Source organism: Haliotis asinina, chromosome 7 (genome assembly GCF_037392515.1).
Source record: "Haliotis asinina isolate JCU_RB_2024 chromosome 7, JCU_Hal_asi_v2, whole genome shotgun sequence".
NCBI lineage: Eukaryota > Metazoa > Mollusca > Gastropoda > Lepetellida > Haliotidae > Haliotis > Haliotis asinina.
In genome coordinates this window covers 49,353,028-49,641,385 of record NC_090286.1, presented here as the reverse complement: position 1 = coordinate 49,641,385, position 288,358 = coordinate 49,353,028, and the positions used below count along the sequence as shown (strand labels likewise).

Below are 288,358 nucleotides of genomic sequence, written 5' to 3'. Positions count from 1 at the left end.
ATCTGTGGTGTATGTCTTGACAAGTGAAACATCCAGCTGGTAATCTGTAAGAATGCGTCCTCCAGGTTTGGCGTGGCTCGCACTATCTACAGAAAACAGTTAAGTAGAATCACAGTGTATGATACTGATCAGAAGCAAGATGAGTCTACAAAGAGCTGGTTTGTTCTGGATTGTAGGGACTTTCGTTATCTGCGAGTGCGCGGTGAAACCTCACATTGTGTTTATCGTAGCTGATGACCTTGGCTGGAATGATGTCGGATTCCGGAATCCTCAAATGATCACCCCCAACCTGGACAGACTGGCCAAAGCTGGTGTCATCCTCAACTCATCGTACGTCCAGCCTCTATGTTCGCCCTCCCGAAGTTGTTTCATGTCGGGATATTACCCGTATCACACTGGGCTACAAGATAGCGTTGTTAAAGTAAACGCAGCAAAATTCCTACCGGCTAACTTAACCATAATCCCACAGAAACTGAAACAACTCGGGTATGATGCCCACATGGTCGGGAAGTGGCACACTGGCTTCTGTAACTGGAAGTATACACCCACGGAGAGAGGCTTTGACTCCTTCCTTGGATACTACGCTGGAATGGAGGACTATTTCACTCACATTAGAAAGGATGACGAAGGTAACGTGGGACTAGATTTCCGCTTCAACAAAACTGCCTATATAGACGCCAATGGAACGTATTCTACAAATATATTTGCCAACCAGGCTATTGAAATAATTGAAAACCACGATACCAGTAAGCCACTTTATTTATATCTTCCGTTCCAAGCTGTACATTCACCTCTTCAAGTTCCACCTAAATATGAAAACATGTACAGGAACATTGAAAACCAAAACAGAAGGATCTATTGTGGAATGGTGAGTGCGTTGGACGAAGCTGTTGGAAACATCACAAAGGCATTAGAAGAAAAAGGTCTCATGGATAATTTATTGTTGGTCTTTACAACGGACAATGGTGGTCCTACATTTGTTGCTGCTAATAACTTGCCTTTACGAGGAGCTAAAAATACTCTCTGGGAAGGTGGAACGAAAGGAACTGGATTCATCTACAGTAAAACCCTTCTCAAGAAGACAGGCTACCTCAACACTGGAATGATGCATGCTGTGGATTGGTACCCGACATTGGTGGAGCTGGCTGGTGGAGAGAACACAGATCCCAACATGGACGGAGTCAGTCAGTACGACATGCTCATCAACGATGGAGCAAGCAAACGGAATGAGTTCGTCTACAACATATATGACGAGAGGGAAGCAGCTGCAATCAGATACGGGGATCTCAAACTCATGCAAGGGAGTCCGGGAACTCACAACGGTTGGACTCCTTTGCCACATCTGGGAATCGATGAACACGTCTATGAAGCTGATAACCAAACGTTCCCTCCTTTCATGCTCTACAACATTACTGCAGATCCAACCGAACACTTCGACCTTTCAGACAAGTTTCCTGATCTACTGGACATGATGAAGAAGAGGCTGGAAAACTGGAAGAAGTCTCGTGTTCCAGCCCAGAACAATTCACCTGATCCCGCATCCTACCCCAAGAACTTCGGTGGCATATGGAGTCCTGGGTGGTGTTGATCTCTAATTCAAACCGACACTTCCTGTTGCACAAATAGTCTAATCCTCCAGGTGTGATGAGAATGACTGTTAATTGATTTTAAACGAGAACACTTACTTACCATAAGTCACCTTACATGATTAGAATTAAACAAAAGGTTTGTAAAATCGATAAACACGTAGAAACACACTCGTATTTTCGCCTATTACACCCAGGGTAAGAATGAGTTTGAGTTTAAAGTATTCTGAAATGCGCCAGCAGGACCGAAGATAGCGATTTATTGCCAGAAAGCTGAGCACTAATGTCCAAATTGTGTACGTAACGGTCATTTATTGCCCGAGTTGCGTGCCGGGATTCGAACCACGAACCTTCTGATCGGAAGTTGGACGTTGTGCACATGACCAAAGAGATTACTCCCGTCAGCTAGGTCACATGGAAAGGATGTATTCTGCCACGTCCTGCTACATGTATTTCCATGTAATGTCAATATTATGTCCATCTAGAGTGAGTGAGTTGAGTTTTACGCCGAACGCAGCAATATTCCAGCTATATGGCGGTGGTCTGTAAATAATCGAGTCTGGACCAAACAATCAAGTGATCAACAGTATGAGCATCGATCTGCGCAATTGGGAACCAATGACATGTGTCAACCCCGGACTTTCACGGGTCTTTCCATCTTGAAGCCTGTGAAATGTAGATCGTTTAGTAGGTAGGATATTGCTCGTATTGAAAGGTAGCTGATAACTGACATCAACCAGCATGTCACAGACATTATCATGGTTTTGAATTTTGAAAAGGAATTGCATGTAATCCGTTTTCTCACTGAGAGTTGGGAAAGTCTCCGCACATTAATCATAATATAATGTTCATTCAAAAACCTTTTGAACAAGAGCGTGCTTACTTAGACCTTACAAGTTGTGACATGTAAACACGGAATCCTGGGGCTGTTGGAATATTGCCCGACGTGAATGGGAAGTTCTACTATTGGTGGAAAGTTGACATTATCTCTTTCGGCAGTCTGAATCGGAATCTTTTTGCCATGTTTATTCATAGATAAATACGAAACGCAGTGTCTCCTTTAGTTAAGGTGGTACATTTCTGTCTGGACGTATTTGTATGGACCTTAGGATAAATTATATATCCCCAGTTTTTGGAGTCAAGCCAAAAGTTGGTAGTGGCGATAACGGTTATGGCAGATTTCTCATCACACTGGCCTTACATTTGGCATTATTTGATATGGCGCTCATAATAAGCTCTTTGACGAAGAAATTAATGTAGTGATCTGTAGTGAGTCTGTATATATCAAGCGTTATATAGATCAATTTTAGATGGTACATTTGCAGACCCTGTAGCAATATGAATTATTTCCATTTGAACGAATTTGGAATTGATACTCTTCAGATTTTAGAGTCAAGAGAGAAAAGAGAAAAGTTGTTAGTGCCTATGAACGGCTTCGGCAGAACCCGTCACTAGTTATGTCAAATATGACATTGTTTGATATGGCATTTATAACAATTTCTTCGATCAAAGAATTATTGCAATGATTATCACATATGATGCAATGGTTTTGCTTTTTGGGGTCTTGTCAGTGGGAACATTGCTGTTAAGATAGGACAGACATCCAAGTTTGGCACACACTAATCAGTCATTTGCATTTATCAATCAGTTAAAGTTTTAAATATTTACCACAGTATTACAGTTTAATATATTTCTGATATTCATCACACAATAAACGCGACCATATTGATGTTCGTGCATTATATGTAGAGAAGAACTGCAGTGGTTTTGATTCATTAGCAGTTATCTCCTTTAATCGGCCTTGAGTTTGGTGTAGCTTTAATGGTGACGAGAGCTGACATGAAGAGGGCCCCATATCACCCAACATGCGACTCTCGCAAAGCTTGATCACATTATGGTCTTGCTAGTGTAAAAGTCAGAAGGACCAAACATTCATCCCAGTTGTGTCTAAATGTAATAAGTTAATCAATGAATGTAAGATTACCACAAATGCTCAGGTATAATACCCACCAAACATACATTCACCACTATTGCTTCTGAAAGCTTAACACCATGAGGACAAAATACAGAAAATGATGTACGTTTCCCCAGAGAAAGAGCAGCTATCTCAAACACCGTTCAGATTTTTGTATTTAACTTATTGACCGTAATTTGATCAACTTGCATGCTATCTATCTTTCTCATGTAGATAGGTTATATCACACATTATAAAAACCCTCATTCCGAGAAACAAAAAGACATATCTGAAGAACTTCCTCATATGTATCCAGCTTCAGCATTGCATACTATCTGGTTTTAAACACTTGTTAAAGTCATCTTCTCCGCACAAACTGAAACATACAATGAGAAGAATGCACAACAATGTGACAGGTATTTTAACAAAAGTTCATACAACATTTCATGCTATGTTACCACGAGCAGGTATAATGAATTTAGTTATGTTGACAACATTTGCACGGATTCCTACTTAGAGAAAAACAGTGTGCCACACTGATCAGAAGAAAAATGAGCCTGATTATATGTGTATGTATTCTCTTGACTTTTGAGATCTGTGAGTGTGCGGAAAAACCTCACATTGTTTTTATAGTTGCTGATGACCTCGTATGGAATGATGTAGGATTCCCAAACCAAACTGGAACCTTGCTAACCTCCTCAAAAGAAACAGCCTTACTAACCAACTTCTGCACTTCAGCATCCTCACTTTGTGCACTAATAAGCTGCTCTCTGGAAAGAATGTGTTCACCAAACTGACTTTTCGAGAAGTCCTGAAGAGCTTCTACTCTTTAAAGATAAGTCATCTGTCTCCACCTCACACAAAGAATGATCCATGAAAGTACCTGACAAATCATAAATGGTATCATTCTTGGAAAAAATGCCTTTCGAACGAGTCACTGCACAAGAAGGAAACATACCTGGAAATTCATCCTCCAACTTTTCAGTACTAACACAACTCTCCGGGGAAACAGTGACAATAGGATCAGCGCCAACTTTACTTTAGCCCCCATAAGATCATTGCTGATCAACAAATCGACACCCGAAATTGGGAGAGAGTCAAGAACACCAACTTTCAGCTAACCTGAAATCAGATCTGAGGTCAAATTCACAAAATGGAGCAGAGAAGAAGAATTGCCACCTATACACTGAGGCAAAACATCTGAGTTAGCTGAAGACTCATAAGAAAAAGGCAAAATATCCTTCAAAATCAGAGATTGAAGAGCTCCAGTATCCCTCAAGATAATAACGGGCCGTGGGGTAGAATTATCCATAAGTGACACAGAACCCTTATACACAAAGCGCAAAAACTCCTTCCGAACTACAGAATCTGGAGACTTACTCTCACAAAGAAAACCCTCCTCAGAACCACCTGGAAAGAAAGGCTTAGGTGCGATGGACACAAAAGCATTTAGGGAACCTGTAGCCTGATTTCTAAACTGGAGTTTGTAACATACAGAAATCAAATAACCTGGCTTCTTACAATACGCACAAACAGGATCAGAACCATTGGTAGTCTTAGGCTTAGACTGAAAAGTATGTGACTGCTTGCCACTAGAATTTGAACCTGTTCTAACCCCACTGTAACCTGCATGTCCTGAAGTCTTAACCGGGGAAAAGCCCTTTTGGCCAGAAAATTTTGTATTACCCGGAGACCTAAAAGAATTCTTGTGAGTCAAACAATAATCATCTGCCAACATTGCTGCCTTATGTAAGTCATCAACGTTTTGTTCATCCAAATAAGTCTTAAGGTCAGCATGAACACTCTTGAAATCTTCCATCAACACTAACTGTCTAAAACCATCAAAATCTGTGACCTCCTTAGACCCACACCACCTATCAAACAATGTTTCCTTTTCTCTAGCAAACTCTACAAAAGTCTCATTGTCCCTTTTGTGAGCATTTCTGACTTTCTGACGATAAGCCTCAGGCACTAACTCATAAGCTTTCAAAAGTGTACTCTTGACAAGATCATAATCTGAGCTTTGTTGTACTGATAAGGCTGAATAAGCATCCTGAGCTTTACCCTTCAAAACAGTTTCTCAAAATGTAGAAAATATTTGTCTACTTCTTTCTCATTAAAATGGGGTAAAAGTCTAGCATGCCTTGCAATATATATCAAATGAGGAAGAATCTGAGGTCTGAGAAGGGTTTTCAAGGTTTTTCACAGCAATTTCTCTATCAACTTGCAATTTCTTCAGTTGTATTTCTTTCTCCATCTCAACCTTTTTCATTTCCATCTCTTTTTCCAACCTTTTCAGTTCTAATTTTTTCATTTCCAACTGGTCTGAACATTCCTCTGGCACCATTTCCAATACGTCATCTTCAAAAATTCCCTCATCAATATAATGATTCAACACAACTTTCAAAAATTTCCTCATAGCAGGTTTGGCATCAAGTTTGAGATGTGAAGAAATTTGCAATAAATCTGATTTCCTCAACTGACTAATTGTGTCAGAGTCAGGGGACAATACAAACTTCTCAAGTTCAAACACCATTCTGCTGGTTCCACAATTAACTTGTTGCAAAATTGCAGAAATTTGAAATGAATTTCACAAATGGTCTCAAATGTCAAATGAATTCTATTCCGGACGAGCCCGCAATTTTGTTACGGTTAATAATGTACCGTGACAACAATTTAAGAAATCCCCTGTAAACCAGCAAAACAGAACAAAGACATGTCGTTTACGTTCAAATTCTGTATTATTATGCAACGAGAGCAAGGTATACAAAGTCACTAGTCAATATAACAATGCTGATTACAAATACAATTCAAGAGAGACAAAATCTAAGTCAACGGGTCACAAAATATAATATATCAAACTCACCAAAGTCTCAGTACGAGAGGTAATCAACTATGCAGAATGTCAACACAGCGATCGTTGTGACAGCAGATAATGTAGGGCAGGCGTTGACGGGTTTTGATGATAAAGCGTGACAGTGATGTAACTCCAGCAAATATGAATGATTTAACCGTAACACTTGACTAGAAAATGGAAAACTAGAAAATGGAAAGCCGAAAGCGTTTACCAGTTGGTTCACATAGGGATAACTGCTGCTTCTCATAAAGTCATATGAACAAACTTGACAAATCTATAGATCGCAAAGTATATTTCCAGTAGTTTCTAGAACATGGTGGATTTGTCAACAATACACTAATAATGCAAGGCGAAGCAATTAATATTGAATTAAAACATTCATATTTGGATGGTAAAAAGGTACGTATACATTCACCAAATCCACATACACAAAACAGACATAGAGACATACAGACATTTAAAAACATTTACATTCCTCTCCCAGGCTGCTGGACGACAATACGAGATACAGAAGTTTTTAATATCTCTTTATTACTCATCGCAATTGTTAGTTACTGATACAAGCTCAGTGGAGGTTATAGCTCATAATTAGTTGTCTCATCCAATTGGTTTGTGTTTCTTTGTTTGTCTAGATCTGTTTACCAACATCAGCGCTATCATTAGTCTGGCCTACAAACCCTGAAACAAATATACCCAAAACAATCCATGAAAATCAACGTAATATTTGACATGTCTAGATTACTTTCATGAAATGTCGCGTGGTTCATTTGAATATATTTTTATCAAGACAAGTTGGGAACTGGATTTTTCATGCAAAATATGTTCACTTCTGAGACAAAGTGATAGTCTATCCTTATCATGGGCACCATACGTTTAACTTGTCATATGGCAACTGTGTCTGGTATGCAAACAATGTCTTGTTGTTTCACCACACATGTCAGATTTAGATACGGGTAGGGAACATCATATGAAGAGATTTTAGCCTCAGAGCTCATGAATATTAAGTCATATTGATTACTGTGTGCATTGGTGTGTATGAGAGGAAAAAAGGAAGATCCGTGAGTGTTCTTTTTGAGGACAACGAGAGAGGAACGTGCCATAAAAGTGGGATGAGGAAATGACTCAGTAATGCAATGTCAGGTGTGAGCACAATTTGCGTCGAAACAAGTGTGACAATCACATGATTGCAAACAGTTTGAGGGATGTTCTTCCAAAATAAATGTCAACCAAATGTCAATAAATGTCAGCTAGCTGAACCGACTGGTCCTGGTGCTGACACTGATTCATATATGTTCACATGAAAGAACGACAAGAAGTGACGAGACGACCATGGTAGTATAACAACTTATACTGCCTCCGTGAGTCTGTTACAACATGTGTAATGGCTGATGGGTAATAATCCTATATTAATGTGGCGTTACGTACTCAAAACATGATCTTGGTACTATGTGCCATTCACATTGCAATTAATGAAGAAAAGTTCAACCTAAAATGTGACAAGCTTGAGGAAACCTTTTATCGTTTCCAGAGGCACCAGCAGCCTGCATGACCACCAGAGCTGTCCAGATAAAAACATCTGTGACCACGGTCTTGTCTTCTGAAACTCAACCTAGGCGCGTCTGACGGTAACGGTAAAACAAACACTGGATATCGCAACACACAGGATGGTTGGACGGCAAAGTAAGAAGTATAGTCATACCAGATATGTCCAGATAATAAGTAGCTAGCATGTGTTTACACCGAACATGGCGCACAATTTTGTGAATTTGTCTTCCAAAGGTTTGTCAACATCTGACGACCTCACTCACTCACTCACTCACTCACTCACTCACTCACTCACTCACTTGTGCACGGAGAACATTTAGTAAATCCCAACACGAGTAGCAGTTAATGTTATCTATAAGATGACCTTGGTCACTCAAATCCCAATTTATCATCATCACATTCTTCAACAAGTTCGACATATTTCTGCACAGGTAAGTCTGCACTGGAAGTCACCGATATTTTTCATGCTTGTTTTCCCCGATGTTATAAACCTTGTTACCAAAACGTTAAAATGTAATACGTCTGCTATGATTTAAAGCATTTGCTATGACACATATGCTTTCAAAATATAGAGATGCCTGCCTTGACAAATGAAACATACAGCTGGTAATCTGAAAGAATGCGTCCTCTAGGCTTGTCGTGACATGCATTATCTATGGAAAACCTTTAAATAGAAGCACAATTTTAGTATGCTGAAAAGAAGCATAATGAGCCTGCAAAGAGCTGTTTTGTTCTGGGTGTTTGCGGTTTTTGTTATATGCGAATGTGCGGAGAAACCTCACATTGTGTTTATCGTAGCTGATGACCTCGGATGGAACGATGTTGGATTTCGGAATCCTCAAATGATCACCCCCAACCTGGACAGACTGGCCAAAGCTGGTGTCATACTCAACTCATCGTACGTCCAGCCCCTGTGTTCGCCCTCCCGAAGTTGTTTCATGTCGGGATATTTCCCGTATCACACTGGACTACAAGATGGTGTCATTGCAGTAGACGCAGCAAAATTCCTACCGGCGAACCTAACAACGATGCCACAGAAACTGAAACAACTTGGTTATGACGCTCACATGGTTGGAAAGTGGCATCTAGGCTTTTGTAACTGGAGGTATACACCCACAGAGAGAGGCTTTGACTCCTACCTTGGATATTACTCTGGTGATGAGGACTATTTTACTCGCATGGCACATAATAAGAATGGTACAGAGGGATTTGACTTCCACTTCAACGAGACTGTCTGTAGAGAAGATAATGGGATCTACTCTGCAAATGTATTTGCGAAAAGAGCTGTTGACATAATTGAAAAACACGACAATAATAAGCCTCTATACTTGTATCTTCCATTCCAGTCAGTGCATGAACCTCTTGAAGTCCCGCCTAAATATGAAAACATGTACAAAAACATAGAGGCCATGAATAGAAGAATCTATTGTGGAATGGTCAGTGCGTTAGACGAGGCTGTTGGAAATATCACAAAGGCATTAGAAGAAAAAGGTCTCATGGACAATCTATTGTTGGTGTTTACAACCGATAACGGTGGTCCTACATTTGTTGCTGCCAATAACTTGCCTTTACGGGGAGCCAAAAATACTCTCTGGGAAGGGGGAACGAAAGGAACTGGATTCATTTACAGTAAAACCCTTCTCAAGAAGACAGGCTACCTCAACACTGGAATGATGCATGCTGTGGATTGGTACCCGACATTGGTGGAGCTGGCTGGTGGAGAGAACACAGATCCAAACATGGACGGAGTCAGTCAATACGACATGCTCATCAATGGTCGACCGAGTAAGCGGAATGAGTTTGTCTACAACATCTATGACGAGAGGGAAGCAGCTGCAATCAGATACGGAGATCTCAAACTCATGCAAGGGAGCCCGGGAAGTCACAACGGTTGGGCTCCTTTGCCACATCTGGGATTTGATGAACGTGTCTTTGAAGCTGATAACCAAACGTTCCCTCTCTTCATGCTCTACAACATTACTGCAGATCCAACCGAACACTTCGACCTTTCAGCCAAGCATCCGGAACTTGTGGACATGATGAAGAAGAGGCTGGAGAACTGGAAGAAATCTCGTGTTCCGGCACAGGATAATTCGCCTGATCCTGCAGCAAACCCCAAATACTTCGGTGGCATATGGAGTCCTGGCTGGTGTTGATATTCAAAACAGAAACTACCGCACAAACGGAAATGGGGCTGTAAGAGGAGAAAGCTGATTATACTTCTAACATTGCCTTACTTAAAATATGTATAAACCGAATTAGAAAATATGATAACAGACAGAGCCAAGAAAAATGTTTGTTAAATTGTTAAATAGGCTTGTTAAATCATTGTTGCCTCAAGTTGGTATATTACTGTAGTTTAGGGTGTCTCGGGAACAAGACAAACATGACAAGAGAGACAGTTCATCTTGACAAGACAATCAGTGAAGACTGATTCATATAACAAACCATATCAAAATAAGAATATATTCAAATTGAATGGGCCAGAATGAAATAAAGTTATCATTAACGTTGTTGTGACAGTATTTAGGTATACCACATGCTGCATTTTGGATTATACCTTCTCAGTAACGTACAGATTTTGGTACTTTGTTTGGTTGAGTGCCAGCCGTGATTCGAACCCACACTCTAATCTCTGGTCTGGCATCTAGTCCCCAGCACACAACCGTCAATCCCACTCAGCCAACAGGGCTTCCACAAAAACTGAATTCGGACAACTGGGTTATCTAGACCATGGGCTTTGTGTGGACCTCTGTTTAGTGTAAATTGGCACGACTCCCACGACGCAAAGCTATGAATACACAATGTCATTTTAACAAATGTCAAATGTAACACATGATATATTTAGGATTACATTTCCTAAGTGAAAAACAAGACGTGCCAATTTTGAGTTACACTTAAACTTTGCACTAACCTGCATTGACACATGATCTATACACCGTCAACAAAGGAGGATAACCAGTCTCGATTATACACAGAAACATATTGCCCTGGGTTTAAAAGACAAAATAGGAGAAGGAACTGTTTCGGTGTTCCGCTTAAAATCTTTAAACGTTTTCTTGTAGTCGGCTTGTAGTTCCCAACAGGTAGCACACAACACTCACACGATTGTTAGGAAAAAGGTAAATGCATTTATCTATTAACGCCTCACCGCACTAATCTTGCCTCGCGGCGGGGTGCCAAGCATCTAGACACTCAAGTGAAGACGTTCTTTGACATAAATGGTGAATAAACGCCAATGTCAACAGTTCCTCCTGAACACACACAACTAGATGGTAAAACTTTAAATAGGGAATTACATAACTTCTCACAGTTGGTACTTTAATATCATTAATATTTATGATTTGGGTACCTTCTTTCCACCACGTTGTTCCAAAAGTACACACGCTGGAGTTTCAGCAGAGAATGTGATAACGATATAATCTATCAACTAGGTCATTTTTGTGTCAATATATATGCCATCACTTTTTCATAACATGGGCGCAGATCTTTAATAAATTGCTGGAAAAAGTAAATGTGCATTATTTGAAGTTATGTCATTTTTTATACAAAAGCTAATTAAATGATTTGTGAGGTTTAATGCAGTAGCGCGTGTGTCCAACATTGGTGTAGAAGTAGACATGATGCATAGTCATTCAGCTAATGACAATGCCGATTCTGGCTTCACGTAAACATCACTCCATTTCATCTCAATCGCGATCGATATGGGACATGTCCGGAGAAAAGAACTGGCCAGGAGAGTACCGGATTGTACTTTTGTCTCAGGTAGTCGGTCACAAGACGGGCGACACGTGGATGGGCATTATCTTGCTGAAGCGTGGCGTTACGTCTCTATCCTTGAATAAACTCATGACTGCAATTGAGCCCCAGTGATCTCATCCCTGTATTGCAGATTGTCAGATTGTATGTGAGATTGCCATTGACACTAACAAGTTGTGTCCGACCATGAGATGAGATCGCTACCCTTGTCATAACGAATGTGCCACCTAACTGTCGACGTTGGACAACGCACGCGTCAGCATACCGTACACCTCGCCATCTGCTACACATACAGTACATCCTTGAACTATAATCGGAGAGGTCCAAATGAAAACCAACCTCGTCTGTGAATAAAACAAATATATCTTGTTATCAATATGTTGTCAACGTTTCCAAAGAGATGAGATCTTGTTGTGATTAAGATAACAAGTAAATTAAGATAACAATTTAATCACATTCATATTAATGAACAGTGCCTTGAGCAGGAAACTGGCTATCTAAGAAACTGGCTTCCATCTTGATAAAACTGTTAAATTAAATTAAATGGGTTGAGTTGTGGGTTGCGTTTAAAAATTAAGATAAAAGTCACAGCTTAATTACATCCATCTTGATAGGATTGTTTTGACTAACATAACAATGTGTTCGCCGTTGTACCAGGAGGTACAAACAGTCTGCAAAAGTTCCATACACCATACGTAGAACCAGTACCGACCTGATCGTCCCAGAGGAACCTTGCAGAAAGAACATTTCCTAATGTATGACATTGGTGCTGAGCAAGATCGTCTGTTATTTGTTTTTTCACTGCAAGAAATCTATACCTCCTCGAAACGCCATCTACACGGTTAAGTGATGGTACATTACAGGTAGGTCCAGAACTTTTTTTATCAACTTTACACTATACACGCTTTGCCCAAATGACCGTGTTCTTCCCTGTGTGTAACAAGCGACAATCAACATATGAGCAGTGTCTCACGCTGCTATCATCCCTAAATCTAGATTAGAAACAGAGTATTTGATTGTCGACTTCGTAAAAGCAGCCATGAATGCAATTCAGCTACTACAATGCATGCCACTGATGTTTGTTTTGGACCTTTACTTCACAAACACTAAAACACAGAGCATTTTGCCCAACAAGTGCACATCCTAACACGACGTCCAGTGGAAAAGGTTCGGGCATGCAAAAAAAGGTTTGTTAACAAAGAAATGTAATACAACTAATCGTACGAATATACAGACTAGTAGTGTATTTTTTTTCATTGTGGCAATTCCACTGATTTCATCAAGCCATGTAAGCTGCTGTATTATGGCTGCTATGATACACAGGTTCTGTGAATACACCTTGTTCCTAACATGCACATAGAGTCCTTTGTGTACGTATTGACAGGTGAAATATACAGCTGGTAATCTGGAAGAATGTGCCGTCCAGGCATGTCATGGTGCGTTATCTTATAAAAACCTTTAAATAGAAGCACACTGTACCACTTTGAGCAGAAACACAATGAGTCTCCTAAGCGCTGTATTTATTGCTTTTGCTTTTGTGATCTGTGAGTGTGCAGAGAAACCTCACATAGTGTTTATCGTAGCTGATGACCTCGGATGGAACGATGTCGGATTCCGGAATCCTCAAATGATCACCCCTAACCTGGACAGACTGGCCAAAGCTGGAGTCGTCCTCAACTCTTCTTATGTCCAGCCTTTATGTACGCCCTCCCGAAGCTGCTTCATGTCGGGATATTTCCCTTATCACACTGGACTACAGGATAGCGGTATTCCGATAGACGCAGCAAAGTTTCTTCCTTCCAATTTGACAACAATCCCGCAGAAACTGAAACAACTTGGTTATGATGCCCATATGATTGGAAAGTGGCATCTTGGCTTTTGTAACTGGAAGTATACACCAACAGAGAGAGGCTTTGACTCCTATCTTGGATATTACTCTGGTGATGAGGAATATTATAGTCACATGGCTCAGGATCGCAACGGTACAGAGGGATTTGATTTTCACTTCAACAAGACTGCCTTTCGGGACGACAATGGAATCTACTCTGCAAATGAATTCACTAACAGGGCTTTACAAATCATTGAGGGCCATAACAACAGTAAACCACTTTATCTCTACCTCCCATTTCAGTCTGTGCATATACCTCTTGAAGTTCCAGCCAAATATGAAAACATGTACAAGAACATTGAAAACCCAAACAGAAGAATATATTGTGGAATGGTGACTGCGTTAGATGAAGCTGTTGGAAACATCACAAAGGCATTAGAAGAAAAAGGTCTCATGGACAATCTTTTGTTGGTGTTTACAACCGATAACGGTGGTCCTACATTTGTTGCTGCCAATAACTTGCCTTTACGGGGAGCCAAAAATACTCTCTGGGAAGGGGGAACGAAAGGAACTGGATTCATTTACAGTAAAACCCTTCTCAAGAAGACAGGCTACCTCAACACTGGAATGATGCATGCTGTGGATTGGTACCCGACATTGGTGGAGCTGGCTGGTGGAGAGAACACAGATCCAAACATGGACGGAGTCAGTCAATACGACATGCTCATCAATGGTCGACCGAGTAAGCGGAATGAGTTTGTCTACAACATCTATGACGAGAGGGAAGCAGCTGCAATCAGATACGGAGATCTCAAACTCATGCAAGGGAGCCCGGGAAGTCACAACGGTTGGGCTCCTTTGCCACATCTGGGATTTGATGAACGTGTCTATGAAGCTGATAACCAAACGTTCCCTCCCTTCATGCTCTACAACATTACTGCAGATCCAACCGAACACTTCGACCTCTCAGCCAAGTACCCTGATCTACTGGACATGATGAAGAAGAGGCTGGAAAACTGGAAGAGGTCTCGCGTTCCGCCACAAAACACTACTGCTGTGCCTGCAGCGAACCCAAAATACTTTGGTGGTATATGGAGTCCTGGGTGGTGTTGACTGTTCACAAAAAGTTTCAATGCATACATGTATATGAAATAGCAAAGGTCAAGTTGTCAAATTCAGTTTTAACTACCTCGAATAAAGACCGATAAATACTTTAGAAACATTTAAGTGAACATAGAAAGATTACTAGAATGAATCAAACAAAATAACGTTACCGGGATGTTTCCCATCACCACAAATGAGTGAGTGACGATGGTCTTACGTCTCTGTGTGCAATATTCCAGCAGTACCATGGGGGAGGGCATCACAAATGGACGTGACACACTGCACTAGTCTGGGATATCGAACCCGGGTCTTCAGCTTGACGAGCGAACGCTTTAACCACGAGGCTACCCCAATACCCCTACCAGAAATGAACCTTTGGTCACAGAAATATAGTTATCTTTTTCATAAATATGCATTCACAATATATTGTCCATACACGTCTGAATGGAGCCCTAACAATAAGAGATGTGTTATATATCGTTGAAGGCTTAGGGTGGTCTCATTAATTTTCGAGGCTTGCATAACAGACAACTAGCAAGTGTAAGACTGCGTAACCGTGTCACAGCGAATGTGTTGCCATCAATGTAAACGGAGACGAACGTAACGGATTTCATCGAACACTTACAACTAAAAAAGAATACACGTTAAAGACTCAAGACAATGCATGATATCTAAAAATATATCTGTTTCTGTATCTGAAATTGAGAAAAGTTTTGTTCATACATATAAAATGTATATGGCTGGTGGAGAGAACACAGATCCCACACCCGTGTCCACACTGCCAGAGCAGCCTTTGACTTCCTAAGGCAACATGTTATCCAAACTCTACAACTGCCTGATCTCAGTTAGGATTTAAGTCTAATACAACACCTTTCGGACGAGATTCAAAGAAAGATGAATGATCTCCAACCAAGGCTGACAACTGCGGCTGGACTCGATCAGGCACTTCGTAGAATATGGGCCCAATGTACAGATGATGCAACGCTTTCATCTGTGCCCATCGTGTGCCACACGCAATGCTGACTTTAGGGTATCCTACTGATACCATTTTTGTGCTTTTGTTTGTGTAAATGCTAAGTGTGATTCCCGAAAATGTGTAAACTATAATTGTCAAGTTTGAACACAATCCTCCGTTTGTTACTGAGAGTCAATTAAAGTGGGTGCTTCTACAAACTGCCATCAGCGGTTTCAGTATATGTACTGCCCCAAGCCACACAGCATTAATGCAATGTGCATCTACTACATCATAAGCATATATACCAAGCAGTATTAAAAAACGTCAAAAAGTAAGCTTGTCACAAACAGGGACGTATTTCCCGTAATCACTCGTACTTCGTGGGTTATTCTATTTGCTACCTATTCTGTAATTTAACTGAGAAACCAGTACCTCTGAACCCCATGTCGCATCTTGCAATTAATGCGTTTACAACGTAATCAGCTTATTTGTATTAACGGGTGGATGAAACCAAACTGCATACGAGCCACAATATCGTACTGTAGAAAACGGTTTGAAAAGCAACACATTTCATAAGTTTCCAAATTCGTTTGGTGGCGATTTATTAACCACACCACATTGTAAAGATTGAGTTTAATTTTAACGAATACAATCATGGCATGTTTAACATTTAGTCATAGAGCGCATATGAGCAGCCCTGATCTACTTGTGTCAAGAAGTGGATGACTGTGGTGGGATATAAAAGAGCAAAAACCTGTCAGTTTTCTGGAACGTTAACTTTTGCAGCAGTGAACATCTTCAAGGGAACAATAAAACGCAGGAAAGGTGAGAGCCTGTTTCTAAGACGGTTCGCAATTATCAACATTTTGCGGAAACGCACTGTGACCTAGTTTTGGCTCGCGTAAGTGTCCTTGTCAGGAACGATAACTCTGCAGTAGCTTAGTCCCAGTCCCAGTCCCAGTCCCAGTCCGAGTCATGCAAACATGCAAATTAGGCCATATTGGTGCAGGTGGATGTCTGAAAGAAGAATCATTTGAAATAGTGAAGTTGAAAACTCCACCGTAAATTGGACCAGAAACGAGCGTATGAACAGCATGGATATCATGGGAAACTGAATTCATTTGGGACTGATGGGGACTGATTTGGGACATGACTGACGGGGACTGATTTGGGACATGACTGATGGGGACTGATTTGGGACATGACTGACGGGGACTGATTCGACTGAGGCTTCGGTGGATTATTTAGACAGGGGAGATACAGGCCTGTGTCACTTGGAGTGGAATTGCAGTTGGAAGACAGAGGTCTTTTGATGTTTTGGTATCGTTTTTCATTCATTGTGGAGTAACTGTTGATCGATTGAACATTTTTGTGTTCCGACACTTGCATGATCTGGTGAGCTGGAACACCTTTGTCAGACAAAGTTTGAATCATACGTTTCCTGGCGCTATTGTTTGTCAACCGTTTGTCATTAGAAAGCCCTGCCTTACTTGCCATTGTTTTCGTGAGTGATCCCAATTTCAGCAATTTCTGCCAACCGCTTGATGTTTAAACCAAGTATTCTCGGTTCGTACCCCAAACTGGGTGGTTGTAGCCAAATATAGTGGATGGTCATCGCTTGAGAAGTTTAGTGGTCTGAAGTCACGGTACGACTTGTAAACAGCGACAGGACAACACGGATCCCCGGCTTGTGCCCATACTTTAGGAGCAAGATCGCGAATCTGGTCACCTTGAAGGGTTTTTGACTGCCGTTCAATATACTGGAGATATCCACAGTTCTCTGAATCAACTTTTAGTGTTACACCACCCCATTGCATACGCCTGCGCGGGATCGCACATCTCAAGCCAAAATAAACCGTGTTGTTCCACCATAATGTGTTCCAAATGGAATCTGGTGTGCTAGTGCCTAGTTGGCCTAATTTATGGAGTTTCTGTAATTCAGTGTCGGATACAGGATCAGCACGGAATGGTAGGTTTCCTTTACATTGTTTTTAAATGACTTGAGTTTTGATTTCAAAACCTCTTAGTTTCATGAAATGTCCTGATTCAGCTGACGCATGCGAGTACACTTGACGCTTCAAATAGCGTTCAACGCTACCCGAAGAGAAGACGGTTCATACTCCGAACCATCCGATTTACTTGCCGATATGATAAATTTGCATACGTGTTCAATTCATAGGGGGCAATGTCTTTAAGCTGTCTTGGATCATTCAGACTCTCGCAGAGAAATCTATACTACCGACAGAAAATAAGGGAACCAAGAAATTGAATGTAGATGACTTTGACTGGAAGTTCCGTTATCGTGGCGTATCTCCCAAACGCAAAATCCAATGACAATGGAATTTCGCACATTGCATGCCCAGCACGTGCTGCACGTGCATACAGAAGTTAACTCCTGTAAATGTACTGGAGAAGTCGCAATCACTAATGCAATAGAGATTGACACTTACTGACAGAAATGCCTCCGAGGCAGTATCTCGGTGAAGCAACAAAATGGAGAATTGTGGAGATGACAGAGAGGGGACATCATTATATGAAGTTGCCCGGCAGATGGGTAAATCAAAAAGTGTAATTTCACGTCTGTGGGATAAGTACCGTCAAACGGGTGGGGTTGCAACGAGACCTGGGCGTGCACGTGGTAGACCAAAATCAACGACACCACGACAGGATCGTCTCATTACGTTAATTGCTCTACGCGATAGGTTTAAATCGGCCCCTGCCATCAATAGAGAATTCCGCACACTCACTGGAGGACGCATTTCAACTTCAACCGTTAAAAACCGACTCTATCAAGCTCGTCTGAAAACAAGACGGCCTTTTAAGGGTGTCACCCTTTCAGCTCACCATAAGCGCCAAAGAGTGGCATGGGCTAGGCAGCATCATGGACGAGCTATGCGCCACTGGCGTTACACCATGTTCTCTGATGAGTCAAGGTTTTGCCTACGATTCACAGAGGGCAGAAAACGTCGTTGGCGTCGGAGCGGGGAGCGATATGCCAGAGCAGCAATTCTTGACCATGATCGATATGCAGGTGTTAGTGTCATGGTGTGGGGTGGGATTGCACATGACAGACGATCAGATTTGGTCATCATTAACGGAGCCATGACTGGTCAGCGATACGTTGACCAAATATTGCGTCCTGTTGTGGCTCCATTGGCTAGAGTTATCGGCCGAAATTTTGTATTCCAAGATGATAATGCCAGACCACATCGGGCCCGAATTGTCTCCGCTTATCTCCGACAAGAAGGTATCCAGACATTGGACTGGCCCTCTATGTCCCCAGACCTGTCCCCAATTGAACATCTCTGGGACGTTCTTGGTCGAAGGGTGTACGCCAGGGACCCAGGACCCGCCAACCTGGCCCAGCTTGGTGCAGCTCTCCAAGAGGAATGGCGGGCAGTACCACGGGCAACCATCCGGAAATTGATTAACAGAATGCCATCAAGGTGCCGTGAATGTGTTGCCCAACATGGTGGACATACCAGATATTGAACTTGACGACTAAAATTGATTTAGTGGATATTTAAAGCAGTTTCAAATTCGCTATTATTTCATTAGTTCCCTTATTTCTTGTCGGTAGTATATATAAACAAGATTCATGTCCAATTTTGTCTTTTTCATTGTGTTTTCGTTTTCGTTAGCAGCCAAGACGTTATCAATGTCATGATCAGAAACAGGAACAAACCTGTAAAAACCTTTGTTTTCGATTGGGGGGTCAAAAATAATCATTTTACAGTAAGTCATTTATGACACTCTGAGGCAGGTGGGGGCTTTGATGAGAAGCCGACTCGCTCGAGATTGTTCCCGCCAACACTTCAGGTCTGTACCTTGCATTTCCGCATATTCGGTGTTTATAAAGCACACATGCAAGAAATATAGTGATTGTGTTATTCTTATTACATGTCCAGTGATGTCTCCGTCCACACTGACCAGGTCATTGACCTTGATTGGCGTTAACTGGGTAGCCATGTTTGTTTACAAGAGGCGATGGAAGCGAAGTTATTATAAACATATTTGTTTTAACAAATGATATGTTATGTGAATGAAATATTATGAATCAACGTAGTAGTGTGAAAGTAGTTCCGTCATCCAATGAACAAAATTACGACTGACCAATCAACGCCGAGAATCACAAGATTACACACTGTGCAAATATCAAAAAGATATTACACGGGATCTCCTCGCCCGTATGGGTAATAAAATTAATTAGAGCCACAATACAAATAAGAATGGTGCTACATTCAAACAGTACGTTCCCCAGTGCAACAATACACTAGAGATGAAGACGGATTTTTGTCACTATATCGTTTATTTCCATATATTTCATATAACTCAAAATTGTACGATTTAGACTGTTCCATTTTATGCTTGATAAAATCTCTGAAAGGTCTTGATGTAAACATTCCTTCTCAAGATAAGATTTGAAACAGAAAAAAGTAAAAGGTTAGTCACGTGATGTGTTGTCTTTGAAACAACCCTTATAAACGATTACATTTTACAGCGTATGTTAGACACAACATGCATTTGTCATCAGCTGTAAGCTTCCTTTTGGCTACAGTTCTCTGTGACTGTGCAGAGAAACCTCATATTGTGTTCATTGTTGCTGATGATCTGGGGTGGAACGATGTCGGATTTCGAAACCCTCAAATGATCACCCCTAACCTGGACAGACTGGCCAAAGCTGGAGTCATCCTCAACTCTTCTTACGTCCAGCCTCTGTGTTCGCCCTCCAGGAACTGCTTCATGTCGGGTTATTATCCCTATCACACTGGTCTACAGGATAGTGTTATTGGGATAGATCAAGCAAAGTTCCTTCCTGCCAATCTAACAACAATCCCACAGAAATTGAAACTGATTGGCTATGATACTCACATGGTTGGGAAGTGGCATCTTGGTTTCTGCAACTGGAAGTATACACCAACAGAGAGAGGTTTTGACACTTACCTTGGATATTACTCAGGTGCTGAGGACTATTGTACTCACATGAAAGCGCCATCCAAAGATGAAGAGGGACTAGATTTTCGCTTCAACAAGACTGCCTACAGAGACGCTAATGGAACGTATTCTGCAAATGTATTTGCGGACAGAGCTGTTACAATCATTCAAAGCCACGACAACAGTAAACCACTTTATTTGTACCTCCCATTCCAGTCCGTACATGAACCTCTTCAAGTTCCTCGTAAATATGAAAACATGTACAATAATATTGAAAACCAACATAAAAGGATGTATTGTGGAATGGTGAGTGCTTTAGACGAAGCTGTTGGTAATATCACGAGAGCATTAGAAGAAAAAGGTCTTATGGATAATCTATTGTTGGTCTTTACAACCGATAACGGTGGTCCTACATATGACGCTGCTAATAACTTGCCTTTACGAGGAGCCAAAGATACCCTCTGGGAAGGTGGAACGAAAGGAACTGGATTCATCTTCAGTAAAACCCTTCTCAAGCAAACTGGCCACCTCAACACTGGAATGATGCATGCTGTGGACTGGTACCCGACATTGGTGGAGCTGGCTGGTGGAGAGAACACAGATCCCAACATGGACGGAGTCAGTCAATACGACATGCTCATCAATGGTGGACCGAGTAAGAGGAACGAGTTCGTCTACAACATATATGATGATAGGGAAGCAGCTGCAATCAGGTACGGAGATCTCAAACTCATGCAAGGGAGTCCGGGAGACCACAACGGTTGGGCTCCTTTGCCACATATGGGAATCGATGAACGTGTCTATGAAGCTGATAACCAAACGTTCCCTCCCTTCATGCTCTACAACATCACTGCAGATCCAACCGAACACTTCGACCTCTCAGTCAAGTACCCTGAGCTTGTGGACATGATGAGGGAGAGGCTGGTGAATTGGAAGAAGTCTCGTGTTCCAGCCCAGAGCACTTCCCATGTTGCAAAAGCTAACCCGAAATACTACGGGGGTGTATGGAGTCCTGGGTGGTGTTGACACACTGAAAGTAGAAGGCATAGTTATGAAATATCCAAAATATACCCTGTCGCATTTGATTTTCTGCTGGACTCGTATTTACTCAGGTATGTTGTTGATTCCTTGAACAAAAATAAAATAATTAGAGAAGTTAAACATGCGTTTCGTCAAGAAAATACCAGTTGTCGGGTGTAAGAGATGACTAAAGTAGTCAGACGGTCAACCTTCCTACTTTCGTTGATGGCTATGTTTCAGTTACCGATCCACCGCTGTCACGGAGAATATGGTGGTTAGTTCTGCTGACTTGGTTGATGCTCAAGATATGAATAACTCGATTGTCAAGACTCTTATGATTTCTTATGAATGTGGAAAGGATTTCTTGGCCTCTATTTACAGCTGTATGGTATTGTTCGGAAACAAATCGCGTCTGGATGACCGCAGTCACATTGCTGAAATATTGCTGAACATCCAATGGGACGGGTCACAATTCGCTGTCTTCAACAACCCTCTGACCAACCACTCACAAATTCGTTCACACGCTCACTAACTTCTGTATTTCACGAAGCAACCTTTACTAACATTAACTCCTACGATCACCTTAGTGTTTTGTCAAAGTTGGGTCGGGTCTCTTGATGTCAAACTCGATGAAAGCAGACTGTAACATACACAGGTGCACTAATTAAGGTGCACTAAACCCAACTGTTATGACATACATGTAATTCAAAAAAAGCGATCATACCCCGGGATACTAGAATGCACATGTAACTCTATATCTCTACAGCTGTGGATCCTATGTTCACGTGTTGCGAAGCTGCATAACTGCAGTATGTGCACTTGAGTGTTCTGAAATGATTTAGAATAACTTTTCTTCACAAAGCAAGACGTAGACTTTCAGAAAATACACGACGGCGATGGTATGCATAATGTACGGATGCACGGTCTTATCATCCTGTATTGTCAGTGCTTACTTGAACAGAAAACGTGGCCGTTAGTCCGCTTGTGAGGATGCACATGGACATCACTGAAGCAAAGGATCGTCCATAAGTGAGTGAGTATTGTTTGACGCCGTTTTCATCAATTTGTCAGACACCAGAAACGATTATGACTCCACAATTAATAAGGAACCTCAGCCCATGTTGCTTTCTATTATGGAAATATTCAAACTCATTTACAGTAAACACCCTGAAGGTCCCGGGGTAGAATAGGCCTTCAGCAACCCATGCTTGCCATGAAAGGCGACTAACGTGATCGGGTGGTCAGGCTCGCTGACTTGGTTGACACTTGTCATCGGTTCCCAATTGCGCAGATCGATGCTCATGTTGTAGATCACTGGATTGCCTGGTCCAGACTCGATTATTTAGAGATCGCCGCCATATAGCTGGAATATTGCTGCATGCGGCGTAAAACTCAAATCACTCACTCATTTACAGTAAACAAACAATATTTAACATATAAATCTGAAACTGAGAAAACCTATCTATACAAAGTGTGCCTCAAAACGTTAGTTAATATTTTCCTATCTAGTACATGATATATCTGTTTCCGTTTAGAGTTGAAAAGACATTGATCAGGCATCAAATTTATGGCACTCGTACTCCATGAAGTCCCGATGCATCGTTAAAAAAATTGAACGACCAAAATTCTGCTCTCTGTCAGCTTCCACGCCAGGCTGATCTATATTTGTACATTTTGAAAAAAACTTGGCTACAATCCAGTCTCAAATGATGAAAATGTCACAAATGCACAAAGCAGCACTGCCACTGTTTCGTCGCACGCTGGGGTGGAGGCACGTGCGTGAAATCATGACTCACACTGGCTGGTCATAAAATCAACAGTCTTTGACGAGTTACTGGTCGTAGGTCGATCAGGGAAGGATCTATGCTTAGATTCTGCAGGTTTCATATTCGACAGTCAGTCAAGTATGTTCCACTATCACTGGTGATCAAGTAATTTCAACCTTTCGCAGAATGTAAACACTGTCTAGTCCAACATTTCAAACTGTCGCGTAACTGTCAACACCTACTTCCAAGCAAATCAGCAGGTCAGACTATTCCATTGTAGTGTGACCAGGGTGATACAATAACACGGCACAGAGAGCAAAAGACTTGTTTCAGTCGTGTGGATTTGGGATTGTAAAAGTAATCATTTGAAAACCTTACGCTACCCGTTCAGCTTCAAATAAAATTCAGTTCAGGTGAGAATTCAGTTCAGTCCAACATTCATTTAACTTCAAAACACTGTACGTGTATCTCCTAATAATTACCTTGACATGTTTCAAATGGAGAGTATTACATTTGTTGAGTCCCAAAACCATGCCAATATCACTTGAAAAGGATTCAAGAAAACCCGTTCTTTCAAATTAGTATCTCCTTTGGCAAGGAGTTCAATGTCATGAGATGAATAAGAGGTTTTGAGGATCTGTGCTGAGGGTGGTAACCCTAACTTTATTGAGCAGAAGGTTAACAGAAACGAAGGACTAAAGAAGTCTCCTTGGAATATTCCCCTTCTCTTTGGAATAGATCCTTAAGTCTGCACCTGCCCTGGCGTGCGCTTCTCAAATTTAGTCGACCAGCAACTCGTTAAAAAGACTTGAGTAAATCAAGAAGTCGCTCAGGGAGGTCAATACAACAGAGATTTCAGAATCCATTCTTGAAGGACGGGGCCGTCCGTATGTGTTTTGTTTCTTTCTTTCTTTCTCTACAGTCACTCCAGGGCATGGACAGGTTGCGGTGATATGTTTTACACTGTTCCAATATCAGTTTCTGCACGAGAATTTGATCCTTGCACCCCCAACATCCCTGTCTTGCTCCCTTCTGCTCTCTATAACTCTCGATATCATTAGAAGAGCAGTATATGACACGAGATTTGTCAAACACCCTGTGAAGAGTTTATACCGTGTATTTGAAAACGTTATGGGACGGACGTTTTTAGGACGAGTCAAGCCTCCTGTCTTGGGAAGGAGTAATGTGCGATGTTTGCAGAATTCTGGAGGAACCACCTGTGTCCATAAGAGAAATGAAATAGTACAGTACACAAGGGAGCAGTCTCCAATCCCATTTTCGAATGCCATCAGATCCTTGGGTTACAGTCGCGAGGTGCAGACCACTAATGTTTCCAGAACCGTTTTCAGATATCAATGAGAGGTCGTTTATCATGTTCACTATTACTTTGTGTTTTGAGTTGCCTGTAAAAGTGGTTTTCACAGTTTCAAAATAGTGTATTTTGTGTTGTAAATGTGTTTTTGTTTTCCCATTTTTCTGAAAGTTTGCCATAAGGGAAGTGACTTGTAGGAAAACTGACTTTTCTTTAAACTGAACGCAGACGTCCATGAAAAGTTTTGGGTTTCCTGCCACTTGGCCATTCGGCTCTTGTACAGGTTCCTGATAGGCAACATTTGTGGGTTCAACTGGCTCACTGCTGAGTTGGTCTCAGAGATTTTGCTCCGACAGAAGGGAATTGCATTCTGTCAGTGCAGCTCCAGCAACTTACGTGACGTCACTCCTGTTTCCATTATGTTGCAAAAGTCTCCAGACAGATGAGATCGTGGTCCGATAGACACCTAAATGTCTGGTCACTTCAGCTTTGACTATTTGTGTCTCCAGCATATCCAAAGCCCGGAGACGTTGATTTTCTGTAAGCCGTTAAATGGCATACGCGCAGTTAGTCTGAACTTAGCCTGTTTTCTACAAACATTAAGAGACTGACGAATAATCAGCTTCAATCTTTAAAAAGCATGCAAAAAGCGAGTAAATTCATTGTCATCAAAGTGCAAAAGGTGAAATCAATTTCAGGGAAGTTCTTTGCTACATTTTTAGGGTTATTTCTAGTCTCCAATAACTGTTTCATACAGTTGTGTATTATGTACGGTTACTCTTTTTCCTTTAGTGCTGCATTATCAAATGGAAATAGAAACCATGGATGCCATGTTGACAACAAGCCCTATTCGGTGCAACGCAAGACCAGATTGTGCATAATCGCAAACCGGACACTGGGAAGAATGATCAGAAGTTTGAAGCTTACTACACTAAGGGGTTGATGCACTACATCCCAATTTCAACTTTTCAAGATTAGACTCACAGTGACGAAAAATATTACATACGATGGGATTCACATTAAGTATTCAAGAAATAGCATACAATATATACATATGGAAATTAATTAAGCAACACCAAATTCAAAGACACATAAAAACTTAACAAAGTTTAACGAAGTAATTTTGATGATTGATTATTCAATTTTGATGTATTGACATACAGCATGAGCTTTTCATGGGTTGATATGACGCGCGTGAAGCTTGCACAGCGCACGTGCATTGCTTTAACCTCAACTTTCGAAAAATGCACTTTTTCCCTGGGGTGTTTACAAGCGCAGGTTGTCGATTGCATTCGGTTTTTCATTCATTTCAATGTCATGGCACGTAGGAAATTATCAGAGGCCACTCGTTGGCAAATAATCGGCATGAGGAATGCTGGTATGTCTCTAAGACAAATCGGGACTCAAATCGGACGACATCATTCCATAATTTCAAAACTTTTGAAAAAATACCGGGCCACTAATGAAGTTAAAGACCTGCCTAGACCAGGAAGACCCAGGAAGACCACAGTCCGGGAGGACAGAGCTTTACTGAGACTTGTACGGCGCAGGTCCTTCGACTCGAGCTCTCGGTTGAGACAGGAGTGGCTTCCAGGGAGACCCATCTCGAACAGGACTGTTCGGAATCGTCTGAAAGCTGCAGGATACCGGGCAAGGAGGCCAATCAAGCGACCCAGACTGTCTCCAGCCCATAAGGCAGCCCGACTGGCCTGGTGTAATGACCGTTTGCACTGGAACATTGCCTCTTGGAGGAAGGTCCATTTCTCAGATGAGAGCCGGTTCTTGCTGCACATGGTGGACGGTCGTACTCGGGTCTGGAGGCAGAGGAACACAGCAATGGCTCCACGGAACATCCAGGAGACTGTGGCCTTTGGGGGAGGTTCCGTTATGGTATGGGGGTGCATTTCCATGAACTGCAAGTTGGATATCATTACCATCCGTGGCAACCTTAACGGTGTTCGTTACCAACAGGAGGTTCTTGACAGGGCTGTGGTACCTCATTTTGAGAACCATCCTCTGGCAACGAGACCCATATTTATGGACGACAATGCTAGACCTCACAGGGCGCATGCTGTAAATGATTTTTTGCGGCAAAATGCAATTGACAGAATTCCATGGCCTGCCATGAGCCCTGACCTCAACCCCATTGAACATTTGTGGGACTTTATTGGCCGTCGTGTGAGGCAGAGAGACCCACCAGTCCATAATCTCAACGAATTGACGGCTGCCCTGCATGAGGAGTGGAACAGGATCCCCCAGAATCAGATCCGGAGACTCATCCAAGGAATGAGGAGGCGTCTGGAATCGGTGGTGCGTGCGCAGGGAGGACACACTAGATATTGATGAAAGTCGGTGTGCAGACTCTCAGATGACTGTTCTTTCTTTCCATGTGACATTTGTGTTAATACACCTGACAACAACGTCTGTGGATGAATAGTAAATTGTGTCCATTTTTTCATGAATTTAAGACAGTTTTAAGAATTTGGATTTCGTTGCAATAAAGCAAAGTCTTGATACTTTTTCCCTTTAAGTTGTTTGTCAGAGATCGTCTGTTGAATAAAAAAGTGTCAAACTATATCAACCCGGCATATTTTGATTGTCAGAACACTTCAAAGTTGCTCCAATAGAAAAAATTGGGGTGTTGCTTGATTAATTTCCAGGTGTATATTTTGCATTTTCTTTCTGCAAATGATATTGGACTAGACTGCAACTTTGTTTGAAAATGTATGAACGTAATAAATCGCGTAATGATACATGCTTTTGAGTCATGATAATACCTGTTGTTTTTTCATGGCGTGCACATTCTCGTTTGACGTAAGAGGCGACCAGAGGCATTGGATTCCAGAGCGTCCCTAACGTAATACAACGTCCTACAGGACATGTTATGTTTACGTGTATACCGACATCAATGCTAAAAGTGATGATGAGCAAGAAGAGGCTGGAGAACTGGAAAAAATCCCGTGTTCCAGCCCAGGACCCTTCTCATGTTCCAAGAGCGAACCCAAAATACTACGTTTGTCTATAGAGTCCTAGGTGGTGTTGATCCAAATTGTGAATGGTTACATATCATATATTATAGGGTTTTTTTTCTCACATTTGATTTTCTGTAAACAGATATTGGAAAAGATGCAAATTGGTATAGGACTTCAAAGGTTATGCTCAAACATGTTGAACGATCCTTCAAGGATGAATAAAATGACTACTCAATGAACAGATATATTTTATTGAGTCAGCGTATTACGTGCTCTCTTTAGATCTTCACCCTGAAGACATGGGCTAGAGTCAGTCTTCAACAATCAATATCTGTTGCAAAAGGCGAAATGAAGGAGAGGTATGCATTCCAATACAGAATGTGAGGGTGGACTCGGGGCACACACCAGACTGTCTAGTCCAGACGTGATTCTTTCTTGAATATTTCTGGGAGTTAAATGAAGAAAGTGCTCGAACATCCTAGGAGACTTCGGGGTCTGCCATGTGAGGGTTGATGAATATTTTTCTGTCTGCATGAATGATCACAGTTGTAGTTGTCATAAAATACACTGATGTACAAAAAAAGAACACATCTGGTCTTTGAGTCACAAACATTGTGCAAGTGGAGCCAAACCAGCATATATATTTATCCAGTGCTCTGTAATATTAACTGAATGGAATGAGTGCACTTACCACCAGTTGCTTCACAGGTACTTTATAAACCAACCAGCAAACAAACAATTTTTGTGCAAAGACAAGGGAAATAGTTATAACAAATATGACGGGTGATATCTTTGACAGATTATTGACAAGTCTATATTTCAAAGTCAACATTCATTGGATTTGGAAATAATTATGTTGTTGCTCTTGACTACATTGTGGGTTTGGTTTATAATATATGTCACCCAGCTGGAAACGTCATTGGGCGTAAATGCGGATCCTTAGTATTGAAAATAGCAATTGCGTCAGTGTATTTCATACTGAAGGTGTAAAACTTCTTATCACATCCTTCTACAGCAATGACAATACAAACGTAACACTCGGGTTTCAAGCCACAGTGGTATTCAATCTAGACTGTTCTTTTTAATGCGTGGTGTGGAATGTGTCTATGTAAGAATTCCTTCTGATGATAAGAATACAGGCTGACACAAATACAGTTATTCGCACGTCACGTTATCTTTTGAAGAAACCTTAAATACGACACTATTCTGTCGCGCACAGCACATCAACATGAATTACAAATCATTTCTGTGCCTTATCTTGACTTCAGTTCTCTGTGAGTGTGCAGAGAAACCTCACATTATATTTATTGTTGCCGATGACCTCGGATGGAATGATGTTGGCTATCGGAATCCTCAAATGATCACCCCTAACCTGGACAGACTGGCCAAAGCTGGAGTCATCCTCAACTCTTCTTATGTCCAGCCTCTGTGTTCACCTTCAAGAAATTGCTTCATGTCAGGATATTTCCCCTATCACACAGGACTTCAAGATGACGTTATTGCCGTGAACGAAGCAAAACATCTACCGGCCAATCTAACAACAATCCCTCAGAAACTAAAACAACTTGGTTATGATGCTCACATGGTTGGAAAGTGGCATCTTGGTTTCTGTAACTGGAAGTATACACCCACAGAGAGAGGCTTTGACTCTTATCTTGGATATTACTCCGGTGCTGAGGAGTATTTTACTCACATCCATCAGAGATCAAATGAAGTGGGGCTGGATTTTCGCTATAACAAGACGGTCTATAGAGACGCCAATGGAACTTATTCTGCACATGTGTTCGCAGACAGAGCCATTGAAATCATTCGGAACCATGACAACAGTAAACCACTTTATTTGTACCTTCCATTCCAGTCTGTACATGCACCTCTTGAAGTTCCACCTAAATATGAAAACATGTACAAGAACATTGAAACCGTAAGCAGAAGGATCTATTGTGGAATGGTGAGTGTGTTGGATGAAGCTGTTGGTAATATCACGAGGGCATTAGAAGAAAAAGGTCTCATGGACAATCTATTGTTGATCTTTACAACAGATAATGGTGGTCCTACGTTTAGAGCTGCTAATAACCTGCCTTTACGTGGAGCTAAAGATACTCTCTGGGAAGGTGGAACGAAAGGAACCGGATTCATATACAGTAAGACCATTTTCAAGAAGACAGGCTACCTCAACACTGGAATGATGCATGCTGTGGACTGGTACCCGACATTGGTGGAGCTGGCTGGTGGAGAGCACACCGATCCCAACATGGACGGAGTCAGTCAGTACGACATGCTCATCAATGGTGGAACGAGTTCGTCTACAACATCTATGATGATAGGGAAGCAGCTGCAATCAGGTACGGAGATCTCAAACTCATGCAAGGGAGCCCGGGAGGCCACAACGGTTGGGCTCCTTTGCCACATATGGGAATCGATGAACGTGTCTATGAAGCTGATAACCAAACGTTCCCCCCCTTTATGCTCTACAACATCACTGCAGATCCAACCGAACACTTCGACCTCTCAGCCAAGTACCCTGAACTTGTGGACATGATGAAGAAGAGGCTGGAGAACTGGAAGAAATCACGTGTTCCAGCCCAGGACCCTTCTCATGTTCCAAGAGCGAACCCGAAATATTATGGTGGTGTATGGAGTCCTGGGTGGTGTTGATCCAAACTGTGAATGGTTACGTATCACACGTAGTACAGTTTTGTCTTATATTTAATTTTCTATAAAAAGGTATTGGAAGAGATGCAAATTGGTATAGGACTTCTATGGTTATGCGCGAACATGTCGAATGATCCTTGAAGGATGAATAAAAATAACTACTTAATGTACAGGTGCATTTTACTGAGTCAGCGTATTACATGCACCCTTGATTAAGAGCTTCATTGGCACCCGTGGCGAGCCACCTCCTCGTGGTGCTCGCCAAGCCCCGCCCCCCTCCCACCGTGTGGATACGGGGGCATATTTGGTCCACCATCCCGTTTGCCGTGGGTTGCAGCCCTGTGTCGGTGGAGGAGGGGATCCTGGTGGTTGAGGGCAACAGGGGCCTGGAACCGTGTTCCTGTTGCTCAACACACCACTTTGACCCTGACTTCACCTAGACGGGTGGTAGAACTGGCACGGTTCTATCAAGCGGCTGGTCACGCCAAGCCCTGTGCATGGTGATTATTTTGTGCACATTTCTGTTACTGGGTCTTGGACATTTCGATTTTCCATGCAAAATTATATGTATAATAACTTGCCAAGAGTCCTATGCCAGAAGACGGTGGCTCATGGGCCAATCTGGCAATCTTGACCTCCGGGTTCTGTTTGTCTTCAGGGATCTGTCTATGGCAGAACCAGCCTGACTTATACCTTGTTTGGCAACAATAGCTACCCGTGTCCATTTTGCTGGAGTATAACATCCCTGTAACCCTGGTGTCTGTAGTTGGCTTCCACTACAACACCGTCCGCGTTGACACCCATGGTGGGTAGGGAGAAGGACTGTTGAATATATTTCCTTCATTATGGCTACCCCACAACCAACTGGTTCTCGGTCAAAAACTAAGAGAAGACACGTTGATGCAGATATTGCTAATTCGGATGAGGAATCTGTACACAATTCTGATTACTGGCCACGATTTTTAGTCGCAGCAGGTGTTGAGGGTGAACCCTTGAAAATCAATCCTTTTGTAATTTCGAAGTCAATTGAGGGCATATGTGGCAACGTAAAGAATGTTACCCGTCTCCGCTCTGGTTCATTACTTGTGGAATGTACTCGGAGACAACAGTCTGTGAATCTCCTCAAAGCCCATCATTTTGCAAATACTGAGATTGTTGTCTCAGTACACAGAACTTTAAATTCTTGTAGAGGTATTATCCGCGACCGTGGGAAGTGTCTCTCAGACATGTCAGAGGATGAGATTACAGCAGAGCTGCAGATTCAAGGCGTTACGCATGTGAGACGGTTCACTAGGAAAGATGGTGAGAGAGGTATCAAAACCAACACTTACCTTTTCACGTTTGCACTATCAAAAATACCTTCATCAATCAAGGCCGGGTATTTCAACATTGGAGTTGATGTATATATCCCAAATCCTCTCCGGTGTTTCAGATGTCAACAGTTTGGACATGGTGCAAAATCTCTCAAGTTTGCTCCCGCTGCAGTGGGAAACATGACAGTACAGACTGCACAGATGTAATCAAGTATGCAAACTGCAGTGGCGACCACATGTCCTTCTCAAAATCATGCCATGCTGCGTGCAGCAAAACAAAATTCTCACCATAAAATATTCTAAAGATGTTTCTTTCTCTGAGGCAAAAAAATAGTAGAAAAGGAGTCCTCTTCCTCCACTTCTGCAGTGTCTTACTCTGCTGTAGTTTCTTCCTCACTTCCAAAGGATGATCAAGGATGTCAAACGTCAATTACCTGGATATCGGATGTACAAACGGTTCTTTATGAACAAGATGCTGAAGTCACACCTTCCCGTTCCACATCATCCTCACAAACGAATGTGTCTGCTGAAACAATACCAGAGCCTGAACCTGTAACTGAGATAAAACGAACTCCTTTGCTTACAACGAAGGAAAAACAAAAGCTTAAGAAAAAAGAATCAAAGGGCCTCAAACATATTGAGGTGCCTTTACCACTGACTGTTCCTCTGGAGCTTCATAATATCTTCGAATCTCTAGATATGGAGGTCTCTCCATCGCTGCCATTGCAGCATAAAGGTCCTCCTTATGCACGATCTCCTATTATGCCCCCATGAACTACCCTGACAGTTTATTGCAGTGGAATTGTAGAGGTCTTCGTAACAATTTATCTGATCTTCAGCTATTGATCCAAGCTTTAAAACCTTGTGCTCTTTGTTTACAAGAGACATTCCTCAAACACACAGATAAAATTGATTTCAGACAGTCTGACTCATGTCATCACTTTTCTCCCCCGGACGATAAATCAACTGGAGGATCATCTGTTTTGGTGAGGCAGGGTGTCATTCATAGTCCTGTCCCTCTTCATACCCCTCTCCAAGCTGTTGCAGTTCGTGTGACATTGAATGTCGTGTTCACTCTATGTTCTTTATACATCCCACCGTCATATTGTCTTCAACAATATGATCTTCAGACACTTTATGACCAACTCCCGAAACCCTCTATAATCATTGGAGATTTAAATGGCCATAGCCCACTTTGGGGTAGCAATGACAGCAATCCGAAAGGTAAAGTTTTGGAGGATTTTTTCATAAACAATGACTTATGCATATTCAATGATGGTTCTTCTACATATTTGCATCCAGGAACTGGAACGTATTCGTGTCTTGATTTAGCTGTTGTTGATTCTCAACTGCTAAGTGAGTTCGAATGGTCAGTTCACGATGACCTCTGTGGAAGTGATCATTTTCCCACTTTATTAAAATCTGTGACACCATCGGATGTCTCTCCATCATCACGATGGAACTTTGCTAAAGCTAACTGGGCTTGGTATGAAATTCTTTGTTCTAATAAACATGTGTTTCTTGACGTTCCTGCTCCTATAAATTCTTTCTCTTCATAAAATAGCTGATGAATGTGTTCCGAAGTCCTCTTCAAATCCACTCATACATACAGCATGGTTTACTGATGACTGCACACAAGCTAGGAAGGCACGGAAGAAAGCAGAACAGTATTTCCGTCGCCATCCAATGGTCCATAATTTAAATAAATTTAAAATTATATACAGTAAAGCGTGGCGTACCTTTAAAATGAATAAACGTCAATCTTGGAAAAATTATGTATCCAAAGTAAATTCTCGAACGCCAATGTCTAAAGTGTGGAACATGGTACAGAAAATTAAAGGTAAGGGTACAAAATCTAGTGTCCATCATCTTAAGCATGGTGATCAATTACTTACTGATAAAGCAGATATTGCAAATAAACGGGGTGTCACGCTTGCTAAACATTCTTCTTCTTCTAACTATATGCCAAAAATTCCAACAATATCAAAGACAACAAGAAAAGAAACCTATTAAATTCCATTCTTGAGCTTCATAGTGCTCTTGATCAAGCTCACGATACTGCTACAGGACCTGATAACATACATTACCAACTCCTGAAGCACTTAACAGAATCCTGCGTGGAAACTCTTTTAACTATTTTTGATGATATATGGACATCAGGTAAATTTCCTCCCTCATGGCGTGACGCTATAGTAGTATCCATACCTAAACCTGGACGTGATCATACCGATCCGTCCAATTATAGACCCATTTCACTAACTAGCTGTGTTTGCAAGACCATGGAACGCATGATAAATAATCGACTTGTTTGGTACATGGAAACAAATAACCTTAAAACAGATATACAATGTGGTTTCCGTAAAAACAGAAGTACTCTTGATCACTTAGTGCGTTTAGAATCATTTGTCAAAAACGCTCTAATTAATAAACAACACGCTGTGTCTATCTTTTCTGATCTTGAGAAAGCATATGACACAACCTGGAAATATGGCATTTTAAAAGATTTACATGATTTCGACTTGCAAGGTCATTTGCCTGAATTCATAGCCAATTTTTTAAACAACAGACAATTTCAAGTCCACGTGGGTTCTACCCTGTCTCATCATTACCATCAGGATCAGGATGTTCCACAAGGCAGTATTTTGTCAAGATCAACAGTTTATCAAAAGTTTTAAACGGTTCAATAGATGGTTCGCTATTTGTGGATGATTTTAATATTTCTTGTCGTGGGAAAAATATGCACACTATTGAACGGCAACTGCAACTGAGTTTAAACAAAATAGATAAATGGTGTCTTGAAAATGGCTTCAAATTTTCTAAATCAAAAACCAATTGTATACACTTCTGCCGTAAATATAAACCCCATAAAGACCCAGAATTATTTTTAAGTGGCACCCCTGTCAAAGTTGTTAAGGAGGCTAAGTTCTTGGGACTTATTTTTGATTCACATTTGGGCTTTTTCCCCATATTAAATCCCTAAAAGCCAAATACTTGAAGGCTCTCGATTTATTAAAGGTTATGTCTAATTCAAAATGGGGAGGGGATCAGACTACCATCCTTCACTTACATAGATCACTCGTGCGATCAAAACTTGATTATGGTTCCATCGTATATGGTGGAACCTGTCAAAGCTACCTTAAAATACTTGATTCTGTCCATCACCAAGGCCTAAGACTTTGTCTTGGTTCTTTTAGAACCTCTCCTATCGCCAGTCTTTATGTCGAAGCTGATGAACCTTCTCTCAACAAACGCCGTATAAAACTATCTTTACAGTACACCACAAAATTAGCTTCCAATGAGTCTAATCCCGCATTTAATTGTGTCTTTAATCCTCTTTATGAGGACTTGTATAACAAAAAGTATTCCCTTGTTCCGCCTCTTGGACTCAGAATTAAGCCATTTCTTGCTTCTTCCGGCATTGAGTTGGAAAATATAGCTCCTTTCCGACTTCTTTCTTCTCCTCCTTGGCAGTTGGTTAGGCCACAAGTTGACCTAACATTAACTACATTTAAAAACTCAGCAACGAATGAATTGCAGTATAAACAAGAATATAATCAATTGAAACATAAATATAACAATTATAAATCCTTATTTACAGATGGGTCCAAGGGCGGTGGCGCAGTGGCTTGTGCCACTGTCATTGGATCCAGAACAATATCCTCTAGATTACCAGACAACAGTTCTATTTTCACAGCAGAAGCTAACGCCATATTGACAGCTCTTAAATATATTCAAAGGCACCCTAAACATAAACAGTATATAATCTATTCAGACTCTCTTTCTTGCCTTAAGGCTATTAAAATATTTCTTGTGGGCATCCACTTGTGGACATCGTCTTCTGTTTGTTACCAAGCCATGTGGGCATTTCTGGTAACACAATGGCTGATCTTGCTGCCAAGGCAGCACTCAACAAATCTGTGACATCACTTCTTATTCCATACTCTGATTACAAAGCTAACATTAGAACTTACATCCGTGATCTGATGCAGAAGAAGTGGGACACACAAGTAGGTATAAATAAATTACATAAAATAAAACCATATATTGGTTACACCTACTTGGGCTGTCCGTCCAGATTTGAAGAGGTTATTTTAAGACGATGTTGTATTGGCCATACTAGATATACTCATGCACACCTGCTAAAAGGTGAGGATCCTCAATTTTGTATCCCTTGTGAGAAGAGAGACAAGGACACGCATATTTTGCTTGACTGTGTTGAATTCTTCATCGCAAGGGATAAGTATTTTACAGTTAAAACAATTAAGGATCTTTTTACCAGCATTAATTCTCATATAATTATTTTTTTTTAAGAAATTGCTTTTTTGGTTGAATTTTGAGTATTATGTTGTGTAAATAGATGGATTTTAATGATTGGTACTTTGGATTAGTAACTTGAATTGTTGGTGGCTGTACCCTCAAAGAAGGTTGAAGTATTGTAAAATTATTGTCCTCCTGAGAGGGTACGTAAGTCCAAAAACATTCACAGTAAATTTAAGTCTACCAGGTTTTTAATCGTAGTATTCTTGTTGTTTTAATTTTGGCTAGCATTTTGTACACTCGCCAGCGACTGAAGGGATGATGTAAATCAAACTAGGGTCCATGCAGGTAGAAAAGGTACTGTAAGTCCCCATGGTCCCTGGTATGGGGATCTACCTTCAGTTGCTGGCGATCTATAGTCTGTTTTTATGCTGTATTGTCCTTTATAGTTCAACTGTTTTAATCTCATTACTAGTTTTATATTCTCTGTGATCTTCTAGTTGGTTTTACTGTCCTTCATTGACAGATTTTTATAACGTGCCATTAATTAATATGTAGTTTTGTAACTAATCGCTCTCGTCACGATATGGCTGGGATATTGCCGATGTGACGTGAAATATTAACTCACTCACTAAGAGCTTCATCCTATTATAGTCTTCAACAATCAATGCATGTTGCACGAGGCGAAAACACAGGACCATGTGGTGAGGTAGAGGCATGCCTTCCTATCAGGAATGTGTGGGTGAATTCTGGCGATGGCAGACACTAGATTGTCTGATCCAGGCGTGAATATTTATCGCTATCATGAATATTTCTGGGAGTTAAATGAAGAAAATGCTCAAACATCCTAGGTGAAGTTTGGGTCTGCCATTTCCGGGTTGCTGAATCTTTTGAAAGTGTGTATGAATGATCCCAGCTTCCACATATTTACGCGATATTGGTTGAAAACTTCTTGCAGCGAAGCAAATCAATGAATGTCCTGATTCACTGAACCATCAGCTGTGGAAAAACAGCTAAACCAATCACCAACTGCCACATATTTTAACAGCTTTGAATTTTTGTTTAGAGTAATTATTATTTCAGAAGACAAAGTGGTTGCAGCTACGTAGAAGAGCAGAGAAGAAATGAAATTCCAGTTTGTATCGTGTCTGTAAGGGATTATGTTTGACCAATTAATGCAGTTTGCTTCCTTTGGCCGTGTGGGGTCGCATTTCTGAGTGGTCTAGAAAACTCAAAATCATTATCCTCGGTACTTTGTGTACACAATCCCCGTGTTTCCCAAAGTGGTAAACGACTCAGTCATGCTTTATTCAGGACTCTGCTCTCTCTCTCATAGCTAAAACGACGTGAAACAACTGAAACAATGTTCACACGACCTGACTCAATATCTCTGAAACACCAATAAAAGTTTTATAAACGTATGGAAATACCTGCTCCTGTGAATTGTATGCTTGTGGCAGATGTTATATTCGGTTGAGTTCAAGTCGCTTACAACATATACAAGTTTGTTTTTTCTTTCCTCGAGCAGGCTTGTCCCTCATAACATTAACATTGTAACGATCGTATACACTGTGCCTATGTACCTCTAAAGTAATCTTTTTTTCACTGTATTGATCTCTTATTGCTCTTTATTTTTCATAATTTCTTGGATTGTACGCATGTGTACATGTGTGAGTGAGTTTACTTTTACGCCGCACTCAGCATGATTCCAGCTATATGGCGGCGGTCTGTAAATGATCGAGTCTGGACCAGACAATCCAGTGATCAACAACATGAGCATCGATCTGCGCAATCGGGAACTGATGACATGTGTCAACCAAGTCAGCGAGTCTGACCACCCGATCCCGTTAGTCGCCTCTTACGACCAGCATATTCGCCCTTTATGACAAGCATGGGTTGCTGAAGGCCTATTCTACCCCGGGATCTTCACGGGTCCTGTAAGCATGTGCAAGCAGTATCTAGGGGAATGGAATCTAAATAAAGTAGCTTAAGTTCACTCAAGAAAACAATTAAAAGAAACTGACAATACATGTGCTTTTCATAAAATACACTGACGTACAAAAGAAAGTTCACACTTGGTGTAAGGGGATTGTAAGTCACAAACATTGTGCACGTAGAGAACACATATTTATCTAATACTCTGTCATATTAACTGATGAGAATGTGTATATTTAACCTTGATCAAGACCAATTGCTTCACAAACACTTTATAAACCAATCTTCATTTCAATTTTATTTATTTGACCAACATATTGTTTTCTGTGCAAAGACGTAGGAAATAGTTATAGAAAATATCTTTACAAGCTATCGACAAGTCTTTAACTCAAAGTCAATATGCAATTTCTGTGTAAATGATACTCTGAAGTGTATCGGTATGTCATTCTATTATTTTTATGACTAACGAACGAAAGACCGAAGGATGAATGAGAGGGACGTCCTATCTTTATTCTCGGGGTGGCTTGAAATGTGATTGACTGCAATAAAAAACATAACTTAGATTCACATATAGCAATAACGTGAACTGTTTACGATAGTACGTAACCCAATTCATAACGTGTTACGGACTGCATAGTTTTCATTTATTACAGTTTCATTCTTACAATAACTTATGTAATTACCTTATCGTTATATTACAAACATATCAATCCACGGTGTATTCTTACTGCTTTCTACGTTCTCCTAGAAACGAACAACTGGCTTGTCTGCTGACCATCTCGCCACGAGACCTTCGAAAAACATGTGACGAGGCACCTGAATTATCTGCCCTTTTATCACGTATGTGATTACCTGCCCTTTCATCACTTAAAATAATCACCTTATCCTTACAATTATTTCATCTTTGGTCATTTTCCAGTGACATCTGTATGATTAATGTCTTTGACACAATGATACCTCTAAATATATGCCACAAACCCTCCACATTCGTTGAGAAAAAGTATCAGGAATGCCTGGCCAAAGGTTTTGATTACTACAGTAGCATGCGTAGAATCAATACGGAAATTAACCCAGGTGCTCATAAAACATTCCTGGTCGTATCCTGAGGCACAAAGAAGTGCACAAGTTTAAATACACCTTAACTTGCTGGACAGGGCAATATATTTATCTCTGTTTGGATGTTAAGAGAGTTTTGAGGTCCTATACAAAAGAGAAAAATACTGATTCATTGTTTTGGTGGCTGTATCTTCCTCAGCTCACATGCTTACCTTTAAAATCACGTCTCCGTATCATTTCAGCAAATTCAAATCAAACTCATCATTTATTGGAGTTTGAGACAAAAAGCCCGTCTTGAAAAACTGGTGGGTGATTAGGTCGTTTTTCTTGACTGCGTTGCGCTTGTAGTCTTTAACATATGGAACCCTGCTGGAAAAGTCATTTAGGTAAAACAGTTGTGTCAATGGGTTTCATGGTGAAGATGTGAAACCTGATATCATATCCTTCTGAACCAATGACAATTCAAAATTAACACCGGGGTTTCAAGTCACGAGTGTCAGTTTCAGAGACTAAATCAGGATATAGTAGTTATAATCATGCAAAATTAATATTGCGTTCTTAGCGTCCACATTTATCATCTTCATTGTTTTTTTATGCGTGATATAATCAGTCTGGAATGTGTCGATGTAAGCATTTTTTTCCGATGAGAAGAATTCAAGCTGGCAATAATAAGGTAAGGCTCGTGTCACGTTATCTATGAAGGATCTCTTATATACGACTGCATTTCACTGCCTACAACAGATGCAACATGTATTTCACGTCTGCTGTGTGCCTTCTTTTGACTACAGTTCTCTGTGAGTGTGCAGAGAAACCTCACATCATATTCATAGTTGCTGATGACCTCGGATGGAACGATGTTGGATTTCGAAACCCTCAAATGATCACCCCTAACCTGGACAGACTGGCCACAGCGGGAGTCATCCTCAACTCTTCATATGTCCAGCCTCTGTGTTCGCCCTCCAGGAACTGCTTCATGTCGGGATATTTCCCCTATCACACGGGACTACAAGATGGTGTTGTTGGGATTAATGAAACAAAACATCTACCGGCAAACCTAACAACAATCCCACAGAAATTGAAACAACTTGGTTATGATGCTCACATGGTTGGAAAGTGGCATCTTGGTTTTTGTAACTGGAAATATACACCCACAGAGAGAGGCTTTGACTCCTTCCTTGGATATTACATCGGTGCTGAGGACTATTTTAACCACTCGAAAATGTTAACCAAAGGTGACGTAGGACTCGATTTTCGCTATAACAAGACGGTCTATAGAGACGCCAATGGAACTTACTCTGCTCACGTGTTTGCGGACAGAGCTGTTGAAATCATTCGGAACCACGACAACAATAAGCCACTTTATTTGTACCTTCCATTCCAGTCTGTGCATGCACCTCTGGAAGTTCCTCCTGAATACGAAAACATGTACAAGAACATAGAGACCATAAGCAGAAGGATCTATTGTGGAATGGTGAGTGCTTTAGACGAAGCTGTTGGTAATATCACGAGGGCATTAGAAGAAAAAGGTCTCATGGACAATCTATTGTTGGTCTTTACAACAGATAATGGTGGTCCAACGTTTTGGGCTGCTAATAACCTGCCTTTACGGGGAGCTAAAGATACTCTCTGGGAAGGGGGAACGAAAGGAACTGGATTCATATACAGTAAAACCCTTCTGAAGAAGACAGGCTACCTCAACACTGGAATGATGCATGCTGTGGACTGGTACCCGACATTGGTGGAGCTGGCTGGTGGAGAGAACACCGATCCCAACATGGATGGAGTCAGTCAGTACGACATGCTCATCAATGGTGGACCGAGTAAGAGGAACGAGTTCGTCTACAACATTTATGATGAGAGGGAAGCAGCTGCAATCAGATACGGAGATCTCAAACTCATGCAAGGGAGTCCAGGAACTCACAATGGTTGGGCTCCTTTGCCACATATGGGAATCGATGAACGTGTCTATGAAGCTGATAACCAAACGTTCCCTCCCTTCATGCTCTACAACATTACTGCAGATCCAACAGAACACTTTGACCTCTCAGCCAAGTACCCTGATCTTCTGGACATGATGAAGAAGAGGCTGGAGAACTGGAAGAAGTCCCGTGTTCCGGCCCAGGATCCGTCTCCTGTTCCAAGAGCGAACCCAAAATATTATAATGGTGTATGGAGCCCCGGGTGGTGTTGACACAAGCTACGATGGGATTCACATTAAGTATTCAAGAAATAGCACACAGTATATTTTGCATTTTCTTTCTCCAAATGATACAGGAATAGGCTGAAAGTTTGTTTGAAAATGTTTGAACGTAATAAATCGTGTAATGATACATGCTTTTGAGTCATGATATTACCTGTTGTTTTTTCATGGCGTGCACATTCTCGTTTGACGTAAGAGGCGACCAGAGGCACTGGATTCCAGAGCGTCACTAACGTAATACAACGTCCTACAGGACATGTTATGTTTACGTGTATACCGACATCAATGCTAAACGTGGCTCAAAAGCAAGCACTTTGACCACTAGACTACCTCATCGCCTCTTGATACTTTGTTAAATGTCTGATGAGAATGTGAGATGACATCCCTTTTTAACAGGCATTTTGCAAGTGTAATGGTGCATCCCATTAACTTAACTCATGCACAGTTGTGGTCATCAGACGCGCTTCCATCTGTGTAAGTTTCTCATTGGCCATGAAAAGTGCCTTAGTCTGGGATGGACTTTACTGTCCCATGAAACTGACATGCCGTGAAATCTTCAATATCTTTCAAAGCAGAGGTGGTTAGATCAACCCACTCAAAACACGCTCACATCCAAAAGAAATAGGAATGAATTCATTGTAACGTTGACAGAGCTCAATGGAGGTGTGCATGGCAACTACTCTTCGCACTGCTGTACGAGTGTTCAGTCGTTTACAACATGTACAAGATATCAAGGACACAACTCTTCAACTGATGACATTAACGCAGTTCTTGCTGAAGGTATCACTTTGAAGCAGCCATAAAATATGAAACTGTTCCTAGCTACGCAACAACTAGTGTGCATGTCGAGTTTAAACGTCGGTTTATGAATTCCAGTCTTAAACCTATATCAAAGATTATTTGAAGTTTCAGACATATTTCATAGAATCTGAAGACAAACTCTCGACTAGAAACTATATCTTATTGTAGAGATGGAGGTGTTTACAAATGTTGTGAGAATGTTAATATCTTACGACTATAAACTGAAGTTCTTTTGACTTAACACGTTAGGAAATTATGACATTGAGGACTAGAAGAATGTGATTCTGCATCACATTCACTGTTACTTATGATGCCATCATCGCTTCGCGTCGGCAGAAAATTATATCATTGTCGGGCACACGAACGCCAGCACAAAAGTCCTTGGTTCTGCAGTAGAAATAAAACATTTGTGAGTGCACCTTACTAGACCTTCCTCTTAAAATTAAGTTTTTAAAACATAAAGCTTCCAATCCAGGAAAAACTTCAGCTACCGGAGTACCGGGTCCAGTTTATCATAAATAAATAAATGCGTGAATCTCTAGCCCAAAGCTGGAGAGTTGACAGGTATGAACATATATCACAAACACGTTGAAGACATTGCTGAGGGTCATGAAAAGTTGTAACTGACATATTTAATTATCCACTACTGCTTGACAACTTTAGATGAGCCATGGCCTGACTAATGACCCCAATTTACATATATCGAAACACCTGCTAGAAAATTCCATTTGAAACAAGAGGGAAACACGTTGTCGTCTAAATATTGAAAAGTTCAATTTCCTCGTGCGATTCGTGTCGTGATGGTGTCTTGCTGAACTAAATCGTTCTACGAGACACGTGGTACTGATTTCACGAAATGGTCAGCATGTATTGCACGTGCTTAATCGCCAATCTACCTGAAGCAACCAAGTGTATTCGCCCAGATTACTTGCCCCTCCCAATTGTCACAAACGCGTTCACTGCGTTGGTTCATCTAATACTTGTCAAGCAGTAGTCAAAAACTGAAAATGAATATTAAATGGCTGTACACATGTTGTCATTGCTTCATGTATTAATATGCCATTATATGCTTTTGCCTGATGTATTAGTATGTCTTTATTTAATCAATAACTGCTCCACAACCATTTTTCAGTGACATTTTCATCACCGTAGTCAGTCAAGACAACAACACATCGAGGTGATAACCCCTTCTAAAATCAAATGAAATCTCTGCTCAAAACTGAGTCCATTGTACCGATTGTCACTATGTTCTAACTAAAGCTTAAGGATATCGATGTTCCAGAGAGAGAAATGTACCGGCTGTAAATCCGGCATTCTTCATCTTGAAGGTGGAGACCAATTATTAGCAAGTAGAGCCGCTATTGCAAAACCACTTTGTGAAACTTTGGCAAAACCATCAAAGGTGGTTGAAGTACCGTAAAATAATAGTCCTCCGAGAAGGAACGTGAGTCCAATTTTATTCCAAATACTTTTTTATTCTTCTGTGTTTTTGGTTCTTTGTTAATTTTAACTCTTTGGCTAAACGTTCTGACATACATCCAGCTTGGGCGACTGTGCAGTTAGCAGAAGTACCGTGGTCCCTGGTGTGGTAACCCAACTTTGGTTGCTGGTAATCTATGACCAATGTTATTTTGAATTATATATTGTTATCTGTTAATGTTCTAATGATTGTATACAAATTTCAATCTTCATCTGTGATTTGTAGTTCCTTTACTGTCATTCGTTAACAGAGTTTTAGTCATATATACTACCCATCGAAAGTTTAGACTCACTATTATGCGTGTGTGCGTGTATGTGTGTGTGTGCGTATGTGTGTGTGTGGCTACATCGAAGATGAATTTCTCCACTAACTTCGGGGCACATAACCCAACGTATCATCATACCTGATTCAGAGTGAGACATCATAAGACATAGAACTGACTGGTTGAAATCAAATTCAATCTCGTAAAAAAATACATATTCACAGTAACTGGGTTGACACTTTTTTAGACAAAAATTTGCAATATAAACCCGTGCGCTCTACTTGTTTACATGAACTCCAATACAGCGATTGTGTCAATAGTTTTCATTCTTAAAGACTAAATTTTAACATCGAGTTATTGGATCGGTATGACAATACAAAATTAGACTGACTTATTTACCGCGTTATATAATCATATTTTGGAATGTGCTTGGATACCTGCTAATGATAAGAAAGCAAGCTTGTAAAGGTTGGGCTAGTCACGAGTTACCTTATCTTTTACAGACGTCTCATATTCGACTACCTTGAGATGCACATGCTTCCACCAGGTAGACTCCAACCTTGTTGTAGATTATCCTTGCTTTCATACAGCAATTTTGTCCAGGTAGACTCCAACCTTGTTGTAGATTATTCCTGCTTTCATACAGCAATTACGTCACTAGTGTTTATACATTTCATTGGTTCCACAAAACAGGCCTTGCATATACAATGAAGAAGCTTTAGTTGACCTAATCAGTCTGGAATGTGTCCACGAAGGCATTTCTTCCAATGTCAAGAATTCGAGCTGATAAAACTAGGATTAGTCATGAGTTATTATCTTTGTAGTGTATACAGTTGTGTGCCTTTGTTTGATTGTAGTTCTCTGTGAGTGTGCAGAGAAACCTCACATTATTTTTATAGTTGCTGATGATCTTGGATGGAATGATGTTGAATTTCGAAATCCTCTAATGATCACATCTAACCTGGACAGACTAGCCACAACGGGAGTGATCCTCAACTCTTCTTATGTCAAGCCTGTGTGTTCGCCCTCCAGAAACTGCTTCATATCAGGGTATTTCCCCTATCACACTGAATTACAAGATGACAGTATTGATGTAAATGAAGCAAAACACTTTGATGCTCATCAATGGTGGACCGAGTAACAGGAACGAGTTCTTCTACAACACCTCCGTTGATAGGGAAGCAGCAGCAATCAGGTTCGCAGATTTCAAACTCATTCAAGGGAGTCCAGGAAATCACAACGGTTGGGCTCCTTACCACATCTGGAAATTGATGAACGTGTCTATGAAGCTGATAACCAAACGTTCCCTCCCTTTATGCTCTACAACATTACTGCAGATCCAACCGAGCATTTCGACCTCTCAGCCAAGTACCCTGATCTTCTGGACATGATGAAGAAGAGGCTGGAGAACTGGAAGAAATCACGTGTTCCAGCCCAGGACCCTTCTCATGTTCCAAGAGCGAACCCAAAATACTACGGTTGTGTATAGAGTCCTGGGTGGTGTTGATCCAAATTGTGAATGGTTACATATCACATATTATAGGGTTTTTTCTCACATTTAATTTTCTGTAAAAAGATATTGGAAGAGTTGCAAATTGGTATAGGACGTCAATGGTTATGCTCAAACATGTCGAACGATCCTTCAAGGATGAATAAAGATGAATAAAAATGACTACTCAATGAACAGATATATTTTATTGAGTCACCTTATTACGTGCTCTCTTAAGAGCTTCACCCTGAAGATATGGGCTAGAGTCAGTCTTCAACAATCAATATTTGTTGCAAAAGGCGAAAAACGGTACCATGTAATGAAGGAGAGGTATGCATTCCAATACAGAATGTGAGGGTGGAATCAGGCAATGTCAAACACCAGACTGTCTAGTCCAGACGTGATTCTTTCTTGAATATTTCTGGGAGTTAAATGAAGAAAATGCTCGAACATCCTAGGAGACTTCGGGGTCTGCCATTTGAGGGTTAATGAATCTTTTTCTGTCTGCATGAATGATCTCAGTTTCGACATGATTATATTTATGCGACATTGGTTGAGAACTTCTTAGAGTGAAACAAAATAATGAAGGCACTGCGTCACTCCGCCATCAACTCTTGAAAATAACTAAACCAATCACTAACTGCCACTGATTTCAACAGCTGCACGCATGTGCAAACACTAATTAGGGGAATGGAATCTAAATATAGTAGCTAAAATTCTGTCAAGAAGACACTGAAAAAACACTGACGATACGTGTAGTTGTCATAAAAAACACTGACATACAAAAAAGAACACATCTGGTCTTTGGGGATTTTGACTCACAAACATTGTGCAGGTAGAGCCAAAAAAACATATATATTTATCTAGTGCTCTGTAATATTAACTGAATGGAATGAGTGCACTTACCACCAGTTGCTTCACAGGTACTTTTTAAACCAACCAAGAAACAAACAATTTTGACTATTGACAAGTGTATATTTCAAAGTCAACTTTCGATTTCCGAGCAAATGATACTATGAAGTGTATCGGTATGTTATTCTATTATTTCATCGAATGTTTGGTTCTTTGGTCATCTTCCCACTGACATCTATATAATTAATATTTTTGCCACAATGGTGCCTTTAAGTATACCCCACAAACACTTCTAAAAGCGTTGAATCCTTTCGATGTTCAGAGAGTAGTGAGGTCCAATACAAAAGAGAAAAAGCACTGATTCATTGTTTGGATGGTGATATCTTCCTCAGTTCACATATGGGCATTAAAAATCATGTAACCGTATTGTTTGTCAACATTTATTGGAGTTGGAAGCAAATAGCTCGTCTTGAGAATCTGGTATGTAATTATGTCGTTGTTCTTGACTGCATTGTGGTTTTGGTTTATAATATGTGTGACCCAGCTGGAAACGTCATTGGGAGTAAATGCGGATCCTTAGCATTGAAAACAGCGATTGCATCAATGTATTTCATACTGAAGGTGTAAACATTGTTATCACATCCTTCTACAGCAAGGACAATACAAAAAACACTCGGGTTTCAAGCCACAGTGGTTTAGCAGTCAATCTAGACTGCTCTTTTTAATGCGAGGTGTGGAATGTGTCTACGTAAGCATTCCTTCTGATGATAAGAATACAGGCTGACACAAATACAGTTATTCGCATGTCACGTTATCTTTTGAAGAACCCTTAAATACGACACTATTCTGTCGCGCACAGCACATCAACATGAATTACAAAATTAATCATTTCTGTGCCTTATCTTGACTTCAGCTTAAATTCACTCAAGAAAACACTTAAAAGAAACTGACAATACATGTGCTTTTCATAAAATACACTGACGTACAAAAGAAAGTTCACACTTGGTGTAAGGGGATTGTAAGTCACAAACATTGTGCACGTAGAGCACATATATTTATCTAAGTCTCTGTAATATTAACTGATGAGAATGTGTATATTTAACCTTGATCAAGACTCATTGCTTCACAAACACTTTATAAACCAATCTTCATTTCAGTTTTATTTATTTGGCCAACAAATTGTTTTCCGTGCAAAGACGTAGGAAATAGTTATAGAAAATATGATGGTCGATATCTTTACCAGCTATCGACAAGTCTTTAATTCAGGTGAGGTGAAGACCTGAAGGAGAGACTAGAATCTGTCTCGAAACGTTGTGGCCTTGTATATAAAAAGACGTTGAACCATAAAGCACTTTTAGTTTGATTCCTCCCACTTCTAAATGCCTTTGAAAAAACTGATACTCTGAAGTGTATCGGTATGTCATTCTATTATTATTATGACTAACGAACGAACGATGAATGAGATCGAAGTCATATCTTTATTCTGGGGGTGACTTGACATGTGATTGACTGCAATAATAAACATAACTTAGATTCACATATAGCAATAACGTTAACTGTTTACGATAGTACGTAACCCAATTCATAACGTGCTACGGAAAGCATAGTTTTCATTTATTACATTTTCATTCTTACAATAACTTATGTAATTACCTTATCGTTATATTACAAACATATCAATCCACGATGTATTCTTACTGCTTTATACATTCTCCTAGAAACGAACGACTGGCTTGTCTGCTGACCCTCTCGCCACGAGACCTTCGAAAAACATGTGACGAGGCACCTGAATTATCTGCCCTTTTATCACGTATGTGATTACCTGCCCTTTCATCACTTAAAATAATCACCTTATCCTTACAATTATTTCATCTTTGGTCATCTTCCAGTGACATCTGTATGATTAATGTCTTTGACACAATGGTACCTATAAATATATGCCACAAACCCTCCACATTCGTTGAGAAAAAGTATCAGGAACACCGGGCCAAACATTTTGATTATTACAGTAGCATGTGTAGAATCAATACGGAAATTATCCCAGGTGCTCATTAAATATTCCTGGCCGTATCCTGAGGCATAAAGCAGTGCACAAGTTTAAATACACCTTAACTTGCTGGGCAGGGCAATATATTTATCTCTGTTTGGATGTTAAGATAGTTTTGATGTTAAGAGAAAAAGTACTGATTCATTGTTTTGGTGGCTGTATCTTCCTCAGCTCACATACTTACCTTCAAAAACACGTCTCCGTATCATTTCATCAAATTCAAATCAAACTCAACATTTAAAGCAGCCCGTCTTGTGAAACTGGTGGGTGATTACGTCGTTTTTCTTGACTGTGTTGTGCTTGTAGTCTTTAACATATGGAACCCGGCTGGAAAAGTCATTTAGGTAAAACAGTTGTATCAATGGATTTCATGGTGAAGGTGTCAAACCTGATATCATATCCTTCTAAAGCAATGACAATACAAAATTAACACCGGGGTTTCAAGTCACGAGTGTCATTTTCAGTGACTAAATCAGGATATAGTAGTTATAATCATGCAAAATTAATATTGCGTTCTTAGCGTCCACATGTACCATCTTCATTGTTTTTTTTAATGGATGATATAATCAGTCTGGAATGTGTCGATGAAAGCATTTTTCCCGATGAGAAGAATTCAAGCTGGCAATAATAAGGTAAGACTCGTGTCACGTTATCTATGAAAGATCTCTTATACACGACTGCATTTCACTGCCTACAACAGATGCAACATGTATTTCACGTCTGCTGTGTGCCTTCTTTTGACTACAGTTCTCTGTGAGTGTGCAGAGAAACCTCACATCATATTCATAGTTGCTGATGACCTCGGATGGAACGATGTTGGATTTCGAAACCCTCAAATGATCACCCCTAACCTGGACAGACTGGCCAAAGCTGGAGTCATCCTCAACTCTTCTTACGTCCAGCCTCTTTGTTCGCCCTCCAGGAACTGCTTCATGTCAGGGTATTTCCCCTATCACACAGGACTACAAGATGGTGTTGTTGCGAATACTGCAGCAAAACATCTACCGGTAAACCTAACAACAATTCCACAGAAACTGAAACAACTTGGTTATGATGCTCACATGGTTGGAAAGTGGCATCTTGGTTTCTGTAACTGGAAATATACACCCACAGAGAGAGGCTTTGACTCCTTCCTTGGATATTACATCGGTTATGAGGACTATTTTAACCACTCGAAAATGTTAACCAAAGATGACGTAGGACTCGATTTTCGCTATAACAAGACGGTCTATAGAGACGCCAATGGAACGTACTCTGCACACGTGTTTGCGGACAGAGCTGTTGAAATCATTCGGAACCACGACAACAATAAGCCACTTTATTTGTACCTTCCATTCCAGTCTGTACATGCACCTCTAGAAGTTCCTCTTAAATATGAAAACATGTACAAGAACATAGAGACCATAAGCAGAAGGATCTATTGTGGAATGGTGAGTGCTTTAGACGAAGCTGTTGGTAATATCACGAGGGCATTAGAAGAAAAAGGTCTCATGGACAATCTGTTGTTGGTCTTTACAACAGATAATGGTGGTCCAACGTTTAGAGCTGCTAATAACCTGCCTTTACGTGGAGCTAAAGATACTCTCTGGGAAGGGGGAACGAAAGGAACTGGATTCATATACAGTAAGACCATTCTCAAGAAGACAGGCTACCTCAACACTGGAATGATGCATGCTGTGGACTGGTACCCGACATTGGTGGAGCTGGCTGGTGGAGAGAACACCGATCCCAACATGGACGGAGTCAGTCAGTACGACATGCTCATCAATGGTGGACCGAGTAAGAGGAACGAGTTCGTCTACAACATCTATGATGATAGGGAAGCAGCTGCAATCAGGTACGGAGATCTCAAACTCATGCAAGGGAGTCCAGGAGATCACAACGGTTGGGCTCCTTTGCCACATATGGGAATCGATGAACGTGTCTATGAAGATGATAACCAAACGTTCCCTCCCTTCATGCTCTACAACATTACTGCAGATCCAACCGAACACTTCGACCTCTCAGCCAAGTACCCTGATCTTCTGGACATGATGAAGAAGAGGCTGGAGAACTGGAAGAAGTCCCGTGTTCCGGCCCAGGATCCGTCTCCTGTTCCAAGAGCGAACCCAAAATATTATGGTGGTGTATGGAGCCCCGGGTGGTGTTGACACAAGCTACGATGGGATTCACATTAAGTATTCAAGAAATAGCATACAGTATATTTTGCATTTTCTTTCTGCAAATGATATTGGAATAGACTGAAAGTTTGTTTGAAAATGTTTGAACGTAATAAATCGTGTAATGATACATGCTTTTGAGTCATGATATTACCTGTTGTTTTGTCATGGCGTGCACATTCTCGTTTGACGTAAGAGGCGACCAGAGGCACTAGATTTCAGAGCGTCACTAACGTAATACAATATCCTACAGGACATGTTATGTTTACGTGTATACCGACATCAATGCTAAACGTGGCTCAAAAGCAAGCACTTTGACCACTAGACTACCTCATCGCCTCTTGATACTTTGTTAAATGTTTGATGAGAATGTGAGATGACATCCCTTTCAACAGGCATTTTGCAAGTGTAATGGTGCATCCCATTAACTTAAGTCATGCACAGTTGTGGTCATCAGACGCGCTTCCATCTGTGTAAGTTTCTCATTGGCCATGAAAAGTGCCTTTGGTAGATTAGTCAGGGATGGACTTTACTGTCCCATGAAACTGACATAAAGTGAAATATCTTCAATATCTTTCAAAGCAGAGGTGGTTAGATCAACCCACTCAAAACACGCTCACATCCAAAAGAAATAGGAAATTCAATGAATTCATTGTAACGTTGACAGAGCTCAATGGCGGTGTGCATGGCAACTACTCTTCGCACTGCTGCACGTGTGTTCAGTCGTTTACAACATGTACAAGATATCAAGGACACAACTCTTCAACTGATGACATTAACGCAGTTCTAGCTGAAGGTATCACTTTGAAGCAGCCATAAAATATGAAACTGTTCCTAGCCACGCAACAACTAGTGTGCATGTCGAGTTTAAACGTCGGTTTATGAATTCCAGTCTTAAACGTATATCAAAGATTATTTGAAGTTTCAGACATATTTCATAGAATCTGAAGACAAACTCTCGACTAGAAACTATATCTTATTGTAGAGATGGAGGTGTTTACAAATGTTGTGAGAATCTTAAGATCTTACGACTATAAACTGAAGTTCTTTTGACTTAACGCGTTAGGAAATTATGACATTGATGACTAGAAGCATGTGATTCTGCATCACATTCACTGTTACTTATGATGCCAACATCGCTTCGCGTCGACAGAAAATTATATCATTGTCGGACACACGAACGCCAGCACAAAAACCCTTGGTTCTGCAGTAGAAATAAAACATTTGTAAGTGCACCTTACTAGACCTTCCTCTTAAAATTAAGTTTTTAAAATATAAAGCTTCCAATCCAGGAAAAACTTCAGCTACCGGAGTACCGGGTCCAGTTTATCATAAATAAATAAATGCGTGAATCTCTAGCCCAAAGCTGGAGTGAGTGAGTGAGTGAGTTTAGTTTTACGTCGCACTTAGCAATATTCCAGCTATATGGCGACGGTCTGTAAATAATCGAGTCTGGACCAGACAATCCAGTGATCAACAACATGAGCATCGATCTGCGCAATTGGGAACCGATGACATGTGCCAACCAAGTCAGCTGCCTGACCACCCGATCCCGTTAGTCACCTCTTACGACAAGCATAGTCACCTTTTATGGCAAGCATGGGTTGCTGAAGGCCTATTCTACCCCGGGACCTTCACGGGTCCCCAAAGCTGGAGAGTTGACAGGTATGAACATATATCACAAACACGTTGAAGACATTGCTGAGGGTCATGAAAAGTTGTAACTGACATATTTAATTATCCACTACTGCTTGACAACTTTAGATGAGCCATGGTCTGACTAATGACCCCAATTTACATATATCGAAACACCTGCTAGAAAATTCCATTTGAAACAAGAGGGAAACACGTTGTCGTCTAAATATTGAAAAGTTCAATTTCCTCTTGCGATTCGTGTCGTGATGGTGTCTTGCTGAACTAAATCGTTCTATGAGACACGTGTTAAACAGTAGTGGTACTGATTTCATGCCACGGTCAGCATGTATTGCACGTGCTTAATCGCCAATCTACCTGAAGCAACCAAGTGTATTCGCCCAGATTACTTGCCCCTCCCAATTGTCACAAACGCGTTCACTGCGTTGGTTCATCTAATACTTGTCAAGCAGTAGTCAAAAACTAAATGTCAATATTAAATGGCTGTACACATGTTGTCATTGCTTCATGTATGAATATGCCATTATATGCTTTTGCCTGATGTATTAGTATGTCTTTATTTAATCAATAACTGCTCCACAACCATTTTTCAGTGACATTTTCATCACCGTAGTCAGTCAAGACGACAACACATCGAGCTGATAACTCCTTCTAAAATCAAATGAAATCTCTGCTCAAAACTGAGTCCATTGTACCGATTGTCACTATGTTGTAACTAAAGCTTAAGGATATCGATGTTCCAGAGAGAGAAATGTAACGGCTGTAAATCCGGCATTCTTCATCATGAAGGTGGACACCAATTATTAGCAAGTAGAGCCGCTATTGCAAAACCACTTTGTGAAACTTTGGCAAAACCTTCAAAGGTGGTTGAGGTACCGTAAAATAATAGTCCTCCGAGAAGGAACGTGAGTCCAATTTTATTCCAAATAATTTGTTTATTCTTCTGTGTTCTTGGTCGCAGTATTTTGTTAATTTTAACTCTTTGGCTAAACGTTCTGACGTACATCCAGCTTGGGCGACTGTGCAGTTAGCAGAAGTACCGTGGTCCCTGGTGTGGTAGCCCAACTTTGGTTGTTGGTAATCTATGACCAATGCTATTTTGTATTCTTATCAGTGTTAATGTTCTAATAATTCTACACAAATTTCAATCTTCATCTGTGATTTGTAGTTCTTGTACTGTCATTCGTTAACAGAGTTTTAGTCATATATACTACCCATCGAAAGTTTAGACTCACTGTTATACGTGTGTGCGTGTATGTGTGTGTGTGTGTGCGTTTCCGTGCGCGCGTATGTGTGTGTGTGGCTACATCGAAGATGAATTTATCCACTAACGTCTGGGCACATAACCCAACGCATCATCATACCTAATTAAGAGTGAGACATCATAAGACATAGAACTGACAGGTTGAAATCAAATTCAATCTCGTAAAAATAATACATATTCACAGTAACTGGGTTGACACTTTTTTAGACAAAAGATTGCAATATAAACCCGTGCGCTGGTTGAAATGTTTACATGAACTCCAATACAGCGATTGTGTCAATAGTTTTCATTCTTAAAGACTAAATTTTAACATCGAGTTATTGGATCGGTATGACAATACAAAATTAGACTGACTTATTTACCGCGTTATATAATCATATTTTGGAATGTGCTTGGATAGCTGCTAATGATAAGAAAGCAAGCTTGTAAAGGTTGGGCTAGTCACGAGTTACCTTATCTTTTACAGTCGTCTCATATTCGACTACCTTGAGATGCACATGCTTCCACCAGGTAGACTCCAACCTTGTTGTAGATTATCCCTGCTTCCATACAGCAATTTTCTCCAGGTAGACTCCAACCTTGTTGTAGATTATTCCTGCTTTCATACAACAGTTATGTCACTAGTATTTATACATTTCATTGGTTCCACAAAATAGGCCTTGCATATACAATCAAGAAGCTTTAGCTGACCTAATCAGTCTGGAATGTGTCCACGAAGGCATTTCTTCCAATGTCAAGAATTCGAGCTGATAAAACTAGGATTAGTCATGAATTATTATCTTTGTAGTGTATACGGCCACCTACACAAGCCACAATATGAATTTCACATCAGTTGTGTGCCTTTGTTTGATTATAGTTCTCTGTGAGTGTGCAGAGAAACCTCACATTAATGATCTAATGATCACATCTAACCTGGACAGACTAGCCACAGCGGGAGTGATCCTCAACTCTTCTTATGTCAAGCCTGTGTGTTCGCCCTCCAGAAACTGCTTCATATCAGGGTATTTCCCCTATCACACTGAATTACAAGATGACAGTATTGATGTAAATGAAGCAAAACACTTTGATGCTCATCAATGGTGGACCGAGTAACAGGAACGAGTTCTTCTACAACACCTCTGTTGATAGGGAAGCAGCAGCAATCAGGTTCGCAGATTTCAAACTCATTCAAGGGAGTCCAGGAAATCACAGCGGTTGGGCTCCTTACCACATCTGGAAATTGATGAACGTGTCTATGAAGCTGATAACCAAACGTTCCCTCCCTTTATGCTCTACAACATTACTGCAGATCCAACCGAGCATTTCGACCTCTCAGCCAAGTACCCTGATCTTCTGGACATGATGAAGAAGAGGCTGGAGAACTGGAAGAAATCACGTGTTCCAGCCCAGGACCCTTCTCATGTTCCAAGAGCGAACCCAAAATACTACGGTTGTGTATAGAGTCCTGGGTGGTGTTGATCCAAATTGTGAATGGTTGCATATCACATATTATAGGGTTTTTTCTCACATTTAATTTTCTGTAAAAAGATATTTGAAGAGATGCAAATTGGTATAGGACGTCAATGGTTATGCTCAAACATGTCGAACGATCCTTCAAGGATGAATAAGGATGAATAAAAATGACTACTCAATGAACAGATATATTTTATTGAGTCAGCGTATTACGTGCTCTCTTAAGAGCTTCACCCTGAAGATATGGGCTAGAGTCAGTCTTCAACAATCAATATTTGTTGCAAAAGGCGAAAAACGGTACCATGTAATGAAGGAGATGTATGCATTCCAATACAGAATGTGAGGGTGGAATCAGGCAATGTCAAACACCAGACTGTCTAGTCCAGACGTGATTCTTTCTTGAATATTTCTGGGGGTTAAATGAAGAAAATGCCCGAACATCCTAGGAGACTTCGGGGTCTGCCATTTGAGGGTTGATGAATCTTTTTCTGTCTGCATGAATGATCTCAGTTTCGACATGATTATATTTATGCGACATTGGTTGAAAACTTCTTAGAGTGAAACAAAATAATGAAGGCACTGCGTCACTCCGCCATCAACTCTTGAAAATAACTAAACCAATCACTAACTGCCATTGATTTCAACAGCTGCACGCATGTGCAAACACTATTTAGGGGAATGGAATCTAAATATAGTAGCTAAAATTCTGTCAAGAAGACACTGAAAAAACACTGACGATACGTGTAGTTGTCATAAAAAACACTGACATACAAAAAAGAACACATCTGGTCTTTGGGGATTTTGACTCACAAACATTGTGCAGGTAGAGCCAAAAAAACATATATATTTATCTAGTGCTCTGTAATATTAACTGAATGGAATGAGTGCACCTACCACCAGTTGCTTCACAGGTACTTTTTAAACCAACCAAGAAACAAACAATTTTGACTATTGACAAGTGTATATTTCAAAGTCAACTTTCGATTTCCGAGCAAATGATACTATGAAGTGTATCGGTATGTTATTCTATTATTTCATCGAATGTTTGGTTCTTTGGTCATCTTCCCACTGACATCTATATAATTAATATTTTTGCCACAATGGTGCCTTTAAGTATACCCCACAAACCCTTCTAAAAGCGTTGAATCCTTTCGATGTTCAGAGAGCAGTGAGGTCCAAAACAAAAAAGAAAAAGCACTGATTCATTGTTTGGATGGTGATATCTTCCTCAGTTCACATATGGGCATTAACAGTCATGTAACCGTATTGTTTGTCAACTTTTATTGGAGTTGGAAGTAAATAGCTCGTCTTGAGAATCTGGTATGTAATTATGTCGTTGTTCTTGACTGCATTGTGGTTTTGGTTTATAATATGTGTGACCCAGCTGGAAACGTCATTGGGAGTAAATGCGGATCCTTAGCATTGAAAACAGCGATTGCATCAATGTATTTCATACTGAAGGTGTAAAAATTGTTATCACATCCTTCTAGAGCAAGGACAATACAAAAACACTCGGGTTTCAAGCCACAGTGGTTTAGCAGTCAATCTAGACTGCTCTTCTTAATGCGTGGTGTGGAATGTGTCTACGTAAGAATTCCTTCTGATGATAAGAATACAGGCTGACACAAATACAGTTATTCGCATGTCACGTTATCTTTTGAAGAACCCTTAAATACGACACTATTCTGTCGCGCACAGCACATCAACATGAATTACAAAATTAATCATTTCTGTGCCTTATCTTGACTTCAGCTTAAGTTCACTCAAGAAAACACTTAAAAGAAACTGACAATACATGTGCTTTTCATAAAATACACTGACGTACAAAAGAAAGTTCACTCTTGGTGTAAGGGGATTGTAAGTCACAAACATTGTGCACGTAGAGCACATATATTTATCTAAGTCTCTGTAATATTAACTGATGAGAATGTGTATATTTAACCTTGATCAAGACCAATTGCTTCACAAACACTTTATAAACCAATCTTCATTTCAGTTTTATTTATTTGGCCAACAAATTGTTTTCCGTGCAAAGATGTAGGAAATAGTTATAGAAAATATGATGGTCGATATCTTTACCAGCTATCGACAAGTCTTTAATTCAGGTGAGGTGAAGACCTGAAGGAGAGACTAGAATCTGTCTCGAAACGTTGTGGCCTTGTATATAAAAAGAAGTTGAACCATAAAGCACTTTTAGTTTGATTCCTCCAACTTCTAAATGCCTTTGAAAAAACTGATACTCTGAAGTGTATTGGTATGTCATTCTATTATTATTATGACCAACGAACGAACGATGAATGAGATCGAAGTCATATCTTTATTCTGGGGGTGACTTGACATGTGATTGACTGCAATAATAAACGTAAGTTAGATTCACATATAGCAATAACGTTAACTGTTTACGATAGTACGTAACCCAATTCATAACATGTTGCGGACTGCATAGTTTTCATTTATTACATTTTCATTCTTACAATAACTTATGTAATTACCTTATCGTTATATTACAAACATATCAATCCACGATGTATTCTTACTACTTTATACACTCTCCTAGAAACGAACGACTGGCTTGTCTGCTGACCCTCTCGCCACGAGACCTTCGAAAAACATGTGACGAGGCACCTGAATTATCTGCCCTTTTATCACGTATGTGATTACCTGCCCTTTCATCACTTAAAATAATCACCTTATCCTTACAATTATTTCATCTTTGGTCATCTTCCAGTGACATCTGTATGATTAATGTCTTTGACACAATGGTACCTATAAATATATGCCACAAACCCTCCACATTCGTTGGGAAAAAGTATCAGGAACACCGGGCCAAAGGTTTTGATTACTACAGTAGCATGTGTAGAATCAATACGGAAATTATCCCAGGTGCTCATTAAACATTCCTGGCCGTATCCTGAGGCATAAAGCAGTGCACAAGTTTAAATACACCTTAACTTGCTGGGCAGGGCAATATATTTATCTCTATTTGCATGTTCAGAGAGTTTTGAGGTCCTATACAGAAGAGAAAAATACTGATTCATTGTTTTGGTGGTTGTATTTTCCTCAACTCACATACTAGCCTTTCAAAAACACGTCTCCGTATCGTTTCAGCAAATTCAAATCAAACTCACCATTTATTGGAGTTAGAGACAAAAAAAACCCGTCTTGAGAAACTGGTGGGTGATTACGTCGTTTTTCTTGACTGTGTTGTGCTTGTAGTCTTTAACATATGGAATCCACCTGGAAAGATCATTGGTAAAGCAGTTCTATCACTGGATTTCATGGTGAAGGTGTGAAACCTGATATCATATCCTTCTAAAGCAATGACAATACAAAATTAACACCGGGGTTTCAAGTCACGAGTGTCATTTTCAGTGACTAAATCAGGATCTAGTAGTTATAATCATGCAAAATTAATATTGCGCTTTTAGCGTCCACATGTACCATCTTCATTGCTTTTTTTAATGGGTCATATAATCAGTCTGGAATGTGTCGATGTAAGCATATTTTCCGATGAGAAGAATTCAAGCTGGCAATAATAAGGTAAGACTCGTGTCACGTTATCTATGAAAGATCTCTTATATACGACTGCATTTCACTGCCTACAACAGATGCAACATGTATTTCACGTCTGCTGTGTGCCTTCTTTTGGCTACAGTTCTCTGTGAGTGTGCAGAGAAACCTCACATCATATTCATAGTTGCTGATGACCTTGGATGGAACGATGTTGGATTTCGAAACCCTCAAATGATCACCCCTAACCTGGACAGACTGGCCAAAGCGGGAGTCATCCTCAACTCTTCTTACGTCCAACCTCTGTGTTCGCCCTCCAGAAACTGCTTCATGTCAGGATATTTCCCTTATCACACAGGACTACAAGATGGTGTTGTTGGGGTTAACGCAGCAAAACATCTACCGGCAAACCTAACAATAATTCCACAGAAACTGAAACAACTTGGTTATGATGCTCACATGGTTGGAAAGTGGCATCTTGGTTTCTGCAACTGGAAATATACACCCACAGAGAGAGGTTTTGACTCCTACCTTGGATATTACAGCGGTGCTGAGGACTATTTTAACCACTCGAGACAGGGAGGTCCTGGTGAGGTAGGACTGGATTTTCGTTATAACAAGACTGTCTATAGAGACGCCAATGGAACGTACTCTGCACACGTGTTTGCGGACAGAGCTGTTCAAATCATTCGGAACCACGACAACAATAAGCCACTTTATTTGTACCTTCCATTCCAGTCTGTACATGCACCTCTTGAAGTTCCACCTGAATATGAAAACATGTACAAGAACATAGAGACCATAAGCAGAAGGATCTATTGTGGAATGGTGAGTGCTTTAGACGAAGCTGTTGGTAATATCACGAGGGCATTAGAAGAAAAAGGTCTCATGGACAATCTATTCTTAGTCTTTACAACTGATAATGGTGGTCCAACGTACAGGGCTGCTAATAACCTGCCTTTGCGAGGAGCTAAAAATACTCTCTGGGAAGGGGGAACGAAAGGAACTGGATTCATCTACAGTAAGACCATTCTCAAGAAGACAGGCTACCTCAACACTGGAATGATCCATGCTGTGGACTGGTACCCGACATTGGTGGAGCTGGCTGGTGGAGAGAGCACCGATCCCAACATGGACGGAGTCAGTCAGTACGACATGCTCATCAATGGTGGACCGAGTAAGAGGAACGAGTTCGTCTACAACATCTATGATGATAGGGAAGCCGCTGCAATCAGGTACGGAGATCTCAAACTCATGCAAGGGAGTCCAGGAGATCACAACGGTTGGGCTCCTTTGCCACATATGGGAATCGATGAACGTGTCTATGAAGATGATAACCAAACGTTCCCTCCCTTCATGCTCTACAACATTACTGCAGATCCAACCGAACACTTCGACCTCTCAGCCAAGTACCCTGATCTTCTGGACATGATGAAGAAGAGGCTGGAGAACTGGAAGAAATCCCGTGTTCCAGCCCAGGATCCGTCTCATGTTCCAAGAGCGAACCCAAAATATTATGGTGGTGTGTGGAGCCCCGGGTGGTGTTGACACAAGCTACGATGGGATTCACATTAAGTATTCAAGAAATAGCATACAGTATATTTTGCATTTTCTTTCTGCAAATGATATTGGAATAGACTGAAAGTTTGTTTGAAAATGTATGAACGTAATAAATCGTGTAATGATACATGCTTTTGAGTCATGATATTACCTGTCGTAAGAGGCGACCAGAGGCATTGGATTCCAGAGCGTCACTAACGTAATACAACGTCCTACAGGACATGTTATGTTTACGTGTATACCGACATCAATGCTAAACGTGGCTCAAAAGCAAGCAATTTGACCACTAGACTACCTCATCGCCTCTTGATACTTTGTTAAATGTCTGATGTGAATTTGAGATGAAATCCCTTTTTAACAAACATTTTGCCAGTGTAATGGTGGATCGCATTAACTTAAGTCATGCACAGTTGTGGTCATCAGACGCGTTTCCATCTGTGTAAGTTTCTCATTGGACATGAAAAGTGCCTTTGGTAGTTTAGTCTGTGATGGACTTTACTGTCCCATGAAACTGACATGCTGTGAAATATCTTCAATATCTTTCAAAGCAGAGGTGGTTAGATCAACCCACTCAAAACACGCTCACATCCAAAAGAAATAGGAAATTCAATGAATTCATTGTAACGTTGACAGAGCTCAATGGCGGTGTGCATGGCAACTACTCTTCGCACTGCTGTACGAGTGTTCAGTCGTTTACAACATGTACAAGATATCAAGGACACAACTCTTCAACTGATGACATTAACGCAGTTCTAGCTGAAGGTATCACTTTGAAGCAGCCATAAAATATGAAACTGTTCCTAGCCACGCAACAACTAGTGTGCATGTCGAGTTTAAACGTCGGTTTATGAATTCCAGTCTTAAACGTATATCAAAGATTATTTGAAGTTTCAGACATATTTCATAGAATCTGAAGACAAACTCTCCACTAAAAACTATATCTTATTATAGAGATGGAGGTCTTTACAAATGTTGTGAGAATGTTAATATCTCACGACTATAAACTGAAGTTCTTAGCAAATTATGACATTGATGACTAGAAGCATGTGATTCTGCATCACATTCACTGTTACGTATGATGCCAACATCGCTTCGCGTCGGCAGAAAATTATATCATTGTCGGGCACACCAACACCAGCACAAAAGCCCTTGGTTCTGCAGTAGAAATAAAACATTTGTAAGTGCACCTTACTAGACCTTCCTCTTAAAATTAAGTTTTTAAAATATAAAGCTTCCATTCCAGGAAAAACTTCAGCTACCGGAGTACCGGGTCCATTTTATCATAAATAAATAAATGCGTGAATCTCTAGCCCAAAACTGGAGATTTGACAGGTATGAACATATATTACAAACACGTTGAAGACATTGCTGAGGGTCATGAAAAGTTGTAACTGACATATTTAATTATCCACTACTGCTTGACAAGTATTAGATGAGCCATGGCCTGACTAATGACTCCAATTTACATATATCGAAACACCTGCTAGAAAATTCCATTTGAAACAAGAGGGAAACACGTTGTCGTCTACATATTGAAAAGTTCAATTTCCTCGTGCGATTCGTGTCGTGATGATGTCTTGCTGAACTAAATCGTTCTACGAGACACGTGTTAAACAGTAGTGGTACTGATTTCACGCCACGGTCAGCATGTATTGCACGTACTTAATCGCCAATCTACCTGAAGCAGCCAAGTGTATTCGTCCAGATTACTTGCCCCTCCCAATTGTCACAAACGCGTTGGTTCATCTAATACTTGTCAAGCAGTAGTCAAAAACTGAAAGTCAATATTAAATGGCTGTACACATGTTGTCATTGCTTCATGTATGAATATGCCATTATATGATTTTGCCTGATGTATTAGTATGTCTTTATTTAATCAATCACTGCTCCACAACCATTTTTCAGTGACATTTTCATCACCGTAGTCAGTCAAGACAACAACACATCAGAGGTGATAACCCCTTCTAAAATCAAATGAAATCTCTGCTCAAAACTGAGTCCATTGTACCGATTGTCACTATGTTCTAACTAAAGCTTAAGGATATCGATGTTCCAGAGAGAGAAATGTAACGGCTGTAAATCCGGCATTCTTCATCTTGAAGGTGGAGACCAATTATTAGCAAGTATAGCCGCTATTGCAAAACCACTAAAATGTGAAACTTTGGCAAAACCTTCAAAGGTGGTTGAAGTACCGTAAAATAATAGTCCTCCGAGAAGGAACGTGAGTTCAACTTTATTCCAAATAATTTTTTTATTCTTCTGTGTTCTTGGTCGCAGTATTTTGTTAATTTTAACTCTTTGACTAAACTTTCTGACGTACATCCAACTTGGGCGACTGTGCAGTTAGCAGAAGTACCGTGGTCCCTGGTGTGGTAACCCAACTTTGGTTGCTGGTAATCTATGACCAATGTTATTTTGTATTATATATTGTTATCTGTTAATGTTCTAATGATTGTATACAAATTTCAATCTTCATCTGTGATTTGTAGTTCCTTTACTGTCATTCGTTTACAGAGTTTTAGTCATATATACTACCCATCGAAAGTTTAGACTCACTATTATGCGTGCGTGCGTATGTGTGTGCGCGCGTATGTGTGTGTGTGGCTACATCGAAGATGAATTTCTCCACTAACTTCGGGGCACATAACCCAACGTATCATCATACCTGATTCAGAGTGAGACATCATAAGACATAGTCATAAGACATTCAGTCTCGTAAAAATAATACATATTCACAGTAACTGGGTTGACACTTTTTTAGACAAAAGATTGCAATATAAACCCGTGCGCTGGTTGAAATGTTTACATGAACTCCAATACAGCGATTGTGTCAATAGTTTTCATTCTTAAAGACTAAATTTTAACATCGAGTTATTGGATCGGTATGACAATACAAAATTAGACTGACTTATTTACCGCGTTATATAATCATATTTTGGAATGTGCTTGGATAGCTGCTAATGATAAGAAAGCAAGCTTGTAAAGGTTGGGCTAGTCACGAGTTACCTTATCTTTTACAGACGTCTCATATTCGACTACCTTGAGATGCACATGCTTCCACCAGGTAGACTCCAACCTTGTTGTAGATTATTCCTGCTTTCATACAGCAATTATGTCACTAGTGTTTATACATTTCATTGGTTCCACAAAATAGGCCTTGCATATACAATCAAGAAACTTTAGTTGACCTAATCAGTCTGGAATGTGTCCACGAAGGCATTTCTTCCAATGTCAAGAATTCGAGCTGATAAAACTAGGATTAGTCATGAATTATTATCTTTGTAGTGTATACGGCCGCCTACACAAGCCACAATATGAATTTCACATCAGTTGTGTGCCTTTGTTTGATTATAGTTCTCTATGAGTGTGCAGAGAAACCTCACATTGTTTTTATAGTTGCTGATGATCTTGGATGGAATGATGTTGAATTTCGAAATCCTCTAATGATCACACCTAACCTGGACAGACTAGCCACAGCGGGAGTGATCCTCAACTCTTCTTATGTTCAGCCTCTGTGTTCGCCCTCCAGAAACTGCTTCATGCCAGGGTATTTCATGTATCACACTGAATTACAAGATGACATTATTGATGCAAATGAAGCAAAACACCTTCTGGGCAACCTAATAATAATCCCGCAGAAACTGAAACACCTTGGCTTATGATACCCACCTGGTTGGAAAGTGGCATCTTGGCTTCTGTAACTGGAAATATGCAGCAACAGAGTGAGGCTTTGACTCCTTCCTTGGATACTTACACTGGAGCTGAAGGCTATTTTAAGCACTCGAGACGGCGAGGTCGTCATGAAGTAGGACTGGATTTTCGGTATAATGAGACTGTGAACTTGAAGTTCCACCAAAATATGAAAACATGGTCAAGAACATAGAATCAGTAAGAAGAAGAATCTATTGTGGAATGGAGAGCATGTTAGACGACGCTGTTGGTAATATTACCCACGCATTAAAAGAAAAAGGCCTCATGGACAGTCTATTCTTGGTCATTACAACGGATAGTGGTGGTCCTACATATACAGCATATAATAACTTGCCTTTGCGAGGAGCCAATGCTACACTATGGCAATTTGGAACGAAGGGACATGCTCATCAATGGTGGACCGAGTAAGAGGAATGAGTTCGTCTACAACGTTTATGATGATAGGGAAGCAGCTGCAATTAGGTTCGGAGATCTCAAACTCATTCAAGGGAGTCCAGGACATTACAAAGGTTGGGCTCCTTTGCCACATATGGGAATCGATGAACGTGTCTATGAAGATGATAACCAAACGTTCCCTCCCTTCATGCTCTACAACATTACTGCAGATCCAACCGAACACTTCGACCTCTCAGCCAAGTACCCTGATCTTCTGGACATGATGAAGAAGAGGCTGGAGAACTGGAAGAAATCCCGTGTTCCAGCCCAGGACCCTTCTCCTGTTCCAAGAGCGAACCCAAAACACTACGGTTGTGTATAGAGTCCTGGGTGGTGTTGATCCAAATTGTGAATGGTTACATATCATATATTATAGGTTTTTTTCTCACATTTAATTTTCTGTAAAAAGATATTGGAAGAGATGCAAATTGGTATAGGACTTCAATGGTTGTGCTCAAACATGTCGAACGATCCTTCAAGGATGAATAAGGATGAATAAAAATGACTACTCAATGAACAGATATATTTTATTGAGTCAGAGTATTACGTGCTCTCTTAAGAGCATCACCCTGAAGATATGGGCTAGAGTCAGTCTTCAACAATCAATATTTGTTGCAAAAGGCGAAAAACGGTACCATGTAATGAAGGAGAGGTGTGCATTCCAATACAGAATGTGAGGGTGGACTCAGGCAATGTCAAACACCAGACTGTCTAGTCCAGACGTGATTCTTTCTTGAATATTTCTGGCAGCTAAATGAAGAAAATGCTCGAACATCCTAGGAAACTTCGGGGTCTGCCATTTGAAGGTTGACAAATCTTTTTCTGTTTGCATGAATGATCTCAGTTTCGACATGATTATATTTATGCGACATTGGTTGAAAACTTCTTAGAGTGAAACAAAATAATGAATGCACTGCGTCACTGCGTCACTGCGTCACTACTTGAACAATGTGTGTGAGTCCAAATCCCCAAAGACCAGATGTGTTCTTTTTTGTACGCCAGTGTATTTTATGACAACTACACGTATTGTCAGTGTTTTGTCAGTGTCTTCTTGACAGAATTTTAGCTACTATATTTAGATTCCATTTCCCTAAATAGTGTTTGCACATGCATGCAGCTGTTGAAATCAGTGGCAGTAAGTGATTGGTTTAGTTATTTTCAAGAGTTGATGGCGGAGTGACGCAGTGCATTCATTATTCTGTTTCACTCTAAGAAGTTTTCAAGCAAGTTTTTATGTCGTTGTTCTTGACTGCATTGTGGTTTTGGTTTATAACATATGGCACCCAGCTGGAAACGTCACTGGGAGTAAGTGCGGATCTTTAGCATTGAAAACAGCGATTGCGTCAATGTGTTTCATACTGAAGGTGTAAAACTTGTTATCACATCCTTCTACAGCAATGACAATACAAACTTAACACTCGGGTTTCAAGCCACAGTGGTATTCAATCTAGACTGCTGTTTTTAATGCGTGGTGTGGAATGTGTCTATGTAAGCATTCCTTCTGATGATAAGAATACAGGCTGACACAAATACAGTTATTCGCATGTCACGTTATCTTTTGAAGAACCCTTAAATACGACACTATTCCGTCGCGCACAGCACATCAACATGAAGTACAAAATTAAGCATTTCTGTGCCTTTTCTTGATTTCAGCTTAAGTTCACTCAAGAAAACACTTAAAAGAAACTGACAATACATGTGCTTTTCATAAAATACACTGACGTACAAAAGAAAGTTCACACTTGGTGTAAGGGGATTGTAAGTCACAAACATTGTGCACGTAGAGAACACATATTTATCTAATACTCTGTCATATTAACTGAAGAGAATGTGTATATTTAACCTTGATCAAGACCAATTGCTTCACAAACACTTTATAAACCAATCTTCATTTCAGTTTTATTTATTTGGCCAACAAATTGTTTTCTGTGCGAAGACGTAGGAAATAGTTATAGAAAATATCTTTACAAGCTATCGACAAGTCATTAATTCAAAGTCAATATGCAATTTCTGTGTAAATGATACTCTGAAGTGCATCGGTATGTCATTCTATTATTATTATGACTAACGACCGAAGGATGAATGAGATCGACGTCATATCTTTATTCTGGGGGTGGCTTGAAATGTGATTGACTGCAATAATAAACATAAGTTAGATTCACATATAGCAATAACGTTAACAGTTTACGATAGTACGTAACCCAATTATTCATAACATGTTACGGACTGCATAGTTTTCATTTATTACATTTTCATTCTTACAATAACTTATGTAATTACCTTATCGTTATATTACAAACATGTCAATCCACGATGTATTCTTACTGCTTTACACGCTCTCCTAGAAACGAACGACTGGCTTGTCTGCTGACCATCTCGCCACGAGACCTTCGAAAAACATGTGACGAGGCACCTGAATTATCTGCCCTTTTATCACGTATGTGATTACCTGCCCTTTCATCACTTAAAATAATCACCTTATCCTTACAATTATTTCATCTTTGGTCATCTTCCAGTGACATCTGTATGATTAATGTCTTTGACACAATGGTACCTATAAATATATGCCACAAACCTCCACATTCGATGAGAAAAAGTATCAGGAATACCGGGCCAAACATTTTGATTACTACAGTAGCATGTGTAGAATCGATACGGAAATTATCCCAGGTGCTCATTAAACATTCCTGGCCGTATCCTGAGGCACAAAGCAGTGCAGTTTAAATACACCTTAACTTGCTGAACAGGGCAATATATTTATCTCTGTTTGGATGTTCAGAGAGTTTTGAGGTCCTATACAAAAGAGAAAAAAACACTGATTCATTGTTTTTGTGGTTGTATCTTCCTCAGCTCACATACTTACCTTCAAAAACACGTCTCCGTATCGTTTCAGCAAATTCAAATCAAACTCAACATTTAAAGGAGCCCGTCCTGTGAAACGTCGTTTTTCTTGACTATGTTGTGCTTGTAGTCTTTAACATATGGAATCCATCTGGAAAGATCATTGGTAAAGTAGTTCTATCAATGGATTTCATGGTGAAGATGTGAAACCTGATATCATATCCTTCTAAACCAATCACAATACAAAATTAACACCGGGGTTTCAAGTCACGAGTGTCATTTTCAGTGACTAAATCAGGATATAGTAGCTATAATCGTGCAAAATTAATATTGCGCTCTTAGCGTCCACATGTACCATCTTCATTATTTTTAAATGCGTAATATAATCAGTCTGGAATGTGTCGATGTAAGTATTTTCTTCCGATGAGAAGAATTCAAGCTGGCAATAATATGGTAAGGCTCGTGTCACGTTATCTATGAAAGATCTCTTATATACGACTGCATTTCACTGCCTACACCAGATGCAACATGTATTTCACGTCTGCTGTGTGCCTTCTTTTGGCTACAGTTCTCTGTGAGTGTGCAGAGAAACCTCACATCATATTCATAGTTGCTGATGACCTCGGATGGAACGATGTTGGATTTCGAAACCCTCAAATGATCACCCCTAACCTGGACAGACTGGCCAAAGCTGGAGTCATCCTCAACTCTTCTTACGTCCAACCTCTGTGTTCGCCCTCCAGAAACTGCTTCATGTCAGGATATTTCCCTTATCACACAGGACTACAAGATGGTGTTGTTGGAGTTAACGAACCAAAACATCTACCGGCAAACCTAACAACAATCCCAAAGAAACTGAAACAACTTGGTTATGATGCTCACATGGTTGGAAAGTGGCATCTTGGTTTCTGTAACTGGAAATATACACCCACAGAGAGAGGTTTTGACTCCTACCTTGGATATTACTCTGGTGCTGAGGGCTATTTTAACCACTCGAGAGGGGGAGGTCCTGGTGAAGTAGGACTGGATTTTCGTTATAACAAGACTGTCTATAGAGACGCCAATGGAACCTACTCTGCACACGTGTTTGCGGACAGAGCTGTTCAAATCATTCGGAACCACGACAACAATAAGCCACTTTATTTGTACCTTCCATTCCAATCTGTACATGAACCTCTAGAAGTTCCCCCTAAATACGAAAACATGTACAAGAACATAGAGACCATAAGCAGAAGGATCTATTGTGGAATGGTGAGTGCTTTAGACGAAGCTGTTGGTAATATCACGAGGGCATTAGAAGAAAAAGGTCTCATGGACAATCTATTCTTAGTCTTTACAACAGATAATGGTGGTCCTACATATACAGCATCTAATAACTTGCCTTTACGGGGAGCCAAAAATACTCTCTGGGAAGGAGGAACGAAAGGAACGGGATTCATCTACAGTAAAACCCTTCTCAAGAAGACAGGCTGCCTCAACACTGGAATGATGCATGCTGTGGACTGGTACCCAGTCAGTACGACATGGTCATCAATGGTGGACCAAGCAAGCGGAATGAGTTCGTCTACAACATCTATGACGAGAGGGAAGCAGCTGCAATCAGGTTCGGAGATCTCAAACTCATGCAAGGGAGTCCAGGAAGTCACAATGGTTGGGCTCCTTTGCCACATTTGGGAATCGATGAACGTGTCTATGAAGCTGATAACCAGAAGTTCCCTCCCTTCATGCTCTACAACATTACTGCAGATCCAACCGAACACTTCGACCTCTCAGCCAAGTACCCTGAACTTGTGGACATGATGAAGAAAAGGCTGGAGAACTGGAAGAAGTCGCGTATTCCTGCACAAGACCCTTCTCCTGTTCCAAGAGCGAACCCAAAATACTATGGAGGAGTATGGAGTCCAGGGTGGTGCTAATATGTAGTATGTTTGGGTACATGGTCAGGTGGAAATGCAGGTTTTTTTATATTACCCTGCAGCTTCTGTGTATATAAGCAAATACTTTGACGATGCCACGTAAGATGAGTACGATGTGAAACCGCCCATGTATCACTCACAGCAAATAAAAAATACTAGTCTGGATGTAAAATTGTTTGCACATGATATATCCAAATTTCAACTTCATTTTTATTATATTTCTTGGCCCGTGAAGGTCCGTGGTAGAATAGGCCTTCGGGAACCCATGCTTACCATAAAAGGTGACTATGCTTGTTGTGAGAGACGATTAACGGGATCGGGTGGTTAGGCTCGCTGACTTGGTTGACACATGTTATCGGTTCCAAATCGCACAGATCGATGCTCATGTTGTTGATCACATTGCCGCCATATAGCTGAAATATTGCCAATTGTGGCGTAAAACGCAACTCACTCAGTCACTCATTATATTTCTTGGTTGTGTCGGCCATCCACAGCCGATAGTAAGTGCCACCAAAGCAGTCAACGCCTAACACCTTCATTAGTTCCCGTCACGATGACGCACCAGAGAATAGCTGAAATAATTTACTCAAAGACGGTTTCAAACCCAACTCCCTAGCCCATGGCAAACATCTTTGACGTGAGTTTTATGTATATTGTAACAGAAGCAGTGTAATGTCAACTGAAGACATAATTTGGATGATGTGTATTCGTAATTTCTTGTTTGAAAAGCGTTTTGGTAAATTGTTGAAAACGAGTAACAGGTCAGTTATTACACTTAATATTAATTTATCCCAACTGACCTTAAGCGATGATGGATCCATATACGTAATTATGGATCCAGATACGTAGTTATTGGTCTACCGTAACACAAAAAAGGATCCATCAATGCGTATCTGGATACATCGGTATGGAAGAATTCCATTCATTTCACAGCGTATATATGCACGAATATAAAGTGACAACGAACTTAAATACCAGACTGTAAATCAGCTTGTCATTCATCTTTCCATTTCAAGCTAACCTTTAGCGTTCTCCAACACCTCGAACGAATACAACAGATTGTATAACAAACTTGAGTTTTATGACAAAATATTTATGTAGATTAATGCCATACTTGACACATTGTCACACAGGATGTAATCATGGTGTTATCATTGTCCGTACACATGTATCAGGTATAGTAGGGCACGGTTACTTGTTGTTTCCATGGTTACTGACGATGGCATGCAAGCAAGCGCAGGCACAAAGCATAACCAGATGTCGTGTATATTAGCAGGAAAGACTAAGAGGATGGGTGCGGCTTTGTATTAACCACTCCTTACCTCTCCAGAGTTGATCAGTCATACGTAACTGAAGTCGGAATTGGAAGCATTTGGGAACCGTTGAACATCGCTTACACAAATACGCACAGAGAGAGTGGTGGTGGTAGACAAACAGAAAGACAGGCGGAAAGACATGCAGGCAGACGGGCAGATAATCGCATTAAACATAACATTGATAACATTTCATTTGTGATGTACTAGTAATGATTGAGTATGGTTTTACGTCGCTCAGCAATATACTAGCTGAGTGAAACTCTGTTGGTAATCAAGGCTGGACAAGACAATCCAGAGAATACCAAAAGAAGGTATTCTAAGTAACTGATGTGTGATGACATGCACTGACCAAGGAAGTGAGTCTGACCACCCGATTCCGTAAGTGTCTGGAGTGAAGCTGATAACCAAACGTTCCCTGCCTTCATGCTCTACAACATTACTGCAGATCCAACCGAACACTTTGACCACTAAACCAAGCACCCTGAATTTGTGGACATGATGAAGAAGAGGCTGGAGAACTGGAAGAAATCCCGTGTAATGATACATGCTTTTGAGTCATGATATTACCTGTTGTTTTGTCATGGCGTGCACATTCTCGTTTGACGTAAGAGGCGACCAGAGGCACTAGATTCCAGAGCGTCACTAACGTAATACAACGTCCTACAGGGCATGTTATGTTTACGTGTATACCGACATCAATGCTAAAAGTGGCTTAAAAGCGAGCACTTTGACCACTAGACTACCTCATCGCCTCTTGATACTTTGTTAAATGTCTGATGAGAATTTGAGATGAAATCCCTTTTTAACAAACATTTTGCCAGTGTAATGGTGGATCGCATTAACTTAGGCCATGCACAGTTGTGCTCATTAGACGCGCTTCCATCTGTTGGTAGAATAGTTATTAAGTTTCTCACTGGCCCTGAAAATTGCCTTTGATAGTTTAGTCTGGGGTGGACTTTACTGCCCCATGAAACTGACATGCTGTGAAATATCTTCAATATCTTTCAAAGCAGAGGTGGTTAGATCAACCCACTCAAAACACGCTCACATCCAAAAGAAATAGGAATGAATTCATTGTAACGTTGACAGAGCTCAATGGCGGTGTGCATGGCAACTACTCTTCGCACTGCTGCACGTGTGTTCAGTCGTTTACAACATGTACAAGATATCAAGGACACAACTCTTCAACTGATGACATTAACGCAGTTCTAGCTGAAGGTATCACTTTGAAGCAGCTATAAAATATGAAACTGTTCCTAGCCACGCAACACCTAGTGTGCATGTCGAGTTTAAACGTCGGTTTATGAATTCCAGTCTTAAACGTATATCAAAGATTATTTGAAGTTTCAGACATATTTCATAGAATCTGAAGTCAAACTCTCGACTAAAACTATATCTTATTGTAGAGATGGGGGTCTTTAAAAATGTTGTGAGAATGTTAATATCTTACGACTATAAACTGAAGTTCTTTTGACTTAACGCGTTAGGAAATTATGACATTGAGGACTAGAAGAATGTGATTCTGCATCACATTCACTGTTACTTATGATGCCAACATCGCTTCACGTCGGCAGAAAATTATATCATTGTCGGACACACGAACGCCAGCACAAAAGCCCTTGGTTCTGCAGTAGAAATAAAACATTTGTAAGTGCACCTTACTGGACCTTCTTGTTAAGTTCTTAGAATGTAAAGCTTCCAACCTAGAAAAAAAAACCTTGAGCTACCTGACTACCGGGTCCAGTTTATCATAAATAAATAAACGCGTGAATCTCTAGCCCAAAGCTGGAGAGTTGACAGGTATGAACATATATTACAAACACATTGAAGACATTGCTGAGGGTCATGAAAAGTTGTAACTGACATATTTAATTATCCACTGCTGCTTGACAAGTATTAGATGAGCCATGGCCTGACTAATGACCCCAATTTACATATATCGGAACGCCCGCTAGAACATTCCATTTGAAACAAGAGGGAAAAACGTTCAATTTCCTCGTGCGATTCGTGTCGTGATGGTGTCTTGCTGAACTAAATCGTTCTACGAGACACGTGTTAAACAGTACCGGTACTGATTCCATGCCACTGTCAGCATGTATTGCACGTGCTTAATCGCTAATCTACCTGTAGCAACCAAGTGTATTCGTCCAGATGACTTGCCCCACCTAATTGTCACAAACGCGTTCACTGCTTTGGTTCAACTAATACTTGTCAAGCAGTAGTCAAAAACTGAAAGTCAATATTAAATTGCTCTACACATGTTGCCATTACTTCATGTATGAATATGCCATTATATGCTTTTGCCTGATGTATTAGTGTGTCTTTATTTAATCAATAACTGCTCCACAACCATTTTTCAGTGACATTTTCATCACATTTTTATTTTAGTCAGTCAAGACAACAACACATCAGAGCTGATAACTCCTTCTAAAATCAAATGAAATCTCTGCTCAAAACTGAGTCCATTGTACCGATTGTCACTATGTTCTAACTAAAGGATATCGATGTTCCAGAGAGAGAAATGTAACGGCTGTAAATCCGGCATTCTTCATCTTGAAGGTGGAGACCAATTATTAGCAAGTATAGCCGCTATTGCAAAACCACTTTGTGAAACTTTGGCAAAACCTTCAAAGGTGGTTGAAGTACCGTAAAATAATAGTCCTCCGAGAAGGAACGTGAGTCCAATTTTATTCCAAATAATTTTTTATTCTTCTGTGTTCTTGGTCGCAGTATTTTGTTAATTTTAACTCTTTGGCTAAACGTTCTGACGTACATCCAGCTTGGGCGACTGTGCAGTTAGCAGAAGTACCGTGGTCCCTGGTGTGGTAACCCAACTTTGGTTGTTGGTAATCTATGACCAATGTTATTTTGTATTATATATTGTTATCTGTTAATGTTCTAATGATTGTATACAAATTTTAATCTTCATCTGTGATTTGTAGTTCCTTTACTGTCATTCGTGAACAGAGTTTTAGTCATATATACTACCCATCGAAAGTTTAGACTCACTCAAAGGACTCGCTGTATGTCATTACGCGTGTATGCGCGCGCGCGCGTGTGTATGTGTGGCTACATCGAAGATGAATTTCTCCACTAACGTCGGGGCAGCTACTGCAAACCTTATGCAGATGAATTACACGAAGATCATGCATCAAATTGCTGAAAGACATGTGCAAATAAGGTGTGATGGTTTGGTGTAAAGCTTCGTTTAGAATTCACCAATTTCCACTGAGTCTCATCATTTAGTGAACTCATGACAATAATCTTGTCAACGTTACGAATTTGGTTTACAATACATTAGTTCATATGTAAACATGAATGCATGTATGTATATATGTATGTAGTTCCCCGGGTATAGTGACATGAACAGAAATCAGAGAATGCTTGGCGTGTTGTACAAAAGCAAAATTATTAATGTTTTGACACAGCTAACCTTGATTTTAATACAATATTCAAAATACTGCGATTAATTTTAACTTTCTCATACTAGTTTTAATTCTGTCTGATAGAGTACTGTCCCCTGGTGACAGGTTTTATACCATACACATGTACACATACACCATACACATTCTTATCAGATATGTTATCACGATATGGCTGAAACATTGCCGGTGTGACGTGAAGTCCTCACTTAGTCACTCACTCAATCACTCATAGAAGCATAATACATGTACACAAAATAGATTTCTGAAAAATCAAAATGCTGTAATTTATCTGCATTATATAACGCCCCGATGACGACTCTTAGGCTAAAAAGTCGACATGCCGTTGTTTTCGATTCTTTAGTGTTTCGCTTCAGACGTTCTGAATTCTGAATGTATCACAAACCGTCAGGTTACACCAGAAACGTCAGCATGCTTCATTTACAGCCACACTATCCTGACATCTTATACTTATAACCATGACAAATTAGCATTGCGTTTACACCGTCCACATATATAATCTCCATATATTTTAGTGCTTGATATAATCAGTCGGAATACGTCCATTTAAGCATTTCTTCCACAGATATGAACACAAGCTGGTTCGAATCAGGACACTCACATGACACCTTATCTTTGGGAGATATCTTATATAAAACGAGGTCTCACTCCCTACATAAAAAACACCATGCCTTTCACGTCTGTTGTATGTCTTCTTTTGACTACAGTTCTCTGTGAGTGTGCAGAGAAACCTCACATCATATTCATAGTTGCTGATGACCTTGGATGGAACGATGTCGGATTCCGGAATCCTCAAATGATCACCCCTAACCTGGACAGACTGGCCAAAGCTGGAGTTATCCTCAACTCTTCTTACGTACAACCTCTGTGTTCGCCCTCCAGAAACTGCTTCATGTCAGGATATTTCCCTTATCACACAGGACTACAAGACGGTGTCATATTGGCAGACGAACCAAAACATCTACCCGCCAACCTAACAACAATTCCACAGAAACTGAAACAACTTGGTTATGATGCTCACATGGTTGGAAAGTGGCATCTTGGTTTCTGTAACTGGAAATATACACCCACAGAGAGAGGCTTTGACTCCTACCTTGGATATTACTCTGGTGTTGAGGACTATTTTAACCACTCGAGACGTCTCAGTCATAGTGAACTAGGACTGGACTTTCGCTATAACAAGACTGTCTATAGAGAAGCCAAGGGAACCTACTCTGCACACGTGTTTGCGGACAGAGCTGTTGAAATTATCCGGAACCACGACAACAATAAGCCACTTTATTTGTACCTTCCATTCCAATCTGTACATGAACCTCTGGAAGTTCCCCCTAAATACGAAAACATGTACAAGAACATAGAGACCATAAGCAGAAGGATCTATTGTGGAATGGTGAGTGCTTTAGACGAAGCTGTTGGTAATATCACGAGGGCATTAGAAGAAAAAGGTCTCATGGACAATCTATTCTTAGTCTTTACAACAGATAATGGTGGTCCTACATACACAGCATCTAATAACTTGCCTTTACGGGGAGCCAAAAATACTCTCTGGGAAGGAGGAACGAAAGGAACTGGATTCATCTACAGTAAAACCCTTCTCAAGAAGACAGGCTACCTCAACACTGGAATGATGCATGCTGTGGACTGGTACCCGACATTGGTGGAGCTGGCTGGTGGAGAGAACACCGATCCCAACATGGACGGAGTCAGTCAGTACGACATGCTCATCAATGGTGGACCAAGCAAGCGAAATGAGTTTGTCTACAACATCTATGACGAGAGGGAAGCAGCTGCAATCAGGTTCGGAGATCTCAAACTCATGCAAGGGAGTCCGGGAAGTCACAACGGTTGGGCTCCTTTGCCACATCTGGGAATCGATGAACGTGTCTATGAAGCTGATAACCAAACGTTCCCTCCCTTCATGCTCTACAACATTACTGCAGATCCAACCGAACACTTCGACCTCTCAGCCAAGTACCCTGAACTTGTGGACATGATGAAGAAGAGGCTGGAGAACTGGATGAAATCCCGTGTTCCAGCCCAGGACCCTTCTCCTGTTCCAAGAGCGAACCCAAAATACTATGGAGGAGTATGGAGTCCTGGGTGGTGCTAATATGTAGTATGTTTGGGTACATGGTCAGGTGGAAATGTAGGGGTTTTTTTGTATATTACCCTGCAGCTTCTGTGTATATAAGCAAATACTTTGATGATGCCAAGTAAGATGAGTACGATGTGAAACCGCCCATGTATCACTCACAGCAAATAAAAAATACAAGTCTGGATGTAAAATTGTTTCATTTCCATTATATTTCTTGGCCCTTGAAGGTCCGTGGTAGGCCTTCAGGAACCCATGCTTACCATAAAAGGTGACTATGCTTGTGGTGAGAGACTATCAACGGGATCTTAGGTTCGCTGACTTGGCATGTTATTGGTTTCAAATCGCACAGATCAATGCTCATGTTGTTGATCACATTGCCACCATATAGCTGAAATATTGCTAAGTGCGGCGTAAAACGCAGCTCACTCACTCACTCATTATATTTCTTGGTTTTGTCGGCCATCCAAAGCCGATTGTAAGTGCCACCAAAGCAGTCAACGTATAACACCTTCATTAGTTCCCGTCACGATGACGCACCAGAGAATAGCTGAAATAATTTACTCAAAGACGGTTTCAAACCCAACTCCCTAGCCCATGGCAAACATCTTTGACGTGAGTTTTATGTATATACTAAAAGAAGCAGTGTAATGTCAACTGAAGACATAATTTGCATGATGTGTATTCGTAATTTCTTGTCGAAGAAACGTTTGGGTAAATTGATGATAAAGAGAAACAAGGTAGTTGTTACACTTAATATATATTTATCCCAACTAACCCTTAAGCGATGATGGATCCATATACGTAATTATGGATCCAGATGCGTAGTTATTGGTCTACCGAAACACAAAAAAGGATCCATCAATGCGTATCTGGATCCCTCATTATGGAAGAATTCCACTCATTGCACAGCGTACATATGCACGAATATAAAGTGACAACGAATTTAAATACCAGACTGTAAATCAGCTTGGTCATTCATCTTTCCATTTCAAGCTAACCTTCAAGCCTTCTCCAACACCTCGAACGAATACCACAGATTGTATAACAAACTTGAGTTTTAAGTAGATTCATGAAATACTTGTCACATTGTCACACAGGATGTAATCATGGTGTTATCATTGTCCGTACACATGTATCAGGTATAGTAGGGCACGGTTACTTGTTGTCTCCATGGTTACTGACGATAGCATGCAAGCAAGCGCAGGCACAAAGCATAACTAGATGTCGTGTATATTAGCAGGAAAGACTAAGAGGATGGGTGCGGCTTTGTATTAACCACTCCTTACCTCTCCAGAGTTGATCAGTCATACGTAACTGAAGTCGGAATTTTTACATTTGAAGCATTTGGGAACCGTTGAACATCGGTTACACAAATACGCACACAAACACAGAGTGGCGGTGGTAGACAGACACACAGACAAACAGACAGACAGACAGACAGATAATCGCATTAAATATAACATTGATAACATTTCGTTTGTGAACTTCTTTTGACTTAACACGTTAGGAAATTATGACACTGAGGACTAGAAGAATGTGATTCTGCATCACATTAACTGTTACTTATGATGCCAACATCGCTTCACGTCGGCAGAAAATTATCTCATTCTCGGACACACGAACGCCAGCACAAAAACCCTTGGTTCTGCAGTAGAAATAATAAAAACATTTGTAAGTGCACCTTACTAGACCTTCCCCTTAAAATCAAGTTTTTAAAATATAAAGCTTCAAACCTAGAAAAATCTTCAGCTACCGGAGTACCGGGTCCATGTTATCATAAATGAATAAATGCGTGAATCTCTAGCCCAAAGCTGGAGAGTTGACAGGTATGAACAAGGTATATTACAAACACGTTGAAGACATTGCTGAGGGTCATGAAAAGTTGTAACTGACATATTTAATTATCCACTACTGATTGGCAAGTAGTAGATGAGCCATGGACTGACTAATGACCCCAATTTACATATATCGGAACGCCCTCTACAACATTCCATTTGAAACAAGAGGGAAACAGGTTGTCGTCTAAATATTGAAAAGTTCAATTTCCTCGTGCGATTCGTGTCGTGATGGTGTCTTGCTGAACTAAATCGTTCTACGAGACACGCGTTAAACAGTAGTGGTACTGATTTCATGCCACGGTCAGCATGTATTGCACGTGCTTAATCGCTAATCTACCTGTAGCAACCAAGTGTATTCGTCCAGATTACTTGCCCCTCCCAATTGTCACAAACGCGTTCACTGCGTTGGTTCGTCTAATACTTGTCAAGCAGTAGTCAAAAACTAAAAGTCAACATTAAATTGCTCTACACATGTTGCCATTGCTTCATGTATGAATATGTCATTATATGATTTTGCCTGATGTATTAGTGTGTCTTTATTTAATCAATCACTGCTCCACAACCATTTTTCAGTGACATTTTCATCACCGTAGTCAGTCAAGACAACAACACATCAGAGGTGATAACTCTTTCTAAAATCAAATGAAATCTTTGCTCAAAACTGAGTCCATTGTACCAATTATCACTATGTTCTAACTAAAGCTTAAGGATATCGATGTTCCAGAGAGAGAAATGTAACGGCTGTAAATCCGGCATTCTTCATCTTGAAGGTGGAGATCAGTTATAAGCAAGTATAGCCGCTATTGCAAAACCACTTTGTGAAACTTTGGCAAAACCTTCAAAGGTGGTTGAAGTACCGTAAAATAATAGTCCTCCGAGAAGGAACGTGAGTCCAATTTTATTCCAAATACTTTTTTATTCTTCTGTGATCTTGGTCGCAGTATTTTTTAATTTTAAGTCTTTGGCTAAACGTTCTGACGTACATCCAGCTTGGGCGACTCTGCAGTTAGCAGAAGTACCATGGTCCCTGGTGTGGTAGCCCAACTTTGGTTGCTGGTAATCTATGACCAATGTTATTTTGTATTATATATTGTTATCTGTTAATGTTCTAATGATTGTATACAAATTTTAATCTTCATCTGTGATTTGTAGTTCCTTTACTGTCATTCGTTAACAGAGTTTTAGTCATATATACTACCCATCGAAAGTTTAGACTCACTATTATACGTGTGTGCGTGTATGTGTGTGCGTGTGCGTTAGCGTGCGCGCGTGTGTGTGCGCGTGTGCCTGTGTGTGTGTGGCTACATCGAAGATGAATTTCTCCACTAACGTCGGGGCAGCTACTGCAAACCTTATGCAGATGAATTACACGAAGATCATGCATCAAATTGCTGAAAGACATGTGCAAATAGGGTAAAAGGGTTTAGTGTAAAGTTTCGTTTAGAATTCACCAATTTCAACTGAGTCTCATCATTTAGTGAACTCATGACAATAATCTTTTCAACGTTACGAATTTGGTTTACAATACATCTGTTCATATGTAAACATGTATGCATGTATGTATGTAGTTCCCCGGGTATAGTGACATGAACAGAAATCAGAGAATGCTTGGCGTGTTGTACAAAAGCAAATGTTTTCACACAGCTGAAAATACTGTGATTAATTTTATCTTTCTCATACTAGTTTTAATTCTGCCTGATAGAGTACTGTCCTTTGGCGACAGGTTTTATACCATACACATGTTTCTCATCAGTTATGTTCTTATCACGATATGGCTGAAACATTGCCGATGTGACGTGAAGTCCTCACTTAGTCAGTCACTCAATCACTCATAGAAGCATAATACATGGACACAATATAGATTTCTGGAAAATCAAAATGCTGTAATTCATCTCCGTTATATAACGCCCAGATGACGACTCTTACGCAAAAAAGTCGACATGCCGTTCTTTTCAATTCTTTGGTGTTTCGATTCAGACATTCTGAATTCTGAAAGTATCACAAACCGTTAGTTTACACCAGAAACGTCAACATGTTTCATTCACAGTCACATTATCCTGACATCTTATACTTATAACCATGACAGCATTATGTTTATAGCGTCTACATATATAGTCTCCATATTTTCAGTCCTTGATATAATCTGTCGGAATGCGTCCATTTAAGCATTTCTTTCACAGATATGAACACAAGCTGGTACGAATCAGGACACTCACATGACACCTTATCTTTGGGAGATCTCTTATATAAAACTAGGTCTCACTGCCTACATCAAAAACAACATGCCTTTCACGTCTGTTGTATGTCTTCTTTTGGTGACGGTTCTCTGTCAGTGTGCAGAGAAACCTCACATCATATTCATAGTTGCTGATGACCTTGGCTGGAACGATGTCGGATTCCGGAATCCTCAAATGATCACCCCTAACCTGGACAGACTGGCCACAGCGGGAGTCATCCTCAACTCTTCTTACGTCCAGCCTCTGTGTTCGCCCTCCAGAAACTGCTTCATGTCAGGATATTTCCCTTATCACACAGGACTACAAGATGGCGTCATATTGGTAAACGAAGCAAAACATCTACCCGCCAATCTCACAACAATTCCACAGAAACTGAAACAACTTGGTTATGACGCTCACATGGTTGGAAAGTGGCATCTTGGTTTCTGTAACTGGAAATATACACCCACAGAGAGAGGCTTTGACTCCTACCTTGGATATTACTGTGGTGCTGAGGACTATTTTAACCACTCGAGACGGGGAGGTCCTGGTGAAGTAGGACTGGATTTTCGTTATAACAAGACGGTCTATAGAGACGCCAATGGAACCTACTCTGCACACGTGTTTGCGGACAGAGCTGTTGAAATCATTCGGAACCACGACAACAATAAGCCACTTTATTTGTACCTTCCATTCCAGTCTGTACATGCACCTCTAGAAGTTCCCCCAAAATACGAAAACATGTACAAGAACATAGAGACCATAAGCAGAAGGATCTATTGTGGAATGGTGAGTGTTTTAGACGAAGCTGTTGGTAATATCACGAGGGCATTAGAAGAAAAAGGTCTCATGGACAATCTATTGTTGGTCTTTACAACTGATAATGGTGGTCCTACATATACTGCATCTAATAACCTGCCTTTACGGGGAGCCAAAAATACTCTCTGGGAAGGAGGAACGAAAGGAACGGGATTCATCTATAGTAAAACCCTTCTCAAGAAGACAGGCTACCTCAACACTGGAATGATGCATGCTGTGGACTGGTACCCGACATTGGTGGAGCTGGCTGGTGGAGAGAACACCGATCCCAACATGGACGGAGTCAGTCAGTACGACATGCTCATCAATGGTGGACCAAGCAAGCGGAATGAGTTCGTCTACAACATCTATGACGAGAGGGAAGCAGCTGCAATCAGGTACGGAGATCTCAAACTCATGCAAGGGAGTCCAGGAAGTCACAATGGTTGGGCTCCTTTGCCACATTTGGGAATCGATGAACGTGTCTATGAAGCTGATAACCAAACGTTCCCTCCCTTCATGCTCTACAACATTACTGCAGATCCAACCGAACACTTCGACCTCTCAGCCAAGTACCCTGAACTTGTGGACATGATGAAGAAGAGGCTGGAGAACTGGAAGAAATCCCGTGTTCCGGCACAAGACCCTTCTCCTGTTCCAAGAGCGAACCCAAAATACTATGGAGGAGTATGGAGTCCAGGGTGGTGCTAATATGTAGTATGTTTGGGTACATGGTCAGGTGGAAATGTAGGGGTTTTTTTGTATATTACCCTGCAGCTTCTGTGTATATAAGCAAATACTTTGATGATGCCAAGTAAGATGAGTATGATGTGAAACCGCCCATGTATCACTCACAGCAAATAAATGATACAACTCTGGATGTAAAATTGTTTGCACATGAAATATCCAAATTTCAACTTCATTTTTATTATATTTCTTGGCCCGTGAAGGTCCGTGGTAGAATAGGCCTTCGGGAACCCATGCTTACCATAAAAGGCGACTGTGCTTGTGGTGAGAGACTATTAACGGGATCGGGTGGCTAGGCTCGCTGACTTGGTTGACACATGTTATCGGTTCCAAATCGCACAAATCGATACTCATGTTGTTGATCACATTGCCGCCATATAGCTGGAATATTGCTAAGTGTGGCGTAAAACGCAGCTCACTCACTCACTCATCATATGTCTTGGTTTTGTTTGCCATCCAAAACCGATGGTAAGTGCCACCAAAGCAGTCAACGTCTAACACCTTCATTAGTTCCCGTCACCATGACACACCAGAGAATAACTGAAATAATTTACTCAAAGACGGTTTCAAACCCAACTCCCTAGCCCATGGCAAACATCTTTGACGTGAGTTTTAAGTATATAGTAAAAGAAGCAGTGTAATGTCAACTGAAGACATAATTTGCATGATGTGTATTCGTAATTTCTTGTCGAAGAAACGTTTGGGTAAATTGTTGAAAACGAGTAACAGGTCAGTTATTCTACTTAATATTAATTTATCCCAACTAACCCTTAAGCGATGATGGATCCATATACGTAATTATGGATCCAGATACGTAGTTATTGTTCTACCGTAACACAAAAAAGGATCCACCACTGCGTATCTGGATCCCTCATTATGGAAGAATTCCACTCATTGCACAGCGTACATAAGCACGAATATAAAGTGACAACGAATTTAAATACCACACTGTAAATCAGCTTGGTCATTCATCTTTCCATTTCAAGCTAACCTTTAGCCTTCTCCAACACCTCGAACTAATACAACAGATTGTATAACAAACTTGAGTTTTGTGACAAAATATTTAAGTAGATTCATGCTATACTTGTCACACTGTCACACAGGATGTAATCATGGTGTTATCATTGTCCTATACCCTACAGGTATAGTAGGGCACGGTTACTTGTTGTCTCCATGGTTACTGACGATAGCATGCAAGCAAGCGCAGGCACAAAGCATAACTAGATGTCGTGTATATTAGCAGGAAAGACTAAGAGGATGGGTGCGGCTTTGTATTAACCACTCCTTACCTCTCCAGAGCTGATCAGTCATACGTAACTGAAGTCGGAATTTTTACATTTGAAGCATTTGGGAACCGTTGAACATCGGTTACACAAATACGCACGCAAACACAGAGAGAGTGGCGGTGGTAGACAGACAAACAGACAGACAGACAGACAAATAATCGCATTAAATATAACATTGATAACATTTCGTTTGTGATGTACTAGTAGTGTAGCAGCCTCCTGCACAGACTGAGTATGGTTTTACGTCGCTCAGCAATATACTAGCTGAGTGAAACTCTGTTGGTAATCAAGGCTGGACAAGACAATCCAGTGAATACCAAAAGAACTGATCTAGGTAACTGATGTATGGTGACATGCACTGACCAAGGAAGTGAGTCTGACCACCCGATTCCGTAAGTTTCCTCTTATGACAGGTTGATGTAAAATTATTGTCCTCCCGAGAGGGTACGTAAGTCCCAAAAACTTTCAAAGTCAATTTTGCTCAACCATACCTTTTAATCGTAGTGTTACTGTTCTTGTACATTCTGACTGAATCTTCCTACCATCGCCAGCGGCTGAAGGGATGGTGTAAATCCAGTTAGGGTCATTGCAGGTAGCAAAAGAAATGTAAGTCCCAATGGTTCCTAACCGGTTTTTATGGTGTTTTGTCCAAATGGTGCTGTCGGTTTCAACTGGCCATACTAGTTTTACTGTAACTGTCGTATTCTAGTTGTTTTACGGTCATTTGACGACAGGTTTTTTCAATATACACATATTCCCTTTCATTATGAAACATGTTCTTGTCCCCATATGGCTGAAATATTGCCGACATTTAATCTTCACTCACTCACTCACTCACTCACTCCTCTTACGACAGGTGTAAGTCGCTGAAAAACAGTTTGGACTCGATCTTCAAGGGGCTGGTTCCTAGTGTATCGTGCAAATATTCTACTTCAAGTTCTATGTCTACAAACAAAGGGCCATGAACAATGTGGAAAAAACTCGCACACCCCCTCTTGGGTTGCTTAAGACGCTGATACGGCATTAAACACTATTCCTATGTTGGTCCTCCAGGACTCGATCCACAAATCATTCGTAATGTTGCGACTTGTCGTAACTCTGTAGTTTATCATTGACTTACGAACGCTTTTTGGATCGTGTCGCACACTCTCTAGGTTGTCAATAAACATTTTCTAAACCTTATTAAGTCTTATAAGGAATGCCACAAGTTTAAAGTCAGTAGTTTGTCATAACCTCTGATTTTTATTTCTAACAGAAGATAAAATCTTAAACATAAACAACTGTGATTACATCAACAAGGTGTAATAAACATGTGTTTATGCCTCAACGACAGTTTAATAGACCTCATGTCTAAATATTTAACCAGTATCAGCACTTTCAACAATCCATAAAACTGACCCCTTCTCGGCCCACAAAGTAGGGGACAGCTGTGCTTGTTACGTCACGCTTAGGTCAATGCCCTTTAACCCGTTGACCCGGAACCAGAAGGTGTAAAAAGGAAGTTACGTGTATCAATGACATCCGACCTTGGACAATGTATACTAATTAAGTTTCCTTTGTACGAACTGTATACTTTCACCACTTGTCTGGATGCTAGGTAAACCTACGGGCTGTAATTGCCGCTCCTTGAGATGCGGGTTGGTTTAGGTAAATAAGGTGACATACTCGGGTAGATGGATGGACGTATTAGCGAGCACATCAAGTGTCATTTGGAATAAAATAGAGGTAATTTATTTCCAGCCTAAAGCTGGAAAGAACACACGCACGAGCTAAATAAATAGCACATAAATATGCAATATGTAAAATATGTATAACATAAGTATGTAATGTAAAAACAAAGACTTCACACGTAAATTAAATTAATGTCGCATTTTAATCCTATAAATCATCAGAATCCTTGACCTGCGGTTCATTTCACAAGCAACCTTTACTAAGGTTAACATTAACTCCCATGTTTTATCATTGCACGAAGGTTACCTTAGTAACTTACGATGATCACATTAGTGCTTTGTGAAAAGAGGCTTGGTTTATCGCCGTTGAAAGAATAAATTAATCACACTATTGTCTGGCTCAAACCTCTTGAGTCACAAACAAAACATTAACACGCTTTCAGCTGGCTCTGAACATCTGCTAAAGCGGATCAGTGATTGAACTCGTCTCTTTGGCCTGTGTTTTTTATTAACCCTACTGTAAGTCTAGTGGTGTTAATAAGGAGTAAAATGATACTCATTGTTGCCAGAGATGGGTATCTTGTATTGCGGTAGATCCTTGCCACCTCAAGGAGATAAGTTGTAGCATCAAAGAGAGCGAAAATAACTCAGCTAAACACTGTAAGCTCTCTTGCACACACATTCGTATTTCATCATTACGATTAAACTGGAGGGCAGAGAAAAGTTTTCATTTCAGCTGATTTTATCATATGTTTGATTTTCGGTTGAAAATATTTAAGTTAGCGATGTTGTATGAAAAAGATCAAATGTACTCGGGTTTAGTCAGAGCTCAAAGAATACGTCCTCGGCTCTTTTAAATACAGCTACGCTCGTATGCAGCACACAACAATCCCTGAACTTCTACACAGCAGTCGTAATTCTATATTAGATGTTCTGGCTGATCAGCCACTTAATTGTCTGGTCAGTTCATATCCCGTCATGGCGAGCGTACCCCAACGGGGTCTGTTCATACTTACTGTTTAGGCAAATCGTGTGAATGGCGAGTGTATGTAGGACAGGACACATATACGTTCTTCGCGAGTACTTACTCTCATTACTGACAGTTAGGGATCTGTTGATATACTTTTCACAACTATTTGCTCAATTCACCAAATGAAGTCTGTTTCTCAAGAGTCCAAGCTTGATAATATATGCCACTGGTGGTATATATCTAATTTTTGGTACTGTGAGAGATAACAAACCGAACACTGAGACAGGCGGGAACAATGACATCAAAGTCACGACGTGACATATGGGCCCATTAAAGGTTAATTTTATATCAATAAACCTCTCACTGGAAGCAATTAAGCTGTCATTTTGGAACAAGATTTATCTTAAATCCACTCAATATGTACATTGAACGACCTAACCTGTACTCAATGACAGAACTGATTGACAGACCATAGTCATAACATGACATTCAACCACTGGAATTGCCATAGTGTAGCGTATCAAATTTCAAAGTCAATTACAGCTCCCTAAAAGTAAGGCGGCGAGATAACGTAACGGTCAAACAATCTGGCCATTGATGACCGTAGACGGACACAAACCCCGGGTGACATTATACCAGCGTGTGTCCCTGCTTTATGATTAGGACGGACGCACCTGCTGCCCTTTACTCCAGCTGTTAGGTCCGTGTCACGTGACATCATGAATAATTCAGTGATATTTACATTACATGATATATACACTGCTACCCAACAGTTTCTCACGCTAACATGTACCTGTACTTTGTGATAGACAAGTTAGGCTGGTGGGCATATAAAGAGAAGTCCGATCGCTCTGACAGTTTGTAATTCAACTGGAAATTAAGCTTGGTCCCATTTCAACGTTTCAAAGCTGGTGTTTTCTGTTTTTGTTTAAAGTATATGTTGAGGTTACGTATAACGTGACTTAGCAATATACTTAATGTGTTCAATTCTCTCATGTTAGACATCGTGTTACCCACCATGCAGAAGATCACACCCATGACGCTTTTAAATTCCATTCAACGATGTTAATTCTAATCTTCATCATTTTATGTTTTGAGGTGTTTAAACTGCCAAGTCGTTGTTTTTATATAGATGGTTATAAAATATTCAACAAATGACTGGATATGTACATGGTGTTCAGTGTTGTCGTTAGCGTTTATGTGAGGTGCATATTTTGGAGTTTGGAAATCAATCTAGTGATTGATAGCACGAGCAAGGAACGATGCATCTGTCATACACCACTACAGTATTAAACTGGAATTCCTCAGCATCACTGAAAACAGAGGATTTTCCGAAATTCATACAGCTAATCGTGTTTTACTGCATGGTGAATGAGGGAGTATTGTTTTACGCAACGTTTGGGCAGGCTGTTTAACATGTATACAGGCAAGGAATCCAAGATGGAAAACAAGATGAAGTAGAAAATGTTGAAGGTAACGGACGATGAGGAGAAGTTGGAGAAGAAAAAGAGAAGAAGACAGTAAGGAGAATGATATGGAAGAAATATAGGAAAAAGAGGAACGAGGAGGAGAAACGGGAGAATTAGGAGAGCAGGCGCGTAGCAAGCCGTCTTTTTTTCATGCAAGCCCAATGGGTTGCAAAGCTTTATGTTTAGATAGTATTCAGGGATTGCCCAACTTTCATATAAGGGTCATGTGTCTATAAGCCCGAGCTTTTTATAGTGGTAGCTGCGCCCATGCAGAGGGACGAAGAGTAAAGGAATAACGGTTAGGAAAGGGTAGAGGAGATGAAAAAGGAGTAGAAGAAGAAAGGAGATGAAGAGTGAGGGCAAGAGGAGGAAGGAATGTGGTTGAAGCGGAAGTAGGAGAAAACACTTACTTTATCAAATACTGTGGCAGTATAAATATTCAGCGAAAGTGTCAGACCATATAGCACAAAGAACAGACAACAGAACATTTACTCAAGCAACAATAAAACAAAATGCTTACACAACTGAAATTACACAGACGAGAAAAATCAGCTGTGATTTATATACTCTTACTCATAATCCTTCTAACTAATCATTAAGTAATGAAGTAACGAAGTGGCAAACGAATACACATCATAGGATCAAGTTATGGTGAATTAGTGTTATATACCCTGGGATAGTCCATGTTTTCACTGTACCCGCCCATATCAACTCCCCGACGCCTCATCATAACCCCCAACAAACCTTCACGCCGCGGGGATATTATAAATAAATCGTCCTGCTACAATTTAAGTTTCATTTTTTGAGCTCAAGGATAACACCAATGACTGTTTGTGTCCCTGGGCGTTGTCATCTGTAGGCTTCAGTTACTGTCCTTCGGCTGGACATCGCCGACGGCGGTCAAGCTGTGACTGGACATAAAGTCCTGCCCTAAGCTCTTCCTAGTGTTCGTCTACATTTGTTTTATCTCAGAACATTTGTTTTATCTCAGAATGTCACAGATCACGGCTGATAGAAAGTTGACGCTTATGTTAATAATGACAGTAGATAAATTCGTGAGCATGAGTGCGTGCGTGTGTTTGTGTGTCCCAGGCCGTGATCTTGAGTGAACCAGCCACGAGTACTTTTTTTATTTATACTTCTCTTTTAAAATATTGATGCTTTTTTTATCTATTTTGTTTGGTTCTGTACTAGACGCAATCTACCTAAGTATCAGAATAATACAAATAGCTATAAAAAGTCGCCTAAATTTACAATGCACTGCAATCTAGAGACATTTCCATTCTATAGAAACTAGTGAAACAGGCAGTGTTAAGTGTCTCAGTCTCCAGCCACGGTCTGTGGTAAACCTGGGGACCAACCCATACATTACAAAGCCAACCCAGAAATTGGGGGACAATGTGATGTATTGCATGGTCAGAAGCGGGAGTTATCCCACCATTGCGTCATATGATTGGCAGATAGGGAGTTAATGTTGTCTTTTATGTCTTTTTAACGTTGGCTTCCACATAGTCGGTCAATGTCAATGCTAATGGACGCCATTTAAAAGTGTTGTATTGTCCCTAGCGACCGTTGTCAATGAATGAGTGGGTAGCTTTGATACTCTTTCTTTGACAGGTATTCCAATTAGTCGTATAATATAGTAGGTTTATATATATGATGTGTTCCAGAGACCTCGTTTCCAGGTATATTTGTTGTTGGGGTACCATTACGATGCAATTTTGATGGTTGGATTGTTGAAAGGCCAACTAATGGGCGAGAGGCATAATGGCAGCTCCAAGAACTGGATCTAGAAATACTGCCATGCGTTTTACACACTCACAGTTTGAACACCACATGGCAATATCCTACACGCATTATACTCTTAATATCCCACATTCATTACTGACGCTCAGTCACTTCAAAAGGTGAGTCAACATTAAGAATAAAAGAAATCAGAAGCCAAATATAACATCGTTATTGTGGTATTTAAGTATGTGGACGCCAAGGTTTCTGTTCGCTTTTCCTTGGGAGAATCAACGTTTTTAATATTAATATACGTGAAGTAATGCTGGATATTGCTCCTTAAACACTAGTGGAACAATATATACCAGTCTGTGTACCAGTCCATTCGGTTTATGAATCTGTGGGCGTAGAAAAAAGGTGTGTGTAAAATATAAACAAAATAAAAGCATTTGTAGAATGTCACGTTCAAATTATGTGTCACCTATTTATTTAATCGATGTGTATGTATAGTTTGTAATACAACTAAACCCAGTTATATCCGCGTCCGGGAACCACAGTTTTACAAATAACTGACATTTTAAGAAATATATTTGGGATTTTCATTTATTCAGGTTCTTTATATAAATGTTTGGTCAAACAAACCATATTGCACATCACGTAATATTGTTTTTCGGGTAAAAGTGGTGTTTGGCATTCCAGTATGCGACAAGCCTATTTCAAAATTGATATGAAATATCTGCTGAAAGTCAGTTGTACATTTTCTATCAGTCTTGGCTTATGAATCACTAATTAGTTGTGAAATCAGGAGCTCGCGATTCGCGAACAATCCGGCTTATCCTGCTCCGCATGACGTACCGCTCACAAACACATGTACAGGCAAGTGAGTTGTTCGCATGACCTATGAGTCTCTACCCGTACAGAACCTTTTCACAATCCTGATCTAGAATCAGTAACACTTGAGTGATGTCAGTGTATTGAACCCAGTTGCAGGTATCCGCAATGTACAGCCTACCCAGGAGTCAGGACAAGGCAAAGTATCAGCACCCTTTAGTGCGAACCAGAGAGTCGGGTTTATGTAATGCCGCTTTAAATAACATTCCAGTGATGTCACACAACATATTAATTATTATCATGACACAACGAATAACCAGTGGTAAGAATTATAAGGAGTAGGGGGTTTCTAACCCACGAGGCGTGTAATATACCCGTCTCTGCACAGTCCATAACGACTGCGACAACGGACCACCTTGGCCCAGTTCACCTCTCAGCCCCTCCCCATGTGCTTTATAACTATATCACGTTATATAACGATCCCTTACATTAAAATACCAGCACTTACAAACCAATGTCGTTACACAGAGAGCACAGACCCTATGGTACTCCTGGCCATATGCACGTATCCTCAGTGCATGCTGACCTCGCATTTCCACGTTGACAAACAGCCTGCAGCCTGCATAATGGTTGTAAAATACATGAATATGATATATTCTATGTCATGACTTTTGTTACGGGTCAGTGGGTTAAGACTGACATAAGAAATAATGCTAAGAAGTGTGGGATAAAACAAACAGTATTGTTCGCTCAAATTAGTTCTTTCGGTTGTCTAAATATATTGGCCATCGTGGGTATAAGGGCACTTGCTGTCTCACCGGCAGGGACTTACGGAGAGAGAGACTGACGGTACTTGTTCAAGCAGAAAACTTCCCATGCATATTGCAGGTCGTGATTTGCTCCTTTCTAATGTTTATGTGTTACCTAATAGTTGAATAAACGTCAATGACATTTCTATGCTACCTGTCCATAAATTTATGATTTACACCATGTCTCTGCATAATAAAACAGATTGTGATTTGGTCTCGGTCTATTAGTTCTTAATATAGCGTACTCAAGAGGTTAAGAGTTGTGTCATGGCATAACAGCTACCATATTAACAAAGAAATAATCAGGCGCGTAATAAATGTTTGATGACCAAAACGACACTCTTGTCTTGATTGTTCCGGGACTTGGCTATCAATATTCCATGAATGGGCTTAAGTGAAGATGTTTTGTTACATCGCGTGGTTGATTGACAATACCATGTTGTGTGCAGGTGTAATATGTGTTTGGAGTGAGTGAGTATGTTTTTCTAAACAGCGTTTAGCAATATTTCAGCAGTATTACGGTAGGGAAATAGGCTTCACACATGTCAGGAATCGAACCCTGTTCTTCAGAGTAAGGAGAGGAAGCTTTAACCACTAGGCTACCCCTCCACCCCAGTATGTGTCTGGATCATGTTCAGGTGTAGTGTGTATTTTGATTGTGTTCAGGTGTAATATGTGTCTGCATCATGTTCAGGTGTAGTATGTGTCTGGATCGTGTACAGGTGTAGTATGTGTCTGGATCGTGTACAGGTGTAGTATGTGCCTGGATCGTGTACAGGTGTAGTAAATGTCTGGATCGTGTACAGGTGTAGTATGTGTCTGGATCGCGTACAGGTGTAGTGTGTGTCTGGATCGCGTACAGTTGTAGTGTGTGTCTGGATCGTGTACAGGTGTAGTATGTGTCTGGATCGTGTACCATTGTAGTATGAGTCTTGATGGCGTACAGATGTAGTGTGTGTCTGGATCATGTACTGGTATAGTATGTGTCTGGATCGTGTACAGCTGTAGTGTGTGTCTGGATCATGTACAGATATAGTATGTGTCTGGATCGTGTCCATGTATAGGATGTGTTAATGTAAAAGGTATGTTTAACTCAGGTGACATAAATTCACTTCGCATGATATTTTCATTTATGCGAAATAATTAAGAGTGTGAATGATTTACAGTCATGTAGCCTACATAACATTTTCTTTGTGCCATTAGGCCTGAATTGCCCACAATGCCACCCCAGCCCACCCGCTTAAGAATCGGTGTTCACTATGATCGTCCTAAGATGCGGTTAACTTTGTTCATGTCAAAATATACCAACTGCACAGACCGAAGCATTTGATGTCAATCACTGGATTATCTAGACCTGGGACTCCATTCACGAAGCGGCCTTTAATTTAACTCCGACTCTTTAACTTTGCACTACGACCACCGTAGTAACGTAAGGTCGCCTTGGTGCTTTGTGCAAGGTGGCCATGGCCTTTAAAGACGGGGGTAATATAGCTGGTGTTACAACATCAATCAATGCCTCTCTTTCATCCAACATCGATTAGCTGAAAATCGGACAAAATCGAAACACTTGACGTCATTTCACCTCCCTATACTTGAAATCCGTGAAGATCCGTGTTAGACCTGATCTTCATTAACCCATGCTGGTCGTAAGAGACCACTGAGGGGTTCGGTTCCCAGTTGCGCAAACCCATGCTCATGCTGATTTTCACTAATAGCTGGAATATTGCTGACTGCGGCGTAAAACTAAACTCACACATCCACTCTATGCTTGAAGCATCTTCCTGTCCAGGACAAACACAATCTTGACAACTCGCTGTCACGTTGTCAGGTCATGTGCAGATATCCGTCACGGATATATCTGAGAAGAGATCCGTGTTTGACGATTTATCGGTATTACACGGGATGAACGGAGCAGAGAAATGTCTGTGTTGTTGTCCACATGGTGAGTCAGTGTCGTGAAGTGAATTAAATGCAACAAAGAGTTTATTTTACTTTTCTTTATTTTGTATTCAAATAATTATTTCACATTCGTATTGGCGTGTACGTCAAGCACAAAACGCGCCACTCCCATCAACTCTTTTTTTCTTAAATGGAATTTCTCAGAGTTTTAAAGCATATAATATAATATATATCAAAAATCAAAATGTGGATATAATGATATGACAATGATGAAATGAACAAAGTATGAAAGGACATTTCTCAGGACACAAAGTACATATCAAAGACAACAAGATACTGAACAAAAGTGCGCCTATCTTTTAAGTTATGGAAAGATAAAATTGGAGAAATCAGCTAGAGTGATCAATGCTTAGAATGCCTTCCAAACAAACTCACCTAAATATCGTTGATGAGTTGGCGAAAAGCCGTTGAGAACAATGTGCTGAAAAATCGAACAGGCCTTCTGTGTGACGAGCGAACGGTTTAACCACTAACCACTTGTGTTAATGTCGTTGTATATTTCATAGCGAGAGTGAGCATGGTTTTACGCCGGGTTAGCTACGTTTCTGAAATATCACTGCAGAATGGGCTGCACACGTTGTACCCATGGAGGAATGGAACCGAGGCTTTAGACGTGACGAGTGAACGCTTTAACCACTAGCCTATCAATGATACTGACTACACTAACACAAATTCTCGTGTACGTTACATTGCCTTATTGTATTAGGGTAATGAAGTTTTACAGAATAGTAGCAACGTGTCGATAGAAATTTAATAGTCGCATGTGATATACTCACTGTGGTACAGAGCGTTCATGATAAAGTATGTAAATACACGGCACGGTAAAGCATGTAAATGTGTGTTAACAATCTTAAATCAGATTACCCACTTTTATTCAGTATCAGTATGATATAGGATACGAGACAAAACTATATACAAGATAATACAATATAATACCCCTATAATCCCGTAGACTAGGACACACGTACACTCACAGACTCTCTGTACAGCACAACCTTGTGAATGAGGACACCTGGACAAAGAAGTCCACGGCGGTATAGAAACATGGAGTGGTGAGTGGTGTTTGAAGATCGCCACTTTCAGGGACGATCATCCATAAAACACTCACCCACAATGGTTACTGAAAGCACATTTACGTTGGACATCTGAAGGTTCAACGTATGGATTTACATTTTAAACAGCTAATACCTTTCAAAGTAGGAGTTGCAAGGAACACAATATGGTTCACCCCAAATGACACAAACACTTTGACGATAATTATTAACCCTTTCATTGCACAGTTGTGTCGGCAACCGAGTCAAACCATCCCGTGGTTCTGGATCATATGATCCATATTGTGAAGTTCTTGGAACTCAGAAGGAATTTTGGGACATTTTGCTGGAGCACCAGAACTAAATGTCAGTCAGACATCTTCAGAAAGTTTGAAACGGCATTCATTGTTCGAGAATGTTCTGAAAGCACTGGCATCATAAATTACAAACACAAAACATGCATGAACATATCCACAGGTCCCTTTATATAGCACATCCACCCCTCCCGTGGGGGTCATTTTCCTACATGCATACCTGATGTGTTCTGCCGGATAGCTGGACCCGTGGTATCCCGTACATGATGTAGGGTTTTCCTGGCAGGCCTGTCTGAGCAAGTCTTTGACAAGAATGAGCATTATCTATGACGGATCTGATGGTATTGGTAGACAGAGGTTTCCTTTCCAGCTCTGAAGACCTCACAATGACCTTCTTACCATGTTTGATAAGGATCATGGCGACGAGCTGCTTGTTGACCTGGGTGCGCCACTTCATCCACGAATGAAACTCATGCTGAGCCTTGGGGTGTATAGCTGAAGGAAGGAATTCGAATGTCTTATCATTGAGAACCTTCCTTTCTACTTTGTTCAGATTGACCCTCACAGTGTAGTTCACCTGTCTGACATCCTCAAGGTCATAATCAGGAGCAATACAGCTGATGACTTCTACATCCTCGTTGGAGTTATCCGTCGGGTAGTCTGGGTCTATTTCCCGAACCTCCTCCTCTGTGATGTTTAGCTGTGTTAGTTCCGGGTACAAGGGGTAGTCTGGGCGCAGCAGGGTTTGGTAAGGGGAGGTGGGTTCCACTGGGGTGTCCTGAGGGCCGAACTGTAGCCCCTCACTGAAGTAGAACTGGGTCAGATCTGGGTAGAGTCTCTCCGGGGGAGGGGCTGTCACTCCTGAAGGCGGCATTCTGGGTACAAGGTTGAAGCGGACTTGTTTCTGACTAGATCTGGAGCTTCGGGTGGCTGAAAACAAGAACACGATGTATTAGTTGGGTGTCAATGCATGGTCAAAATGGTTTTTATCTCGATAAAATGTGTCGATAGGGATTTATTTGCAGGGTGTGCTTGTTTTCCAAGAAACGATCCTTGAAATAATTTCCATTTGGCATTTCGAACTGTAACTGATAAACTTTCTTCCTCTAGTGTATAGAAAATGGTCTCATGACAATGAACCATTATCAATGATATAGGTATTAGTGTATCTGGCTCAAACCATGCGATGTCTCATTGAACCATCCTATCTATATGGATGGCAATGTCTTTAATTCTCGAGCACAACTCGAGAACGCCTTTACTGTTAACGAGGATTAAAGAAGTTGTTATGCACATAAACTTGTTCTATCTCACTTCTAAAATGCCACTCAAACAAGTCAGTCGTCAAAAATACAATCTGTATTTTGGTTATAAGGGTGAGTGAGTATGGTTTTACACCACTTTTAGCAATATTCCAGCAATATCACGTTGGTGACACCAGAAATGGGCTCCAGGCAATTAATTTCAATATCATTAAAACAACTTGTTCACTAAATGCAGATAACGCACTTCAAACCTACTACTTCACTAACAATCCCGGCTGCTGAGACAGTACATAATAAACTCATTGCATCAAACAAATTTCATACAATCGTATTTGCTTGAGCGCATGGTAAAAATATGCTAAAGTGTAATATACAGTCCCCATACATAGTGGATAGATAGATAGATAGATGGATAGATAGGATATAGCGCACATATCCACACACTAGTGCATGCTCAAGGAGCTGGTAGTTTTCCCTCGATCACTGGATGTCATCTCAACAGCACATCGTATTTCAATCTCAACTCCCTGGGGAGTATACAACTCTTGCTGCCACTAGGCGCACAGAGTTTATTGTGGCTCTCTCATCTTAACGAGGCACCCTATCGACAGCTTGGTGGACTGGGACACATAGTCACAGCACTTTGTACAAGTTTACTGCACGTTGCTGTACCCGCAACTAGGTGTATGCACGTGTTCATGTGGCCACCATCTGGTCATATACCAACGGATTCGTGGCTTCTTTTAAGTGCACAGGGTTGTGTACTGTACACTAGGGGTTGTGACAACACTGAAAGAGTCTGCACACAAAGTTGACTCCAAGGTTTTTTACACCCGATCACAGGTGGGCTCTATCCCGAAACCTCGCTGGATCACTAGTGGATCAAGTGACAGTCCCTCCATATGTAACTATATGTAACAGAGAATGTGGTATAGACTCTACATAACACAACATCATCTTACACATATCCGGGACAACCCAGGAGAGTCCCACCCAGTCACACTGTCAGCCTCACCGCCCTTCGAGCAAACACGACTCTTCAGTCTCCCAGGCGACAATGAAGACATGATAGTGTTTACCCCCGCTCACACTGCTAAAGGAATCTATAAGGGAACCCAGTTAACGCCTTGGGTGAAGGTGGATATTAGTCAACGTTACAGCATTGTGATTACGACGACCGTTGAGGATCGAGATTAAACAGACAAGTAACCTTTTATGGTGGGAATCCATGAGTTGTGTCAGGAGGATTAAACACCTATAAACATTGAAACATCAACACCAGAGAATAATCATTCTCGATTGCCTTTAACAAATCCATTAGGTGAACAATGTTACATGGCTTTAACACTATATCAACGGATCTTTGAAATATAGCTTGTAATCCTTATACATGTATATAAAATACCAAGTGACATTTTCATAATTTGTAATACTTTTTTTATTTTTGTATGAACGGTGCAATAAGTTGGAGTTATGGCAGTATTATAATCACTATTATAGGATTCCGTGTTTTTACACCGTTATACTGATTGAAATAATATATTTATATATAATTAGATTTCTAGAACTAGGTAACTTACACTGACAGACATATATCCACATATACATAAAAAGTAACCTCAGGATGGTTATAATGGTAGTTGTTCAACATACTAGTCAGGAAACAACTAGTCTTGGTCAACAATAATGTGGATTAACGTAACTATTAACAGTTAAGAGTATTAACCACACACTGGTGCATGGCGCTGTTCCAATTTTACAATACAGGCAGAAATTCTGCAAACCAAAACAACTTTAAAAACCTTTATGTTAACATTACAGACCATAAAAAGGTGTGTCGATGAAGCCTAATACCCGGAATACTACTAGTAACAATGTGATACCTGGAATACTGCAAGTAACAATGTGCTCGCAAGTAGCAGAGACCATTACGTTTCAACAACACATAACCTTTCGACCGCGTTTAAGGGTATCTGCTGAAAATCACGATCCAGACTGCTAGTTGGTAATAAAAAACGTATCCACCCGAAAATAATGAACAATTACCTTTTCGACGTTTGATTGCAGTTCTGTGGTGTTTACTACGGCTAGGTGACCCTAACTGACCACAGCAACAAATCCGACCCAACATAGTTCGCGGCCATTCAACAGTACCTCTGACATCGTTACCTGGGTGGCGGTGTTAGTGTGCAAATATATTAACAAGACATCTGAGCTGGTCGAGGAAATAACGAATATTGACTCTCCGGGGAGTTTTTTAAGGTGGGATACATCTTGTGAACACCTCTGCGTTCACGCTCTCACAACATTGACAGGCATGTATTCAAATTGTATCATGTAGCTTGGGTTTAATACGCGCTTGGCGTTATAAACAAATGTAACTGTGTTCAAGAACCTTCATTAAAGTTCTGAACAATGTATATTAAACTCTCACCTTGCCTGAGGAGAGTATTGTGTCATTCGAGTGGTTTAAACTATCATTTGATCTCATGACAGGCGAGGTTGGTCGGTGAGAAGGGGCGTTGTTTTTGTTTCCATCCATCCCAAATAATAGGTCTTTGTGGATCTTCAGGAGAAATGTTGCTTCTGATTACGAGATCGGTTTTCTTTAATTTATCATATGAAAGATTTGAACTGAATACAAATGAGAGAAAGAGAGAGCGAAAGGGAGAGAGGGAGAGGGAGAGGGAGAGAGAGAGAGAGATTTTGGAATCTACTATAAGGTCACCAGGTTAAATATGTGAAATACCAATCTTGGAACAGATTCAGTATTGGCATCTGAATTTGAACTAATATATAAACGTGAATCGTAAAGGTCACATTGAAAAACTAAGAAATTACCTTAAAATGTATCCAGTAAAACTCTCCAGATGTGCCCTTGTAATTACAGGTATTCTCAGGTGAATGCAAGTATACTGAAGGGTGACAGGTAGGTATATCTCCCTGAGCACGTCATAATGTCTTGAGGCGTTGATTAGATAATGTGAGAGACAGGACCATCTATCAGAGAATGACCCCGTGTTGGGGGTAGGGGCTGTCCCCTGGGGGTACTGATTAGGGTGCAGAGATTACAATTGTAATTAACACTGAGGCTAAACAGACAGATGTGATTGCTGGCTTCACTTTTTTCGAGTGCGTGAGTTTAGTTTTACGCCGCACTCAGCAATATTCCAGCTAAATGGCGGCGATCTGTAAATAATCGAGTCTGGACCAGACAATCCAGTGATCAACAACATCAGCATCGATTTGCGCAATTGGAAACCGATGACATGTGTCAACCAAGTCAGCGAGCCTGACCACCGGGTCCCGTTAGTCGCCTCTTACGACAAGCATAGTCGCCTTTTATGGCAAGCATGGGTTGCTGAAGGCCTATTCTACCCCGGGACCTTCACGGGTCTCACTTGTTTCGAAAGTCAGTCGAGGATGCATTTTGGTCCAACACTGCATGGGAAGGTATTTCAGTCATATCTCGCTGCATCATGTGAGAGAGTCCGAAGTAAACAGAATGTATCAGTCTTTACGTTTAACACTTTGATGAAATCCATGAGTCCGAGCTAGGGGGTAATCTATGTGACCCTGGGATTCGAACCCCCGAAACCCATGACGGTAACTTGCGGCATGGAAGTTTGTATGGTGGACAATGGAGTCTATAGATACACAATTTTTGGATCGGCATTCAAGGAATTAGTGAGCCAAAGTTAAAACATATGATTTTATGGATGTCAACTTCATGTTTTTTGCATAGAACAACGTCTCGGTGTAGATTTTACATCGTCATCAAGCTGAAAACGATAGATATTCGGTAAACAAGAAGCTATCATCCATAAAAATGTACGTTTCATACACGACTCCTGTTAATGAATGTGACGTTTCGGCTATGGTATGGTTAGAAGTTGGTGAGCCAGGTAAGGACAAATTTTATAGGTGAACAAGGTTTTACAGGTGATCCGTTGTTTCAATGCAGATGCTTGTATCGTTGTGGCAAACTTGCTTGACAGCAATACAAGAATCTGAAATCGAATCGCATCACCCGAATAAAGAAGGTGTTCATCCATAAAGTTTGTCCTTATTAAATTAATAATGGTTGTGGCTTATCACTTAAACCTGGTCAATACTAGGCTCAATACTAGTAACTGTAAAACCGATTCATGATAGTGTGAAGATTACAGAAAGGTTGTTTTACAACTACCTAAAACCAATTAAAACCTAACTCATAAAGCAGTGATGATACGAAGGTGTAAATCAGTTTCACTACTGATAAATGTCTGTGCCAATATACTTAACACAAGGTGTTGTATTCATGGTACAAATCCCTGAATGCACAAGTTTAAGTATCACTAGTGAGTGAGTGACAGTTAGCCATCCAACGTGTATGACAATGTGGAAACCCCATGTCGGAGATACGTAAACACGTGTAATTCAGGTCTAACAGGTTGATCACTTTGCTGAAACCGTCTAGTAATACCGCGGTGATGAGCACAAACCAACCATAAATATTGGGTCAAATCTAGGAATGGAAAGAAAGATGTGAGCTTTCTGGTAGACCTAAGGGAGGCAACTCTGCTATGTTGATAATATAGGGAAATGTACAAGTTGTGATATGACGAAATGTGGTAACGGTCAGTGAGGTTAGTTTTAAGCCCCCATAGCAATATCACGGTGGGGGACACCAGAAACGGGCTACACACACATAGTGCCCATTTAGGGAATCGAACAGGTCTTCGGTGAGACTAGCGAATACCTTAACCACTAGACTACGCCACCGCCCGGGTAACGTTTAAAGTTGTTTAAATACCATCAGTGTCACAATGCGACTTGAGTAACTGGTGTATTTGCTACCCGTTTTAACTCAGACAGTAATCTTCAGACAGACAGTACGACTACATTCCTGTCAGATAAAAACGTGCCATGTATCAAGGCCCAATATGTTCGCAGGTCGAGAAATAATCAGACTGCCAAACACGGCATAGTTTGCTTGATAACAAGGTCACAACCTTGATTTCTATCACATACCAACATGGTGTTCTATTCAGCACTCTTAACGACATTGCATAACCGAGAACCCAGATATAAATACCTTCAGTTGCCTTATCTTGATCTTTTGCGATCGGGATTTCTCCAAACCAGTTCGTGACCTTTTTAGTTGGAATAAATTAAGCAACTGCGAGGGTCAGCCCTACTCTTGAGCAAGAAGATTGTTCTGGGTAACATTCCATAAGCGTCTACCAGCACAAGGACCATTGTGCAATGCGTCTGGGCCATTTTGGTCTTGCTTGACCAGCGGTCAACAATAGACAGGACAAGCTGTTTGATAGATTGTGTCATAGGACATGTTGAACAAGCACAAGGTGATGTGTGACCTACTTGATCACATTAACGTAACCTCGCAGGATCAATGCCATCCTGAGGGAGGATTTACTTGCCTTGGTGACATGTTTACCGGCGCTGGCTCACATATAATACAATCTGGGAAATGAAATGGCGAGTTAAAATGCCTGAGCCAAGTCTAGAAACTTTTAAACGATATGATTATGTTTCTATACATGAATTGGAGTTTATCTGATGTGCATTCTGGGTGTTAAGCAATCAAAGCAATTGTTGTATATATCACATACATCCCTTATTTATGTGTCTCCTTTCAAAACAAATTACACTAAATAAACAAAGTCCTCTGATAAACACACAGAAAGGATATATGCTGGCTGTGTCGACAAAAACAATGTACATCACATGTACAGTACTAAATAGAGCAAACATGTATTGCGAGGGAATGAACCTTTAAACAGTTACAGGAACTTAACCTCTAAATGTCTATGACATAGTCTGAGTGTAAACCTATGTTAACAGTAAGCTACATACAATAAACATATCATACATACTTTGTAGACAACTCCACAACCCAGCTGGCTGTCCAAATATCTACTCTGGTCCCTCCGAGACGCAGACACAGTCTGTCATGTCTCGATGTCGTGGCGGACTTAAATTACACGCTTGCTCAATTGTAGTTCCTCATCTCAAGCGACCCACGTGTTAATGACACGAGACTCCGTCTGTATGCTCCAACACAACACCAAAACCTGGGTCTTTGTCTCCAAGATGGACCCTCTGAGTCAGCTAATGCTTTGATTCACCTAACCAAATAAACTGGCATTTGTCATGGTAGCCAGTGTTTGGAAACCATCCCAAATATGGTGATTATCAGAGAGGCAATCTGGTCCTAATCCCTGAGATGACCAAAGGATTAGAGGATTAGTCTTTAGAAGTAATGGAAGTCATTTTCCGGTTTAGGTTTTGTTTATTTTGAAATTATCCCACTGGTCACGAGGAAGGTTTGTGTAAACATTCGTATCGCGCATCGCTTTGTAGAATGTACTATCAATGTATGGTTGTATTCGGAAATCAAAAGGCCACGTTTTACATGCAAAGTGTGAAGAAAGATCATAAAGTGATGAAGCGGGATATTTGCCAGATATGACACTAGTCAGTCCGTTATTTCATCGTGATATTTTATCGTTTTTTTCAAACTGAAGATAAGCATCTTCGGGAAACTGTTTATGAAACATGCATACATGTATATAGTGTTAATCATTTATATTGAAACGTTGAATATACCATTGGCAGTGTTATCACGAAAGAAACTCTTTACATTCACAATTTAGAATAACACAGAGACCGTTGCTTATTAATTCAAGCACATTTCCCCATGGTACGGACTTCATTGCTCGGGAATATTAACATGCACCACCTCAAGCAAATTATGGCACACGTGAACAATGAATAATTTGTCTCGACGGCAATGGGGCCTATACACATGGGACTACTTCGTCGGCATACAACATCTTCAACGTTGTAAGCGAGGGAAATATGTTTTGAGACAAGTGAATCAAATACATTTTCAGCAGACCGGTCTAAAACAACGAACAAGATTTTGGGTTAAATGACGCCCGACGCCATATCACAGACGGGAGTCCCGATATAGGACCCCTTTTGTGCTATAGACATTCCCGAAGTGGTTAATTCACCTAACCTGTACATGTACTTGCGTGTTAACCCATTACTGTACAACTACAGCTACATCGGACAGACGGCGATTAACACGCAGGCTACAGCTTCCTGTAGGATTTAAACATAGTTTAGCGTATCTTGGTATCACTGATGAGGAAGAGGCAACATAGAGGGATCCAGGCGAGGGCTGTGCTCCATCCTATAGTCCTGAAAGTTTATCAAAGGACCACTGAAACTCTGGTGAAAATGAACTGTGCACCCCTCTTTCTCGAAAAGCTGTATCCGCCCCTGAGCCTGCAGATTTAACACGACACGCGATACTTTGACACTCTTCTGTTGTAAAGTATTCATTAACTTCATTTGTTCGATGTATCAGGTGAATACATTTTCAATTCTAGCAATTTTTAATTCATTATAGCACTGTAGAAACAAATAGCACATGATCGATCGTTTTAAAGTACATGCTTGAATGTTACTAAATGTTAAAAGAAGGTTGAAATTAGTAAAGGGTGAGTGAGTGAGTTGAGTTTAAACCCCATATGTCAGTTTTATGTGGTTCAGATAAGAACACTGATATTTACAGTTTAGCTTAATCCTGAACAAACTTTAAGTCTAGGATTCGACCCCTGACAAGTGACCGGTAGTAGCAAGTACGTGAAGCCTTTACCTTTACAAAAAGACGATCAAGAGAGAGAGCGAGAGATAGAGAGAGGAAGTGGGGTGGATATAGGGTCAGCTGCTTATAACATATGAACCACATCAATACAAGACGTACCAAATGTGACTAGATATGTATAATTTGTTTGTGTTTATTCCTCTGAAGTCAAGCAATCATTGATTCTGCTACACATACATAAACACCCATTTGTTTACTCACATATTCATCAAGTGAAAATCTTTATATTCAAAGTACTTCGGTCCAATACGCTATAACTGTATATAAACGAGTGTGTCTGTAAAGCCACTCAATGTACTGACCACTTGGTCAGGTGAGATAACAACAAACAGGAAAAGGACGCGTTAATCCGTGTGTAGCAGGCCAAGACGCACGGGTGAGAGAGTACAGTCAGCCTACTGCCTGAGTATCGGTCTACAATGCTGCTACTGTATTGCTCACGGATTAAGTATTGTCTGTGCTATAACTGCGTTGTATGAAGCTACAGACGAAGTGACTTGACTAGACTTGATGTATTTTTTAGAATTATGTTCTCAAGTATGAAACTTGATTTTAAGGAACCAGAAAGATTATCTGATGAGTGTCCTGTTAGTATTTCGTTGATTTTCAACTGATAGCTGATCTGTTTTAACGAAGAACATCTTAGCACCAGACCCATGAAGAACGGGGATAGAACTGAACTTCAGCAACCCATTTTGTCTTAAGAGGCAAATAATGAGATCGGGTGGTCTTCATGTCATCGTATCCTAATTGTGCAGAACAATGCTCATACTGTTGATCACTGGATTTTCTCGACCATACACAGTCGAATATTTACAGACCACCAGTAGAACACTGCTGACTGCGGATTTTGAACAAGAAACAAACACATGCAAATGTGTCATTACACGAAGAACTATTCCACTTGCATTCCTTATATAACATCCTTGTTTTCAGCACCCGTATATTGACAAGAGTTAAATGGGTCGAACGCCTAATAACTACTACTTATCAGAGGAACTATTTGTCACCTATTTAAAACAAACTTGATATCTATTTCATATTTTTTTCGACATTATGTCACCAGTATCCATTCCCTACTAATATCGACAACGCTACTACTGGGGAAAGTATAAGACTATATATCTCTCCCTTCATAACTATCAATCACGTTAACATGACACTGATATGAACTCCGGTCGTCGAGGAAATCAATACAATAACACCGTTATTACCACGCCTACTCGCTATACGGTGTATATACACTTCACTGGTGCTGTTATATCTCACGTTATATACACTCATGTGCTAGACTCCACCCAGGGGTTTTTGAACATCACGCATCACTGAGCTTCATCACAATGTTACACTAGACTTTCATAAGGCCATTATTAATTACGACTTTTCAAAGCCAACAGTCTTTGTTAATAGCTAATAATGCAAAAGGTGGATTAGTCTGGGGTTAATAAGCTGTAGGGGATGAATGAGTCAGTAATGGTGTGGGGATCAGATCGAACATTTCTCACATAAGTAGTTCTTATTATCAGAAAACGTCTCGAGGCATGCATTCCGTCATATCCTGATATCTCGAACTCATTCGGTAGTACCACTCTCTTAGATTTGACTCGAGCATGATAATTCGATGTTTGGGCCATAGCTTGGGGACTTAATGAGTCACCTAGTGACCTTGACGCCGCTCCTAGCAATATACCAGCATTATCACACAGAGATGGGCTTCACACATTGTACCCTCGTGGGGAATCGAACCCGGGTCTTCGGCGTGACGAACGAACACTTTAACCACTAGACTCACCGACCTTTGAGGACTTAATGAAATTTTGCTGTAAATATCTATATTATTGTACAACAGATTACACTTTCAACAAACATTTTATGGTAATGGTTCAATTATGTTATATGTACATGGAATATATCTCCATGTGAAGTGAACCACTTGGACTTGGGAAACAAAGCAATCAAGTGTGGCAAATGTCCTTAATGTCCCTATAATGCATTGTTGTAAATCTACATAATATTCACATCAAACCAAAGAAATGTACACACCTTTAATCGGATGTGTGGTTTCACAAAAAAGTGTCACATTTCATGAATTATCCTATATCATCTCATTATCCTTTGACTGAAACAGTCGCAAGTTATTAAGCATTTGATTAGAATTAAATAAGTTGTAACATTATTCACGAGGTGACCGATAATGTCCCCGTGAAGTACAGCATGCTGATAATGGACAGATGTACTGTAGAAGCTCATTTCTAATCAATAATAGATTCAGTTACTTCCTTGTCTCTTCATTACCACTATGGAATCTCGTGTACTGCACGAGCCTCAGGCAACAGCCTGTGCTGCATGTGATCAATAATCAGTTTCACCCGTCTCGTCATCTAGTCTGAACCTGTGTATTATGGCTGTGATATATATGTGTATATATGCTTCTGTTGTTAAACTTAACCATAGATACGATTGTTTCTAACCAGTAAAATATGAAAAATCGAAAATAATTTTCACAGATATTGAATAGGTATTTTGTAGGAATTGTCAACGAGTTGATTTAAGTAGCGTTTAACGGCATGGTCAAGTGGAGTATAATGGTGATATAGAATTGGAATGTCATACATGCGTTGTCCATAGGTGATGTTTTATACTGACACCTGCTATTTGGTGGTCTGTGATAAATAAAATAGTAACCCATCTCGGGAGGGTATGAGTGTTAACGGACTCCCCAAGCGATGACGTCACACACTAAAGAACCAGCCAACACGACCTAATGTTTCATTAATCCGTGAACCATTGCAAAGATACAAGGATATTGAAGGCAGTGACTCACGCGCCAGACTGGGAAAGGAACAAAGACCTTTAACACCTACCTGAATTGTCAAAAACAATAAGATGTCCTACTTCCAGTGGTCTATCTAAATCTCCGATAGTCTGTTAGGGTCCGGCAATAAACGGTCAACCACCCTGGACCAGCTGGGACCTATGTGCTTATCTGCGGCCGTGTACAACGTGTGCAACATAAAAATAGACACGGTCTTTGTGTTCATCAGTCCGACGAATCTGATTGGTCCATACGAGCGGCAATCAGTCACATGACTAGGTACAGTGTATTCGCCCATGCGTAATCAGTGTTTGAGAATCAGTGGAGCATGGTGGTGTTGCGGAGTTTGGACAAAGCAAGGCTGTGAAACAATATGAAAAATCGTTTGTATCCTGGAGCGGTATTTTATCACCGACCAAGTGGTAGTGGGTGCATTACATCCTCTGTAGTGCACGGTCGGGAATGACTTCACAAAATGGCATTCCGACACATCCTGTTTTGAAAGTTCTGATCTAACATAAAACATGGTCGCTTTATATTTCAGCCTCATACATGAGTCACAAGACTCTTATATGAATAGCCAGTCGAATACATAATGCATTTTGAAAACGTATATTGCAGGTATTATGTTTACAAGTTTGTGACTGAATAAGCTTCAATACTCGTTTATAGGGAATCTCCAATTAAAGAGCATGAACTCAATAATGATCATCACAAATTGTGAGCTTGTAATTATATGGCGCCATATATGTCTATATCTAGATTGGAAACTGTTTTCAATATGAATGTTAAAAAAATATATTAAAACCCCACCACAATACTCACACTACATTGTGACTGAAATCCTGCGACAATACCCAAACATGTTTGTTGCAAATAGTTGCTTGCACGTTTATAATGATATATAGATATATGACGAGAACTAAGGCAGCAATGTTATAAAATGGTTTTGTTGTTATAACAGGGTAAGAACAGCCAATGTACCTTTAAACATAGCTCAACGTCTTGTCAGTCTCAGAAACAAATCCTGGAAAAGAACTAGTCTCGATAATCTGATCAGATTCCACAGAAATAAAAGACTGAGTAGAGGTAAATAACGTAAATAATGTATGATTTGCCCACAGTGAGTGAGTGAGTGAGTGAGTGAGTGAGTGAGTGAGTGAGTGAGTGAGTGAGTGAGTGAGTGAGTGAGTGAGTGAGTGAGTGAGTGAGTGAGTGAGTGAGTGAGTGAGTGAGTGAGATAAGACTTAACGTCACACCGGCAACGTTTTAGCCATATCGTGACGAGGGGAAAATTGATAAAGAATATATGTATATTCATTTACATCACAGAATCTCAGCTTCATGTTTTAACAGTCCAAAATGATGAGTGTCCTGAATGTTTACACCCTTAGCCACTTAATGGTTCTGAAAGGTTGTGGAACAGTTTGAACCCTGAAACATAGCCGAGATGAACCGGGACTCGAACCCACATTCCCTGGTTTCTGACGTGGACAAGGAGGGCAACACTGCACAGCTATTGAAAGTATGTACACGAAAGGGTGTAAGTTTTTTTTTAATTTGCTGGGGGTGGAATTAACGCCGCATTCGGCAGTAGTTCAGTGATGTATCGGCGGTCTCTAAGTAATCAAGTCCGGATAAGACAATCCTGTGCCTTACATGAAGTACATCTGTCTACGCATTTGGGGTGACGTGTCAACCAAGTCAGCGAGCCTGACCACCCGATCCCGTTGGTCGCCTTTAAACGTGAAAGTGTTGCATGGAAGTGCATGCATGAAGAGAATATATACGGGTATGTATGAGTCTGTACATGCAGTTGTGATATAAACATGATGTACATTCCTGTTGATTTCACGAGTGCTTGACATTAGTTCGATAAAACTACCGTGACAGCTTCCGACGTCCACACATGCACCAGACACGTTACAGGAAAATACAAACTATATTCGTTGTGACAGCTGGAGATTTATCATACATTTTTCGCATTGAAATACCATTCTTCATATATAATATACACTCCATGCGCAATCACCAGTTTCATGAACCACTCACGTCAGACCAGCGGTTTTGATTAAACAGCTCTTTATTGCAGTGTATACAATCAATGCCAGACTCACAGCCACACATCAGTGTGCAAATTACTGTAACGGCAGCTGTGAGCTAGCGGTTCAATGCTCAGATAATGACAAACTTACACAATCTCACACTTCTCCGTAACAGCTACAGATGCTCTAACACTTATCTTACCACGAGAGTCTATTGATCAAAACACAACCACGATACATTGATAAACATTGTATAAATATGATGATAACAATTATGCATGTATTTACACACGTGTTTGAAGCGTGGCGTCACATCTCTATGACGCTATACACCCTTTGTATGATGGAGCCGATCCTTAGGTATTCAACAGACTGCGGAAATCGTATTTCGTTTTCTTATCCATAAGTGCTATCTTAAAACAAGCCGTATAATACTTGTTGACTAAACGGCAGACACATACCTGTAGCGCAGAACAAGTATGCTTGAACAGTGTACTTCCTATAGAGAGTTTTTCTTAAATTACGTTGTCATTGATGCACATAGGAAAAGGTGTGTGCAGGTACATGTGCGTGTAGGATGGATATATTTCAAAACGAGATTTACCGTGAAGGGTCGGGGTAGAATAGGCCTTCAGCAACCCAAGCTTGCCATAAAAGGCGACTATGCTTGTCGTAAGAGGCGACTAACGGGATCGGGTGGTCACGCTCGCTGACTTGGATGACACATGTCATCGTTACCAATTTGCGCAAATCGATGCTCATGTTGTTGATCACTGGATTGTCTGGTCCAGACTCGATTATTTACAGAATGCGGTCATATAGCTGGAATATTGCTGAGTGCGGCGTAAAACTAAACTCACTCACTCACTCAAAATGAGTTTTCCTTAACTGCGAGAATCCTACAGCCATAAAGCAACTGAATCAACTTAATTAAAACAAGCAATGGGTTTCGCTTTGGCGCTGTGTCACTGGGTGCGTAAGTTTTATTAAGTAAAAGAATGAAATGGTTGTCCGTAATTTGAAAGATAGATGACGGGATTTTTCCGGCATCTACTAGGTTATTGTGTTTGTAAGGAGAAATATGACATAAACCCTCATCATCCTGAATGGGAATGTACTGTACACACGCAGAGGGTAGATGCAGATCATGGCGAGAGTGAGTGAGTGAGTTTAGTTTTACGTCGCACTTAGCAATATTCCAGCTATATGACGACGGTCTGTAAATAATCGAGTCTGGACCAGACAATCCAGTGATCAACAACATGAGCATCGATCTGCGCAATGGGGAACCGATGACATGTGTCAACCAAGTCAGCTAGTCAGCTAGTCTGACCACCCGATCCCGTTAGTCGCCTCTTACGACAAGCCTAGTCACCTTTTATGGCAAGCATGAGATCATGGCGAGAGGGATGGTGTTGGGATGAAGTCCCTGTCAACCTCTGTGTAGCTGAGGAACTGCGACAGCGGCCGACACTGCACAATGTGCACCATCTGTATGACGTATAGTGTCCTCTGTTTGTAACAGAATTGTGGGCGTACAAACATCGACCTTTCTGAGCGTACATACTGGTGTATGTACACAGATGTGTTCGTGTAAATGTATTCATTCTGTATATGTTTTGTTGCTCATAGGAAAGGTTGCATGGGTAATATACAAAAGCGTGTAAATTCTTTTAATGGGCGTTCATAATAAAAGTCCTTTCTGTTCAGTTTGTTCCGGGGCGAAATAGTCCCCCACTGCGTCATGCGTGTTTTTACATGAACAATTGATTTGCCTCTGCGTGTGTTTGAGACGAGACGTCGCAGGCTCCACAGGATAGGCTCACCTATTTCGTGAGCACCAAGTGGGAATCATAGTGTGGTTTTTTTTTCGTTTTTATTTGTTTGCTTGTTCGGGGTTTTTTGTTTCGTTTTGTTTGTTGTTGTTGTTTTTTTTGTTGTTGTTGTTTTTGTTTTTGCTTTTGCTTTGGGTTTGGGTTTTTTGTGTGTTTTTTTGTCGTTGTTTCTTTTCTTTTCTTTTCTTTTTTTGCGGACATTTCTTACCTTTAGCAGTCATTTCTTTATAATTGTGTAGTAGAGGCGTATGATGTCGCTTTTATTGTCCTAATATCATGTGTACTCCATGTACTTACGACACAACTACTTATATGGATGCTTATTAAAGGCAGACTGATGTGTTATCAAAGTCGCACCACAAAATGTACAATGTTTGAAGTTTACATAAATCAGTTAGTCAATCGTTCAAGGTATAAGTTATAAAATAATATCCCTATCTACATACACGATATGTATTGCATTGGCCACCTACAATATCCAAGGAATATCAAACCAAAAATATATTGATAGAAAAGCACCTTTCATCGCACAAAAGAGATTTTGTAAAACATAAAATTTGGCTTTCAAGATGTTTAAGTTGTAACATTTGGCGATGCGACAAAATAAAACACAATGTCAGTTCATCTGTATTCGCCATAAGTGAAAGTTTATTTGAGACAGAGGTCAATGCAGTAAATGCATGGAAATTGCTATAGACTTAATCCTCGAGAGGCGTGCTGGCATATTTCGTTATTCCCCAAATATCTACACAAGGATAACTGCATTATCATATTTTCCCACAAACACCACTGACTTATACATTCCGTTTGTGCAATTGTACATTATGTTTAGCACTTTCTTGTGAAACGTACTGCCAGGCATGTTAGCTCTTTACATGGAGAAAGTTTACAAAGTTTTGCTTTTAAGCTATCCAGATTCGTTTGGAAATAAATATATGTTTAAACCATATCTACATATGGCTCAGGCGGTGCAATGTTTCCTGGGCAAATGTTGCTTCTTCGCTTCATTCCCTCGTGTCTTCTACTACCCGATGTCCTCACTGATTCAGAATGTAACTATCCATAGCTTTCGCATGCATTCTTAATAATATACAATTTGCCTGAACACCTTCATTTTAATGAAGACCCTTGGAAATGCTGGACGAGTTTTCTCCTGGGAGACTCATTCTCGAGCATTTTCACACGCTCATGGACGGATACACTGTCAACATTGTCACAATGCGTTGTTTTCAGCGTGTACAGTATTATTGATATCACTGTGGAAGTCTTCCATACGGAACCACGTCACGTAATTGGGAGCGTAATCGCCCCTGAAAGTCATTCCAACACGACGATAACATGTGACACGAAACATTACTTAGCCAGTGACCACCACATTATGTTGTTTCATAACCTGCCCGACACTGTAAGTCTGACATGTCAGCCTTCACTCTGCCCAAAATATAAAACATCACTTACGTTTTCGTGCATTTTATATTGTCAATATGCCGATGATATTGTGTGTTTGCTTTTTTCATGTGTGATTTTGTATTATTATAGAAAGAATATAATATCACCAGTGTTGTTTGTTTGGCAACCCGCGTAAAGATTGACAATGAAGTAGTTGCACTGAAGAGCAAATTTAAATGAACGCAATTTTCGAATAAATCTCAAAAAGCAAGCGTTCGTTTTTAGGTTTTCTATTTAAAAACTGGACAAAAAGCCAAAGTTGCGTTTCTTTTAATGCACTATATATTAACCACTTTTTGGACACGACTAGACAATACAGATACTGTCATTTGTTTTCAATTTAAGCAACTATTAATGAATATCTATGAACACTTTCACATATGCTGCTATAGGCAACTGACTGCGCCATCAAATAAACAGCATGGAGTACCCCAAGGGAATGTTTTATGCCCTATTCTGTTTCTGACATTTTTGTGAAGCCACATAGCTCGTGGCAGCTCAGCATTATCTGAAACTGGTTTTCAAATAATCACGTCGTGAATCTTCCTTTGGCTGACTCTCTAATGCTGACCACCAGTTGTTAATAACCAGTGAGATAGCCACGGCCTGGCCATTCCAAGGACCATAAACAGCAGCAGCACGAGGAAAGGATGTGCTAATGTCGATTAACACACACAGGGCGATAAGCCATCGGTGGTTTAGTTACTGTATAAACTACACATATATCACAGGACGTATGTATTCGCCTATCTATATATAGCTACACTTAATCAGTGTAATCAACATCTGTATTTATAACAGGGTGTCATACAAAAGTATATACGCATGTAACAGATTATGATGTTTAGAAATGTGTTTCAGCAAAACCACATTTTTGTAATATCCAAGTAATGCATTGAAATGTTTGATCGAATGGGTCACACAAGACAACTCAAAACGGTATGAGAAACATGTCATTATAAATAATGCCGTTTTTGTGGGAACTTTGTGGGTTTTTAGCCATATTTCTCAATATTTCTCATCGGGCAAAAGATACGTGTGTTCTTAACATGAACGTTAATGATAATTCGTGAAATTGTTTTGTACATGAGGCTTGTATGTGTTTACGATATGTTCAGGGTTCGTTTTTGATTTGAAGAGGCGCGGATTTGTCAAAACAAATTTTAGGTCCAACATTTCTTTTCTTTCTATTGCCGCGACGACGTCGGATGTTGTAGATCAGTGACAGCTTTTAGGAATTGGGAACGTGTTTATTCCTTTGATGACGCGATCAGCTTTAATGACTTCTGTCTGGGGCAATCCATCAAGTGACATCATGAGCATTAATCTACACAATTTTGATACAATGACTTGCATCAACCCAAATTAAGCGTTGGATCACCCGATAACCGTCAGATACGCTTATAGGTTGCCGAACACCAATAGATATCACACACAACGTCCTTTTGAAAGTACTGAGAACGTAGCTGACAGAATTGTGCTGTCTAATTGGAAGTTTTTGACAAGAATCATGCGACATAACTGATCTCATTTGGTCCAACTGAGTGTTTTTCTGACGCGCTTGTTGTGGTGATTGTATGTGCGCTTCCAATAGATTAGGAAGCTTTGGGAGTTTTAAACAATACATATTATATCTGCATAAATAATCAGCTGTAACCTTTAACACTGGGCACATATTTCACATCTCTGGGAATATTTTAGTCTGTATGTTTGGGGGGTCATTCAAATTTTTCAGAGAAGTTAGTTAAACTTCCACTTGGGGTGTGACAGCAAGGTTACACAAATGTTCAGTTCGAGAAATATTCTAAATCCACAGGGAAACATAAATTGTATTTCCACATTAAATAGAACAATTCCCGTTTGTGATTATAAGACCCCATTAGAAATGTAACTGCAAATATAAGATGAACATCTGGTAATAATTTCGGCAGAATATATTTCTCTCTTCTCTTTCAGTTCTATCAGGGGCGGTGGGATAGCCAAGTGGTTAAAGCGTTCGCTCGTCACGCCGAAGACCCGGGTTCGATTCCCCACATGGGTACAATGTGTGAGGCCCATTTTCTGGTGTCCCCGGTCGTGATATAGCTGGAATATTGCTAAAAGCGGCGTAAAACCAAACTCACCCACTCACTCATTCAGTTGTATCAAGCAACAAATAAGCAAAAACAAACACAGCAATACAACGTGTCTGTACTCCGGTGAAATTAATTGGGATTAGAATTCAAAAATAGGCATAGAGTTATCGTTCCTGTTTGAAGTAGTTCTGGTGTTCCTAAGCCAAAATGAAATCCTTCGAGAGGGCCACGAGTGGCTATTCGGCTTGTACCGGATTAACACGAGTAGACAAACCGTAAAGCAATGGCCACATGTCTAAAGTGTGTATTTTCTGAGAATGCTTGAAAGAGTGTATATATATCTTCTTACTACGTTGCAACAGACACGTTGTAACAGCAACTGTAATATGGGCCAGTGGCCAGTACTGCGGAATTAAATCTGTCTGTAATTCTGTGTGGAATATTAGGGAGCATTGTAACTGCCGAGGTTGCAAATGAGACACAGCAGATTAAAGCCTCCAGAGTTACCTCCCATTGCATGCATACGCTTCATTCGCAACTTGCCTAAACGTTACAGAAACGTCCGACTGGTGGCAATAGAGGCAAGGTGCCACAATTTGGCGTTTCGGCAAGATGACCGGTGTTGGCAAATTTATACTCTTTAAAAAAGTAGGGGATAATGAACTTTCAATGTGAGTGAGTGAGTGAGTGAGTGAGTGAGTGAGTGAGTGAGTGAGTGAGTGAGTGAGTGAGTGAGTGAGTGAGTGAGTGAGTGAGTTTTAAGCAGCACTCAACAATATTCCAGCTATATGGCGGCGCTCTGTAAATAATCGAGTCTGGACCAGACAATCCAGTGATCAACAACATGAGCATCGATTTGCGCAATTGGGAACCAATGACATGTGTCAACCAAGTCAGCGAGCCTGACCACCCAATCCCGCTAGTCGCCTCTTACGACAAGCATAGTCGCCTTCTATGGCAAGCATGGGTTGCTGAAGGTCTATTCTACCCCGGGACCTTCACGGGTCGAACTTTCAATGTGAATAGGAAGTGTAAACGTTAACAAACGTTAAGTGATTTCTCGACCTTCTTGAAAAAACGTCAAAATCAAGAATGGAACCACATACACGTATATGGGGCTACTGCGTTGTGCACGTGCATATCATTCGTTGTGTTTAGGAGTGGTAATAGGGGGAAATGGTGGTGCGTTTATAAGATGTCTGCCCTTGAAGAACATTAATTTTGACACTCGTCTTGAATCAAACATTTGTTAGTGTTTGTTTCTAGTCTTTTGTTTTAAAATGAAAATCGTATAATGCACATTACATGCCATACACCAGTCATCTTTCAAAAGCGATTACATTCCAAATAACTATGTTTGTTAGGAAGAACAAATGGTGATGCACTCTCAAAACATTCAATAATATCATATCAGCATATGACTCCAGTAAATCTCCTAAATATTTTTAATCGTAATTTAAAAAATGAAGTTCCCCTACTTTTCGTAAGAGCATAAAAAGTAGAGGTGAACATAGAAAAGTGTTTAATGACTCTCCTGGAGTATAGTTGGTTGGTTTCTTCGTCGATATACATTGGTGGATTGCACGACAACAAACATGCAACAATGTCTACTTCTGCCTTTCTGTGAAGACATACGCTTATCTCACTGGAACCAACACAACTGATGTCAGACCACAGGATATCCCTTTGGCCGATTCACATTGAGATACACCATGAATCAGGAGATCTGCACATACTCTGTCACACAGTTTGCACTGTGTGTCTCTTCCTCGTATCCACGATGCACATTTTCTGATGATGGATAATGCTGCTCTTTTCAGTTTTCTCTTGGAGATCAGCCAAGCTGTATGAGTTCGTAGTGTTGGGTGGGACACAGCAGATTAAAGCGTCAAGAGTTACCTCCCATTGTATGCATGTGTTCGCAACTTGGCTAAACGTTACAGAAACGTCCGACTGGTGGTAATGGAGACAAGGTTTGATGTTTCGACAAGATGAGCCGAAGCGACCGGTGTTGGCAAATAATCCTATAGTGAAATTTGAATATCGTGCAAAATATTTAAAGGCCTTGTTAGTGTGTGTATTAGTAGAGTGCACACACACCAACTCCATCTTCTCAAAAAGCTGTGTCCGCACCTAACATCGATGGCCATTAAAAGAACGGACATCGATTTCCGCTTCTTCAATTGAAAAATTATAATGATAGTCTGCTTGTATTAAGGTGGCGATAGTACAACTTTCTTAATAGAAGTGAGTGAGTACGCTTTTACACCGCTTTTAGCAATATTCCTGTAGCGGGGGACAGCTGAAATGAGCTTCATACGTATACCCTTGTGGGGAATCGAACCCGGGTCATCGGCGTGACGAGCTACGCTTGAACCCTTCTGTTACCCACCGCCTGTCATTTATAGAAAGGAAATATAGCATTTGGTTGTTTTTTTACGGATTGTTCTCCCGCGTGTGATCAAGTATACGTGGGGTGTAAACTTGTGCAGACACTTTAATATGAAAGTAACTATAACCGCTCAAAATGGAGGGAATCTTCCTGATGTGGGTTGGATATACAATAAGAATTCCTCTGTTTTCTACAGTCGCCACAGGTAAAGCTAATGTAATTCTTTAAATAATGTTTCTTGAAACTTGTAAGTTGCATTTTAATACTTTCTGTTGATATCCATTAATGTCGTAACTGTGTCTATTTCGGGGAAACACTGTAAGGTCAAGAGGGACCTAGAACTAGGAAGCAAACATCACCGGAACGAGACTTCCTTTTGGTGCGTTTTGGTTATTGCTCTCACTACTGATTGTTGCCGAAACCGTTTATAGAAGCAGATACACAAACAGAGAATAATAATTTCATCATGGCGAAAAGACATGTTGAAGTAGTTAGTACTATGTACATCATGATACAGTACTTAGAGTTGTAAAAGACGGTACCTATCCATCTGACACGTTTTTGTGTTGTATTTTCAAAATGCCCATGATAAATATACATCATCAATTGCGTATCTGGTTTGTCCTATTTATTACGCGTGATCTAAGTCAGTTAGTGAGTGGCCGTTTTTACGAAGCTTTTAGCAATATTCCAGCAATATCGCTGCAGGGGACTCCAGAAATGGGCTTCACACATTGTTCCCATGTGGAAAATGGAACCCGGGTCTTCGGCGTGATGAGTCAAAGCTTTAACCACTAGGCTACTCCACCGTCCACGCGCTTGCAGAGGCAGTAAAACTGAAGCCAGAAACATGCTGACTTTAAATTGCCGTTATATTGTTGAGAAATAGTGGTTTCAAAAGTTAACATTCAACAAAATGCAACATTGCTCCATAGCCGCCTTGTTTCCGTCTCACGCTAAATGTCCAGATCGACGATCTTCATTAGTCATGGACATCAGTTGATAAACACACTGCACATCTGTCATGCCACAATATGTCATATATTCGGTGATCGCTGTTACCTTGTGTTCGCCTTCAACTGGAATCACAACACTATCAGGTAAGAGTCGTTTCAGGTCGGAATTTAATGCTGTTAAATAGTCATTTTATGGTGGCAAAATGAGTAATTTACTAATGAGGTAGTATTTATGTCAAGCTTACATGTTAATACTTACCAGGCTTAGACAACCATTCTCTTCTTGTCTGCACTTATAATTAGTATCTGTAGCGAATGGGAGGAGTGAGTGAGATTAGTTTTACGCCGCTTTTAGCAATATTCTGGCAACAAGAGGGCACCAGAAATGCGCTTCATACATTGTACCCATGTTTGGAATCGAACATGTGTTGCAAGCGTGACGAGCGAACGCTTTTACCACTAGGCTACCAGTAGTCAACGCGTTCACGCCGAACCTGAAGTTCGATTCCCCCAAATTGCCGAAAGCGGCGTGGCAATACCATCAATGTTATATAAAAAAAGAATGATTTGAACTAAAACCAAAGGTCCTTTCGGTATTTGTGTCTTGTGATTATGTGGCCAATGGTTCCAGAGCGTTTATATCCACCCCTTAGAGATGATATAACCCACGGTCTCATCTGTTTATATCCACCTGTTAGAGATTATATAACCAACAGTCACATCTGTGTTTATATCCACCTGTTAGAGATGACATAACCCAATGTGCCCATTTGTGTTTAAATGCACTCGTTGTAGATGATATATCCCCTTGTGCCATCCGTGTTTATATCAATTGTTTGATGATGATATAACCCAGTCACGCCAGTGTTATTCTAGTGTCGTTAAACAGAAATACTAACTGGCGGAGTATATATAGACTCATAGTACATATAATCGGCTCATCAATATGAAACCGTGTTTACATTGTTCATCAACACTTCCTTCTTTCACTTATCTATAATTAAAATACGTTCCGTCAGCATGCTTTTCCAAACAATAAATCGTGAATTTAGTTCCCATAAGCTGAGGTCGTCTTCGTGCGTACATCGTCTCTGCAGCGTAGGAGTGTCCACCATCCACACCCAGAAATACATTTGTCTACAGCGAACGATGTTTATTGTCATACATATTTCCGTCTGTGATTGTTGTCATCCCTTGACTGCCGTTGTCTCTTACAGCTCAAGCAAACCGGATGTCCACGCCAATAAGTACCGGAATTAGTTGCACTGACACAGCTGGGGCGAACTGCGCAGACGGTACAGAGTTTCGTATGTCTTGTGCGGTAGTGATTCATGATATAGACGTTGGGAATCTGTTAGATAACTAGCTTGTAATGGCCTCGTCACTTTTACTTATGTCGAGTCACGATCACATATCCAAAGCAACCAATGTTTCATACCTCAAAATCCCACTTGATTCATACTTTACATTGCTTGTACATCATCAATATTATGTGTAATGTGTGTGTGTAGATGCGCGCGCATGTGTGTTAGTGTTTGGTTCGGGAAGGGTGTCGGATTTTTTGTTCAATTTGAATGCTGTTCATTTACAACAGTTAGAGTTAGTTTTCTGTTTTGAGGGCGGAAGGGCAGTATATTGCCCCAGTGGTGGAATCGAAACCAGGTTTTCGGATGACCAGTGTAAACTAGAAACTACTGGTTAAAGCGTTCGGTCGTCATGCCAAATGCCTAGTTTAAATTCCTAATATATATGCAGTGAAGTCCACCACCCCCTGTAAAATATATTGCAATATTGCGTGTGTGCATAATGATATGATTTCTAAACTTTCTTTCGTGCAGATGGACATCTTATGCCATATGTGGTTAAAATTGCGATCATCTCCGCCTCAATAGTGGGAGCTATCCTTCTCCTTAGTCTCGTTGTGTGTGTCTGGCACTTCGTACGGAAGCGGTGAGCATTGACAATATTCACTGCATGTTGTTTTACGCCACGAGCCTCGCTGTGGTATAGTCCAGATCCACACCTGACAGAACTAGGAACCATCAGCGTGACACATAAACGGCCTGTTCACAATACGTTAAAAGATGGTACTTTTCATTTCCATTATATCTTTGCGTGTTTTTGTTATATTTTTGCGTGAAAAACGCAGATTTCTGCTTATACGCGAACACTCGAAAGTGAATGCTGTTTTACGCCGTTACCACCAGCAGCAGCTGTATCGCGGTGGGTTTAGATATGTACTCGATTGACCATAACCTCAGGGTACAATGGAAGGCAATCGCCTGTCAACAAGATTTTGTATCCGACATTATTAACACGAACATGCAGCGTTAAACAAAAACTATGTTTCCCACAGGAGGACTGAGAAAGTCATTGACATCGAGGCGTCATCGGATTTCTACCAATCTGAAGACCCCCAAATACATCTACGACGACTCGATAGAGACGAAGCGTCAAGAGCTATCAGGGACGCCGCCAGCGTCTTCAGCTGGGGTTCTGATTTCCAGGACGAAGAGACCAGAAGGAACTACGAGAATCACGAGTTGATTGGAGGCATGACAAACCGGAACCGGAAGTCACGAGGTCAGATTTATGCTAACACCCTCGCCATTGGTAGCGACAGAACTCAGGGATCGTCAGCGTATACCAATGTAAAATATGAGGAAATGACTGCGAGGCCAGAAAAATGAGGACAGTAACAATATAACATACGATGTGTGGAATAAGTAGACAGATATGTCACAACAGACACTCAACAGTCTCCAGACAGACTGAATCACATTATATTCTGCCTTGCAGTCATGGACATAATTATTTGTTCTTTTGTCTTCAATATAAATATTTTCGATTGTACAATTGCAGGCAAACTATTTTCTGTTTTCTCTGGACAGGCTTGGTCACATCGAAATAAAGACTAAGTATTCATTCACTAAGGCTGTAACTTAGAGAGTAACCGTCAAGTTCCTACGAATTATACCAGGGGTTTTTAGCATGTGTTTCCTACTCATCGGTATGTAAGACATTGATGACCGATATGATATTTGTTGAATGTTTCTCAAACTCTTTACGAACGAAAGCCAAGGCCTTTCATTGCTTCTGGCAAACATTACACAGGCAAACTGTAGCGCAGATGCGTTGCGCACTAAAGAGACAATTCCCAATCTTCTTACTTGTGCGTCAAGGTTGGCAACGTACTTTCCTCGCTTCTGTTCGAAAAATATGTTTCATGTCAAAAGAAAATATCGCCACCATCAAAGGTATACACCCATTTCTTTACTTGGTTGTGCTCTCATATTGAACAGTTAATCACGTGAAATGTTTTTGTTCAGCATTTTAAGCGCATCACATGGCACATCACATCAGATCGCCTCCATTCCCCTTCCAGCTTCTGGTTCAACTGAGTGAAGGACCAGGGGGTATTATTCCATATGGAATACTTACAATTACCTCCCCTGCCTCATTCGCCCATTACGCCAGAAGTGTTTTCATGTATGTATGGTTTCATAAATGTTACGAAAATTCTAACAATAGAGACGACAGATAAGACAAATAAATTGACAGATAAGACAATATGGTACATTGCTTTTCTTTTTAATTTGTCAGATAGAGTCGAAAAATTAGAGTCACAATTAAGGAGAAACAACCTTATAGTTTTCGGAATGAAGGACGAAGAAAAAAATGAAACGTGGTCAAGCTCGAAAGACAAAGTTAAAAACTTCCTGTTGAACTACATATGAGTGAGGTCGAGGTCCGTAATACCCACATAGAGCGAACTCACAGGCTACCTACGAAGAGGAAACCACGTCCTATCATAGTACTGTTTTCATCGTATAAAGACAAGGAGCGTGTGTATCAAGTTGCTAGAGATGAGCTACGCGGCAACAAAACATACAGAGTGTCACGCGACTATACACAAGCAGTGAGAGAAACACGCAGGCAGCTTGGAGAGTTTGTAAAGTACTACAGGGAAAATGGTGACGATTGTTACATATCCTATAACAAGCTGATGGTGAATGACGATGTTTATGCTTATGATTGGAGTAAGTTAAGTTCAGATAGGGACACGGCAACGTCCCTTTGACAACACTCGGGATACAACCGACACTCAGACTATCGGGACCCGGGACAGGTCTCCACGTAGCCAACGACAAGCCAACACCGAGGATGCCCTGAATGACAGTGTTCAGGAGACCTAGGGGTGCGGCCGAGGCCAGGCTACTGAACAAACACAAATCAGTACAATATTAGACTCTAATCGTCCACAATCTTTAAAGTTGCTTACATGGAATATCAACGGACTTTACTCTAAAATCCGGACAGAAATTACAAATTATAATATTATTTGTTTCATAGAGACTTGGGCCCGAAACACTACAGATTTTGAAAATCTGTTTACAGATTATACTTGTTTCCAATGTGTGAGACAACGTCGCTTTGGACGAGGACGCTATAGCGGGGGTATTGCAGTTTACGTCGATAACTCCATTGTCCACAGGTTTAGTGGATTGCATACCAAATGGACAGACTGTTAGTCATTTTTACACACCAGCTTTGATAAACAAGTTATCTTTGGATTCGTATATGTCACAAACTCTGGGGCATCTGTTAACAGTTTTCACGAATTACGTGGTATGGACCTGTTGGACTGGACCTGTTGTTGACCCTATCAACAGAATACCCCTCGGCTACTTTCTTTCTTTCTGAAGATATGAACGCACGAACTGGTAGTGAGCAATGTTTCATTCAAAACGATGACCCGTCTTATCTGCCTCTTGACGAATTGGAATATGGCATTGATGGTTTTGATATCTTACGATCTTCTAAGATGTGATAAATGATGAAGGGAAACAACTGCTATCAATATGTCGCAACTTAAATATGCATATCTTAAATGGTAGGGCTGGAAATGATAGATCAGGAGATATCACTTTTTCTAGTCAGCAAGGAAATAGTGTCACCGACTAGTGTATAGTATCATCTGATTTATACACAAATATAACCGATTTTAGAATTTTATCTAGGAGTGAATCAGACCATTTACCACTGACAGTGGAGGTGAGTTTAATCTCTCACTCAGGTATACCACGTGACTCGCCCCACGCACGCGCGCCTCATACTCGGGTAGAGCACGTGAACAGATTCATATGGAGAGACAGTGCGTGGTGAGTTCCATCAGTATTTATCTAGTGTAATTGACAAATATTCGTTGCTCTTTTTTTGACCATTTGAATAAAGACATAGATAAAGTCACACACGTATTAAATCAATTATTTAGTGAGTGTTTTAACGCTGCAAATAAGGATAGTTCAAAATATAACAAAATAGCCACTCTGAATATCAACAACACGCAATATAAACCCCAACCCAAGTGGTTCGATCGAGAATGTGAGCAACTTAAGAGGTATAAGTTCAAGCTCCTGAATAAATTTAGAAAAACAAATAACGGTGAGCATTGTAGAAAATACCTTGACGTTAAAACACAATTTCAGAAATTATCTAGTGAAAAGAAAGCTAGATATGAAAGGGATATACTTGGTGCCATTCTTGACACAACTGTACCCGATTTTGGAAAGTAATTAAAAGATATTGTTTTGATATTGCTTGCCCATAAATGATTTCACCTAAGACATGGCATGAATATTTTCAACATCTTTTAAACCCCGATAACGCAAATAATGACATTGCTGAACATATTTCTGAGTTGTTGTCTAATCAAAATACCAATGACTGTGAATTTTGTAATAACAGTGATATTGAGATCGCCAGCTGTATAAGTGACCAGGAAATTATCCATGCTATCGAAAAGTTAAAAAGTGGTAAGGTACCGGGGGAGGATGGTATACCAGCCGAATCAATTAAGGAGGTCTCTAGACTCTTGTTGCCTTTGTAAACCCATTATTTAACCATATCTTGGAGACAGGATGTTTTCCGTCTTCTTGGAATGTAGGATTAATAGTGCCTTTATTCAAGTCTGGTGTAAACAACGATCCAGGGAATTACCGAGGAATTTCAATATTAGACACAATAAGTAAAGTGTTTATTTCCACTATAAACGACCGTATACAGTCTTGGGTGGAAACACAACGTCTTATCTCGGAGTCTCAAGCCGGTTTTAGGGAGGGATATTCCACCACTGACCACACCTTTATTTTACATTCCATTATTCACAAATATATTAGAAAAAGAGGGGTAAATTCTACTGTATATTTGTAGACTTCGAAAAAGCGTTTGATTCAGTGAACAGGAGTAAACTGCTCTATCTGCTGCTCCAAAGAGGTATACATGGTAAGGTACATAACCTTTTAACAAATATTTACAAGAATGTTAAGGCTTCAGTTCGGTGCAGTAACACAACCATGACTAGTATGTTTAACACATCATGTGGAGTAAGACAAGGGTGTACATTGTCACCAGTGTCATTTATAATGTATATTGATGAACTTGTAAATTTCTGCTTTCCCAACAAGCAGAAAAGGGCCTTTACCCAGTCAAACGCTTTATCAACAAAATACAAAATATCCCAGTTGAGGCAGCATTCAAGCTATTTGATGGCAAGATTAAGCCTAAGTATACTTTTATATGGGGCTGAACTCTGGGGATGGGAAAAACGTAAACCAGTTGAAAGGGTGCATACAAGTTTTTGTAAATACGTATTACAGATTGGCTCTAGGACATCAGGTAAAGCCGCGCTGGCAGAATGTGGTCGTTATCCAATTGAAAGTTATGCCTATATTAGTCTTTTGTCGTTTTGGATCAGGATCTTACGCCAACCGCCATACAGATACACAAGGAAATGTTATGAAATGTTAAAAAGACTAGATGATAATGGAGACGAGAATTGGGTATCAAAGGTGAGAATGTTATTATTTAGATATGGCTTTGGCTACGTGTGGATAGCACACAATGTAAGGTAATGTGAAATGCTTTCTTGGTAATTTTAAACAGCGCTCAAAAGATATCTATTACCAACAGCGGCATCAACACGTGGTCCTTTCCCAATCATTGACACTCTATGCAAGAATACAGACTGATTATTCTCTTGAAAATATTCTAAAAGCTATTGGCTAAAAAAATTACGGTTTGACAAAGATTCGTTGTAATGTACATGATTTAATGTTAATTCTTATAGACATTCCAAAACTTATGAAACTGCGTTTTGTACTTCTTGTGTGACTGATCTAGAAGATAAATTCCATATCACACTGGTGTGTGCTCTCTACAATGAATATCGTGCTAGATATTTACCTGAATATTGTCATACACACCCTCATGTCCAAATATTTCTTGCATTGATGAAAACAAGCGATAAAAATAGACTTTTAAGACTGTGTATCTTTTTTTTTTAAAAGTGTTTGTACTCCAATCGAAACCAACAAAGTTGTGAATATATAATCATATTAATTGTACTAAGATCAACATTTACAGTGTGGCGCTTATGTATGTTTTTTGTACCTCACTGTTTACACATGTTGTTCTGTTGGCCTCATGGCCATCTATACGTAATAAAGAATCGAATTTCTTTTTAATTTCTGCTTCATCACTCCGTTCAACCGGAAGCTGGCAGGAGTAATGGCGGCGAAGAACGATCTGTATACCAGGAGTGGAGCTTAAAATGTTGAATAAAACATACTTCACGTAAGTAATTAAATATGAGGTACGAAATCTGAGAACACAACCAAGTGAGGAAATGGGAATGTACCTTTGATGGTGGCGATATTTTAGTTTGACATGAAAAATATTTTTTGATCCGAAGCGAGGGAAGTGCGTTGTCAACATTTGCTCGCTTCGCTCGCATATAACAAGACTTGTCATATTCTCTATGCTGTGCAACACCATCTGCGTTACAGTTTGCCCGTGGCTGAACAGATGAAAATAACGGATCCAATCGTGTTTCGCATAACGTTTCACATTTGAAACTCTGACTACGAAGCACCTATTGCAGTGCATCTATTATAGTGAACTTGGTCATAGTGTCCTTGGATATAATTCAATGTATTTGCCAGAACGGGCGCGTGTATATAATGGGAAAATCACGCGATACATTAAGTAATGGTGCAAAAACAGATGAAAGATATCACTACACTGTCTGTGTAACCAAGCAGACAGTTGCATCTAATGTGGTGTGGTGTGGTGTTGAGTTAATGGCTTGTGAGGAATAAAATACGTATTAATATGTAATATTTCGGTAAACTGTAGTACCGGTTAATATGCACATCCAGTAAAAAGCCTGAATTACACGAGAGTTTAATTAAAAAGAAGATCACATTTAATCCCCCAATGGGATTTATCAAATAGAACATTCGTCTTGACTGTTCATCCTGAAATGAATTATGAACAATGTGTAATGTGTCTGTTTGTTGGTACAGAAAGGTATTTAGTGGTCTCAGAAAAGACTTGGACATCCTGTGAGTCACGTTCATCATGGACAAAGAGAACGCCCGAAAACCCCTCAAAGACGTCCTTGTACCCCGAGACCCCATTCTCTTCCCACAGAGGTTACTCCTGTCGTATCTTCCTGACTCGCGAATGGAGGTATTCAGATATATTTGTGCAATCAGCGACGTTGTTTCAAGAAGGATCATTCACAAGATACCGGTAATTTCCGAATGCATTGGGAAAACTTGCCACTACCAGTTTTTGCTACTACAAACACATCATGGCGATTGATCCCTGCACTCTCTATTGCCAGTTTCCGATTTTCAGTTAAACGTGACATAACGATTCCTTTCCTTCGTACGTTGATGAACCAACTCCATGGGGGCCGCCATATTGGAGCCAAGTCTTTTTAACGCGTGTTCTGATTGGATAGTAACAAGGGAGATAATTCCTGTTGCGATTTTTTGCCGCAAGGGGATTTCTCAATGACCGGGAAATATGGCGGTATTAAAACAGGTTACGTAGGAAGATATGACAGGAGTAACCTCTGTGGGAAGAGAATGCGAGACCCAAGCAAAAGATGGAAACCTCCGGTCCCAGACAGAACATATGTCTCACCTTAAACTATCCCCTTAAAACTTCATGTTTTCTCTAGGGCATGGCACACACCCTGCACCCTGCACCCTGCACCCTGCACCCTGCACCCTGCACACATCACTCACGCTCGTTCTCGAAGACTTTAATCATTGGCACGCCAAAGTGTGCGCATGTACTGCGGCACGAAAATCGCGCAAGTGTCAGGATGGCATAAAGATTCTCCATTCTCCATTCTCCCTTAGTTCGAGAAGCGTGTTTCATATCTTTTGAAAGTCACACACGAATATCTGGGGAAAAAACAAAACGTTACAAATAATATTGTCGAATGGGCTTGCCCTCGCCCTCTCTGCACGACATAACCTAACCCAACACGCGGTGTCTATGTAACGGAGAGAGAAATCGTGACATTCTGTTGATACTGAAAGCAGAATCCGCAAGCCAGTGAGAATATTCTCCATTCGCGAAAAGGTGAGCGTTTCCTAACCCATCGGTGATACAAGTCACAAACACATGCAAAATCAGTTGTCTCCCTAAAAAGACAGTCGGTATAGAGAGGGACCTGTTACTTCATTCCATATCTTTTGAGAGCACATTTTCAATAGTTATTTGGTCAGCGTTGAAAGATCCTAGGGTTTATGGAAGCTTTAATTTCAAAACGGTTCATGCGATGTGGCTACATTTTTTAAGTACCACACCCCAGTGACAATGTACTTTTGATGAACAATTGACTTGCCTTAGCGTGCGTTTTTGACTCGCTAACACCTGGTAGGTGATCATGGCAAAGTCGGTACCGCACAATCAACTGCGCTTTTAACTGACATATCTCAAGAATATGGAAAACATTTAGTCGTTCTTCAGGTACCCCTTTGATATGTTCGGACTAGATCTCACTGGGGGACATTGTATATTTAGAGAGTAATTCTAAGTTATCTATAAGACGTTCTAAGACACCCTGTACTTGTGCTGTATACATATCTGATATTTGCAATTGCATACAGCTATAAAGTTCAATTATAGTGGCTGGGTTTACGTTCTGTCATGCCTCTTAGGATAAGAGAATAGCCCGAAATATTGCCAATCTAGGGCATTTACCGCTATAGTGAAAACACAGCGCGCATATGGTGTGGACGTATAAGCACCAAACTGAAAATACGAGGTCTCGACACGATACCGACTCTCATCTGGACTGTCACCTTGGCAGGATACCTTGCGTGTCCTCGTGGCTGTAGCATTCTTGCAATACTATATGCCAGTCTCCGTTCAAACTCCAGGGCTGTTACTGAATTAACTGTACAATAAACTTCGAACCTTGAAAGTGTATGAACTTGCAAAAGCTGGAACTAGATCCAGATAATGTAATCAACACATTCCGAAAGTCACGTGACCCGGAATGAATACTTAGGAGACCACACATCCGACAGCTGTCAAATTGTGATACAAGTAACAATGAAGCTAAATCCCAAATGTAACTGGCAGTGAAAAACGTACGTCTCGACTTAAGACGATTACGATAGTCCCCTGTGAAATCCTGGGCAGAGATTGTAACTTGATAAATAACCTTGGAGCCGTAGCCCTCGAACCTACCTTGCTTGTGAAAGTCAAATTAACCGCACCGACGGTATTCTTGACCGATCTATTTATAGGTGACTTAGAGTCACATGATACCCAAACATGACGTCAGAGTATCCAAGATGGCGACTGTAAATATGACTGATATTGCTTTATTACGGTTAATAATTTGGCGTGACAAAAGGTGTTAGAAACTCTCCTCAGAACCAGCAAAATATAGCACTGACAAGTCTAAAATATTTAATATTTTGTATTGACCAGAAAGCAAAGGCAAGATACAAAGATTCACAATAGAGGTTTCATGTACAATGCAACTGAGTCAAACCTTAAGTAATGGGTAACAAACACTCACCAAAGTCTTGGTTCGAGAGTGGGAAACAGTTATACTGAATGTGACAGGGCGAGCGGTCATGCAGCGGTTATGTAGGTCAAGCGTTGACGAAGATTGATGATGGCCGAATGATATACTCCAGTTAATCCATGTGTGTCGTCCTTCGTCAACACAATAACCAGCATTTGTATAGAAAATCACTAATTCCTGAACATTCGAGCACAATAAGACCATCGGAGTTTCCTGGAAATACGCAGATTGAAACTAATCAAAACACACTCTCCTACGCAGCGAGCCTTCCATGCGGCGAGCCAGCATAGTATAGAAAGTCACTAATTCCTGAACATTCGAGAGGAACATGAAGTTAGAAACGGATTCGGGATTCGGGATCCGAATCCGAATATTTTTTTTCAGATTCGGGATTCGAATCCCGAATGCGAACAAAATATTCAGATTCGGGATTCGAATCCCGAATCTGAAAAAATATTCAGATTCGAATCCCGAATCCCGAATCCCGAATCCCGAATCCCGAATCCCGAATCCGTTTCTAACTTCATGTTCCTACATTCGAGCACAATATGCGGCGAGCCAGCAAAGTACCTCTGCCACAGGCCAGAAAGATGTGACATCTCACACAGTCCATTTGATATTATGTACACAATTTCTTAACTTCTTTATGTTTGACGAGTCTACACATCTAACTAAGCATCGTTGTTAAAATGGTTTAGTTTCACTAAGAAAATATCCTAAAACGTGTAACACTATTTCGATTTTCGCAGCGATCCTTTGTTTACATGGGTTGTACGGCTCCACGTGCTGTCATCGAAGCTTTATGGAGAGCAGATGCAGCCGGTTTGAAACATAAATATGCATTGTCATAAACTTTACTGTCGCAGTCGTTGTCGAATATTTAACAGTGTAAAACGACATGAAAACAGAGCCGAATCGCTTGCGTTATGACCAATTAGTTATGAATATGCGCGTTTGTTTACAAACAAGAGAAAAGTCCGGTCATGTGATATGCAAATTAGCATGTGGCAGTGGTCTTATGCTAAGTCATCGCTGCACTCAAAGGGAGGTAAATCTAAAGCGCTACCTTAAAGCCTGCTGCCAAAGTACGAAAAGCACTGAACTTTTATGATACGAAATGTTACCCATAATAACAATCACTCAAACTCTAAACATTGTGACCTAATACTAATTATCACTTAATCAGTAATACAATTTATAGGAAATACACTCTCGTAACAACTTGTGTTGCAAATTACCATTACACAAAGGTATGTCACCTTAATAAAATCCAGCATAAGGCTGGTATCTTGGCTGGAATCACTGTGATGGCTGAGAGCTTGATTATCTCATTATGAATATCTATTATGAAGCCAAGATCAGACATGAGTTTTTGTTAAATATAGAAATTGATTAGATATCAATCTCATTATACGTGGAAAATGAGGTCTCCCCACGTATGAGAACCACAATTATTTCTCAACATCTTTCTCCATCTTTTCTACCAGTCGCTGATGCCATCTCTGTAGAAGGTGCCATTTTGGTCCTCAAACCAAGCCTCAGTAGCAGCACTTATTGCTCATTATCATCCTGAAATCTACGACCACGCAAGTTTTTCTTGAGATTTGGGAACAAATGGTAATCACTTGGTGCCAGGTCTGGAGAGTAGGGGGGATGCGGCAAGATTTCGAACCCGCATTCCTGGACAGCAGCGGCTGCAACGCGAGAGGTGTGTACTGGAGCATTGTCTTGATGTAGAAGAATACCACGTCTGATCTTGCCCCAGCGCTTCTCCTTGATTGACTGTCGCACTTGCCTCAACAAGTTAGCGTAATATTCCTCATTCATTGTTCTGCCTTTTGGTAAGTAATCTATATGGATGACGCCTTTGCTATCCCAGAAGACTGTCGCCATTACCTTCAGCACTGATCTGGAGGCTTTGAACTTTTTGGTCCTGGGAGAAGTGACATGTTTCCATTCCATGGATTCTTGTTTGCTCTCAGGATCATAGTGGTGGATCCAGGTTTCATCACAGGTTACTAGCCTAAAGTGAAAAGCTTCTGGATTCTTCTTGTATCTGGTTAGCATGGAGTTGCTTATGGTGACCCTTGTTTGCTTCATTTCATCTGTAAGCATTCTTGGCACCCATCTTGCGCACACCTTAGACATGACGAGATGTTCATGAATAATTGTCTCGATGGATCCGTGTGAAATGCCTATGGTCTCCTCTAACTCGTGAAGTGTGATTCGACGATTTTCCAGCACAAGTCTATGCACTCTGTCAATGTTTTCCTGACTAGTGCTTGTTGTTGGGCGACCTGGACGGGGGTCATCTTCAAGACTCTCTCTACCATGCTTAAATTCATTGACCCATCGTTTGATGGTAGCAGATGAAGGGGAAGAGTTCCCATAAACTGCTGAAAGCATTTCTTCAATGTTCTTCGCCGAGTTTCCTTCAAGAACTGAAAACTTAATTACTGCTCTATACTCAATTTTATTCATTTTCACTGCTGTGAGGGGGGTCTCTTTCTGTGAATGTGAGCTGTTCAATACCTTCTGAGAGTAGGATACCAAAACTTATATCTCACATCAGCTACACCCAAGTTTCAATGTCGTACCATAGGCTGTGACACCTGGGTATGAAAAATGCTCAAGGCTCAAAACTTATTGACATCCCCTCGTATCATGAAGCCCAAAGGTTCGTTGGAAATGCTGCTGAGGGATCAACCCCTGAGCTGGCTAACGATGATGTTGAAACGAAGATTAATCAACAACTATGGGCGTGAGATGTCTGCTGACCTGCTGACCAGTGTGACTATACACCTTTATGAAAAACACCGTAGATGATCAGTAGAGAAACGGATACGAGGTACTGAATATAGAAACGCTAAATTTCATACAAATATACGATTGCTGGAAAGAAAGGAGGTCTCGAACACATGTCTATGGGATATTGTACCTTTATGTTAACATTGTTGGAGGCATACCTCTAGTGAGTGAGTGAGTGAGTGAGTGAGTGAGTGAGTGAGTGAGTGAGTGAGTGAGTGAGTGAGTGAGTGAGTGAGTCTAGGTTTACATCACTTAGCAATATTCCAACTATATGGCGGCTGTATGTAAATAGAAGAGTCCAGATCAGACAACCTGGTGACCAACGATAATCGATCTACGCAACTGGGATACGATGAAATGTGTTAAAGGTCAGTGAGCCTGACCACCCGATCAGGTTAGTCGCCTCTTACGTTAAGCATGAGTTACTGATCACAGGTTTGTCTGGTCCTGACTCGATTATTTACAGACCGTATAGCTGAAATATTGCTTAGTGCGGCGTAAGGCTAAACTATCTCGATCACTCACTCCAAACGTCCTGTTTTATGTTCACCCTGAATGATTTTAAGTCCCCGGCTGTGACGCCTCATCTCCTGTCATTAACGTAACCAACGCGCTAAAATATGTTGTTTGCGAGTGCGAAGCGAGTGTTTTGGAAGTCTGTAAAATTAAATCGGGTGGTTGGACATCTACCTCGCTTCCAAGATTGAAGCTGCTCTATAGATTTGTTTTCAGTGGGTTACAAAATCAAAATTAATTACTAGTTGTCGTAAATGATTAATGACCAAAAGGATTTTGCATGACACAACTTGTAACGTAACGATTTCTTCCTCGGAAGCGAGGTTGTGTTCGAAGCAACAATAACCTTGTAAGTAGTATTATATTGACAATCACCTCACTTCCAAAAGTGAAATTGTAATCTTATAAGCAATGTCATGCAAAGTCCCATTGTCCATCAATCAAATACATATTTTACTACCAATAGAAAGTGATTTTGTAACTCAACGAAAACAATCCTAAACAGCATTTATTCTCAGACTGGTGGATGTTCGCTACAGGTCACCGCCATTTTCTAAAAGCATGGCGTCACACTCTAAAGTTCGTTTAAGACTCAAATAGGCTGCATGAAAAAAAATAAAAATAAATTTTCTTCTAGTTAAAAGATGACAACTCGCGGTTAAATATGTTTTTGAATCATTACCAAAAGGATTTTACAAGACAAAGATTGTAACAGAACGATTTATAACTATTATGTCAACTAGCGATTTTGACAGAATTGTCACTGAAAACAAGTTGTATCTCGGAAAATAAGCAAAGCAGGTGCCAAGATTATATGGCAGTAGTTTGTGAAAAAATAAAGCTTCCATTGTTCAGAACAGTTGTCATGATTGTAAGTCAAACCTATAAACAAGGTAATTAACAGAGAGAGAGAGAGAGACGCACACACATACACACACACACACACACACACACACACACACACACACACACACACATGGAAATTTACAGTGAATACTGCTGCAACCCACATTGATATACCTCACATTACGTCGCGGAGGTCTGATTGGTTGAAATTTCGTTCGTGGGAGATATTGTGCACTGTTGTCAAAAAGGCTGGTTTGGGGCAATTAAATGTACTTTTAATAGTCGGGTATCATTTAATAAATTTAGGTATTGATCGAGCCGTATGCTTGCACTTACTGGGATGTATTAACCGCAAAGAGCTCCGTTGGCCGTGCCTGGATCCTCTGGTCATATGTCCGAGTCAGCGATTCGATCCAAATATGGTTCCTGATCTTACACAACCATGACTGTGCTGTCAACTTGCACACTTTGGACATTCTTCAAGGAGCGTTATTCGTCTCTCGATTCTCGTACTTTACAATCCGCGATCTATATACGACGTTAGTCCGAGGTTTTTTCCAGGTAACACATGCTTATTGAACTCTTAGTTTTCAAATTAACGTCAGATTACCCACCATAAATTCACCCAAAACAACACGGGTTCTTTAACCACTCGGATGAGACCAACTAACGCTGCGCAAAGGTGAAATTGCAAAGTGCATAATTAAAATAAATTTTATTTAGTAGTTTTTTAATTACAGAAAACACGCTTTGATACCATCGACCAGTTGGTTACAGGATTTCACCTGTTTACATGTAAAGTAAATAGCGATAATTATTCACACCTATTTCATGTAATTAAACATGCAATGTTATAATTATGTAATCATCATTAGATTACCTGTTTGATTCCTCACAGAATACGTAACATAGAAACATCTTTATAAACATCAAAACACTGGTAAATAGTCACAAAAACCTCACAATATAGCATCCTCAGTGTTTGAATATTCATATAACAGAACACTGTGGCCTCTTCCGTCGTGAGACACTGTCACTCAATATAACATTTGGTCACTGTAACATGCTTTAGTCTTTGAATATTTCAGTCTTGAAAAATAGCTTTTCATGGCAACCCTCACGTTCCTTTCCCCATAGGCGTAAAGTATGGGGTTCCCAAGAGAATTGCCCACAGCAAGAGTAGCTGCCACCCTCTCTGCTAGTGTAGGTTCATATCGCCGGCTCCCTGTGAAGATGGCAGCGATTCTCAAACTGAAGAATGGTGTCCAAGACACAATAAAATACAGGCAAAGTACTGCGAGGAGCTTTGCTGCTTTTAGATTCCTCATAGCCGAGGACATGTATCTTCGCTTGATACACCGTGACACGTAGAATTTCCTTTTTCTGCGAGCAATGAGAAATATCTTGAAGTATATGTAGGTTAAAATTACTCCGCTAAGAAAGAAACTTAGTCCTGCCGCTAGATAAAAGAACCATGGCTCCATGATGTATTCAGCACTGCAGGATGACCCGTCGAAGTCGCTCCTCCTTAGACCCATCATTGGGGTAAACGAAAACAAGAAACACGTGGTCCACAGTATCAATGTCAGACAAAACACCCTTCTTTTAGAAATAATATCCCTGTAATGAAAGGGTCGCTTGATGCGAATGTATCGGTCCACACTGACAAACGTCAAATGTTGCATGGAAACACAGCTTAGGGCAACTGTTGAACAATAGGAGAAAAGGCACAGGCGGTAGTCTCTTAACAGTCCCAGTTCCAGTAAAGCTTCAAGGGGTCTTGACAAGCCCATTCCGAAATCTGACAGCGCCAAGCTCCAGATTATGCAGTGCGTTGGTGTGTACAAAGACGATGTTGTCGCAAGAATATACATGACGAAGCTGTTGACAAGAACGATTAATAATGCCAGTATCATCTGTACGATGTAATCAGCCAGACTTGTCGCCGTGAAGGGGGTCAGAGAAAATGAAATCAGATCTGGTCCTGAAATGTTCCAAGGTGCAGTATTGTTTCCTGATAACCAAAGCGTCATTTGGGACAAGTTTGATGTGTCGGATCTGTTCGGCGTCGATGTGCTGTTAAAAGCACCAGTCTCCAGCCTTACCGACATCGTGGCTTGAAGTGAATCAATACGATGAGAAGATCTGTCTTCCTACCATAATCTCTTCTCCCAACGGTCCAGTAACACTAGATTTCCAAGGTATAACTGGAAAGAACGAAGTAAAAACGTAACAGATTCAAAAGTTGTGTTAGAAAAATGGAACATTAAATTTTTAATTTGTCAAAACACTAATTAACTAATTATATTCCTAGGTTTTGAAAATTCAGAAAACATTTTGCGTTTGATATCTGGATGTCGTGACTAGACGAGTGACCAGAGCAATGTAAAACAAATCTCTGAACCATCCCTAAGCCCTTCTGGTACAAACTCCCGAACTAGGGATTAGTGAACGCAACAGGTCGCCAGTACCCTTGGTGATCGAGGACTGTTAGAATATAGGTCTTGCTTCATGATGTACCGACGCGTCCATCAATTATCATCATCATCACCACCATTTTTATTATTATTTACAGATAAGAAGAATGAATTGAAACAACAGTCAGGCAGGTTAGGTCCATTATCAGCTCGGGGCCCTTGGTCCCTTTAAGTGCAGCGCAGACTGTGAATGAGACATCTTGGAGTCGAACTAGAACCCATTAAGAACCTCCAGCCCTGTGCATTACTTAGAGTAGCAGAGGGACAAAAAATTCAACGATATAGATAAATTCATCAGGTTTCACAAGAAGGACAAGGTCATGTTTGTTGGCGTGGATTCGTCACATCTGTGCTACCCCTCCCCTATCTATGTTAACTGGTTAGTATAAACGATTGAGAGAAGAATGCCGTGATGTTGCTGGAATATTGCAAAAGGTGGCTTAAAACTACACGACCTCACAAACACCGAAAGGATAAATATGTGCGGCTTTGTTTTCAAAACAAGCGTTCAGCTCAAAATACAATGACATATGTTCACGTAAACACATAAAAAACGAAATGAGAGCGGTATGGTGAACACAGCTTATGTTTCGCTGCGTGTGGGTGGTAGACGTAAGGTTTTATTTCTTATCAAGAGTGCAGTTAAGCATGTATGGTTAACATGGCGCGTAATACGATAATTTAACGTCAGATATAAAACACCTAATGAATACAGAAAGACAGATAGTGGTTTCAGATTTTGAGTTAGGCACCATGAGTTCAATATATTTACACAGTTCTATTTAAAGATTGCCAGCCTTCGCCCGCTCTATGACACTGTTTGAAATAGAGCTGCAGAAAAACCTGAATATTTAATTAGTCGCTATAGCTGTGGCGGAAGTGCGTTTGACACTTATTGATTTGGGCTCACGGTTACATAGACACTTTTCGAAAACGACCACACTTCGTGGCATTCCAAACTTGCAGAAACTGAAATTTTACGAGTGATACTTGCAACGGTCAGTTAAGCATTATCATTCTATATCCCCGTCATGTCGCTGGAAGTCAAGTGTTGCTGATGTCCACGTCTCCAGTTTCTTCACTGAGAAGATTGACAAGATTAGGATAAACCTTGGACCAGCAGATTATGAATCGTCCACGCCATACTATTGAATTTCTGGAACCAGTGTTCACCCTGTGAGTGACGAGTATCTGCGCAAATTTATCATAGAATCCAAACCCATCATGTGAAATTGATCCTGTGCTAACCAAGTTTTTGTACAAGATCATTGATGTTGTATTACCTGCTATTTTACAGCTAAATACTTCAATGGAATCAGGAAGTGTACCCAATTGCTTCAAGTCTGCCGTGAACACGTGTTGGGAATCGAACCCAGGTCTTCGGCGTGACGAGCGAACGCTTTAACCACCAGGCTACCCCACCGCCCCTATGCTAATGGGCCATTGACTATAAATCAAACATCAGATTGGAAAAGATATTATCGATCGTTGTGCATTCAGTGTGACACATGCTAGACACAAACAACATAACCGTGACCGCCGTTGAACTATAGTGTTTTAAGTGCTTGGGCAGTATCAACTGTTATGTCCCTGCTGGTACAATATAAATGGCAGGGATCCAACAAAATAACATCGATGGGTTGCCATGTCTGGCACATGTTCTCAAAAAGGCTTTTCAGATAATTGTTTGAAGAAATTCACAAAAGCATTTTTATGTTTCATCAGCTGTAAGAATCCATATTGAAGACTATTTTATGATATTATCCAGCTGGGTATGTGATATATGTTCAGCTGAGAGACTGATAAGGACTACATAATTACTAACAATATTTGTATTGATTCAAACGCACTGGTCGACAGAAGAAAGCATACAACTGAAGATGAGATTTCGCCCAGAACATTACGAACGTTATGAAAACGGCATTCGCCATAACGTAACTATGAACGAATACATCACCGTATAATACTATTAATGTCATTTTTACATCGTCAAACGTTGATTACACAATGCCATTTAGAAAGTCAAACGTTGGAAGCTAAAGCCATTGTACTTCGTGCAAGAGGAAATGAGGGAGAGCTCATAATTTATGGCTTGTGGGTGGTGGTGATGATTTTTTCTTTTCCTTTTTTTCTTTTCTTTTTTTTTCTTTTTCTTTTTTTTTCTTTCTTTTTTCTTTTTTTTTTTCTTTTTTTTTTTTTAAGGAGGGGTTACACATTTTGTCCTGGGAAGGGTTCAATGATTTTGTACATGACGAGCTGGGAAGCAGGGTGTTCGCTTACAATGTATTTTGTACTGGGCATGAAAACATTATCATCCATAAATCCTGAAATTATGTCAACGGTCTCTAAGTTGGGCTGGTTTTCATAGCATTGCATATGTACTAGAACTAATGACAAATCAACAACTGGTTGGGTTTTTTTTAAAAATGCGGAACAAAAGATGATGTCATGTAGGATTTACATCGATGTTCTCAGTGTGTTGTCCTAATGAATGCGGAAAGTAAGCTACTGAGAGTGGTCACTGTGTGTGAGTGTTTGATCGAGTTGAATCATTTTCCTCAAGTCAAACGCTGCTTTCATCCCTTCATCAAAGTACAGTTCTTCATAACTATCGCTGTTGGTGCAAGTCTGTTGTGTCGCTGCATCTTTGATATTTGTTGCACGACCAAAGGCTGAACTGCTGGTAAAGTGTATAGTAAAGGCGCCGATCCTGAACTTGATTAAGGGTTGGTTGTGTTCATAACGGATTACAATATCCATTATGAACACCCATGTGCACACGCACGTGCGGATGCATGCAAACACAGACGTCAGAATGTAGACCCATTCACAGACTGAGACTTGGTCTCTGAACATACATAATTTCAGCAGAAACAAACAATTCCTTTAAAATTGAAAAGGAATTAGAAGGGAGAATTAGACTTTCTTTACATTGATCAAAAGGTTGACCAGAAGCGGATATGACGTGGTTCAGGGACCGTGAGACAGACTGCCCCATCTATCACTTTATGTTATTGCAAAATTTTGCAAAGATGCTGACACAGATGATACAAATAAACCAGACGACAGGCTCAGATATTTGTCGTGTTTCTATCACTGATTTGCGGCCTATGATGTATGTTTAGATATCACAGCATCTGAAAGATCAGTCGGTGGTATATCAAAGGCACCTCTTTCTTTGTTGCGCCTAAACATGCAAAGTTGAAGGCATGCAAATTAACTACATGTGGGACATGTCGCCAAGGATTGTTGAAACACAAAAGAGGAAACTAAAGGAAGAATTATGTTTTAACTTGTTTTCGAAAAAGGATTATTTTTATCTTCTGAATTGAAATATTTTCCTCAGATTCACGGAAATTCGAACAACATGTATTTGTTGACTTTACATTTTAATCGGTTTATTCTTAAAGGAGGAGTAAACAGGAAAAGGTACATCACCCAAGGGTAACAGTTGTGATTTCAACCAATCAGGACATTCAATAATGTTTACCCCTTTGCAACAGCTGTCTTAAAACTAAGATCGACAACAATAGCACAATCAGAGAATGTATTGTCTGAGAATGTACTGTCAATCAGAGAATGTATTGTCTCTGACGTGTTTTGGGATCTTTTATAAATCATATCTTGATCTTGCTAAAACAGCTGTCATGGGTTTGTATTATATGTAAATATTGTTTTGATATTGCCTGGTTCTTATTGCACTGACAACGGTAAGAACGTCCATTGTACTGTTTCCCTACGACTATTGTCATAACCGTCATAACTGTTTAATCGACTTGCTTCAGTTCTCCTCATTTAATCTGTTTCAGTGATGACACTTGCATGTCAGCTGTGTCAACGCGAATATGTCGACAGGGAACTACCTCAGAATTGTAGCTTGAAAAGACGAAAGAATACGTCCAAACAAATTTAGGTTTTTAGTCATGCGATTACACCGTACTGGTTGCATTAATAGCTCTTCAGTGATTGTAAGTTTATGAAGGGACAAGTGCAGAACGTGCAACACGTGCAGCAAATGCATACGGATGCAGTCGGAACCCCATACTGATACACAGTACAGAACCTAACAGATATATGGTTGCAAAAAGATAGACAAAGAAACAATAGCATTGCCTAGTGTTGGCAGACACAGTTTGAGAAGATTGCAGTTACATTATTAAAGTCATTTTAAGATAGATAGCCGTGGCACTATTATCGAGATGGAACACAACACTTATACACTGACGTAGTCGAAAAGCTATAATCTTGAATGATAATACCGTCTAATAAACAGAATGACATAATATCACTCTGTGGCGACACAGGCAGACATGGAGTCTTCGGAGTACGACAGAGGACCTAGAAACCAGTGCTTAACCTCCGTCTGGAATGCTAGAGGACTGACATGAAATAATTACAGAATCAAACGCAATATTCTCCCACTGAACTTTCGGTCGACTGAAGCAGGGAGAATAGAACTGTGCAGATTATCCCTGACAAAACATGGCTTGAACTATAAAACTGCGAATCAATTCCGTCGGCTACTTCACAGAGCTTAAGTCTTGTTAACAAGAGCGACGGCCGAAGTCTGAAACAGACTGTAGGTATATGGTACGAGATAGTCTTTTATTGATATTATCTTATAATTATTCCATCCAATAGTGTTATCAATAATGGGTGTTCGTTATGACAAAATGATAATGTATGCATGGTACATTACATGTCGATAATGCTATAACATAGGTTCACGACATAGTTGCTGGTGGCCAAATCGCTGGGATAGTAAGCAAAGCTGTGTTTCTGAATTAAACAGTGCATCTCGTATTCTGAACACTTGAACCTTCCTGACGTAAAAATCTACGAGTGTGTGTGGCAGTGGCGTAGCGTGTATGTTAAAGCGGTCGCCCGTCACGCAGTAGACCCGAGTTCGATTCTCCGCCTGGATATTGGTCGAATATTGCTAAACACTGTGTAAACCTTAACTCACTCACTCCCTCTCTCTCTCTCGCTCTCTCTCTCTCTGTGTGTGTGTGTGTGTGTGTGTGTGTGTCCTCAGGCTGACGGAGGGAGGTGTTTCAGATGCAGATGGTATGGAAAAGAAGAATATATAGAGATTCAAAGATTATTAAGGTGGCACATGCTCCAATTCCAAAAGACTTAACATTACTACATGAGTTTAAAAGCAGCATCCGGCCATAAGGCCAACGAGTGAGTGAGTGAGTTAAAATTTAACGTCACATCGGCAATATTGCAGCCATAGCGTGACGAGAATAAGTAATTATAAAAATACAAATGAATTGATAGCACATACATTGTAAAACCCTGTCAACGAAGGACAGTAAAACTAACAAGGATATCACAGAGTAGAATAAGGCCAACGAAACACAGGTATCACAGCTGTATAAAAATATCTGTAATAAAGTGATACCCACACATACACAAACGCAAGTCCAAACGAAACATATACACATACGCATGCTCCTTCACACACACGCACATCAGCACATGTACCTACACGACTGCACACATCACACACCAACACACACATTCACTTTCTGACGCTAAAAAGGATTTTGATAATCTACATAAATAGCAAACAAATTGACCTAATCATCACATTGTGGATTAAACTATGGAAAGGGAAATATTTGATGTCTTCATTTCAGTAATCATCTAATGGATATGGAATCCCAGAAGGGACATAGTCGCGTTCTCGCATTGTCGTGTCGTTACTGTGGAATTTAAGGACAACGACAAGCATGAAGTCTGTGGGTTAAGGACCGTTGGTTAATAGACTGGATGTATTCAAACTTGCCATTTCCTTGAAAATTATTTTGAATGAATAGTCCCAATTTTTAAAAGATACACGTATATGTATATCTCTGGGCATGGTATGGAATGAAAATATCGAATTATCGATGTATATTGTGAATCATGGTATGTCCAGGATTGATCATATAGGATACTTCGACCTTGAAAATTGTTGCTATGTCGCATTGTTGCCTTTTGGATGAATAGATATGTTTCAATGCGACATAGCGACAAATGGCCGAAATTTCGCGTTGTCGCATTGTCGCGCTTTGGTTAATTTTGCCTGGTTTTGCTTGTTTTGGAGAGGGCGACAACGCGACGATGTCGCTTCTATGAAGTGTTGAACACCAGATAAATGACTTGCTTAGATTCGTCTTTAAATAACAAACAAACACGTAACGAAATATCCGAATTGTGCCATCCGGTTGTCACTTTATTGTCTTCTCGCGAAATCAAGCACTACGGGATAATCGATGAGTATTACCTTCTTTTGAATGTCACGAAAAGTGGTCATCACCAACAAGAAATGGATGGCGAGGTTTTGACAGAAAGGACAGACTGAACATCTGCTGCTGTTGTGTGTCATCAAAACTAACATTGCCAGTTGCCACTGCGTCCATAAACGGAGTACTGTGATGCCGAGTACCACGTGCTTGCTGCCGTTGTTGCTGTCACTCCACTGACATGTTACATGCTCACCGACCCTATATTTACCATTATACTGTTATTCTTACGTTATACGATATTTTTCAATAAAAAATGTCAGGTCATAAAGGAACGCAAGTGACTACGAGCAGGGTTAGAATAGGTCTTCAGCAACCCATGGCTGTCCTAAGAGGCGACTAACGGGATCGGGTGGTAAGGCTTGCTGACTTGTTTGACACATGTCATCGTAAACCCAGTTACGAAGATCGATGCCCTTGCTGTTGATCACCGGATTGTCTGGTCCAGACTCGATTATTTACAAACCGCTGCCACATAGCTTGAATATTGCGCCAAGCAACAACCAAACATACAAAAAGGCATCAAATTCGAAAGAAACGTCACAATCTTGTCATGTCTGTGTTGAGGGACGTTTACGTTTACCATATTAAGTACTGACGACATTTTGAGATGTTTACTATAACCAAATGTGTCTCTGGCCTCTGGCTGTAGAACAGACTTTATTTTAGCATAATTCGATGTGGACATAGAGGACTCCAAACTTGGTGCCATCCTATATCACATGTCTTCCCAATGCTGTCGAAACATATTCTTATTGCCAAGGCTTTAACGCTTTAGTATAATTACACACACACACACACACGCACGCACGCACGCACGCACGCACGCACACACGCACGCACGCACGCATGCACATACACAAATAATAAAAAAATTAAAATAAAAATAGATATGAGTAAGTGGCGGCGGCGGCGGCGGCGGTGGCGGCGGCGGTGGTGGTGGTGGTAGTAGTAAACGAACAGACAACGTGTACATAACTTGTCAGTTGTCTGTGTTGTTTAGATCGATCAGTCATATACCTGAACAGACAACACGCGCAGCGAGAGAGGGGGGTATCGGGGGTGTGGTCGTGTTTGCAAGAGTCTGGTAGAACTCATCACTCCAAGCAATCTCAAACCCATTCCACTACTCCTAGATGTGTGTAAGGGAGCGGTTAATTGGGATTCCAAGAGTCTAATTAAACATAGTCCATATCATATATGATCTGTGCTGCTAACATGCAGCTAATTATAGTCACGGGAACATTACATCGTGTATTGGGTTTAACCTAGCCTTGCAATTATCAATTTCAACTAATCATTAATTTCGTTTCACCAAATTATCACCAGTATGTGAAGTGTCTCAGTGGGCTACAAAAACTATCGACTTATGCTATGGCAATGTGAAAGATTTATATATATAACATTTGCTATACCTCCATTGGGTACTTCGGACAATAACATTGTGTTTCTTCTTCCTACTTATAGACAAAAGTTGACAACTGAGAAACCTATTGTTAAATATGTTAAACCATAGGCACACACGTGAATGTTTAGATATCCTAAGGGGTTGTTTTGACTGTACAATTTGGAATGTTTTTGAAAACACTTGTAATCATTGAATGAGTTTACTGATGTGGTTACTGACTACATAATTTTCTGTGTAGAATGCATTGTATCTACTAAAACCATAAAGATATATCCCAATAAAAAGTCCTAGGTAACAAAACAATTTAAGTCTGTGTTGAATGAAAAACGAGGGAATTTAAAGAAGGGAATAAAGTTAAAGTAAAGAAAATTCAAACAGAACTTTTGTCTTTGACAAGTAAGTGTAAAGATGAATATATATACAAAATACAATGCAGATTTTCAGAAAATAACGCGCAGTGTATAGAGTGGTGTTAAAACTATCATGGGGCTGTGAAAAAGCTTCAAGAAATTGAGTGTAATGATGACTTCGCCTCCTCTAATGAGCTAAACACATTAGTCAAGATTTGATTCAGGAGATTCCTCAGGTGTTCTAGACTCTCTTCCTCCAGGTGATGATATATGCATTTCAGTTGAGGGTGTTATTAGTGCACTCTCCCGAATCAACATACGTGAAGCCTGTGGTCCAGATAATTTCTGTGGTGTTGTACCGAAAGAATGCAAAGAGCAAATGAATGTCAAATTTCAAAAATTATTTCAAAAATTCAGTAAATACTCAAACTGTTCCCATTCCTTGGAAACCATCTAGGATTGTCCCTGTGCCAAAAAAGCAAATCCATCGATCAACAGTGATTACAGACCAGTTTCCCTGACCTCTATTGCCATGCAATGCCTTTAACGTTTGATTCAAAATACATGTATATCATTGAATGAAGTAAACCCGCTTTTAGACCCATTACAGTTTGCTTACAGAGCCAGCAGGGGTGTAGAAGATGCAACCATTGCTCTTTTAACATTTAGAAAATTGTGGTACATATTTAAGAATTTTGTTTGCTGGCTTCAGCTTGGCATTTAACACCATTCAACCTCATACATTTAATGAAGAAACTCTCAGATATGAATGGTAAGCCCAACTTGATCAGATGGATCAATTCTTTCCTTGTAAATAGATCACAGTTTGTTTGCGTAAATGGAACTCTCTCATCACGTGTCTGTACACGAACAGGTGCTCCGCAATGCTGTGCTATTATCTAACTCCCCAGTAAACATAAATGAGAAGGACACTTACGTAGCTGAGGAATGCAAATATATCGGCACTATTTTAGACTCAAAATTATCATGGAATTCTAACACTAGCAGTATGTATATACAAACGATGCAAGCAGCCGTTACATTTGCGATGGAGATTAAAACACTTCAAGTTAGTCCAAACCATTATGGTGCTTTTCTATACAAGTTTTATCCAGTCTGTTCTAACTTTAAATTTGCTATGCTGGTATGGGAACCTGTCTGTTCAAAACAAAAACAAATTGCTCAAAATTCTTAATACTTCATCAAAAATAATTCATCTACCTTTAAAGTATCGGCTATTTTTATGAGCAAACTATTAAAAAGACAAATAAAATTCTAAGAGACCCGACTCATGTTACATTTTCGGAATATTCCATTCTCCCCTCAGGCCGTAGACTGCGTGTGCCGACATACTCCTTCGTCAATTTTGAAAAAAATTGCCCGAGAAACACTGAAATTGTTATGCAGCCTTACGTATGCGGAGAGTGCGCAGATGTCGGTCTTCTCGGGATGTCGTGACACGTGACCTACCTGTCACGTGACCTTGGCCTGTCCTTGTTGCTGCCAGTTTTCCTCAGTCGTTGAAACACTTTATTGATGGTTGTGGTCGTGAACTTAAACGTTCTTGCATTATAGCTTTGTGTTGACCCCCATTCGACGCATTCCCGTAGCAATCTCTCGTTGTTGCATTGTTAACCTGGGTCTCCTTTCACAAAGCACTAAGGTGATCGTAAGTCACTGTGGACTAAGGTAACCTTAGTGCAATGTTAGAGAATGGAAGTTAAGGATAAACTTAGCAAAAGTTTTGTGAAAGGAGCCCCTGGTCATTTATAAAAGTCTGTTTTTCTTATCGCCATGTTATCCGTACACACTGACGGAAAGCGAGGACGGGAAAGACCCAAAGTTTTGGAGCTTTACGTGCAAAACGTGTGTTTCGATGTTTTAGGGAATTATTGTCCATTTCAACTTTCAAATTGATACATTTTATCATTTGTCATTATAGTATATATTTTTAGGCAAATATTATTGTGTATGTGCGTTGTTTCAAAACGTTCGTTGGTACTTGAACGTTTGACATTACGATGTATTATACTTTCTTTTGCTCACTAGTCTAACATTGTTCCCACGGACAACCCAAATAGATTAGGCTGGCAGCACTGCAAGCGTTCGTCATCACGCTTTTCTTTCCCATTCGGAATTACTCGTGTCATTCCTGCAAGCCGGATGGCAGGTTACGAAAGAGGCGAGTAGTTACGAATGTTTCCTTCCGTAGCATCATTCGGGAAGTATCATGAGATGGATAGTATAGCTTTTGAGGTCGGATGACGTAATATGTTTGAATTATTTCAAGTCGAAATTGGAGACAGAAACATTGTTCACATTCCAAAGAAGTCATTCTCATCAATTATTTCTGAGAATCGACAGCTGGTCTTTTCACAGCGATTTGCCCAGAAGCTGCTCGCAGCAACATGTGTGTGTGCATCGACTTACTTGTGTGGGGATGGGTTTGCATGTCGTTTTATGCCGCACACCGGCAGTATTCCAACTATATTGCGGCGATCCGTAAATAGGTTGGACCAGACAATTCACTGACGAACGCATGCACTCGCTTCTACGCAACTGGGATAGGATGACATGTCAACCAAGTCAGTGAGGCTGATCACTTGATCCTGTCAGTGGAATCTTATGACGGGCTCCTGTTCCCTGACGTTTATAGGTTTGTTGGCACCAACCCACAGCTTGAGTGTTTTACCAAAACGGTAAACGTTGGACTCTGGCATCAGCACGGTCTGTTTCCATATTCAGATAGTATGTCTTCATATAACGGCAATACTGAACAAAGCTGAACACAGTTCACCCACTCATGCATAACGGATTGTGTTGGGAGTTACTTTGGTAGTATACTTTCACGAACGTAGACGATACTTTCATGCTACACGTAATGACTGAGTGAGTTTAGTTTTACGCCACACTCAGCAATATTCCAGTTATATGGGGACGGCCTGTAAATAATCGAGCCCGGACCGCACAAGCCAGTGATCAACAGCATGAGCATCGATATGCGCAATTGTGTCAACCAAGTGATGCAACATTGCAAAACGTCGTAAAACTATGCTCACACTATGCTTACTTTCACATTCGTAGACAATGCTTTCATACTACACGTAGAGGACGGTAGATGACACTTCCATGTACGTAGTTGATCGTTTCATACTACAGGTAGATGGGTTTTTTCATACTACAAGTAGATAATACTTTCAAACTAAACTGGACCAGACAATCAAGTGATCGACAGCATGACCATCGATCTGTGCAACTGGGAACCGATGACATGTGTCAACCAAGCCTCAGCAAGTCTGACCACGGGATCCCGTTAGTCACTTCTTACGACAAACATGTGTTACTGAAGGCCAATATACTAACCCGAACCTTCACGGGTCACTACACATAGATGATACTTTCATACGCGCAGATCACACTTTCATGCTACACGTAGACGATACTTTCATATTCGTAGACGTTACTTTTATATACGTATGGGATACTTTCATACTACAAGTAGATGATACTTTCACATACGTAGATGATACTTTCATACACGTAGAAGATACTTTCATACACGTAGATGATACTTTCATACACGTAGATGATACTTTCATATATGTAAATGATACTTTCATACACGTAAATGATGCTTTCATATACGTAGAAGATACTTTCATATGCGTAAATGATACTTTCATATGCGTAAATGATACTTTCATACAAATAATGATACTTTCATATACGTAGAAGATACTTTCACGTACGTAGATGATACGTTCACATGCGTAGATGATACTTTCATATTCGTACACGATGCTTTCATATACGTATACGATACTTTCATATGCGTCGAAGATGTTTTTAAATACGTGCGTAGATGGTACTTTCATATATAAACACGTTTTTATTTGCTTTTCCATATTTTTACGTGTTACAATTTACTTCACACTGTCAAACCATCACAATAAATAGAACTAAAATTACGTCGCGCACATGAAGTGTTACTATACTGAATGTAAGTCAAACAAATCCGTGGCTATTAATAAAGTGCAGAGGTTACACACAACAGTCCCGATCTAATGCGTATTGCTCTATAAAACATGACTACGTGTAGTTCGATAACTTTTCGATAGATGATGTCATCATCACCAAAGTAGGTTCTAAATTGTCTTCGACAAACAAACAGAACGTGTCTTGTAGGATCAATATGAATGACCGTAACGTCCCACTCAACGCCCCATGTGACATTATGGATGTAACCTATTTTTGTTAACATCTAGTAGAAGGATGATGATACTGTTAATGCGTTTTTACTTGGTGGATGTCCCGTAGAATGTGTTTTGGAACACGAAGAGATGTGTGGACAGGCGTAATCATGAATGTAGGCCATTTGTAAATGGCAATGGTGTCTAATTCAGGAAAGCCATCGTCCTGGTATTTCTTAGACCAAAAACAATGTGGCCAAACCATGTGAGACGTATTTGTAATTATTTGATCTTCATTCCTATTGCGCATCACTATCGCATTGTACGTTGTGTTGTCAGCCGCCCTGTTCCGCGACGTCTCTTTCATGAATTACTGTGTGTAACATTCATAGCCTTCAAATGGTCATACCGCTTGGCCGTCTCTGTCATCACACCAGCTGGTCCAGGAAGTCTTGTTCTTTCTCTGTTTGTCCATTGTTGAGTCTTCGCCTGTCCATTGTTGTCCAAAAAAATGTATATATGCTCTCATATTTATTGTCAATGAGTCCGGCCTTCCGACTGTCTGCGTAGGGCGACGAAAAAAGATAATGCCGCTCGTAGGGAACCAACTGTAGAACTCCGCTCACCTCATTCATGTATATTTCTTTATCATGTGCTGTAGAGTCACCTGAAGAGGTCACCTGAACACGTACTTGTTCGGGTTCAATGTGTAATTCTTCTTAATTTTGAGCTGATTCCCCAGTTGACGGCCATATTCCATGCGGTAGCAGGGGAGGATACGGCACACTACTGAGACAAGAGGGTGCTGTTACGGTTAATAAATTGCCGAGACAAAAGGCATAAGAAATCCTCTTTGAACCAGCAAAATATAACACAGACAAGTCTAAAATATTCAATAATATATTGAGCAAACAATGAGCAAGTTACAATGAATGACAATACAAATTTCTTGTACAATACAATTGAGTCACAAATGGGTCACAGATATAAAATATCAAATCACCAGAGTCAGTGAGATCAGATATATTGACTGAAGGTAGTTTACAAAGTCAGAGGTCCTGCACGAAGCGTCAATCTTGAATGCAGATTGTAGGTCGGAATTTGTTGACTAACGACAACGATAGGCAAAGTCCCTCAACACAACAACCAGTCTTTACATATACTGACACATGGTCGGAAAATTCAGGCAAAGCTTGTCTCTATCAGTGTTTAGTAAGAATGTTCACGAACAGGAAGTGAACAACAGATTGCCAAGGGCAGATAACTGAATCGCTAAAGAATGTCTGCCGCTAAAACTACTATTGCCATTGAACATTTATTATATTAAAGTGACCTACAGTAACTATTACCTAATCAGTGATTATACAAATTACAAAAAACACACTCTCGTGACAGTGTACACTTCAGTCACTCTCACCCGACTTTCAATAGTCAATTAACAAATTTTCACTCTCTCTCTCTCTTTCTCTCTCTCTCTTTCTCTCTCTCTCTCACACACTCACACTTCTCTCTCTATCTCACACACACACACTCACTCACACACTTCTCTCTCTCTCTCTCTCTCTCTCTCACACACACACACACACACACACACACACACACTCACACACACCACCTACTCCGATCCCCAACCCCTTCTGGATCCGCATATGGTTGACAATATCATCAATCCACGTTAATCATGTGACTTAATTATCCCTGCATATTGTAATCTTCACTGGAGGATAGAAAGAATGTGATCAATTCGCCGACCCGAGCCAACACTATTGGTGGTGGCGGTCTGAGATAGAACGAACCATCGTAAAAGTATGCCATAATCCGACATTCAATTTGCGGGCTTCAGATGATATTTATTCATCAGATGTTGTCATGGAAACGTATTACTACAATATTCACCCTTGGTAGCGGTGGATGCGGAACGCGGGATTTTAAAGATTCGAAATATTATTTTTGTTTGTGGTGATTAGATAACTGATGAAAAGCATGCGGTGCACCTTCTTTGTACTTGTGGGGCGGTGGGGTAGCCTAGTGGTTAAAGCGTTCGCTCGTCACGCCGAAGACCCGGGTTCGATTCCCCACATGGGTACAACGTGTGAGGTCCATTTTCTGGTGTCCCCCGCCGTGATATCGCTGGAATATTGCTAAAAGCGGCGTAAAACCAAACTCACTCACTCACTCTTTGTACTTGTAGGGTATTTTTGTTATGTCGTTGTTCACATCAAGCAGATGCTTAGAACATTACTGTCGTACAACATCACATGTAACGAGAACTACGTGTCATGGCTAACGATAATCACGAACCTCATTTCCCTTGAGACTATGCTACTTATGAAAGGTTAAGGGTGAGCCAGTCGTTGCATATTACCGTAATTATTATGTCATGATGATAATACACATATTGCCTGGTTTTCACATTACATCCTCCGGTGCCGTGAATAAATAAAGTTGTATGATATTCTGTATGTCAAGGCATTAATCCTCAGGTTCCCTTGCATCTACTTCAGTCTTCACCTGATAAACTGAACCCAGGTAGAAAGGCAATCATTTCGTCTTGAAGAGTCGGTTAACTATCAAATATACTCGCATTACCCAACAGGACAGCTTGCTGGCAAAATGCCAATTGCTTTGTATTTGTAATGTTTGCGTGATACATTAATAATTTAAATAAATGAATGACATATGTATGACAGTCTGCGAAGTAATTTGCAGCATGGGAGCGCGTGCAGCCGTATCTGGGAAGGTGGAAAGAAGACACGGGGAAATGTCACAGTGATAGAGGAGTTTATCTAGAGTTTATTCATTTTTTAAAATGAAACTCTATTTTTCAAATAAACATTTTATGAGTGAGAGCGTAGTTGGGGCATGGTCATTTGTTATGAGGACAAGTAGGGACATGATGGAATATTAATATGGGAATATAAAGGAATAGTAACATATATTTGGGAGTACAAGCGTGTTACACACAAAAAAGGGGACGAGGCGGTAGAATCTTTATAACATAACAAGACCAAGAACGGGCGCACACAAACGCCACGGTATGATTTAACTTTCTGTAAGAGGAAACTGTTCACAATACAATGACAAAGTCTTTGTCAATGACAAATGACTTTGTTTGATGGACATACTCCCTGTGCCAAAAAGAGTATATTCCTTATAACCTTAAGTACTGATGTTGAGATATGGTTCTGAAGTGCTAGAAAAAACAAACATTCCGCTATCAATAGTTTTGGCTTAAGTGTCGCCAGTGGCCAGTCGATACAAAGCACACAACATAACTAGTCATATATATTGAATTTACCAATTGAATTTATAAATTGGTGGTTAGACGAACTTGCATCAGAAAAACAAGGCTTTGTGGTAGATAGATAGCTATGCATATTCAGTAAGGTTATGAGATAATATATAATATATATAGCTGTAATGAGAAAAAGAACCACAGGTGCAAAAGACTCAGAAAAAAAGAAAAATTGGGGTTTTTTTTAACATTGTCAACGATGTTGGGGGCAAATACAGGAGCGTAACAAGCCATCTCTCGTATGAACCCGATAGGTTGGAAATCTTCATATTCAGATAGTGTCGAGGGCTTGTTTTTGTATAACAAAAGCTACGACCTTGAAATAGTGATGCCATGAATTAAGTTGAGTTGGTTTTTTTACGGCCATTACCTTCTGTCACTCAAAGAACAAAGGCCTAGTGCGTTTTAAGAAAAGATTTTTTCCATTTTCTGCGAGATTTAAAAAAGAGGCCAATCACAGAATTCATGGAGACTTCTTTGAAAGAAGGAACCTGAATGCCAATGTCAGCATCAGTCAAGCTGTATCGGTGAACTGTAAAGCAAAATGGGAGGCCAACGTTTGAGTTTGAGGATGGTGGCCATTTTCCTCTCAGGTATTTCAAATGAAAGGAAGAGCGGTAGGTTATTCAAATAAGTGGTTACTGGGTTGCAATATTGCTACGGATACATGGATTTACGACACCAAAAAGGTGTATACGGTGCCAGTAGTGTCGGCTACAAGTTTTACGCTGATGGCTGTTTTTATCGTTTCACACTCATATGGCTAGTGCGTCGTACATCGATATACACTCTCTCTTTCAAATGAAAAACTGTGCTGGTTTAGTTGGAAAAAAAATACTCCTTAAGTTTGTATGTCCGCCAGGAGTATTAACGAGGTGTTCAGATTGCACCTGGTATAGCTGCTTACAGTCATCATGCTGTTATTGATCTGGGCAGATCATCATATTTCCCGTTACTCTGCAGAACCTGGGCGAACAGATCCGGGCCATGTTACATTAGGCAGCCCTAAAACGACACCATTGTTATTTCATGGAAACAGAAGATCAAGTTACCATGTTCATAAAATGCTGTGCCCTTTTTAAAATGTCGATCCCCAGAAGCCAATACAATCTTACACACTGCTTCTTCGTTCGTAATGATATCCACGAAGATCCCGCATAGAACATGTCTTCAGCAACCCATGCTTGCCACAATAAGCGACTTTCTATCACATTTCACATCAATTAGACAAGCAAGATATAGTACAAAGGTAGTTTTATTTACAATCATAGAGACTTAAGAAAACAGAAACATCCAACAACTTACAGGTGTGTTGTACATATGAACACCTTATAAATAATCTTAATATATTTACAGATCTAACATTGTAAAGACTCTTTGAAGTAAAAACAGCTGAGACACAGTCAAGTTAAGATCAGTATTTGGTCTTGAGGACATTTACAACCATTTGCTACAGGACGGAAAATATGCATAGAAACACAAAAAGTATGACATGTGATTACAGCCAGATATATCAGTTTTGTGTACTTCGTCTGATCTTATGGGAATGTTTCTTTAACAAAAAATCCAAAACATATGTAACCATGGTGCTGGTAAGCTTACGTTTTAGAATGCACACATCAGAAAGTGATACAATGTATGATTTCTAAAAATTATTTTTTGTTCTGTGAAATAGATTATCAGTTGCTCAAATGTCAAAGCCTAAGGAATAACTTCCTTGGGACTTCACTTTTGAAGAGATTATTTTACCCTTGATTTCATTCCATGCTCCACTTTCTATCGCACATTATACTAACCGAGTCACATAGGTTTGCAGTGTGTTTTATTTTTCAGAAATTGTACTCTGCAGAATAACAGTTATCAGGTCTCTAAAACATCTGAAAAAACCATGTGTTTACATGAGAAATATACACTGATCACATATCAACATAAATGCTACACATATGTCAAGAATGTGTTTACCTTTATTGAGCAGTTGAGGTTGTGACCATTCATGACTTTCCCATTCATGAATTATTATCCACTGCCATCTGGAAACATTTATTATTTATCAAAGCTGTTTTCCCTGTGTAGGCAAATTTTACAATCCTTGCACATTTTCAGAATAGAAATTAGCAGTCTCCAAATATTACTGATTATTGATAAGAAATTGGCCAGTCCCAACTTGCTCCATGATCTAGAGGCCATTTTTAGTCAAGAACATGGTAATCAATAATTTTGCCAAACTATTAATAATACATAAAATATGTTCTGGTACCAATAATTCATAAACTTTAACTTCATGATTTATGTACATCACATAATATGACTCTGCAGATTATTAAAGTTGATTGGAAAGACTTCCATGAAAAATGCTCCCTTTAACGCCTGCACTGTGTACATTGATCTTAATATGTTTTCATTGTTATGAGGAAATGATAATTTTGTCCTCCACTTTGAACTGGGATGAGGATATACATGAATCAGAGTTCTGGATGTTGGGGGGTTTTGTGACCAAGGTGTCATCGTGATGTATTCTATGCATAGCTGTCAGCCCCTCCTCCAAACTCAACTGGGTTGTAGTCGTTGTCCTGAAATCAGACAGAACAGTTATGTTGTGTAACACTACACCAGTCATCTATATTCCAGTCATCAGCATGTAATTAATTAAAACCCTGGGCCTAGATTTCGAAGCCCTCTTAGCGCAAGGATAGTCATAAGTGCCATACATTAACATTAACTTATGACTATCTTAGCGCTAAGAGAGCTTAAAAAATCTAGGCCCTGAGATATAGTTACCACAACTAGGATTTATGCTGAACTATGGGAGACTAACACACAGATTGAACAAGGCAACAGGAAGCAGTCTGCTGCACCTACAGGCCAGTGAAATGTTTATGTTGATAAAATAGAGTTAAATGAGCTGTTTTCTCATACAATATCAATCAGAAGATCGTTTTTATATTTGCTACATGTGACAGGTTCGAACTGCAGGAAGATGTCACAATTAAAGCTTCCATGATCACATGATACACTTGCAGATCTGAGTCACACCTCATCATCTATCACACATACAAGTATAAACATGTCACATCATGTCATATAACACTTGCGCAGATCTGAGTCACACCTCATCATCTATCACACATACAAGTATATACATGTCACATCATGTCATATAACACTTGCGCAGATCTGAGTCACACCTCATCATCTATCACACATGCAAGTATATACATGTCACATCATGTCATATAACACTTGCGCAGATCTGAGTCACACCTCATCATCTATCACACATACAAGTATAAACATGTCACATCATGTCATATAACACTTGCGCAGATCTGAGTCACACCTCATCATCTATCACACATGCAAGTATAAACATGTCACATCATGTCATATAACACTTGCGCAGATCTGAGTCACACCTCATCATCTATCACACATGCAAGTATAAACATGTCACATCATGTCATATAACACTTCTGCAGATCTGAGTCACACCTCATCATCTATCACACATACAAGTATATACATGTCACATCATGTCATATAACACTTGCGCAGATCTGAGTCACACCTCATCATCTATCACACATACAAGTATAAACATGTCACATCATGTCATATAACACTTGCGCAGATCTGAGTCACACCTCATCATCTATCACACATACAAGTATAAACATGTCACATCATGTCATATAACACCTGCACAGATCTGAGTCACACCTCATCATCTATCACACATGCAAGTATAAACATGTCACATCATGTCATATAACACTTGCGCAGATCTGAGTCACACCTCATCATCTATCACACATACAAGTATATACATGTCACATCATGTCATATAACACTTGCGCAGATCTGAGTCACACCTCATCATCTATCACACATGCAAGTATAAACATGTCACATCATGTCATATAACACCTGCGCAGATCTATAGGTGTCAAACTAAGTCATTTAACATCTATGCTGATCTATAGGTGTCACACCATGTCGTCTAACATCTATACTTATCTATAGGTGTCACACCATATGTAACATCTATGGCAATCTATAGGAGTCACACCACTTCATCAAATATATATGCTGATCTCATATATGTCACACCATGTCATCTAACACCTACCTGATTGAGTTTCTTGAACTCTACCACTTGTGCAAAGACATATTCAATGATGTGTTTAGCATCTCTGATGTCAGCAGGGAGTTTGCTGGTGACGGACAGAATGTCTCCACATTCTCGAACATAATACTCCAGATCATCGTCAGTACCTGAACATACGAACAAATATGAAGGTTCCAGCTGATTTGAGAGAGACAAAGTAGGCATCATAGTTTGAATGTTCAAGGTTGTCTATGTGTAGTGGGTGGGTGAGTGAGTGAGTGAGTGCGAGAGGTTTAAAGCTGGAGCATTATTCCATTTGGCATGTGAGCTTGATGTGGAAGGAACTGCAGACAGTTTACCACTTTGACGAAATTCACAGGTACAGGTTGAACCCAAAAACAAAACAATGTGAACTGGGACTCTAACCCACAATCAGAGGTTTCTGTCAAGTCCAAAGGGACACAACTCAGTACAAGGTATTGTGGTCCCTTGGAGTCACTGTGCCATTACTCTTAGTGGAGTGAGATGGGCAGGTCTCTAGACACAGGACTGCTTGCATGAGTCACATTTAAGAGTACAGGGATTTATATGGGGTTTCAACAATTACCTGTTGCAGACACCCTGGGAAACACCTGTTATATTACTCAAATCTTGCTATTTTTGTAAATCATCAGGAATTGGGATTTTTTTATACAAACAAGGAATATGTAGTGTCATTTGTTGCAAACTACTGACACAAAAGGGTAAAAAAAATCAATAACAGCTGGATGGTACTTTATTCTCTGCTACTTTTCAAGCTGACTGTTTGTATGTAGTCAGCATTGGAACAATCCTGGTGGCTTTAACTACAGTGGTCAATGTCCAACAAATGCCTCTTTTAGGGCTTCCCTCACACCCAAACCGTCATACCACTGGGTTACTTTTCAAAAAGGCAATAACTCAAGTCACTCACTTACTCACTGCAACCTTTCACAATCTGTATGTATTACTCTCTCCTAATGCCTTGTTCATGGATTTCATTTTGAGCACCTTACTTGAACTACATAAGACTCTCAAAGGTTTAGTACAGGGTTGAATTTTGAATTCCGTAACCCACACCGTGTGCCCTAACCGGGCTGGGGATGCAGATGACAATATCTGAGCCATCATCTGAGGTGCCATCATCTGGTAAGACAAAGTCTATACTAGGAAACACTTACACTTGTTGGTGATCTGAGCAATTCGGACTTTCTCAGACGAGAACTGTTCGTCCAGATCAAACAGCTCCAGTGCTGGGGGATTCAGCTCCTTGAAGTTCGGAGGAAACACCTAACAAGAGAGGAACGGATGAGTAGAAACATACAAAGGAGAGGCAGAAGTAAGAATCTCATCATCAGGCTTCCTTCATTTGTGCATTGCCCTTACAAGGAAGGAAAAGGAAGGATATCTTCCTCAAATCAGTAGTCATATCTGATGACACTTTAGGTCTTTCAGAATTTTCAAAATTACAAACAGCTGACTATCAAACATACAATCTTAACTACATACTGCTGGTTGTAGAGGCGGAAGAGGGGTCTCAAACTGGGGCGTGATGAGAGTCAGTGGCTCATGTTTACATCCAAGCTGATCGTAACCTCTGAAACACAAGAAAACAACTGATTTAGGCCCTCCTTACCAACTGTCCTAACTCACTCTGAATAATTGTATTCAACTGTCACTTTACCACAAGGACAAACTGTAGGAACCACAGTGTACCGCTGTCTGTCAAAGGACATGAACATGCTCATCAAATCAGTTCAATACTACATGTCAGAGAACAATGTTCTATTACTCTAAGGACATACGTTGGGGACCAGTTCCTACTTCCTTCCGACTGTAAAGCAATGTCTGTACAAATGAATATCCAGAAATCTGGGCCTGAGTAACCAGTGTAACTATCACTAAAACAAGATGTCACTGCACCAGGTATCATCACCCAAACTGAAAACTTGCCACGAGACCTGCAGTAGATGCAAATGTTCCCCTGCTATGTAATACTAAATGACCATACTTTCAAGCTTGAGTTTTAAGTTTCCTGTATAATGGCTGTTGCAAAATTCACAATATGCCATAGTTGATCCTCACATAAAATGTCACTACTATGACATAATACTTACTTGATTGCCTTTGGTACGAGACTAGTATCTAGTTTGAAGAGAGAGTTATCAAACAGTGTTGTGATGTCACGAGGAATGTCGTCACTCTCCTGGAGACAAGTTTTCAGCTCCTCGGCCAGCTTTGCAACTTCTGGGAGCTGGTTGTAGTCACTGATCTGAAGACACATCACCAGTAATGTTAACTCACACTTGTATAAAAGACATGTATTAAACTTAACATCCTGACTACATCAGGGGACCTGTCAAGGTCTGGAGTAAAATAGGTCTTCAGCAACCTATGCATGTGACTATGCATGTCATATGAGGCAACTAGCAGGGTCGGATGGTCAGGTTCCCTGACTTAGTTGACACATGTCATCAGTTTCCATCTGTACAGATCAATGCTCATGCTGTTGATCACTGGATTGTCTGGTCCAGACTTGATTATTTACAGACCACTGTCACATAGCTGGAATATTGCTGACTGCAGTGTAAAACTAAACTCAATCACTCAATCACTCACAAGGCTACATCAGAGGGTCTACTCATGTAGTTCTGTTTCCTATTCTCACAGGTTTCGTATTCTCACGGAAAACACATTCTATGCACTCCATACTATCCGCGTTACATCGTGAGAATGGGAGAAGCCTCATTTCATCAACAGCAGATGGCACTGCGTATCACAAGGATCACGAGTGGTACTTCACCTGATGGACCAGGCATATGATAGGTACAGATGTTGGAAGAGTAGCCCCTCTAAAAACAAGCATTCATACTGTAAGAATCATGGTATTTTTTCAGCTGAAATCCATACGCACCACAAGAATAGGAAACACCTTCCTGTGTCATAAGTGGCCACTATGATAAAGAGGCAGAAAGATATATATGTAACACCATATATCATGAACATGAACAAATATGCACAAGCATCATGAGGAGTGTCTATCAGTGCCTGCCATTACCTCGGGGTCCTCAGCATCTATAGCATTTAGTTTGATGTCCTCTGTGGTGAGATACTGCACAAGGACATCCTGAAACAACAATATCAGCATCCAACTTCAAGTTAAACATTACTGTCAACATGGTCAAGAGACCCTTTAATGGCTCTTCTCAGACCAGAATAAAATTTGAATACAGACATACTCTTATAGGCCAGAAAAGCAACTGTTCAGGTTTGTTGGTTGAGATAATAATGCATTTTGTAGGTTTGAAATTTCAGATTCATTAAGTTGTTTTTTGTGATGAGGGATAAGTGTGTATGGTTAGGAATCTGGTGATGTTAATGGTTTCTGTGATGCAAATGTGTAAGTGTCTCCAATTTCGAAAACACTGAGCTAATTATGCTACTGTCATCCTAACTGCTCACCAGGATTTTACTGTTTTCCTCTTTGTCTATGTACTGGTCATGGAACATGTGGACAGACCCAAGGACTGCCATCTTTCCTCTTGTTTGCTGGAAAACAGTGAAGCAGCATGAAATACATAGCACAACAAGGAGTCAGTACCCACGCTGAGAATAAAAAAAAACAAAGCCTTGTATGGATACCAAAGTACCTACTCAGCTCACCATGTACCCCCACAGCTCACTATGTACCCACCAAACTAACCATGTGCTCACACAGTTAACCATGTACCCACTCAGCTCACCATGTACCCACTCAGCTCACTATGTACCTTCTCAGCTCACCATGTACCCAATCAGCTCACAATGTACTCACTCGTCTCACCATGTACCTACTCAGCTCGCCACGTACCCACTCAGCTCACCATGTACCTACTCAGCTCACCATGTACCCACTCAGCTCACCATGTACCCACACAGCACACCATGTACCCACTCAGCTCACCATGTAGACACTCAGTTCACCATGTACCTACTCAGGATACCATGTACCCACCCTATTCATCATGTATCCACTCAGGTAACAATGTACCCGCTCAGGTAACCAAGTATCCACTCAGCTCAACATGTACCCCAACAGCTCACCATGTACCCACTCAGCCCAGCCTGTACCCACTCAGCTCACTATGTACCCACACAGTTCACCATGTACCCACTCAATAAATCTGATAAATCTTGAAATCAACCAAGGGACCCTCACAAGCTTTTTGACTTTGAGTTATTACCCAGTGTCACATGTAGTTCCTGGCAAGCGGCTGACATACCTTGTTTGTACGTAGAGCTAGGACGGGCCTATTCAGAGGGAAACACACAGTACCAGTAGACAGGACGGCCACAGCTGGCTTTACTACATTCAAGGTAGCACCATACGGATATAAGAACGACAGAGCCCTGCAAGCACAACACAATTGGTTCACTTTATTATGCTGTTGGTACAATCCTTTGACAATGAATAACCTCAGCAGTCAGCCATATAGTGATATACCAGCTACATAACTGCACTCATCAAATAATATGGACTTTGTAAACCAGCATATGAAACAATCCATATCACTGGGAAACTGTAACACAAGACTGGCCAAGTCACATTGCCTGAACTCATGTGTCAGGGATAACAAGCCATGCGATACTGGGTGCTGGTTTTACCCTGAATCTCCACAGTTTTTCCAATTAGGAAAAATCTTCCAATTAGGAAAAAGTAAACAGGGCTCCATTTTTTAAGAGACATTAACCTAACTGAACTATTTGCAACTTAAGATAGTTGCACAAAATACAAGATGCACTGTTTTTATTGCAATGTATAATGAAATAAATATGCTTCTGAATTATTATGTTTTATTCAGAGGTTTACCCACTTAAAAAGTGCCTTGCATCTGGTATTCAACTGATAACTAGGCTGCACTCTATAATATAGGGCTGCACCAATGTGAGTAACTAAATCAAACCTTTCTTCAGACACATAAATACACTGTACACCCAAATTATCACTCAACAAACACAACAACAGCAAACCTACCCTTACAGTAGACAGTGTGTCTCCTGTCTGTTTGCTGTGGCGAATATTGTACATGTATCACAGTGTCTATAGTTACTAACTAAAGAACATGTAGGTACAGTCTTCTTACAATGATCCATGTTCAACTTGTATGTTGTGTCTAAAGGTTACTAACTGCTGCACATGCTGTACTGTGTATCTACTTGCCATGGAACAACTTGCACGATGTGTCTACTGTCTGCGTATAGTGATACAACTGGAGCATTGTGTCTACTGTCTCCTTGCAGTTGGACAGGTTGTACAATGGGTCTACTTAGAGGTACAACATGTCCATCGTGTCTATTGTCTACTAACACTAAGTTACAGTGGTACTACCACCTGTTCATTGTGTCAACTGTTTGTGTGTACTGTCTACTTACTGTGCGTTGTTAGCATCATCATCTCCACCATAGGACAAGGACTTCCCTGCTGCCTGACTCACAGCTCTGGGGAAATAACAACACACATCACCACCATTATTGTTAGGAATGTTAGTCTGGGGAATAGTTTTTGGATTGCCACTGTCTCAGAGTTAAAGCAAGCTATTTTTTCATACTTGGGTCTGACCTGTATTCACTAGACAATGAGAAAATGGAGACAGTATCATCAAGGTTTACTTAGCACATTTTCAGTCGATGGAAGTAGACCCAAATATTTCTGGAATATTTACAACATAACACAGTTAATGAATGGGATAAGAGGTATGTGTAAAGATGGTAAAATTGAAGACAGTTTTTGTACAAGAGGACAGTATGTACATGAAATAAGACACTGAACATCTGCATGTAAAAAAGTGCATTTTTTTAAAACTTGAATTCTGCTGAATCAAAAACAATATAGATATCCATTGCTATGTTGAAAAAGCATGAATAACTGAACTCTGTACCTGTTGAGAACTCCATTTGATATTAAAGCTTCTTTAGGATGGAAATATTTGTAGTATGATGTTCTAACAACAGCATCTGTAGGAAAATATCAAATAAGAAAATAGATTTGAGAAATGTCCATGCAAACAAAGTCTCTTAACAATGATCACTCAAATCAAGAGATATATTAGATTACCATTGTTCAATCAATGTATGCAGTACAGGAACAACTGTATGCACTGTGAGTGGATGACATGACAAGCACTGACAGGTACACCAGCACTCAAAGTCATTAAGTGAGTGACTTTGGTTTTGCGTCTCTTTTAGCAAAATTTCAGCAATGTCACAACAGGGGATACCAGAAATAGGCTTCACACATTGTACACATGGTGAAACCTAGGTCTTCACCACAACGAGCAAACGCTTTTAATCAATTCAACAATCGGTACATTATAAATGAAGTGTGCAGTTCTCTGAAGAACAGGGAACCTCTCTTACTCTTAGCTCTAAGATCGTCATAAGGTAATGTTAACGTATGGCACTTACAACTGTCTTAGTGCTAAGTGTTCTGTACTCACAAATAAACTCATCTCTGCACATCTAAATTTATTGTTTTCTTTGTTGCTGGTACATATAAGACAGTTTTCGACCTTACAAACTTCCATGGACCAACCGTGAACGTGAAATTGTGTAGTTTTCACACACAGACAGACATTTTGCCACACACTGAATTGATCTGTGGGAGAAAACTCATTATGCTACCTGTTACACTAAGAGAACTTCGAAAATGAAGGAACGGATCTTCAAGACACTCACCACTGTTGACCATGATCCCGAATTCCTCGAGAAGAAAGTTGATGTTTGTGTCAAACCGTGTTTCTCCACCTTCTCCTAACATGACTAAAATACTTCCTCCACTATCCAGATACTTCTTCATGGCTGCAATCTAGAACATGGACATGTTTTATTAGTATATCAAAATGAGGTTTAACCATGAAAGCTTACACTCATGACCAGATGGTTGGACTGTTCATTTAACCTCGGGGACCAGGAGTTGGGTGGCCTTGGTGGTTTTGAAGATGATTTTAAATGTTACTGTTAAGAAGGAGGTAGGGGGGTCAATTTTGAACACATGCATGAGGAGGGTGTCTTTGATTTTGTACATAGTATGTAGGGGGGCACTTACTTTGTGCATATATTTTAGGTGGTGGCGGTGTATGGTCCCTATCTCCATGAATAGGGATGTAATGATACTTTAACACAATTATTACACAACACAATTATCGATACATTCATGATGTTGATCACTGGAAGGTGTGATCAAGGGTTGATTATTTCCATATTTTCACCATACAGCTGGAATAATGCTGGGGGACACCAGAGATGGGCTTCACACACTGTACCCATGTGGGGAATCAAACCTTATCTTTGGCGTGACAAGCACACTCTTTAACATGTTGAACCACTAAGCTACCCCACTGGCCCAAAATTAGGCAAGAAAGTCAATGAATCCTTGTCGACAACCAAAAATGATTTCCCTTCATTCGTTCCATAATCATGATAATATACACTGTAGAAGGATTAAAGGGAGTGGCCCTAAAAAAAAACCCATGACAGAGAGTTCAAATACCTCCGCAGCTGTAAACTTTTCTCTTGGACCTGCAATGAGAAATATCCTAACTTGGGCCAACTTGTCTTCGCTGATTTCATCTTTATTCCTGAAACAAGAAATAATCAAAACATTAACAATCATATGTTTCATGGCGTACCTGCAAGTCAATATTAAATTAAATGAGGGAGAGACTATAACATTGGTAGAAAATATGTAGATGCACAGTGTACTGCTTATAGCAAAATAGGTGAGTTACATACGGAACCAATTTCCATGAAGACCGTAACTTTCTGTTGAGTGACTTTAGACCATTATTGAGCGTGAACAACTCCCTCTTCGACGCATTGACAAGAATGATGTTCCTTTGATTCTTGTCCTCCATACCCTGCAATCACAAAACAATCAAACATTTCAAATGAATAGTAATATAGTATTACTGGGACTTCAAACCATATTTGGGAAAAGATATATGCATATGATCAAGGTTCCACAAATATATCTGTGGTACTGGAACAAAATCAGAAAACGCAGTTTAATAAGTAGAATTGTTTCACTTGCATGATGGAAATACTGCACTCTACCACACAGTTTTTCAGATTTTGCCACCACAAATATAAAGAGTGCTCAATCATAAACAAGTGCATGTGCATGCTAGTATTCAATAGTTTTTCTGTAGTATACGAATAAAGAAAATATTCCAGGGTAATTAACCAAATCCAATCAATTAGTGGGAGCCAGTGGTATAGCTAATGCTAGTCACTGGTTTCCATGATACATGAAACAGGACGAGATAATGGAACAGTATGGATTTACTTTCGATTACTTAGGAGGCTTCTTGAAACACTGGTCAAACACATATTACTGTGCTTGTTAAACTGTAGTATTGCCATCACAATTGGCAAAAGGATGTGAGGATCTCATAATGTCAGTGTATTTGCTTCAACTAAGTTTACTAAGTTCAAGAACACTCACAGTTAGATTATCCAGGCAAGCCTTTCATAAAGTCTTGTTGTAATCATCTACACGACCAGATAAATATTTATTTGATTTGCTTACATGCATCATTAGAAACCGATCAAGAAATGGAAACAGCTGTCACTAACTTACTGTTTCTTTAGTCGACTTTAAACCAAGAGTTGTCAGGCTAAACAACTGTCATCAAACATAAACAAGCAGCCAACCTGTCATAGCATTGCGTTAGTCGAGGATAACGCGAGTATCACATGACCAAAATAGGTACATGGGGTAAATTTACATATTTAAAACCTGCAAATAAAGTGAGACAAACAATCAGGCCAGATAAATGATTACAATTATCAGTACTCACTTCTGAAGTCGGTGCCATGTTCGCTTCTCTAGAAACTATGCAAGGATCGGTGCAAATGGCAATCTAGACGTTGATTGGACTAAATTCAAGAAAACTATTTTCGTAACAACTCTTCACTAAGTGTGACATACCAGAAAAAGTCTGCAGGGTGGATGAAATATTTCACAGTTAATGATTGATCAATACTAGTTAAACGCCCGACACTCAGAGTTTGGAAGAAAAGAGTAAGCATGTCAATCGTTCTGAATGCGTTCGCGATTATAATCTGTAATGTCTCATTGATATACCGGTACAGTTTAGGGTCGGTTAACGTAAGCAAGTTTGATGTGTCAGTTTGTTATGAGTTTTCAGTGTTTCAGTAACAATGAGACAAGAGACCCTATGTCGTCTGCACTTTTGTGAAAACACAGAAATCGTTTCAAACACTTCACTAAACAGTAATATCATGTGACATCATACGAAAATTATTTTGATTTAAAGCAGGGAATGAAGATCACATTTTTTTTAATATTTAAAAATGTGAACCATATATTACCTTCTTTTTCTACAGTTGTACAATGAAACCTCGTTTGTACGAATGGCCCATGACACGTTTACCCTCAACCCAAGTTACATTATCTGGAGTGTTACTTGAACAATCTCCCTGAAAATACAGCCACCTTTATCCACGATGAGTACAAGTCGAAATGACCCAGCAACAAAATGCCCCAGCAAAGTTGGTCAAATGCCCCGGATATGTTGTCAGATTGACCAACGGGTACTGAAAATGCTACAAATTCTTTAAAATGATGAAAAAGCCATACATTCATAGTCTTTTTTTATTTGCTGCGCCATTTTGTAGCTGGGGCAATGTTTCACGCTGCGACGAAAAAATACAACTTGATACCTTTGCTTTATCATGTAGTCTGTGGATTTGAAAGTCTTTGCTCAGTTACAAGAACCTCACAAAAAATTAAGTCTTCATAATTATTCACTTTTATTCCAGTAATCTTTCGAAATAACCAGTATTGCCTTAAAACTGAAGATCTTTCCAATGTTTAAATTTAGTGTATCAGGATATTTTCAATGCATGCAAAGGAAACAAAAGTAGTAATGATGCAATAGAAAAGAAACTGTGAAATTTAGTTATAACTACAGCAGAAACTATGCAATGCTTTAGTCTCTGATAATCGGGATGTGGAAATTGATGTAGAGTCAATACATATGGGATCCAAAATGTTTAGAGTAACCTGATTTCGGAAGGTTCAGGCTGTTGAGCACTGGATTGTCTGGCCCAGACTCGACTATTTACAAACCACCGCCATACAGTTGGAATATTGCTGAATGCGCCTAAAACTAAACTCATTCACTCACTGGAACAGAAAATTAATGCAATGCTTTATTGTGATATGTTTACACACCTACGATCTGATGATTCTAATGCATATCTCTTTTATGCTCTAAAGTGTAGGGCATTCTTTTCTTAATTTTCCTGAAATAATAATAATCGTATTTCATGCCCGTTTCATGACGTTGCATTTGTAAACAGTCACTTGAAACGGGGTCACATAATAAGTTGCAGGGAAGTATCGTCAATCGACACAGTGAAGGGAATGACGCTGTTTCATTGGATGAAAGATGATTTCCAATGTTTTGATGCAACACGTGGGTAGGCGGGGAATGACTGTATTACCGCAGTCAATTAAAACTTAATCAATAGATAACGGTTGTTCAATGTATTCATTAACAAAGACATGATTAGTTTATTTCCAGTCAAAAACAGTTTGTCGTATTTTGAGTAATCGCCTCACTCTCTCGGAACTGAACGTGGTCACATGACTTTATAGGTCATGTCAAGAGGTGTGTCTCTTCCCCTTTGGTTTACGCAGAACTGAGAGTAACCCTGACTGTTGCGTTGAATTGCACGAGCGCTAGGAGCCTGTGAGTATTATGTAGCATTCAGCATGCGAGCAGTTGATGAACAACAAATACTTGTGATTTTCTTTCTGACGTTTTATCATGTTATAGTGGGTTATTTAGTTCTGATCATTGATAGAGTTCAGTTTGGCCTCAGACAATAGCATTTCCTGTTGTTGATAAAGTCATGCCACCGTCAGTGTTTAGTTTTTGATATTAGAGTGAAATTTAGCTTAGTTTACTAAGAATATACTAAGTCTTAAATGTATAAACACAAATGGAATTCTCTGTACAGATATTTAGTGAGTTTCCTGAAATTTACAGTGTTGACTTAAAACACTGCACAGTAGCAGTTTGTAACAGTAGCAGTTTATGATATATAATGATCTAAATAAATATGAATATGTGTGACCATTACAATAATTTTCAGAAAAGTTCAATTTCCTGTTATCTAGCTGTTCTCCAGTTACATATCATCATATTCTTATTTCATGAAGATACTAAGTTGGAATAACAGCATTATTTATTCAAATGTCTAACTATGTTTCAAATCCCTTTACACTCAATAAGTGATAAGTTTATACAAATCAGATTCCTTTCCAGCATTTATGCACCAATGAACGGAAATGTGATAGTATCAGTTCCTTGTTGGGAATATGCTTGTAACAAGGAAATGTAGTGTACAGCTAAGTAACATATGTTAGAACATGTTGAATTCAATGTAAATGAGAGTTGCTAAAGAAAGCATTTCGTTAACTTTGGAGAATGCTGAAAATATTACGCTTGTTGTCCTGAACTAATATAGTGTTAAATCACTTGGACTCAATCATCATATTGTATCTATAATAGTTTAAGGTGAAAGTGTGCTTTATTACACTATACATGGTGGTAGAGTGAACTGTATTTCTGAATCATAGTGTGACGTCACATCTATGTAGAAGACATCAGTGGTTTGTCACTGCACTGTAGACAGTGAGTATAAACATGTAAATTTAATTCATTCATTTGCTCAATAAGTTGAAATCTAACTTAATGTTCGAGGATGAATCCGTAGGTACTTAAAAATGTTTTAAATTATATTACTCACATTTTTATGTGATGTACTTAACTGAATAATTTCCCTGTATGCTTAAAATATGTTGTAAAAGCACATCAAATGCAATAGAATTCGCTGTAACCTCCTTCTTTGTTTAATCGATTTTTAGAATGCCTATTTTAGAAATAGTTAAAGGTCACATGCAACCCAAAAATCAAAAATAATTAAAACACATTTATCACTTATTCGTGACATATAATATACATTGCTGCTTTTAAAATGACAAATAAACACAATTATAAGCATACAGTCGCGATTCAAAAGTGCAATATTTTGTACTTGGGCTTACTTCCCCGAAACGAAGACCTCGGGAGACCAAACCCAGTCATAGCTGGTGGATATGCACTCAAGTGTAACGACAGCTTCCGATTGGCTGTTTCATTTGCTGATACGCTGAGGGTTCGTTGTGTGTACAGAAAGATGATCTGTTTAATGGGCATTTTAGAAGTATAGCCAGTCACAAGAATGCAAGATTCTTTATGGATAACAACTTCTTTTTGTGTACTTGATGCGTCGTTTCAGTATGGATTCATATACTGTTGTCAAACAACATCATATACACAAAAAGAAGTCGTTATCCATGAAGAATGTATATAGAGATGTTGGGTTTGGAAAATACATGTTCTCTGAATTTGCGCTCGATCCAATAAAAAATCATGGCAGTAGAGATGGTAAACTGCTGCGTGGCTGTCATTCGTCCAAGTACAAAGCAGGACTTGAAACAGACAAGAGTTTGCACCAGTTTCCTTCAGATCCAGTCATCCGAAAAAAATTAATGTAGTATGTTCGCAACCCACAGACATAAAAACATGTCATGTGTATCACACGTGCCTAATTACATAATGTGGCAGACACGGGACTCATGTGCACGAGTCATAAATCAACTTATTTTCATTATGTCGTATAGTCTGATAGGTGTTAAGTTCAAATTGCATGTCGTCAATGATTGAAGGTGTGTATTGCATGTTGTCTTTAGCAGACAGGCAGACAGACATATGGGTGTTAATAAACCAGACACTGAGCTTTCTCTGTGACAGAGACTGCTTACCACAATCAACAAGTTGTTTTACGGAATGAGTAGATTATTTACTTGTTTGTGTACACAACCAAGATTAGACTACTGCTTACCACCTCAGATGCTGGGCATGCATACTGTTCCAAGCTCCGCGAACCTATTCACTGTGCATACGTTATGGATGCAGCGCAGCACAGCTGTTGAAACCAGTTTTCCCCTCAGCGCTGGGGGGAATTTAGTGAAACGTCTGAACTCCGATTTCGCGGACTTTTTTTCATCGCGTTTTTTTTCAACTTTATAGGTTGAATTGGCATTTTTTATGATTTGTTTCGGTAAGTGCATACCAAAAGGTACCAGAATCTGCAGAGTTGTGTTTTACGTTGCATGTGACCTTTAAGTTGCGAAAACCTACATCAGGACGCGACATTATGGTGTGGTGGGGGTGTGGTATGCATTTGCATCACTGACTTAGACCTTGCATGTTATGACATATCATTTGGATTGGTGGTGTAGTCTAGTGGTTAAAGTATTCGCTAGTTACATATCAAAGACCCATCTTCAATTCCCCACTTGGGTACAGTATGTGAAGCCCATTTCTGGTGTCCCCAGTTGTGATATACCTAGAATATTGTTAAAATGGTGTAAAACTAAACTCACTCACTCACTCACTCAGCAGTTTGGTTGCTAAAATCGGTGTACTAGTAACAGGTCAAAAACAGTTTTTGTTTTGAAGCCTTTTGAAAAGAAGAAAAGTAGTCATACATAGTTTGTCAAAACATTTGCGAATGTATCTTAATTTGATACAGGCCTTGCAAGTCTCATTCTCTTCCCATAGAGGTTACTCTCTTCCTAAGTAACTTTCCTATGTGCTAATATGGTCACATTTCCCGTTTCTCGTAAAATTCCCTAGCAGCCGAAAATCACAACACGAATTATCTTCCTTCGTTCTTTCCAATCTGATCACATGTTACAGCGTCTTAGATCCAATATGGCAGCCACCATGGAGTTACTTGATCAATGTGCGAAGAATAGATTTGGTATTTGTTTAATCATGTTTAACTAAAAAGCTGAAACTAGCACAATAGAGAGTACTTGTCCATTGTCAACAAGGGGTATGGAGATGCCATTGATCTGCCATTACATGACTGGGCTCTGTCTAGACGAAAATTGTTAGTGCATCGTGCTTGGGAATGGCTTCTAGCTTTCCCTGAAGCACTCGGAAATTACTGAGGCTTTACGAATGATCACTTTTGAAACAACATTGCTGATTGCACAACTAAATCTGATTTCAACCAATCACAAATCCAGAACAATCACACGATGAAAGGACCTTTTTAAAAGAGAGGGTACGTAGGAAGATATGACAAGAGTAACTTCTGTGGGAAGAGAATGTGCAAGGCTAGGCATGACACATATTTAGATACAAAAATTGCATAAAAAAATTTGATGTTAAAATTCAGGGGCATAATTATAATTATTGCAGTGGCAACAAACTGATAAATAAATGAAATTACACCCATGACATGTACACAACACAGGCAATAGGGCATAGAGCCTTACATCCTCCATATCTCTCCAGGGAATGTGTGCCAATAAATCTCCACTGTACCCTGGATGCATCTAGGGCTTGTTGATTTTGTTATCTCCCTTGACTGGCTCTTTATGCAATCAGATGTCTGCGCTAGAAAGTTGAGTGTACCAATTACATCTCATTTTCACTTCTTAAAGGTTACATATACTCTAACAGGGTACAAATGTAAAATCACTTGCTGACATCGTTATAAATGAAACCCCGTCATTAAAACTGCTCATTTCGATCTTTAATTACCTTAAATCAACCTTTTTGTCAACAGTGCAAAATTCTCAGCCGCAAACGAAATTTCAACCAGAGCGGCATGTCCCCGTGATGGAATAGTGGGTATAGAAATGAGGGTCTGTGCAGTATTCATCTGCAGTTCAGGGGTTAAACTATTTCGTTTACAGGTTTGTACAAACCTGAAATCGCGAAAGCTGTTGAGAAAAATGAAAGCTGTATGTTCTCACAATCTACTACCATTTAGTTTTGTCTCCTGCTTTGCCTATTTATTGCTAGTTTTTGAGTTGCAACCCTTGTTTTCATAGACAATTCTGTCAAAATCACTTGGTGTCGCTAGGTTGTAATCCATGTTAGGTGGTATAAACGTACACGTTATTTGTCATCATTCACTTCATGCTCAGTTAATGAATTTATAACAGGTATAATTTGTGGTAACGCCACTTAGATTACCCGACAAAGGCCCCCATTTCGCATTTCTTTTGTCTGGATCGATCAGAGGATGAATCGATAACACGCTGATTGATTAATTAGTTTTATGGGGATTTAAATGGGGGATTTGTCAAAAGGTAGTGTTTATGTATGTACGTTTACTAATCCATACTGAATACACTTTGTCGTGTCTGTGTCTATGTAAGACAACATCCTTCTTTCAAAGGATTAAGCGCCAATACATTGATTGATCGCTCATTATTGGCTAACTAAAGAACTTTTTAAAAAGAATGAAGCACATTATGCAATTAGATGGCAGGTGTGCTATCTTAGGTAACCAGTGAAACTATACAGCAATGTGAAAAACCTGAAACGATACATCACGTTTTCGTATATTAGACTGTTAAAAGACACATCACTTGGGAAATCTGCAGATGAATTATATATCACTTGTTTTTGTGGATATTGATGGATACATTCCTCGAAGAAGGTACTAGCCTGACATTGCTCCTGTAACTTTCATTTTAATATTTGCATTTTTGTTTTTAATAAGCTGTCGTAGCTTTCAACAGAATCATTGTTTTCATCGTTAAGTGTAATGATGCAGACGACATACACTAGGGCATGCGTGCGAATTATGATTATAGGCAAACTATGAAATGTCTACATATTACATTCCTACTATACATTCACAGATTGCTTCTTTTTATTAAGTTTCAAAATGCATACAAGTATGATTATAAAGTAATTAGGATTTTGAGACACCAAGTATAATGTCGACCCCGACATTTTGCTTAGGTTATGTTACAGGTTGTGTCATGCAAACTTCTTTTGGTAATGATTCAAATACATATTTATGTAGTTTTGATTTTCTAACTTGATGAGAACAAACCATACATAATCTCATCAATTCAAATGAATTTGACTTCACGATTGGGATGAATGCTATTTAAGTTTGTTTTCACCGTCTTACAAAAGAACAATTACATTCTACTGGTAGTAAAATATGTATTTTATTGATGGACAATACAATTTTGCATGACATTGCTAATAACATAACAATTTCACTCTTGGAAGTGATGTGGAGGTCAATATAACATTGCTTGCAATATAAATGTCACTTCGACCCCCACCTTGCTTCCATGGAAGAAGTCCTTATGTTAAAAGTTGTGTCATGCAAAATCCTTTTGGCCATGATTCAAATGCATATTTAACTACCAGTGAAAAGTAGTTTTGATGTTCTAACTTGATGAGAACAAATCATAATCTCAATAATTCTAACGGACTTTAGCCCGTGACTTTACGATTTTCAAAAATGGCGGCGCCCTGTCTGAGGATGAATGCTATTTAAGTGTGTTTTCACCGACTTACAAAATCAAAATTACTTTCTACTGGTAGTAAAATATGTATTTATTGATGGGCATTAGGATTTTACATGACATTGCTTATAACATAACAATTTTACTCTTGGAATCAGTCAGTATAAGGGGTCAATATAATATTACTTACGATAATATTGTCACTTCAACCACAACCTCGTTTCCAAGGAAGAAAGCATTATATCCATGCAAAATCCTTTTGGTCAGCAGTGTGTGGTAAGCAGTCTTGATGTCATAAACTCGATGAAACTTGAACTCCATTTTCTATCCTGGAAGCGTGGTAGGGGGCGAACCATCCGATTTAGGATATACCACAGGCTTACTTCGCACACACTAACAACCAATTTAAGCACAAACTACAGAGTCTGGTGGAAATCTGTGCATAGTGACACCATCACCCGACCCCAAGGAACAATTGACGGTAATACAACAATTCGGCATGTCTTTGGTGACGTCGAGAAATCAGCAAAATGACGAGCTTCCTACACATTTCCTACATATTTAACTGGAAATGGTTCCTTCTATGACGTCACTGTAGGGCTCTGGCGACAGAGTTACGTAGCCTGTCTGTGGTTTCGTTTGCTGGCGTGAGAGAAGCAGACGGCTTTTTAGCAACTTTTAAGCGTTTGGTATTTATTAACCACAAGTTGTTTTTTTTTAAAAAATGGTGTTTCGTTTATGACTAACCTAAACTCTTTCATATGCAGTGATAAAAAGAGTACCAAAAAATTGAGTTTAGTGGTCCTTTAAATTATCTAAATGATTAAACTTGGCAACACAAATCATGCAGAATTTCGGACCGGTCAATTTGTCTGTATGATATCCCAAAATCTGATTCTTACTGTGAACAAACCTTCGTGGCTGTGACTGCTATCTTTTTGAAACTGGCAAGCTTGGTTGTAACAGTGGCTTAGCTGATTGGTTACTGTGAAAATGCGGAGCCAGCAAAAGGAGGCAATAAAATTATTGGGCCAAACTCACAGTAGATGCATCCAGCGTATAAGGGAGATTCATCGGATCGTATACCCTGGAGATATCAAGGATGAGAGTCTTACTGTTCTTACTATAAACTGAATCGCAATTATTTCATTACTTTCTGTAAAATTGTTTGACAAACATAAATAACATTCTCAAAACTAGATCATTGCTTGTCTTTCTTTTCATTTGTTCTCTTCCAATCTAGTATAAACAGTTAATGCTCACAAGTCATGATAAATATGTTTACGTTGTCACTGAAACTTGTCCTGAGAACTTCCTGCAAAAGTGTCAACAATGGGAGAAACCTCTGCATACAGGAAGATGAAGTCAACCGTATCAGTCTTTATGCTTTCCACTTTGTTTTTGTATCCTGTTGACGCCTAGAGTATTCACACAAACAATATTAGATGATAATATGATATCTTTGAGAAGTGAATTTGGGGTAAAGTAATATTGATGTGCCATATAAAGATTGAACAAATTGCAACTTGACACAAAGGGATACATGTTTTCATCAAGATCCTGTTTTGATGACCTGTTGGCACTTAAGCTTTTTTAACAAACAGCATGTGTGTTTTGTTCATGCATAAACAACAGTGACCCTCATTCTTCCTTGACTGGCCACATGGTTTAGTGCATCTGTTGAGAGTGCTGCAGGCAGGTGGTTCAATCCGTGTTCTCAGTAATGCCAAAAGACATTTATGATGCTAAGTTGTACTTCCTGAAGATGGTTGGTTGTTGTTTAATGCTGTTCTCAGCAATATTCCAGCTATGTGACAGAGGTCTGTAAATAGTCAAATCATGACCAGACAATCAAGTGATCAATATCATGAGCATCCATCTATACAAACTGGGATACAATGACATGTGGGAACCAAGTCAGTGAACCTCCACAAGCATGGGTTGCTGAAGGCCAATTCTCACTGGATCTTCGCAGAGGGTGCTCATAAGGGGATTAAATAAGGACTGGCATTCTGTGTATGAGTAGGGTATCAATGTAGAAATGCAGAATGGTATTTTAGAGGGCAGCAGCAGTATAAAACAGACATTCATCAAATTCAACCGACTATATACATGCAATGAAAGTTCAGTAATCCTGAACGTGAAATGACATCCCTTTTCATCTCAGCTCTTTTAACTTTGATCTTGACAATGGTGTATTATATGCTCTGACAATCCTTCAAGCTGTGTACAGTGACATGTCATACCGAGCCTTAAGCACAGCATAGTAGGTATCATTACTGACACCACCTCCAATCTCCGACATACTGGATGTGAGGTGTGTGCTCTCTGACCTCTTTATCATGCAGAAAGATTATTTTTACATTGTACTCGTTAAAAAAGACTTAATCTTCAGCTGATACCTGTAGTTCTATGACATTTTATGCAAATGATATGGTATTGTTCTTTTCTAAATACATAGTCAACTCGTACTCAACACTGTCTTCAGTTTCAGTGTGCCAAGTGTATTCAAGCTTCAACTAGGTAGTATTCTCATTTGCAAAATAGACAACATGTTACTGTCTTTGTTTGCTGCTAGAATTATAATTTTACATTCCTGCTTTCTACGTCATTAAACTACCCCCTTGTTTTGCTCGGCTTTAGCCAAATCCCTAATATATTCCTGTTTGTCAGGAAGCTTGTTTGATGGGCGTTTCCTCCATTTCAGATGCCAGATCATCATGAGTGGTTTGCAAGACCGACTCATAGACAAACACCCAAGTGCGTCTATCTCGGACACACAGACGTGGGAAAAAGAGAAAAAATATGTGGTCAGTTTCACTACGTTACAATTTCCCTGAGGTGCTGTACAGTGTTGATCAATGCTTCCTGGTCTAACCAGCCACCCTGAGCAACAGTGTTACACGTTTGCTTCCTTTACACATCTAATTTGTTGTTGTGTTCCACAAGTTCAAGAGTTGTATGATCCCAGGGAGCTGAGATTGAAAATATAATGTTGCTGTTGACATTGATATCGAGTGATCAAGGGGAAAACATCAATGCCTTGTTAATCATGTAATAGTTGCATGGATTTGTGTACTTTATAAATATTCTGTAGCAATATGGGTTTTGCTAGCTGTAATGATGTAAGTCTATAAAAGACACAGATTACAGATGTAGTGTTGACAAATTTTGCTCAAATGTATTATTTGTTTGAATTTACATTTGTGGGTTTTTTCTATGGCATAAATAAAACAGTAACTGTTGTTTGTGTGTTCAAGATGTCATAAATATACAAAACTTGACAGTAACTATATTGCAGAGGTCTGTAAATAATTGAGTCTGGAACAGACAATCCAGTGATCAGCAGCATGAGCATCAACATACAGAACTGGGATACGATGACGTGTGTCAACCCAGTCAGCAATCCTGACCACCCGACCCCATTAGTCATCTCATGTGACAAACCTGAGCTACTAAAGCTTGATTCTAACCCAGATCTTTATTGGACAGAGTATTAGAGAGTTAAAGAAGAGAAAATTATTGTACATATAGTTACAATAAACTTACATAAATATTCCGCATATAAACTAAAATGATTAATAAATAAATGTTTTCTGAAACTGCCCAAAATACACACACATGTATGTACATGCATGTTCAGCTTCAGCAAGGTTACTGAAAGTAGGTGCATGATTTAAGTACATCAGTTTCTGTCCTCTTGATATAGCCCTCAATATCTATCAAATGAAAAGTACATGGTACTGTTGTTGTTTCTTGGATGTGAGAATCTATTTTTTTTGTCTGACTTCTAAATTCATCAGCAATTTCTTTGCAACTAGGTATGATTACACAATGCCAGTTGTCAAATTTAACATGTTATATTTGGGATTATACTTGCTTAGTAAAGTACAGATTCTTGTCCTTTTGTTGGGTTTGAACCCACATATTCGGTGTCCGGCACCTAATTGCTGGCATATAAGGGCATCCACCTAACCTGGCAGCCACCATGATTTCCACACACACACAAAATCAGAACTGGTTGTCCAGACTGCAGACTTTGGACTTTCTCACTAGATGATTATATGCAACTTTAAATGCTGAAAAACACTTCTTCGTCAGCATTTAGACATATGACTTTTCAGTTTTTACTAACACTGTCAAATGGACTAATAATTGAAAATTACACATGAAATTCTGCCTCAGAAATATAGTCGGTTGATTTTATGAATGTTTCAAAGAGATAATTGTAAGGGAGATAACCATTGTCACTTTACGTTCTGAAAAGACCAGAGGTTGCTGTCCAACACATAAATGTGATAGTGTTTTCACGTGTATGTTTAACATGTCAGACCGAGGAAGAATATAATCTGTTGGCATGTTCCACTTCACATTTGTTGGTAGGTGTTGTCTTTACAATCATTGATTAAATCCCTCTCTACACAACTGTGTTATTTGTGAAATGTACTAGAGGTTGTGTTTACAGCAGGGAGCCTATATAGAGGGGTAGAAGAAACACCTCAAAAAGCCGCTGAACGTATGTCTCGGGTCGTTACGTAACCAGTGTAGCCAATATGGTGGCAGCGTAGAATTTAGGATTGAGCCTGGTTTTTTTTCAACTGCTGATTACGTTCGCTGAGTGTTGTAACAACTGAAATCCAACATGTAGAAGATAGGTTAACTATTTTGTCACTTCAGTTTATGCCAAATAATTGGTATTAGTGTCCGTATTAGGACAGTAGATTTTTAGTAAAGTTTCAAGTGTGTAAGCTATAGCTCACTGGCTTCTATTCTCGATACACCGCGAAGGTAGACTAAATTGTGCCGATAAAAACTTCTTTCACACATTTGTTTAATTTTTAGAAGCAGAACATACCTTCAGTCGCTATGTATATCCAAGTAATAGTGACAGTTTTATGACTTAAAAAATTGTTAGGGTGTATTTGAGGTGTGTGAAAAATATGACATATTGCCAGTCTGATCTGATTCGCCATTGATGCTTGAAGGTTAAAGTTCCATAACTTCTTCCTTTCTTGTTGATCTTATTGTTTGACAAAACTGGAAAGGTGTTTTAGAACGCTTTGTGAGAGTTTTACACTTTATTTTTGAAGGCAGTATGAGAGTGCCAGTTAACATTTTGTTAATGTCCATTCCATTCCCCACATGCAATAAGATATCTGAATTAATTATTAATGTAAACAAAAATGTTTCAAAGTAGATTTTTTAAAAGGACAGCTGATGTTAACACGTGTTCTTGCGATACTTTTGCCTTCTTTAACATGTTTTGGGAGGGAAATCTGCGGTGTATCATTTATTCTTTCATTCATTCACATATGGACTTCTTTCTTTTATTCGTTTTCTTTATTTCTTTCATTCATTCACATATTTCTTGCTCTTAATTCTTATAATTCATTCATTCATTCATTCATTCATTCATTGTAAAATTCCGACTGATACAGTAAACTGGCTGATGTTCTGTTAAACCAGGGATAATGTACAATGTATATACTCTATATAGTCTCCCTGGTTAAATACAGCTGAAGTTGCATTGGGAACGAGCCAAGTCACTGTGTGCGTTGGAGCATGAGGAGGCACACATTAATTAGTACAAATGGTAAAGAAAGCAAGTGAATGACCTATCTCTGTTGTAGAGTATCCCTGTATACAGGGATTTATGCAAGATTCCATATTTGATGGCACTGGGAGACTAAAAATATTTTTTTATTAATTTCTTTCGTCATTGTACTTTCAGTATGCTTGCACATTGTTTGAAGCAATAATGCAAAACTGGGCATTAAAGCCTCATCTTTAGTCCTGTTATCTACAGATATAATGCCAGCTTTCTCTTCAGAGTCACAACATGACAGTTTCAATCTTTGATTTTATGAATGTTTCAAACTGATGTTGTGATAATAACAATAATTATGGGGATATTTCTGATGCACTGAATTCTGCACCACAATGGGGAAGGCTCATGTTGCTGAAGTACTGTCAGAAATGAAAAAAATAGCTTTTAGCCTCAAATTTACACAACTGCATAGAGAATATGTCAAAATAACTCATTTCGGCCTAACTTGGCATTCAGTGGGATCTGTAAGAAGATATCAGAAAAGCATGTTGATTCGTAACAAAACTTAGAAGCAAATACGAATAGCAGTTGAAAACAAATGATCAGACTATAGATGTCAACTAGGTGGCTCAGCCAGGTATGATAATGGACTGTCGACTCACCTGGCATGAAATGCATGTGCTGCCTACTGGCGCAAGGGGTCATCTCAAACATATTTTGTGCTTTTGCATGTGTGTTGAATATGTTTTGTCTGTTGATTAACATCTTACATGTCTTTCTTTCATGAAGTTTATATTCAGATGTGTAAAAGAGTATGAAACCAGATATCCATAGAAAAGCATCATATTAAATGTCTAAAAATATGTAGGTGACATGACCACTTGAAGATCGACAGGACTGGATACTGTTACATATGTTAAGACATGCCAGGTACTTCCCTACTTTCATTGCCTATGCGATTATCATATCTAAGCTGATATCTCTATCCGCCTGACCCCAACCATTGTCTGCCTCACACCTCCTGGCTACACTTCCTGTTTCTTCCCAATAGGTAACTACTCCATGATAGCTTCACCGTGAAAATTATAGTTTTTTACAACAGCTATTGTTTATAATGAAGTTCAGATTAATTTCAAAATGGACATTTAAAAAATGCCCTTTGTAATACAATATTATTGCACATAAATTTGCATAAAGCCATGGTCTGTTCCAGATAAGTTGTTTTGGACTTTGAAGAACTCCCCTTGTTCATTTTCGCACTAATCTTTTTTCACGTTTCCTCCCTAATACTGGAACTATAGTTAACCTGTACTTATTTTAACAGCTTTTGCACACTCTTGCACATCAACTGCGTGAATTACAGAGACACATGTGAAAAAAGAAAATTCTATTTCCAACAGTAGTTAATATGATCAACAAGATGTCAGATGTATGTAAAAAAAGGACAAAATTCATTGATCCCAGATCCCATTGTCTTTATTAAATATCATGATTATCCAATCTGACGTAGGTTCATTTTAGTAATGTCTTTGTTCATCTGTGAAATACCTGTGAAGGGCCTTCAGCAACCCATGCTTGCCATGAAAGATGACTATGCTTATTGTAAGAGGCGACTAACGGGGTCGGGTGGTCAGGTTCGCTGACTTGGTTGACACATGTCATTGCTTCCCAATTGCGCAGATCGATGCCCATGTTGTTGTCACTGGATTGTCTGGTCCAGACTCGATTATTTACAGACCGCTGCCATATAGCTGGAATATTGCTGAGTGCGTCATAAAAGTAAACTCACTCACTCACTCACTCACTCACTCACTCACTCACTCACTCACGCACTCACTCATCTGTGAAATGAGTGGAGTTTTATTAGACAATCACTGTATAATAATTATAGCACCTTTGTTCTGTCTTTGGCATATCATGGGTGAGGTTGTGTATTCTCTAGTATCCCATCAGTTTAACTGGATGAAAATAATCCAAGGATAGAGAATTAGACCTGTATGAAAATATCTTTGTTTTGTTTGTTTTTGCAACCATAGCTGAGCTATAGTCCAGCTGTAGTCTGCATATTATACAGTCTGCATCAAATAATCCTATGATTGACATCATGAGCACCGATCTACACAAGCAGGAAGACCATGGCAAGCATCAGCTAAGTGTTAATCTGATCCATCCCGGTGCAGCTATACTGTTGAAACACAGAATATTTGTAACCCGTGAAGATCAGGGGTTAGAATTTATCTTCAGTAATCCATATTTGTCGAAATAGGTGACTAAACAGGATTGTGTGATCAGGCTCGCTGTCTTGGTTGACACATTATGTCATCGTATTTCAATTGTGTAGATTGATGCTCATACCGTTAATCGCTGGATTGTCTGGTCCAAACTCAATTATTTACAGACCACCACCATATAGCTGGAATGTTGCTGAGTGCCGCATTAAAGTAAACTCACTCACTCACTCACTCACTCACTCACTCACTCACTCACATTACTTTTGCAGAAAATAGTTCTGGAGCTCTTTGTACAGTTAAATTTGTGGGGAAAACATGAAATAATTTTCACATAGTACTATGTGCAGGAAGATGGAATAGTTTACAATTAATCAGGTCTTGTTTGATGTTTTTAGTAATACCTGTGATAAGCAGCAAAAACTAACATCACCTTTCACTGACTTAAAAAATCTTTCAAATAAGGTTGGAGCTTATTATGGAAACAGGGGCTGATTTTACCATTTCTGTCAAACACAGGCTAGCCAAACAACCTTTAACATTTGAAGTGTACTTGACAAACCCACTCAGGGCTGGAGATTGAATCAAACCTCAGATATGGTCCCATCTCCTGACATAACATCACCCTATTTTTAAACAAGATGTCTAATTTTGGTGTGTGTGTGTGTGTTTCATCCAGGCCTCTCAGACACAAAGTGTTCCATTTCGATCCAGAATTTTAACAGTGCCAATCCCATCCTCCCCGGTGTAATTTTGCCAACTTGGCACAATATTTGGCTCAAGTGATTTGTATTGGCAATATTGATCAAAGTTCACGATCTTCATGGTCCAGATTTAGCTGAAATTCGCTGTTCTCACAGGAGCAGATGAGATCAATGGATGTTATATGTGCGCTTAGCAGTCTGGGGTTGGGTTTATGAATTAGGCCCTGATTAGGTTTAAAGGTGATAGCAAAAATATTTTTATTAATTTTGACGTGATTTGTGGTTTGGAGAAGAGAGGGGATATGTTAGTTTGACCTCTGACAATGAGATAGGACAGAGATGTCTGTGTCTCTCTTTCTGTAAGGGACATTGTGGATAAACAAGGGAAATAAAGGATGAAGAACAGCTAAATTAAGGGACAGGACAGGGCTGGTTTGAAGGATGTACTATAAATATCAGAGACACTCCTTAGTTGTTTGTATATTCAGTAATTTCAAAGTTTGATTCACTGATCAGTCATTGAAGCAGAATTCCCAATCAAGCAGGCATCAGGTTTCACATATTTGTTAGCTATATCATAAAGACAGAAAAAACTCCATTAGGGCTTCACATGATCCTGTTTAGGGAATCAAACCCAGGCCTTCAGTATCACCAGTGAACACGTTAACCACAGCCCCTTATGACATGAGAGATGACAAGTAGGCAGTCATTCAGAGGATATTTTTGTCCAGAAGACATTTACAAATGAGGCCTCAGGACATTTTACTTCTTCTTAATATTGAAAGATAGTCTGAAGTGGTGCAGGTTTTGGTGAGTGAGTTTAGTTTTACACCAGTTTAGCAATGTTGCAGCAATATCATAGCGGAGGACACCAGTAATGGCCTTGTTTACTCATGTGGCGAATTGAACCTGGATCTTCTTCTGCCCCGTTTACAATTAATCATTTGATTGTGTGTGTAATAAACTGCATGTCACATTGATAAACTCTCAGTAATGTACTATAAGTAATGCTAACAAGGAATCTAACCATAATAAGTGTGCTAATGAACATCTGATCATTACTATTATCTCTGTACTGAAAGGGTTGATTGTCTCAAATGAGATCACATCAATGAAGTAGGACAAGACTTTTTGTTTACCTGAAAGAATATTGACATGTTCACCAGAAAAATATTGCATACAAGTCTTGATTATACCTTCATGACAACATTTCAATACACTTGTCATCTCCTTGACACTTGGCATCTATCATACCACTTTAATTTAAAAGTGACTGTGTTTTTGACTTGTTTGTGTTATTGGGAAAGTATTATTGTACAAATGCAAGCTCAAGTCTGCTTTACGAAATATTGCTCAGTTCCAAAGTAAGTTGACACAAGATATAGCACTGAAAAAGTTTCTTTAACTAAAGCTGTAATGCTAAATTTTATTATTAATGGCTCTTATGCCATGGCTTATCAAAAGACAGCTTAATTAAATTCTTAATTAATGTTGTGATAATTACAAATAATCTTCTGTTTGTGCAAATGGTGAGTGAGTGGTTTGTCTTGTTTCATAAAATTTTACACCTGTATCCCATTATCCCATTTGATTGCTACATATCTTCTGGCTGAGTCTTGACTGTAACAGGGATTCAGAAATGATATTAAAATTACTAAAGAAAAAAATTTGATTAAGATAATAGCACTGTACATTTACAATGGAATCATGTCTTCCATTATGCTGTATGATTTGAAGACCCTAACAATTAATGGTGTGTCGAGAAGAACTGTCCAAACTAGACACTCCACTGGACTGGTGACAGACATTTGTATTGACAGCTTGGGTTTGGGGGATTAATTATTAAAGAGGTGGTGGTCTGGTCCCATCCCATCTGCAAACCAGTCAATACATCCTAATGGTATAGCCCCAGGAAAATACAACATAGAGCATGCACAGATCTTGCAGGCAATGTGAATCAAATCATTACAGTTTCGTGTCACATTATATAGTTTCAAGTATGAAGTTTCTATATTTGTTGCATTCTTAGTACATCTGTGTAAGTTCATTGAGGTAGTTCGGCAACCAGGTGGTTAAAGCATTTGCTCATCAAGCCAAAGATCCTATTTCGATTCCCTGGTTACAATATGGGAAGGCCATGTATACTCGGCGTCATTATTGAAGGGTCAGTTAGTAAATAGTTCATTGAAAGATGATGCACTTACAAATATTGAAACAATTCAGTGCATATCAAGGTTTATTGTGTTAGCAAGCGGGACACATGAAAGCAAGTGACAAAAAATTCCTACAGTACTGACAATTATGAGCTGTATAGACCACCCCTCAAAAGTCAAAACAACAAACGTTACTCAGACAGTGCATCAATATCGTGTGTAACCTCCTAGAGCTTCCACGACACGTGCACCTATTCCTCATGCTCCTAATCAAGTTCATGAAGTAGGGTTGTGGAATTGCATCCCATTCATCCAAAAGAGCTCTCATGAGTACTGCAAGATCCACTGATGCTGGATGGCACCTGTAAACACGATGACCCAGTTCATCCCATGCAAGCTCAATAGGGTTGAGGTCTGGTGAACACGCTGGCCATTCCAGATGCTCTACGTGTTGTTCCTGAAGGAATTCCATCACCAGTCTTGCCCTGTGTGGCCTAGCATTGTCATCTTGCCATGTGGAGGGTCGACCATAGAAACCATGTATGGCCTGCAAGAAAGGTACTGCAAGAGGAGCCAAAATCTCATCCTGATAGCACTGACCTGTCAGACTTTCATCAGTGGATAAAACTGAAGACCACTGACGTTGATTCCACCGCCCATGACGTCTATCCCAACTCAAACGCACCTGCCTATGACGTGGTGTCAATGGTGAGCGAACTGCAAGCCGCCTACACTGAAGTCCACACGCCCTTAATCTTGGACGAACTGTGCTCCTGGATATCCTTACATTGTTAACATTGAAATGTTCTGTCTGGAGATCAGCAGAGTTGAGGTCTATCCTGACGAACTGTGGTGACTCTGGGATGACCTGGAAGTCGTGCATATTCCACAGTCCCATTAGCTCTAAATCGTTGCCAAAGTCTACCAATTGCACTCTGACTCACACTGAATCAATAAGCCACCCCCTACTGTGTTTGACCAGTTTCCAAGGACGCTACAGCTTGACCTTTTTCAACAGGTGTCGAAAAATGTCTCATAATGAGGACCAATTCAACCATGAAACTGACCAGATAAAAGCAACAAAACAATGCTTACCGACGTGTAATTATTTACACATTTCACACGTCTTGAAAAGCATGTGCAACCCATTGCAGGTAGCTTTCCATGTTAATGAAATTAACCAAAAAGGCACAGTTGTGATGTGAACTTATTGGCATTAAAAATGACAAAAACCTCATTATTATGACCTGGTGTCTTTGTCCAAGCTGTGAAAAAGGTTATGAAACATTGGATATGGGCATTATTATAAGTGAGTTAACGCTTTCATCAAACAGTATCAAAACAGTATTAAAACACTATTAAAACACTATTAAAACACTATTAAAACACTATTAAAATTTGACCCTTCGATAATGATGTTTAGTATAGTTAACAGCCATATTTATGGAATATTGCTAACAGTGGCGTAAAACCATATTCACTCACTCTTGTACATTAATTATCAACAGATGTCATTCATATGTAGTATGAATGTTTGGTGGAGTCATAATTGCAGATCACTCAATAAAAACAGGGTGTTTATGGTGGCAGTCTGTTTTGTCCATAAAGGGTAGTGAGGTAGCCTAGTGGTTGAAGTGTCCACGTCATGCTGATGCCACAATGGGCGATATGTAGCGAGCAGATTTCTGTTGTTCCTCCCCTACACTTTGCTTGAAAATTGCTAAAATTGGCATAAAATCCAAATCCATCTTACAGACACACCTGTCCATGCACTCACTCACCCATGTACTGTGTGGTTTACACACGTTAATTGTCAGGCCCTATCTAAACCTCATCCGTCAATCGTGAGCGTTTTTGCTATTAAAACCCTGCTAACTCATGACGCAGAGGCCTGACGTATGACAATGGATTAAAAGGTGTGCAGAGCCACGCGCAATGGCTAGTATTGGCTGTTCCACAATTACAGTAATTAGATACATATTGACCAGAGGTTAATACTGAATGATTGCAGTGTGAACTGCCCTTGAAGAACTCAGGCAGATTTTGTGGTCGAATCATTTATATTAATAGCTGTCCTGGTTTTCATCAAAGTCAGCTTTGAGAGTATTTCAATCCTTCAATGGTACTTCGTTGTTTGATTAGCATTTTCGAAGTCAAGGAATTATATGTTGGTTGGTGTGTTATTTAATGCTGAACTCAGGAACATTTCAGTGATCAACAGTATGAACATCAATGAACATCAATGAACACATCTGGGATACAGTGACGTGTCAACCAAATCAATGAGTCTTTCATGAAGCATCAACCCATTCTTATCTTCTCATGGTGTCAATCACTTGTTTTGTATGGTCCACACATGGCAGTTATTCTGGATCCCTTTAGCCAAGGGATACATGGGACTAGCGCTGTGACTGGGACGATTGTGTGGTGATGTCCATTTGGTGCAGATCCTTGTTCATGGTTGTGTTCACTAGCTTGTCTGGTCCATGCTTGATGGGGACAGTGGGGTGGCCTAATTGTTTAGCATTCACACGTCATGCCAAAGATCCGGGTTCGATTATTAAACACCTTTTGCTCTGTAAGAATTTTCATATACTTCTCATGTTTCTGTTCATGGTACAAAACATTTCTGGTGTTCCCTGCAGTGATATTGCAGGAATATTGCTAATAAAGGCATAAAACCATACCCATTCACTAAAGGTACAAAACAACTGATGGAATGATACAATGGGGGAACTAGCCTTCTCTACGTATGTAGAGTCTGTGGGTGTAACCCAGGGGTTAAATGTTTGGTCATGACACACTGAAGGCTTGGGCTCGATTAACCTGTAAGTCTGATGTCCAATGGCTATTTCTGGTGTGATGTCCAATGGCTGTTTCTGGTGTGATGTCCCATGGCTGTTTCTGGTGTGATGTCCCATGGCTGTTTCTGGTGTGATATCACACCATGGCTGTTTCTGGTGTGATGTCCCATGGCTGTTTCTGGTGTGATGTCCCATGGCTGTTTCTGGTGTGATGTCCCATGGCTGTTTCTGGTGTGATGTCCCATGGCTGTTTCTGGTGTGATGTCCAATGGCTGTTTCCGGTATGCCCGTCCGTGATGTAGGTAGAATATTTCTATAAGCAGCTTAAAACCATACTATACATGCTTACTCACACTGACGTCAGTATTTTCGTAGTTAAGTCTTCCATATTGATTGTGACAGTAAATGTCGGTGAGCCGCATTATACATCCATTGATCCTCGCCTCTGTTTTTGATCTGGCCCAGAAATGAATGTTATAAACCTGACATTATGAATATTAATAGGTTTTTGTGAGATATGGTGAGTGACTCCACATGTAGTAGTTCTTCATGTGGTGATTCAAATAGACACATGGAGAAGATAGCAAAGGGAATCTATTTCATTCATAATATATGTGGAAAAGTGATTGATAAGATTGCCAATTTCAGCTAAAAGAAATGTTTTTATTTGAAACAGACTTAGAAATAATAATCAGCATAAACTCACCATTTGTGTTATTTTAGCTACTGGGCAAGATAACAATGAGGCAAGATAGTCATCTCTCTACAGCATCACAAAAGTGTAAGCTTTTAGCAACAACTTTGTAATATCACTCTATGCAACAGCAGAAATGGACTTCATATCCATGTAACCACCTTTGTAACCAAGATTTCAGAGCAATGAGTGAATGTTCTACCATCAATGTGTCCATCATCCCCCATATGTTTGTAAGGTTCTTAATTATATACCTGAATGTCTCCTTCTCTAGATCCTGTTATTTAACTTTTTCCAATCCTTATAATAAAAGATGTCTTATTTGATCGGGTGGTCAGACTCTCTGTCTTTGTTGAAAGACCTGTGAAGATCAAGATTAGAATTGCCTGTTATAAGAGGTGACCAACAGGATCACGTGGTTGACACATCATTGTATCACACTTGTGTAGTTCAGGGCTCATGCTGTCGACCAGTGGATTGACTGCTCCAGACTTGATCATTTACAGACCGCTGGAATATTGCGTGCAGTGTGAAATAACGATCAATGAATCAATGTTAAAACGAAATGGATGTTATTGTATCCCATTTGGTTGGTGGGGTAGCAAAGCAGTTTAAGCATCTACTTGTCACGCTGAAGACCTGAGTTCGATTCCCATATGGGTACAATGTGTGAAGCCCTTTTCTGGTGTTCCTGCCATGATATTGTTGAAATAATGCTGGAATATTGCTAAAAACTCACTCCGAATTGCTTAGGCTGATGTTCCTGTTAGCAGTCATATTGTTTTGGCAAGACCTGACTATTTAAGTATTACCATTATATAACTAGTGTGAGTGAGTTTGGTTTTATTCTGCTTTTAACAATATGATATAACATCACGTCCGGGGACACCAGAAAAGGTCTTAGCACACTGTACACATGAAGGGAATGTGTCATCAGTGTGACAAACCAGCTCGTTAACCACTAGGCTACCCACTGCCCTTTACATAGCTGTAATATTTCTGATAGTGTCAGTTACAACTACATAACAAAATTTAAGTAATTGATAATATGACACACATACTTTAAGACACATACACTCTTTTGCATGTAATCGGAGAATTAAGTGGGAAAGTTTTTTCTTTTACATACAAAACACGTGCCTGTACAACCTTGGTAGGAAGACTGATTACTTAGTAACATGATAATCCACAAAGACCTTGAGCTCAAAGTTTCATGTTGACATGTATCAAGCACAAAGTAGATAACCCATCTGTACATATGTCTGCCTTGCATTACAGCTCATGCATCATAAGCTGTGACACTAAACGTGTTACCATTGTAACAATTAGGACTGGCCAGATAAGGAGAGCGTATTAGCAATGGTGGCATTTCCATGCATGGTTGCTTGCTTGTTGCTCTAGGTAATATCTACCTGGAAGCTTGTCATTGTAATGATGAATAATAGTGTTTCCCTGAAGCATGCTTATCATCCTGCTGTTGTGGATGCTAGTAGTGATTATGAAGTTAATTACAATGTCAGGTTGAGTTATGAAACTGAACCAAGATGAATTGTGGAGTGTGTGTTATGTGTGTTGCTGGAATTATCCTACTTAAATGAAAGGTTTGATTGAGCTTATATGTTGCTGATCAGTCTCTTGTTCGTTCTGTATATAACGTAAAGATTAACATTTCCAAAATCACCTTTGCAATCCCAGATGACATCTTTGGGTTTTTTCCAAGGGTATCTTGATAATACTTTCAGTTCAAAGAGGTCTGATGATTTCTAACATGGCCAATTGGCAGCCATTATCACACCCAAGGTCTACAAAGCTGTTTGTTTGTTTCCAAGGATATCTTAGTAATACTTTCTGTTCAAAGATGTCTTATGATTTCAAACATGGCCAATAGGTAGCCGTCATCAGACCCACAATGATCCAGATTAGTCTTCTGGTCTTCAGCAACCCAATTGCTTATCATAAACAGGATTGATTGGGTGGTCAGGATCACAAGCAACAATAACAATTTATCTGTCTTATCACTATGTTTTCCTTAAGAGTTAAGAGTAAAGATGGTGACAGTGATCCCATTTGGGAGTAGAACCTTAGTCTAAGCATTAGGCAAACAGTTTCACCATTAAGCTACAAGCATCTGATAGGTTACAGGCCAACAGAACATGGATTGCATGATAAGAATGATGATACTGGAGTCGATGATGTTGGTGATGCTGTAGATGCCTTGAATGATGGTTGACATTCCAGACTTTTTGATCATATACATGGTGATCAAACACACTAACCACTTGGCTACCCTACCAAGCACTAATGAATAAATATGAATGTGATGACGATACTTTGGTGTTAGTATCAATGAGGTTATTGACCCTGATGACTGCTGCTGGTGATAATCCAGAATATGATGACGATTCTGAAGGTTTTTCCAATAGAACATACTGTTTTAATCTTGGTAACTCTGTGCATCTGTGTTTCATGGATAAACATGGCCTAACTGGTTGAAACTGCAGACAGTATGTTCCATCGTGTCTGGCTTCCATCACTCCCAGATGTCAGAACGCTGGCAGTTTCATCAGCCATGGTGGTACAATTCCACATGTAACCACATTAACACAGAACCCGTTCATGCTGGCCAGAGAATCCAGTTATATGCATCATGTTTAGAGTCCAATGTTGATGTTTTTTTCATGATCCATCTCAAACTGGTTTGCAGTGGTAAGTAATAGCACTATCATTATGTTCAGGTTCGTTTTTGTATTATTGAATTAAAATTACATACAGTCATTGCACAGTTTGATGTGCATAGTTAGTTGTTTGATCTTAAGTTGCTCTTGCAGTTTCATGTAATTATAGTAATAATTATATTGAAAAGTATCATATACTCTACAGATGTAGGTGAACATGTTTCATGGCTTGCAACCTCCACAATTATTTCCCAAAGGACAGAGAATCCATACAGCCTCATATTTCCTCATTACTGATTGGTTGCTCTCTCAATACTGGGTAACTGTGTGTATTTTCTGGTTAATTGGTTTTTCTTTTATTATGGGCCTGGATATTTCTAGAACCACACTCACACATGTATAATGCATGACCAATAATCTGGCTATATGTGCTGCACATACAGTTTGCATGAATCTATTGAAAACATACTCTGTAAATGTATAGCTCATTACACTGTCTTATTTAATTTTTTTGTGTCACCAAAACTATTGATGAGAAGAAAACATATGAGTAATGAATAAGTCTCCTACTTTTTTCTTGACTATATTGGTAGATATGAAATGCCTTGTGTCTGGAATCCATATGTATAACTACACAGGCCAGGTGGTTTCAGGTGTTCAGCTCCCGGGGTAGAATAGGCCTTCAGCAACCCATGCTTGCCATAAAAGGCGACTCAGCTTGTCGTAAGAGGCGACTAACGGGATCGGGTGGTCAGGCTGGCTGACTTGGTTGACGCATGTCATCGGTTCCCAATTGCGCAGATCAATGCTCATGTTGTTGATCACTGGATTGTCTGGTCCAGACTCGATTATTTACAAACCGCCGCCATATAGCTGTAATATTGCTGAGTGCGGCTTAAAACTAAACTCACTCACTCACTCACTCACTCACTCACTCACTCACTCAGGTGTTCAGCAATCTACTGGAAACTCGTATTAGAACTACGTACCTGTATTACCCTATTACCTCAAATAAGCACACTAGGAGTGCTGAGAAACAATGAGGAACGTTGACACAATAAGTATTACAGATTGAATGGTATTGAACAGAATAATATTTAAGTTGAATTAAACAAAAACTTCTTTAGCAATATTAACAGATTATTGTATGAGGTACAGGTACAGTTCATGTGCTCGAGTTTCCTATAAACCAATTTAGAACACGCGCACACGCAATTCCAGAACATGTCAGATGCCTAACTGCCAGCACACAATGTCAGCGATCTAACACACTAAGCTACTCTATGTGGCTTCAACTAAAATGGAAGTCTCACAGCTGGTACTCTAGATCACATACTTTGAACCCTGTGACATGTGTGTATTTATTTTTCTTTTGAAGCCAAAGCAAGCAAAATATACTAACACTTTATTTGTACTGTTAGAGTTTTAATATTGATAAAAACAAAATATCAGTGCTAGAGAAAAATCTGTCTTGAGTAGATTCCATATGGTACAAAAGACAATGGAGAGATGAAAATAATGTTAACACTTGTGATGACAGAAGGAGTTCATGAAAAGGTTATTGTTTCCCATTTTTGTTTATTTACTGCATGGTAGTAAAACATTAGCCATGTCATTCTTGTCTATTGAAGGAGTGTTGACTGTAGTGCCAGAGTACAACCCTTACGATGAGGGGAATAGAACCTAGGTCTTTGTTGTGATGATTTGAACCTCTGTGCTACATAACCAATCCTGATACAGACTCCTTATCGAATTACAATGATATTTCATGATTTGATAAATCAGTGGCATCGCCATTATTAGCTTCAGGGTTTCTCTGTCATTGCTTGTACAACAAGGAAGTCTTGCAGCTAAAGGACTTTCTTCTCACATTCTCAAGAGCCATCATTCCCATGCAACATTATTTACAACACTACTGTTATGCATTTGAATGTACTGATCGCTCACTGGGATGAAGCCACAGTTTTCAATCTAGGTGTATGACAAAATCATATTCTGATTGATTGTTGATATCAAGCCCAAAATTCTGTGCTCGAGGTTTACATGACATGTCATTCTTGAATACTTGACAGTATATTATTCTGAAAATACTTGCTCATGTTTTGGGATACTAATCAACATGAATGAATTAATGACTTTAATTTTTACCATGTTCCTCTAACCTTAACCTCTAGGACCTCAGATTTGCCTGGAATGGACAATTCTGAAATATGCTTTGAAATATTTTTGCTTAAAGTACAATGCTAAACAAAATTTTAAAATCTCAAATCCTATATAGAAAATAATGACTCACAAATTTTAAAATTGTCACTCACTCCGTTAAAAATTGTTCTTGACAACCATTTTTTCAAGGCTAATGAAAAACATTTGTTGAAGTTGGTGATATAAAGCTGTGGCGACAAGGATATCCATGGCATTTTCATGTGTCGTAATAATAATACCCTGGATAATCGAGGATGTCATACTATTAAAAGGTTACATGGTTTTCACCAAGATAACAAATTTCTGTCTCCAAACATAAAAACAGGCAGAACTAGTTTCATTGCAGAACCCGATCACTGAAGTATGTTGCAGGGTTGGAACAATCATTAGTATTGCTTTAGCATTTGTTACTTCTTGTAACCCTTGTTCAAACATCCAGCTGATGACTTGGTCAGAGGAATGTTCTCTGACCTAACCTTATGTACATGTTGTGTAGACAGTAGGGCTCAGTTATCAAGACATCTGCACAGACATAACATAGTACTGAACAAATCAACAGCTCATCACACAGAGGTCAAGCACCACTTTCAGTATCTGAACAATCATCTTTCTTTGTGGCCAGCTGATTAACCAAATCTTCTTTCTAAGCTTAATCCACAAAATGTTGACAGTGTTTAACTCAGTGGAAAAGAAACCCCAGAAATAAACACAAAGGCATTGTCTTGCCAAATATTGAAATCCCGTCCCCTTGAGCACCTGAGTGTTAACATTGAGTAAACTGGACCCAGCTTGTCGAGTGATACATTTCATCCCTTCTAGTCAAACCTGTCACAGATGACATCACTTCATGTTCCATAGGCCAGGGTCCTGTCGACAAGATGATCACCTCAATGAAGTCGTGCATGCCTGGCTAATGAGAACATAATCTGGTGTATTATAATGGCGGAGTGATGTCACTAGCGGCTGATGCCAGTTCATTCATTTGCTCGATCAATCGCGCTGTAGAGAGGTATACACACACACACACAGTCAGTGAAACAGTGAGATGGAGGCTCCCCACCATGCTTAAATCTCCCAATACTTGAACTAGGATGGAGGGAAGAAGGCTGTTTTCTTGTATGCATCATGGATATATATTGTGTGGGATATGAAGCTCTGGCATCTTGGTGTATATTCATTTGGCAAACAGGCACATTTATCGCATGACAATGACGACTTGTTCTGTCATCTGTGGACAAATGTTCTGTGATGAAAGCAACAGTATGGGTTTTCTGTATCACCTCATCTGACCAGTGACTGCGCTATTTGGACATTGATTGCTTCATAATGGGAAGAAGGAAAAAAAGTAACTTTCGTTCCAAGAGACGATTTCTGGACATGATATGCCGTTTTCTCCCCTTGCAGGTGTACAAAGTGGTTGTCAACGCCGATGAACAGTCATGGTTCATCTTCCGAAGATACAATGAGTTCCATTCACTTTATGAAAAGGTAAGATTATTTTGGTTCACACCATATGTAAGAATTGCTTTGTTCCATGAATTTCATGTTCAACTTATCTGTAGGAATCGCCTCACAGAGGTCACTGTTCATTTTCACCTTTATTATAGCATGTTGACATACATGTAAAACATGTAGTCATACTAGGGCTGACTGAGAAGATTGATAGTCAGAAATATCGTCAGTAGGAAAACCTATTGATGATTATCAGTGTGAAAATAGTGTCATATATGATGTCATATATAAAGTTACTTGACAGTTTTGATGTACTCACACTATGCGCAGTATCTTCTAGGTTTCTCTACATTATGTTTAGGATTTTGTTTTGTTAGTAACCTATGCATGAACATGTCACCACTCGCCAGTGTTCTGAAATATATGAATATTTATCTTATCTATATGTATCAGTAAATGATCAATGTTTACTTAACAATTATTGATGTCTGTGATCTGTCAATAGGCCTCCCCAAGTCACACTCAGGTGGTTTAGAAATGTATTCAGTTATATTAGCTTTCATATGGTTAATTTAGTGATCTTTTCTCACATGAAGCACAAAACTGATGATAGAAGTATATCATTCCTGTATTTTTATATTTGAAGATTAATCTTTCTTTTTGTAGAAATTTTGTACCATATTAGTATGAATTCTCGACTTCCTATGACGCCCAAAACATGGCATGAATGTATGGCTTGAGTTTGCCTTAAATAGTTCTCTGAACATGTTATTTTCATCCCGTAATTGTTTACCTTTGATTTTTAAAACAATTGTGCAAATGTAATATTGATATTTTCATCACATATCATACATTCAGTGAGGTAATATTACAGGCGTCAGCTGCACTGGTAGACAGGAAAAAGAAACTAGTGGGTTTTCTTCGTATATAGCATCTAAATCTGATCACAGGAAACTATACAAGTAGGATTACCGTGAGCTTCAAGGCCAGGGATACAGCTTTGAGTTTCTTTGTGCTATTGATCAATGGCAGTTTTTCTCTCAAGAGCACCTATTCAGGTCAAAGATTAATTCAAACAAATGAGCCTGTGGAAAGAATTGGTCAGACTCTCTTTATAAAATACATGGATATGATGTATGATAGTGCTGTGTCTATGACCTTTAATGATGATGACAAACAAGGATGTATTTTTGGTTATGGAAAGTATTTACAATTCTCTCAACCCTCCCTTAGAAAATTGTTAAGATTTATAGAGACCATTTCATAATATTTTTTTTGCTTTCTAATTGGGCAGAAGTGTTTACCTTAAATCCTGAATTAAACACCAATGTTTCTTTCCTTGATTCTCAAGGGCAATGGGAGTGCCTAGAGGTGAAAGCTCATCACACAGAAAAGTTTGATTCCCCATATGACTACAATTTGCAAAGCCCATTTCTGGTGTCCCCTGCCATAATCTCACTTGAACCCTACTAAATGCTGCTGAAAACACATTGACTCAGTAGTTTCTATTAGACATCATGAATTCAAGATACTTTAACAATATCCAGTTTGACAGTTCCTGTAAATACATTAATTTGAGTATGAAAGTATTGTGAAATATGTAACCAATACATAGAAAGACTGAATGACTCTTTCTTTATGTGTACATATAGGAGTATATTGCATGTCTCATTCTCTTGCCAGAAACACTGACATACCAAACAGAGCTCATGATAAATAAGGTCATTAAGCGCTAGATTTAGACTGTGAGTGCCTCTCTCCAAGGTTAGTGTCATGCAAAGTCAGTCTGTGTACACAAGTTGATCAAGCAGTTGTGACAGTCTTCAATGGCGTATGACGTTGTCTTTGTTCTTGGTAATGTTTGAAATAGTTGTATAGTTACAAGAAAAACATTCATGTAGCAGGGCTTCAGATAATTTTTCAACACCAGAAGTACATGATCCTTATGTTTTCAATGCAGGAATACTGGAAAACCTTAAAAGTACAGAAGAATGCCAGTAGTCTTGTGTTTCATTTCATGTGCGCATCACATTGCTACCCTTGTGCAAACAGCTCAATAAGCAATAATACAAGGCTTTTCAGATAAATATGTCCATAAATGATTCTAAGACCATGCACTAGTGTGTATCTGCTACGTTTACTCAATTATTTTTCACCATAGACTAACTACTAAGTCTCTGAAATGAACATCGTTCAAAAATAATAATATCATGAAATGGAGCCCTGAAACATTCTTCATTTTCAGAAGATAAGGGAATCTGGACTTGCCACATTTTCTAGACTTGCATGGGCTTTCTTGGATATACTTGCTTCAGGGTGTGTACGACAGCCTATTCTTACCGTATTATGCATATTTTTTATCTGTACACGCACCAATACAGCCCTAATCTGGAGCAGTGATGTAGTGAATAGCACAGTAACAGCAATCATGATGAATTCAATACACAGGTTGTTATGTAAGAGGGAGTGCACTACACTTTTCATAACTATAGTTACAGCCTGTAGGATCTTCATCATTGACCACACTCTCTCGTCTAAATATTACTTTGAGTTTCTTACTTTTCATTTCATGGAAGTTAAATGGCATGTAAAAAGCAAATGATTGCCCAGCAGTGTCAAATTTGTCATTGTGATTGTCTTTCTTGAATTTTAATTTGTTAAATTCTAAATTTTGGTACTATTGGTAATCTTTTTTTTTTGTTCGAAAGTTGAACTACAATTATTTTCATAATGCATTCTAGGCCAAAGGTCAAGACTCACATTAAGATGGTGACACATTAGTGTCATGATTTACTATTAACAGCTCCAGTGGCCGAACCCTTTGGTCTGGAGGTGGATGGGTCTTCAGCGTTTACCCATGCTGTGTATTTTGTTTGTTGTTTACGCCACACATAGCAGTATTCCAGCTATATGCCAATAGTCTGTAAATGTTCAAGTCTAGACCAGCGTATTCATGATCAACATCATGAGCATCAATCTTCTTAAATGGGATATGATGACATGTGTCAGCAAGCCTAACCACTCATCCCATTAGTTGCCTGTTATGACACACATGGATAGGAGAAAACAAATTCCTTTGTAAGGGTGGCCTGAAAGGACTTCATATATATATATCTTATCCCAATGAGTGCTCATGATGTCATTTACTTGATCTGGTTGCCTAGACTTGATTATTCACACATGAATGTCATTTTGTTAAAATAATGCCGAATGTGGCATTATCCCCTTTGAGTGAGTGAGTGAGTTTATTTTTACGCTGCGCTCAGCAATATTCCAGCTATGTGGCGCCGGTTTGTAAATATTCGAATCTGGACCAGACAATCCAGTGATCAACAACATGAGCATCGATCTGTGCAATTAGGAACAATGACATGTTTCAACCAAGTCAGCAAGCCTGATCACCCGATCCTGTTAGTCGCTTCGTATGGCAAGCATAGATGCCTTTTATGGCAAGTTGTCCCCTTCAAAAGTCATCAGCAAACAACTTATGCAAATCACCAGTCTGAAAATGAAAACAAATGAATATTCTCAAGACTAATGAGTCATCACAATGTTACATGACATAGTGATCATTTACCTAAAGTACATGTCACATTCACTATTTGATGTATTTGACAATTGAATTATTTATGGTATTTCCCGTTTTCACATAATTTAACCCTGCCATGCATGGCAGTGAATGATAGGAAAGCCCTGTTATCCCCTGACAATACTGAGCAGTACCAACAAGAAACAATTCTCTTCAGTTAATGGCACTCTGGTACAAAGATAACATTAACAGTGGTAGTTATTGTTCAACTGAAAACCTGCTTACTCAGAGGCCATTCCACTGAATTATTTAGTTCCATGAATGTTTGTAGATCCTGTGGGTCGTTCAAATCTGTTTGTGGTCGAGGGAAGCAGCATCGCTCCTTTCTTTCCAATGATTAAATATTTACCTAGCTTGACAACGTTTTTACCAAGTGCAGATTGTGTAATGAGTTTTCAACACAGAAGATGGTTAAATGGTACAAAAAATGTTTAGCGTGAAAACAAGATTGTTTACTGTGGAGAAAGAAGCATCTGAGGTGATCAGTAGATCTGGTGTTAGGGAACTGCGGTTAGCAGATCTCATAAATTGGTATATGTGTGAAGTCTGTCTCACCTGAGACTTCCCTAACACTTTTAGATGAACAATTGTTGTCAGAAGTGTTGAACTCTGCTCACTTGACCTCAACCACTCAACCACTCACCAAAACCCCACTCACTCACTCACCTACAGATTAGAGATATTTAAAATAAACTACTTTCTTCATAATTAAATGTCTTGCCATGTAGAGTGACAGTAAGCATGTGTGGTGTAAACCATTACAGCTAGCTGTCATTCAATGTAACATGTTTTATGCACAAATACTGAATGTTGAGATGATAGGATATAAAATGTTTTTACATTTTATTGTTTTACATCAGAAGAATATTTTGTATAAAGTTCTACTTTACAACCATGGGGCTTAAGAATTTGGCAGAAAATGATTTTTGCATTCATAGTGCATAATTTACACATTATGAGGAATATAAGATTATAGATTTTCATGACGCAAATGTAAATAGAAAGATGCCCATATCGAAATCAATAAACACAACAAAGTCCTTCATTTAGAAATGCTGTCCGTCCAGTGAGTGCTGAGTACATAATATCACACCTGGTCATGTATATTACATCGATGTATCGTTGCCATATAGAAGAACACAATGGCAGGAGTAGGCCTGTAGTAATGTCACAACTACTACATTATAGAGAGGAAGGGAGTGAACAGGGCTGTTTGTGCACTGAAGTGCAAAGGGAGCCTATTGTCTGTTACACATATCTTTCTTGATGCACTTTTTAGACTTTAGGGTGATCATTACGTTCTAGACGATGACATTAGAGAATGTTTCAAAATGTCGCCTTTCACAGAAAAACAAAGGTATATATCCATAAAAAAAGTATCATAATTCATTTCTTCTTCTTCTTCATTACTTCTGTCACATGGCTGAAATATTGCTGAGTGCAGTGTAAAACTTAACTCACTCACTCACTCTTTATTACGCGAAAATGTCAGTATGTATTGCTGGTGGAACAGAAGATGCAGTGTTATCATTAATATTTATAGCTTCTATAAACTGAATGCATATTTCATAATTTGGGTTGTGGTTAGGAATAAAGAAAAAATAAGGAAACATAGATTTAGTATCTGTGACATGTAGGAAGCTTAAGGGCACTGTTGGTCTAAGTGCTGAAGGTGGATTTATCTCCCTTGCCATTCTGGGGTCCTCTGATTAAAGATTTCAACAGTGGTAAAGTTTTGTGTCATGGAGTATCTGATCCTGAATTGAACTTAGTCCTTAGTCATTTTTTCTCTTGGGGAAGCAGTTATTGAACAAATTCTTTGTTCGAGATGATGCTCAGCAGCTGAAGTAAGTAGGTCTCTGAACAGATGTCATGAATTGTCTTCGTGAGGTATAAACCTTGTCCTTGTATCCTGACAGCATAGATTGTTGCACACATTTTAGATCAATTGATTGTCCTGTGCAGATTTGATTTACAGGCTGCCATTGTATGAAATATTTATGACTGTGGCCTTAACCAACAAACAGCCTGCTAATACACAATGATGAAGCAACAGTCTGACATCTGAGGTATCTGAAGTACTACTCACTCTAGTCACTATTTACTGTTGAGGAATGAGTGTTCTCATAAATTGGTATATGTGTGAAACCTGCGACCTGAGACCTCCCTCCCACTTTGAGCTGAAGAAAAGTTCACAGAAGTGTTAAACACCTAGTTCATTTGCACGCTCACTCACTTCAGTGTTGTTTGAATTTTGTCTCTAACTGAAGCTTCAAATGTATGTTAATGTAAACTGTTTTTGCCTGTCGTTTGAACCTATTTAGATGTCTATAAAACATCCAATTGTAAGAAGTGATCATAGGCTTTAAAGTTAACCAAAGGGAAATGTTTCATCTTGCTGAAGTCAAAATTTCTGGCTTTGAAACCTGACTTTTCCGATCCAGCTTAAAATCGTTCAAAGTTCATGTGCTGACAGCTATTACCAACTGTTCAAGTCTGCATGTTATTTTGTCAATTAATGACCAAGTCATGGTTGTATAATGCGTATTAAATCCACAACAAAGGCCTGGCAAGGGATATCGATATACTACAGATGTGGTAGCTCCAATTTGATCACATTGAGGTTAGTTGTGGTTTCATAAGTATCTGTTAGATTTCAGTGTAGCAATAGTCAGGACTTGCCATTGAAAATATAACAGAAGGGCTGATAAAAAAAAGCATTATTTCCTAGCTGGATGTTACCCAAGATTTTACAGATTTTCTTGGCATTTTTCCAGTTATCTCCCATCGTATCATTTCATTTTGCTCATGGAAATTAAACAAATGATACCTTTTTAAACTTACAATCACTGCAAAACATAGACTAACAACCAGTTGCTAAAATGAACATATTTTACAGAAAAACAAGTATATAACCAAAAAAGATAATATAATAAAAAGGCGTCCTAACACTTCATGCATTCTTCATTTTTTAGACTGTTGAAATCTAGACTTGCCACATAATCTAGACTTGCATGGGCTCTCTTGGATATGTTTGTTTCAGGATCTGTTTGACAGACTATGCAAAATATTACATGTATTTTGCTGTAAATGGCCTATTCTCAATGCAGGACCCATGGTAGGTCTTGGATGGAAGATTGGCCTTCAGTAACCCATGGTTGGTGACTAACGAGATCGAGTGGTCTGACTTGCGGATTTGGTTGACACAGGTCATTGGTTCACAGTTGCACAGATCAGTGCTCATGCTGTTTATCGCTGCATTGTCTGGTCCAGACTTTATTATTTACAGACTGCCGCTATATAGCTGAAAATTGCTGAGTGTGGCATAAAACTAAGCTCACTCACACACTCTTAATGAGGGTATAACATGGTAAGGCAGCAAGCTTGGAAACAGCAGGTTGGACTATCACTTACATCATTTCAAAAGACAGGTATAGGAAAAGATGCCAGTCACATAATAATGAAGTCACTCATGTTTCAATATGTAGGTAACCTTTCAGCGACATAATTCAGTTAGCAATAAGTCATTGTTAAGAAATGATCATATAGATCTTCAGAGTGTGAGAAGACTTACAGTGACTTCACCGATCAACAACATATGGCTAACAATGGACAACGGTTGTTGCTGCAGACATGGTGGATTTTCTTCCAGTCTTTGAAAGTCATTGATTCAAAGAGAGCTTGTAGAACTCATGAATGTCAGAGTGTGTGGACCTCTTTCAAAACCTTTCCTCTCACTCCCTCAGAAAACTGTGTTATGATCATTACAAATCAGAGTATTGTTGTTTTGCACTATTGACGTTTCTTGGGTACAAGTGAGTAAAACCAAGAATATCTGTTCTTCATTCAACATGATGTATTCCAGTCAGCCCCCAAACCCAAATCACATGAAAGTAAGAACAGTTTCCTTAAAAAACCAGGATTAATCCTACTTGTGAAATGGGTTATTCCATGGCAGGGGCCTGGCATTTGACTTGCCTTCTTTTGTGATTGAGTTTTAAAGAAGGGATGACAGACAGCACACTCAATTGGCAGTCATGAAAAGGTAATGTCAGAGTGTGTCAAGTACTATGATACCATGAATAGTTTCACAATTTTATCTTGAAGTGATGTTTATGGAGTTTTGCACGATCATGCAAGCAAGACACATGGGAAATGAACTTGCTGTTCAGTCTCCAAAGTAAAGTTTTCTAAGGCCAGGCAAGTGTTCTTCCTTGTTTTATGGACTTTTGTCCCAGAAAACTGAAAGGCAGATGTAAGTGAGTCAGTTAAAATTTTAAGTAATATTTCAGCCTTATTGTGACATAAAAAGTATTAAGTTAACAATAACCCCAATTAAATTATGAAAACCTGCCAACTAAGCACTGTAAAATAATTAGATTAACACAGTTGGAGGATTAAAACCAACAGCTAACCTTTAAAATGTAACCGCAGACAATACGATATAAAAAACAGGCTTGAGATCACCAGCAACTGAAGGTGGATCACCAACAGGCAGGATGGGAAAAAAAATGGAAAAAAAACCCTGAATCACCTGTCAAAGTAATATTCCCTTTAAATACAAAAGTATTTTTCATTTGTCAATTTATTAATGGTGAAACACAGTATGCAATATAAAAGTATGTTTTTCATATGTTATTATTTGGCAACTAAAAGCATTAGGATTTTATTTTTTGAGTGGGAAAAATTCATTTTACATTTTTTTCTTATACGACCAGCCAAACTGTAAAACAAGAAATAAATTTGATCTTGCCTTAGGGAAAAACATACATCTACTAATTACAGAAAAACTGGTGTCCAGTTTCTATATCTGTGAATTGATGACATTGAACATTTGGTCAAACACAACTTGTTTAATAAAGATATGGTACTGAAAGGACCATGTTGCCTTTGGTCAATGATATCAAGAGGCTTCCAATTACAGTGTAGTACTAGTAAACAATTGGTTATTGATATACATACGTAACATCTGGAACAATTCCATTCTTCTGAGTTGTGGTACTCTTGACTTGAAGAATCTTTCTAATCTTGATTTGAATTCATTTCATAATTGACTTTGTAGGATCTGGGAAAACTGACTCTTGCTAAACACTGTGTGTGGTTTCTATTGTTTAAATGGTCTTGCAGAAACTAAGGATCAGTTTTATCAATATGACCGAACAGGAAGAAAACAAATTTCCAACTTATGCTATTATGAAATTGCACACCCAAATTTGAAAACAAAGACATGTTTTCCCTGCTAGAAAGCTTTATAACAGCACTTCTGAACACTTCTATGAGTCCCGTTTGGCAAACCAGAAAGTTATTACATTTCTGTTCCTAACAGTTATTGATCTCTGCTCAGAGTTTCATGACGTATGTCCATTATACCACCATTTAGGTGATGGGAGAATTCTGTGTGTTATCAATGTCTGATCATTCCTACGAAGAAAGAGATAAAATGAGCATATCACTGGATTGTTTTGTCCATGTGGTTAGAACTCATGCAATTGTTTATAGAGTGGTTATGACGTTGTAGGAGTTCTGGTGTGCAGATTTTCTCACAAAAAATGCTGACCATATTTGTCAAACTGTCTAAGTGACTGGAGCTACTGGTTTGGCATTTACACCTGAGAGTGAATGAGTTAGATTAACGCCACTTTAGCAATATTCCATTAATGTCACAGAAGGAGCACCAGAAATGGGCCTTGTACATTGTACTCATGTTGGGAGTCTTTGGCATCATGAGAAAATGCTTTGATCACTAGGCTACCCCAAAAACTCCTTGACAATATGAAATTTTAGAGGTATTCTTCACTTACTGATCTCTGGCATTTATGTTTTATGTTTACATACTGTTGCGATTAATAATTTGCCGTGACAAAAGGTATAAGAAATCCCCAATGAAGCAGCAGAATATAACACTGACAAGTCTAAAATATTCAATAATATGTATTGAGCAGGCAAATAGCAAGATACAATGATTTACAATAGAGGTTTCTAGTAGAATGCAACTGAGTTAAATCTAAAGTGATGGGTCGCAAATATATTATCAAGTCACCAAAGTCTTGGTTTCCAGTGATAAACAGTTCTCCTAATGTTTCACAGCGAGTGGTCTTGAATGTAGGTCAAGTGTTGACAAAGAGGCAGACAGATGTACGTAGGCCCACTGATGACAGAACTACGAGTGTAAGTCGTGTGTGTGTAATTCTGTGTATGTGTTCAGTCAGCAGCACAACCAGCCTTATATATATACAGTCACAGATTCTTGAATGTTCAAGCACTGTGCCACCACATTGCCATTAACTTAGAACTTTCTCATTCGGCGTTGTGTTTACCAACAGTCGAAACACATACTAAAGGGAGGCAACTCTAAAGTGCTACCTTGTAAGGCATGTTGCTATAATACTATTACCATGATACGAAATGTGACCCATAATAACTCTCAAAGGTCATATGCAACGTAAAACACTTTGCAGAATCTAATACTTTTCAGTACACACTTACCAAAACAAATCATCAAAAATGTCAATTCAACCTATCACGTTGAAAAAAACACAATGACAAAAAGCCTGAGTTCAGGTGATTCACTAATTTTCCCCCAGTGCTTGGGGAAAAGTGGTTACAACAGCTATGCTGCACTGTGCTCATAACGCATGCACAGGAAATATGTTTGCAGAACTTGAAACAGTATGCCTGCCCAGAGTATGAGGTCATGAGCAGTAGTCTAATCTTGGTAAATTATCTACTCGTTACATAGAAAAACATGTTCATTGTGATAAGCAAGCTCTGTCACAGAGAAAACTCAATGTCTGGTGTATTGACACCTATATGTCTACCTGCCTGTCTGCTAGTGACGATATGCAATGCACAGCCTCATTCATTGACCACATGCAATTTGAAATTAACAACTATCGGGCTTATAAGCCATAAATAAAGAGCCAGCTAAGTGTATGGGCAAATGAACCAGTGGCCAATGACAAAGCGTCACACATGAGTGCACACCCACCGGCTCTGACTGGGTTCGGTGTTGCAGCTGCTTGGTTTTGAGGGAGGTAAAACTAAGTACAAAATTTTGCACTTTTCATTTGCTGTTATACGCTTATAATTTTATTTGTTTTTTCTGACTCAGCAATGCATTTTATCTATCATGAATAAGTGATAACTGTGTTTGAATTCTGTTTGAATTTTTGGTTGCGTGTGACCTTTAATCAATACAAATTACAGAAAACACACTCTAGTAACAAGTTATAGGCCAGTTATATCAAGGGACAGGAGAACATTGCCAAGAGAGGCCTGTAATGTCAAAGGATGGTGTACTCTATGAAGAGAAAGCCTAACATAGCAAGTAATATCAAAGGAAGTTGCTCTATACTCAATGTAGGACAAGGAAGGTGCAGTATACTAAAAGTAAGCCAACTACGGCAAGGATAGGCGTTATCACATTACCTCATTGCAAAGACTGTTACCTCAAGATAGGTCTACATCACGGTGGGGGATAATGCCGTGAGGCACCTTCCCCCATTGTCTTATATTTCTCCAGAATACATCAGGAACATGGTATCTGAGACAGATGTCTTGTTATCAGAGACACTCCATGCCCTGGGGCATATGTTCACTGATGCTCCTGACAAGACAATCTCTCATCAGTATTTCAGACCGGTTTCAGTAGTAGTGGAGGTACATTCTGTCACTTGTGACCCAAATATTAATTCACCTGGTATACCAGCAATATTGAGATTGTCCTCCAGCAGGCCAGGCCAAGAAGTATGGCCAGTCACCTTCATGCAGGACTATTTTATGAACCTCTGACAATAAGACCGACCCAGGTGTTACAATGAGATGTATCATGACTGTCCCAGGTATCTTCTTTACCACAGAGAAAAACAGTGGTTAGTTGTTGTTTAACACCATATTCAGCAATATTTCACCTGAATGGCAATGGTCTGTAAATAATAAAATCTGGACCTGACAATCCAGTGATCAACAGCATGAGAATATACAAGCTTTCCTTTAAGAGTCTGTAAAGTATTAGCTTTGTAGATGTGACTACAGAGAAACATGACTAAATCATTCAGCAGTATATGATACAAGCGTCAGTCCACTACAACAATATATTGTTAAATGGAACCTTAAAACCTTGAACCCTGAATACTTGTAAAGACCGTACAATATATATATATATATTAAGGATATGATATCCATACTGTTCAGTGTTAATCAATATTCACTAGAACTTCTGGTAATATGTTAAAGATGAGGATACTTTACGAGCAATGGCCATGTTTCTAAAAAATGTATTTTGCCGAGATGTATCATACATCACAAATTTTGTGTTATGTCTATCAAACAACAATTGTACTATTGCTTATGAGCCTGAATTACTGAGTGCATTCTTATCTGTATATCAAACGATGCTTCTTTGATTAAGAATATGTTTTAATCATGAGTCCTTCAAATAGCATTACAATAAGTCAATTATTACACTGTGTGTTGGCCTATAATTAATTTGCTATATTCAGAATAAATAAATTGCATTGTGCTCACCATAGGCAAATAATCTGTATTTCCCTTCTAGGTGCAATCTCTGATGCACATTTTCTCTTTTCTGATCTGCAAGGAGTTTTCCATTCCAAATTATATTAAGCAGAATATTAGATTTATAACCCTGCTGACCAACTTCAAAATGCTCATTTTACAGCTTCTCTAATCTGATACATTATGGTTCAGAATGGAAAATCTTCACAGAAATAAATACTGTTTAATGAAAAGTGTACACTCTTTTCACGATTGTCGGAAAAAGGTTCAAACAAACACAAAGATGGAATTGCTTATGCATCTGTATAGCTTTTTGATGAATTATTTATAGTTAATGAATGTCTAGGTCTTAATGTAAGACATTAGAGACATATTACAATTAGTTTGCTGACATAGGCATCAATAGTATGAAATATGCAAAGTTTGCTGTCATTTCCACTTGTCTGTGAGCTGTAAAAACAAAAATGTCAGATAAACTTTCTGGCCATATGGACAGATGTCATATACTGTGTGACCTCCTTGAAGATACAGGTTAGAATAGGTCTTCAGCAACTCATGTTTGTCGTAAGAGGTGACTAATGGGATCAGGTGGTCAGGTTTGCTGACTTTCTTGGCACAGTTGTATCCCTTTGCTTATATTGATGCTCATGTTGTTTATCACTGGACTGTCTGGTCCAGATTTAAGAATTTTTTCAGACCACTGCCACCACATGGCAGGGTGTGGTGTTAAACAACAAACAAACAAAAGTAAACTTTACTTAGACTGTCATTCCTCCTGTAATGTAATATGGACTTTCGACAGTCGTAGTGCTACGATAGCCTTCTGAAATTGGTCCCAGTGTACTGTATGTTTGAGTGAAGGCCTGGGTCAAACAAAATGAATAAATGTATGTTTTCCACAGATTACAAACTACCACCCTACTTCCCTTGTCAAAAAGAAACCTTTCACTCCTGGAGAGTAATTTTTCAAACAGTTTCTGCAAAAAAAATCTTGGCGGACGTCCATAACAGTGCTAGTCTGATAACTTTGTAACCCTGACTCTATGTTATGGGAATTTCTTACATCAGATATATATATAAAAGACCAAGTCTGTCCTGTCACAAGATAAAAGCTATCCGAACAACTCCATGGTCGTATCAGTTATAAAATGTATGTGTCATGACTGAAATAGCATTGACGTAAAAGTGAATAAGTTTAGTTTTACGCCACACTCAACATTACTCTAGTTACACTACATTACTGGGCCCAATTTCTCAAAACAAACTTAAGTTTTAACTCAAATCTCAAACTGAGTTTGACAATATGAAACAGCTGAAATTTTAACTCAACTGCATTTTTTAGACTAAAAAAGTTCAAACAACTAAAGAAATCTATCCACCAAATTCAGATTGTCTACTATATTTGAGCTGGATACCAATTTCCTTTCATTCTGGAAAATGTGTGTTCTTGCATTTTCTCAGATTTGAGCAAAAACTTGAACTTAAGTCAAAACTCAGACTTAAGTTTGTTTCGAGAAATCGGGGCCAGGTCTGTAAAAATAACTGAGTCTGGACCAGACAGTCCAGGGATCAACAGCATGATATGGCATCATACAAAAGGCTGAAATAGAAGAGAAAACACACCTCTGAGGTTTTGGTAGAAAATGTAAAACAGAGATAGAGGGAAATCCCAAGGGATGCAGCCCCGAGAAATTTCACGACCCCTATTGCTTATATAGTTAGAAGCACACAACAGGTGTATATTATCAGTTCTTACCTGTACCTTCACAGGTCAATATCAAAGTAAGTATTCACTTCTAACCAGAATCTAAGAACCAGCAGAGACCAGCAGAACATGATCTAAATGTTACTGTTAGTTTTGTGTCAGTGATCTAAGATATCTGCTTGCATTTTGCTGCTTTATTAGATGAGCAGTTGTATTCTTACTAGACACAGAGTTGGACAAGTCACTGTTTAAAGTCAGGGTGGGGTGTCTTGTGGTTAAAGTCTACTCTTGTCATGCCGAAGACCTGGGTTCGATTTCCCCACCTATGTACAATGTGTGAAGCCCATTTCTAGTGTTCCCTGCTGAGATATTGCTGGAATACTGCTAAAAGCCATACTCATACACCCACTCACCTATACTGCAAAAAAGTGCCAATGTTCACTATAGTTGTCAACATCTGAGAAAGTTTAAAGTCTATGTGAAGCCATAGGTAAGAGGTAACTAACAGGATTAGGTAATTAGGCTCACTAGGTTGATACATATCATTGTATCTCAGTTGCGTAGACCGATGCTCATGCTGTTGATCCCTAGATTTTTACTTCAAACACAATTATTTACAGACCCTACCATATAGGTGGAATATTGCTGAATGCAGCATAAAAGTCTAACTGATTTACGTACATGCAGAGCCAATATCTAGTGTCTTGCAAACTGATACTGCTGGAATACTGATAACCAGCATAAAACTGACATATACGTGAACTTGCTGACATATTATGCCATATTTCAGTACACAGAGTAATATATTACAGTGTCTAGATTCATTGCACCTGTGTTATGAAGATGTCTGCATACCTCCCAAGATGACAAAATGTCTGAAGAACACATGCCAGAGTGCTATGCGATAATCATGTTCTACCCTGTTAATGTATTGTATACACACAGCTGTATGCACAGATTAATGCCAGGGGTAAAGGATGTGTACAAAGGGAAGTAGATAATAGTAATTTGTACTCAATCAGTGACATAAATGCGCACTGGTAAACATTGATCTTAAGCATCCATTGAAGTAATGTGTTGTACCTAAGGATCGCGGGGGCGGTACGGTAGCCTTGTGGTTAACACGTTCATTTGTCAAGATAAAGACCGGGGTTCAATTCTCCACATAAGAACCATGTGCGAAGTCTGTTTCTGGTGTCTCTTCCTGCAATATTGCTGGAATATTGCTGAAAACAACATAAAACTAAACTCACTCAATCACCCACCATAGGTCTTGAGTGCAAATTGAGTGCAATATGTTACATTTGGGATTAAATGTCCTCAGCAGGCAAGTTAATATTACTTAACACCATTTTACAGTTAATTGTGGCACTCATCCTCAGTAAAGAACAGATTCTTATACATTTTTGGGTTGAGTCCGTTCCAGGATTCGAACCCTCACTTTTAGAGCCGGCACCTAATTGCCAGCTCACAAAGTCAATGATATAACCCACTCAACCACTATACTTTCCACTTCAATGGAAACCTAGCAACTGGTAGTGTAGATAACATATACAATTTCCTAATTTCATCAGTAATATCCACCCAAATTGACATTACGTCTTTTGATCAGTATCAGCTGATTAGAATGAATCCAGACACACCTGGCATAATTCCATGTTTGGAGCACTTTTGGGAGTGGTAGGGTGGGTAACCTAGTAGTTAAAGCATTTGCTCTTCACTCTAAAGGCCTGGGTTCTATTCCTGCATGGGTACAATGTGTTAAGCCCAATTTCGTTGCCCCCACTATGGTATGACTGGAATATTACTAAAAGTAGTGTGAAACCCAACTCACTCACTCACTTAATGACGTTGAGTGCTGGAGTACCTATCAGTGCTGGTAATGTCACAACCTCAGTGTTCTGCTTACATTTCCCTTGGTTGATGAAGCAATAAGATCAGTTCGATAGTTCACTTCAGGAATCCTTCTTAGTGTATGTCCTTCATAGAATAATGATATTTGTTTCAACTGACCTATACTGCACTGATCTATCCTAATGATCTTGCTTGTGAAATGACCACGTTTTTGACCATCCCAGAAAAACATTTAGAGCCATGTCAGTTACATTTTAAACCATATTAATTAAAGTTTCAATGCTATGGTTTCAGGGTTTTTTTGTTGGTGAAAATAATTTGATCTGCTTGATGTTTTGTGTTATGTCACATGTTAGTATATGTGTTCGACTTTAAGAAACTTTTAGCAATATTCCAGCTGTATCACGACAGGGGACATGTTGCCATGTCAAAGCAGCTTGTAAATTATGGAGTCTGGAACAGGCAGTCCAGTGACCATCGAAGGATACTCTATCCCTAAACCCGACCAATGGGCTGTTACTGTGAGCACACATAAGGTTCTGGGGATTTTATCCCTACCAAGGATTCCTTGTGATGCATAATCATAATGGTTCAAGTAGCAATACTGAAAAAGATTTTTGAATAAATGCAATGTTGGTTAATTTGATGACTAATGAACAGCTGTTGTAGTCATTATTGCCAGAAATATTCATGGGAATGATCAACATTATCATAATAGCTTGAATTGATACAAAAACTAAAATAATTTCTGTACAGATTCATCAGACACAGTTTGAGGCAGCTAACGTCATGGTGGCTTTGAAATCCGATTACTTACATCTGGAGTATCCCCTATGGAAATTTTATATCCTAAATGCTGTAGTTATATTACATGACATTTACGAACTTTAGTATTTTCTGGTATGAACCTCTTGGTTGTTATTGGCTTACATTCACTGCACATCAAAATGGCCTCTGGGATGGTCATAGTCATCTGTATAAAAACCTTCTGGAAGTTGAGTATTGCAGTCTTCTGCCTTCAAAGTTAATTGTTTGTTTCAGAGAGATGCAAATTGTCAAATTCTTCACTCAATGCCAAAAGAAGAAATTTGAAATATGAGGAATATATTCTCATGGCCCATTTAGATGACAGATAAGAGTTGTTGAAGCAAACTTCTTTTACAGATTGGTTCTGCTATTGACAGTAGCAAGCAAGAAAGAAATTATAGGAAACAAAATTGCTTATTTCATATTCAAACTCATATTTTCTCCACAAAACAGCTGTGTATTGAAAGCATTAAAACTGACTGGATTGGTTTCACAGCCATTGATCACCCTGCATCATGGCTGATAACTTTTTGAAAAATACCAAAGCAACCTAACTTTTGTTCCTAACCTATGCGTCAAAACAAGTCTGCAAAACACGAGTAGCAATCACTTTTCCTAATGGTGATAAGCAGTCTGCATAGTTGAATACAGTCAGCCCGGGTTAGTCCAGTAGTCCAGATAATCCTATTCCTGTGACATTCAAATGGTAGTTACCTGAAACCAGTTTTGTTTACTATCTAAAGTCATTAACTGTTGATTCATTAATTTGGTGCTTTACTTTCCAATTCCAGATGTTAATTAGCGGTAATGGATTAGCTAATTACACATGGTTTTGCTTCATTATTACATAGGTGCATCAATAAGTTTTGGATATCGCTTTAGCTCGTGACCACCACTGACAAGCACTGATCTTTATCAGTAAACTTCAATGGTAATTGATAAGTGAGGTGACACTTCTGAGTTTGTGAATTTGATCAGTTAATACTCGTAAGTCTCACCTGCCGATTGTTATCTCCAAATAAATGAACATGCATACGTTCTTGTGTTCCTGTCTCTGTATGTCAAAGGGAAGTAACTCTATTGTGGTGTACAAAATGGTTCATTTCAATAGTCCTTTTCACTATCTGAATGTTTTTGATGAACAACAGAAGTGTTCAGATTAACACATCTTGACTGTATTCAATTAGCAGTTGAAAGGTTTTGGAAGTAAGCATTGGGTAGAGCTTGTTGAAGTCAAGAAAGACAACTGAAAACAAAAGAATTGAGGAACATGGGTCTCTTGATTTTCAGAACCGTTCTTTTAGCCAATAGTGGTGTCTTAAAAAAAGCTTGAGGTATTTAATGATCATGTGCAAGGCCCAGAAATACTAACATTCAAAAATCATATCTGACTCACTGCCTCATTTCAATAAATAGAGGATAGTAAACAAGCTTCTGTGTCATGCCATTTATATTAAACGAGTTAATGATTTGGTATCAAACGAGTTAAAGCAGTTTAATAAAAATGGTATTTCACAGAAGCGAGTTTAGAATTCTGTTAATTATTTGCGAACATATATTGACAGAAACTGCAGCGAAATTGCTTAAAGTGGGAAGACTCAGCTTTCCAAGAGTCAAGCAAGGTCTAGTAAAATTGTGATGACGACATTATCATTGTGACATCAGAACTGTGAATCATTATGACGTCATACATCAAGCAGTATTACACTAGCGTAATATTGAGTTAAAAGTATTACACTGCAGTATCTTCAACGGGATAGTAATAAAGGTTTTTAGCAACTTACACTGCTTATTTTGTATGTATTTTGTATTTCTTTGGCAATATGCCTGTAATGAGCTCTACTAAAAGGTATTTGTTATATTGTAACTTTTCCAAACAAATATTACTCAAGGTTTAAGAACACCTGATTCTTTCATTTGATATCTCCATATTAACTCTGCCAAAGTTTAGGTAAGGCTTCTACAAGTTTATTGAGGGAATATTACCATGTCCTTAGATTGTAAAAAAAAATTAGTTCATATTTCTTGCCTGCAAGACTGTCATAGGTGAAAACATATGGCACATAAGTGAAAAAAGATAGTACATAAACCAGTCAGATCTAACAAGGTTTATAAAAGCTTTCAGGGTAGCCCAGCAGCTCTTCTGAGGACTGCCATGTCTTTTCCAATTTCCCAGCCAAGTCACATGGGATGTATGTGAACGGTCACTGATCAAAGCCGTAGATCCATATATTCATCACAGATACTACCATATGATAGAGGCAGATCATTGGAGGAAGCTGTGGCCATTTCCTGTAGTTGCCATTAAGGCAGGTTCCTGGCTTTGAAGCTGGCTTCTTTACTATTGCGATGAGAAACTTCAAACATGAAAATGTCTCTGAGGTTCCAGGTTTGGTGATATCCACTTTAGCATTTGTCATTTAGCGTTGCCAGGCTGAGCTGCAGGAGTATTATGATGAAATATGATGATGAGAAAGACAGAAGAAGTCTGTATTTCTTAAGTTAGTATGCAGGTGAGAAGATTTAGTGGTAAAGTGGAGATAAACATCTGGTTAATGTTTAGAGTTAATGCTGTTTCTATTATGATGCTTCTTTTTTATCAATATTTCATCCTCTTCAGCAGTGACGCTTCTTGTTCAGAAATGATTAAACCCATTCACCAAGAAATTATCCTTTTCACAAATAACTAATACCTTTCAGGAAGTACATATTCATGTTAGAAATAATTGGTCAGGAGGATAACAAGATTATCCTTTTCAGAAATACCTGATCTAACACAGGAGGAGGCATAAGTAACTAGTTTGGGAAAATTATCTTTCAGCACGGGCTACCATTTCATCCAGCACTGTTGTTTTTCAAAATTAATTCTTACTATCAACAACAGGATTAAGTTTAAAAAAGGAAATCCAACATCTAAAAATAGACAGTCAAGCTATAAATAACTGGGATGTCAGATTCCCATAGGTACAACCTATGTAAATGTACACTGCAATCCAGCACTAGGCTGTCCATTGAAACTGTAAATCACCATGTCAGGGGCGAGTGACAGAATGGCAGGGCAATTAATTCTCAGGTAACACACCTAGGTCAGTCAACCACCTCACTCTCCCTTGTACGTGCACTCAATTCACAATATCCCTGCTTGAGACTAAACCTTGTTTCACCAGGCCAACTCTTTCGCAGTCTGAATGTTTTAAAGTTGTTCTGAAGGTGGAAAAGTATCTTACCTGAACTTCTGAAAACCAATATACCTAACACAGGTATATTGCAGGTTTGTTTCTATATGACTATTATATTACTTGAAGAAAGTTAACAACATTTTCACCTGTCTTAGTGATACAGGTATGTAATGTTTCGACTGTGATGAGATAAGTTCTGTTTTGATGGCCTGTTTTGAATTACCAGTGTGTCACAGGTGATATACAAGTATGTATCTGACGTGTCTCGGTCTTGAGTAGCTTTTGAAGGAGTCCAGTCATAGTTGTGTAAGTATTTGGTTGTGATGTTTTGCCAGTCCTGTTTGGAGGTTTATTACAGAAAATGATTTACTTACTGAAGGTGTTTTGTTTGATATTTTGGTTTTAACAGGATGTTGCTGAAGAATTATCACCCCTGTATATATGTCACTGATAGCAACTATTTTGTGTAAAATTTCAACCTTAGCAATATTTGCAATGTTTCCTTTACACAGTATGAAGTGTACTGTATTGAAAAATATCTGTTTTTCAATTGAATGTAAGTCTTAGGGACATTACTTATGTCAAGAAACTTTTGCTAGTTTAGTTTTAAAATACATTTTGCCTTGTCTTGATGAGATGATTTCTAAGGATCACTCCTAAACCAGATGAAACAAACCTGAGTAACCAAAAAACCTTCGTGTTTTTCTGTTATTTTGTGTTATTAATCCATAAGTAGAGTAGGCATAAACTTCTACACTCAGTCTGGGTTTAATTCCACTAACATGATCAGATGACATATGCTCGACTGTCTATATGTACAATGTCATATCAAATTCATACTGCAAAGTAAAAGCTAGTTATGATATCGTACAATAATATGATAATTGTATAGTGATGATGATGATGATGATGATGATGATGATGATGATGATGATGATGATGATGATGATGTATACCATTTAGCTGGAATATTGAAGAGTGTGGTATAAAACCTGAGACTATATAATAGATCATTGGTCTCTGGTAAAACTAAACTCACACACTCTCACTGCAGGTAAGTCCCCATGGTCCCTGGTATGGTGATCTAGTTTCAGTTGTTGGTGATCTTTAGTCCTTTTTCATTCTGTCCTGTCCTAATTTGAAATCTAATTTTAGAGAGATATGCTAGTGTTAATTCTTGATACTGTGATATTCTGGTCGGTTTCACTGTCCCTTTTTACAGGTATTTATAACTGACATGTATTTATGGTAGGTTTGAGACTTGTTTTAGTCATGATAAGGCTGAGATATTGTTGATGTAACTGTAAGTTTTAACTCGCTCACTCTCACTACAGCCAGGTGAGGATTTCCATCACTGGTTGTTTAGTGGCCTGTGGTACTTACCTTCACTGCCTGGTTGGTGACTAATACATTGCTGCCCAAGTTCCAGACATCTGTTATCAGGTGGCAGATTGCCCCATGGTGTATGTGCTGACATGCCCCATTTCCTGGAACAAGAGACCTCACACAGACTTACTTCAGACACTCAATGATAATTTCCAGTATATTTCATATGTGCATTAACTTCTAAAATTATGTAAATCTGCTCATTCATTAAACAGTTTTTGGAATGCTTGCAATATAACTTTTGATTTTTTTCAAGGATTATGTTTTAAAACTTTGAAATAGTTTTGAAAATGTGTGCCTTTCGATTCATTTTGTCTTGAATCAGTGCCAGAGGGTGAAATTACTTGACTTTGTACACAAATGTGAAAATATTTTTGCAGTCTTATGTGTTGCTACTGAGAGATCTGTGTAAACTTTGTCCTGAGTTTTACCATGAAATGCTATGATGCAGTTTGTGTCTTCAACAGAAATCATGTATTAGGGTCTAACTTTCATTCCACAAGCACATCTTGGAGATATGGCTATTGTAAGACTAAAGTTTCTATTTCCTGCCCCTAGGTTTTTCTGTTGAGCTAAGCGATGCTCTCTGTTATTACAGTGCTGAAATATTACAAATGTGAAAGTAGTTCTCGAGAATGCAGAGTTGACAATAGAAAAGTGTTTTTTTGTTTACCATGACTTTTGAAGACAATGGATCTTTGAGATATTAGGTACAAGGCAAGAACCGTTCCTCTTTTTTGTTTTATTGACAACCCAACAAAGTTTATCAAAGTTGTTGCAAATATGGAAGACATTCTGTGTTTCCATTAAGAATAAACTTTTAGGTTCAGGTTGTAAATTTGTTACAACTTTTATTTATGTTGGGATATTAACTTTGTATCAACCTAGTCAAGATTTTGTTCACTGTTCTTTGTCATTGTGCCTCTTGGTGTAAATTCTTGATGATCCAGTTCACTGTAACCCAGTTCCACTTTGATAAAGACCCATTTGATACACTAGTTTCATTTAAATGGTGAAGTTATTATCTCTATCATTGCACGGAATTTCTCTTGCTCATGAAAGTAATCTGATTGGAGGGCCATTTATAGCATCTTATAATTTGAATTAGGCTCTAAACAAAGTCACAGTAGGAAAAGGTACTATACTGTATATCAGTATCTGTATGGAACCCTGGACATTGGTAAAATTTTGCTCTTCTGACCAAGGAAGTCATTATTGTGTTCACCTTAATTTCAAACCAACAGGAATATTACAATATTTCCCAAAGAATTAAACATAGTTTAACAAGTTTGGTATATTTGTTGTCAGAGACGTAGTCATAGTTACTAAATCATTCAAACCAAAGGCATAGCTACATAGATTTTATATATGTATTTGATTATAATAGACCCATGAAGGTCCGGGGGTAGAATAGGTCTTCAGCAACCCATGTTTTCCATAAAAGGCAACTATGCTTGTCGTAAGAGGCGACTAACAGGATTGAGTGGTCAGACTCGCTGACTTGGTTGACACATGTCATCAGTTGCGCAGATTGATTCTCATGCTGATGATCTCTGGATTGTCTGGTCCAGACTCGAGTATTTACAGACCGCTTCCATATAGCTGGAATATTGCTGAGTGCAGCGTAAAACTAAACTCACTCACTCACTTTGATTACACTAAATGCTTAAACTACGTTGATATATGGCCTTAGTGTGGCTGTTTCTATATGTGAACTGCAAGGAAACTGTTGAGTCTCATGTATAGACTTTCTGTCCCTGCAGGGTTGCTTTTAAGATTATTGCGTTAGAAAAGAAAAGTGAGTTTGATGAAAACATAACCCTTAGAAAAACTTACCCCTTTCTATGGACTGCTTTTTTAAGTCTTAAAAATTTGGCCAGCAGTCATTGGAATTTTAGGGGAGAGAAGAAGGGTGGCCTTATGCACATGGTCGAACATCTGGCATTATAAATTATGTAGCTTTCATACTAGTGTTATCTTGTGATTGTGATCATCAGCTACGTCATTCTTTTTAAATGTACTCTTGATATGTTATAAGACTCAGTGTTGTGTAACATTCAAAGTTAAAACATAACAATCAACAGTGGAGCAGCATATATACCCAACTTATATGGAGAGAGGAAACAGAGGTGGTTAGGGATGGCTCGGATAGCCCGGATACCCAGGATGGGTGGGTAATGAGTTGGATCCGGATACCCACTTCAGTTCCAGGACCCATTATGATCATGTGACTAATAGATTAGACAATGTGATATGTGTCTCTCTCATGATTAAAAGGTTGTGTTGTCTTTGAAAAATTGAATAAAATCTTACAGTCACCTGTTTTGAATATAATGCATATCTTGAATAACTCAAAATTTTATCCTCTGTGTTGACAAATATTTTGCCATTTCTTGCAAATTTGATGTCAGGAATTAATATAATGGGTATCGGGGTAGGGTAGGGTAATAGTGGATGGGGTACCCTGGTAGAAAATTTGGACACGTCCCAGCCCTAGTAGTAGTCATGAATTCACAATGTCAGACCTAACTTGATTATAATTCAAATCTGGTGCTTAATGTCTGCCATCGATATTCTGCATTATTTATGGGCATCCTTTTGTCCATACTGTGTCCATTCAACAACAACATTCCTTTGTGGCAGTGACAGAATGGACAAGCATATCCACTGAGATGTCCGATACTTGGTACAAGCATCAGCTGGGTTGGACATTTACACATTAAATATGTTGTCTTGAATATGTGATGTGCATTTGAGCAGATGGCCTAATGTGTTTTTTATGGGACATTGATTTTCTCAGGGACTGTGTATATATAGCTTATCTTTGTGAGAATCTCAGTCAGACTGTTTGGGGAGTTTCCTGTGAGAAGCTGACTAAAGGTGAAGCAGGTTTGTGAAAGAATGGATGTTTGAGAGTTATACATTAACTAGCTCTGCAAAGTTCTTTACCATACAGGGTTCCAGAGGGGGATGCACCTACCCATTTTGTCCTGAAAGATTATTAAATGACCTATGAACTCTTATGAAATGGGTGAAAATTAACTATGCATCCACCATCTCACCCCATCCCCTCTGTCAAGAGGATGTATCCACCACTTTTTACCATCATTTGACAGAGTGGGGTAGCCTATGTAAAAGCCTAGTGGTTAAAGCAATAGCTTGTCATGCTGAGGGCCGGGGTTCAATTCCCTACATGGGTACGTTGTGTGTAGTCCGATTCTGGTGTTCCTTCTCCGTGATATTGTTGGAATATTGCCTGTAGTGGTGTAAAACACAACTCACTCACTCACTCACTCATCTGACAGTATCCATTGTTCTTCAATATGTTCAGCCCATGAAGGTTCAAGTAGAATTGTCTAACAGTATCAGGTAGCGAATTGGATTGTACATGTCATAGATCAACAATTAGATCAATGATCTTGAATTAAATCACTGGATTGTCCGGTCAAGACTTCATTATTAACACACCACTGTTATACAAACCACAAAAACACTTTCATGTAGATATAATCACCTGCCTGTTTGTGGGGTGTGACTGGCAACACAAACCAGCAAAGTTGTGCCCCCGCTTTATGAACCCCAGCTTGCTGTGATTACACGATGCTGTCAACCAAAGCGAAGCATCTTTTCTCACACATTAAAATGGCACACATGAAATAATGAATTTGGCATACTAAGCAACCAATTATTTTGCCCTATCAACAAGTAAACTTTTTCCCAGCCAGATCTCCAACCCAACTCAAAAACCCAGGCACACACTGAAAATGTTCTCATCAGTATGTATTTATGTGTGAATATTTCAAATGTTTTACTGACAGCAGTGCTGAAGAAGGTTAATGCCATTGACATGCAGCTATTATCAAAAGTTTTTTATTTCATCAACATTTGTTCATACCCTAAAACATTTTTAAGATGTTTGTGGTGTCAATATGTTCCCAGAGCACTTTTTACAGTTTTGTGGCATAGGACGTGTCAGGAGTATGTTGCCATGGAGACTGAAAGGGCACCTGTCTGATGCTTGGGGATTAGCCAGGGAACTGACCCTACCCCAGGGGGCTGTACTAAAGGGTCAACTAAGCTGTGTTTATTTCTTCCTTATGTTTATGAGACATTTAATGTTATCATGTGACAGTTACTGGTCAGTAGAGGCTTGCCACCAGTTGCGTGTGAAAGTATTATATGTTAGTGAGGTTCCTCATGTCAAGAATACCACACAATGGGTACCTGTATTCATCATAAGTGAATTAGTTTGAAGTTACTGATTAACTTTGCTGTCTTCGAGAGTTGTGAAAATTTGAAATATTGTGGAATTTGTTAGTTTTGATTTTAAGAAGAAATGTGCATTTTTAGAAATGATAGTGATTTGTGATTTCTTTGTACTATAGGTGTTTCACATCATGTTTCATCAGAGATTCTCTGTCAGAATAAAAATAATGCTAGAAAAATATTGAAGTAAAGTTACCTTCTCTCCATTCATCAGATCACTTGAAGCAAATTTTCGACACAAGAACAAGGAGCAACCTAAGGGATCAAATGGTCTGATGTCGCACACATTGTTGAAATATTACATGGCCATTATATCCAATTTACATATATTGACACTTGTAATATCAATAACTAGCTTTGCAAGGCCAGTCTAAACTATTTTAAGCAGTTGTATAATTGGTAAATTGCTAAGTATATAGTTATAAAGTAAACAAGAAATTTCAAGAAATACAAAGTCATATATGATTCATTTCCATAGGAAACTTGACGATTTTTCCTGTCTCATACTTTACGGAGGAAGGCCACAGGTACCTATGTCCATCTAACTTAGATAGGAAGCCAATATAGTATGTATACGCCAATCTCACTGCTCATGACAATTATGCTTAAATATTTCTGTATGACATTATTACAGTAAACTATTGCTTAGTATATTAAGGCTTAACTGTTTTAATTTACCAACATGAAAATGCTTGACAGAAACTGAAACTTGATTTGACATGTTGCTTTCTTGCTAATCAATAACTTGAACAAATAGAAGCAACAAACCCCTTTCCACATTCGTAAGAAGTCTCTACTAAAAGCAGAGTCAACTGTACAATTGTAACTATATCATGAGAGTATATTTGTTTCACAGTACTCCAGCTGTACAATGTTTGTAAACAAATGGAAATAGGACCAGACAATCCAGTGATTGTCACCATGAGTTTATCTTGAAAACAATCATTCAAGTAGTTACAGTGTCTTTGTGATGCAATACAACAGGTAAACACCATCGTCTAAAACATTTAAAGCTAAATAAAAAAAAGTGAAATGTTTCTTGTGCATCAGCAAGTCACTTTTTTGTGCAGTAACAATTGTAATTGCCATTTGAAAAAATAATTTTGACTCGGCAGGTTCCTGATCATCCATTTGTCTACTCTAAGAATGAGTGCAGGTAAGAATGAGTGTAACTGAATCTACAACTTATTAACACATGCTAAAGTTCTCAAGCTGAGAAAAAAAGAAAGAGAAAAATATTAAAATGTGTTTCTCCCGCATCACTAGTTATTTCTATCAAAAGTTAAAAATAAAGTCCTACTGCCCTTGTCACTTTTGAAAAAATATGTACCTGAGAAACATTTAATTTTTTTATGCAGCCTAATCTGTCAATAACTTATCTGGATTATATGCATGTTATAATCTTGTTAATTCTGCTTTGTCATGCTGGATTAGCATTCAAGTGCCAACAAAACAACAGGTATATTTATTGGTGAGTAATTCTCCACAATACCAAAGACTTCAAAGCTAACACTAAGAAAAGCAACAGCCTAATCTCAGTTTATTGTCATATCCTGACATCTTAAAGATTTTACATTCAGCATTGATCAACCTCTCCTGGTCCTGACCTCTCATAAAACAATCAAAGTGAGTCTTCATATGTTTGTTCACCCATTTGTGAAGTCACAGATATACATGTACATGGCTATACTTCTAACTTGGGTTTAACTGTTTGCAATCCCTTGACCCAGTTAAGAAGATGTGATATGTAGGTGCCAGTTTGTCCATCCGGTTTGGGTTGAGGTATACGTCAAGGTGAGCTTGTAGCAGTAATGTGTGAATGTACCGTATGGAACAGTCAGTTTAACGGAACTTATCAGAACTTAACGGAACTTTACACTGCTGACCAGGGACAAGCTGCAGAGTTTTGTGTTTATTGTTGAAAGGTTAGTCCAGTAGGAGAGTAGAGTCCATTAGTCGAGGGTAAGCAGCGACAGGTCAGTTTGTGTCAGATGTCATCATTACTTGAGTATATTTGTCCATAGCTTTCAGATATTCAATGTCAGTGGGATGAGCTGGTAAATGATTTCTTGTTTTGCAAACTTATTCTTTCTCTTTCACATTCTTCATTGTCATTAATTTTGTATTGACGAAAGAGATTATCATGGTTACATGTTGTTATATTTTTAAAAACTTCTTACTTACTCTTACAAGGTTCTTGTGATTGTCATGGCAAGGAATGCTGTGTTAATTTGACAGGCACAACTTGCTTTAAAAGTAGATAAACAATTCATCATTTTGTGTCATGTAGTGGATGTGCCTTTCAGTAATAATGGCTTAATATATGGAAGTTGACAGTATTTCATGTTTATTATGCTGTTGTTACTGTACTTGCACTCATTCTGTTTTAAAATATTCTCAAACATGTTCACAAACAAAAATATTAAATGTACACAAAAATTTCAACATGATGTTTGTTTGTAATAAACTATGTTGCATCATAGTTATTAGTTTGATGTACAGATAAAACAAAACTTTATTGACATTTTTGTCTGGCCTTTGCTCGCCACAAGGTATGTGCGTGTGTTATGACGTATTTGTTACGCATATGCAGTGGAATATCCCACCAGCCAGTGTGATGACATTTATAGCCCTCTACAGGTTCTCTTGTGTCATCTATGTCATATGGTCTGACAGGTTGGTTAAGCTTTATATCACAGGATCACAGCAAGCGTTGTGTATTGTTCATTGTTGAAATTATATTTATGAAATTAGCATTGTGTAGTTAGGTGTTGAAACTGAAGTTGATATATTTATTACATTTGTTTGGATTTGGTTTAAAGAGGTTCTTTGTTTTAAAAAAAATATATGTTAAGGATTTAGGGGATTTATGTGGGTCTTCAAGCAGTTTACTGCATTGTCAAAGTATACAGACTACTGTTTGTGATGTTGAAATAATTTATTTTGTTGAAATTGCATAATTTCATTTTAATTAAAACATATATAATTTCACTGTTCTGTGCTATGATGTATATATATATTTGCTGTACTTAAATCTTTGTGAAGAAGACCGTTTGCTTGAGATCCTTAAAACTGTAGAAACTAACAAAGGGGTTAACAAAGATGTTAAAGAGACAATGATATGTTTGATTGGCATTTTAGAAGTTGACGGATAATAGAAAACAAAGTATTATACTTTTCTGTTCAAGAAACAAATTAATTACAGATCATTTAGTTTTGATGTGTTTGAGAAACCATTTTTAGTGATGTGTCAGTCACATAAAAGATATTATCAAGAGCACCCTGTTCAAACATACTGAAGTCCGAAGGCCATGTTTGGAATGCATTCTGTTTGTCAATCTTGATAGTCAAAGACTATCAGTCAGTGTTGAAAAAGATGATGTATTTCAGACTATAAGCTGTAGAATGTCCCCAGTTAATTTCAGTGTTTATTGAGTGTGTCTGAGAGCTGGTGTATGAAGGGTAAGCAATTTGCCAAGTTGTTGTTTACACAAGCAAACCACTAGTCTGAACTAGTTTCCAGACATAGCTAGATAAGATTGTTTGCAAACTTAATATAGACACATTTCTGACCGTCAGTTCCCTGCCATTGTTGTACCTAGTGACTTATATTTCAGTGTCATTCCTTATGGTTGTGCTGAAGTTGTGTGTAAATGATGTATGCACTGACAGTATAAACTGAGATAAACTTGCCTTAGTAGTTCAGTATGTTGATACCCTTGAAGATCTGACCTAGAACTGGACATTAGCAACCCATGCTTGTTGTAAGAGGCAGCTTAGATGACACATCTCATCATCATATTCTAACTGCATACATCGATGCTTATGCTGTTGATCACTCTGATGTGTCATCCTGAGTTGATTATTGAAAGACTTCCTCCATGAAGCTGGAATATCACCTAGCACAGCATTTAAAAATTGGTTTAGTTCCAGCAGCATCGGACCAAATCACAACTGCCTTTCTTCTGACCAATCCCTTACGAAATCATGAATGTTGCAGTAAATTAATTTCTACTCAAGCAGACCCGTGAAGGTCTGCGGTAGAATAGGTCTTCAACAACCCATGCTTGCCATAAAAGGTGACAGTGCTTGTTATAAGAGGTGATTGACGGGACCACAGGGACTTGTATCGCTTAGAAACAGCGCTCGAAAGACATATATGTGTATAGACCCTACCCTAGTACTATATAAAAGGAAAGGGATGTAACGAAGAAACCACCCCCTGTTCGATCAAAGTTACATGTCACCGCGTAAAATATTTTTAAGGCAACGTCGAGGCCAACGGATCGAACGCTAGATGATTTCCCTACAAAACGAGCCATAAATGACCACAATCGGATCATTATTTCAAAAGTTATACTCCACGAATCATCGAAAACAGCTACCTCCGCAATTTCACGCCAAAATCATGGATCACCAAATACGGCGAAAACTCACCTTTTAAATTAGTTTATTAATTCCAGACACGTTGACAGCACCAGCGCTGGGCTGGATTCGATCGGCTGCGGCATTCCGTGGGTCGGAAAACTTATTGCAACACCTACATGTCATTTTCTCGACAGTAAGCAAACATTTTCACCAAAATCGCTGGCAAACCTACTCACTTGTCGGCCATACGTGACCTTGACATTCATTGAACTGAGCAGATCCGCGCAAACAGATTCGGGCCATCCGACTGGCCACTGCCACTGTATATTTTATTTCCCACCAATCGGATGGCCCGAATCTGTTTGCGCGGATCTGCTCAGTTCAATGAATGTCAAGGTCACGTATGGCCGACAAGTGAGTAGGTTTGCCAGCGATTTTGGTGAAAATGTTTGCTTACTGTCGAGAAAATGACATGTAGGTGTTGCAATAAGTTTTCCGACCCACGGAATGCCGCAGCCGATCGAATCCAGCCCAGCGCTGGTGCTGTCAACGTGTCTGGAATTAATAAACTAATTTAAAAGGTGAGTTTTCGCCGTATTTGGTGATCCATGATTTTGGCGTGAAATTGCGGAGGTAGCTGTTTTCGATGATTCGTGGAGTATAACTTTTGAAATAATGATCCGATTGTGGTCATTTATGGCTCGTTTTGTAGGGAAATCATCTAGCGTTCGATCCGTTGGCCTCGACGTTGCCTTAAAAATATTTTACGCGGTGACATGTAACTTTGATCGAACAGGGGGTGGTTTCTTCGTTACATCCCTTTCCTTTTATGTAGTACTAGGGTAGGGTCTATACACATATATGTCTTTCGAGCGCTGTTTCTAAGCGATACAAGTCCCTGTGGACGGGACTGGGCAGTCGGGTTTGCTGACTTGGATGACATGTCATTGGTTCCTTGCACAGATGCTGTTGATCACTGGATTGTCTGGTCCAGACTTGATTCTTTTGAGACCACCGCCATATAGCTGGAATATTGCAGATTGCGACGTAAAACTAAACTCACTCACTCACTCTGCTCATGCAACTTCAAACTATTTAACATGGAGTGTTGCAAACAACATTAAGGGTCTGTATGAGTGATTCAGGGGAGCTCTTGTCTCTGTGGAATAAGCATTTGAATAAAGAAAGATGATGAACCAGTCCTCGAGGTACCACAATACAATCTTCCCCATATTGTCATCTTTTGATAAAGACGGTATATTCAGTTTTCTAATTATGAATTAAGAATTTCGTCAAAACATTCTTGAAGGTATGGTATGGCATGGAAGTCTCCAGTTCAGCAGTTCAGCTGTTTTGAGTTGTGGCCATATATACCAAATGTATTATCATGCATGGTGATGACTTTGTTTTATCAAAACACTAATAGAAGAAAGTTAATTAAAAATTTCAAGAGAAAGGAACAATCAAGATACAGTGCCACTATTCTCCTGAATGTTGTATTGTCTTGTATTGGATATTGTGCTGTATTGCTGTTGTGGGCTTTCAACATTCCAATGTCTAAACCATTTGTATTAAAGAGGAAGTGTTTATCACAGTAGTTGTGTTTCACTGGTGCACCTGTGGTGCAGGTAAAAGGGTATCCCAGATCCTCATGTTTCACCACCACTGAAGTGCCAAGTGAAAATTGATAAAATATGAAGTATGATGAATGTTCCATTCTTCCATTCCAGACAGTAGTATTTTTTTTCTGTTTTGGGAGGTGGGGGATGGGGTGGGGGTGGGGGTGTTAATGAGTGCACATTCTATCTTAAGAAAGTATTTTAACTGAAGGAAGTTATTCCATAATGACAATTAGGTAACCGAAAGTCCATGTACTCCTACTGACCTATAGTCAGCACTCCTTACAAGGAACATGGTTATCAGTGCAGGAATGTAGGTGTTGTCACAGTGTGTGTGGAACCAAAACAGTTTTGCTTTTCCCTTCCTTGTGTGTTATGATATGAGGGTCCTGATGGGTATGCTGTTTTGCATAAAAAAATGTTCTAAATTTAAGAAGACATGTCTCATCTTAAACAAATAAGTTTGTTAAAAACTGCCTCTGTTCACCCAGCAGAAAATGGATACCATGTGGGATAAGTCTTGTGACCATAACCTTGTAGTGCCTATCAGGCAGCTTGGGTTATCAAGGGTAATAATGTGTTGCTTCTGAGCATGGGTATGTGAACATTATAAATGTGCAGTATTATCATTATTAAGATGAGTCATGTATGAAAGATAGGCATAAAAGGATGATAAAAGTCTGTCGGTCATACATTAAAACGTTATTGTTTATAATAGCAGAGCTGTGATGTCATTAAAGTTGTATATAACATAATGTGATAAAATGAAAGTGTTTGCAAAATATGAATTACAATAATGAAATGAAAGCGGAGCTAGTCCCTATTTTTTTCTTTTCACTGATGATCTGCACTCACAAAGATGATTCCACATTTTAGATTTAACTTTTAATGTAGACATCCTGTTCAAGATATTTCTAATGAGACAAAAATGTACATATTTCAAAAGGCAACACATTTTTTTGACAACTGACATATGTCACCCCCGTTAGGACCCTCATATATATGTTAAGGCTGGAACACTAAGAGCAAGTCACTGCTGACACAGATACAGGGGTGAATGGAAAGGCTTCATTGTAAGACTGTAAGTTGATGTTGACTGTTACCAACATGTGAGTGAGTTAGGTGGGTTCAGCTCTGTTGTGGTAAATGTGTTTGTTGTTTCAATACATGTCAGCTTGATGTGGAAGGCAAGCATAAGGTAATGTAGGTCTGGCCCCGATTTCTCGAAACAAACTTAAGTTTTGAGTTTTGACTCAAGTTCAAGTTTTTGCTCAAATTTGAAAAAATGCAGGAACATGCATTTTCCAGAATGAAAGGAAATTGGTATCCAGCTCAAACATAGTATTCAATCTGAATTTGGTGGACAGATTTCTTTAGTTGTTTGGACTTTTTTAGTCTAATAAACAAAAATTCAGCTGTTTCAAATTGTCAAACTCAGTTTGAGATTTGAGTTAAAACTTAAGTTCATTTCGAGAAATTGGGCCCTGAGAAGGTTTGCACTTATGTGAGACACAAGGATACAGAAAAACCTAGAAACTTAATCAAGGAAAGTCTGCATCCACCACTGTGCTATATGTTAATGCAGTTAGTCGATCTTGGTTATCTGCTTCCAACCTTTTGACAATGGCTGAGGGAGGAGCATCATCTCCTAAACTTGACACCATGTCCGCATGGATGGCTGTTGGGGTGAGCCCTTTCATGTGGAGATACTTGATGACTGCTCGGTTGCCAATTTTGTCCATTTTGACAAAAGTGAATGCCGAGTGACCTTGGTGCCAGCAGAAATATGCTTAATGGGTGTATACTGTAAAGTGTGTACATATTTTGCAGTTCAGTGTTTCGGCTCATATCAGCTGAGAACAACTTGCCAATCAAGAAATTAATTAGTTGTTCCTTATCTAGAAGTGTTACAGAGCCAGACTTCAATTTCAGAGCTAGTAAAGCTCGAGGTGGGTGGTTAAGCCCCATTTTACAATCTCTAATTAGAACATTCACTTGAAATGTATAACACATATAAGTGGTACCAATATTCTGTGAATGTGTTAATGATAGTTCAAAAGGTACAAAGTTCAGTATCCTTATTGTTTGATATGTGCCTCCTTTCAGATGGATGTAAATTGTCTGTAGTAAAGTACATAGTAACGAGCCCATAAGATAATTTATCAGTCCTGTGAAACCGAATGGTGTTTTCCCAGATACATCTTTCAGAATGGTTTCCTTGTATCATGTCTGTATTACCTAATCAGTTCCACCATAATTAGGGTTGTACATGGAAACTGTTTCCTTCCGATGAGGAAGAGTTTGAAGGAAGAAATTTCGTGTAAATACTCAAGAAATGTCGCACAGCTGTGTGGGTGAAAACGAACACTTGTGTTGGCGTATTTCCACATGTAGTCAGTCCTATATTTAGATTGTGTGGTGAATGGTCTATTTAGCAAGTATTATCACGGTGTTGGTACAGAACTTTTACTGCTTGCTGGAAGAAAATATTCTGTATGGTGGGCACCATTAAAACTGAGAGACCATGGTTGCTATATTAATCCAGAAAAGTTTTTAGCCAGCAAACTTCTGGAAGAAGATTGAAGATCTGGAGTGTTGATGCAAGACATTGTTTTGGTGAGAGTTAAGTGGGTGACCTTGGCATGTATTTCTCTGACTTGAGTGATATCTGAATAGAAATGTCATCTACAGTAGTGTTTCATTATAACTGGTTGTTAAAGTTAAATCGGCGTTCAGATTAGGACCTGATAACATATGGGCTTTGTTCCATAATGTGATGTTATCACTAATTTGTATGGCAACAGATGTAAGATAGACGTCCCTATTATTCTGGATTTGTGATGGTAGTCTACAGGTTAAAGAGTTCGCATGTCATACTAAAGACCCAAGTTTTATTCCCCACACTGGTATTATATGTAAAGCCTGTTTCTGGTGTTCCTGCTATTTTATTACTGGATTGTAAAAGTGACATGAACCCCAACCCACACACTCACTCACTCAGAAAAGTAGGGGTGGTGGGGCAACCTAGTGATCATGCAGAAGACCGGGGTTGACATGGGCACAATGTGTGAAGCCCATTTCTGGTGTGTCCTACCACTTTTTTTGGTGGAATATTTTAAGATTAGTGTTAAACCATACTCAATCAATCAATCAGTCAGTCAATCACTTAGCTGTGTATAACTATAGTAAGACTGTATATAAAAAAAAATTTTCTTGTACAGAAGAAGGGTGACCAGGGAGGAGCACATTTCTGTTTTTTTCTCTCAGAAATACAGCTTCGGAAGTTTAGTATGTGGTAATGATTAGAAGATTCAGTCACAGTCATTCTTACAGACACACATTTTTATAGGGGATAAATGGGTGATTATTTTTTTAAAATGGCAATAAAAAAAATGTTACATGCACAAATAAAAGTGATGCATCAATAAACATTTCGCTTTTTAATTTACTCAAAGGGAAGGTTGGATTATTTGGAGCATTTCCATTTGTCATACCATTATATTTTTATGTATATAAGATTTGCACCTGAGCATGATTTAAGGCTTCAATATATATACGTGTGTATAATGCTGAAAAACTTGCTGAAAAAATGTTTGTTACATATTGCACACAGGTGTTTTATAACCACTGTGTAACAGAACATCATTGAGCATAAGAGAACTTTGGCCTTTCCTAATCCTTTTATATATGTAAAGACATTCAAGACTAAAATAGTAAGAATGTATGACTTGGAACCTGAGACTGTTGACCAGTTTGCACAAGGTATGGAGTGTACCTGATTCCAAGTGTTATGTACTCTCTGTTTACATTCAGGTAATAGCATAGTGAAGGTCAGCCACTTGCTCACTGCGTGACTCTCCAATACAGGTAAACATGAGTGTTTACAATGCTTACATAATCTCTTCTATTACCAGCTGAACTTGAGTAAGAAAAACCAAAGGACGGTCTATGCTAACCCCAACTATATCTGGATGTAAATCCTGAATATTTTATTAAGTTTTTATATTGCGGTGTTGCCACTACTGAACTAGTTTCTATGACAGCTTGTATAATCTCAACTTTATCAGCTGAACTTGAGTAGGGAATTCCAAAAGGTCATTGCTGATACCAAGTTGATCTGAATTTTTAGGCTGGATATTTATAAGGACTTTCAATGTGATTTTGTTCCTTAGTGATGGCCACGAAGACTCACTCATAGCATAAGTTTGTATAATTGGTATAATGCAGTGGTATGATTATTGGTATGTGGCATGGCTATGGTAATTGGTATAATGCAGTGGTATGATTATTGGTAGGTGGCATGGCTATGGTAATTGGTATAATGCAGTGGTATGATTATTGGTATGTGGCATGGCTATGGTAATTGGTATAATGCACTAGTGTGATAATTGGTATAGTGCACTGGTATAATAACAGGTAAAGTGCACTGGTATGGTAATTGGTATAAAGCATGGGCATGACAATATGTAAAATGCACTGGTATGATAACTGGTATAATGCATTGGTACAGTTGGTATGATGTGCTGGTAAATTACATTGGTTTGATCATTAGTATGACATGCAGCATGACACTGAGGAGAAACATGCAGTTGTATGACATGTAAAAGAATGCCTTGAGTTCCAGTCTTTAGTCATTGACGTCCTTGTGGTACCTCTAATATGGCTTATGCATAAATCACTTTGTTACGTCCATATCTGGAATGATAATATGTATATGATATTACTAACTGAACATTTTATATTAATTGCTGGAAATTAATTGAACAAATTAAAAGACTTCTACCAAGTATGTATTTTAGATTCAGCCCTTGATTCTATACCAATTTTCAATCTAAAAATATCTATACAATGCTGTAAACTTTTAATGAAGTATTTCTTATTTGCGGATCTCGTTAGTCATATTTGTTCAAGAAAAGAACCAAAAACCAAAAAAATCAGTTTTTCCCTGCTAAAAAAATAGATCCCCACCCCAAATTTCTTCTTTGCATTTTTGCCCCATTTAAACTTCAAAGTTTGCCAAGTAAAATACTGTTAGTATTTAAAAGGAAAATAACTTTGACTGGTGATTTAAGAAAAAGAATTCCCATCCTGCCTACATGTGTAGTAAAATATGTGAGATTCACTGTTCATACAGAAGATCTAAGTTTTTGATTACAGTTTCTGGTGAACTAACTTTCATGTTGCTGGAATAGAACCATATTTACACACTTACTCTCACATATCTCTCTCTGATCTGGCCAGATTAATGGTACAAGTTGCATAAAACCTGACTCACTCAAACTTGATGACAGAATAATCATCAACTCATCCAGACCTAAAACCAATGCATCCATTAATGATTACTGGACAGGTGAAGGTCTTAGCAACCCATGCTTGCCATAAAAGGCGACTATGCTTGTCGTAAGAGGTGGTCAGGCTCACTGACTTGATTGACATGTCATTGGTTTCCAGTTGCGCAGGTTGATGCTTATGCTGTTGATCATGGGATTATTTGCAGATCGGCGCCATTTAGCTGGAATATTGAGTGCAAACTCACTCACTCATTAATGGTTACTGAACAGTCAGTAGTTCAAGACATAATCGTACACCAAATCAGTAACAAGTGCAGAATTAGAATGTCAGAACCTTTTAAATCTAATGATGTATGGATTTTATAACCAACAGGAAATTTTGCTTTCTCTCATAACAGATATACTTTTCTCTTGCTTTCGTTTCCTGGCCCATACACCTTGATAAGTTGAGTTTAAGAAGAAAAATGTCCCTTTCACAAATGCACCCCAAATATGTCTCTCGAAATTGATTTTGTTCTCCTCTCCAACCATGTGCAAACTCATCTTTGGCGCCATCGATTTTAGATGTCCTTAACTGATTTCTTCTGCTGGAGAATCTTCATCTTCTTTCTAATCTTTCCACGTGATGCCTGCCATTAATTCCTTTACTGGCGTTTAATACAGTACAACAACAAACGCCTTGGTCAATGGACTAAGTGCTGATAAGGAAATAGATAGTATTGTTAAGTTAGGATGTGACAGGATTATATTGTTGTTAGACAACATTGACAGATTAGTCCTTAGATCTTCTCCTTGATTAACTTTCAGCTTTTCAAGCTCAATTCTTATGCTCCCACACTTCCTCCAGGGGTGCAGTGCCTCATTGCTTCAACTCTGACCTTACACTATGAAATGATTGTCGTCTATACTTCCACAGTGCCACATGTAACTAATCAAGCCTCTACCAGACGATCCAGTGATGAACACCATGAGTATCAATCTATGCAATCAGGATATGACAATATGCATCAGCCAACCCACCTTGGCAACCTTGGGGTAGTTCGTCAGGCATGATGCTGGTCATTAGCAACAGTATGCAACAGTATGCAACAGTATGCAACAGTGTGCAACAGTATTCCATCATGCAATCTCATATCGGCCAACAAGATCCACATTGATCTACACATCCAGAATGAATTTCACAAATATTAGTTATCATTACAGTGGCTCATTTCATGAGTTCCCTGTGTCATATATTTTTTATGTAGAGTGATAGTAAGCATGTGTTGTGTAAACCATTGCAGCTAACTGCCGTTCAATGTAACCTGTTTTATGCGCAAATACTGAATGGTTAGAAATCTCCAGCAACCTACACTGGCTGTAAGAGATCCCAAGTAGATTAGGTAGATACCTAGACCCTGTATGTTGATATTACCTATCACTGAATTATGTGGTCCAGCCTGGACAATTTGCAGGCTCCCGTCATCAAGCCTGAATATTTACAGACACCTGTCATACAGCTGGAATGTTGCTGACAGTAGCATTAAACAACAAAAACTAAAAAACACTACCATACCATATGTACTGCATAAACAAACAATAAACCTGCATCCTTCAATTCCTTGTCAGCTGCATGTTGGAGGTATTCATCATAGTGAAACCAATGACCCTGACCTTGCATTTGATGTGTCTTTGGTATGCAACCTCTGAACCCTGACATACAACCTCTGAACTCTCTTGGTGTAGGTAATCCTGATCCAGATGTTATGAATGATAGACTGTCAGTTAGTATCGATATGCGACACAAGGGACAGTCATTGTACAACACCTGCCGTCACTGACACGCTTCATTCACTTCCGATAGAGAATTACCGAAGCTTCAATGTAAGTTTTGGAAGTAAATGTTTCCATGTGATATCATTTACATGTCATTTTGAAATGTTTCAGTTGGTAAAAATGTTTACTAGCCATATCTGTAGAGAGCTTTATCTTGTCTCGGAAAATATTCTTAACACAGGATTATTGGTATATTTTTCACTTCTTTGAAAAGATGACACATTTTACTTGATTTTCAGCAGAGATGGGTAGCCAGTTAGCCACATAACTTTTTTCATTTGCATAAGAAATCGCTCTTGATTTAGAGTCAGTGTACAATTTTGACATTATCATGAATATGTGATGAATCATTTTCAAATAGTCAAGAAAGCAAGTGGAGACAAAGATGTAAACGTATCTGGACCCACTGGTGAGAGCTATCTCTAATTCTTACAAAGGCAAGGCTTACCCAAAAGTAAAGGAGAAACCTCACTCAAATCTTAAATAAGGAAATGCATCAGAATTTCTTTTGCATCATTTATGCATCAGATTTGAAAATGTCCTCTATATCTGCCAGTAATCATCTTAAAAGCTACACTGATGCAGAGAATGTTTTACAGATATGATATGTTTTTCATTGGAATGTATAAGGAAGCTGAATTTTTGTTGCATTTGGCACAAAGTGAATAAAACAAGAGCTGATTTAACAATCTTTTGCCTAAATAATCAAACCTGTATTGGACAAACCAGTGATTTACATTGTTATGAGGGTCGATCCAGTGCGATGCTATCAAGTCTTGCTCACAACATTGGTGTATAAATCTCTATATCATAGCATTTCCTTACTGGATATAAACTGAGTAAGTAGTATATGTTTTCCATAATATTGGTGTTTTTCCTGTGAGAAGGTTGTTATTCTTGTGAACCCAATGTCAATCGGGGCAATGGTTTCATTATATCCATTGCCTTCTGGCCTAAAGACATAAAATCTATATATTATTCATGTGTCACAAACAAGGTACTCATTTGGTGACTGTGGTGACCCTGTGAGAAATAATTGCTTGTCAGAGTGACGATCCTTTTGACTTAGCCATGCTACAGTGCCTCAGGCTGTGGTCCTGTAGGTTCACCTTCAACTTAATACTTGTGAATGATGTAGATCACTTTGTTCTTTCATGCATGGAGAGCTATAGCAACAACTATTGTCACATGCAGTTTGTTCCTTAATTTCTGTCTGGAAAGTAGTTTTGACATTTCCTGACAAATCTTTGTTTTGGTAACTATTAGTTGTGAGGGGAGTAGTGCATGTTTGACCTTCAAGTGAATCATTAAGATGTTTATTTAGATATTTTATCAAAAGAATGCAGCCTTTAGATCTCAACTAAGTAGTTTTAAAGTTACCTTGTAATTCAAGTGCAACTACTTTTGACATCAGTGTGTTTTGTTCATGTCACATTTGACTTCTTTAGAGCGTCACCAATGAACAAAATCATGGCCACTTTAAACTTTGTGTTTCACACTGCACAAGGACATATTTTTCTGTATGTGACATCTTAGAATCACAATGTGTCACTATCTACCGGGAAGCACCTTCGTGTGAGATAAAAATGCACATGAGACTGTGCTGCATCCAACATGAGCATGTGTCAGACATGACAAGGGCATGTTTCCTTTTTAGGCCAAAAACTGTCATAAGTCACTGTTTTAACGATGACACATACAAGTCTTCAAACCAAGAGTTTATTGTAGAAAAGGGTCCAGAATTCAATATTTGTTATTGCTGTGGCCCTAGATTTCCAGTCAACCACAGCTGGAATGTTGCTTAGTGCAGCATAAAACTCACTCACTCACATACTCAGTTAACCACATCCCAGTAGCTTTTATGACACCTTTCTCAATTTTGTTTTCAGATTCGGAGATTGTATCCTGAAGCAAACTTGAAGCTCCCTGGAAAGAAAATATTTGGAAATTTGGATCCAGAATTTATTCGTCATCGCAGAGAGGGTCTAGATGAATTTATTCAACAGCTGATCTCTCATAAAAATGTGTGCCAACAGTAAGTAGCTTGATGGTGAACTTACGTTAACTGAATGTCACTGCATGCAGAGTTACGTCCCTTAGCTGTCAGTTACCAGTTGAAAACCAAACAGGGATGTTGGATAAACCTAGTGTTTAAAGTAGGGCAATGTGAAACCCATAACAGGGATCCCTCTTACTGATGTCAGTGTGTCTTGATTTGTGGATTTGGACCCTGATATATCTATTCACGCATGATACATGTGCACTTAATTGATCACTGAAATTATTCCAACTTTGCCTTGATTTCAACCCTGGATCTTTTTAACCTTGTACGTGTGATCATGTGTTTTCCAAAAATGTAATGAAATGGTAATTGGATTTTGGATAATAGTTGATGTAGTGTGTCATTGTATCCAGTTGTCTGAGTCAGTGTGTCATTGAAATTGTCTCCTGGCTATGGCTTCAGTGAAATCAGCATAATATGGACAATACTATTTGTAGTGAAACTGTCCACATGGCAAATTGTTAAAAATGCATAGGGATGCTGGGGTAGCGTAGTGGTTAAAGCATTTACTCATCATGCAGAAGGCCTAGATTTGATTCCCCACATGGGTACAATATGCAAAGCTTATTTCTGACATCCCCCACTGTGATATTGCTAGAATATTGCTAAAAACAGCATAAACACAAGACACTCACTCACTAACTCACTCACTCACTCACTCACTCACTCACTCACTCACCAGTCATATTAAAAGCATTCTGGAACTGACTCGCTGTATATTTATAATTACTTGATAAACACATAAAAGATGTCATATCAGGATTCTCTGATATTAGTCACACCACATATTTGCCTTTGTCCAAAAATGAAGCCATTGCTTTAAGATCATTTAGACTAGAATAATAGGGGCTCTTGTTAAAGTCATAAACATTCTGTTTTCACAGACCAGTGTGTGCTGAATAAATAGAGCATCGTGTAAACATTATTCCGTAACCCTTCTCATCCTTCTTTTCTGTGAAAAAACATGTGGACTATTAGCAAGACCTTGAAGGGATGCATATTAGGACTGCTTAAGTATTGGTCTTGAAGCTGGTTGATGAGAAGGCGTCAGGAGGGTACTTATAGAAATAGGAAGCTCCATATATCAAACAAAGTCATTTATAAACTTGAAAATAAGAAATGAAAAAAATTTGAACAACTCTAATGATTTTCACAGTAGTAAGATGTAAAAAAGCTGAATGTTGTTATTGCTCCTTGAATACACAGAAAGAGGAAAGAACACTTGAAGGACTTCCACTTTCCTGCTTAGATATTTTATCTCATTTTCCCGCAGAATCATTTAAAACTCTGGCAGTGTTCATTTTCTGAACAGATTGCCTGTAGTTGCAGCTAAGTTTGTTATAAAACCATTTAGCTTCAAGCCATCAAGTCCTTTGTTTCTCTGCATGTACAGCTAACGACATGATTGAGACAAGTAAACAGGTTATCACACAGACCCTAGGGGCCTCTCACAGGGGATCCTAGTGGTCATGAAAGTACAGGACCATGTTGATTTCACAGTCTTTCACCCAGTCACCACCGATTGCAGAGATTGACCTCATCTGTCAAGAATGCCTAATACTGTCATGTTGTACTTAACTAGTATTTCTCAAGCACTTGTTGAGCAGTGAATTCATGGTTTTTATCTTTGGTCTGTGTTTTAAAGATAAACATAGCTTGTATGATAATGATTGTGGCTCTATGTAGGGTAAACATTTTTTTTTTATAAAATGAGATAACAAATTGTTATTTTTTCTGGTGGTTGTTGAAAACACTTGTATTTTGTGCACGTGAGTAAGACTCTGAATCATATTATGTTGATTTTAATATTTTGGTTATGGGTGCTGATAAAATATTTAGATCGAGTGTTCCGAAGAAAGAGTGAGAAAATAAGGTTTTACATGGCTGTTTTAGCAATATACCAGTATTTCAGCTATGGAACAACAGAAATAGGCTTCCCATATACTGAACAGCAAAAGAAATGCAATTTGAAAAAAGATGAAATCTCATGAAAGTAAGCATTCATGTTTAAATCTTGTGTTGCATCTTCATGCATAGCTGACCAACTGAAACATAGATCACATTATTTTACTTGCATTTTGTGAGACCCCTTTGAGGCACCTAAAATAAAGGGATTGTGGACACTAGGTTCATATTTTCAAAATGGTATGATATAGTTCACGAGTGGACATAACATTCACTGGTTAAAGTGCAGCCTTTGACATTGTAACTATCTGACCACTGCAGCTGTGTACTTTTTATCACGCGTAAACAGGCCTACCATACTAACGGTGAACAAATCATCAAAACTGAACTCATATACACCAAAAGAGAACACAAATCACCAGAAACTGCTACAATGTCCTCTAAAACCAAAACAAACCCCTTGTGATGGAAAACTAATCGTTTGAAATGGAACCAAAACTTGCGTATCAGCTACAACAACGCCCGAGAACAGTCGCAGAGCGCACCAAACGGCAGTCACAGCATCCAAAAACAGCAACCATAGCATCCCGAAACGGTATAAATATCATCTAAGATGGCGGCGAAGGGAGACGAACAGGCTATAGTCAATAATGTTTTTCGTCACTATGAGTCTAATCTTGAAAATTTGGTATCGGGATGTAGCGCATCAACCCCCTATTGTATTAAGTGTTAAATCTATGTTCATACTTCCCAGTGTCAGACTTGAAATTCTGCATAATTGCTCACTACCCTAAAGATCTTGTGCCTGATCCACAGAGTGTTTATAGCATGAAGACACTCATGAGTCTATGATAAACTGTCGAGCTATGACAGTTCAAAAAACTATGAACACTTTATGGAGTATGACCCTTGGTTCTGAGTATATCTTGATTCTAGAGTCACCAGTTGAGATACTGCTGGAACTTTAAAGTGGTGTAACACCTCAAAGTAGTATAAAACTATACATGGTATAACACTTTAACACACAAACTGCCATAGGCTCAAGAAGCAATTGTCTCCTGATGGTAGCAAAAAACACCAGGAGACATTTGTTTCTTGTGCCTATTTTGCCAACATCTGAAACTGATGTAGCTATGAGATAACTCGTAATGGCAAATTTTACCAGAATGGATGCTACAAATAAACTTGTGGTGGCAGTTAATGTGTTAAAGTGTTATAAAACCTTAAGTGGTATAAAGCCACTTAAAACACCTTAACGTGGTATAAAACCATAAAGACAGTTCCGACAAAACAGACATATATGCAACAACCCCTTCTATATGACACTGTTCTACTGGTGAGCTAGTACATTGTACCAGATGACACATGTACATATTTCCACCATGCAGCCAGCCCTTTATTCCCAGCATCCGCATGCCAGACAACAACTGGAACAGCACCTTGCTCACTTAGTTGTGGTTACATCTGTATCTATGCCACCAGCTGGAACATTGTGTTGTTTGTCTGTGAGTGAGTGGGTGGGTCTGTGGGTGGGTCTGTGGGTGGGTCTGTGGGTGTTGCACAGCATGTGTTCAGATGAAAGAAACATCTGGTTACATATGTGTAACCAAATATGTAGGTATCTAGGGCCAAGGTCTGTGGGAGGTTACACAGCACATGGGCAAGTAGGTGAGTCGGTAGGTGGGTCATTTTTTATGGTTGGGTTTGAATCTTTGGGCAACCAGAAAGTGTCATTAGTATTTGGACAGACAGTTCCACTGAGTTCAATCTCACCATAGCTGCTGTACAAGTAGCAGTTACTGAACCACTGGGTATTTTCATTAATCATCTCTTGAAACAATAAGAATATGTGGTCACACTTTTCCTTGTGTTCTGATGATCGGTCCCTGAGGTTACACAATGTTGAAGCCATTTTGGGTTTATGTAGCAGTAAACCGAGAATACTCACACATGTGGACATAAGATTCATATCAACAATGACAACAGTTGCATGTTCTGGAGTCATGAGGGACAATAAATGTTAACAAACACTAGGGCTCGAATCGAGAACCCAGAAAGGGAGAGAACTCTGTAATGACAAGGGCAGATAATAGCTTGTCTTTTTCATGACTGACATAACTCACATGTACATTATTGGTATGATTGATGAAGTTATTGTTAATGAAGAACATAAGTAATGGTCTTACTCTTTATATTGGCAAAACAGATGTGAATTAAACTGAACAACACACCTTCAAACAGCCTAGTTGGTTGTCATTGTACAGAGCTAATGGAAAACGTCCTAAGTAGCTTGCACAAGGTCATCATTTTCTTTTAATTAGTGTTATTCCTGCTTTCCACTTTTGTTATGTAACAGAAAACAGTCAACAAACCATCCATTATTTTTTTCAGGACCCATTATGGAGTCGTCTGTCAAATCCATTTTGTGACCTCATCAATCTACTAAAGTGTCTTGACAGTATCCTAAGTACCTGCAAACTGAAAATTTTAAGATATCTTTTAGACCATTCCAGTTGAAAATGTTCAGAAAATGTGACACCAAATTAATATCTGAAGTGACATTTTCCATTTTGTTGAGTTATGATGAGACTAAGCTTTAATGACTCACATTATCATGTTGATTTCTCTGGCATCACGTATACGCCAACTCATTTCTTTAATAAGTGGAAGAAAAGATGTAAACATAATTTACATTCATAACATTTCGGTTGACATGTCAATAACGACAGTTTTGATTACTCAGTGTTAAAAATCATCCAAAACATAACATTTTCGTTTGAAAAAGTAAGACAAACACAACACTCCCAGTTGATTATGGTGGTGAAAATTGCAAATTCTTTATTTCTTCCACCACAACAGGTTAATGATTGATTTCTGCAGATATGGCAGTGATGGAATACAAAGTCAAACTGAAATGTTTGAGTGATATCATACTCCTGCATGTGAGAAGTGAGTGAGTGAGTTTAGATTGCGCTCTGCAGTATTCCAGCTAAAGGTGTAAATAATGGACCAGACAATCCAACTGATTGACAGCATGAGCATCAATTGGGAACCGATGACATGTGTTAACCAAGTCAGCAAGCCATATCACCAGATTCCGTTAGTAGTCAAGCATTGGCTACTGAAGATCAATTCTTACACAGATCTTCACAGATCTCACAAGAACGAGGAGACAGTAAGGTTGGCTGACTTGGTTAATGCATGTTATTGTATCTCACTTGTGTGACCCATGAAGGTCCCGGGGTAGAATAGGCCTTCAGCAACCCATGCTTGCCATATGAGGTGACTATGTTTGTTGAAGAGGCGATTAATGGGATAGTCAAGGTCACTGGCTTGGTTGACACATGTCATCAGTTCCCAACTGTGCAGATCGATGCTCATGTTTTTGATCACTGGATTGTCTGGTCCAGACTCAATTATTTACAGACCCACGCCATATATCTGGAATATGGCTGACTTCAGCATAAAACTAAACTCACTCTCATGTGTGTAAATCAGAGCTCATAATGTCAACCACTGGATTATTGGACTTGATTGTCTACAAGCTCCAGTGATAGAACTGGAATATTGCTTACTGTTGCATTTAAAGATCACATATACTCTAGGGGGTACAAATGCATAAATCACTCATTGTCACATCATTAGGACTGGTCATTTCGATCCTTGATTACTTTAAATTGACCTTTTTGACAACAGTGCACAATTCTCAGCCACAAACGAAATTTCAACCAATCAGAGCGGCGTGTCTCCGTGACGTAATAGTAGGTATAGATGTGAGGGTCTATGCAGAATTCATCTACATTTCAGGGGGTAAACCATTTCGTTTGTACAAACCTGAAATCACGACAATTGTTGTGGAAAATGAAAGCTATATGTTTTCACAAGTTTTGTGAAAACTATCATTAAGTTTTGTCTCCTGCTTTGCCTAGTTTCCAAGTTACAACCCTTGTTTTCATAGACGATTCTGTCAAAATGACTTGATGTCACTAGGTTGTAATCTTTGTTAGGTGGTATAAACCTACACATTATTTGTCATCACTTATAATTAGTGGTAACGCCACTTAGATTACCCGACAAAGGTGCTAATTTGCCATTTCTTGTGACTGTATCCATCAAAGGATTAACCGATAACACGCTGACAGTGTTCACGATGGTGTTTCAGAGTTACCGGACACTGGGTCCGGTAAGTTTTAGATGTCAGTCTGACCCACTGAAAATTCTCAGGACCCACAGAATAAAGTTAAACAAATATTTCAGATTTGACATTTCTCATAATTGACATTGAAATTATTAACATTATATGATAACAAACATAAGATTTCTAAACAGTAAACAAGCGTCACATGCAGCAAATAACAGCTTCACACAAAGACATTGTGAAATATTCAGTCAGACACTGGGGCTGGCGGGTTGGTGACTTCTATCTAACCACTGGCGAATCTACCAGATTTGTCAGAGGGTTAGAAGCTATTCGTGTATGCTGGGCTGATTGATTGATTACTTTTATGCGGATTTAAAAGGGTATTTGTCAAAAGGTAGTGTTTATGTATGTACATTTACTAATCTATACTGAATACACTCTGTCATGTCTGTGTCTATGTAAAAACAACACCCTTCTTTCAAAGGATGAACCGCCAGTACATTGATTGATTGCTCATTATTGGCTAACTAAAAAACTTTTTTAAAAGAATGATATACATTATGCAATTAGTTGCCAGGTGTGCTATCTTGGGTGACCAATGAGACTATACAACAATGTGAAAAGCCTCAAACAATACATCACGTTTTCGTATATTAGACTGTTAAAAGATGCATCACTTGGGAAATCTGCAGATATTGATGGATACATTCCTCTATGAAGGTAATAGCCTGACATTGCTCCTATAACTTTAATTTGTTTTAATTTTAATATTTGCATTTTGTTTTTATTAAGTTGTCGTAGCTTTCAACAGAATCATTGTTTTCGTCATGAAATTTATCGTGCAGTATTTTCACTTCGACCCCGACCTCGCTTATGTTATGTTAGAGGTTGTGTCATGCAAAATCCTTTTGGTCATGATTCAAATGCATATATAACTACTAGTAGAAAGTAGTTTTGATTTTCTAACTTGATGAAAACAAATCTTATTGTTATTAATTCAAATGGACTTTAGTCTGCTATTTAGTTTGTTTTCACCGACTTACAAGATCAAAATTACTTTCTACTTGTAATAAAATATGTATTTTATTGATGGACAATAGGATTTTGAATGATATTGCTTATAACATAACCATTTCACTCTTGGAAGTTAGGTGGAGGTCAATGTAATATTACTTGCAATATTAATGTCACATCGACCCCCACCTTGCTTCCATGGCAGAAGTCATTATTCAACAAAATCATGCAAAATCCTTTTGGCCACAATTCAAATACATATTTAACTGCTAGTAAAAAGTAGTTTTGATTTTCTACCTTGATGAAAAAAATCAAAAATGGCAGTGCCCTGAGGATAAATGCTATTTAAGTTTGTTTTCACCGACTTACAAAATCAAAATTACTTTTCACTGGTAGTAAAATATGTATTTTATTGATGGACATTAGGATTTTACATGACACTGCTTATCACATAACAATTTTACTCTTGGAAGCGAGGCGGGGGTAGATATAATATTATGATGATATTGTCACTTGGACTACAACCTCGCTTCCGAGGAAGAAAACGTTATATTCATGCAAAATCCTTTTGTCAGCAATGTGTAGTAAGCAGTCTTGATTTTATAAACTCAATGAAACTTGAACTTGGAAGCATGGAAGGGGGTGAACCTGACCCCAAGGAGCAATGGATGGCAACACAACAATTCAGCATATCTTTGATGATGTCGTGAAATCAGCAAAATGACAAGCTTCCTACACATTTTCTAGACAACTAACTGAAAATCGTTCCTTCTATGATGTCACTGAAGGGCTCTGGCGACAGAGTTACATAATCTGCCTGTGGTTTCGTTTGTGGGCGAGAAAGAAGCAGACAGCTTTTTAGCAACTTTGAAACGCTTGGTATTGATTAACCACAAGTTGGTTTGTTTTTTTAAGTAGTGTTCCGTTTATGACTAACCATAAGTCGTTCATATGCAGTGGTAAAAAGAGTAAAAAAAAATTGAATTTATTCGTTCTTTAAGGAAAGATCTAGAAAAGATATTTAGGTACGCACATGTCTAAATGGCATATATTGCTCTGTTGTTTTGTTCCTTACTCTCAAGTATTGATTTCTTCATACACTACAGTGATAGTATAAACTGTGTGTAGCTGTTGCAGTTTTCTAAGACTATGTTATTATTAGCCAGGATCAAACTGATCAGTTGTGGTAGCTTCTTCTATCGAAGACACCATGGGAAACAAATATTTTCTGTTCAGAATCAATGAGGTTAATTAGATGTTAACAGAAGATTAATTTTACCATGGGAGGCAGATATATTCTGTTAATAATAAATGGGGTTAATTAGATGTTTATTAGAAAACTAATTTTATGAAACGGCTGGCCAAAATGAACAGTCTAAGTTAAGGTTAAGGAAATAGATAAAAAGAAAATGTCTGATAATTGATACATCTGCAAGGTAGAACATAATAATGAAAAACACTTCATTCGTCATTTAGTATTTTGTAAATAATTCTATTACCGGTATGTTTATTTCTGTCATTGCTAAAGACATTGAACAGTTAAATAATTAATGTGCCACAGCTGTATATGTATTTAACTGTGGGAAATACAGAGAATTTGACACCATAAATATCTGATCAGAGAAAACATTATGGTTACATTCACTAAGATAATTGCAATACATATTTTGACTATTAGTAGATGTTGGCAAACCAAAAAACAATTTACTACAGCTGCACATTTCTCTCAAAACGGGTATTTAATTCACATGGATATATGTCTGTTATGATTGTATGTGATACTTTCATTAAAGTTACCATTAAAGCCCATGGCTTTGTACATTTCACATTTTCACATTGTATTTATGCCCTTCAGTTAATTGCTGCCATGAAAAAAGGTCAGTGTAGTATCTTTCATTTGGAGTGCCATAATGATATCAACATGTATATGAGTATTTTTCCTCTCGTCAATCGCTGTGAGTGTTATCATTAGTGTCTGAGTATACTGCTATAAAATTAATCAGACCATATATGTAATTCTTATTATGTAGTGCTATCAAAATAAGAGGAATATCATGCAGATAAAGAGGTGGAATAAAAGAGTTTATACAGCAACACTCAACATTTGTTTAAAAAATATTTCAGCCATATTGCGACCCATCATTTGTACATGTTTTACTAGATGTGCGGTGTTAAAATACACACAGTTTGGTGTTGAAGATTTCCAGTTTCATGTTCGTGGTTTGTAAATAACCAAGTCTGGACAAGACAATCTAGTGAAAGATGTTTTTAATATCAACCTACATAAATGGGATATGATCCACTGAATCAACCAAGTCAGCAAAAATACAAAAATATAGTGCAATGTCGGAGAAGGTACAGAGAGGTCAATATCACAAAATTCAATTGTAAACCAATGTTTTTCCTTCAGAAAAGCTTCAATGTTGAAATAAATACAAAACAGGTCCTATGTATTGTCTGAAGCTATTACTGTCCAAATACTGAAGACAACCCATCCATTGCCGGAATCACTATGAAAAGTGTTAATATCGTGGGAGCAACAGGAAACTGGAACTGTACTCCTGGCAACAGATGTTGAATATGTGAATATTCCTGGTGGTTAAAATTGGTGCTTTATATGCGTGTGTTGGGATGAATAGTATGGTTATGCTCATTGGCATAAATGAACACGTTACTTATTCTGGTTGTCATTTCGGTATTGTAGCCCTGACGTGCGGAGTTTCCTCTCTCTAGACAAGCAACGAAATGCCCAACGTAGAGTCGGATCTGATAACTTTGAAGACGCCGATACAATGGTGAGTATCTTACCTATTTTAGCTTTATATGCATCTTTGGTATTGGTATGATACAACAGTGGTATGATACAACAGTGGTATGATACTACTGTGGTATGATACTACTGTGGTATGATACTACTGTGGTATGATACTACTGTGGTATGATACAACAGTGGTATGATACTACTGTGGTATGATACTACTGTGGTATGATACTACTGTGGTATGATACAACAGTGGTATGATACTACTGTGGTATGATACAACAGTGGTATGATACTACTGTGGTATGATACTACTGTGGTATGATACTACTGTGGTATGATACTACTGTGGTATGATACTACTGTGGTATGATATGTAGTATGATATGTGTCCAATGTCTTTTTAATGTTGCATAGAACAATATTCCAGCTGTATGATGGGAATCTGCAATAATCTGGTCTGGGTCCCATTCCACAAAACGAGCAAGTGAGTTTAGCTTTTTACCAATATTCCAGTGATATCAATTCAGGGGACACCAGAAAATGGGCTTCACACATTGTACCCATGTGGGGAACCGAACCCGGGTCTTCATTGTGACGAGCGAACGCTTTAACCACTAGGCTACCCCACTGCCCCTCCACAAAACGATCATAGTGGAATGCCCCTCCACGAAACGATCATAGTGGAAAGATGATCACAAGTGCCATACTTTAACATAGACCTACACCTATCATATCACTATGATTACTTTGTGGAACTAGGCCCTGGACCAGAAAAGCCAGTGACTGATTAAAGTCTAAGCAGTCAAAGCAGTCATAGCATTACGACTGTTGAAGTATGGGAATTATCGTAACACTGTGATTGCTTTGAGAAATGGGACCCAGGTCAGAACCCTGTCCACCCAATCCTGTTAGTCTCTTTTATTAGTTTTAACGACAATCCTGGACAACCAATTCAAGCCCGTGTCTTCACATGGATCGCTGTAATGCATACCTAGGTTGTTAAGATATATGTATACATCTGAAAGGGAAAGTAGTCTCTAGGGAGTCTCTAGGAATCCAGACTTTGTAGACCAAGTCATATGTGAATCTGAGATCTGGGATATGTTTAATTATTCTACACATGAACTACCAATTTGATAATGATTTGAGAACAGGATGTTTTGCTTGAAAATGGCCTGCACTTGCTAGTCCACTATTTAATGTTCAGAGAGAGCAATCAGTTTGGAAAGATTTATACCTAGTGGCTGGCTCACTTAAGGATAAGAAATTTCAGGAACATTTCTGACATCTAGTTTCCATGGAAACATTTATATAGTCATATATTGAAAACCAAATACTGGAGCCATGCTACTGGATGTCTTCAAGATGAAACAAGACTGCGTGTCTGAACGTTTTGCATCCCACTGGGAATGATTACAGTTCTGTGTCTGCAGAAATATGTTGTCAGAATATGGCAACTTAAACAGTTTCGGCTAGAATTTACACATTTTTGCAGGGGAGGATACAGTGCTTTGAAGAAGGTCGGGTGCACACAGTTTCACTCTTCATTTTCACGAGTGATTCAGTGATCATTTAGTAAACTTTCAGGGGCTGGTGGGTGCACCCTCACACTCACGCTCACACTCACACTCACACTCACACTCACACTCACACTCACACTCACACTCACACTCACACTCACACTCACCCACCACCATGGTCACCACCACCACCACGACTCTTCCCCTCTCTATGGATCTTCCTATGATTGATTTTAGTGTCATCAAAGATTGACAAGAGTTTTGCTTATATCTCCTTGGCCCGCTTTTCAAAATAGTTATTAAACAATGTATGAAAGTGTGTTTTTGTTTGTTTACTCCAAGTTTTCTCATTTCCATATTTATGGAATATGCTTATCAGGATATCTGAAAATGAAATAAATAAATGTAACAAATGAGCCTTTTCTGTCAGAAGAAAAATTGAGAACTGATTACATTTAGTAGGGATCAACGTATGAGGATCAAGAGATAGACAAACGATAGACAGACCTGTCACCTGTCAGACCTCACCTGTCTATCCTATGTACCTTGTTTTTAGTGCTAGGATGATTCTGAAGTTGGCACAGTTTATATAATCCACTTGATTGTATGGTCCAGGCTCAAATAGTTACAAACTGTTGCCATATAACAGGAACTCTCTCACTTTAGATGAAAAGAGTCATTGCTTATTATTTGAACCAAGGAAATATTTTCATGAAATTTTTCACATACAAGCTATCATTTGCATCTAGAGGATTAGACCTTGGTGAGCCATGGTCTTCAGTTCAGGTATGATCTATGAGCCTGTCAGTGGATTGGAGCTTCAATCAGCCCTAACTATAGATTGACATCTGATACCAACACAACAATGGCCGATTTCTCCTCAAGTTGTATTTTATTCCTGGACATGTTTATCGAATCAATGCAAGCCTGTGAAGGAAATCCACTCCTCAGTCCCTAGCAGACAAGGAACCGTCCTTGACGCCATACCACTGAAAGCTCTCTCAAATTTAACCCAATTTACTCTTATTTTATGCTTTGCTTGTGTCTACATGGTATCTGGCTCTGTCTGCCCCAGTGGTTGCTGGGTTATGTGGCAGCTTAACAAAGGAGCATTGAAGAAAATTAATTATATCCAAGTCATATTTCTCACAGCCCAAATTCAGTTGTATATGCTACCAAAACTTGGTGGTGCTTTCTTTGAAACTGACACTTAAAAGCAGACATGGAATGAAATTTGATATGCTTGCATTTCTGATGACATTTTGTGACAAGGTCACATTGCTTCTTTAAGTGGCATTTTAGAAGTTGGTATGATGAGGATGAAAACTTTTTTGGATAGACATCTTCTTTCTTGCAATGGATGCAACATGTTGGTGTAGATTATAACATCTTTTGAGTGATAACAGTGTTAGAATCTACCAAAATATGGCATCCACTGCAAGAAAGAAGTTGTATATCCATAGAAGTCTTCATCCTCAAGGGAAAATTGCAAGGATGGAATATTCCAGTTCTTGTATGATTTCATTTACAAGAAATCGTTTAGCAGCTGTTTATGTTCTCCTGTCATTTGGGACACCAGAGGCAGAGTTGTGTCCCTTTGTTTGTGGGTTCAAATCTTGGTTGTGAAACCATGTTTCCAGGTTTGTAGGTACCTTACCATTCTTATTAGTTTCACCATTCTGGTAAATGTTTTGGTAAGATATTTATTGCATCTGGCTTTCCACCTCCATGAGTCTGACATGCAGGGATATTTCAGTAACTTGAATAATTTTCAAGGCAGCTTGAAACCAAATACACTGACATTTTCTCTGACATGTGTTTTTTTGACCTCATATCCATGTGACCTTGAGCTCTCACAAATTATCTATTAGTGTCAGTTACATTTGTGCCTGCTGCTCTTTAATAATGAGAAAGATCCGAGCAAAATCTTGTAGTGGTGTTTGTTTGAAGCTGGTACAAGAATCAAAATTGGAATTTCAGTATGATAGCAGGTAGCCATCTTTGATTTAAAAAAATCAACAATGTTATTTATGACCTTTTTTTCAAATTAGATACTGATCTTCTTAAATTCTGTCAAAGTGCATCATTGGCTGTTCTGAAGTAGGAGCTCTCATGACTTGTTTGGAATAAGTTGGGTAAAACTATACTCACTCACTCATTCATGCACTCAGGTCCAGAGCAGCACAGATGATGATCCTTGATATAGTATTCTTGTCCCTCATTGGTTTTCCCACTGGGTATAGAGGAGCCAAGGTGTAAAAGCATTTTCTCATCATGCTTAAATCTGGTTTCAGATCCCTACTTGGTACAATGTATGAAGCACTTTCCTGGTGCCCCTTGTCATAGTGTTGATGAAATACTGTGAAAAGCCATTAAGACCATGCTTCATCTCTTGTTACTGCTACATTGAGCAGACATGCTGGAACATAATGATAAGCAGTTCAAAAGGCTGTGAAACCGAAGTCAATGAGATATCCTCAAAACTAGTATTGTATTCCAGGTAGAGAAACTGCATGAGGAAATTGATTAAAGCTCTTGGTTGCCATGATGCAGCACTCTTGTCTGTTGCAAAACGTTGCTTGCCACAAAACTATTTTAACTCTCTAATGCTGTCACAACTCCTGTGATTTGACATAGATTTACACAGATACCTGGTAAAAATTGTTTCCACTAACTATTTATGTAGTTTTAAGTCAGAATTGTCTTTACCACTGTTGCATAAGTTTAATCAGAAGAGACATGCTTGTGTTAAAATCATCAGTATCATATAGTTACATTTATCCTCACAACATTTAAACAAGAAACAGATCCCATGGTAGTGTTAAGAACCGAGTGTAATTAGTGTTAGTCTGTCCATCCTTGGTCCTAACGATGATTTTCGAATGACAGCCATTACCTAATCAGACAAGCCTCCAAGCTAGTACACTGACAGTTTTAGGGTCATTGAGCCTGTAGCTGCCCAGGAACCAGCCAATGACATCAGACATACTTGTTCCAATCCTATATTTGGAAATCGCCACAGTCCAAAGCCAAAATTCTGTGACCTTTCAACAGCATTGTCTGAACATGGTAATTGATGTCTGTTGTTTTGAATAGTTGTCTGCCATGGTTAAACTATGATACTACATTGGCTAGATATTGATGTTTATACGATCAAACTTCTAAACAACATGTAATATTGTTTTGAGTTGGTATCAAAGGACATTTAAGGGTCAGTATGTGTGTCAGTCATGATGTCATCTTGTCCCAAATAGACATTGCCAGAAGGCAAGATGGCTGCCATTGAAGGTCAAATGACCAATGGCTACCCTAGTGGCAGTGAATCACAAGGGTTGATGATGTCCAAACTAGGAAGTTTGAAGAAACAATGTTAGTCTGAAGTCATTCTGTTAAGAGTAGCATGGTGGTCGGATGGATTGTTTGAGGGTTCCGAAGAGTTGCAAAAAGTCTCATAGATCAACAGTAAGTGTTTTGTTCTGTGAACATTGTTGCCATTTTTCAGGTGAAAGTTTTGTGAAGTTAGTCTGGAAGTGGTATATTTCACCCTGAAAACCCCAGACTAGACGTCCTGAGGGATGAAGTGTTCTGCTTGTCTGTACTGTTTGAGAGGCATTCTAGAAGTTGTGAGCAGTATAGAAATGACAAGTCTTTATAGATAATCAGTTTCTTTATTGTACAGTAGCAACATTTCTGTATACATATACTTATGTTATTATGTTTGAAAACGTTATAAGCACATGCTATATACAGAAACGTTGCTATTGTACTATAAAGAAACTGATCATCCAAAGAGACTTGTCATTCCTAATTGTTTATAATGATGAGGTAATTGGGGATTACAGTTACACAATGAGGAACTATTGGCTGTAATGTTCACTAAGTTCAGGAATGAAGTGTATGATACAACCAAGAATATGTCTGTAGAGAATCATTCTCTTTGATGTAAGGTGCGTCAACAATAGTAACTTGTACTGTGGACATGTTAACCCAGTGTCTGTGATCAGCTTCTTTACTGCAGCTGAACAATAAATTTAACAGGAAAGTTCATGAAACAATGTTGTTTGTTAAATATCAGATTTACTGATGCCATTTAAATATCTGAAAACACATTTCATTTTTGTAAAGAATATGTGGAGTCTCCAACTCTCATGAAAATGGAAATATGGATATCTTGAATGCCATGCCATAAGATAAATATCATACTTCAATTTATGAAAACACATCTATATACCCTATGATGCAGTAAACAAAATCACTTTCTGTCCAACATTGTTACAATTGAAGCATGTTGAATTGCTCATCTGTTTTGACAGGCATGAAATAAATATTGATATTGCCATTTATCATCCAGTTTTATGGTAGTGGAATGCTGCATCATTTTAAAAACAGTATGTGCTCCATAGACTCAATTTCCAGCAATTCAGGATTTTAAGTTATTGATTACATTTATGTTTATGTTCCTGATTGTTATCAAGATGTGACATGTCATCTGAAATTTCAGTTCCACCTAGAACATTTTGAATAGATACACCAGTGTGTTATGTGAAATGTGATTTGAAATGCTGAAATGTAACATCAAGTTCTTGAGAAAATGAAAGTGTTTCATATTGTCATTCCATGAAGTAATATGCCTTATATTTCTCTATCTACACATTGCACTCAGTTACCTTGCAGTCACAGGAGTTCGCTAATAATGTCAGTGAAATTTATAGCTACGTAAGTCATTCTATGCATTGCACTCGCTCAACTGGAGTTAATTTTGATGTGAAAACGGACATAGCTTTGTCAGTTGTCAAGACACCTTTGTTTTTTATTGTCAGTATGGGTTGGGAGTTTTGAGATGCATTCATTCTCTTTAAATGCTAATTGCAATGTATTTGGACATACATTTCAGAGAAACAAAGTCCTTACTTACAACCTTTTTCTTTATCATAGCATTTGAAAGGTAAGAAAGATATTCATGAAAGTCAAAGGCAGGTAGTTTTAGATCACACAGATTTTGATCCAGGCCATGTGTAGATTTACCAAAATGCAAGCCATGGAGAAATATAGGATGCAATGAACTGATATTCCATCAAACTGACAAAATTTGAAACTCGCTCACTCACTCACTCACTGTGGCAACTCCTAATGTCTCAAATACAAAGAGTCCTTGAAGTTAAAATCACAATCCAGACAATGTTTCCTTGGTTGAATGAACATTACTACAACATCAAGAAGAATGCTTTGATGTGATGTTGCTTGTACTCAGCTTGCGCCTGTATAGTAGATTTAGGGATTACTTATATTGATTGTCCTTGTCATGCCTCACCACATAAATAGACATTGTTGGTTAATGATTCAATAGGGCAAAACCCACTGTAATCTAGTACTACTTGAGTAGGGAGGAATCCTTACATCACAGTAGAAGTTGATCTCGAGGTCTGGTATTCTAGTGTGCTGTTAGTTCTCAGCATTAATTTGTTTTGAAGAGGACGGTGTTGTGATATGATAGACTGTTATTTGGTATTTTACATTCATTTCCTGAAAAATATTTTAGGATTTCTTCTTTGAGAGGCATTTGAAAGTTGGAGTAGTAAGGAAAGATAACATATATTGTTATCCTTCCTGTGTATTTTAGGACTCGACATTTGTGGAAAAAAAAAAAAGTAATTATGAATTCTGGCATATTATGGAAATTATGAATTCTGGCATATTATGGAAACTGATAAGCAATATTGTCATAGATTATGGACAGGACCTAATTATCATGATCAATTATGTGAAATGTTAATGTCCAGCAATCATCATATCACTCTGATGAAAGAGCAGTACATCTTGAAATACTGATTTCTATTTACAAATGAAAACTGTAGGATTCAGATGGAGGTTTATCTGAATAATGCAAATCAGCTTTTAAGAGGTCAGACCAATTATATTTCTTGTTTTACAGATCTGCTTATCATATTTTTTCAACACTAAGAAAAGAAATGAAAATGAGTGTTCTCTGCTCAAAAAAAAGAAGTTTGGATATTAATGTGATATAAGTGAAATCAGAGTGAAACCTAAACTCACTCAGCTTATTATTAGTTGATATAAACAAACCAAAAGAGTCAACATGGAAACTCATAGCGGTTTTGCTTTGACTGGTGACTTTTTTCATATTTTTTTTCCCTCCTGCCTTTAGGTTTTCTGAGGACAAACATCTGTAAAACAAGAAATGTAATTGGTGTGGCCTTATGTGGAAATATGTATGGCAAGTGTACGTTGTCACAAGGAATGACGACCCAGGTTAGAATTGATCTCTATCAACACCTGCTTGTCATAACAGGATTGGGTACCACTGTTACCGACTTTGCTGAGGCTAATCAATCAAATACCTATGGTGGCAACTCCTCATGACTTCTAAAACATTAATCCAGGGTGAACACCCACTCCAACTTTTGTCATTTTTTTAGGAAAAATAGAGCTTTCACTCAATGGCAATTTTAGTGATACTTTCCTGATACTTGTTTCAGGTAAATTGTGATAAAATCTCATAACTGAGACACCTTACCTTTGTAAATACATGTACATGTACATATGTTACATTCATTACATTAAAATACAACGTATGGTTGACCTTATCTGACCTTGCCTTTGTAAATACAGAGTAAATATGTCACACTCATTGCATTAAAATACAACTTATGGTCATCTGACCTTACCTTTGCAAATACAGAGTAAATATCTCACACTTGTTACATTACAATACAACTTATGGTCATCTGACCTTGCCTTTGCAAATACAGAGTAAATATCTCACACTTGTTACATTACAATACAACTTATGGTCATCTGACCTTGCCTTTGTAAATACAGAGTAAGTATCTCACACTTGTTACATTAAAATACAGCTTATGGTCATCTGACCTTACCTTTGTAAATACAGAGTAAACATGTCACACTCATTGCATTAAAATACATCTTTTGGTCATCTGACCTTGCCTTTGTAAATACAGAGTAAGTATCTCACACTTGTTACATTAAAATACAACTTATAGTCATCTGACCTTACTTTTATAAATACAGAGTAAATATATCACACTCATTGCATTAAAATACAACTTATGGTTGACCTTATCTGACCTTGCCTTTGTAAATACAGAGTAAATATATCACACTCATTGCATTAAAATACAACTTATGGTCATCTGACTTTACCTTTATAAATACAGAGTAAATATATCACACTCATTGCATTAAAATACAACTTATGGTCATCTGACCTTGCCTTTGTAAATACAGAGTAAATATATCACACTTGTTACATTAAAATACAACTTATGATCATTAGAGTATAAGCGTGTTGTGTGTCAAAGGTAGGCATAATCTTTTGTTCCATTAGTGTAACGTTTATAACATGTTGACCTTGTCTTTCAAGCTTTGATATCTCCTTGAGGACAGTGAGCGATACATCAGGATTGAAGAAAAATAGGATAATTGTTTATGTCTTACTTTTCTAATGACTTAAATAATACTTTTCATCCAATTTTTTTTATAATTAAGGAATAAATATATGGTTATTTAATTCAACATTTAGGAGAATAAGATTAATGCTTTCTCAACGTATTATTATTTTCTATTATTTCTTTAACATTTGTAAACAGTGAACTTCAAAAAGACTGTTGCAACATGTAAGTGTTACTGAAATAAGTCCTTAATAATTTGAATTATTTTACTTGATAGCTATTTTATGCGAAAGATCTGATTAGAGAAAGAAAATTTGATAGTCCAACAGTCATTCTGAGTCTCTTAGGAATTAGTGATTCAATTTTGGGTACTGGAATGACATCCTATGTAAGTTTAATGCATCATATCATGCACACAGTGCCCAAGGTAATGATTATAATGCACTGTGTTAGTGCCAGCCCTAGTTGTGGTTTACCATCAAGCATGTGTCCTGTCTGACATTAATTCAGTGATGGATGTTGTGGAAAACATGGTGCTGTTGATTGCATTCAGAAACTGATCATTGTTTTGTGGCGAAGTTGATAAATGGCTGTAACAGACTTTCCACATGTATATTGTGTGCAGCGCTGATGATGGCAGACATCTCTCGATTGTCTATTCTTTTAACCCTTTGTATCTCGCAGACATGTCCAGATCCTATAATGAGGGGTTTCAGTCCCCAATTTGCCCTGATTATAAGGCATGGTTTGTCTGATCCATGTGCTAGTGAATACAATGTTCACTTCCACATTCTGCATCTAATTGTTCACTTCCATATTCTCCATCTAATTGTTCACTTCCACATTCTGCATCTAATTGTTCACTTGCATTTTCTGCATCTAATGGTTCACTTCCACATTCTGCATCTAATTGTTCACTTCCACATTCTGCGTCTAATTGTTCACTTCCATATTCTGCGTCTAATTGTTCACTTCCATATTCTGCGTCTACTTGTTCACTTGCATTTTCTGCATCGACATTCACATGTAAGTCTTCATCTTCCTTGTTTTTTCTTCCTAATATGGGACACTGGGGTAGTCTAGTGGTGAACGCATTCACTTGTAATGCCAGAGACCTGGGTTTAATTCCCACATGGATAAAATGTGTAAACCCAATAATGCGATATGGCTAGAATACTGCCAAAGGCAAAGTAGAACCATTCTCACTCATTCACTCATTCACTCACTCACTCTGCTGTGATATTGCTGGAATATTACTATTACTAGAATGTTGCTGGAATGTTGCTAGAAGTGGTGTAAAACTAATTTCACTCATTTTTCCTAGTCTGTTCTTATGTCATATCAGCAAGCCTTCCTCTACATCCAAGTATAAATGTAGCCTCTTGTCTTCAGCAAACCTTGCTTATTGTAAGAGTTGACTAGCAGGGTTGCACGGTGAGGCTCACTGGCTTGTTTCACACATTTCATCATATTGATTGAGTTTGGTTTGACACCACTTTTAGCAATATTCCAGCAATTTCACGGCAGGAGACACCAGAAATGGGCTTCACAGATTGTATCCAAGAGAGGAATTGAACCTGAACAGTCGACATGACAAGACAAGCAAACACCATATCCACTAGAGATAATGTCCCCAACAGCCTGAATTATCTCAGAATTTGGCGTCTAAAGTACCCAATTCTGCCTAACATCAGGCAAGAAGAAAGACAGAAAATGTTTTCAAAACTAAATATAATCTTGTCTAGGTAGATACCACCAAGCTAACTGTTGTTCATTTCTCAGTGAATGTCACTGTATTGTATGTTTGCAACCTCAGGCGATTGTAGAGAAACAACAATAGTTCAGAAAAATTCATCAATCTCTATAAAACCATGACAAAAGTAACACCAAAAGTAAGTTTGGGTTGTTATGATTTATGCCTGGGTGGAGGTGTATCTGTTGATGTTCAACAGCTGATAACAACAGTGCCTCAGGCTGGACTATCTTACCACAAAGCATGTTATGTTTCAGACACTGGCCCAGATTTGTGAAGCTAGGATAGTTGTATGTTAATTTGTGGCAGTTACAACTATCTTAGCGCTAAGAGAGCTTTGAAAATCTTGGCCGCTGTTTTCATCCACTGATGAATATCAACAAATATGACTTTAATTTTGAACAAAATGTTTCTAAAATTCACATAAGATCTATTTTTCACTCATGCATAGCTTCACTCATTTTCTCTCAGTCTTTTTCTTTCTCTCCGCCTCTCAGTTTCTATCTCTCACTTACTCACACTCAGAAGGAGGGTCAGAAAGAAGGGATACCCAGTACCAGATGGGTTTTGTTGGGCATGATGAATATTCCCAGGAGATGGGTTTATGTTTCAGGTTTGCACGGCTGCTTGTTTTTCTGATAGCACCATGTATGTACTGTGACAAAGAAATGTTTTACATTTCAGCTTTAGCTCACATGATATATTGGTTATCTCACACTTATGATCATTTTATTCATAACAGGTTTGTCAATTTTGTTTTGTTTTTTTATTTTCCAGAATGGGAAAGATGCCAACCCAGTTAATCTAGGACCAAGTGAAAAGACAAGGTAAGAGTTCTTTTGTATCGAAGACATGCAAACAAAACCTTTGTTTCTGTGTACAGTCGAACCCCGTTTACCCGGACTCCACATATCCGGAAACCCCGCCTTCCGGACGATTTTTATGTGAAACGAAACTTACGTTCATTAATTGTACTCGCTTAACTGGACTCCGTGCTTCCGGACCCGGATGGCGAATTTTCAAACCATTCCCATATATTTCCATTGAAAAATGACCCAGTAATACGGACTCAAGAGATCTGTGCATGTGTATGTGTCACGTCTATACCGTTTACTACACGACTATGTGATTTCGTAATCTATCACGAGGCATTTGGTGTGAATTGATTAATTAGCCATCAAAACACTAGTGACGCATGTCACTCGACTTGTTCATTAGGATTTGGCGCGTGGAAGAACACCTCATCAGTGACGAAAACACATGTTAAGTAGGATTAAGGGAAACTACACTGTAATTGTACTGTATATAAAACTTATAAATCGACCTCTGCTATCTGTCGCGATGAAGCTAAAAATAGCCTGCCACATGATCAAGTCATGTGATCCCATCCAGAAGTTTACTTTCTGCAGACAGCATAAATTCGATACGATGTTGTATGTTTTTAGGGCATTTAAAATTAACAAAAGAATATGCAGTTGGCAAAACAGAAACTTTTTGTCATTGATTTTTGTTTTTCATCTAATTTACCATGTGAAGCTCCACACGCTACACGATTATGTCCGAGACAACTTGACAAATGGTAACCTACGTTCCGTCTTCCATGTATTAGCGGTACACTTATATGTTATGATGATTCACTGTTATTACTACTGACTGTTGATTTATTGATAGACGTACGTGCATATTTTTTGTTTTCTCTTAATTTTCCCGTTTTGGATGTTTGATCCAGTTAACCGGACGTCTCGCTATCCAGACGATTTTCGAGTGAAACCAAAACGTCCGGGTAAACAGGGTTCGACTTTATATGTCTATGGGATGCAGTGTTCTGTACGCTTCGGAATACAAACGTAGTGTCTTCTTCAAATAGTGGGAAATAGTATTCACAGGTGTAAGATAAGCTGAAACCCCTGATGAAAGTGTGTTGTAGTTTATACTGCTGAATAGAAAAACATGACACTTGTGATACTTCATGAAAGTCATTTTGTCAAATGGTGTGTGCACCTTCAACAGTGGAGAGTTGTCTGTATATAATACTGATATTACACTCCTGTGAACAAGCCAGTAAAGGTTGATTTGTTTATCCTTGTTTTGAGTTTCTATGACTGGATTGTCTGGTCCAGACTGGAAAAGGCCCGTGAAGGTCTGGGGTAGAATAGGCCTTCAGCAACTCATGTTTGCCATATAAGGTGACTATGCTCATCGAAGAGGCGACTAATGGGATCGGGTGGTCAGGCTCGCTGACTTGGTGGACACATGTCATCAGTTCCCAATTGTGCAGATCAATGCTTATGTTTTTGATCACTGGATTTTCTGGTCCAGACTTGATTATTTACAGACCGCTGCCATATAGCTGGAATAATGCTGAGTGCAGCATAAAACTCAACTCACTCACTCAACAGACTGGAAACAGACTGTTTTCATATAGCTTAAATATTGGAGCTTTAGATGACAAAACACTCTAGAGTTTCTTTGTTGCTTTTCAGTGTTCGTCCCAGTGACTTTGAATTCTTGAAAGTGATTGGCAAAGGAAGTTTTGGCAAGGTGCTGTTGGCCAAACATCGTGCGGAGGCTAAAGTGTATGCTGTCAAGGTGTTACAGAAACAGGCTATTATGAAGCGCAATGAGGTCAAACACATTATGGCTGAACGGAACGTGTTGTTGAAGAACGTGAAACACCCATTCCTGGTTGGCCTCCACTACTCCTTCCAGACCCCAGACAAACTCTACTTTGTTCTTGACTACGTCAATGGTGGCGAGGTAATTCAATGATAGTTTGTTTGGGTTTGTATTTGGCGTCATTTTGTTGATGTTAGAACTGAGAATCCCATGTGAGTCTGAATTAAGACAGCTGAGCCAGTGCAAATAAGATTAGACTCAGTGAGGACAGATATTGTCTTGTTCTCTTCTCTTCCTTCATTTTGTATGGTGTTAGCAGGTGTTAGCACAGTGGTACAAGCTCTTGCTTATTGTGCATCAGGGCCACAAACAACCAAATTCTGGTTGTGGATTTGAATATAAGATATTTATCATATTATGATCCAAGGTGATGAGAACATAATGCATGTTCTGGTCAGATTGAACTGAGTGGTCAATGCCTCTTTGGTTTGTCAGCACAATAATTATGCTAATGACTTTTAATGAATGGGTCAGTACCTGATTAGTCTTGTAGCCCTGCTCAAGGGGCCTGATTGGTCATTTAGTAAAATTCCTTTGGTGATCAGTTTGAGAGTAAAATGGTCAATGCCTGGTTTGAATCCCATACCTAGGTTTATCACTGTCATGTCATTCAGGGTTTTTTCCTCACTACCCTTCATATGCTTTTAAGAGACAAGAGTGGTTGGGTAGCATAATAACATAAGTTATTTTATCTTGTCCCTTGCTTTTATTTTGCTGGAATATTGTTATACATAGCCTAAAACCTAGCCACAATAAAGTGAAATGAATCTTTTAAATCTTTAAAGTAAAAATCATTACAGTTTGAGTAAGTGGGATTTTCACATTCATCTTTCAAATTGAGGGCAGTGGGTCGGTTTAATTGTCAGAAGTGTTTGCTCATTATGATTAAGACCTGGGGCCTGTGACCATTAAATGTTGATATTTGATGCACATGGGTGCTTGGTCTGCTTACCTAGTGTAAGATACCAAGAACAGGATTCAGTAGTTAGGCTTGCTTAGGCTTGGTGATGCATGTCAAGGCGTCCCAGTTGCACAGCTTGATGCTCATGTTCACTATCATATGCATGGACTATAGAACTGTGTCACAGTGTGATTTTGACAAGCTTAAAGGGACCACTAATTGCAGTGCATTATAAACATAGTCTCTCTGTTTGGCATAGTAAAATTTGATGAATAATAAGAAAGGTAAGATGATTTGTGGGTGTTGACCTTTTATTGTATTATGATGCAATGTTTTGGTATACATGCAATTTCTTATGCCACTGACAAGTAAGAGAAAAGTATTCGTCATCCATATAGTATCTTCAGTGTCTTATGACCATTTTTTGTTATGTGCATTTTAAATAAAATTTTATAGCATTTGGATGGAACCAAATATTCCGTTTGTAAAATACATCAGTTTGTTGTAAGAGTGTTTATTTACATACTTTACTATAGTTGCTGATTCAGCAAACGGAACACACTTGTTTGGTTATTCTATTATCAGATAGGAGGGAACATCAATAGCCATTTTCTTCTTCAGTAGGTCCTTAACAACAAAATTATGTGGCAGGTGAGGACAAAAATCTAATACTTTATTTGTTATGGCCTTACATTAATCTTAACAGAGACATTGATACTAGAGTGGAACTAAATTGATTCCAAGTAATTTATGATGTGATGGGCTCATAAATTTGAAGGATATAGTTTTGCTAATGGTTACAACCAGATTCACATGATGTCGGTGTATTTTATTTGTTTGTGGAGCTATCAAGATGTATTCCTGGTTCTGTTTCCCAAAGTGATTGTGGAATTAACTGTGGACAATCCATCTTACCTTGGCAGCTTCATGTGTAACTAGAATATGTATAGCTTGAACCTGCAGGCCTCAGTCAATACAGGCTGCAGAATTTCTGTGTGATGCTCCTTACTTCCTATTGTTGCTGGGAAAGGTAGAAGAATGTGTTCTGTAGCAAATGTTCTGTAAACTGTTAGAAGCCATTTTGTTTCATTGGTTAGTTTCAAAGATGAGAGTTGTTATTTGTTGCTCAAAAGACAGATTTCATATAGAATTACGAATGAATTCATAAGTCGGTGCCAGTATATATGGAACACATCAATGATTTGTATTCCTGAGTGAGTATGGTTTTAACAATGTTCCAGCAATTCCATGTCTTGAGACTCCAGAAATAGGCTTTTCATGTTATTTACTGTTCTTGGGATTTGGACCCAGGCCACAGAATCAATTCTGTTTTTCAGGGTTGTAGAAAATCTAAGCATTACTGAGCAGCCATTTTATAGTTTGTAAGGGGACTGAAGATTTAGTTCAAATTATATTAGTCTGAGGTTATCTTTTAACAAAATATAAATGTATTTGTTTAGGTGATAAAAATCGTTCTGACAAAAAAATGAAAAGACAGTTGCACATATTGTCTTTGTAACTTAAATTCCTGGCCTCCAATAATATTGGTCATTCTAGTTACCAATAGGGATGGATGGTTTCACCTTTTGTTATTACATGGCTTGAGGCCTGAAGTTTTGGTCTCTCTCAGATTGAGTTATTCTGGTGTTTGGGTAAGGAAACAAGTATTGGTTTGTCTGTAGGCATGAGGGCATAATGCTACACAGTAATAGAATAGAATCATAGTGATGATGACATGCGAGTACACAAGATGTTGGTGAGGACTCCTTGGTGCATTTTGGCTGCCATCTTCAAAGGAATGCCAAAATGAAAACTGATATGTTATAACATCTTGAAGCAATAGCATTGCTGTATTTTGTCAGTGCCAGCTGCTGTGATTCAACTCATTTTGGTACCAGAATTGTTAAAACAAGTGATGACTTGCAGGAAGGTGTTCATCATTGATTCTCAAACAATACCATGCAATGAAGGAAGTTGCTAGGGAGCAACTATTTATTACAAGGGGCCAGAGGTTGTTCATGCACTAAAAATATTGACCCTGCCCTTATGCTTGTAATGATTTAACTACTTTGTGGCTTGTGTTGATTGATAAGGTTCCAGTTTATAGAGTTTATTCTTCCATGGCAGATACGTCAAGGATAGTGTCAGCTTAGTTTGTGGCATGTGGCCAGATTGATAAGGTTCCGGTTTATAGAGTTTACCACTGCTAATTCTTCCATGGCAGATAAGGCAATGGAGGTGTAAGGTAACTTTGTGGCATGTGGCCAGATTGATAAGGTTCCAGTTTATAGAGTTTACCACTGCTAATTCTTCCATGGCACATAAAAGCAATGGAGGTGTAAGGTAACTTTGTGGCATGTGGCCAGATTGATAAGGTTCCAGTTTATAGAGTTTACCACTGCTAATTCTTCCATGGCACATAAAAGCAATGGAGGTGTAAGGTAACTTTGTGGCATGTGGCCAGATTGATAAGGTTCCAGTTTATAGAGTTTACCACTGCTAATTCTTTCATGGCACATAAAAGCAATGGAGGTGTAAGGTAACTTTGTGGCATGTGGCCAGATTGATAAGGTTCCAGTTTATAGAGTTTACCACTGCTAATTCTTCCATGGCACATAAAAGCAATGGAGGTGTAAGGTAACTTTGTGGCATGTGGCCAGATTGATAAGGTTCCAGTTTATAGAGTTTACCACTGCTAATTCTTCCATGGCAGATAAGGCAATGGAGTTGTAAGGTAACTGTGTAGCATGTGGCCAGATTAACTTTGTTTCACCTTATGCCGATAAACACAGTTTTTGGATCAATTGGCACTATTCATTTGACAGACATCAAAGAAATACATCGAGATGCTTGGCGATAAAGCCAGTTTATTGTGCTTGACATCAGTGTGCACCAATACTGATGTCAATCTCATTTATTTTTCAGTTGTTTTTCCATCTTCAAAGGGAGAGATACTTCCCAGAACCACGTGCCAAATTTTATGCAGCAGAGATGGCTAGTGCAATAGGTTACCTGCATTCCCTCAATATCATATACAGGTAAGTTACCTGCATTCCTTTTTGATATAATAGTACAGGTGAATACTTATGTTCCCTCAATATAATATACAGAATATTTTACAGGTGATTTACCTGCATTCCCTCATTGTTGTGTACAGATGTATTGCATGTATTCCCTCAATATCATATGCAGGTGCATTACCTGTGTTCCCTTATATTATGTACAGGTGAATTACCTGCAATCCTCCAATATAATATACAAGTGAATTACTTATGTTCCCTGAATATGCCACTGCTATATCATATACAGAATATTTATGCAGGTGAGTTACCTGCATTCCCTCAATGTTGCGTAGAGGTGAATTCCCTCAATATCATACACAGGTGCATTAATTGCATTCCCATAATATCATTTACAGGTAAGTAACCTACTTTCCCTTAATATCAAATATGGGTGAGTTTGCAGCATTCCCTAAAAATTCTATACAGGTGAACTATGTACATTGGGTTAGTGTTGATACCTGTCATAATATGTGCTTACTGTTTACCTGTCTTTCTTTCAGGATAATTGTATAAGGAAAAGTAATGTTGACAGTCAAAATGTGATTCCTAACTTCTTTTAATATCATTGATGTAGAACTGCCAAATTGAATGCACAACCAAATGATTAAAAAATAAGAACAATCTGGACAATTTAACAAAAGTTGGATGTGATTCTTAATTTAAAGTCAAGCATTGCTTGTAGGTATTTGAACTAATATTCAGAAAATACTTGACTAAAGTTACAAGTCCATTATTATTTTAATTTTTCAGAGATCTCAAGCCAGAAAATATATTATTAGATTCACAGGTAAGTCTATTTCCATACATATGATAACATTATTTGATTACGCCCGTTAAGTCAGACATGAAGAAATAGTGCACATGTCAGACACGGATTTTTTATATTTTTTTGTGTGTCAAAATGTTTGGCTCTGTGTGGCATTTGCTATGATTTAACCATGATAAAAGCTAGCTATGTTACCAATTTGCTCCGTCAGTATCAGCGATAAGCTTGTCACGTAAAAAGTGCATGATTTACGTAGAGCTTTCTGAAGCCATGGCAAGACTGCCCACACAGTATAGAGGTGATGTTTATTGACAGGTAATAGGCCCTTATCTGTACACCGTGGAACAAGATATACGAGAGGCACCACTTCTCTGAGATATGACGCATGCAGATGCTCCTCCCCTCGTAATGTCTCAAATTCTAATGTGACCTTGTTTACTCGTAGTTTAGAAGGTTGTATAATATAGACACCATTGTGTGACCAGAGGAAAGTAAAGTCAATCAGCTTGCGTGAGAATATGACTGAGAATAACACATGCTTGAATGTGCCAGTCTTGGATAGTTTCCAGTATCGTCATTGCAGGGGACCTTGAGATGAAGGGCAAAAGGCTTTATACTGCTTTTATCCATATTCCCACAATATCACTAAAGGGGAAACGAGAAATAGGTTTCACATATTCTACCCATGTATGGAATCAAACCCAGATGTGAGAGCATTAACCACTGAGCTATGTCACTGGTCCTTGGTATAAAGACAGTTCTTGTATAAAAGATTAATTATTTTATATTTACTACCTTTTAGTAATATCATAAGTTCCTGATTGGTGGTTAGCAAAGGAAGACCTAATAGAACAACCTGGCCATGCTGAACTTAATGAAGCATAGCATATCAATCGACATAGGATAGCTCAGTGGTTTAAGCACTGGCTTGACATGTGATAAAGGTCAAGGTTTGAATCTACACATCAGTAAATTGTGTGAAGCCCATTCCTGCTGTCCCCAGAAATTTAGCATAAGCAGCATAAAATTAAACACACTTGCTCATTCGCTCACTCATTCATTCATTCATTCATTCATTCATTCATTCATTCATTCATTTGTAAAACATCATTCTTTCCCACTGTACTAAGACTTTTTTTGTGCAAACAAGACTTCTTTTTGTGCAGGCCATCTTGAAAGTTGTCCAAGCAAAAAAGATTCTTACTTATTGGTAAAGTTAGGCCAGACTGATTTTATTCCTTGTCTTATGGATCTGCCATTTGTATTTATTCAAGAATTAGACGAAAAATTAAAGTTAACTTTCCATGCTTAAAAAATAAAGTCCTAATGTTTGTGTTTGCCAAAAATTTGAACATGTAAGAATTCTTTTTTAGATTGGTTTTTGCCCCATAAATTGCCAAAAGTGGAGTAATTTTAGTATTTAGTATTTAGTATTTTAATTTTTCCATCTAACTTTGGGTTTTCTGAGGGCAAAAATCCATAAAACATGAAATAAAATTGGTGTGGACATAATGTACTTACAGAATCTAGTGTTGTTTAACTTCTTTTGAGTGTGTATATTACTCACTGACTCACTCACTGATAAAATGGCCAGGTGGTTTAATTGAAAGATTCTCTACTCAAGATTAATAACTAGATAACAATTTATTGACATCTGCTAGTTCTGTGAAAGAAACAAGTTGTGACCTCAGCACCTGCATGTAATTCCGTCACATATGTGACCTTGGAAAGATGAGGTGTCGACATTCAGAAGATTGGCAATATCTATGCATAAGACCTAGATTGTTAAGCCCCCATAATTCGCCAATTGGGGAAGGTGGGGGAATGAAATTGACAGGGGCTTCATACATCACCATCTATTGCTCCACAAATGCTACTCCGGGCTGATTACTGAAGCCATGGCTCATTCACATCAGCCTTCAGAAGAGTTCATCATCTTACAGTGTGCTCATCTGTACATTGTGGCACGTTGGGTTGAGGGGGGAACTTGAGAGGGTTGGTTGGGACACTCATTTAAAGTAGTTCGCTGCACAGTAGCAAATCCCAAATCTTGGTTTGCACGACTATGTTTGTTGGTCACCTTATGTATGCTGGCAGACATGGAACTTTATCACTAGGGGATTTCCTCTTGACACTTCAGGGTGTAACTGGAATACTGGTCCAGGCTGTGTTAAACCACATTCTCTCTCATCTGTATATAGCCCAGATGGACTGATATCAGGAAGGGATGGTGGGGTAGTTTAGTGGATGAAGTGGTCGTTCATCAGACTTGTTTAATTCTCCACATGGGTACAATGTGTGATGCCTGTTTCTAGTTTTCCCTGCCATAATATTGCTAGAATATTGCTGACAGCAGCATAAAACTAAACTCGCTCACTTATTCATCCTGTATTTCTCCATGTCTGGCATTTTGGAATATTTGCTCAAGGCTTGGGTCCATACCTGTGGTTCTTGTGACCTCAAATACCTGCCCTTGATTTTCTTTTACATGCCTTTCAGATGTTCAGTTATCATATTGCTGGAGTGAAGTTGCAAGTGGCATAAAATCATACTCACTCACTCACTCACTCACTCACTCACTCATACATACATAAACTTCATACTCAGTAAAGCCTGACTTGATTCAGACACCCAACACAAATACATTCTAAAAATACATCTCCGTACTGACCATGGCGAGACATATTTTAATAATCAATCCCAAATTCATCTGATCTGTGTCACATTATATCCATATACCCTCTGCTGTGATATCCTCTCCATGGGCTAGGATTTCTTATTTTCTGTTAATATTTGAATTAAATTTCATTGGAGAGCTAAAACATGATTCTAAATTGAATATAAAATAATGAAGTAACTTGCAGCTGATAGGGTTTTGTTTTAAATCTCCAGAAGAATCAATATGATGCTACTGTTCACTGACACTCATGCCACCTTCCACTATGCCTGTTGTCCATATTTAGTGAGGGTAATCAATGTTATTAATGCCTGTTATTTAGTAAAGGTAATGACTGTTATCATTAGTTCCTGGTTTGAAACTAAAACATTGTGCAGCTGGTAATCTTGTGCTTACAGCTGTTGATATGTTGGCAACAAAGTACCTTTGGAATGCATATTCATGGTGCAGATGACCTTGGAATATTTGTATTTTTGTCCCTCCCATCATACATTGTTTTACCCATATATCCAAAGCCAACTATAGTGAGTTTAACATGCATGTGAGTCACAGCTTATGTACCTTAAAAAAAAATATACTGCTTCATTTAAAAGACATGTTTGCATGACATCGTTTGTTTTGCTTCAGGGTCATGTAGTGTTGACGGATTTTGGACTGTGTAAGGAAGGAATTGAAGGCATGGGGACCACTTCCACTTTCTGTGGCACTCCTGAGGTGAGTTGGTCACGCATATACTGTTTTATGTATCCTGCACTGCTGGCGAGATTGTTGAAGGTGTCAAAAATTCCCTCATGCATTTGTGTTCTGTTTACCCCGATTTTGATCTGTCAGCACTTGAGAGGATCTTCAGTTTGTTATCAGAGCTCCAGATAATTTTTCAAGCGATTGGGTATATACTCCAAAGTCTGTTTATGTATGAGTAATTGCATTTTTTTAGGAGTGACTAGCATTTTGTATACTCCCACTAGTAAACAGAATTGAGTACTCAACTCTTCTAAATAAGTAAATATAAATGCATCTAAATTTTTAGTATTTGTAATATTGCCAAACATTTGGCAGTCATTTGTAAATACTCAACATGGAAGTCCGGTGGCTATTAAAGTAAACTCCAGACAGTGGCTACGGCTATAATAGTATATGTACATTTAGGCATCAACTGCCAGTAGCTAATGCTGTTGTAGAGTTTGGGCATGCATAAGCCAATTAATTAGTTCTTTGAGTAAAGTACGCAAGATATCATAGACCTGTTGGGTTTTAAGTGATTCTTACATGTTTTTTGTACTCCCAGATTTGTAATTTATTGAGTAAATGTGATTTTTATTGAGTAAAATATGCAAATACATGCCTTATCTGGAGCTCTGTGTTATCATCTATGCTCTGCAAGAGGTTTTACTTCTGTAAGGCCCAGCCAACCAACCACGAATATAATCCACCTTAAACCTTCACATTTTCAGTTTTTCTCTGAAAAACTTATGTTTAGCTTTACAAGGTGATACATTTGTGTAAAAGAACATGATTTATCCATTGTATCACTAGTCGGTATACAGTTGGCTACAGTATGCCAATCAGTTTGGGATTAACCTTGCTGTGTGCTTCTCTGCAGAAGGTGTATGCATGTGACCTGCTTTAGCTAAGTCCTTAGCTCCCCTAAGTCTTTGTCACACAAATATCACAAAATACTTGCCACCTTATATAAAACATATTCCCGCCCATTATATAGGAAGTATTATATGAGTGCCCATGTCATACTATGTTTGTGAGACGAGTGCCTGTATGTTGGTATTTCCCGAGGGAGAGTGAGGGATGTACCGATATTTAGGCATGATTGTTGTAAACATAGTATGATATGGGCACAAATGTGATATTCTGTTATTTCCGAAGTTGTCAATTTGACGAAAATAAACCCAAACCTACTTTCAAACATAGGCTGGCTACCCAACATCACTGCATATGTAGAACACGACATCACAGAAGAAAGGTGATGTCATTGCAGTGTTCACGACACCATGTTCAAAGTGATATTTTGCCCTAGAGCATCATGTGAAAAATATGACCCCGATATTTTTGCCCTCATAGGTAATAAAACTAACTACTCCTTTGTAAAAGAGGCTGGTAAGACTCTTCAATAGCTTGTGTCTCGAACATGACACACAAATGAACATGTCAGAAACATTAGCCTGCCAGGTTGTTTGTTGGAGAGAAGACTTTTTGATGTATATTTCGCTGAACTTCTGAACTAATTTCGGAAGTAAACACATCTATGTGTACATGATTTGTAAATTGTCGTTTTGAGATCAGAGACAACAGAAATGCATTAGCGAATGTTGGTTGGCATTAAATACAAATACTGAATTCACGATTCAATTTACCTCTCCCATCAATAATGTGAAAAACTTTCCTCACGAAACTAATAAATCAGGTTTTGTGATACAGCATGTGCAATTGGTGAGACAGATTACTGTCAGTCTCCTTATTGAACTAATCTACAAAGTCCTGTAATTAAGTCCTATACAGAAAAAATGGCAGAAACAAAATATATCTATTAGGCCAAAACAGAGAGTCATCTAGTTATTGATTTGGTTGTCCAGAAAAAACTGCAATAAGCAGCACAATATTAATAGGAGATGTATGAAGCATTATCTTCGCTGTGTGTGGTCCCAACATAACAAGGAATTCTGGGATAAATACGCATCACTTGTCTTGGATGTAAAGTCCCTGTGACAGGATGCTGTGCATGACGTCAGTGGTGGCATGTGACATAGTTTCCACGATGTCCCTGGTCATGTTTGTATATGATTGAATGTCAGCAGTCGTGAATGTCACTTCTCCAGCTGTAGCTGGGTCAGCTAAATATTTTGTGTGATTGTAATGGCAACACTCGTGTGATGACAAGAGCATCTGAGATCATCTGAGCTGGACAGATAGTAGGGGGTCACTGATCAGTTATCGCATGTCTCTTGTTGGAATTTTCTTTTGCGGAGCATCTATTTTAGTAATAATCTGTACACAAATCTCTCCTAAGACCGGTATTCATGAATATTATTTGCAGTTATCAATAGGGGAATGCTAAACCTATACAGATGAAATGATATTATCCAGACTGCTTGCATTTGTATGCTTTTATGATTATGTTGCTTTCAAGATAGTTTGGCTTAATATTGCCTTACCGTATTATTGTAAGGAGATATCATTTTGACAGTAGATGCTATGATGTCTATAAGTTGATGATGTCACAATGCTACGACATTGCTGCACTGCAAGTCTAATATCAGTACTGTGTTCATATATGTACACGTCTCATTGAAAAGTAATGAGGAGTGAATTTGCTCATAAACAGAATCTCACCCTGGTGTCTTTCCGATATATCAACATTTGTTGATAACAGCAAAAGTAGTCTTGGCGAGCCTTGGATGTTTGTAATTTTACCAGCTTGTGGTGATATAATTGATATCAGCTGACACTTGGATGAGATAATATATTTTCTACTGATCAAATACATGCCTTTTTTCAGATAATAACAACCACAATATCTTTAATTAATGAAAGTTACTAACTTCCCTCCCTCACTTGATGTGAAATTACACAGTGATTGAGTGAGCTGTACCCGTTATCTGAAGTTTAATATAAGTATATGTGTGGTATAAAAGCACCCGGACATTGTGTAATATAGTGAACCATTGGGCATGGTCTAGGAAGCTATCTAATGGTGTTGTACATAATGGTGTTGTTGTTCAGCCATTGTAATGAGTTGTGTCCATAATTTGGCACTTTTGACTTTATCCGCTTGAAGGACTTTTGTACCTCCCAAGATTGAAGGTCGAGGGTAGTACCGGTACATATTTTCAGCTCATAAAAATTCAGTATGTTATTGATATATGGTGGAGTCTATCCAGATCTTATCTGTGACATTGCTGGACCACATCTGGAGATTTAGTACTATAAATAATATTGCTTTCAAGCGTGTCTGTATTTCAATTTAGGAGACATGGGTACCCCATTGGTTAAAGGTGATGCAATTTGTGGTGCAGAGTTGTGTCCCTTTGGCATGCATGCAAATCCTGGGCTACTCAAAGCAATCATCATAACACTATGACAGTTGTGAGTCCATCTTAAAGTAAAAGAAAGTGTGTTTGCTTTACATGCGGAAGCCCCAGGTTCAGTTTCCTACATAAATGTGAAGCCCATTTCTGGTGTAGCCCATAGTGATATTGATGCAATACTGCTAAAACCAACATAAATTTACTGACTCACCGAGCTGACTCTTTGATACAAGTGCAAAACAGTTTTGTAAACTCAAGCACGCATGCATGCTCATGCACTCACTCGTTCACTCACTCAGTTCCTGCTGTAGTGTCGTCGTCCTGCTCCTGATTGGGATTATACTCAACAACCCTACCTCAACACAATCAGTCTGTATCTGTTAATGATAAAGATGTCCAATAATCAGAAAGGAATTTTTTTCTGTTCTTCACAATGTCTGGGTTTAGTAATGACCAAAGTATTTTAGATCATGTTGGAGACCGGAAAGAGCTGATTGGTCAGATCGAAGATGGATGTAGATGCAGTCCTTGCATGATGTGTCTCATCTTGTCATTATCCCTCGCACACTCCCACTTCACCCCATACTTCACATCACCCACGATCTGCTTGCTGAGAGACAAAAACTGGATCCTTATTGTAGTGAGAAAAAATGAGTCATTCCAGGCCCATTTCTGACCAAAACATTTGTTCATTTTCTGAGATTAACTGCCATTTTCAGAATGAAGGCAATGAAACAAATGCAACAACTATTTTTGGAATTAACTGTCAATCCTAGTTGAAGCTTGCCCATAGTGAACGTAAGGTTGTCCCCTACACTGCCCATAGTGAACGTAAGGTTAACGTTGTCCCCTACACTCTCTAACACTTTGCCATCCAGATTTCTGACTGCAAGAATCATGATTCAACCTCAGAACTCCTCAAAGATATGCTTAACTTCTATGTTGTTGTACTTATTCCAGTACCCATCTGGAAATAAACTTAGGATATGTTCTAACTCTTTTGGTCATTTGTACATTTTTACCATAGAGATTTATTTATTTATTCATTTATTAACCTCACATCAATGTAACCAAGTCTTGCTGACAACACTAAGTCATTTTAGTACAGTTGGTAAATCTACTGCGAGTGATTGAGTTGGGTTTTGTGCCCCTTTATAAATAGTCCTCAAGTTGTATCATGACATGAGCGGAGATCCTGATGTGAGGCAGATCTTTTTTTTGTGAAATCCTTGAGCATTCGTATGATGCTGACAAACATAGAAACAGTCTGGTTCAACAACATCCTTCTGTGTACATCTGTATCTACTATGGTCTTTTTCTGGAAATGTGTCACGATCTGTTGCTCTATGTTTCCCATGATGCCCCACTGCGCATGTCCCATTATCTTTTTATCTACATTTCCTATGATCCCCCTTTGTATATATCCTGTAATCCTTTTTTCTATGTTTACCAGGAATTTTCTCACTTGGTACATATACCGTTCATTCAATTCAATATAGTGTCCATGTCACCAGTGACTTATTATGCTTAAAAAGGCTATGCAGATGATTTATGAATGCCACATCAGGATATCATTGTACAAATATTCCAACACAAAACTACTGGTAACCCACCCACCCACCTACACTTCTCAAGTCAATCTACACACACCCTTCCTAATGACGATGTTGTAATTTGCAGTATCTGGCCCCTGAGGTGCTACGAAAACAGCCTTATGACAAGACTGTGGACTGGTGGTGCCTTGGAGCGGTGTTGTATGAAATGATGTATGGTTTGGTAAGAATGTCTTTTATTGCTTTTCCTCCTTCTCAGCTTTAAATCTTCAGGCCATGGACATTTTTGAAAACTTTGTTGCTCTTGTATGCAGCCATCAACATTCAGTTCAAGTTGAGGTTCAGCATGAAGGTCCAAACCATTTCAAGAGAGATGCAGACCTCGTTTCAAATATTATTTTGAATGATAAAAAAACAAATAAAATGAAATTGTTCTTTTTGCAGTGTAAAGAATGTGTTTTGTGTGTGATGTCATCTTAACATTCTTTTTCTTATGGTATGAAAAAGAGTTTGGAACAAGAAACATATTAAATGATGGATGATGCTAGAAAACCTGATTGTAAATTGCAGTTCTCAGTGGAGCTTCTCAGTTCTCTGAAAACAAAACCTATGGTTATATCAGACAAGATCCACAGCAGCTTCTGCTTGGCTCTGTTCCACAAAACAATCGTAGCCCTAATAGTAGAACATGATCGTAACTCCCATACCTTAACTTACGACTGTCGTAGCACTACGGTCGCTTTGAGGAACAGAGCCCTCATCATACTGGGCAATCAGTTGATCAGATGGTCAAACTGGATGACTTGGTTCAAATAGTATATTTGTACCTTGAACCTATACATTGTTATTTACAGTCTGATGTCTATACATGGAATATTGTTCAGTGTGTCTTTAAACAACAAGAAAACAAGAAAAAAAACAGTCTTTCAGAATGTCAGTTAAAATTAAATGAATGGCTCAGATAATTCAGCAAAAACTATAATTTCATGAAAAGATAATGCAATAGGTCTGTTTCATATTAATCTTTGGTATGTCTATCCAATTCATCTGTCATACAGATATCTTAATGCTGGAATTGAATTGAATCTAACAATAACTTAATCAATATGAAAATTAAGTCTAAGTTTGGAAGTATCATAAGCAGTGACCAGATCCAGTGGAATGCACGGCTGTATCATTCTGAATTACCTTTATTAGTGTCAACTTCTCTGGCACTGTTTTGATAGGTTTCATGTATCCTTGCATCCTTATGAGGCATGTCAGAGATGGATTTTTTATATGCAGCATCAGGAAATAAGTTGTTTGATCACACACACCACATTCTCTTTTTGTAGCCTCCGTTTTACAGTCGCGACACTGCGGAAATGTACGACAACATCCTGTACAAACCTCTTCGACTGCGCACCAACGTCTCCTATTCTGCCCGGTCTATATTAGAAGGGGTAGGTCACAAAGATCAAATATTTCTGGAGAAATCAGTAGAATCTGTTCATGTTGGAAATAGAATCAATGAGGTCCTCAATGGATGTTTGAAAGTGTTTGAAATACGGAATGTTTATGCATGTGAAACAGTTTTAATAGGTGTACTTTTGACCTGAAGTTTGCAGTGTTTATGTGTTTCTTTCTTCAGCCCAGAAGCATTTTGATTAAGTTTGTTATACTTCAGTCAAATCCAATTTTACTGTGTGCATTTACATTTGCTTGTCCATGAATGTGTGAGTTACTCAGGCTTAGTGGTAATTCATTCATGTGACTTCGTGTGAGCTTAATCCTGGAAGAAAGGTATGAGGCTAAGGTACATCATTGATGAATCTTCCCATGTCATCAGAGAAAATCGAGCATTTGTGAATGATTATCATCCCTTGTCAACTACATTTGCATGCCTTGAAGCATTAGTTGTGACTGGCTATGGGGATAATGTGAACATTGAGTCTTACCCTTGTTCATCCTAAATGTGTCAAGGTTTGTCTGGCCATACCTGTGTTCATTACCAGGGTTTCTCAAAACATCTTACTATCTGAAGACTCACTCACTCACTCTGGAGATATTAAAGGTTTTACATGCAGTTGATGATAAACGTAGAGATGATGAGTATGGTGATGTATCATAATGATGATTATAATGATGATGGTAGTACATGTAATCTGTTTACTGTCAGCTACTTCAAAAAGAGAAGGAGAATCGTATTGGTGCCAAGCGAGACTTTCAGGAGATTCAAAACCATGCCTTCTTCGTGGAAATCAACTGGGCTGACCTTGATGACAGGAAGGTCAAACCTCCATACAACCCCAATGTGGTGAGTGGAGAAGCGGACATTAACAATATTACATGATACTAGTTTGAAATAATACCCAAAGAGGGTATTATTGGATATAATACAGAACAGATTTTATGGATAGTAACTTCTTGAGTTTATTTTCACGACGTTTCGGGGCTTATCTTAGCCCCCTTATCAGGTTGAGCTGAAATGAACAGTAAGGCTAACTGTTAACTCTGCCCATGACCTCACAATACTTATGACGTCACAATGCTATGACAACATGATACCAGTAGCTAACAGGAATAGCTACTCATAGTTGGATATAGTTGCTCAGTCTGTTGTTTGTTGGTTTCAGAGTGGCCAGCTGGACTTAAAACATTTTGACCCAGAATTTGTTCGTGAGCCCATACCTGGTAAGTTACTAGGGAAACGTTTATTGATGAAATGTAAATGTGTTTGCTCCACAAACCCATCTTGGTACTAATGCAATCACAAGTCCATAGTGATATTTACAGATGACAATCTAGGTGTGAGTTCACTTTGTGGAATGTTTCTCTATCTACCCATCTCATCTGCAACTGTCGCTGTAGTTATTTCATGCTTTCATTATTTCATTTTTTTGTAAGTTGTTAAAAAAAACCCAAATGATTCATCACAATTTATTGCCCATATCAACATGTTGGTTTACTTTCAATCTCTCTTGTGATGTCCTGTTGCCCATTCTCTCCACAGCTTCAATTGGCCGGTCAGCAGGCAGCTGCAAGCTAGTCAGCGCTAGCGTCATGGAGGCAGATGGCGTGTTTGAGGGCTTTTCCTACGTCCCACCGGCAGAGGATGCATTTGGCTGACAACATAAGATGTATATCTACAACTGTACATAGACACAGATGCAAATATTTTTGTGTGGAGTGAAGACTGGCGACTGAATGAATGTGTGATAGTTGATACACTGATGGTGGATGCTATCCATATACTGGAAGCATCAGACATCAGTGGATGGTATCTGCCTGATGAAGTGCAGGCCCTCACAGCAAGGCTGAAACCAGAACAAGAAGAGAAGCAGCCTTCTGAACCTCATGATCTTTTGTTCTCACAATTTCCAGAAAATGTTACTTTACACTTGTAATGGCTACTAGTACTATGTATACTATTGTGATTACAGGAACAATCTTCCTGAAATTCAATTATACCACTCAACATTTGCTAAGTATCTTTATGGTCATCTTCAAAGTGATCCTTAGCAAATTTTGAATAGTATATGTTACCATATTGAAATTTCCATGATATGAATTCTTTTTTGATGGCAGTGAATTTGTACTGAAACAGATATTACTAAAACTATAGCTTTCCCCCAGTTAATTAACCCAAACTGAAAATTCTTTTCTTTGATTTCATGCTCAGCTCGATTGCTCAGCTAGATCAATTATGACAGTATGTTTGACAGTGAGATTACCTCTGAAAGTCTTGGTTTGTATCAACTGTTGGAAATGGTGACCCATTGTACAGAATTAAATATTACCACAGCAATAAAAGTGATTTGAAGAAATTGAACTGATTTGCAGAAAATAGATATGTAGGATTAAGAGATGACAGGTCCATGTTTTTTGTGATGTTTGTCAGGTCTGGAAAAAGCTTTTTGTAGTTTTGCAGGATTCAGTACAGTGATTCAGAAAAGGGGATAAACAAGGTCCGGGGATAAACATGGTCTGGCAATAAACATGGTTCGGGGATAAACATGGTCTGGCAATAAACATGGTCCGGGGAGAAACATGGTCTGGCAATAAACATGGTCTGGGGAGAAACATGGTCCAGGGATAAACATGGTCCAGAGATAAACATGGTCTGGGGATAAACGTGGTCCGGGGGTAAACATGGTCTGAGGATAAACATGGTCTGGAGATAACACATAGTCCGGACAGCTGCATTCTTAGCTCTAGATCCACAGCAATTGCCACTTTGTATAGACAGGAAATAGCAACAATGAACAGAAGTCAAGTCTGCCACCCCAACCCATCCATGGCGTATCCATTTCCCCAAATCACCATGCCAGCACACAGCTGTAGACTATCAGCCTGTCATATGTGGTTAAAGGGAGTTCAAGACAATCTAGGGTGAATGTTTTTGAGTCCCCTACGATCCACACTAAGACCAACCATTGAGCAACCAATTCCAGAAATGGATTTTATCAACACACGGCACTTTGCTGTTATGGATTGTAGGAGTATTCAATACAGTACAATGTCAAGGTCTTGAGGTCACTTCCATCTGACATAATAAATAATGAGACCAATCCTGGAACTACCGATTCCAGGAATTACTATGGTAACCTACAGGACCAGACCAAACAGTTGTTCCTAGAGACTGGTTGTGTGAAAGCAGCTGGTACCAAGGTTTTCAGTAAAGCCAATAATGACTTTGGTAAACATTGGTAAGGTGACAGTTCGTTCTCCCGCAGCATTCAGACTGGCAGATTGGATGCTTAGCCAGGTATTGAATATGACTCAGGCCCTGTAAATGGAGAGCATCCTGCTCCCAGCTTACAGATTGATTTATCCCAGTCTCAAGGAACATTCAACTCCCAGATGCTACAGGAATCTATTTGAACTTTTCTAATCATTTATGATATTATACATCAATATAGTATTATTCAAGAATATGAACGTCTAATAAACAATGGTTTCCAGTCATTTGTGCCATTGATAAGTCTTTAACGTCAAGCTTAAAAAACATTAATTACAGGAAATGTTCACAGATTCTGTTATTGGTATAATGAGTGTATCTAAGGTGAAATAAACTGCAAGAAACTATCATATGTGATGAACATGTGTTTAACATCAATACAAGTAAATGTCAGAGGGCGCCAATATATTTTGTCTCTGAAACATTTTATGTTTTCATTGACAAAATTATATGGCTGCACTTTAATCCATTATGACAATTTTCATTTAGGAAAATTAATGATGTTCAGAATCATGGTGAATTAACTTGACCTTTTTTGAAGTCATTGTATGAATTCTTTCATGGCACTCAATAATAAGAATCAATGCAAAGTCCTCACTAACAATAACGAACTTGAATTATGACAGACGAGAACATTTTCATAACAACGCCATCAAACAAATAATACAGTCTATTTGATTACCTGCCCTGCATACTCATTTAATGGTGGAAAAAATATTACTTTATTGAATTGCACTATTTTTATGCTTCTCAGCAAGTTAGCTGACTGGCTCTGCATGAATTTTCATGATTCATTAATGACAGATGTTATTGATTGCTATGTGATACGGCTTGCAGGTGAAGTAACGTCCAGTGTTAGATAACACCCTGTGATTGTGTCCGTCCCAACTTGTGTAATCACATAACCTTCCTTGTTAATGCTAATCTTACTGACATAGAGTCTATATACCAGTGTTGTTCTCTAGGATTAGCTTGGTGAGAGCAAGAACTATGTGGTGGACCAGCAGGTCATGTGCTTGCTTCTTGGAGAGATGTTCCAGGTTTAATTCCCATAATGATACCTTAGCATCTTCTGCATTACATCGTCTTTTTGATGCAAAGAGTCACAACTGGAAACATCTGTGATATATATCTTGTAATGAAACTTTCAACACAAGCATACCTTGAAGTTGTAAAGAAGAAACACACAGTAAGTGAACAAAACATAAACTTTCTGTTCAGATGGCAAATGACTGTCTTCCAAAACCAAAGTTTTTAGTTGTTGGAAAAGTTCTGTTTTATTTCTGAATCTCCACATTGGTATGCTTGTGTTTCAAGGTTTTAAGTTTTGTGTGTCAGTTGCCATATATACTGTAGTCGGAAAGTAACATCTTATATCCCATTGAGTTTTGAATGGAGACTGTCATGGTATATCTATGCTGTAATTTTGTACTGAATATTCTGTTAATTCTGTGAAGCCTATTTCTGGTGTACCCTGCCATGATATGCTGGAGTATTGCCTGAAGCCCAACTCACTCACTTACTGTTAATATATCCTTAACAAAACATAATCTGTTTCTAAATTAACTTTAGGTAAAATAGGCCATCAGCAACCCATGCTTGCCATAAAAGGTGACTATATTTGTCGTAAGAGGTGACTAACAGGATCGGGTGGTCAGACTTGCTGACTTGGTTGACACATGTCAACGTACCCAATTGCACAGATCGATGCTTAAGCTGTTGATTACTTGATTGTCTGGTCCAGATTATTTAGAGACTGCTGCCATGTAGCCTGAATATTGCTGAATGTGGCATAAATCTAAACTCACTCACCTTTAGGAAAAATACTCAGTTCATAAATATCCTTAAAAAGATAATCTGGTAATATGAAATACTTGTTTTCCCTACAAAAACCTGTTAGGTCACCCCTTCCTAAATTAAATGTTCAGTGTAGTACCATGGTTGTATTTTCAACATCAGCTCAGACTGGTGTAAACAATTAGGAAGCAATGAACCCAGGAAACAATCAATCAGTCCACCTAGCTGAGTTACAACCAAATAGCTTGTAAAATATTGTTAATTGTTTTACTCTCACATTACTTTTATTGATCTAGACAGAGATTGATTGTGTTGTATTGAACTGGATGGGACAAGGAAATTTGACTCCAGGCTTTGGTTATGTGAGAAAATTTGTTTAAGTGATGTTCAATATTTTCATGTTTGACTGCAAATTAATTCATCCTTTTTATAACTGATATTTTTGGTGTGATTAAAAAAACATTTAGGGCTTCAGGGTTGTATTCGATCTTTTTTTGAAACTATTTTAATTCACGTTTCACATGGCCCAAAAAATTGATGAAGGATGAAGAGTAGGGACAAAAATCAATTAGAAATACTCTGTGGAGGATGTCTCCAGCAATTCCGGTGACTAGCGAGTGGTACTAACCTAGCTCTGGTACCTCGTATAGCTTTCAGTGCCCTCCCTTCAGCAAAGGTCATGCTCCCAACAGAACTGTGGTATAACAGGTTTATTTCCCTGAGAATAACACAGTGTTAATACAGTGGGGAAGGCAAAATGAGAACATTGAAAGGACCAGGTTTTTTCATTTTCTCATTTCTGTTTGATTTGATCAAATTCTTACACGCACTTGAATAGTGAGGCTGCTTTTGTCTGTCATCAGCATTGGAAATGTTATTCATTCCTGCCAATCAACAATCGGTAACTTTTCTCCAAGAGTGTGTCCTTTTATGAAATTTAGTCATATTTTAGACAATAATATCATTATCATGATATATAGGCCATGTTGCATTTTATTGCATTTTCAGAGCGGCTTGCTCCATTCTGTTAGTGTTAAAGGTGTAGAGCAATGTAGCAAGTCCAGCCATTAAAGTCCACGAAACAGTATTATTACCTACTGAGAAGTCAGACTGTAAATATTCATAATTTTAGATATGTATTCCCACTAACTTACATTAATTGACAATACAGTCAAGTCTCGTTAATCTGACCTCCGTTTATCTGATGCTTTTGTTGGTAACAAACTGAATAAACATAATTTAGTCTCAATTATCTAGTCTGACATCTTTGTAAGTCTGACAATTTGGTGTGCAACTGACGATGTTGGATTAATGAGACTTGACTGCATTTGGATGGAAAGAATTGTAAGTGTTCAGGTTAATAATGAATTGTGTAGCTGACAAATAAATAAAAGTCATATTCTTGAATAGTCAACATTTTGCTTAGTGTTTCCATCTTATCTATCTGTAGTAGTGGTAATACAAATGATAGTATGGCAATGATGTATGTATTAAAAGACTGCAAGGGTACATGTCACCCATCCATATGCTGTTATTCTCAGTAATTCATGTGTTTCTATATACTGCATGCACAACTATACAGTGTATGCAAAATCCAATTTTAGTTCTGATGATAAGTAGATGCTGATCTTTATTACATCTTCAAGTACTTAATAACTTCATTTTGACTTATTACCTGATCAAACCAAATTTGTCTCACCTGTAATTAATTAAACATTTCAGCTGATTAACATGATAGATAAAATACATGTTAACTGACAATGATGATACTCAATAAATATGTGTTCACCTGTTTTTTAAATCACCCTCCTTGCAGGCAATCAGTCTAAGGGAGACAACCCTGTAATCCCTGTGAAGTGTATGCTACCACAGAACAAACATTCCATTTGATGCAGAGATATTTGTTTAGCATTGCTCTTCCTACATATCAGAGCATTCCACTATATGATGTTTTTATCGTCAGAATCATTGCATCTGACACGATTAATACAATAAAACTTGGTTGAAATTATCTAAAATGTGTTACTTTTATACCATGTAAATTCTGCAATATTTACTGAATGTTATTCTACAATGTTGACAGTTGTTAACTTTATCTCGCATTAGATGTTTCGTTGATTGAATGAAAGAATGATGAATGAAGGTTCCAGATGTTCTGTATTGAGCAGGTATACCCTCTGTTTTACCCATTTCTTGTTGAAATCTGTATGTTGGTATAATGTTGCTATTGTGCATATGTAAATAATACCAATAATTAACCAAGAATCAAAATGATGCACATAGCTTATAATATTTGTGAAATGCATTATATGAAATTTAATATGAGTCAGGGTGAATAAGGCCAAGTAAAATTATTGTATAAAATGATTTGACATCAGACCCAGGTCTACAAATCCGTCTTAGCGCTAAAGTGATTACAGCTCACGATTTCACATAAACTTGAGACACTAATAGCAGTGTTAGGATGGCTTTGTGGACTTTGTCCACATCATCGTGTTGGATTTTGGCCCAGTGCCACAAAGCGGTCGTAGCTCTAAGATGATTGTAAGTTCCATACTTTAAAATAGATGAACAACTGTCGTAGTGCAACCACTGCTTTGAAGAGAAGGACCCTAGGCCTCCTTTGATGAAGTGCTGAGATGATCATAACTCAGTAAGGTAACCTTAGTGCAATGGTAAAAAATGGGTGTTAAGGTTAACCGTAGTAAAGGTTGCTTCATGAAAGGAGCCCATGCCTTATAAAGCTATTTTAGCGCTAAGGTGGTGGTAGCTCCTAAGTCTGACTTAAATTTACGACAGTGCTAGTGATGTTAAGATGGATTTTGGGAACAGAATAGAGACTATCAAAGTACTTTGTACCCTAAAGATAGTTTCTGGTCTCTATTCAAGTTATTTTCTTTTTCTGAGAGTTTTAAAATCAAGGGACTTGATGTACCTTGCCAGTTGACAAAACAAGGGGGTTATTTTGCTTTTTATTGTGGCATTTACTACTGTGTCATATTCCCACTCTTGACGACAGGCAACATATACCAGAAATTCACTCACAATCTTCACAATTTTGCGTAATAGTCCTAATAAGTGAGAATGAATTTTTACGTGAACACATGTGAAAAGAACATGCAAGAAAGCATCATTATTTGCACAGACAGGTGATGTTTTCATTTAATGTGGAAAGAGAAAAGATGAATTTGCGTATTCCCTGAAATTGTAACATGGTTAGATATAGCTATATAAGCCAGTGTTGGTCGATATGCATAAATGAGCTTTATTCCCTAGTGATGCTCCTAGTGATGTAAGAATTGGTCATCAGCAGCCTGATCTTATCCTAAGAGGCTACACATGATTGTGTGATCAGGCCTGCTGACTTGGTTGATGTATGTCATTGTATTGTGTTGATAAATACTCCTGAGGTTTGGATTGACAGGTACAGACACAAATATTTACATATATCTGGAATACTGCAACTGTAGTGTAGCCAGAAAAATCAAACAATCTGCAGTGGAAGCTGTCCAATTTGGCAATTTCAACACTAACATGCAATCTCAGCCCCATCCATGGCTTGTACATTTACCATCAGCTCTACTATCCAGCACTTTGTCTAAGTTGGATTATTTCTTCAGACCCAATGAGTGCCAGTTTAGACAGCCTCCACTGTAATCATGTTAGGAAGTTGTCTGGTATTGTTTGCCACACTGTGACGCGTGTGTACCTCCAGTGATGTCTCATCAGGCCCTAGTGCTGGCTTAGCTCGACTCAGATATTGTTGTATTAACAAGTTCCAGGTGTTCAGGAAGCCCGGAATAATACCAGCAGACACCAGGTGTTCAGGAAGCTCAGAATAATACCAGCAGACACCCTTAAGGTTTTGGAAACTGGCAAGGGGTTATTGTATTTCAAATGTGTATTTGTTTTGTGTGTTGTGTTTGTTCTTTAGTCTGTCATTTTTACAGATTCTGTGCACTGTTCAGTGAAATGTACAGATGTTTCCTGCATTCCAGTGAACTGTCAAGATACATGAATTATTTTACTATGACGTTTTAATACATTTGTGAACAAAATTGTGGATGCAAGTTTTAGATATGGATCAAGAGAAGTAAAATCCTTGGTTGTCATAGTAATTTCAGTTGTACTGACTATGAAATATTACTTATTCAGCTGTTTTCACCCACCGTATGCAATAAAATAAATCAAGATGCATTTCTAGGGACAGAATTTATGGCCAGTTTCAGAATTATTTCTTTGTTTTCCAAAAGAAACTACCTGATAAGATTTTTTATCCATGTTCAATAAGATTAATTTTTATTAGGAAAGTTGTTGATTTAGTGCTATAGACTTGCACAATTGATTTTTGTGAAAAATGAAACCAAATATATCTGATCCAAGTGATATTAATAAAGTTGATTCAAACAGAATAAGCTCTGTTGTGATGTTGATTGTGGGGGGGTTGGGTAGCCTAATGCTTAAAGCATTTATACGTCACTCTAAAGACAAATGGGGACAATGTGCGAAGTTCATTTCTGGTGTCCCTCACTGTGCTGTGCTCACTCCTCATATTGCTGAAAGTGGCTTAAAACTAAACTCACTCACTCACTTTTGTTAAATGCAGCTGAGATGGTTTCATGGTCAGGATTTCAACACCCTGGGAAGACCAAGATATTTTATGATATTTAGGTTCTTTATTCTTTTCCACACGTTTCAGGATCATTACAGATCACTTCATCAGGTGAAGTGCAGTTGTTAATATTAATAATAATAATCACTTCACTTCACCTGATGAAAGGATCTGTAATGATCCAGGAACACTGTGTGGGAAAGAATAAAGTAGCTTAATCTATAAAATATATTGTCATCTATAGCAACTTCTAAGTGCTGAAAAAAGACATTCCTGAAGGGTTGACCGCCTATGTTGTGTGTGTGTGGGGGGGGGGGGGTGGGGGGGGTGGGGGGGTGGTGGTCTGGGTCTGGATCTGGGTCTGGGCGTGAATACCAGCTTTGGTTCCTTGATAATACCAGCTGCAAAACAATGATGACTATTCTCTACATCTTTCTCACATCAGCATTCCATAGAAACACCAATCAGTCTTTGCTAAATTCAGTTGCTTCCCTTTCATATGCCAGGAACCTATGACAACGTATTTGAATCCAAATTCCACCTGACTTATCTGATCCACAACATTGCTCATGAGGTTGACCAAGTGATACAATCAGTGACCTGGATGTGGGCCTATTCTGATCCATTAAACCCAGGTCATGGGACAGAACTGAATGACTTTCAAAGTAGCAGTAATCCTCAGTTCACTGCTGTATTGTCTGAGGTAATACAAAATCTGGTTCTCACCCATACTAATGCTAGCAGGATCTGGTAGTTGGTTCAAATCCCTTTCTTGCCCACTAGCATAGATTGATGCTTGTGATGTTGATCTCTGGGTTGACAGGTCCAGACTCAGTTATTTACAGACCTTTGTCATGTAGCTTGAATTATGGGAGTAGAATAACTTGGTGGCCCAAGAGTTGTATACGCCCCAGGGAGTTGAGACTGATAATATGATGGGGCCGGTGACATTGACATCCTATAATAGAAGCAGAACACTTTGTGTTAACAGCAGTACAGGGACCCAGGCAAGGTAGTGAATAGGGGACCTACCTGAGCAACCACCCAAGAACAACAGTATTTGTGGTCCATAACTTTAAACATATATTTATTGGATTTACTTACAAATACAATGCTAATTATTAACAGTGCATATAGATTTGGATGTTCTTTTGTTCAGCTTTTGGTGCAGACCCAGAACAGATACTGAAATGTAGACACTGTTGAAATGTAGCATCTCATGCAAGGGATCTCACTTTTACTGGCACTGTGACCTTTACACCTCATTTCATCTAATCTAAGGCTGCTTAAAAAACTAAATGTTTCTTGCACTGACGAGGGCAGGAGGACTTTATTTTTAAATTTTCATAGAAAAAGAAGTGACGAGGGAGGAACACATTTTTATTTGTTTTTCTCTCAGAAATACGGCTTGGAAAATTTAGCACGTGTCTATGGGTTATAGATTCAGTCACACTCATTCTCACAGACATTCATTCTTATAGTGGACAAATGTATGATAGGACGAGGCCAAGTCAAACTTATTTTTTTTAAATTTCAATAAATATTGATGCCGATACCCAAGAAACATTTCACTTTTTTAAATTTAGCCTAAACTTTCTTTGAAATTCATCCAGGCACATGACCTTGAGAGGGTGTTTGCTATGAGGTACAAACTTTGTGTCCCACCATTGAAACAAGTGGGAGATCGTTGCGATCCCACCTCATTGGCAGAAGCGGCAATAGAATCTCTCGTTCTGTGCATTCTCGGTCGATGCTGGACTGGTTTTGACGTCAGTGTACACGTGGTGCAAACAACGACTTGCTGTCTGCACGTGAATCACAGGTAGGTAGACTGTTTGACACAGCAAATACACGCGTAGTTCAGCACACCAGTGTCACATAAAAGCGAGTTCACGTTCAGGAGGAGGTGCTTTTGTATAATTCAGAAATAAAAGGTCATGTTTAAGGTCAGAAAGGCATGTCATGCATCCGAGTATGGCAGTACCACACATTTAGTAATATTTTCACACAGTTCAGTTTGAGTCATAGGTGTTCGTCGCTAGACACGTGCTTTGAGTGACTGCAAATGTCCTCCGTAAGAGACTATATGTATGAGTGATCACACTCGACCTCTTTGTTCAACTCATGTCATTGTATCCTCGACAGCGTGGATTTCACTAGACTGTAACTTGTATATTGACAGTTGTATAAACTGGTATACTGCACACCCTTGTTGGTGGATCAGTTACATTCACAAGAAACACAACAGAAATACGAACGTTACATACACAATCAACAGCTAAACATGTGATTATATAAACCTTTCCTAGCGACACTTTTTCTAATCAATGTTCTAGTGAATGGTTCACTGTGTCGTCCGTACTAAAAAGCCATGCCGGTCTTTATTAGGGCATACAGTTGTGTAACTTGAAACGGAAGGGCTTCAACATTGACAGAAGGAACCATAGAATTACGTGCAGCGAGGTCATGTGGGGTTTTTAAAGGTCGTATTAAAGGTGTTGTATTTGTCCCACGATTGAGAGAGAGACCATGTGATGGACATGGTTTCTCAAACCAGCTGCTTTGGTTTCATCCCCTTTATTCCCAGATCCAGACAGGGTAACGAGTATAGCATGGTAGCATGTTTGACTATTCTTCTACCTCTGAGGGTATCTACCTAGTGAGTGGATGGACATGTTTTTTAGCAATATTCAAGCAGTGTCTGTCAGGGAACAACAGAATTAGGTTTCGCATATTGTATCTATACGAGGAGAATCGAACCCTCATCATCGGCGTAACCAGCGAACGCTTTAACTACTAGACCACTCCAACACCTTTAGACTCTAGCCTCCAGAGTCACGAACAATGAAACGGAACAGACTTACATGTATACTTACACATCCTACTGCAATGCAGTCGGGTCTTTGATCGTGGAAAGCTGTCGGTGTCGATTGCTATTAGCCTTGTCCAGACCCGTTAACTTACTTACCGACGTCATGAAAGTAGCTGTAGTCAAACCACAAACACACATTCCATACAAAACGACCAGCCTTGACGTTACTAAACGGTGTAATGGTTAATTACAAATCATTACAGTTATTATGTATGATTTTGTGTTGATTAAGGTGGCTCGTAATGTACAAAATTAACAGTGTGTTTGTATCATTCATTGAGGTAGCCAAGCGGTTAAAGCATTCGCTCGTCACGCCGAAACCCCGGGTTCGATTCCCCGATCGGTTGAATGTGTGAAGACCATTTCTGGTGTAACCCGCCATGACATATATGTCTGACATACTGAATAAAACAGACGGAAAAACAAACTCACTCACTCATGCATTTATTTTTAGTCTAAATAATATTATACGTTAGTCAGGATGGTTTGTTTTCGTTTTCGTTATTTATATTTTGTTTATTTGTTTCATAGAAAAAATATTGACGATCGTTGTTTTCTCCTGATGGTGCTGGTGATGTTTGTCTCTGCAGCAACCAGTGTACGTATATATCTGCTGATATAACATATGTTAACAGTATGTACAAGCATGAAACAAGTCGATTTTCCACATTTCAGTATCAATATGGATCGGTGGCAGGGTCGCGTTGCCTTGGTAACAGGTGCGTCTATGGGAGTAGGGGAGGCAAGTGTAAAGTTACTGGCGTCTCATGGAATGAAGGTTGTGGCCTGTGCAAGAAGCGAGGACAAACTCAAGGTGCGACAGAGGAGCAAACCTCCATTGTTGTCACATTTACTGTTGTATATTTCTGATCATGACATACATCCTTTGATAGATCCTTTGATGCGGAGCTGTTTGTTGGTGATGGAATTCAAACGGGTGACATAGGGGCAAAGACTGCCAAGATTGCCTCGATCAGGGTGACAGAGAACCCCTTGAGTTGACCTTGTAAGGTGTTCGGTCATTGGCTGCAAGTGATGCCACTGAGCCACTGAAGCATTGATCTAGTTATAAGGATATTTAGGTTCGATGCTAGGGTAAGCTGTTGATACGTATTAATTCCCGGAGAAGGAACCCTGCTACCTTACTGAACAAGGCATGTTTGTTTGTTGTTTAATGATACACATGGCAATATTCCAGAGATATAGCACAAGTGTGTAAATAGTCGAATCTGGACTTGGCAGTCAAGTGAGAGATAGCATGACCATCGACAATCAGGATAGGGGGACATGCATCATCCACGTCGGTGGGCCGACCATCCGATCCTGTGAGTCACCCTTTAGACCGAACATAGATTGATGGTGATAATTTGTAACTCAGGCGTTCACGGATGAACAAGAAACAAACAAATCAGAACATTCACCCGAGAAATATTGTCCTCCAGGAGATATCTGTTGTACAGGGTTACGGAAGTACTGTCGGAAACAGAAAAAACACGTTTTAGGCTGTTACTCTGTGTCCCTCTAATTTGCACATTTGCAAATAGGACATGTCGAAATAACCTACTTCGGCCTAATTGGGCTTTCAGTCGAAAACGTAAGAGGATATCCAGAAAAGCATGTTTACTCGTAAACTCGGCCAAGTACGAATAGCTGCTGAAAACTATAGATCAGACTGTAGATGTCTAATAGGTCGCTCAGCCATTTAAGACAACGGAAAGTCCCCTCATCTGGCACAAAATGCATGCGCTACCTACTGGCGCACGGGGTCATCACAAAGATATTGAATTTGTGTTGAATATGTCTTGTCTATTGATGAACATCTTACGTGTGTTTCTTCAATGAAGTTTTAGTAAAGATCTGTAATATAATTGCCGACATGGGATTATCATATCATAGCTGATGTCCCTATCCCCCAGCCCCTCCGCAACCATCCATCGTTTGCTCTACATGTCCTGGTTTTGCTTTTCACTTGATTCTTTTCATAGTGATAGTGGGACTCCATGGTAGCTACATTCCTAATAGTTTCAACATGAAAGTTTATTTTTATCGTCAGCTGTTGTTAATATTGAAGCTAAGTAGCAACCATGATCTGTTTCAAATAAGTCGCTTTGCTTATTCTGCACAAGTTTCTCCTCAGTAAAGTTTTTTTTCCACGATTGCTATCTCCCTACCACTGGAACTGTAGTAAGGCAAAACTAATCTATTCTGTTAACAGATATTTCACACTTTTGCATTTCAATTTTCAGATTGTAGAGTTGTGATCGGATGTGACCACTGTTTAACCCGTTTCTGTCAACCGCTCATGCGATGAACGTTTTGAAAGATACAATCAGATATAGGTAAAATGCATCTGGTGATATAATTTCGATATTTTTGTTGGGTTTTTTCTCGCCAGAAACTTTCTGATGGCGTTACTTCATCTGGGCGGGGCGAGGTCCTGCCAATCAAAGTTGACCTGCGGAAACAGGATGAGATATTGGTTATGTTTGAAAAGATCAAAGGTCAGTGGGGTGGCGTTGACGTTTGTATAAACAACGCCGGTCTCGCTCTGGATGCACCAATCATCGACGGCGATAGTGAGCAGTGGAACAATATGTGGGAGGTAAAGTTTTTGCAGTTTTAATAGTTGAAGGAAACGCACATTTGTATTGACATCAAACTCGTCATGGAATCATAGTATACACTTACTATATCACTGATTCTGATTATTGTGAGTAGATGAACTTGATGAGCTGTTCGTATTATGAGCAACGTGACGTCATACTGGCTGCAGTTTTGAGAATTTAACCAGGAAATAAAGATTATACCACAGGAGTGTCTGTCAGATATCATGCCTCTTAGAGAGCGAGTATAGTTTAATGCCGCTTTAGCAAAATTTGAGCGATAACACGGCAGGGCACCAGAAATGGGCTTCACACAATGTTCTCATGTGGGGAATCAGAATATTTACCTGACAAGGAATTGAAACACAAATGGTGTCTGACAGGCACGAGTTTTGTAATCGGTTACCTAACACGCGAAATCTTAAGCATCGACTCGCGATCGACATGTAGTTTGTCTATTGCCATGATCACAGCGACGCATTAATTAACATAATTATTAGACAAAGGTCACCATGGTGATGTCATCCGGCCTACTGATTACTATAACCTGTATGCTGATATATGATTAAGAAGCTTTATAATGAGTCAGTGTCACCATTCTCTCCAGACCTCTCCATTGCTACAATGAAAGTTAATAATAACTGTAACGCTTTAGCGGCAGGGGTTTTCAGTATGTATGAACGTCGTCTGAAGCATCGTTCGTAATTTCATTCAGTCAAGATAATAACAGTAATAACATTGATAAATGCTTGACTCATCTACAAGGCGCATTTTGTTCTGTGCTTTTGTTTTGTATCATCTTGGTAATATTACCAATTATTTTACGAGTTTTACACTCTATATATTCTAATGCAATTTTAATGTATAATCGTGTCTCGTAGGCCTGAATATATTTCCCACAACTTGTCCAGGAAATGTATTTGTATATCTGGAAAATAAGTGACACGGAAAGTAACTAAGTTTCATCATCATCATCATCATCATCATCATCATCATCTTCTTCTTCTTCTTCTTCTTCTTCTTCGCTACATTCCTTCCTATTGATGGATTATATTGGCGAAGGTTGTGATGAAAACTAGGTAGGAATAATAGTAGTTGTTCCCAAGGAAAATGCTCCTACACAGAAGTTTGTGTGGCCACCTCACAACTAGCATATCAGTGAATTTTAGTAAACAGCCCGTCCCGAAACCATCATAGTCATCATAGTGAGAGTATACAGTCACGGACCTGGAATTCGATCTTAAAGGTATATGTTTCATACCAGTTATTTTACCATGGGTTTGTCACCAACAGGTATGTATTGTAAGATTACACGGAATCCTTCCGCTCTGGAGCTGACTTCTGGATGTTGGCCTCAAAGACACCAGTGAACTTCTCAGACCTTCATCTCTTGGGCATCGCCATGTTTCCACAATGTGATATATCTGGAAGAATGTTCAAAGCGGCGTCGCACCAAATATACACGTGCCGATAGTTATATTGTTAGTATAGCATACTGTAGGAAACACGGACAGCCTATTGAGCAAATTGGTAGTGAGCCGGATGTAGTCGATTCCGATAACGTAAGAACTATATTATGAACTTGACAATGCATTGCTGTCTGCAGGTGAATGTCATGGCGTTGTGCTTGTGTACGCGAGAGTCCGTCAAGTCCATGAGAGAGCGTGGAGTGGACGATGGTCATATCATCAACATCAACAGGTATTATAACGGGGGTGGCTACAGTGACCCTTCTCTGAGTGTATGGATCCAGTGATGAGGCACTGTGACTTGAATTACAACGTTCCATCGAACCAAGGCATTACTCAGTGTTGTTGGTAACATCAGCCACTGGTTTAACTATGTATTTACTACATGGTGCCCTCACATAGCTGGGCCATTGAACAGACTTTAAATAACAAACTTAACAAATAAAAGTATGTGAATTCTTATGTTATTGTTGTATTAAGATTGGATCAAGTGGACAGACTCCGTGAATTCTCCCAGAAGGGGGTTCACAGGTCCAATTTGCTTTAGGTCTAGAGTGATCACCATTGCATGTGCAAGTATTGGATGACTCCTTCACATGAGCGGTCTGTCACCTTTCCCTCACGGCCTGAGTGGATGTTTCTACCACTGGCTTGCTTGTTCCCAGGCTGTCGTTGAAGAAATTTTTATGGGTTATCGCTCAGTGCTGCTCAGAGTAACTTCCACTCATTCACCTCTCCATTTTCAGCCTGTCTGGTCACCGGGTTGGGAAGAGTCATTTCTACTCCGCTACAAAATACGCTGTGACGTCATTAACTGAAGGGACACGGTGGGAACTGAGAGGGATTAACTCGCATATCCGAGTAACAGTGAGTCATCCCATAACACATTTCAAATAAAGCTTAACCCCTACATGTGTTGCTGGGTTTTAAAAAAATAAATTGCCGAAAGATGGTTGGAGCCAGAGTTGTTGATGCATGGGGTAGACTGGCGGTGGAACTGCTGGTTTGTCAGGCGGAAGACCCAGGTTCGACTCTGAACCTTTCCCTTTCTACGAATCAGTTTGAATTAAACCGGCATGATGCAACGTTTACTTACACACGTGTAACATATGTAATAATGGGGATTACAATTCCTCAAAAGAGTACAGATTCTAAACCACTTTCTAAAAGCATTGTGTTACAGTGTGTATTCATTCTAAGTGCGTGTCAAAATCTGGGGGATGCTATCGCTTATTTGAGACCTGTAAATGTCGGTTTAACTTGAAAAATATTGAGTATATTCGTTGATGTTGCCTCTAGGTACATTATTGAGGATACATACCAGATCTTTAAGTTTTCTTTTAATACATCGTACAATGTCCCATATTAAAATAGAACAAAGCCAGGATGGTTGAAACACCTCCATGTGTTTCCTTGCCTAAATACCAGAGGTAGGGCGTTTTCTGATGTGTAAGCGTGTGTCTGTATTATATGTTAAGTATGTAGAAAATACATTTCTTTACATTTTGTACTCTCTTGTTTCAATATGCCCCGATTAATGAGAGTACTTATGTTAAATTTCAGAGTATAAGTCCCGGCCTGATAAAAACTCACTTTGCCGAGACGATGCTTGGGGATGCAAAGGCTGCTGAGGAGGTGTACGCCTCTAGACAAGTGAGGACCAAGAACAGTAAACCAGAGACCATATAATCTCCGAGTAAATTGAGGCTAAGTCAAGGCGCACAGACATTTTGTATATTTACTGCACTATGTTAATGTTTTGTTAGGGATAGATCTATGTGTTTTTTTATTCGTAAGTGTGAGTGAGTGAGAGTGAGAGTTTACTTTTACTCCGCACTCAGCAGTATTCCAGCTATATGGCGGGGGTCTGTAAATAATCGAGTCTGGACCAGATAATCCAGTGATCAACAACATTAGCATCGATCTGCGCAATTGGGAACCGATGACATGTGTCAACCATGTCGGCGAGCCTGACCACCCGATCCCGTTAGTCGCCTCTTACGACAAGCATAGTCGAATTTTATGGCAAGCATGGTTGCTCAAGGCCTATTCTACATTCACGGGTCTTTTATTCGTAAGAAATAATACGGAGGTTTTCGTTAAAATCATCATGTAGAAAACATTTGTTTACAACTGGTAGAACTTCCGCGTCCATGACCTCAAATTGATGTCTGCAAGTGACATGACAACGTCACATTCTGAAGGACTTGCATGCTTGCCCAGAACATAGCGTCACAACATGTCGGTAAACTGCAAGAATATTTTTCAAGGAATGACACGAATTGTCACACATGAGGTCATGGCATTCGTGACACACGGGCGTATTTTGTTGATACCAGGGATAATCTACAACATCTCTATATAGGCTCCCTGTTGATACTGAAAATGGCCAGTGGTGACGATTGGGTGTCATTGTTGGCTCAAGTTCTGTTGAGGCCGAGGGGGCATTGGGGTAGCCCTGTGGTTATAGCGTTTGATCATCACGCCTTCATGGGTACAATGTGTGAAGCCCATTTCTGTTGTCCTTGCTATGATATTGCTGGAATGTGGCTAAAACAGTATAAGCAAACCTCACTCACTTGAGGCCAAGCAGTTCACCAGGCAGTGTGTGGTTTCTTAGGTATCAAACCAATGACCCTTTGTTCGAATCCTTTACAAATACATATAATGTTTTACAAAGAATAGTTTCTTTTTTATTAACTATTATACACTGGCAAATATTATACTGGTTAATCACTGGTGGATTTCATTTATTGATTTGTGAAAGTCCTTGTTTCATGTTCATAAGATTTGGAGGTGTAAGTTGCCATGCTGTATTGTTTAGGTACATTTTATATTCTAGGCCCTGACAGCTGAGGAGATGGCCCAGACCATTGAGTTCGTCCTGGCTGCTCCACCCACAGTTCAGGTAGGTTATTCAGGAAGGCCTCCTGTTGTCTGAAAATATGCAAGTCAGCAGATCTATGCCAGAAAATAGGGAAGTCAACATATCTGTGCCTGAAAATTTACCAGTCAGCATGTCCATGCCCCAAAAATATGCAAGTCAGCACATCTGTGCCTGGAAATATGCAAGTCAGCAAATCTAATCATCATCTTTAATGCGAAGTGTTTTTCTTTCTAAAAATATGCTAAATAGAGCCAACTTCCAAGGGATTGAGGTAAGTATATTTGTAATAAGGTTTGGTTCAAGAGTAATTTTATTTATTAGGAAATTTACGAATAAAGTTTGCATTGCATGTTAGCAGCTTGCCAAAGACAATATGTGCAACAAATGAAAAGGATTTTTGTCTTCATATAGTATATTAGCTTGAACACAGTGATCCATTTAGACCAGTTACAAGTCTATGTGCTCATATGTGAGTGAGGGTGATCACAATTCATCCAGTTAAATATAAATGAGTTCCATGAAGAAATATTGTGTCCAAATAGGTAATTAATCACAAAACTTGAAATGCATCTGGTATATCACTATTAAATCATACACCTGTTGTAAGTTTGCTGTGTTCATCTTTTCTGCAACAATACTATAACCATCTAAGCATGCATCAATGCTGGTGGAGTATCAAGTATCTACCTGTCTTTCCAGGTGAGTGAGCTGATGGTCAGACCAACTGAACAAGTTGTGTGAGAGAACTATACATTCCAACAGTGTTAATGAATACCCAATGCTGGACCAACATGGCCAGTGACTGGACATCAGTATTCTGATCCCAGTATTGAGCGGTTGGTTACTCGGGGGAAATATAGGCTGATACACAAGGATGATGTCCCTTCAGTAAAACTATGTATGTACTTAATTGTGGCACTTAATTAAAGGTGAATAAACAGGTTTATTACAGGTGGTGTATAAGCCTTCAGAGGGTTGCATTGTTGTTCCTACAGAGTGTATGCATGCATGTCAGGTAATGAGGAGCTAACTCTTCGACCACTGAGCCTCTATCACTACAACAGTTTGCTTTGTTCGTAATTTAATCATGCACTATTCTAGTACTTTTGTTGGGGTGTCAGAGCAGGTTAAATGGCTGACTTTGGTTGCTGGTGATTAGCTGCTGGAGGGTGTGGATTCAGATTCCCCAATGG

The 288,358-nt window shown here is 39.1% G+C and overlaps 5 protein-coding genes and 12 pseudogenes across 5 annotated transcripts; 15 read left to right on the top strand and 2 right to left on the bottom strand.

Moving 5' to 3' along the window:
• Nucleotides 1–136: 136 nt before the first annotated feature.
• LOC137291415 (arylsulfatase J pseudogene) lies at nucleotides 137–1,751 on the top strand (annotated as a pseudogene).
• A 6,895-nt stretch (nucleotides 1,752–8,646) lies between these two features.
• Nucleotides 8,647–10,098, top strand: LOC137291406 (arylsulfatase B pseudogene; annotated as a pseudogene).
• Nucleotides 10,099–13,169: 3,071 nt separating this feature from the next.
• On the top strand, nucleotides 13,170–14,642 carry LOC137291641 (arylsulfatase J pseudogene; annotated as a pseudogene).
• A 5,464-nt stretch (nucleotides 14,643–20,106) lies between these two features.
• Nucleotides 20,107–21,549, top strand: LOC137292050 (arylsulfatase B pseudogene; annotated as a pseudogene).
• A 7,272-nt stretch (nucleotides 21,550–28,821) lies between these two features.
• LOC137291404 (arylsulfatase B pseudogene) lies at nucleotides 28,822–30,248 on the top strand (annotated as a pseudogene).
• Nucleotides 30,249–39,548: 9,300 nt separating this feature from the next.
• LOC137291034 (arylsulfatase B pseudogene) lies at nucleotides 39,549–41,130 on the top strand (annotated as a pseudogene).
• Nucleotides 41,131–48,644: 7,514 nt separating this feature from the next.
• Nucleotides 48,645–50,087, top strand: LOC137291329 (arylsulfatase B pseudogene; annotated as a pseudogene).
• A 7,990-nt stretch (nucleotides 50,088–58,077) lies between these two features.
• Nucleotides 58,078–59,654, top strand: LOC137291241 (arylsulfatase B pseudogene; annotated as a pseudogene).
• Nucleotides 59,655–63,595: 3,941 nt separating this feature from the next.
• LOC137292049 (arylsulfatase J-like) lies at nucleotides 63,596–64,003 on the top strand. Its single transcript, XM_067823599.1, has one exon. The coding sequence runs from the start codon at nucleotides 63,596–63,598 to the stop codon at nucleotides 64,001–64,003; it is 408 nt and encodes a 135-aa protein (XP_067679700.1).
• A 3,047-nt stretch (nucleotides 64,004–67,050) lies between these two features.
• LOC137292048 (arylsulfatase B pseudogene) lies at nucleotides 67,051–68,438 on the top strand (annotated as a pseudogene).
• A 4,018-nt stretch (nucleotides 68,439–72,456) lies between these two features.
• On the top strand, nucleotides 72,457–75,307 carry LOC137291303 (arylsulfatase B pseudogene; annotated as a pseudogene).
• A 4,102-nt stretch (nucleotides 75,308–79,409) lies between these two features.
• Nucleotides 79,410–81,018, top strand: LOC137291168 (arylsulfatase B pseudogene; annotated as a pseudogene).
• A 10,615-nt stretch (nucleotides 81,019–91,633) lies between these two features.
• On the bottom strand, nucleotides 91,634–104,910 carry LOC137290862 (uncharacterized). The gene is made up of 2 exons (XM_067822026.1): nucleotides 104,766–104,910; nucleotides 91,634–93,885 (listed from the first exon to the last, which is right to left on the bottom strand). Exon 2 carries the CDS (start codon nucleotides 93,827–93,829, stop codon nucleotides 93,164–93,166), a length of 666 nt encoding a protein of 221 aa, XP_067678127.1. The 5' UTR covers nucleotides 93,830–93,885; nucleotides 104,766–104,910; the 3' UTR covers nucleotides 91,634–93,163.
• Nucleotides 104,911–115,472: 10,562 nt separating this feature from the next.
• LOC137291826 (uncharacterized) lies at nucleotides 115,473–118,243 on the top strand (annotated as a pseudogene).
• A 31,550-nt stretch (nucleotides 118,244–149,793) lies between these two features.
• Nucleotides 149,794–161,590, bottom strand: LOC137291824 (intraflagellar transport protein 52 homolog). The gene is made up of 14 exons (XM_067823360.1): nucleotides 161,515–161,590; nucleotides 160,448–160,572; nucleotides 160,206–160,293; nucleotides 159,392–159,521; nucleotides 158,596–158,671; nucleotides 158,090–158,155; nucleotides 156,940–157,066; nucleotides 156,140–156,226; nucleotides 155,736–155,804; nucleotides 154,795–154,949; nucleotides 154,187–154,274; nucleotides 153,859–153,967; nucleotides 152,681–152,826; nucleotides 149,794–151,124 (listed from the first exon to the last, which is right to left on the bottom strand). The coding sequence occupies exons 1-14, from the start codon at nucleotides 161,530–161,532 to the stop codon at nucleotides 151,071–151,073; spliced, it is 1,338 nt and encodes a 445-aa protein (XP_067679461.1). The 5' UTR covers nucleotides 161,533–161,590; the 3' UTR covers nucleotides 149,794–151,070.
• Nucleotides 161,591–163,359: 1,769 nt separating this feature from the next.
• On the top strand, nucleotides 163,360–273,193 carry LOC137291822 (serine/threonine-protein kinase Sgk1-like). The gene is made up of 15 exons (XM_067823358.1): nucleotides 163,360–163,434; nucleotides 171,793–171,895; nucleotides 189,498–189,581; nucleotides 229,831–229,976; nucleotides 239,768–239,858; nucleotides 251,308–251,357; nucleotides 253,014–253,287; nucleotides 257,033–257,145; nucleotides 257,920–257,956; nucleotides 261,240–261,326; nucleotides 266,333–266,428; nucleotides 267,540–267,647; nucleotides 268,364–268,501; nucleotides 268,821–268,878; nucleotides 269,198–273,193. Exons 2-15 carry the CDS (start codon nucleotides 171,806–171,808, stop codon nucleotides 269,311–269,313), a joined length of 1,488 nt encoding a protein of 495 aa, XP_067679459.1. The 5' UTR covers nucleotides 163,360–163,434; nucleotides 171,793–171,805; the 3' UTR covers nucleotides 269,314–273,193.
• Nucleotides 273,194–278,973: 5,780 nt separating this feature from the next.
• Nucleotides 278,974–288,142, top strand: LOC137290795 (dehydrogenase/reductase SDR family member 11-like). The gene is made up of 8 exons (XM_067821925.1): nucleotides 278,974–279,156; nucleotides 280,882–281,020; nucleotides 282,602–282,808; nucleotides 284,416–284,510; nucleotides 285,025–285,145; nucleotides 285,842–285,931; nucleotides 287,121–287,186; nucleotides 287,865–288,142. The coding sequence occupies exons 1-8, from the start codon at nucleotides 278,975–278,977 to the stop codon at nucleotides 287,904–287,906; spliced, it is 942 nt and encodes a 313-aa protein (XP_067678026.1). The 5' UTR covers nucleotide 278,974; the 3' UTR covers nucleotides 287,907–288,142.
• Nucleotides 288,143–288,358: the final 216 nt, after the last annotated feature.

Bases quoted from the DNA above. Each gene is read 5' to 3' on its own strand.
- LOC137292049 (XM_067823599.1), top strand. From the start codon at position 63,596: ATGCTACACTATGGCAATTTGGAACGAAGGGACATGCTCATCAATGGT.
- LOC137290862 (XM_067822026.1), bottom strand. From the start codon at position 93,829: ATGCCGCCTTCAGGAGTGACAGCCCCTCCCCCGGAGAGACTCTACCCA.
- LOC137291824 (XM_067823360.1), bottom strand. The intron at 157,067-158,089 runs GTAAGTAGACAG...TTGTGCTTGCAG, and splicing joins GATGATGCTAACAACGCACA to GGCTCTGTCGTTCTTATATC. The intron at 151,125-152,680 runs GTAGGTGTTAGA...GTCTGATTTCAG, and splicing joins AGTTCAAGAAACTCAATCAG to GACAACGACTACAACCCAGT.
- LOC137291822 (XM_067823358.1), top strand. From the start codon at position 171,806: ATGAGTGGTTTGCAAGACCGACTCATAGACAAACACCCAAGTGCGTCT. The intron at 253,288-257,032 runs GTAATTCAATGA...TTTATTTTTCAG, and splicing joins ACTACGTCAATGGTGGCGAG to TTGTTTTTCCATCTTCAAAG. The intron at 268,879-269,197 runs GTAAGTTACTAG...TTCTCTCCACAG, and splicing joins TGTTCGTGAGCCCATACCTG to CTTCAATTGGCCGGTCAGCA.
- LOC137290795 (XM_067821925.1), top strand. From the start codon at position 278,975: ATGAGGTACAAACTTTGTGTCCCACCATTGAAACAAGTGGGAGATCGT. The intron at 281,021-282,601 runs GTGCGACAGAGG...TTTTCTCGCCAG, and splicing joins GAAGCGAGGACAAACTCAAG to AAACTTTCTGATGGCGTTAC. The intron at 287,187-287,864 runs GTAGGTTATTCA...CTGTCTTTCCAG, and splicing joins CTGCTCCACCCACAGTTCAG to GTGAGTGAGCTGATGGTCAG.